We start from the raw sequence: 288,358 nt of genomic DNA on the forward strand, positions 1-288,358 counted from the left end.
ATGTAGAGTATCATATTGCTGTACTTTTGGTAATCCATACCAGTCTATTAGAAAGATAGGAGACCAAATTAATGGGAGTTGTGGTGATGATGAGAGAGTTGTAGACAATTAGATGGTCAGTGTTTGCCATCTCAACTATGGATCTATGCACCTGGTCATAGGTCAAAATAGGTTATATCTATGACCCACATACAATATGCCTGCATGTTTGTTGCTTATATGCATGCATTTAAGCTGTGGGGAGAAGCCTAAGGTATGTTGGAGGGAAGTCTGTATATTTGAGATAATCTGATAAAAGTCAAATTAAATACATATCATATTCACATGTTTGTATGTAACCTATCTCAATTCCTTTCAGTTAGGGAAAAGGGTGCATTGGTTAAATTGGAACCACGTGTGCAATGTTACCTCTGAAAATGGCCCAGGGGCTCCATGTGTCTTTACTAAAATGAGAAAGACTCTATGAATAAAATAGATTTTTTGAGCTGAGTATTGAAGAAAATTTAGAAATGCACATAGATGAAAATGTGACTAAAGAAGAAACAGGGAGAAACAGCAGTAGCTAGGTATGACAATGGGAATGTTGCTAGATGACCTCAAAACCCAAATCAGGCACTTGAGGGATTCTCAGAGAATTACAGGATTCCAGCAATGGAAATCAGTTAGTAGCATTTAGATGAACATATATCTACAGAGAAGAAGATCTTGAATATGAGTGGTGAACCAAGAAACAACCCCAAATCAGTATAAAATAAGAAAACATAATACATACAATAACTCTGACATTATTAGGGAATGAAATTTACTGGGTTCTTTGAATATTCCAGGACCAGGAAAGACTGCTGCTAGGGGTCAAAGGCTGGCTCTGTCTAGAGATAACTAAATGAAGCATTCTTCACCTCTTTTTCCTCTTCTCCGCTACATATTTGGAAATGGATTTTCTTCTGATGTTAAATCAGTAAATTACGACATGCAAAACAATGATGGAATAAATCCTGTTGTTTTTCTGATTCAAGAGGAACTTCAATTTCTTGCAGTGTCTCACAGAGATGATCAGGGAGAATATAGAATAATGATTAACAATTATTAAGCATCTTCGGTGTTGGGTACCATGCAAGGGGCTTTACATATGCCTTCCTATATATTTAGTTGTTACTGTTCCTATATAGATATTCCAGGTCATCTCTTTCTGTTTTAAATAAATACCACATGTTTTGTATAATATTCACCCACTTACTGAAGAAATGATTTAAAACAAAACCCAGTGTGAAATGGCAGGCACATGCGAATGGAGGTCTTAAGAAAAACTGAGAAATTCAGGGATTTTTTGGACAAATTTAACATTAAGATATAGGTGGGCACCTGGTTAGTGATTTTATTAAACAACAAAAAGGATCTAGCAAAGGAAGAGCCTCATGCTGTTGTAACTAGAAAGTTCTATAAGCATACGTGGTTGGGTTTAAGAAACAACTTTAGGACAGAAAAGCTAGTATTTTACATCATTTGCTACAGTTCTGAGACATTACTGCAATTATTTCCATGGGGGTAATGAGCAAATTTTGTGGACGATTAGGAATCTTGAGCAATATTAGCATAGATGCAAGATAATCTTAAGTAAGACTCTTATTTCTGACATAACTGGAAAAACTAGGTCTTTATCTTAAGATACCTTGATTGGAAGATTCACTAGTTATAAAGGAATTTCAGGTCCACAAACACATATTAAGTGCATAGGTGTATGGACCACTATGCCGATTCCCAAGGTGCATTAAACTGAAAACCCCAAAATCATTTTCTCTAAGATGCTTCGCATTAAGACTGAAGATTCTTACCCCAGAAGAGAAATGCCAGTATATTAATTAACTCTTTTCTAGGCCCTTTACATGGGGTCTGTTTATGTAGCACCTAGGATTAGGTAAGACAGCAATTCCACATTGTGTTAAGTGAGTAAGAAATGTTTCCCATTTATTCAGATTAAATTTGAGCTACGGTTGCTCAAACACTCTCAGGTATTGTACCTGGGGGGTGTATATATATAAATTTCTGCCCAATATTACATTCTATTTTATCTTCAGTAGAGCAAGCTGAATTAGAATTTCTAAGATTGCTAAGTGATATTATTTAAAAAAAAGAAAAAGAAAAGCGAAAAAATTAATCTGCTCTAGGTATGTGGTGTTCTGGCAATGTTTTACTATTTGTAGAGCAGGTTTTATACACTGCCCATCTTTTAAATAGGAGAATAAAAAATGTGGTCATAAGTGTGTAAGCAGGAAGTTCCCTAAAGGAAGGCTTCAAAGGAACAGGTGTTTACCAAAGTATTCTACATTATGTGTTAGAATCAGGGGAGAGAAGTCTCCAGAAACCTTGTAGTTCTTTCTGGTCACATCAAATGTGTTCAGAATTTCAGGGGTTATCTCTGCAACCAGTATAACGCAGTCAAAAATAAAACCCGAAACTGAGAATAGTCAAGACTACAAATGGCATCTGAAACAGGAGAATGGCTCTCTAGAAAATGTCTGAAAAATATATTCAAGCATTATTAATGCTTAGCAGTTGGATGAAAAGTCCTTTAAGTTTTTCTTTACTATAATGCATCCTATTACCTTTTCAGTGCTATTTCTCATCGTGTCTTCAAGTTTAATTGAGCTTAAATATATAATATGTAAGCATATAATTCATGATTTGGAAATGCAGAGAAGCCGAAGATCACAAATTGTGGAGAGAATAGAATATCACTTGGCATTTAGATGAAATGTTTTCCCTCAGTGTACTTTCAAATCCATTACCTTGTTTTATTTTAACAACATTCCTAGGATATGGGTAATTTGGCCTTTAGAATTATTCACATTTTACTGTAGAAAATGAGCTTGCTACCTGCCCAAGGAGAGTAATACAGAATTTATATTCAGACTACAACTCTATCACCTTGACATTCTTTCCAGTAAGGGTTGCTGACTTTGAGAAGTGGAAGCAGGATGGACTTCAACCAAAATGTGGCAATGACTCCGAAAAGAAGAAATGATTTTAAAAAGAGAGACAGGTGGCTTGACAAGTGAAGATCATACAGTCTCATAATCCTCTGGGTTGCTTAGGTCAGCATTTGCAAACTAACCCTCACTGATGCTTTAGAGAAACCACATTTTCTCTTATGGTATTTTTTACACATATTGTTATAGGCTTTCAAAAATATTTTTTCCCACATATATCAAAAAGAAGCTTTGAAATATTGGGTTGAGGTGAATTATGATACAAATTCCTCTGGATCCCTACCCCTGCTTTTTTTCCCCTAAAATCACCATTTTTATTACTTCCAACCTGAAGATATAAAACATTTGACAAAACAAGGTGGCTATCTTTGTAATATCTCCTATGTCCGTCTTAGAAATATTGCCAGTATGTGCCATGACTTCTGTGTGGCTGTGTCATGTGAATTAATACTACCTTCTCTTAAAAAGCAGTGGTTATTATGGGGCACCTGGGTGGCTCAGTTGTTTGAGCATCTGCCTTTGGCTCAGGTCATGATCTCCAGGTCCTGGGTTGGAGCCCTACATTGGGCTACCTGCTCAGTGGGGAGTCTGCTTCTCCCTCCCCCCCCGCCCCCGCTTGTGTTCTCTCTGCCTCCCTCTCTCTAAAAAAAAGAAAAACAATGGTTGTTATGACAGTTAAGACAGATACTACTGTGGAAGAGTTCTTTTCCACAGAAGAGGAATTTTCTTAGTTTTTAATTCTACAGAGGAAAAAAAATGGCTTGTTAAAAAAAATAATAATAACCCAAAAAAACCGGTGGGGCAGGGGCACCTGGCTGGCTTAATGGAAGAACATATGACACTTGATCTCAGGGCCATGTTGAGTGTAGAGATTACTAAAACAAACAAATAAATAAACTTACACTGGTGTCTCACCAATTTTTTTTTTATCTTACCAATTTTTAAGAGATGTGCTATATTTTGGGTATGAGTATATAAGCTCGTTTAGTGAGAGTTATACTAAAATTTCAATTGACAATACTTGTGATTTTTGTTTCTCAAATGTGAAATCATTGTTTTACATTTGAAAAATTATTGCTACTTAAGTTGTTAAAATGAACCAAAAAACCTCCTTCAACTGGTTACTGAATTACTAAATTTTTCTTAATTTTTCAAGTAACCCAGGTGAGTTAAAATTAAGTTAAACATAAGGACAGTGAACTTTATAGTCGAGGTTCTAAATCTCCTTTCAAAATTATTTCCCATAGCAAGATTTTAAATACTTGAAGTGTTAGGAGTGGTGACATCTTACATTTTTGTCGCCCCTCCAACAATCATCTGTTACAAATCCAGACCAATAATAAATGGTCTACAAAGGTCTGATGTTTAAAAAACAACTGCTTGTATCGTTGACCTCTTCCTTGCTCTCCCTAATGATTTATTTTTGCCAAGAGCGCACTGATGGGAAGTTATTGCAGTGTTCATCAATTAAAACTTTTAAAAATTAAACATTGAGCTTAATGGGAAGGAAGATGCTAGAACTGGCCAATAAGAATAATTCTAAAATAATGAAAGGGTGCAGCAGGAGTAGTCGTCAGTGTTAGGCTTGCGAGGAAATGATGAGTGGGAATTTTGTGACACCTGACTAAAAATCAATGCTCCTGGTAGGTGATATAATAGCTTGAAGCTGGAAAAAAAATAAGTACAGGGGAAATCAAAGCTGACATGGTGAAACTGCCCAGAAAGAAGTGGGTAGAATAATGACAATGTCAAGCAACTAATGGATCTAATGAGGCATAAGGCGATGGCCGAAAGATCTCATGTCTTCTAAAACAACTAGTTAATTTAGCTGACTAATTTGCTTACTCACCTTTTCTACTCAGACTCTTAGGAAGACTGGTGGTCCTCTTCTATCACACTTTGTATCATTTCTCAGGAGAAACCTCAAAATAACAGTTAATGTTAGAAAGTTCCCTTGGAAAAAAGAAGTATGTGTTAAAAATAAGGCCTTTAACTTATTTATTAAAGTGGTAGCCATCTAACTCCAAAACAAAATCCCAAAGTTGTTTTTCTGTACGAGAAAATACAAAGGAATGAGAAATGAAAGTAAAATGCGCACCTGTATTTATTCTGGCTCCAAAAGATCAAATTAAAAAAGGTGGTGGTTTGCACTTTGTTAAGAGAAAGGAATGTGAAAGGTCGGCATTTGTGCTATATTTTCTTTACGTTAAGTTATTCCCAAACTCCTGTTTCAGTTGGAAAAGTTGTTAGTAGCTTCCTTCACGTCCTTCTGACTTAGAAATTTTGAAATGTATGTAGAAATGACTAAGAGAGCACTACTTGAAAGGGATTCCAAAGACGTTTGGAATCTGCCAAGCAAACTCCTTAAAACTGCAGTAGAGTCCCTTGTTTTCAAGGTGGCAGTCAGTGTCTTTCTCCGAAGCTGGTTTAATTTGGCTAGAGGATAAGCATCTCTTAGTGAATTAAAGGGTCTCAAAATACAAGAGATGTTTTCTCTTGGATAAGCTGATAATTTGTCCTACTTAAGCAAGTCATGCAAATTTCCTAACAAAACTCCGTGCTCATTAGCTCATAATTAGGGTAATAAATCAGGAATCACCAAACAGATCAGTGAAAACATCATAGTGTTAGTGCGAGCATGAGCTTATCCTGTAGGACCCAGTGGAGAGTTTGCAGAAATCTATTCAAATTCTGAAGGCAAGGCTCTGTGTAATTATCATAAATTTAACCCCCTGGAAGAAGAGGAAGAAACAAAGGCCAGAGGAGGGGCAGGAAAACACTTTTTAAGTCCATGTGAAAACTGAAACTTCTAAATACATTTCTTAATATGGAGAATTCTGATAATTCATAAATATATTTTACAACTATCTTCCAGTGGGTCTCCCATGTAAGTTGTCATATATGAACATTTTTGCACGTAAGCCTTGACCACACTGCTGGGGGATACCAGTGGCCTGGAGCTACTAGCCGTTAGTCAGAATTCACATAGTGAGTCAAAATATCATGTCAAGCAGAAAGCCCTCGTACAGGACTCTGCAAAGCAGAAAGCCCACATTCCACCCTCAGTATACCGAGTTCTGGGCTGGACAGATAACTATTCTAGAGATGAGAAAGAACTGAAAAGTCTCAGGAAATTAAGCAATTCTGCTTTCTCTTTCTCTTAACACAAAAATGTTCACTCTAGGCAGCTTATCTGTACACATTTAATACACCTTTTGTTCTGCTTTGTTTTCAAACTGTTTGCAACAGCCAGTTTGCAAATCGTTTACAAATACGTCCCCTCCTCCCTTAAAGCTCACATTAACTGATGCCAGTCTAGATCATGCTTGCACCTGCTGTGTGTTTTCTGTTCACTTTAGAGCTCCACCCAACTCGTCCATTTTCCTCCTCATTCAAGATTCAGAAAAAGTTGATTCATGTCAGTACCACACCGTGTAGATTGACTAAAACTACATTCAACATTTGGGTAAACATGTCTTCTCGGTAGAAGAATCTGGAATTGCCCTTAGACTCCTTACACATGTATTTGTCCTAATCTGGGTGATGCTTAAATTAACTGAATTTCTTTGTGTTTTGCGCTACTACTGAGAAAAGTGGTATGCTAGACTCTGAATTTTTCCAGTCTTAGCTGAGGAAAGAGGATGGACTCTTCAGTGATTGGTTTGCTCCTTAAACAACGTGTTACCACTGAAATGGAAATTCTTCAGTTATTGATTTGGTTCTGGGGACTAGAATGCAGAATTTTAGCCAAGATGGAGCTATTAACAATTTAGAAAATTAGAAATACATGTCCTCTCTTTGAAGAGACAACAACAAAAAACCTACACAAATATGACATCTTTTTATATATTATCCCGAGAAAGAAAGCTTCTGGAGAGAAGACCACAGTGGAATTTTAGTATATGCTAATGGATGAACAGAAAGATACTCATCATGTAATATTAGCTGAAAAACCAAATCTGCATGGTGGGCACAGAAGTATTTTTTGTTTCGGATTTAACTCCTTAAAAGTTGTTGGTAGTCTGGCTGCAATTTAAAATACTTAGAACAATATATATGGGTATGAGAACTAAAGCAGTCCTCGTTAATGAATTGTGTTGGAACTTGAATTCTCTTCTGGCAACTACCTTTAATAAAATCAATTTAAATATTGCGTTGTTCATTTCCCCTTTCTTTATCAAGGCTGTGACTACTATCCTATCCTCCAAGAGCTTTTAGCACTGATTTACATTTTACCAATCTATTCATATCTTGCCTCTTGGCCTTTCGGCAAAGTCAAAAATCGCTGCCAAATGTTCATGCATTGCCTAGAAGTCTCCAGACATACTACATGACAACTGTCAGTTTTTCAAACTGGATGAGATACCCTACTATTTTCCAAAATACAGCTGCAAGCAGCATTTCTCCCAGCAGAGCCACAGGCACCATCCAGTGGTGAAGAGTTTACATCCAGATTGATATTGAACTAAACTGGTGGTGGGGGAGGGCAGAGATATTTTTCTTCAGAGTTAATATAATGGAAAAAGAACCGCCTTTAAATACTACAGGCTAAATCATACACACGAAAGTATAAAGGTGATAGGAATAGTGTAGAATTTTTGTAGGTTGCAAGGTTGTTTGTCAGCCCTATGGCTGGAACAAAATGAGGAGCTAAACCCTGAAAAGAGACCCTCCCATCCCCCAAATGCCCCCACCTGAAGTTTTCTTTCCAGTAGATCCTTTTCCTATGATTTACTGTGTATCCTAAAAAGGAGAACATACCGGGACCTTTTTCGAATTTAGATACTTTGTATTTATTGTGGGGAACTTGGACGATGCACTGAAGGATAATCTAGGCTTCTTAGGGATTCAATCAATGACTCCTTTTGTTATTTAGGACCCAAAATACTAAATGCATGGAATCTTTTTAGTTCATTAAACAAGAATCAATAAGAATCCCAAAATGTGTCTTTAAATCTCCTCCCCAATTCTATCCTTTTCTCCTTCTGGGATCGCAACTATAAAACTCTCTGCCCCTTCTCTCCTTTACACTTTCCTGTGAGCCTTGCTAATATCAGCGTGGTGCTTTCTTCAGGGGTTTTGCATTTCAACACTTGCATGGAACTCTGGAATGTAAAGCTTTGTCCCTGTGACATGTCAGTTTATACTAGGTCTTACTGAAGGGACAGGCTCTGAACGTAAACTTCTTTCGTTAAGTTTATGATGGAGGAGGTGGTAGGTTTCTGTGCTCATCACCATACTCTTTTTGCAAGAGATTGCTCTACCCATTTCCAGGAGGTAAAGATAATAATGGGACTGAAAGGTATTCTTCTAGTCAAAACTGAGACATAGAACTCCTGGTGAACAAGAAGAGTTTTATTCTGCATTAAAGCAGGGCTCACTTCTTTTCTCTCCCCGTCATGGTGCCTATTGTCCTTCAGATACAGAAGCAGCTGGGAACATGTGGAATATACATTGGTCCTACAAGGCTAGCCATGCATAGGTCATGAGCTAGCGCAAGCGAGAGCCATTTTCTTTTTCATTTAGAGCAATTCAGGAAAAATTTATAGGCCACGTAAAAAAGTCAACACTGAGTATAGCTTCATTTGGTCTTTTGTGAGAATAATACTCACTCAACTTAGATTACCCATTTAATGTCAGTGGAAAAACCTGGAGCCACTTCTTAATTACTAACATGTTGAGACTTGTCATGATGCACAGCAATTTTCTAATTGCATCCTGAAAACAGGTCCTCTATCACATGGAAAAAGTCAGGAAGATTACAAAACTGAGTTAGGAGTTGTTCATCATTGACCTGGAATCTGATCCTCTTTAAGTCATTCAGAACAATTAATGTCAGAATTTCTGTGAAGGGAGAATTAATTCCTTTGGAAGTGAGGACAGAGAGTTTCAAACTTGAGTCATGTGAGAAGAGTAGGCATTGAGGATGTGAACCCAATACTTAATTTTTAACATGAGGGCAAATGTCAAGATTATCTCATTCAACCTCCCAGATCTCACAGACAAAGAAGCACCAGCTCACTTGCATAACTTTTCAAGGCAGTTAGTAGCAAAAGCTTGGGAGTCCGACGACTTCAGTTTGATAACTAAATGGCTCCAGCATCTATCTACCTCTCTTTCCCATAATTTTTGTGTCTACAGAATTGGGATGGTCTTCTAACACCACCTCATAAAATTATTGCAAGGGATAAATGAATCTACTCATACATGTAAACCTCTCAAACCCTTACTTGTAACTGATCTGCCCTCAACAAATGACAACTTCTTCAACTCTTCTTCAGTGTGAGGCATTTTAATTTTTCCTCAGAACTTTCCTCATGACTAATTTAAAGAATATAGAGATATCTTCCATTACTACAACATTTGTGAAATAGCATCCTTATGAGTTGCAGAATTAAAATATATTTTCATTCTTGTTAAAGTTTGGGTCTTTAACATGAACTTAGGCCAGACTTGAAAAGCTGTAGTAACTCAGCGTGTTGGACAAGCATTTCAGGCTTGGCTAAGCCTTGAGGAATGGGAAAAAAAAGGAAGTGGAAAAGCCTTCCCCATTCAGAGATAATACTTCTCCACCCTGCTCATAACTCAGACAGATCTGTATTTGACTAGGGGAGGGATAAAAGAAAAGATAAGAAAAATTAAGACTTTTCTTGCAACTCAGCCTTTCTTAGAATTTTGCTTTCCACGAATGCCTTCCTTTCTAGTTTTCTGCCTATCCCTGAAGGCCCCAAAATCTTCATGAAAATTTCCCAAGTTACTCAGCCCACAGTCACCTCTTAGTCTCATAAAATTCTGGCATTTATTGTCATTCCATTTATTTGGATATTAATTCTAAGCCACACTCTGAGAACTCCTCTGCTGTTTTAATACTGTGTTATTACTTTTCCTGTGTTAATATTTTGCTTCCCAACTAAATTGTAAGGAACTTCAAGTTTCTGGAAGGTATCTTTTTCTTTTTTAATCAGTTGACCAAAGAAAGAAAAGGAAAGGTAATACAGAAAAAGAAAAGTAAACATTGTAACTCAGAGGAATTTGCCAGAACAACTCAAATACCAGCTTTGCTCCATAAGCCCCACCCCAAAACTAAGCAGGACTGAAATGTCCAAAGCAAAGCCATAACAAAGCTCAGTAAATATTTAGCTTGTCTTGGACTCTTGCAGTAGATTCCTAACTAATCTGCTTGTCTCCAATCTCTCCTGTCCAATCCATTCTCCACACAACCGCTCCAATGATCTTATGTGAGGCTCTCAATAATTAGTTAACTGAATTCATTAAGCATATATATTGTGTAAGGAAAAAAAGTTACCTTGGTGATGCAAGCAATTCTATCAATGTTATGCTGTAAGTAAAAAGGTAAAACTTTGGCAATTTAAAGCATAAGAAACTCAACTTAGAAAACAAGGTTTTAGGGCATCTGGGTGGCTCCGTCAGTTAAGCGTGTGACTCCTGATCTCACGGTCATGAGTTTAAGTCCTGCATTGGGCTCCACGCTGGGCATGGACTCTATTGAAAGAAAGAAAGAAAGATAGAAAATGAAGTTTTAGTACAATGTATGCACTTTTTCTAAATTCATAAGGATGACTGCAAACTAGAGCTTGTTTGTTTATTGGTTTCTCAGGAAACGTAGCAAAATAATTTTTGATCTACACTAAATACAACATACAGTTTGATCATTAATTGTCTTACTGGAATAATACTGAGGTTAGAAACTATAATTCAGGAAATATTCTACATTACATAGATTCATTTAATCAATCAGCAAGTAGATAGATATTCAGTACCTTCTACATTCCACATGCCAAGACTGACAAAATACAACAGAAGGAAATCAAGTAATGGGCTGTTATGAGAACCTTCATTTTTCCTACCTATGACAAAATGTATGCTTACCTACCTTTTGAATCAGTCAGAGTCCAAGCAGAAAACAGATGGCACATTCAAATTAAGAAAGTTGGAGAACAGTACAATGTCCCTTTTATGATCTGGGTGGAAGGAAACAATAGGACCAGCGCAGGGCATTAGTGTCTGAGAGGGTCTGCACAAGCCTCACGCCTGCATAGGCAGTGGAGAAAGAAGGGTTACTGGGAAATCTGGAGACGGAAAAGACGCTTGTGAAGAAGCAGCTGGAGAGAGCTGAAACCTTTGAGACCCATGGGGCTAGGACCTAAGGAAGGACCCCCCGCTCCCAGCACTCCCTCCAATGCCTGCTCAAAAGTCAGAGTGAGAAGGCTCACTGATGGCGTCCACATACTTCAGCTGCCCAGGGGACACAGAGCAGCAGCAGGGGATGGAGCCTAGATCCAGAGGTGAAGCTATTCACGCCTCTTTGAAACTATATCATAAGCATACCTTCAGTCTGACAGTGTTGGTTGAACAATGCAAAACCCTTGATGAATGAATGATTTACATTGCATTTTGAAAAGAGCACAGTAATATTCTAAGATTCCTCAGGCAAGTTGTCAGAGAAGCTGTCAATGATGTTTATAGAAAATAGGAAATTAACAAAGCAAGAAGAAAAAGACTGATTTGAACTTGACTTGGCTGTGAAAACATCTACTAATTTTGGCTATATATATTAATTGTTTACCATTTATGCCTAATTACCATGTAGCACAATAATGTGTATCATTTAACATGTGTCAAATTAACTTCATGAAACTAACTTTGCAATGTTAACTTCACACAATGGCTCAGTTCAAGTTTGGACAGTTTTTGTAGGTTTTGACTCATGTAGGATTTTTTTCTTTCAACTCCAATAAAATATTTGCTTCAGTGATAGTTTGCCCAATCATGTGATCTCCAAAGATGCAGCAAATTAAAAAAGAAAATTGTGGCAAATCTTCTAGCAGTAATAGGACTTAATTTAATAGTGTTTAGAGCCAAACCAAAGCCCAGGATTGAGTTATCAACTAATTCCAGCCACGATATAGAGCAGGGAAAAGCTCATGCCAGACCCTTTATAGCTCTTAAGTCATAGGACTCAGTATGCAGAGAACTGCCACCAGCAGGATCAGATGGGCAAGGAGTGTGCTAATTTTAGCAAATGTATCCTGATCACTAGGACCACATTCCTTTTTTGTACTTGAACTAATTCTTGATTGTACCTTAAAACTGGAGACAAGCTGACCTTCCCTCAAACACTACTGATGAAGGTTACCATGATATGTCACTACGATATACTTGTAGTTCCAGTAAAGATTTATGACTGAATGCATACATTCATTCTAAGCATTTATCATTAAAAAAAAAAAAAGTTTCTTTCGCCTTGGTAAATGGAGATTACATTTAGTCCACAAATTCTAGATCCTTTAAATTGCCAGAGAATGCCTGAAATCACACTACAAATTGTTCGAAAAAGGCACAGTTTAATTCTATCAAGAAGCCATAATTCAGCAGTGGGCCTGATGCTATAATTAGAATAGGTCCAAGGTGCTATGTGGTATGCATTTAAAGAATTAATTTGCTTTAAAGAGATGTTCCTTTCACCCCAGTGAATAGTTGAGTTACTGTTGCTTCATTTCTGGATAAAGATCTGTACAAAAGTTTGAGCATCCCCTGGAACATGGGCCATATTTCATGGACTTAGAAAATATCAAGATTTTCAGGGATTCTATTCCTCTGTGGGGATTAGCTATCAAGGGTCATGAGACCTCTAAAAGTCACTGTCTCCCCATTTCAGGCCTTCATAAGAGGGAGAGAATGGTGTATTAAGTCCTAGTACGTACCAAGACAGAAAGCAACACGGTAGTGTGGAGAGAGGGCAGTCGTTTGCATTTTCACTTTATCCATGCATCCTGACATGTTATTTGACCTTCAGACAGATCAAATAGAGAGGATTGCTACATAATTAGTTAAGTGCCAACAGGCATCAATGAACCATCCATGGTAAACAAATGATGAAAATAAGATAGCTTGGAGTATTTTTTATGGGTTAAGGACACTTACTATATAATAATATAGGAAACATACTACCATGTATTACCTGCCTATTATTTACTACATACTGAAAATATCGGGTTATTTAATTCTCAGAACAAGCATGTGAGGTAAGCAATATGCCCATTCCATACATGAAGCAACAGACACTAATGGAAGCAGCAACCTCAGGTCTCACAGCATAGGCAGGAGGAAAAACCCAGGGCTGAGACCAAGCCTGTCTAGTCCTAAAATTCTTATCTTTTCGACTGTTGTGTAAACCTTGGCAATGCCTTTCAGCCTTCCAGTTATGGTTGTGTATTTCTCCACAGAGATTTCCCCATTATCTTGTATCCACAAACCCATAGCTTACCCCTGACTCTTCTCCTGCCCTTTGTTCCATCTTAAACATCTGACTCAAGAGTAATCTTCCTGAAGCAGCAAGACACCGACTGACTAACGAAGCAGAAGGTGCTATTATGTCATTTGGGACAACGACCTATAGGCTGTGGTCCGCATATTACAGCCTGGAAAGGTCACAATTTGGGGGTCAGAGGTGATGGTTAATACGATGTCATCTTTTATCAAGATCAGCTTTAAGAAATGTCAGAATGTCTAGTCATCCAAGTTTTCTAAAAAAAAAAAAAAATCTTCTGACAAAATTCTTTTTGCAAAGTTTGAAGTAATCCACTTCAGTGCTCCGTAACCCATGGTTTTGGGAGATGGTCAGGAATTAACAATGACAGATTTCTCCTTCCCAGTGCTCATTCTGGCACCCGGGCCTTAGATCCCACCCCTTCCCAATGTCTTAAGAAACTTGTTTCTACATGTTTTACCTTCATCTCGAGAGTCTTCAGTTTCTTCCTCCTCTTTTATTGTTTTCTGCTTTTAAACGTCACCCAAAATCCTTCAGTTCTGCTGTCCCCTCTAGCTGCCATCTTACTTCTCATTCTCATTGCCAAGCTTTTGAAACAAGTGGATTCCATGCGCCGCCTCACCTTTGTTTCCGTCTGTCTCCCAGCAGCCTCTGACATTCTGGCTGGCACCCCACTGCCCTTTCATGGAGGTTCAGTGGTTTTCTGTTTGCCAAATACATCGGACGGGCTTCCTTCTGGGTATCTCTGTGCCATGTTATTTTAACTGCTCCACTCCTTGAAACACTGGCTTCCTTCTTAGTCTCCTCCTGTAACTTTCGGCAGCTTTCTTTCCCATTTTTCCTTTTGTATTTTTATGTATTTTCTTCTGTTTTAGGGCTTCTATGTCATGGTAACTTAATGAGTTTATTCCTCTTTCTTAGAAGCTTTCTTGAGGTGTAATTGACATGTAATAAATGAAACATTTAAAGTGCACAGACTGATGTTTCGATATTCTTACATACCCATGAAACCATCACCACAATCAAAATAGTAAACCATCATCCCAACGCTTCCTCATGACCTTTGTAATCACTCTCTTCTCCCTCTCCAACTGCCTCCCATTTCAGCCCCAAGCAACCACTAATCTGGTTTCTGCCACTATAGTTTAGTTTTCATTTTCTAGAATTTTTACAAATGGAATGATATGCTATTCATTCTTTTTTTGGATTCGTTTTTTCACTTCACATAATGACTTTAAATTGTTGTTGCACATACCAGTAGTTCATTCCTTTTTATTGTCAAGTTTGAGTTCATTGTATAAATACACTAGACTTTGTCTACTCATTTCAATTCTGCCTAGTCTTTGATAGACATTTGAATTATTTCCAGTTTTTGGTTATTACATATAAAGTATCTGTGAACATCTGTATGCAGCTTTTCTTCTAAACATAGGCTTTCATTTCTACGTGATAAATATCTAAGAGTAGAGTGCATAAATCACATGGAAGTATATTTAGCTTTTTAAAAAACTTGTAAATTGATCTCCAAGGTGCTATACACTTAACATTCCCACCAGCAGTGTATGAGAATTTCAGTTCCTCCAAATCCTTTCTAACTCTTGGTATGCTCAATATTTTAATTTTAGGTATTCTGGTAGATGTGTAATAGTATCTTTACTTTGTATTTAATACCTAATGATACTGAACATTTTTTCATGTGTTTGCCATCCGTATATTTTCTTTGGTGAATTGTCCTCCATCTTTGCCAATTTTTTTTTAATTGGTTTGTTTTTTATGTTGACTTTGAGAATTCTTCTTTTTTTTTTAATGTGAAAGACCAGGGTTCTTTCTTTTTTTTTTTAAGATTTTATTTATTCATTTGACAGAGAGACGCACAGAGAGGCAACAGAAACAGGGGGAGTAGGAGAGGGGGAAGCAGGCTCCCCGCTGAGCAGGGAGTCTGATGTGGGTCTCGATCCCAGGACCCTGGGATCATGACCTGAACTGAAGGCAGCCGCTTAATGACTGAGCCACCCAGGTGCCTGACTTTGAGAATTCTTTATTTATTCTGGATACAGTTACTTTAACAGATAGGATTTTCAATTTTTTTTTCACAGAAAGTCTGACTTTCTTTTTAACAGTATCTTTCAAAAAGCTTTAAATTTTGACAAAATCCAATTGATCAATTTCTCCTTTCTTTTTGTGTTCGTATCCAAGAAATCTTTGCCTCACCAAAGATCACAAAAATTTTACATCTCACTTTAGAAATTTTAGTCTTAAGTCTTACATCTAGGCTTGGGATCCATTTTAATTTAATTTTTATATATAATATGAAATGTTCGTTTTATAATTTTTATAATTTTCATTTTATGGCATTTGGATACCTAGTAGTTCTAGCATCATTTGTCAAAAAGACTAGACTTCCACCACTGAATTGCCCTTGAAGTTGTATCAAAAGTCAGTTGTTCATATGTGTTCGGGTTTCTTTTATTTCATTCCATTGGGTTGTCTATTATTATACCAACATCCCTATGTCTTCATTATGGTAGCTTTATAATAAATCTTGAAATCAGGTGGTGTTAGCCCTCCAACTTTGTTGTTCTTCCCGTTGATTTTTAAATTCCCCAACTGTGCCTATTTCTATAGGTACTGCTATTTATATGAGCTTTTCTCTCTAAACATGATGGGCCTTAGTCCTAGAAACATTCTCATGATTTCCATAAACACTTTTTTGCTAAATGCTCTTAATAAAAAGCAGAACCACTACCCCCAGCTTCTCCTGTGAGTGGCAGGCCTCTAGCTCTGCCAATAGACAGGCAACTGTAGTTGGAAATCCCATTTCTTCAAGCTTTGAACTTTCTGTACTTCTCTGACATTCCCTGTTACCTTTCCATTCCCAGCTTCATTATGTCACTCCCACCATTCTTCTCACTGTTGCTCAGACTTAAACTTCATCTTTGACTTAGCTATGTTTTACTTCCCCTTATCCAATAAATCACTGTGCCCTGGCCATTTTTTTTTTTTCACTCAAAATACCTTACATATGTTTCTCTTCCCTATTCTGTTAATTCATATGCTCATTTTTCTCATGCCCAAATGACTGATTGAATGCCCAACTGACCATCCCATTTCCAGAATCCTCTTGCCCAAACTATTTTCTCGGGTTTATATTTTTAAAGCAAATTTATCCCCAATCAGACCCCATCCAGAAGTTTTCCTTTCTAGCTTTGTTTCTTTTGAACTCTTTTTTTCTAACTTGCTCCAGTATAGCTGGGGTTTTGGGTTTTTTTGTTTTTGTTTTTTTTTTCTTCTCCCTTAACTCTCATTTTACTCATGAAACTGGCTAGCTTTCCAAAAAGTATTTTCTAAATAGAGGGGGATTTTAAGTAACATTATTTAAATACTTTGTAGAAGGCTGTGATATCCAGAAACTATCAAAATGTTGTTCCTAATCCTACTACTCTACTACTCTATTTTCTATCTAAGGGGTGGGGAGCACATACACATGTGAATCTTAAGCCCAAGTCAGGGCTGGATCCCATTACCCTGTGATGAGGACCTGAGTTGAAACCAAGAGTCAGATGCTTAAGTGACTGCACTACTCAGGCATTCCCCTACTACTCTATTTAACTGTGCTTTTAGAGTTTTCAGTGAACTGGAAGACACCCAATCATCTGATAGTGAATAATTTCATTTAAGCTTCTCCCTTGTCCTGTAGACATACAAGAACCTACTAAAAGTTAACAATAACAAAACAAAAATGAGGTCCAGTGAAAATTCTCTCAAGTCTCTAAGACAAGAAGTAGACCAGCTGGACTAGCATTCTATAGTGAAGTAGACAAATTCTGGTGACTACAGGTAATGAAAAGAGAATTTTCAGAAACGACAGATTACTAAAGATCCCCTTTCTTCAATGAAAAGTTCAGTACATGCAGTTAAATTTAATTTAGGTAAATGCCCAATTACTCTTTAGATTTCCCAGTCCTCATCAAAAGTCAAGGGAAAGTAACACTTACCATAACTGAAACAAACTTTAAAAGTTTGCTTCCTTATACATTGCAGAAGAGATAAGAAAGAAAACATTTTCTAACAAATTTGATTCTCCTTTAAAATAATATATGGAGACCAATTGTTTTGAAAATAAAAGAAGCATTAGAGCCATGTTTATGGATAAAGAGGGACATGAACTAGGAAATATATCTTCTGCTGGTTTTAAGAATGTGGTATCTTGAATGGAATTATTAATATTATGAAAGCTCCATAGTTAGGGGAAAATATCACAGTTGATTATTCTGGCATAAAATTGTTCTTTAAAGGCAAGTATTTATCTTTTTCCAATTAGCCCCCAACAAAATACCTTATATATAGTAAGCATTTACAATATTTATTTAAAAATTGAATTCAGTGATACTATTTCCCCTATAGTAATAATACAAACCTAGTTAAACAACTGACTTCAGAGGATCAATTGATTCCTAATTTGCGGGAAGAAAATGAAAAATGAAAAGCAGCAGTGTAATTCCAGATTCAATCTTGTATAGGCTAGAAAAATAAAGTGGAAGACCTGAATCAGAGCAGGGCACTTAATGATATAATTTTCTGATATGTTGTGTAGATTTATTTACAAATGCTAAAAGGTAAAAACCAAGGGAGAAAAAAAAAGACCAGCACATTGTATTCGTAGAATGATTTTCTTCCGAGTGTAAGTTCTTCTTGGAAAGACTCCATATCTTCAAGGACATGCAGGTTCAAGTATGTGAGTCTGCAGGGGGTAAAGGTGTCATAACCAGAACCTGGTGTTTCCAACACTGGGGCCCTTTATAATCTCACATACTGCAACTTTGTAGTTGCTTCAAAGTAGAGGAGAATATTGAGTTTCTTAGAACTCTTATGAATAGAAGGAAACTAGCTTATGTTTCATCTTCTTCATGTATAAGGAATAAGCGTCCAAGAAGGAGTAGTGCCCCAGTTAACTTCACGTAACAAGCTTGCCCAAACATTGCCCGACTACTCGAGGTCTGTATTACATTAACTTTTTACCTGTTCAGGAAAGAGCAGGAGAGTGCAATGCTTTGTTTGGATGAAAACACAAGAATTCAGGTAAGCCAAATCAAACAGCTTAGCCAAGAAGATGATTCAGCTTATTAGGACTTGGGCAGGCAAATGGGGAGAAAAAAGGAAAGGAAGGTGGGTGGGGGGTCGAGTGGGGGATGGGAACTCTACTATTCCTCAGGAAACCAAATCCCCTTCCCCTCAAAAATCCACAGTAAAGTTTAATTTTAAAAATAGATGTATATTGTTTTATAGAGTAGGAAGAGTCAAAGTGGAAAAAGATTTAGAAATAAGTGTTGTGCATGCAACGTGATTTCTGATGATTTTAAAAGAGAATTTGAACATGAAGAGGTTTGAAGAGACTTGAAAAGGGAAGGAGAGGGATATGAGAGCATGAACTTGTCCATTTAAGCATGTTTTTCCCCCAGTCCTTACTGCTCATCTGAAAACAAGAAGTAGAGCAGGTCAGGAAAGGGGTTATGGTTAACACTGCAAGATGAAAGATAAGCAGCCAGGCAGTTAGAAGCCAAAGCATTTTATCTAGAAGAGCAGGTCTGGCCTTGTTTCCATCTTGATAAGAAGTAGATGGGAGAGCTTGTTTGTCCATAGACTAGGATGGGGCGGTGGGGTTGAAGAAGGGGGACAGGGAAGTCGGGGGCTTAGCTATGGAGTTGCGGCAAACCACTAATGTAGTGATAAGTCCCTCTTTTGTGTTCCCTGTCTACCTGAACTTTGAAATTGTTAGACTTGTCTGTTTAGATAACATGGCTGTGTTTCTTTCAAATGTGAAGGCTTAAAATATCCAGAAAGTTTAGGTGAACTGAACAGGTTTATTATCGTAGTCTGAAATTTTAAAACAATGGCCTCCTGGTTAGGCCACTGACTCAAAATTGGAAGGAAATGACATCTGAATTTAATCTCTCTTTAAATGGTAGATTTCTCTTTATTCTGAAGCATATGCACAATATACTCTGAATTTCTTTTTTTTTCTTTAAATGGTGTTTTCATTTTCCTTCAAATCCTTTTAAAAGACAGATTATAATTAGAGGGGCTTCTACTTTCATAGTGTTGTAATCTGACGACACACTGGTTCAGAGGCAGTTTTTACAATGATTAAAACTGACAAAGTTCTAAGGTTGCCACGTTTTGTTCTTGATGTTCTTGGGTAAGAGCCAGGGCGGCAGGTACTCCTGGGCTTTTATTTGCTATTACTTTTAGTATCTCAGTCTGTCTCAGAACTAGGAAATCAGAAATTCAAAATGGAATGAGTTGTTCGTATCTTTTTAAAAATAGGCTTTCACAATTATTTTCGTGGCTAAGTGAAAGGATTTTAATGTTGCTGGGTTTATGCTGCTCATGCCATTAACTGTTCAGGTAGAATTTATTGAATATGTAAGATGAATAGCACGGGAGATAGCATTACAGAATAGATCTAACCCATAAATGTGTTGGGGTTTGTAATCTACACTGGGCGAGAGATAAAGCAGGACATTTGTAGTCCCAATGCTTAGATACTAAAACAAGTTTGTATAAATGACAGGTCAGAGGAATGGTCCTTAAACTATGTGCTCTTAGTTATCTTGGCTACTTTTCAGATTGTCTAGTAACCTGAGTCTTATCTTCTCTCATCCTGAGGCAATTCCTATAGATACAGTGTCCAGAAGGCTCTACCAAGAGAGTTCCCTTCCTAAAATGCTCCCTAATGGGTGCCTGGGTGACTTAGTCGGTTAAGCATCGGACTCTTGATTTTGGCTCAGGTCATGATCTCAGGAGGGTGAGATGGAGCCCTGTGTTGAGCTCCACACTGGGCAGGGAGCCTGCTTAAGACACTTTCTCTCCCTCCTTCGGCTCCTCCCCCTGCTTGTGCTCCTACTCTCTCTCTCTCTCTCTCTCTCTCTTCAATAAAATAAAATGTTCCCTATTTAAAATTTTTCTTCATTACCTTTTGCCCGTGGCTACTCAGAGTTGTATGGGTACTGAAAGTTGGAGGCCTGAAGAAATGTTGATGATGATGATGATGATAGCAGCCTTTATTTATAGGAAGCCCTCCAGGTGGCAGGACTCTGTAAAGCCTTTTACATATGCTGGTTCTTCATTGGTTACAAATATGCCCTTGCATATGCCCTTAATTTACTTTCTTTCACAGGCCAGTTTTGCCAAGGAAAAATTACCACTTGCTATTCTATATCCTGACCTCCAGGATGCTTTTATTCTTTTTTTTTCCTATAAAAATAATGTTTAGGAACACCTGGGTGGCTCGGTTGGTTAAGCGTCCGAGTCTGGGTTTTGGCTCGTCTGATCTTGCAGCTGTGGGACCGAGCCCTGCCTCTGGCTCTGAGCTCGGTGTAGAGTCTGCTTTAGAGTCTGTCTCCTTCTCCCTCCTGCTTACTCTCTGTGTCTCTCAAATAAATAAATAAAAATCTTTTTAAAATACCGTTTATATATATAAAATGTATAAATGTTTAAATATTAAAAAGTAAAATTTTCATAATCTAACTACCTACACATAAGCAGTTTGGTACTTGGTTTTCTAAAATTTATCGTTCCTATCAGTACATATATATATATACTATCACAAATGAAATCATTTTAATCATTTGGGTTATAACTTTTTTCTGATAATCCATTGATATCTTTGCATAATATTAAATAGTTAACTAGCAACTGTGAAAAATTATGTAATTATCAGAAGACATGGATATATAAGTTTTTTTTAATCAATCTTACCATTGAATATTTTGGTTATTTTTATCTGTATCGGTTTAACAAACAATATAAATACTTTATAGTATTTACTCACTTAATTGTAATATCTGATTAGGCTGCAACAACATTATTGATAACTGTAATCCTTTAACTATTTAATAGATAAAGAAACTGTGGCACAGAATGGTTAAATAACTTCCCCATGGTCACAGAGCTAGGTAGTGGCAGATTTCAACTCAGGTTGTCTGGCTCAAGAGTGAATGTTCTTTTTTTTTTTTTTTTTTTTAAGATTTTTTATTTATTTATTTGACAGAGAGAGAGATCACAAGTAGGCAGAGAGGCAGACAGAGAGAGGAGGAAGCAGGCTCCCTGCCCAGCAGAGAGCCTGACACAGGGCTTGATCCCAGGACCCCGAAATCACGACCTGAGCCAAAGGCAGAAGCTTAACCCACTGAGCTACCCAGGTGCCCCTCAAGAGCGAGTGTTCTTAACTACTATGGTACGGTTACACTCATGAACAATGCTGCATTGAATGTCCTCATTTCTTATTTTTCCATCGGAAAAAAATCCCTAAAATGAGAATGCTGGCTTTTCCAAATGCACTGGCAGTTAACCTTCAAAAGGTTGATACTTTTCTTTCCCCAGCTGTATATATGCAGGCTATAGACCATTCTGGGTGTTAAAATCTAAAGTTAAATTGCATGCTGTTTTGACTTGTATTTCTCACTCACAATCCTCCTAATCTTTTAGTGGACTTCTTTCAGTCCTCTTCCTCCACTGCATTTAACAACATGTGATCACTCCTTTCTGATATAATTCTCTTGCTTCGGTGTGATTTCACCCCCACTACTGCCTTCTAACTTGAATTCACATTCCTTCTCTTTCCCTCCACTGATGCTTCTCTCTGACCTCCTTTTTAATTTTAGTGTTTCTTAGCTCTCCACTTGATTTCTTCTCATGTTGCACTCTCCCTGGGAAATCTCTTCCATTCCCATGACTTTAACAATTTAAATGCTAATGCCTCACAAATCTTTATCTCTTCTTAGACATCTCCCATAAATTCTAGACTTACATATGTAACTATCCCTTAAGACATCTTCACCAGGGATATTCTCCAGGCTTTTAAAACGGAATATGTTTAAAATTAAACTTACCATTTTCCCCTTAAACCTGCCTCTCATCTCATATTTACCATCATACAACCAAACACCTAATGTGAGACTCATTCTAGAATTTGGATGCTGTACAGGGTAATGACAAATAGCAATGACTTTGAATTAGGTGAAGCTGGGTTTGAACCTTACCTATGAGACTTTAATCTGGATGACCTTGGGAAAGTTGCCTAAACTCTCTAAACTCCAGTTTTATTATCTATGAAAGGAGTATGAAACTACATACTTCGCAAGGCTGTTGAGAAGATGAAATGGGAAAATGTATGTTCCTTGTGCTCTTTGTGGAGTTCCTGATATACTAAAAACATTTAATAAAGAAAATTGCTTCTTTGGGGATAATGTCTCACCTCTCACATCCAATCCATTTCTGAATGCTGTGGTTTCTTTTTTTTTTATTTTTTTTTTTTAAAGATTTATTTATTTGACAGATAGAGACCACAAGTAGGCAGAGAGGCAGGCAGAGAGAGAGGAGGAAGCAGGCTCCCAGCCAAGCAGAGAGCCCGACGCAGGGCTCGATCCCAGGACCCTGGGATCATGACCTGAGCTGAAGGCAGAGGCTTTAACCCGCTGAGCCACCCAGGCGCCCCTGAACGCTGTGGTTTCTAACTCTGTAACTTCACTCCAGCAATCCTTTCTGGTTGCCATCCCCACTAATAATGCCTAATTAGGATCTAGTCGTCTCTGCTTCCTTGTTGCAGTTTTCTCTAACGTAGTGGTCCTCAATCTTTCTTCCTGGCATCAACAAACAGGATGAGTGATGTTCACCTGTGGGATTCATTCCCTTAGGCAGAGTCGATGTTAAGTACAATTCTAGAATTGGAAGCTGTAACTCCGTCCTTTCTTTCCCATACCATGACAAAACGCTTTGGAATAAAAGAAAGAGCAACATCATTAAAGAGGTTAACTTGAATCTGTTCCCATTTTTTTTTTTTTTTAAGTCTTGTGCCAACCTGAGTACTAGATCTTTGATAGCAGACTTCTTGTGGCACTTCTATGTGCTGTTACATCATGGGCGCAAGCTTTGTGTTAACCGGCTTCCTTTACCAAGTCTCTTGCCTCACACTAATCCCATCCTAAAGTGCACTAGTTTCTATCAGGTACACTTTGCAATGTGCCCTGCGTTCCCTAGGGGATGAACCTCAGCCCCCTTTAGTCTGGCTCTCAGAGACCTCTAGACCCGGCCCTTCTTAGCTTCTTCAGACTTTTTTCCTTTCTGTACTTCACCCTGCATGTGGACTTTTAAAACAGCAGAATAACAGCATTTGTCACGTCTTTCCTTACCACTCCTCCTTACTCCTCATCCCACTGTAGTCTGCCGTAGGGTCCAGTTGCTCCCTCCGATGTGCCTTTCATCCTGGGCACTTAGATACTGCTAAAGGTACTGGCCATTCGGCAGCAATGGGCACTTTGAACACTCCTCTTCCTCCTAATTCTTTGACTATTTTTTATTAATCACACTTTTGCCCCCCCCCCTTTTTTCCTCCCCATACTTCAATATTCTGCTTCAGGAACTTTTTCCTATGCAGTTTTCTCTTCTCTGTCCCTCTGTTCTTTATCTTCTATTAACCATCTTTGGGAGATCATCTCTATGTTCCTGTTCCAAAAATCCCTTTGTATGCAGATGTACACCTGATGGTCTTATAAGTGACATAATAAGAACAGTGTTTCCAGAATGGACTTCATCAACCCCCCCACCTCCCTAACCAGTACATTTTTCTCATTAAAGTTGCAAACCTTTGTAAATAGCACTACTCATCCACCCAACATCTTAAGCCAGAAATCTATGAGAATATATATTTCACCTCTCCCAATCTTTTTGACCTCTACATCTCAACCAGTTATCATATTATATTGATTATGCTTACAAATACCTTCAAATCCATTTCTACCTCCTTAATGGAGGTTGCCATTGTCTCTTATTTAATTTGTCTCCTTCCTCACTAACCCATTCTCCACACTCAACCAGTTATTTTACCTCAGTCCAAGTCAGATGACATTACCCCTTAATTTAATTCAAGATACAGTTCAAAGATTTAATATGATTGATAAGGCGTTCCATGATCCGGGTCTAGCCCTGCCTACCAGCCCAGACTACTTGCCAACTCCATTCTCATGCTGTAGGGTCCACGACATTGAACTTTTTCAGTCCCTCCTGTCTCTTTTTGTCTCTGTTTTGCCTGCATGAGATGTTCTCCTCTCCTTACTCCCTTCCTTTGTCTGGCTTGTTCCTACTTTCGAGCTCCTATTCTCTAGGGTTGATTATGTCTCCCCACCATAGATTTCCAAGGTCCCAGTATTTTCCATATCACTGTATCACATGTCTTTACTAGAGGCTCTCATTCTGTATGACTGCCAGTAATTAGATTCCAACTGAAGAGCTACAAAAATGTTATCTACATATATTAAACATTTATTTTAGCCTAATACACTTAAATGCACCATTACTCACCAGTTTTTTGTTTTGTTTTGTTTTTGATATAGGGCTATGGCTTTTAATTTGGAGATGAGTCCATTGACTGGAAATTTGTTGTCTTTATCATAGTACACCAGGTGTAAGTTCTAGTTTTACTTTATTTGAAGTAGAGCGATAACTTCAAGTGGAATGGAAACTTAGACATTTGTCAACCAACCTGAATGTAGAATTCTCAGGATTATAAAGACTTTTTTGCCGAGACTTTTCTGGTTGTCTCTCCTACATTTAGTTTTGATAGGAAAGTTTTTACTGATTCTTCTTTGCTGAGTCTTTCCAAAATATGCGACTTAATTTTCAAAGAAACAGCTCTTTCATTTTACACTCTATTTCACTGAATTATGTAAGCAATGTTTAATTATATTACATGGTTACAATAATAAGTCAACTGTCATAAATAGTTTGGGCACAAATACAACTAATTCTTGGCAGGCAAGCAACTCAACCAATGAGAGAAGTGTGTAGGGTTACTGGAGCGTAGCCTACTGCCTGTGAGCTTTCACTAAGCCCTGAATATTAATCAGTTTGCTTTGCAAAGGCAATTGATATTATTAGTTAATTTGCCAAGTCAGTTAAGTGGAGGTCTATTAAGAGTGCTTTGTTATCCTAGTGTGTCTCTTTCACATTGACTGTAGGCACTGTGAGGACAGGAGAAACATATATGTCTTAAAAAGGGACCATCTCTCTTTTTATTCATTATCAAACTCACGACCATGTGCTGGATACACATATTTGCTGAAGGAATGAATTTATTAATAAATATGTAGAATACATACCCCTTATAGTCTGTCCTTATAGTGTCCTCTCCATTATAGCTCAAGTGTCAATTGTCTAATACAGGCTGATTTTCCTGCCCTTTCCATTCTCCAAAGTAAAATGTGTAACTTCCCTTTTCCTGCCCCACCATATTCTATACTTACTCCCAATATACCACCTAAAAATACTCTTACTAACATTTGGTTTTGTTTCTATTTCTCTTTAATCCATTACATATCTCCTGAAGGCAGAAGGTTGTTTTTATTTTTATTCTTGTGTTTAATATATGAATGGCACATGCTATTTGTTCAAGAAAATTAATTAAAGGAATAAATAAAATAGTTCTGCCATGTGGACGTTTTTGTCATCACTTCAGATGAGAATTGAGGCCAGAGAAACTAAACAGTTTAGGTAATATTACAAAGCAAATGAATCTTGAGGTCTCCTTGATCTGCAGATCCCAAAGCTCATGTTCTCTTTCAACACTCTTATGTCTCCTTCAATCACCTAGTACAATAAATCCTCTACTAGGAATGGAAGTAAAGCATTTCCTGGCCCCAATCAATTCTTCTTACCTTCCAGCTATTTGTGAATATTAATATTCTCTTTGCTCAATTGTTTTAATGGGCTCATAGGTAAATGTCAAGGAGGGAGGGCAGATGAAGAATGCTCGGGGAAAAGGGTACAAATCTGAGCAATAAGGGAGAGTGTGTGGTTTGACTTAGAGGAATGTGGAGGTTGACGCGGGAAAGAGATTGTATAAAGCAAACCAGACCCAAGGATATAGATTTGCCCTATGGCATGAATGAGAACATGGAATGAGAACATTGGTATAAATTATCCATGCCATTGTTTCCCTCTGTGGAGGATACTGTATTTCCCATTTGTGGTTTGGAAAGTCTTCCTGGAGTACATTAATTTGAACTAGTATCCTTAATGGTAGACAGAAATATAGCTTAGTGTTTGGGAAAAAAAAGATTCAATCTGTAGGTTAGAAGGTCAGTGATAATAAAGGAATGGACAAAAATTAAAAATAGGCAAATTCCGATGGTGGGTAGTGAGAAGAGCTATTGTAACGTTATAGTGAGAGGTGGAGAATCTGTAGAATCATTTTATTGATGATTCTCCTGGACCTCCAACTCTGTAACACTGACCCTTGAGTTCATCTTCAATTTTGTCCAAATCAGACTTGCCTGGTGCTCATTTTAGTTCTTCAGAAAACATATCTTATGCCAAATCTCTTTGCTCTTAAACTCGTTAACTTCCTACTTTAGAAAATTCAGATATAAAATCAACTCTCCAATTTTTTAACACTTCTATAACTTATTTTTTTTCAGCATACTTAATAAGGTAGAATTTCAATCTTGTGTGTTTTACCACATATTTTCTTCCATATCATCTGATTAAAACATGTCAAAGATATACTGTTATCCTTCTTACCTCTGCTCGTTTTCAGTGTTTTTAGGAAAGATATACATCTCTGTGGTCACCTTCTTCAATATTATTCAATGTGGTCTCTCTCTTCAGTATCATTCTTCAATATCATTTCTTCAATATCATTCTTCAAAATCATCTCTTATTTTTCTTTACTACTTACAAATTCTCTTAACCCACAGCAAGCTGGAAAAATGAGAGACCAATGACCCAACTACCAATTTACTTCAAACACTTTACCTTGAATTTGCTTCCCCTAAAATCCAATTGGTGATCTTCACTGAAAAATAAAAATACAAGATGATCTAAAAACAAAACATAAATATAACTTCAACATGCTTTATCTTCATCTTTGAATCCCTGGCCCACCATTTGTTGACTCTGCAGATTTAGGCAAGCTGCTAAGTCCTTATAAGTCTCCTGTTACTCCAACTACAAAATGGGAGTTGACAATGACATCTGTATCCTATGACTATTTTGGAGATGAAATAAGAAGAACACGGAAATCACCACACTGACTACCATGTAAGAACCTACTAAAAGGTAGCTGTGGACATTATAATAACACAGGAATATTTATATAATTGAGTTTAATTGTTAGGATAGATCATAGATCTGCTGCTGTTGAGCCCTTGAATATGCAGCTAGCCCACACTGAAATGTGCCGTATGTGTAAAGTGTAAACTGGATTTCAAAGACTTTATGAAAAACCAGGTAAAATATTTCATTAAGCTTTCATATGTCTACATGATGAAATGATCATATTGCAGATGTACTGGACTAAATAAAATATATTAAAATTAATCTCACTTTAATTTTTTAAATATGGGTACTAGAAAAACTTTACATATGTTGTTTGGATTTGTAGCACACATTACATATCTATTGTGTGGCCGTGCTACAGATAATCATAATCAGAAACTCATGCGTGGGTTTAATTTTACGTTGAAGGCCTATCACAATCTGTTTCAGGCAAAATGTCACTCATAATAAATTTTTACTAATTCTTTTTTTTAAAAGATTTTATTTATTTATTTGACAGAGAAAGATCACAAATAGGCAGAGAGGCAGGCAGAGAGAGAGGGGGAAGCAGGCCCCCCACTGAGCAGAGAGCCTGATGTGGGACTCGATCCCAGGACTCTGAGATCATTACCTGAGCCGAAGGTAGAGGTTAGCCCACTGAGCCACCCAGGTGCCCCTTTACTAATTCTTATATACATATTTAAAATATTTTAAACTTTTCATTATAAAGATCTATAGAAGATGCTCTCTCTTAGGATTATAGATTTTAAATGATCAGCTTATTATAATTTGAAATTCTTTTTATGTCCTATATTTGTTAAATGTTCTCTTTATATAGCCTAAAACCTGAAAATAATAATGAAAATTTACTTAGGCATCATATATTTATGTACCTAGTTATTTTATATCTATGTGGACAAGTGAAGATCTGTGTGATAATAAATGAGAAAACTTAGTTCATTTTACTATAAGGCAAGCAAGTTACTAGATCCATAAGATTGTTGTTAAAAAGTAGTCCCAGAGAGGCCTATGCAAGTAAGGGAATTGTCAAAAACTGTTGTTCTATGTTGCCTCTTCATTGTGAGCTTGAACATCACTTGACTACGATGAAACCGCAGTACCCACTCATTGTGAAGAAAAGAGGCTTATGTAAATACAGTCACCTTGGCATGAGGACCTCAATTTCTGTCTTTTCAAATTGGGATGATCTCCAATAACTTCTACATCAAAATAAGGTAATAGTATGTGGCACATTGAAATAAACATAAACATACACCTACTTTTTTATATTTATACATGCTACAAATCTTAAAGAATAATCTTAGATATCAGTCCACTGTACAGATCACAAAGAACAAGCTGCTCAAATATTCATGAGAGAAAAGACCCATGACCAGACTTCCCTCAGATCCACGCCCCCATAGCTGGCATTAATGGGGATTCCTTTTCTGGTCAAGCAGTGCCCTAAGTTTGTGCAGGTTTAGCTGTTCTGGTTCTGCTCTTTGTTTCTTTCTTAGATACATTCAAATACAGAGGAAGTGAAAAATTGAAATACATGTCCCTTAAAATTCCTCTGTAACATCATTTTGGACCTAACATTCTATTGTCTTCCTGAAAACTTTTCAAAAAAATTTTCAAAATCTCTATTAAACATCACTTTTTATATGAGTCTATTTGGCCCCCAAACCGTCTTCTACTATGAGCCCAAGTTATTTGTCTTGACCCTTGGTGAGATCTTTCCTCTGTGGTCATTTTTATATGTCTCATTCCTTCTACTGTTGTGTACATTCTTTGATAGAAATCTTTAATACTTTACATGTTAACCTCTTGAGTTTGACTTTAATGTTTGCTTTCTTACTACATACTGTTCCCAGATGATCTCAATAACTCTGGCTTCAAAGACCATATGATATATAAAAATACACACTATATTATATCCAAGTGGTGTTTATAAAAACTTAGCCTCAGGGGTGCCTGGGTGGCTCAGTTGTTTGGGCACCAACTCTTGGTTTCAGGTCAGGTCATGATCTGAGTGGTCCTGGGATTGAGCCCCATGTTGGGGCTCCGAGCTCAGCAGGTAGTCTCTTTGGGGATTCTCTCTCTTTCTGTCCCTTCCTCCGCCCTCTCTTTCTAAAATAAGTATATCTTAAAAAAAAAAAAAAAAAAGAACTTAAGCTCAGATCTCTCTCCTGGTATTAACCCTGTACCTTTAATTTTCCTTTAATTTGGATGTCATACTATCATGTCACACTTAACCTGTTCAATATGTTACTCCTTTTCTACCTCTCAGATCTGTTTCTCCCTCAGTGATTTTGATATCAGTAAATGGTATCACCAAATACCTGCTTTTCTGACTCAGAAACTAGGGTATCATCCTTAATTTGTCCCTTTTCCTCACTATGTGCATATAGTCAATCACCATTCTAGCAAGTTCTGCCTGTTAAGCATCTTTGGAATCTAACCACATCTCTTCATTTCCAGACCACTCCCATAGCACAAGCCACTGTTACCTTTTTCTGGGATTTACTGAAACAGCTTCTACTTCCAGTCTACTTGGCATCCGTCCAAACTAATCTTTTGAAACACAAGCGATTTTGTAGATCTAATCATGTCACTCCCCAGTAGAACCTTTATTGGTCCTTGTTTCCCTTGGTATAAATTCAAATTCCTTGAGTTAGAAAAACAAAGCCCGAATATCTGACTCTTCTTATCTCATTTTATTATCTGCTATATTCCTGTTCTTATCCTATGCTCTATTCATACCGAATACTCAATCCCCTAAAGGTATCTAGTCAATGGATTTATTCTCCTTCTTTCATTGTTTCTGACTCTCCTTTAACCTCTTTTCCTATGTGTCTGTCCTGTCTGTCTGTCTCTCTTTTCACCTTTCTTTCTAGGACTTTGCAGACATCTTCCTAATCCTTAGTGCACATGCTCCCTCGTCCCCTCTCTACTTTTGTCTTCTTCAAACTTCGTCCCATTTATCCTTTCGGACTCAGCGTGGTGGTCACTTCTATCAGGATGCATTTCCTCATTCTAAGGGTAAATTATGTTCTCCTCCCATTTGTTTCCATAAACTTTTACTTCCACATTTGTAGTAATAACTACATCATGTTTTATTCCTAATTGTTTTCTTTCTCATTGTAAGATAATTTCCTTGAGTACAGGGACTGTGTTTTATTTAATATTATATCCTAAACACCCAGTTTGGCACATCTGAAGTACTGAATAAATGAATTCCCTATAGTACTTAGCAAAATGGCAGCATGCAGTGGGCATTCTAATCCCTTGAATTGTAGATGACGTTACCAGTGAATACTGTAACAGGGAGCAATCATGCAGAAAGAGATTGCACAGAAAGGAAAGGAAGAGAGCTTATGACCTCAGACTTTCCAAGTAGACGCTAATGTTGAAAACTAAGTCTCCTGCACATTCTATCCTCTTAAAGTCTCATCCTATAGGCTAATTCTGTAGACACTTCCTTGAATTCCAAGGACATAAAATAACCTTGCCAAAAATCCCAGAATAAATAATGTTCACAAGGCCAGAACCCTAAAATGAAAATGTGACTATGTCGCTTCAAACATGTTCTTTTAGTACCACTTACTAATTAATTTCTTCAGGGTCCTCAAAAAACAAACAAACAAACAAAAAACAACAGTATTCCATCTTTTCAAATGATAACAACTTTTCCCCTTCACCTTGACAAAATCACTTTAAATTATGTTTAAAATGTGTACATTCTTCAAATGCATCTTCTAAATACTCTTAAAAATACTGGATAAAATAATCAAGGATATTTTTCACACTTAGACCCAAATATAAGCTTCCTTTATTTGAAGACAAACATTAAAAGGCCTTGCTCTGTCATGAATTAGGTGTTACTCCATATGTATCAGGCCTGCTTTTGTACACAGTGATAAATGGGGTGGGATAAGCCATTCAGTCTTACTGTCATTCAGACGGCCAATGCTGTAGCTGTCCTTGTTTCTCCAAATTAGTTTTATTATGGAGTTCTGCCATAATAGCTGGACAAATGGTATGAATTCAGGTCTCATTGACCAAAACAAATTAAGAAGCTAAAGCTTTTTTCTTTTCCCAGACTATTGCATTTGTAATTTACTCAGTCTCAAAAGAGCGAAAATAAGTCTTACTTAAAAATAAGAAAAGTGGGAAAAAGTCTTTGCTTCTGAGAAATACAAGGGTTATTTATAATTCAGCCTCCAGAGAACTAAGGAACAAATAGCCAATAAAGAGAAACCAGAGTATCTACACATTTAAAATATAACAAGTAAGGGGTGCCTGGGTAGCAAAGTCAGTTAAAGGACTGACTCTTCATTTATGCCCAGCTTGTGATCTTGGGGTTGTGAACTCAGGGTTGTGAGATCAAACCCCTATACTGGGCTCCACACTCAGCACAAAGTCTGGTTGAGTTTCTTTCTCACTCTCCCTCTGCCCCTCCCTACCACACTTGTGTGCGCATGCTCTCTCTCTCTCTCTCAAATAAAATCTTTACACTGTAACAAGTGCATAAATTATACAGGTTGTCCATTCACCCTGTGCTGGTATATTATTATAGGTGACACTTGTCCAAAAGCAGGCTGATAGATCTCCATTACTGATATGATGCTTGGATGGGCTGGGTTACCATGGGACACTAGCAATTGCCCAAAGCTACTTATAAATGTCTATGTGGTGACTAATAATCGTAGTTGAGCTATACACACATTAGAAATGTAGTTGGCAAGACTTACTGATATTAATATGAGCCACATGATCATGAAAGAAGTATTCTTCATTATCTTGGTCATTTCTGGAGGTTTTTTTTTTTTTTTTTTTTTCCTTTTTTCCCCTTCGTTGTTTTCTTTTTTCTGAACTGGGATAATTGTGATATGTTTTCTGAGTCAGATACAGGAGTATAACATAACTAACTCAAATATACTGTAGCAACTAACCCAAACTCTTCAGTGTTAAGTTTTTTTTATAGGTTAGAAACTATGAACCAAGATAAATTGCTTGAAGAAGAATTCAAAATACATTAGTACAAATGAACATTTTATTAAAGTTGAGAAACACCATATTGAATATGGTCTCTCAAGATGATATTTAATAAAAATTTTTAAAAATCAAACATTTTTATAATTAAGGCAGAGAATGTTTTTCAAAATATTATAGTTAAATGGGTGTTATGTGTCCCTTTTAAAAGTTTCTATTGAAAACAAAGAAGAGATGTAACACAATAGAGCTCACCTTTATCTCACAAGAATTAGGTAATAGCCGACTTCGGATCTCCAAGACCCAAGAAAGGTACTTGAGATCTCACAAATAAAATGCCATTTTTCCCTTTACCCATGCATGAAACAGTTTTTCCTCATAGTCATTATGTGATCAAGTGATCACATTTAGCTATAATCAGTTTTGTCAAAACATTAAATAAGAAACCAGAAGACTCTGAGCTTAAATGCTTAGGTTGGAAAATATATCAGTGTTATGGTATAGCCAAAGCACCATTTGTTAGGATGACTACAAAGTAGTTTGGCTAAGAGTTTGGAAAAACATGAGTCATTTGCTGCCCCAGTTTTTTTTCCCTTTAGTGTTATCAAATTATAATAATATATATACATGTTACAATCTGATGAAAATAAACAAGACCATGGAGGAAGGGGGAGTAGCATTAGGAGAAAAGGAATAGATTGTTTGCAGGCCAAAATATCAGGTTACTTACTTAAATTGTAGAAGTCAAACAAGGAGAACATGATGGTAGGTGTAACTACAGCAATCATCCTTGAAGACTGGAGAAACTTCTCAGATTAAAGCCAAGAAATTCCAAGTGGTTGTACATGTCTTATTCCTGTGGGTAGACAACGTGAGGTTGGATTTTATTATAAATGTATCACTCACTTCACTATGGATAGAGTTGAGACTGGGAGGGAATCTTGGAAATGCTGTATGCTACAGAATTAACAGTAAAGGTGGATTTTAGCACCTAAGCAGAATAAGTATAATGTCTAGGTAGCTCACTGAATTCGGAAGATACAATAAAATGATAACTCATCATTGCAAACACTTAGATATCATGGCCAGAGCTTCCAGTATCGGTAACTTCATATTGTTCTTGATGACTTAAGGTTTTTACATAGGAAGACATCTGAAAACAAAGTGTACTAGAAATTGCATTCTGCAAAAAGGAAAGAAAATGAATATGGGGATAGAGATGGTGTTTTAGAAATGGGCAAAGAATTCTATCAATATTGAAGGAAATTTGGTAAATAATCACAAGTCCATATTTAACTATAAAAGTAGTCTTTAGGAGACCAAGATAGGGATAATTTATCCAGTTTTGAAATTTCTGCAGAAAAAAATTTAATTCCATGTTGATGTTGCCCTTCTACTTAATGCTGTATTTCTCAGCCATTCTGACTCTGAGTTCATTTGGGATCATTCTGTTTAAAAATTAGAATTAAAAAATGTTCCTTATAAGGTATGTCTGCTGAAACAGTATTTTTTGTTGTCCACTACTTTGTAATAGTTGCTGCCTTCGTCCTATTGGGCTGCTATACCAAAATGCCAGAGTGGGTAGCTTAAACATAAGAAATTTATTTCTCACAGTTCTGGAGGCTGGAAGTCCAAGATCATGGTGCCAGCATGGACACATTCTGCTGAAAGCCTTCTTCCCAGTTCATAACTGGTGACTTCTCACTGCATCTCCATATGGTAGAAGGAACTAGCTTTGTTCCTTCCTCCAAAGGGAGCTTTGCCGGGTCTCTTTTAAAAGAGCACTAATCCCATTCATGGGGGCTCCACCCTCGTAACCTAATCACCTGTCAAAGACCCCACCTCCTAATACCATCAAATTGGCATTAAGATTTCAACATATATATTTTGAGGAGGACACAAATATTCATGCTATAGACTTGCTATTCCTCTTTGTTAATGGGGCTTGCCAATCAAATGCCAAATAAATTTGTTTAGAAAATAAAACACTGGGTTAAGTATATTTGGAATTAGAATCTAGTTTTAGCTTTTTTGCTTGCTTGGGGTTTTTATGAACAAAATCACAACCAACCTGAACTTGTTTCTTATCAATAACATGAAGTATCAGATACCTTACACTTTCCACGAGAATTTTGAGAGTGAATTAGATAAAGTCAGTAACAATTGTGTTAATCTGTAAAGTGCTTGTGGAGAAGGTCGTAGTTTAAACTATATATTCTGGTTGCATTAGATTACTTGTATTGAAAGAGACTGTATTTCAGATGGTTAATCAGAATTATAACAGGATGAACAGCAGATAGCAAATGGTACCATGGGCTACACAGAGAAGAAGGGAACAACAGAAAAGACTGACATGGACACAGATAAGGAGCATGAGAAAGAAGCTAGAAGGAAATGTAGATGCATTACATACAAAAAAAAAAAAAAAAAGGAAAATAAGCAAAAAAAAAAAAAAAAAAGAAAAAGGAAGAAAAGGACACTTACTCCTCCCTGGCCTAGGATATTCCACTTCTAATATGTACACCCAATTTTACTGCTCTAAAACCCAAATGCCCTAGGTCCCCCATCCCTACGTTGAATGGGGGATGTTAGAGTTGAAAATTCTATCATTCATAAAAATTTGTGTTGGCCAAAGTCTTTCAAGCTTTTGTATCCACCAAACCTGAACCAACATGTGGTTTGACTATATTCCCATTCGCTCTTAGTTATATTCTCCTACTTCCTCATCAGTGGAGTTCATGAAGTGTTCCCAACCGAGACAGTTAACTCTGATTACACTCTCCCATCATTTAAGGTAAAATGACAAGTGATTCCTTCCTCTTCAGTACATAGGCTTACCCAAGTCCAGTACCCTCACCGTATTTCCTTTATACCTTTGGTTCTTCCTGAAGCACTCAAAAACCTTGCTTCTTTGCATATGTTCCAATTGGTCAGATGATCAGGTTCATATACGTTTCTAGAAAAAATAACTCAACAACAACATGGGCAGTATCTGCTTTTACTGTTTTGAAGGACTTTTCCTGTGCCTGACAAAATTCCAAGTTAGAAGTTGGCCTGATCTAAGACATTGAAGAATTAAAGAGCAGCAGGAGGGACCAAAAAAAAAAAAAAAAAAAAAAAAAGTTAACCTTTCTTTCTCTCAGATTACGTTTTTATTCTCCAGGATCTCCCCCTCTCTTATTTTTACCCATTTTTTCCCCTATGGGATTATGGATACTTAATCATCTTTGTCAGTTTCTCCCATCTGCCTGTTAGGCTAATTTAGGGAAGCACTTCTCTCAAGTTTTGTGCCAGATGGAAGAAAAGCAGCAAAATTCAATTTCACCAGTTATTATCTTCATTGGTACTTCTAGTGAGAAGTTCAAATCATAATGGGAACTTTTAGTGGGGCTATTAATAAAATATGAGGTGTTGCTGGAAGTTTAATGGGGTGGATCTTAGAGAGCCCCTAAGAGCAAGATGTAGAGTTGCCAAAATGCTAAATGAACTTCCTTTACCAGGTGGCTCTTACCCTAAAGACAGTCCTTTGTCTTGAACATAGTGATAAAATCTTAAAATCATATCAAGATTTCAAATATTTATCATTTCTCTGACCCTACTGGAATAGAAAAATCAAAAACGTGACATCTTTTCCAAAAGTCGTTTTCATTTCGCACTTGCCAACATTATAAGTGGATGAATTTGATAAATATTTCTTGTTGATCTCCAAGGAATTCTTCATAAATGTAATCCTAGACAGTGATTTGTAAGGCTCTTTTTTCTTTTTTTCATTTTGTTTTTTCCTTGCTACTTTTGTCTTTTCCCCCATGACTTAGGTACTTGGAATTAAAAGACAGTCAAGGAAATAAAATGACACCGAAGGTACAGTACTTTCAATTCTGTGAGAAAACTATTGGGAAACGTGATAAATGTCCACGAAAGTCTACAAACGCTCACTGACGAAAAGTTCTAATAACACTCAAATGCGATGGTGGGCTTGAAATTGGCGTGGGGGATAAGCAAATCACTAAAGGTAAATGAGCAGCCACACACGCCCTTTTACATTTCTGGTTATGAAGACGTTGGTAACAGAACAAACTTCTCATGGAAAGACACACGCTGTATTTATTTATGAAACCTGAGAAGTGTATGATTCCTATAGTGACAGTGTAATATAAAGCAGAACAGACATTGACATTTTTGCCATTTTGTCTATGCCTTAATCCTTATTTAATCTTGGTCTGACTCCTAAGAAATGCTGGTTTCCAATATGGTTATTGAACCATTGGTTGAACTGCTTGCATAATTTACTGTGTACTTTGGAGCAACCACCTTCTGCCCTTAGCTTTCTTCTATAAATAAAGGATAGGCTCAGACATACATACCTCTTAAATTTAAGGGTAAAATAAGATATATATGAAAACTGTTGGAAGAGTAAAGAGATGCCACCCTTAACAAATCAGGGAATACTTTCTACTCTGCTCCGGGGGACTACATAGTAACGATGGGGTTTCCTGATCTCAATGTATCCATATCTCTGGGTCAGGCAGTGTGACGTGTATACACAAGGACAACAGCTTAAGCCTGATATTATTAAAATTTAATCTTCTGTATTTGGAAGATGTGTTTGTGTACAGAATGTTCACCAGAAAGTTTTTATAGCAAACTTTTTATGTCAGAAGTTTATTTTATTGGTAAAATATTAAATAATATACAGAATTAAAAACTGCACTTACACTTCTGAGAAGAAATAAATCTTGGACAAATTATATGCTTGTTCCTGAGATTCCCTAAATTTATTCCAGTAGCTGTGCACTCAGACAGTACAAACCTTTATAATATAATCCTTTTCACAAAGTATTACAAAGTTTCTGCAGCTTCTTTAGTTGTACACACATACAGACACACACTCACACATGCATATACAACACTCATACACGTATACACAGTACCCACATACATGCACAGACCATGTATGTGTGTGCATTAAAAACAAGAAAATACAAGTCCACATTTTAGTCTGCAGTGATAAAACTGTTTAGCAGAGGTCTCCAAATTGGTAATATAGCAGAGTGACTTCTCACACAGCTGCAAAGACTGTTTCAATATTTCCATAGTAAACCTCATTTTCTGAGGTATTGTATTTGAGCCTTAAAAAAACTACATTACACTGAGCAAACCTGACATACAAGGTCTGGAATTTTAATTTTACATATATATTTATATATATTTCTTTTTTAAACAATTTTTATTTTCCCAAATTATTAGTTTGAAAAAAAATGAGGTTTACTGGTTTGACCTATTTTTTTTTCTTTTGTTCTAAAACTCAAAATATCCTAGAAACTGTCAAGCAATTAGTTTTTAAAGTAGTCTAATTACCTTTGGTATTATTAAAGAAAAAAATCTAAAATGGCCAAGACACATACTATACAAATGCAGTAACTGCCTTTAAAAGAAATGCCAAAGAAATGTTATCTTTTAACAAAACATGTATTTACAATACAGCAGTTTTACTACAGGGACACAGGTATAAAAAAAGAAAACCAGCATTCTACATATAAATATGTATGATACGAAAAATACTTCTTACTTAAATTTGTATGAAAACAGTGCTCCAAATATTTTTTAAAAATTGTCTTCAGTAGGTGATAGGTGTTTAAAATTGAGCTAAGTGCTTTGCTTTTATTTTAAGGTTCATTTCCAAAAGAAGGAGAATGAAATAAAAAGTATTAGGTTCTTAATTTAAAACACTGGGCAAGGGTAAGAAGGAAATTAAGTCTTTAAAAATTGCAACTTTTTCAACTTTAGGACACATTTCTCAGGCAAAAGATTACCAATTCCAATGAAAATTTAGCCTAAATATAGATACCATAAGATTAGACTAGTGGTTTCGACATTCTCTCATCTTTTGACTATGGAGTGTTTTGTTCTTTCTTTTTGTTCTTTTTTTTTTTCCTTTGCCTGTTGTGTCCTTTAACTAACATAACATGATTTTCAAGGGTTTCTTTTGTCATTAACTAAAGAAAGAATAGGTTAGTTAAAAAAAAATAACCATAGTTTTTAAGACTTCAAGGAAAGTATTGCACTTGTACAGAAAGAAAAATATCTTTTGAACTAAATAGCAGAAGCAATCACTGTGGGATTGCAAATAACACATGGTCTAAAAGATCCAACTATTAAGAGCAAATATGAAGCCTGGAGAGCCCCCTCCAAACCTGGAATATTATTATAGTAATGTTAAAGCATTTTCTCCCAACTGGGAGATAGTTAAGACTTTTTGCTTTAGACTTTTAACATCTTTTTAAATTCTTGCAAAAAACTGTTTAATCTCTCATACATTTTAGAAGGAAAACTCAACAAAAAAGGAAGGCAAACATACCATATTATGATGACATAATCTCTGAAGTTCTATTTTAGGTACCCAATATTTGAAAGTGAAAGTAGCACAAGGGTTATATACCTTACTATTTTTAATCCAACTACTTCTCTTTTTAATATAAAACTACACTTGAGTATAAAAATATGTCAGCAAATTATACAGCCAACAAAAATCACACAAAAAATGTTAAGACTTAAGAGACCGATGAATCAGAAGAGTCGACCTAAACTTCACACAAGTGGGGGAAAGAGAGGCAGAGATGTCCAGAGGCAGTGATGGAGGCGATGCAGACAGGGGGGACAAAAGAGGGAGGGTACAGGGAGGAGGCAAAAATTTAAGAGCTAACAAAGAATTTCGTTACACAGAAGGGGAAGTGATTTATGTTCAAAATCTGAGAGTGCTTCACACTCGAAATGTTTTATCACAGTTTCAGAAATTGAACTACTTAAAAAAATGCACACAAAATAATAAAACAACAAAAACCAAAACCCAGAGTCCTTCCCTTGTTACAGTGTATTCATTTTGTAAAAATCCATTTCCAGTAAGTTAAGTAGAATCCTGATAAGTGCATAGTAGGGGATCTAGTGACCTCCACCCGTTTGAGAAGCTTTTCTTACTGTGTGTCACTTGAGGTAATTTGAAGGGCCCGGTTAACTGCAAACTGGCTTATCTGTACCTTTATGAAATTACATGCTATATTTTATGTGGCTTAGCAGAGGGCCTCTAAATTTTATATTTTATTCACAATAAAAAGGACATCTTAGAAAACTAGTCATTCACGTATCACTCTCTGTATGGGGTAAAGGTTAATTCACAACAAATTTATACAGAAAATATACAAATGCAATGTTATGGGAGAAAAACCCCACAAACAGAATTAGGAACTTATTTCTAAGAGTGCATGTGAAAAATATCCACAAACTTACAGTACAGCAAGAAAAAACTAAGAAGCTAGAAATATAATGTTACATAAAAACTTTATGGATATCCCAAAATTTTAGGTTTCTGCAATAAATGTAAAAATATTTAAGGTGTCATTATTTGGCCTAGCAATACACTATGATAAAAAGAAACACTAGCATATCACAGCTTCTTGGTCATATGACATTTGCTTTGTATAACAAGCAGCTTGTTTTTGTTTTGTTTTTTTTTAAAAGCTGTCATATCCTAACACATCCATTGCAAGTAATACACAATCATGGTAGGAAACCATTTGAGATTATGCTTTGGAGAATAGCAATGTGATATGACTGTTCAGTTTTGTTTTGTTCAAGGAGAATTAATTACCTGCTTCTTTACATTTTCCATAAAACATTAACAGATTAGGAGACAGAGGTTCTCAGACTAGTACAACACTAGTCTGTAAATGAAATTCTAGAACAATACTGTATTTTATTGACCAAAAATTCCACTAATAAAGCCTTGTGTGATACTAGAAATTATCCTTCCTTAAAAACAAACAAACAAAAACCACATACCATAATGCAATTCACAGATGAAATTTCCCTCTATGCCGTATTTTACCTACGTGATCTTGTAACGGTATTCAGAAATACTATCAAACTAGTAAGATTAAAATCTTGTTTCAAAGTTTCCTTTTACTTTAAACAGATGAGCTGAAATTCTCTGTATTGGAAATTCCTCTAATAGTTTTGCTCTAAGAACACGAAGATGTATTCTATAGTACTCAAATTTAAGTGGTTTTTAAAAATACATAATAAAAGTGTTTGTAGCGCTACAAGAGCTAACCAACACTCTCTCAATGCATTTTAAAAAGGCACCAATATAAAGAAATTTTATAAGTATTTAATACATTAAAGTCAGGATCTTAAGATACCAGTTACTGTATATTTTAATTATTTTGCAGAAACTGGAGTTTTAAAAACATTTCGAAGATAACTCTCATATGTACAAACTTCAATTTCACCCCTACTCTTTTTTTCTTTTGCGTTTGGGGAATTTTTTTTTTTACAACCCCATACAGATAGTACTTACTAAAATAATATATGAAATATAACTAAAGATGACCACATATGTAACATATCCCTTTTTGTAAAATGAACTTTTCAAAGTAAAAAAAAAAATAAAAAAAAAATAATAATAATAATAATGTAGCCAGTACCTCTTATAATCCAAGTTCTGTCTTGACACTAGGGGCACGGAGATTTTTGTTTGTATTTTTGTAGTCTTTTCTGTTCTTTTTCTACTTTACGGAATCATTTTGGAGACAGCATGAAATAACATTTGGAGAATAAGTAAAACATAATTTTCATCTAAATGCTTTCACTAACGTGTATTTTGTAAAACCTTTGTAACATATAAAGACTTCATAGTTTTGTGAGGTGTAGAACTGATACACAATAACTGTAAGTAAAAACATCAAGCTCACTAAAATATTCTGTTCTTTCTCCATTTGCTAACAAGTAAAATTAATCATTTTTCTTTTCTGTATCTTCCCATTCCAAAGTTATTTGTGTTTCTTTCACTTTGGAAGTTATACCAAATCAGCTTAAAGATATTTTTGTGTGTTTTGATTTCTTCGGGAAATAGATTGTAAAGACCCAAGGTTTCAGTTTAATAGTTGAACTAGTCCTAAAGCCACACTAATAACTTCTTTAATATTTGTTAATACAATCTGGTAAATTTCATAAATTGCTCAGGTATTATAATTTTAACTCTTTATGTGCTTTTGCAACACACGTGCTCACTAATTGCTCCTTTTCATGACTTTTCGTTTTAAAAGAGTGTGTATGTATGTACAAGCATACACTGTTGCACATATACAATTGGTTTTATGTATGTGGGAAAGACACATACCCTCCTTTGTAGCCAAATCCAAATCCCAGTCTCTCATTCTCCCATTTTGTCTCACTAGAAAGTTCTCAACGGAATGTTTTAACGACTTGAAATCTCTTCCAATCTGCTTATTGGTCATTTTCACGGTTCTAGAGAGCCAGATTAGGATGGCTTTTTAAAAGTGATTGACCACTATTAGAGAGAGGCAGCACACATCTCCAACAGGAGCTGGAGATAAATTTCTGGGCAAAATTAGGGCAAAGCAATGTGATGAATTTCTGAATTTTTGCCAAACTAGAAAAGAGAGGCTAACCCATTTTCATGCCCCTCAAATACTCTGTAATGTGAAATCTCACCTAAATAAACTGGGCATATAACTGTTATGTAAAACTTGATTTATTTGGTGTCTGACTCTCATATTTATTTTTAGGCCCTAACAACTTGCATATTTCCTTTTGTGAAGAAGGAGGCATGCAAATATAGCCATTCAGAGTTTCCCAGAAAGCACTGTGCCCACAAAAATTCTTTCTAACCTGCACATTTGAATTGACCTCGTCCTCATTTGTCCCTGCCACACCCTGAGCCATCTTTACCTCTTTCTGTTCCTCATATTGTGAAGTTAAGAAAGTATAAGTATCCACTTGTAGCAAATACACTCTCACAAATATTAAGTCCCTTCAATAAAAGAGATTTCCAAAGAGGTGAAATGAGAAAAGGAGAGTACATTAGTACGGTCTTCATGGGGTATTAGACAACTCTTTAGATCCACCTAAAATTCAGCTTCATCCCAGGGCAATTAGATACATGATAGTTCATACACTGAAAAGAACAAACAGTGAACAGGAAGAAAATTCCTAGAGGATGCCAGCAGAAATCCATACATAGCCAAAGTGATGAACACATTATCTGCCATCCAAATGCTTCCTTAAATTGCAGTAAAACACAGAATCAGTAAACTTAAGTTATTTACCTTCCTCCAAAAAGGAAAAAAAAAATATATGAAATTCCAATATTTTTGAGCGGTTAGGGTAGGGGCAGTAAGGGAGTCTCAAAAACATGCTTTACCTTTGGATATACTGTATGTTCACAATGTACCAAAGCATGCAGGGAAAAGAAGAAAGGTGACATTCTATTTAAAACATTTCATGTCTCTGTTTTGGTACATTCGCTTTGATTTAAAGAAACAGTTTGGATATTTCTCCAAAAATAATTACAAGAGGGGCCAGTAAAGGAGAGCTGAGTTATAATCATTTTTGCGTAGGTCTATGTGTTAGTGCTTAGAAGTCGCTTAAATGAGTAGATGATAAATGAGAAAATGAGAAAAGAACAATCAGTATTGGGGTCAGATTTGCTTCTCTGTCCACAGGTCTCTAATCTTGCTAGTTCTCACATCATCTGTACTACACAGTTTCAGCATCCTATTTAATGATTTTTTGTTGTTGTTGTTGTTGTTAGGGCAGTTATCAGTTACTGCTTAACAGAATCAATATTCATAAATGGCTAACCGATAATCCAGTCATGGACAGGCCTGTCCTCCCTCAACACAAGCAGCAAGTTCTGCATCCAAGTGTGACTTGATCCAAATGACTCAATCGCATTTGGTTTCTCCCCTATCTAATGCTGTTGGACTGCAGAGAAAAAACAGCACCCTTATAAGTGAAATAAAAAATCTGCACATGAAAAATGGCAACATATGTATGGATTAAAAGAAGAGAAAATTTTTACTAAGGGATTGAGATTCCTTTCTGAAAAGGACTTATACATAGTTGAATGTTTTCAAGACAGAAAAATGTGCAGGACATGGTGACTTTTCGCTTGGAGGTGAGATTACCTTCTAGACTCCAAGAAGGGTAAAAATAAGTTTTGGTTTTTTTTTATCTGTAGTCTAATGTACAGGTTACAAAGAAGTTCCCTTTTCCTTGCACCAAAAGTGGTAAATATTATTATTGAAGAAATACTAGAATAAATAGCCCTAGTTCCACAACCTTATGGGGTTCAAGTTACCACATTCAGGTAGAATTAGTAATTGCTCCGAGATTTGGAAAGCAAAAACCTATAGCAAGATTTTTATGATCTTCTACTCAAATGGTAAAAGGTGATGGACTATGGATAGAACACTGGGTGGTCACAGCTTGAAAAAACCAGTGAAGAGACATACCAGAAAAGGGATTTCTGAGTGGGTTTTTTCCCCCCTACTGTTAGCCTAATTATATTTTTCTGCTGACTGGTTAACACTGATTAAATGCTGATAAAGTGACAATCGTAAGCATACTTTTAGAAACAAACACGCATACTATGCGGCCCTCACATTACAACTTTAAAAGAAAACTTCCCAAACACATTTATGAAAAGTAGAGGTCCTTTTGGGAAACTACTGACTGCCTCTTAGCCACTCTTAGACCATATGTTATTCTTAAAACTAGATAAAAATTCTATTCATTAAAGGTGTTAAAAGTAAGGCTGCCAGGGTGTCTATAAAATGCCAGTCATCAAAACTATGGAAAACAGTGCTTAAGTTTAGAAAAATAAGATCACAGGACCTCAGATGTATTGTAGGTGTCCTTAACTACCTGTAGTTCAAAAGTTTTCCTATATGGTACAGTGTATAACATATCGTATTATAAATTCCATTGGGGAAGTAAACATAGAACCCACAACAACTTATCCAAGGAGTTATCACTGAAAGTAACAATGTGTTTGTGTTCCATGATCTATAGAAGGGGGAAAAAAGAGTTTACATTTTGAAACAAAATTCTTCCTTGAAGAGTAAAATTACTTATACCACTTTAAACTGCAAAAGTTCTACCCAGAAACTCTAAACTTTCCTGCCTTCAATCATAATCCTCAACATCAGTGGCAACTTAGAATCTCTCAGGTGAATCTATACGAATCAAGTGATTTTTTTTCTCAAAGCATGATATACCTTATATTTATGCATGGCAGAAATGGAACTGCTCTTAAATTCCCACAAAATAAACAAGCCAAGTTACCAAGAAACAATAACCCTTGTCCCTTCTCTCCTCTGTTTCTTCCTTATTGTAATTAGGCAGAGCAAACGACACTGCGTCCACAAAGTAAGAATTAATGACAGTAATAATATTTTTAAAAAAAAAAGGTATGTCAACATCTGAGGGAAGGTGGGATTGTAAGTGCAGTATTTCTTCATGTGCAGTTCGTTACTTCATAGGGGTCCCCTTTGGAATGAAAAGGCCTAGTGGAATGTGTGCTCCCCTCGAACGATGTGTGATGAAAACTCGTAACGGTCCTGGCTTCTGTAGCCACAGATGTTGCATTCCAGTGGGTCCCGGTAGCCATGGCAACCCATGTGAATGGTGTACATGACATGGTCTAGGAAAAGGACTCGGCAGTGCTCACATTTGAAGGCCCTAATCTGTTCTCCTTCCCCATTGAAGACCTTGTAGATGTCCTTCAGAGAGCCCTTAGGAGCCTTGGTATCCAAAGCCTTGACATCCTCCTTCATGTAAGCTGGGCTTTGTTTCCTCTTGGGATTTAAGGCAGGGTTTCCTTGGTAGGACTGGTGGTCATCATGGCTGCTTTCTGAGTCAGTAGAATCCAGGCAGCTATTGCTGGGAGAGGCCTCTCTTTCCTGGGGTCGACTCTTTGGTCTGATGAGGGAGAGAGGACCATCCATGTTGTTTTCATGACTATCGGAGGTTTCCCTGCTAATGGGTCTTTCTATCCTATTTGGATGATAGACCTGAGAATAAGCTGAGCTTATAACTGGGGCCACCTCAGCGATTGTGCTCGGCGGGTGCTGCATCAGTGGGTGAAGGGCCTCAGCTCCAAGGTAGGTGATTGCATTGTTGATGGCTTGGTCCATCATATGAGACTGCATTAGCTCAGCCTCCTTCTCGTATGTTAAGTTCATATCAAAGTGAATGTCTGGGTAGCTGAATCGCATGAGCTTTTCCCCTGAAAGGAGGAGGGCGAGAAAAGTAAAAAACAAACAAAATACAACAAAATTAGTGATTGGATTAAAATATAAGTGTATAAAGTTAATCGTCTCCGTTTTCTGTAATATGATAATCTTATTCTTTAGATCAAGCATTTGGGCTCTTTAATTCTGCTGAGACTCACAAATACTCTCAACCTGCAAAGAGGATTAGTAATAAGAATTTCACAAGCCATTTGCACTTGTTTTAATGCCATCGTGAAAATGCATCTAGCCTGAAAGGTCTGATTGACTGTGTTATCTTATTTTCATTCTCAATTAAAATTTCCACTTGTCTACAGCTCAGTGACTATAGGTGGAAAAATAAATACCAGGTGAAAATAAGTCAGAGACTATGCTTGTTTTGCATATTTTAGACATCGGTGACCAAGCCACAAAGATCACAAAAGCGAGAGTGATCTGCTTGTGACATCTGTCACCTCACTGTTATATCGGGGTCATTTGGTTGATTTGGTGGCTATGTTAGAAAAAAAATTATAAAGCCAGTATATGTCACCCTGGAGAATTAAAAAAACCATCACCATTAAAATACTGTTAAAAGATGTATTGTTTGGGGGTGCCTGGGTGGCTCAGTTGGTTAGTGTCTGACTTTTTGGCTCAAGTCATGACTCAGGATCATGAGATGGAGCTCCAGGTGGGGCTCTGTGCTGGGCATGGAGCCTGCTTAAGATTCCCTGTCTCTTTCCCAGTCCCTCTACCCCCTCCCATCTGCTTGTGTTTGCACTTGCTCTCTCTCTCTCTCTCTCTCAAAAAAAGTTGTATTGTTTGATAAATTAAATGAAATTTAGGACTATATACATATAGGAGTTATTTCCAAAAATAGATTATTTATAAACTTGGAAAATACTATGTTTTGTTGTTTTGCTTCTTGAAATGGAGAATTCATCTTTTTTTTTTTTTTTTAAGAATTCATCATTTTTATACCATCCCTTCCTTATTCAGATATATGGGCAATGGTCCTGGTATGTACACCCATGGCTAATTTTCAATACTTTATCTTGACTGAAGGATTTTTGTAGTTTCCCCTTTAATATTTACTTCAACTAATTTTACTTTACTTCAAGATTAACCATGAAGAGTTCTGTGCATAAGGCAGAGGTAATTTCAATTTTTCTCTTTTAAATACTGCCAGCTTTGGACAGCATATTTTATCTTTTTAAAATTCTGTCATTAAATGTGGTCTCCTACTAATTGCTTGTTGTGTTGATAGGTAAAGCTCACAGATAAAGACTTCTTAAAAATATATGTGGGCTTCTTATAAATGTTTAGTATGTTATAGATGGAGGCCTAATTTGTAATATTGATAAAAAAAAAATGTTGATCCACAGACGTGTATTCTGGAAAAACACTTTCAGATAGCTAGCATTAATTTCAGATTTGAAGAGAGGTCCCCAAAGTAAGATAAGGGAAATGATCAGAGTAATGAAAATGGAAGCAAAAAAAAAATGATGAGACCTTATCTCATGGCATTCAATTTAAGATACCACAATGTTAAGAGTTTAAAAGGTGAGCTAGACAAATCTAACCTAAATTCTCTGAGCTCGGTTTAGAGAGAGTGACAGCAATTTAGGGTTCATTATTAATACAGTGTGATATATGTTATGAGGTCAAATAAAAGGAATACACAACTAGGGGAGTAAAAGAAGACTTCTTGAAGAAAGTGGCATTAGAGATAAGAACGTGATGACAAATACTAGCCAACTAAAGGAATGTAGGGGTGGGGCTGCTGGTAGGAAGGCTCAGAAGCAAGAGGGCATGACTTGTCAAGGGATTACTTAGATCTCACCATATAGCTGAGAGTGGAAATAGATGAGAAAGATGGAAAAGATAATAAAGGGGCTTATACAACAGCTAAGGAATTTGAATTTTACCCAAGGGCAATAAGGATTAAAAGGGTTAAACAGGGAAGTGACCTGATTAGGCATTTATTTTTGAGATGGTTTAGGAAGTCATTGCCATAAAGATCATGGTGGCCTGAATTAGTACACCGGCAGTGGAAATGGAGAAAATTGGATGGAATGGAGAGACATTTAGAAAATATAGTTTCTAGGGCTTGGTGATTATCTAGACCTAGAATATGCAAAAGAGAAAGAAGTTAAACATGGAGCCCAAGTTTCTGGTCTAGGAAACTTAATGGATGGCAACGAGATAGATGATGAGTTCACACTGGGAAAGACTGAGTAACAGTCATGGTGCAGTAACTACTAAAATACAGTCTCAAATTTCGGAGAGAGACCTCTGCTTGAGATGTAGATATGTACGTCATCAGCTGATAGAGAGTGACTTCTGAAGCCATAAGAGAAGAAGATATAACCCAGGCATAGGTAACGTGTGAAGAAGAGAAGGTCAAAAATAGAACCTGGAAGAACACCAAGACTTCTAACGCCTGCCCAGACCAAGGCAAGTTGGATTCTTGCACTGGGCCGCAGGTTTACAGAGTTTTTTTGCTCTTCATGGAATGAGGAATGTATACAGCCAAGGGAATGTGCCTACCTGGAGAGGACTCCCTAGACCATATGCCCTAGACACCCATGACCCCAGAATTCCTTGCTCAAATGGCACTGAGCTTGCACGAAGGGTAAGCACAGTCCTTGTCCCAGGGTCTCTCCTCCAGAGCACAAATTTGTGCTGCTGGTATTCGCACACTTAGCTCTGAGGAGTTGCCAACACACTACTCTTCATGTGCTGGGTGTGGGGTGCACCGTGAGAGGAACTAGAATGCGCAGCCTGAGAAGTCTACATGCATGTGCATGAGGCCCCCCTTTCGGTACTGGACGTAACTAGAAGTAGGTCTAAGAGAGAGGCCTGGCTGCAGGTTAGGCAGTGGTTCTGCTCATGCTGCCAAGGTCTGGTGTGGAACTCTAAGGAATCTAAGGATTCTATAGTTATTTGAACTCAATCTTCCAAGTTAGGAAGGGTAGGACACAATAGTTTTTCAGCTTGATTTAAAGTATTAAAATACGGAGGCACAAGAATGGAGGCCTCCATTAGTACCCTTGCTCCATTTGCAAAGCTGTTAAGGGCAAATTCATAATGAAGACTGAGAAGGAGCAAAGAAGCTGGAAGAAATGCAAGGAGATCAATGTCACAGATACCAAGGAAAAAAGTGTTTCAAAAGGAATTAATTATTCAAGAGAGCAAATGCTCTCTAGGAGTTGTGTAAGAGAGTCTAAAAAGGGTCCACTGCACTTGGCACTATAGAGGCTACTGGTGACCTTAAGGACGAAGAAAGCCAGGTTGCATATACTGGGGAATGAGTAGAAAGAAAGAAATTATGGAAAGCAAGCATAGAGAGAGAACTCTTTCAACGACTCCCATTTTTTAAGAGAAGGAAAAGTTAGGTAGTAGTTAGAAAGAGATTTGGGGGGGTTGGGGCGCCTGGGTGGCTCAGTGGGTTAAAGCCTCTGCCTTCAGCTCAGGTCATGACCCCAGGGTGCTGGGATCGAGCCCCACATCGGGCTCTCTGCTCAGCAGGGAGCCTGCTCCCCCTTCTCTCTCTGCCTGCCTCTCTGCCTACTTGTGATCTCTGTCTGTCAGATAAATAAATAAAATATTTAAAAAAAAAAAGAAAGAAAGAGACTTGGGTTTTAGGGAAGATTTTTTTTTTTTTTTAATGATGAGAAGTTATTGTATTAAATACAAAAAGGAAAATGTCAAGAGAGGGAAGAGGTTGAAAATACAAGTGAGAAAAAGGAATAATAATGTAAGATATTTGGGGGGCTGGGATAGAATTCCAGAACACAAGAAGAGGAATGAACCTTAATTAGAAAGGGGGATACTTCTTTTATTGAAACAAAGAAGAAAAAAAGTATTCATATAAATACACATAATCTTCATAAGATCAGTGATATTATACTGAAACTATTTTGACTGATTTACTCCCTGTAAGCTGAGATATAATACCATCAAGGGGTAAGATACAGTGTTTGTGGAGAATGAAGAAACGTTGAATGGCCCCAGGGTTGAGTAGGAGAGAGGACTGTTGTAGGATGGATTAAAGGAGGACTGCTACACATATGGATGGAACAACTGATACTGGAGATTACTTATTCATTGATTTATAGCGATACCAATTTGTAAGGCTGTGGAATTTTCTCCACAAGTACTAGCAGCCTTACAGATGTGGGAAAGATGCTCCTCTGTTCACTGGAGAGTGGAGTTTCACCAAGAGAAAGTGATAGAAAGGCAACAAAATAAGAGAGTCAAGAATATTGTCAAGAGAGTGGTAAAAGTGATTAGCCATGGAATCTAAGCTGGATATGAAAAAGAAAGGAGGATGCAAAAAGATATGCAGAAAGTATAGGGATTGTTGGTCTGGAAGGCTTGGTAAGGTCAAAGAACAGTATTTAATTGAGGAACATGGTAAAAAGGAATTTATTTAAAAAATCACAGAGACAGTGTGTGATTGTTTTTATATTTTGTTAGAAAGGATAATCTAAATAAAAATATCATTAAATTCCTAATTTAAAAATCTAATGTTATTTTATTACTTTTTTTTTTAGAAATTTTAAAATAAAAATGTAATTAAAAAAAATCTGTCCCTCTTTTCTAAGGGATGTGATCAAATCAAATTGGGACTAGTATCTCTAAGTCATAGGAGACAGAAATATTTCAAAGACCAGAACTAAATAGATTCAGAAGACGTAAAGGCATATTCTTCCAATGATACTAGTATCTAGTTGGGATAGAGGCATTTCAATGGACATCTATCAAATTGATCAGTTTATAAAACCGATGAAATGGCAATTAAAAAATAGTTCTTTATAAAAAGGAAGGGAGAAAGACAGAAAGAAAAGTTACTTGGGGCCCAAGGCAGGTGTTTGAGTATTCCTGCAGGAGCTTTAAACTGACCTAGGATCAACTGTGATTCCTTAGGGCTGGTCTCTAGCCTTTTTTTTTTTTTTTTTTTTTTTCCCAATGAGCTCTGTCAGTAAACCTCTCCAGCTTGTCTTAAAATGATATTTTGGTGATTTGTCAGTTCTTCAGTTTTAGATTGGAAGGAAATCTCTAAGTGATTATTAGAGTAAAAGAATTTTATTAGCCTTCCTCTCCTGAAATAACCAAAGAGAATACTGTCTCCCATTCACCACTCAACCCACAACAGGATGTTCCGCAGTACTCTTTGACACTAGAACATGAGAATCTATTTGAAAATCTTTCTCTTCTAATTTTTACCCTATACAAAGTCTGTAAGAATAGATATATTACATATATTATTAATGGCAATTCTTTATATAGAATCGCTATTTTTAGACATTCTTAAAAAGCTTGGATGCTTTTTGCATCCTTAGAGACACTTTATGACTTAGGGCATACAGAACGATGCCAACTCTGAGCATTATTAAAAATAAGGACTTGGAAGCGAAAAAGAAAAGTCTAAGTATATCATATTTAATCTTTTTGTTTCAAAACCATAGGCTGGATGAAAACAAAGATGAAATTTGAAAGCTCTTGAATGTAGGCTGCAGCACTGTTTTTCTACTGCAGAATTTGGGGGGGGGAGATTTCTCTTCATTCCAGATCAAACAGAGAAAGCATTAATATCATGTAAAGAAAAGAGTTTAAAGACCTGGCACTAATGCAAACTGGAGAAGAGATTACAAAACTGCCTTCTAGGCAACATCATTTTCCTTAAGTATTTTTATTTTGTAAATAAATGAACATTTCATTTTCTATACTACTATACTTTCTATATAATTTCATTTTGAGATATCAACTTCTATCAGTCTTTCTTCTATTTCCTAGGCCCTTATACCTCAGGGTGTGTGTGTGTGCGTGTGTGTGTGTGTGTGTGTGTAAGTGTGGTACCCACAGAACAGTGTAAAGTAGAAATGAATAATGGGCAAAAGAAATGGCTATTTATCTCTTGAGCTGAAATATACCATCTATGTTTCTAATACATGGGAACCTACTTCTGCCCATTAAAACCACCTTTTAAGAAGTAAAATCATTTGTAATGCTTACCCACAAACTTTTGTGGAGTGGAGCTTTTACGTTTTCCCATATTCCCTGTGAGCTTCTCTATGACAGCAGGTCTCTCAAAAGGCACCAGAGAAATATTGTTGTCCATGATAGGCTCTTGTTCCTTACAATCTTCCATAGGAGGTACTACGTAAAACCATACAAAAGATGCAATCTGATAATTTCTTCAACATTTTAAGGTCTACAAAGCTGGATATGCCACTTGATATGTGTTAAACATAAGCTAGTGTGCTTGAATGAAAGTAGAAAGAATGATCTTTAGTGTTAAAGTACATGCTCTAATTTTACACACACACACACACACACACTCACACACACAAACAGGATTTGTTTTTATCTGAGTCACTCTCAGATCAATGACAAACTGTTGGCCAGTATTGGTGGCAAACATGTTCATCTTGTTTCTCATCTTACTCCTCTGAAAGTGTTTTCAACATTGATTAAAATCAATACCACTTTAAGACTGTACTATTTTCAAGGCTTCTGGAGTTTATTTTTCTAAAACAATTTAAGTATTTGCAGGAAAGCTTAAACAGACACACGGAGTAACAGCACGATATTTAACCAGTTTAGTTTTTTTTTTCCTCCCATGTATTTTCCTGTAGCAGATTTCCTATTGATGAGCTGAGCGAGCTTTTAGTCCTATTGGCAGCAGATAAATACCTGCACAAAGCAGCCTCCATGAAGGAGTTCCAATTCTGAGCATGTCTCCACAAGTGGCTGCTTTATGACTGTAATTTATTTTAAACAGAGCTCTTCAGCAGGATAAGAAAATTCCATTTCCAAACTGGCATATTTGCTCACTAAACAACTGCTCTAATTTACTCAGCGTAAACTCTCCAGAGCTGCTCCCTCTTCATCCCATTTGTATAAGCTGCTGTGGGCTAACAGATGAGCTCAGTGATACTGACATTAGAGATGGACATTTATAGTACAGACAAAGAACTTATGTTTAAGGGTACAGATACAGAGGAGATCAATGACAGAAGCCAATGTTCACAGGAAAGACCATAACTTATTCTTGATTATGGTTGCTTTCTCTAAATTGTACCTGTGCCAGTACTGTTTGGAGCCTAAAGGTTGCATGTCTTAGACGACCTTCACTTGCTCCGCATATACTGTAAAATGATTTATTCTGCTCCTTTCCTTTGTAAAGGATAGTTCTACTACATGAAAAACAATACATTCTCATTTATAAGGACGGACACTCAAATAAAATGAGAAAGCAGGAGATGAAAGTTAAGAAAATCCAGTGCACAATTCAGGTGACCTACTTAATAACCAATACAGGTTGCTGATTTTGAAGAAATGAAAAATGGCAACAGAAAAATGTTTTCCTAATTTGGACATGTTTAAAGAAATTGATACTCAATCTAAGTTTTGGGTTAACCTAGTATAGTCCAGTGGACAGGAAAGAAAAATTTACTCTTCAACGTCTGTCAGATATGGCTACGATTGACAAGGGATGCCGTAATTACTGGATTTAAACTGGAAGTAAGGAAACACTCAGGTCATTTTCTGTACTGACATAATCCATGATATTATCAAGTGGAAAAATATATATTCCAAGATATTACATAAAACATTATGTCCTCTTTCAGCAACAAATAAAATAAAAACAAGAACTTAAAAAGAAAAGTAAAGAAAAGCTGACCAAAAAATTCAAACAAGGGTGGCCAGGAGGATGGAATGGAAGTGGAGAATGGATATGGTTAGGAACCATTAACTAGATACGGATTATCAGAATCTTAACTTTTGTTTCGGGTGGTGAATTTATAGGCACTTACTACATTATTAAACATAACTATAAAGCTAAAAAACAGGCTATATATGGACTGAAGATGAAAATATGTCACAAACTAGGATCCAAAATGAAAGAAGGAAAGAAAAAAAGGTTTGTTGTTGTAAATTTTGCTAGAAAAACAGCAAAACTGGTTAACGGGGTTTGCCCCCAAATTGAATATATTAATTAGTTTTGAAATGAGTAGTCTAAAACTTGGCAGTTTTGCTCTAAGTCTAACCTTGAATTTTCATATTTGCACACATTTAACACTCAAAACGAAACCTGGGTGTGCGAACTGTCCCACACCACATCCACCTCAATTCAGATGATTTGTCCCAAGTTCAATGAAGCTCATGTGAACTGAAAACAATGACTTTGTCAGAGCTCTGGTCTTACTTCTATTTTATATCAGCCTTTCACATATCAAATATTGATCCTGTTTCTACCATATCAGCAACAACAATAATAATAACTGATATATACGATGTGCTAAGTACTGTTCTAAGACTGGATTTAATAATTCATTTAATCTTTTCAATAACCCCCTCGAGATAAGTACCATCTCCATTTTACTGATGGGGCAACAAAACCTCAGAGACTCCTTGGGGTTTACATCTTGTTAGTAAGGACTATAGAGTTTAACTTAGGTGGCTGGGCTCCAGGGTCTGGGCCCTTAGTGATTATGCTACACTATTCTTTTGTAGGCATAATTTGAGTGTTGACTTTTCATAAACAAGTTCGATATATTTTTAAGGTCTGCCATTGGGAAAAGATCTGGTACATTTTCTCAATTTTGTAACTAATCTGAATTTTTTTTTTCTTTCAAGGATCTGGGTACAGTGTTTGGGCTTGAAACCCAAAACAAGTTCTTAAGTTAACTCAATAAGGCAACAATCACATATAGAGATTTATCTAGGCTAAGAAAACACTAATAACCTAATCTTACTTGTAAGAGCAAACTTGATAACCAGATACCCTCCTTGACCTTACTTTTGATGTTATAACAAAGATACAAATAATTTTGTATTTGTACTATTTCATTATCTCATACATGGAAAAATCTTAAAGACAGAAGCATCTAAGAGTGTTCCCAACATAGCTATTTGTACCAAACAGTCCCCTGAAGATTCAAAATCCAAGAAGACAGAGGCTGAGGGACCTGGATTATAGGTCACATGTCCACCCTCTGGACAAGAGAGGGCAGGGAACCTAGGCTGACAGTTCTGACATGGCTTCATGCAATGGGAGACAGTTCTCTAAAGGAAAATGGAAACTTTGTTATCAAAAGAGGAAGGAAGGTATGTAGGGCAGGCAAAAATAATGGAAGTCTTCTACACTGTCATACATTTTCTCCATGTGGCCAAATTTATATATATATAAAACAAATTCAGTTCTCTTTTTGTCTTGACAACATCCGATGGTGCAAATACTTGCTTGCTTTGGCTTCTGAAATCACTTCCCATTCTCTCATTCTCTGCTCTTACTCATTTTTATGGCTCTTTTTCCTTTTTTTTTTTTTTTTTTTTGGTCTTTTTTTTCTTCCTGGTATGTTGGTATGTTGGTATGTTGTTGATCTTCTAGATGTCTCACTCTATAGTTACCCATATGACTTTAGAAAACGTATTAATTACTTCAGGCTATATGATGGCTCCCAAATATATATATATATTTCCGACCCAGACCTCTCTTGAAAACTTGAGATCTATATATTCAACTTCCTCTCAGACAGTTTCACTTGGCAGTTCAGTCTTTCACAGGTCCCTAAAAGATAATGTGTTCAAAACCTGAAATCTCTGTTTCCCATCCCAAAAGTTCTCCTATTTTCCTAATCACCGCCTTCTTGAATGGCACCATTATCTACCTAGTCATCCATGCTAAACATCTGCGGCAAATGCTAGGTTTCTTCCTTTCACCCAGTCTCCTTTCTCTTCTCTCTACCACCTTCTCTTCATGGACACACATGGAGGTATTATGTATTTTAGGTTCTACATCTTCAGTTCTCAATTTTTAACTCTATATTCCAGACTATTGACCAATCAGGAGATTGTTGCAATGATCTACTTGCTTTTGTCTTGACTCTTCGGATCGATGTCCTATATTTCTAGCAATTAAATGTTAATCCACAATTATTTTTTAGGGTAAAGTACAAAATTCTTTGCTTGGCACAGCTTGATATTCTGTTCTCAGACTATTTCTCTGATCTTATCACCTTCTAATTTCTTTTGCCCTTACAACCTGTGCTCTAATTCTACCGGTTACTTGTAGGTTAGGTCCTTAACTCACCATGCTCTTTAGGATTCTATTTCTTCACACATGCTGTTCTCTCTGCATAAAGGACTCTCCCATTTATTTAGCTGCCGTCTTCCCTGTCAAAACTCCACTCAAACATAACTTTCCCCAGGAATTCCTCTTGGACACCCAGAGTCTGATTTGGACATCTATCCTATATGCCCCTAATAAAGCTTGTTAGACAGTGTTCTGTTGGTTTACTCGTTTATTTCTTCCAGTGGTTGGTAAGTACCTTAGGGTAGGGATTGTATTTTATTTGTGTCTCTAGTACTTTTTATGATGTGAAACAAATATAATATTCAATATATTTTTACTGAATGACTTCATGACTTCATTTCATTACCCAATGAAAACAAGTTGAAGAAGTTTACAGGTTCTTACCAATGTTCCCTAAACTGCAATAAAGAGCTTCCCTTTCTCAAATAATTAAAAGAATAAACTTAAGAATATATGTTCTTGCTTTAAAGTTAGCTATCTTTTGGTTCATGTTTTCATTTTTCTCTTCTGGCAAGGGGGAAAAACTAATTATATGCTTTGGTGTTTAAAGTTTTTTTCTTCAAGCTAAACAGACTTGAAAAATGAGCATAAAGATAATTTTCAAATAAGATAATCTGTCATAAAATTCATCATTATTATCTTTATTTCTAAAACTATAAGACATGAATTTTCTCCTTTTCCCTCAAACTCAAAACTTCTAAATCTACCTCCTAAAATATGTCGTAAGCATTTCACCCTGTTCTCCTCTCCAGCTACTGCCTTCTTATCTTTTCCTTAGCATTCCCACTTCCAGTCTCTCTCCTCACACGTCAGTCAGGCACCTCTCCTATATTCTACATTGGTGACATTTTTCCTTGTAAGACACAAATCGGATTACCTCAGTGGAATTCAAACATTGGATTAACATAAAAGAGTCCATTTTTGCATTACAACCAATTATGTCACTGTCATTTCCTACCACTTCTTTAACTCCAACTGTGTTCAATGTTCAGGAACCTGCTAATGTTCTTTTATACCTCCAAGTGTTAGCCTGTGGCAACTGCTCTGCCTGGAACATACATTCTCTGTGAATCTAATTTGTACGATTTTTTTCTCAACCTCATGTGTGAATCAAGCACTGCATGTAAGAAGCTTTCCTTGATTTCTCTGGACAGAGTGAGGTCAGCTCTGCATTGTGCTCCTCTAGAAGTGTGTACATGTCTTTATTTTATTCATCTTCCTTTAAAGTACATATTTCCTACCATACTATAAATGTAAGAAAGAAATTATGTCAATTTATCTTTATACTCCCAGAATGTTTTGTAGAAATGGGCACACAGGAAGCCTTCAATAAATGTTTCCTGAATGCAGTGAAAGAACATCTCTTTGAACTCAGACATCCCCCTCCCTAGAAGAGTCAACAAGGGGAAGAACATGTTTTAGGAAAGAGAGGCTAGGAGACATAACTATGTCAGATATAAATGAAACAATAAAGAATAATAATTAATTTCAAGGAGCTAATGGCAACCACAATGATGGCAACTTCCACCTCTACCACTAAAAGAAAAGATAAAAAAAATAGACAAGATACAGCAGGATAGTAAGAGAGGGAAGGGGATAAATACGAATTTCACTGTAACAGTCTTTAAAATGAGACACATGCCAAGCTATGTATCTGAGACAAGGTTAATGATAAACTCTAGGAGCGTTTTGCCCATTTTTTTTTCCTTTTATGACATTTATCAATTCCTACCCCATACATCCAATCCTGCATTAAGAATGTTAACAGAAGGGTGCCTGGGTGGCTCAGTGGGTTAAGCCTCTGCCTTTGGCTCAGGTCGTGATCTCAGGGTCCTGGGATCGAGTCCCGCATCGGGCTCTCTGCTCAGCGGGGAGCCTGCTTCCTCCTCTCTCTCTCTGCCTGCCTCTCTGCCTACTTGTAATTTCTCTCTCTGTCAAATAAATAAATAAATAAAATCTTTAAAAAAAAAAAAAAAGAATGTTAACAGAAGAAAAAGATTAAGGATAATCTCAAATTATTATTATCACATGCCCAAAGAAGTACAGCATGAAGTGATTATTAATATAAACTTATGTGGTTAAAACTATATCCAATATTGAATAATAAATATTTGAGTCTATAAATGATACCAAAACCTATCTTCTCCCCCCTCCCTTCCCATACACTTATCTTTGGTTTTGTCCCCTGCTCTACCCAGTACCTGAAGTGTCTTTCCCACTTTCCCCATTTTGCTCCAGTTTTAGAGCAACCTATAAAGGACTTTTAATTATTATGAGCTGAGCAATCTGGGAGATGAGTGTTGATGCTACGGCTAGTTACAAGTCCCCCCCACCCCAAATGGATCTGCTTAATTTTTCATCAGCACTTATTCTATAACTGGTTAATTTGTCGACACACAATTAAATGTTGACTATTTATGTACACTTTACCTGCCTATAACAACATAAAGTCTTTTAGAAGAGACTCTATTTTCTATTCAGATATGTGTACAACACAGTTTTCACTGAGTTTCATAAAAACTCAATGGAAAAGGAATTAACAGAATTAATAATCCAATCAAATGTCAAAACGGCAAGGAGAGAAGCTTATATGGAAAAAATAGTAGTAGGACCACAAGGTGTCCTTAGAAAATTTTGGCATGCCCTCAAGCCTCTATCAGTTCCCCTGTCTCAAGCCACCTCTAAAAACGACAATTTAAACAGAAACGGCAAACGAAACCTCAAATGCCTAAGTTAATGCTGCTGGTAAGCAACACTATTATATAGGGCATGGAACATTTAACATTTCTTCATAGCTAATGCCCTGAAATGTAAGAGTGAAAAGAACCATTTATTGGGTATTTATTGCATATCCAATCACATTTAGTTCTTACACCAAGTCTGTGACACAGAGGCCACACAGCCAGGCCGGGAATCCTGGAATTCGTTGGAATCCTAGACCCACCATTTTAAATTCCCTGCTCTGGATCCAATGCTAACCTCATTAGCCGAAGTAATGCAAGTTGCAATGTCAAATTTACTAAGACATAAAACACAGGTTTTCAAAAATATTAGTTAATAATGATAATACAAAAACAAAGAACTCCTTCACAACAAGAAGTAGAATTAAAATAGTTCTTTAGATTATATAAACTATCCTTAAGAAGAAATGCTTCAATTATTCAGGGTAACAAAATAAATATTTTAAACTCCCAACTCAAAAACAAATAATTACTTGCTGCCCAATAAACACAGTTTCACAGTATGTACTACATAAAACAAAACCCATGAATAATCCTTGAGCTGTCTATAAGTTGCTAAATAGACATTTATATTTTGAAAATGACTATAGCATTCTTCAATTACATTATTTGATACTGGTTAAATCTTTTAAAAATAAGAGATATAAATGCAACAGTAAGTTAAGATTTTTGTATGTACTTATATGAATGATAAAATTAATCAGTATACAAATATAATTAACAGGACAGGACAGATGCTTCAAATCTAAAGAACTGAAATTCATAAATTTTCTTTGTAAATCTGATTTACCAACATTAATTTTTCAGTAACATAGAGTTATTAATTGGTAAACCTTAGAAACTACCTTTCCACCTGCTACTGTATATTGTGGCGATGAGGATGTTTTGCTTGGGTTTTGATTTTTGTGGAGGGAAGTGGTGCCCGATTTTAGTCTAGATTGTTCCCTACACTTAGTAGAAAGCAAAATGAGTAATTTCCAAGATAAATCACAAAACAGATTAGAGATATTTTCAATTACATCAATTATATCACTGATCACTTACCTAAGAGAAATGAAAATACACAACCAACTCTTTTAGGAACCGTACAGACTTTCCTAGAATGCTTTCTAACTATTCAGTGCCTCCAATGAGCAAATACTATCTTCCTTTGGTGTATTCAAAGTCCGCTGTCATTATTATGTTAATTCAAATGCAGGTTATCGAAATAATTTGGGATTTTCACAAAAACTCAGGACACCTTGTTTGCCAAGGGTCCCAAAACTCAACTCATTTCACATGCTTAAGAAGATAATCCCACTGAGGCACCTGGGTGGCTCAGTGGGTTAAGCCTCTGCCTTCGGCTCAGGTCATGATCCCAGGGTCCTGGGATGGAGCCCTGCAATGGGCTCTCTGCTCAGCAGGGAGCCTGCCCCCCCCACCCCCGCCTGCCTCTCTGCCTGCTTGTGATTTCTCTGTCAAATAAATAAATAAATAATCTTAAAAAAAAAAGATAATCCCAGGCAAAAGTTAATGTGATCTGATCTGAAATTGTTTTAAAGAGAGTAGAATTCGATCTTCATGCTCAAGGGTAGAGAGAACCGTCTAGCCCCTAAGGAACTACAAAAGCAGTGAGAGGGGAGTGAAAATGGTGAATGCCGTTTCTACCCACCATGGTGACTCATGACCTGCCCAGCGGCCTCCATGCCGACATTCTGGAGATAGTTGTGGCAGCGCTCCTTGTGCTCCTCCAGTGAGCTGCGCTGCTTGTAGCTTCGTCCGCAGTAGTTGCACTTGTGAGGTTTACCCACTGCGAAGAGAACTTGAGATTAGTGATGCTGTCGGTCTCATCCAAAGCAAAATGAACATCTGACTTTTGATAGTGTGGAGGAAGCATTTATATGCTTTTCAGACTCAAATCTCTTCCTCCTCCACACTCTGATTTAGGCAAGAAAAGCTAATAAATTTCTACCAAGACTAAAAGACAGAAGATAAGGCAGATCGTACCTTTGGTGATAGGGGAAATACTGAATCAAATTCATGCTCTGACTGTATCCTAGATCATAAGGGGCTGATGATCAGTCTTCAAATTATCTGACTCGTAACACTAACATTTGCTCTTACACAATTCTCTCAGCTTTGACTCATTCAAAAGACAAATCAGGAGTGCCCTAGATACATGGTGAGAATTTTTTTTTAATTTATTTTTTAGGGGAATGAGGACAGAATTTTTACTGAAGAAAACGAAAATGCAACAAATGGAATGTCATTGTTTAATGAAAAGATTATTCACCGTACGGTACCAAGGGCCCAAAAAGAATTTAAGTGATGAGAAAAAGTACAGATAAAAGCAGAGTTTCTCTTTTCTTTCCATCTTGGTAATAGCTCTTCACACATGCAAAACTTGGCAGCAGATAAGTGTATTCTCCCACATCGGCACTGTTCTTATATTACCAAGAATTAGCCTACTAGGTGCTTTGAGTCAGGACTATATTAACAATAACCACCGAAGTCCTAACCTATTTCGCAATATGATGAGAGTAACATTTTCTTCTCCATCTTTTTTTTTTTCTCTAATGTATTTCACATTCAGGAAATGAATTATTTCCTAGTAGCCAGAGAGCCATATCTCAGTATACCAGGTAAAATACTTTAATGCTCACGTTAAAAAAAAAAAAAAAAAAAAAAAGCAAAACAAAACAAAAAAACTTCAAAGAACTGATGAAGAAAAACACACTTATGGAAAGAGACATGTTTTACTGTATGCCAATTCACAAGGATATCACAGAGCACTTTGATTCTTGGTTTTGAATAAATACAGAAACAACAGGTCTGTGCCGAAGCCCTTGGTAGTAAAACATAGCGTGAATCAGGTCAGTGGCCCTCATATGATACAGGAATCACTTTGTTTTGCCCAGAGGACAAAGATCATTCTTTTTCATAGTTAAAGATAGTATCCCTCACTCCAGTCACCTTACAAACCCACACGATGACTCTGGTCACAAATGGAATTGAAATACTGTAACAAGGCATTCAGAGCTGCATAGATACTTCACCATACTGATTAAGAACAAAAAATAAAAACCCACCCAATTTTTAAAATGTATTTGAGGTGCACATAAACTGTTATTTCATGATCATAATTTTTGCAAATAGTTTTAAATAAAAGCTATCTAAAGCAGGATTAATCATTTCTAAAAATACTAAGCAAGCGAAGATCTATTTTTCAGAACGAAGAATTTTTATATATTGAACCAAGTTTGTCTCTGATATTGTGAAGAATCTTTACCACTGTGTGAGAACATTAAAAACGACAAGAACCTGCTTTTAGTCAAAAACATTTCATGTAAATAGTGTAAATATATTTGCATGTAGTTGCATTTTAAGATATGGAGATACGTATTACAAAAAGCTTTTGTTTGGTATCACTGTTACTTAATTTTGGGTTTCTTAGTACTGTTTCTCTAGAAATAAGTGAATTTTCCCTAAACAAGTCTACTAACTAATACTTATTAAGCACATACACTGTGCTCGATAGCCCATGTCAACTAGTTTCATCGCCTGTCTTCCTCTTTATCCGTTCTGTTGCACTGTGTCCTAGGATACCTGTTTTACTATGAATATAATCCTATACTTTCTTCCCCTTGTTTAGATAAACCTGAAACCTTCTGAACTTCATTTAAACATAGTTCCCTTCCACTCCCCTTGGCTCATAGCCCTCAGTGAATTTCTAACTCACCCACCAAGGAAGAAAAGGGTACACGTATTACTGTTTTCAAAACTCATTTTTTACTAACCTCATTTCTTGAACTCTATCCTTTCTGCTTTACTTCAGCTTCTCCCATTTGACATTTGTTTCAAATATCACTCTTTCCTCTTCATCCCAATTTGACTGAACTGTTCTAGAAGCATTACTTCAATTTCTCCAAAATCTTGATCTGGGTTCCACTATAGCAATCCACATCCTGGGTAACAACATATGTTGTAACTGTTTTATCTCTAGGACATTTACTCTGGAAATGCTCCACTTTATCCTTCTGCCTCTCTCATCTAATATATATTTGTTAAACACCTATTATGTACCAACAACACTGTGTAAGGCTGGAATGTAACGTAGAGAACAAATTCTCATGGTGCCTATCCTCATGCAAATGACTGGTTAGGAAGATAGACATTTAACAAATATACAAGCAATATATTACAAATTGTGGTAGATTCTATAGAGCAAAAGAATGGTGTGTTAGCATGAAACAGGGAACCTAATTTAGTTTGAGAAGGTTGGACAGGAAGGTAGGAACACTTTTGAGGTAGGAACACTTCTGCTGATAACTGAAGGAAAAGTAAGTTAATCAGACAATGGGGGATGGGGGCGCAGGGTGGAGGAGAGGCAGCGTTTCAGGATTTCCGGGAACTGCCATCTCCTTGTATTTGTTTTCATGTACTTAGCTCCTTCAAAGTGTAAATCATGCTCTTACTACTCTTTTGAAAATGATTTTCAAACATCAACCACAACCCTCGCCAGATCCAATGGCTCTACTAGCCCCACAAGACCACTTCCTGTCAGTTCTTTGATATTTCTTACAAGTCAAGTTCATGAAAATATTATTTACATTTTCTCCCTATAAGAAGTTTGTTTGTGTAATACTTATAAACCATGAGTTAATATGTGTAACACATTATCTTGCATTTATTTTTATAAATATTATATTCTCACTATCTGAAACACCTTAATTCTGATATTACAGACATTTTTATAAAGTCATCAATAGCTTCTGAATCACTAAATCCAGTGAACTTTGATTCTAAGTCTTCCTAATTTCTTGGCCACTTTCATTGCATTTGCCTTGAATCTCTTGTTTTAGCTTCTGGGATCAGGTTCTGTGTTCCCCTTCACTGGCTTCTCAACCTCTTCCCACCAGGCAAATAGATACATAACTTCCGATTTTCTTCTCACTATAATAGTCTCCCTCTGTTCCCTCTAGATTAAGCCCTCATTTCCATGAAATGTCCAGATCCTGCCTGGAGTAGTTTCCTATGTTTGTAAGCTGCTACTGGTCATTTACACCTTTATAGGATGATCTTGGTTAACCCAAAGATGGAGTTTTCTCCTCTGTGCTCTCACAGTACTCTGTCCATAGTCTGATGATGCATTACTTATAATTTCACCGTGATTATCCATATGATATCTATTCATCTTCCTAGTTCCAAAAAAATGAGCTCTGCCCTAAGGACAAAGGTCATGTTTTACTCAATTTTGAACTGATTGTGCTATGGTGGTTATTAAACACAGGAGATACTCAATACGTATTTGCTGAGTGACTGCACTTCAAACTCATACTTTCAAATGCCTTTTGGGTATTGCCTTGTGCTTATTCCTCTGAAATCTAAAATTCAACATATCCAAAATTATCTCCCTCCACAAAACTACATCTTTATTCGGACTATTCTTTTGTCGCTGTTATCACTGTTATAATAACCCGGAATTCGCAAGAGCAAGTCCTTTTGTTGCCTCCTTATCCCCGTCCCACATCCAGCTGCTGAATCACACAGACTCAACTCCTTCAATGTTTCTCAAGTTTATCCTTCCTTTTTAATCCCACAACCGAGAAACAAGTTCAATTCTTCGTTACTAGCCTACGCTGGCGTAATAGATTTTAAACCAGGTGTTCTCTTGTGTAATTATTTAGTCCTCTCCTTAAAAACCCTGACTGACTCTTAACTTCTTTCAAAGTCCAAATCCCTCTACCTGGCATCCAGTACACCGTACTAACTGGTTCCAAAGCATACATCCCATCTTCTACCCCAGAATTCAGCCAAAATCACCTTGAGCTTTCACACTTGTGTCTTAGTTCTTTCTAGAATGGCTTCATACAATTTGGGTTTCTTGAAATTCCATATATCCTTCCTTCCCCAAACTCCCTCATCTTCCATCTAAAATTGATCTTTCCCATGAAAGAATCATAACCATATCAGCTCCACACCTAGGAAACATAATATTCTACTTGTGGCTGTTTATATATTCATTTTGATCTCCCATGTTAGACTGTGATCTTCTTGAGAAGCTGGAGCAATGTCTTCCGTATTTTTGTAGCCTGCAACAAGTTGAGTATGGTGATTTGTTCACAGAAAGAATAGGTTGGTGTTTCATTAATGACATCATTTCCTAACTCTTTAAATATTTTCCTCTCACTGGTTTTCCTTAAATTTCACTAAATTTCCAATTTTCAAAGCAATATGTCTGTATAGAAAATACCAAATTCACCAAAAAATTACTCATAATTTCAGTTTAGAAATAACTATCTTTAACATTTTTATCCTCTTGTATTTTTTCTGTACATACAAAGACACATTTTGTTATGAAATTTTGTATCTTTATACACTGTATTTATACTCTACTTATTTTACTGAATATGTTTGAACATTTCCCTATGTTATAGTATTTTTGTTGCGGAAGTTAGAGGACAATTTTTTTCCTAAATAGAATTATGATAATGTTGAATTACTTAGCTTGCTTAGTGTTCCTAGTCCTTTTCTTATTTAATAATTATTTCTCTTTTTACTATAGTTATTTATGCCCACACCTGAAAAAAATCAAGTAGTCCTAAAGGGCATTTAATGAAATACACAGTCTCCCCTTCTCTCTCCCGCCCCATCTAATCGTAATCTATTCCTCTGTCCTCTTTTTGGAATTTCTATTACTTTGATGTTAGAACTTCTGGACTCATTCTTTAAATTTCTTATTTTTGCCCCCCTCGTACTGATTGTCCTTTTACTCTTTTGACTTTAAAAAAATGTCCTCATCTTTTTATTTGAATCTTTCTGCTAAGTGTTTTCTGGTTATCATGTATTTGAATTTCTAAGAGCTCTTTCCTGCTTTTTACTTTTTTTTTTAATAGAATTCTTCTGTTTTTTTCTTGGGCACAAAACTTACCTTTCTGAGCCTTTTTTCTTTTTAAATTTTCTTCCCTCTTTATATCATCTCTTTTCTCTGAGCTTTTTTCTTTTTATATTGTTCCCTGTATTGAAGGACTTTCTTAAATGTCTGGTGCCTGAATATCTATTGTTCATTCATATTGAACAATGAGGTACTAAAAAGTTAACTGGAAGTTCAGGAAACATAAGTGAAGTATGTGAACTATTGCAGAGTAATCTCTTTATTATTAGACTCCCAAGTCTTCTCTTTCAATTCCCTTAGAGAAGATGCCTCCAATTTCTAATCCCAAGGGTGATATAAACTGGATGTCTTGTGGCAAGGAATGGGGCCACAAATCTAAATGTTCAATTGTGGTTTTTTACCTAATCTCCTTGCTTGAAATCCTTTGTTTCCCTCTACTCTCTCCTTTCCCTGGAGTTCTTACCTGAACATTTCCAATTCAATTTCTCCAAGAAATAAACATTTATTTTCCTATGAGGGGAGGAGGATTTCGTAGGCTGGCTGTACTGTGTGAGAGGAGGTGATCTAACAGTTTTGTATGCAGATTTTGAAATATCTTTATATTTAGTCCAAAGCTCCAAAGCCTGATTTCAACAATCCGGTTTCTTCTACTTTTCAGGATTCTCTGGTGCCAGTTAGCTTGCTCCTCATCCCTTATTCCCCTTTATAATCACTAAAGGTTTCAGTCTCGTCTTACTGTTACTATCCCTCCCTCTGTTTTCCATCCTCCTCTTGGCTGCTATTCTATACTTTCTCATTGTCTTTGATCTGATGAATTTAAACTTCTGGAAATAACTACTGTGATTTTAGTGGAGTTTTAAGGAGGAGTAGAGACAGATGTAGCTTTTAATTTCATCATGTTTAAACAACAATATATAATATCACTTTTGTTGTTGAAGGATGTATCATACCTTCCCATTAAAAAAAAAGTGATTTATAAGGTGATTAAAAAAAAAGTGATATGATATATTAGGAAAGCTTAGCCACCAAAAGAGTAATCACACATTAGTAAGACACAGAATTTGTAGAAATGTAAAATTGCATATCTCCTCTTTTCTATTCTGTTATTTATTTAACTACTCTAACACAAAATTCCCTATCTTCAAAAACATTGTGGCTTAACCATTTGCAATGGATCTCAAAATGTGAACTCAGGCTAGCTATGTTAGAATTCCCTGGAGTGCTTGTTAAAATGGAGATTCTCGGGTACCATGCTTGACCTGCAACTTCTGGGAGTGCTACCTGGAAGTCTGCAGGTTTACCAAACTTCCCAAGTGGCCGCTTTACATACTGAAGTTGGAAACAGTGGTTTTATAGAAAATCAGAAATCATCATGTCCTCTAAATCTGCTTAAAATTTATTTTTAAAGTGAAGAATATTTTTTCTTCACCTTACTATAATGATCTTATTATAATATATATAATAATTATATAATTATCAAGGGAGTTGAAATTAACCTTATAAGAAATTTTGGGATTAAGATCTGAAAAGCCCTTGGATGAAGCTTCATTTTATTACTGGTAATAACACAAAAAAGAAATATTTGATATGGAAGTTTACTCCTGTATGATGATTATGTATTTTGAGGATAATGATACAGTTTAGTTTAAACTTTGCATCAATTCTCCTTCCAGCTGACCTGTGCGTCTGAATTCTAAAATTCAAGGGGAAAGTTATACTGACCCATTTCTCTTAAATTGCAAATTGCGCTGTTATCTTTTTAGAGGGCTATATGATGTTATTTCACACTAGAGAAAACAGCATAGAAATTAATCATATCCACTAATAAAATAAATGGTTTGCCAGGGCACTGATCATGGGATTCTATCTTTCCCAATTTCCACAGCACCACAGTGAGTGCCAAAAGGAATATGTTGTCAGAACACAGCTAAAAGCCATTAAGTCATCTTCCCCCACTCTCTCCAACTAGAACTTACATGGAGAGAAAACTGTTGAATTAGAGTTCCCACTTTCCTTACTTGATAAAGCCGGGCTTAATCACATGGTAATAGCTTTACGCTGGCTCTTCTAAGCAACCATCTTCCTCACAAATATTTGTTACTCCTGAATTCTGAGTCATGATATATGTAGATATTTATTTTTAAAAAATCAGCATTATTGAGGTAAAATTAACATAAAATCCATCCACTTTATACTATTCAAGGAGTTTAGAAGTATATTTAGTTGTTTAACCACGGACACAATAAAAATACAGAACATGTCTGTTGCCCTAAACATTTCTTCTTTGTTCTTTGCACCAAATCTCCCTTTGTAACCACTACTGTTTTGCCTTTTTTTTTTTTTTAAAGGATTTCATATAAACTGAATCATGCAGTATATAGTCCTTTGTGTCTGGCTTCTTTCATTCAGTGTGACAATTCATTCATGCTGTTACATGCATTGGTAGTTTATTAATTTTATGGCTGAGCAGTATTTCATTGTATGAATGTACCACAGTTTTTTAATCTACTCATTAGGTTGTTTCTAGTTTATGGCTCTTAGGAATAAGGCTTCTACCAACACTTGCAGGCAAGTCTTTTTTTTTTAAACGGATATCCAATTGTTCTAGCTCCATTTATAGAAAATATTATCTTTCCTCCTTAAATTGTCTTAGGACCTTTATTGAAAATCAGTTGATCGTATATTGTGAGTATATTTTTAGTTTCTCTGTTCTATTCCATTGATCTCTGTATCTATCCATAAACTAAAAGAATAGATACTACTAACAGAGTTAGACTTTAAATTAGGTAGTTTAAGTCATATAACTCTGCATTTCCTTTTCTCTCTAGTTTAGAGAAGGAGAGGGGCAGGACAAGCAGAGGGAGAGGGAGAGAGAGAATCTTATGTAGGCTCCAAACCAGCATGGAGCTTGACATAGAACTCAAACTCATAAGCCTGAGATCATGACCTGATCCAAAATCAAGAGTTGGACGCTTAACCAACTGAACCACCCGGATGCCACATACTTTTTCAGAATATTTTGGCTATTTTAGATATGCTGTATTTTCAAATTCTGTAATCAGTTTGTTAATTTCTACAAAAAAATCCCGCTAGGATATTGACTGGGATTGTATTAAACTGATAGCTTTAATTTCCAGAGAATTAACATTTTAACAGTATTGAATCATTTAAACCACAATCATAACACATCTTACCACTTATTTAGATCTTTAATTTCTCTCAGCATTTTTAAAAACTTTTCTTGCACAAAGTTATATAAATTTATCTCTATGTAATTCATGTATTTTGGATCCTATAGTTAATTATATTGCTTTCTAAATTTCAGTTTGCAATTGTCCATTGTAAGCATATAGAAATAAGTCTGATTTCTTTATATTGATGTTGCTTCTTGCAATCTTAATTAAATCACTCACTTTTAATTTTGGGGGGGGGGTGATTCCTTGCTTTTTCTATATAGGTGATTATATTACCTAAAACTAAATACAGTCTTACTTATTGCAATGCAATCTTATGTCTTTTATTTTTTTCTGTTGCTGTACTGCATTGACAAGGCTCCTAGTACAATGCTGAATAGAAGTGGAGAGGTCAGATCTTCTTGCCTTGTTCCTATTCAAATGGTAAACTCATTTACTAATAGTATAATGTAAGCTCAAAATTTTCCAAAAATGGAAACTCACCACGTCTGTTTTTCTACTCTCTGCAATCCTAGTCCTGCAGTGCCTGTTGTTGAATGTCTAAAAGTCATTTAATATATTGTGTCTGGTATTCTAATTGTTCAGGGCAGGGGGTAAATCTGGTTCCTAATACTTCATCATTATGTTTGAAAGCAAAAGTTATATATGTAATTGGGTTAAATATTTAAAAAGTCACACTAACCTTGTAAGTTTTGTTACCAATACAATTCAGGTAACTGAAATGAAGTTTATTATATATAAAGTTCTATAATATGTATTATAATAAATAATAACATATAGTATATAATAAAGATTCTGAGACAGAAGATAGCAGGATTAGTGTTCCCAACTCTCTCAGAAGTTAATATGTAGTCTCCTTTGATTTACTGTCCCTCACAAAAATCCTACACTAACAAAAAGAGAAGCATCAATATAACCTGTCAGAGATACAGAGATTACTGAACTGACCTGAGAAATAAATTATAAATTAAAGATGCAGTAAAGCAAATTTGACAATCCTGACAATTCAATTCAATTAGAAAAAAAAATTTGCTACCATTTGCTAGTATTTTTCTTCATCTGTCATTATTAGGAATAGAGATAAATACCTGTCCCTGTACTAAAACCCCCATATACCTACCAAAAGGAAGAGCAAAGGAAATAGCCATAAATAATTTTGAAGTAGGAATGTTTACCATAAGTTCATAGGGTGTTATGAAGGTATATAGCACAATCAAGTCTTGTTCACTTATGTTTTCTTGAAATATGTCACTTCAAGAGTTATCCTAGTGAAACCTATAAAACAAATTACAATAGCACTAATATATGTGGTAAATGTTTTATTCTTTATATAGATGTATGTATGTTTACACATACAGAAACATGCAAAAAACACATCTATATACAGAAATTATATTTACCATTTGTTATGATATATATAAAATCAGCAACAGTATTATGCATATAGCACATTCATTTTCCTTTAATAAAACTAAAAGCACCCACCATCCTATAAATATTTATAATGCAAAAAATGGGAACTTGATATCTGATCTTACTTGACAATTGCTTACAGAATTAGAAATTAATCTGAAGAAAGATGAGCACTGAAATATGGTGCAATCAATTTTTTTTCAGTTTTTAGTACGTATAAGTTATACTATGAATTAGTTGTCTATTGTATGAACCCTCTATATAAACAATTTTAATGTTTTTGATTCCTGTTGTTCTACTGCTGCCTCAAAAAGGATTTTGCCAATTCATATTCATGCTACTAGTGTATGGGAAAGCCTTTTGACCATACTCTCAACCAGAACTCTGATTAAAATAATAATTCTCTAATGTGCTAGGCCTGCGATCCTTAAATTTTAATGGGACACTAAAGCACACTCTTGGGAAGGATAGTGTGAAGCAAGATAAGCACAGGATATTTTAAAATTTTAAGGGAAATAATAATATTCTACATCCCTCAGATACCAAACAAACTACTTGCTCACAGTTTCAACATATCACATTACAGTCTTTTCAATGATGGTCACATCTTTATGAAGCTAGGTTTCAGGAGTTGCTGCAACACAAAGTCAGTACTGTGTGAAAATATAATTTTTCTATAAAAATATTTGGATACTAGTGAAAGCATCCAATCCGATTCCAAGATATGGGAAGTTGTGTAGTGTCCAACAAGGTGCACACTCCCGTTAGTAGAAAATTGTGGCTATTCAAGAATGAAATAGAAACATTACTTTGTCTTTCAATTTATGTATATTTTATTTTTTCCATTAATTGGCAAAACTTTTTCATTATCTATTATGTACCAAGTACCATTCAAAGAGCTGGGGAAACATTAATAAATAAGACAGAGGATGTCCGTGACCTCAAAGAGCTTACATTCAGATAACAGTGGGGAGAGACAGGCAACATGTGTATGAACAAAAAAATCCAAGATAATAAATGCAGATTCTGATTTAAGCTTTACAAGACTTTAAGATAGAGCAAGATCAAGAATGAGCAGGGGGATGTTCTAGGTAGAGTGCTTATGGAAGTTCACTCTAAGAAGAAGCTATTTAAAGCAAATATCTGAAGGATAATGAGGCATCCATGCCAAGAACTGGGAAAGAGCTAAAGGAAGAGACTTCTAGGGTCATCAGTGCAAAATCCCAAGAGTAGAAAGGAATAAAGGAACCAAGGGTAGCAAAAAATACAGAGTGAGGGACAGAGTGGTATATGATCAGACAGGAGAGGTGGGAAGCATTTCCCCTGACCATGATAGGCAGTTTGAGTTTATTAGAAGAACAATGGAAGGCCATTAAAAGATTTTAAACAAAAAAAAAAAAAAAAAAAAAAGATTTTAAACAGAGAAATCACATGATTTAAGTGGGGTTTCTACAGAGAATGCTGGCTACTATATTGAGAATAGACTGGAAAGCAGGAGTATGGTAGCTGAGATCATAGACTCTGGGGTCAGGTAAAGCCGAGTTTATTTCCCAGCTTTTCCTGAGTAAAAGCTGAATAAAATATGCATATGTGGTCTTAATGATAAGATGTTTATTACATCAGAGCACAATTTTTTAAAAAGTACTCTCACAAAGATAATTTATATGCGCTTGGATTTATTTTATTCTTAAATTTCTGTATGTACTCAAGTTTTATGGAAATCTTCATTTATTTCAGTATGATACTTTAGTTTTATTATACTGAGCATTTTGGTGTATGGATGTGTGTATGTCTGTGGTATGTTTAAAATCTAATTCAAATAGTATACATTGTGAGCAAAATATGAATAAAGACATTAGGTTAAAAATATAATAATCTCAATAAGGTAAAGCTTTATAAGAAGAACCATACATATAATATTTAAAATTACAGAATGTAGGGATGTTAGGTAGCATCTCTTATTTATTTGTTTTAAAAATTTTTTTGAGTATAGTTGACACACAATGTTAAAATTAGTTTCAAGTGTACAACATGATTCAATTTCTCTATACATTATGCTATGCTCACCCTCTTTAAATTTGACTTTCCTTAGCTGTAAAATAAGGCTCTTATAATAGTGCTTGTCACAAGATAATAGCCCATTAAATATTAGCCATTTACTTTAATTTTTGTAACGGACTGACATTTATCATTTATTAGGAAATAGATATAGCCACCACTGACCTCTACAAATCTTAAACTAACTTTCTAGTTAATGCAAGAATGTGCAACTGAAAGCACACAAAGTTTCATTTATTCACTTGATACAGTATAAGGGATACAGATGCAAAACAGAATAAGATTTCTTCTTTGAGATACTGAACGTAGGATCTTTCATTCTTATCTATATACTTATTATCATCATGTTTCTGTATAAACTAACGGGATTACTACTCTAATAAATGATTTATAATATCCTAAATAAACATTTAATTATATTCTAAATATATGTTATATGATTATAATGACTGATACTGGTTTTTATATACCTCATTTGTAAGGTTTTTTTTTTAACCATTTGGGAGTTTTCTTACAAGATTTGGCAAGATAGTACAGGTTGTGGAGGAACAGGTTTTTTTGACTCACATACACAGATCAAGTAGGAAAAATAAAAGGAGAGGGTGGAGGTTAGCTTACAAAAAAAACCAAACCAAAACAAAACAAAAACACAGTGTGATGTGCCCTTTTGGACACTGAGTAATGATGCTAGCATGCTGCCCTTCCACTTCTGCCATGAATTCCAGAGTGCCAGTCCCACAGACTCAGGGACATGGAAGAGGAAATGTGAAATGGCCACGAATTCAGACTATCCACACCAATATCGATGCACGGTACAGAACTGAGCTAGTCAACTTGTAATGAGGATGATGTGTGTAGAAAACTGAGAAGAATGAGAAATAGGTCCAAAATTCTTGCTTCTTTCTTTTTTTTTTAATTTTATTTTTTTCAGTGTTCCAAAATTCATTGTTTATGTTTAGCTTATTTCTTAAGAATTCCTTAAAATAGAAAAAGATAAGAAGGAAAGGTTCCAGCAGTAAACCAACCTAAGAAGGCACCAAAGTACTATATCATATGAGTATGTATTATAAGAGGAAAGACTTCTCTTTAATAATTCCTTCTAGAAATGTATTTGAAATTTAAAGAAGCATGACGACTGATATTTGAAAAAAGATGAGATCGTGTATGCTATTTAAAAAAATTAATTTCTGAGGGATAGATAACGTAAAGTGTATAATGACTATTGGTCTGGAAAAGAAAAAGTGTTCTACTTACTGGATAGAAATCACATGGATCGTCTTACCAGCCAGCTTGACTGAAAGTGGTTTTTTCCTCCTGATCATATTTCAATGGGCAGGGCCATTAGTGTGTGTTTGAAGCGTCAGGAATGAAAATACTAATCCCATCCCCTCTCTCCAGTGTTTACTGCAAAGCATATAGAGAGGCACCATGGGCATCATTATCAGGACTTGGGTGAAATCAGCACAGCACAGTTATGCAAATCATGTGCGCGCAACTGACACTGCTTGTCTGTTATCAGTGTAATCCACCTCCATGGAGCACCTCCAGGAAGGAAAGGAGGGGTGGGGGGTGGGGAAAGTTCACACTTGGGAGATCACCCAGAAAGTGGGCCAGATGCCAGGTCAACAATCAGGTGAAAACAGTTCCTTCTCATGGGAAGTCTGCAGGACAAATTATACTACACTTAATGCATCATCACTATTATGCACGAGCTACAATAGATTCAATTTCTGAACCAGCATAATTTAATCCAATATGTCCATCATTATCCTGGGCCATGGATTAGTATTTTTAAAATGGGTCTCTGACAAATCTGAGAGAAAAGTCATGATGATCCGGTTTAAAAATAATGTCAATATGAAAATAACTAATAATGATAATCTTTTAGGCAAGTACCTAATTTTAAGACATTTTTTACTCTTCACTCATTTCACAAGTTGTTAATATCCAAAAGTCTATAACCTGCAACTTTTCAATGTTACTAAAATAATTTTGTATGTAATACAAGCTAAAGGTACTTATTTACACAGTTTTTTCTGGTAGTCACCTCAAAAAAATGAAGCAATACTGAAGCAAACATTTAAGGATTGGGGGAAAAAAAACCTATGAAAAAGATGAAGAGTAGAAGGCAAAAGGAAACACAAGAGGAAAAGATTATTTAATGAAACAAGATGGAGAGTAATTACAAAGGCTATATACACTTTAGAATCCCTTCTAGTTTATGGAATTCCTGACCAGTCAGCAATAAAAGGAAATGATGTGGCTGTGGTAGTGAATCCCGCAGCAAGACATGACAATATATTTGAACGCATTTCATTCTTATGATGAATTAACAGACTGTCCCATGTGAGAAGACTGAAAACTAGAGCATTTGACATTAAGTTGTTTCTTTAATAATACGGTCAAAGGTTAGCTCTGTCTCACTCTAAGCCAGATACTACTTTTGAGCTTTAAGAGTCTGAAGATGAGGAGTGATCTCTTCTTGTCAGTTTCCCTGAGAGAATGTAGTTTAAACTTTAAAAATGCCTGTTAGTTGACTGAATATTCTACTAAGGCGAATGTTCAAATATATTCAAAAACAGGCAAAGTCATAGTATTTTATAGTTTCTGATAACAGTTAAAAGCATAACTGAATAAAACATAAACTAGTGTTAAAAATAATAGAAACGTGTGAATGAGTTTGTGGCAGTACAGTATTTAACTGATAATGTTTTTTAAAAAATCAATACTGGGAACTAATACAAGTACTCAATATTTCTGAGCTATTTTTATGGAAAAAAAACTGGGATTATAGGATCTTTAAAAATAAAAAGGCAGTCCTTGTATTGTAGAATGAAAAAAAAATGTATAGTGAGGGAGAAGTTATTGTTTTAACAGTAGATATTTCTATGGTACATCTGGTCCAGTTGTTTTTTATAGGACAAAATAGTTTTAAACTGACAATTAGACATAAAGCACAAACTTCTTAGGCTAAAAATTATCAAGCGCTGAATAGCTTACAAAGTAATATTGTAAAAATCAACATTCCTAAGGTGTTTGGAAATAAGCTAGATATTTGTTCAGAATAACACAGGTTTATTGACCCTACATAAAAAGATGAAGACTTCATGACACTAGAAGTTTCCTCAAACAGCTCTAACTCCAGGGTTATGTGATACACCTGCATATATACAGATGTATGTACGGATATGTATGATACAAATATATCACATAACCTAATTTTACAAAGCATTTATTTTTAGATGATATATCCCAATAAAGAATTATATAATAAGTACTGGTTCAATTGAAAGCTAAGGCTTTCCTTAGACTATTATAGGTAAGTCTTATTGAAAACCCAAAGGAATTATTTTTTAAAAATGAGAAGAACAACAAAAAAAGCAATTTTGGGGCCCTCAGGTGGTTTAGTAGGTTAAGTGGCTGCCTCAGGATTTTGGCGGGTCATGATCCCAGGCTCCTGGGATCAAGTCTTGCATTGGGCTTTGTGCTCAGTGGGGAGTCTGCTTGAGGATTCTCTCTCTACTTCTCGCTTTGCCCCCCCCCGCCCATAAATAAATCTTTAAAAAAAATAAGTTCCTACACTTACTTGCTTACTCAAAAGACATTTTATTTAAATACTTAAACAATATTTCAGTGTTACAACAAGCAAGCATCTTTGAAAATAAGAGTGTTAAGAAATATTTGTTTTTTAGAATACAAGAGATAATTAATTTAAGACATTAGCATTTTTCATTTTCATATTTTTTAAAAGATTCCAGTTTTAAACAATAAGTAATTTTTATAATAATCTGGATCCAGGACAATTCCATGGATATCTGAATTTTAGATATGGCATAAAAATATTTGAGACTATGAGAGAGATATTCTTACCTTTTCCTCCTTGCAATTTACACATAACCATTTATAACGCATATACACTATAAAATTTCCATATATTAAAAATAATCTTCTATTCTGTTTTAAATATTTAATTTGGTCATAGCATCATAGTATGTGAGACATATACTTGAAATGTTAATTAGGAAAAATATGCAATTCTAGTTCCTCTTAGATTAGAAAAAATAACAAGTATGCTAAGTATTATTTTGATTAATAGGGGTCCAAGACTTAATTGAAACACTATTTCCCCAGTGTGTTGGGTATAATAAAGACAATTAAAAGGAGCAATATATAACGTATGAAGCACACTAATCAAATTTCTAAGAATGAAAGGACTATAATTACTTGTTAAACTAAAAATCTAAAAGACAAAACTAATAAAACTCATTTTTGTAGGAGTACTGATTCACTGATACATCATTAAAAACTCACGTTTTAAATGTCATATGTTATAAATTTATATATAGCAAATCAGATCATTTGTGTGGTAAATCTTAAGATTAATTTGTGGACTTTTTTTTTTTAAGATTTTATTTATTTATTTGACAGACAGAGATCATAGGCAGGCAGAGCGGCAGACAGAGAGGAAGGGAAGCAGGCTCCCTGCTGAGCAGAGAGCCCGATGCGGGGCTCCATCCCAGGACCCTGGGATCATGACCTGAGCCAAAGGCAGAGGCTTTAACCCACTGAGCCACCCAGGCACCCCTAATTGCTGGAGTTTTAAATATAAACCAGTACCTTTTATTTTCTTATATCCTTAGATAATGTATACAGGAATATTGATTATTTTCTCACTGGACCAAAAAATTTGACTGTGATCTTCAGCTGATACATTTTTGATGATACATTCCAATTCTTTATTTCTCTCCCCTTCACATTCCTTCCCACTCCCTTTTAGAATGTCATTGAAATTTCACATGTAAAAAGATGGTTTTTTTTCCCCCTTTCTCAGCCAGTCATTTTGTTTTGAGTGTTACAAAAAGCAAAAGTAGAAGGAGGGTTGCAATTGCTAGATATGTTTAAATTTAGCCAACATATTGCAATAAAATAAACACTGAAGATTGCCATACAAACAAAACTTAGATTCTATCATTTCACCTTTTTCTTTCTTTGTGAATGGGCACTACTTCAGAAATAGGATACATCACTACCATAACCAAAGTAAGAAAAGTTATGATTTCTTCTGTTATTATTTCAAGAAGTAAGGGATAAAATATGGGAGTTACTGACAAAAAATTATCTGCTACTGAAAAAAAGACTATCATATTGATCTGATATGTTTCCACAAATAATAAAATGAAACTATTCAAAAATTATTGTAAGAAAACAAATGTTTCCATGGCAAATATTGCTATTACTACTGAAGTATAATTATTCTTTAAGGCGTTCTGATTTGTTATTGTAAAACTGGACATCCTTCCAATTAAAAAAAAATATTATCAGTGTCTGAATAAAAATTTAAAGCACGCAATCAAATCAAGTAACCAGGGTTTTATAAACTTAAACCCATTTTCTATGCCAGTGTAAAAAGTATTGTTCAGGTACTAATTAGCAAAGGTGAGAGAGGGAAAATTCAGCATTGTTTTATATTTTTTTGGTGTTCAGCACAACAGATGGGGCTTTGTAAAAAGTACTTTTAAATGGGAATGTGTTTTAAGTAAACTTCTGCATCTATGAAGCTAACAGTACAAAATCAGAAACTGTCCTTATCAAGGCTGTCTCTTAAATATAGGTTAGCAGACGGTTGTAGGGAAGTAATAGTGGTACTGTGAAGATCATCTGAAAAGCTTAAGACCTATTCCATTTTTTGAAAATCTATTTTAAAGTTAAAACAAACCACAGCAAACTATAAGACAAAAAAAGTGGGGTATGGGAACTACTCTTTTACTCTTTAAGATTTGGTTGTAATGAACAATCAGTAGCCAAGTCCAGGGAAAAAGGATAATACATTGTATTTAGCATCATATAATACTGGGGGTATGGGAAGACTTAAAGATCAAATTAAGTGACTTGACAAAGTAATATAACTAATTTGCACTGAGCCCATTCCAAACTCAAATGTTTTGACTTCTTCTAAATAGTACTTTTTTCTTTATCATTTTGAGTTAATTTAATCAAGTTTTATAGAACAAATATATGGGGCTGTATCATTTATCCCATAACATACAGGTTTTGGAGTTTGACTGTCTTGGTGTGAATCTAGGCTCTGCAAGTGCGACCTCTCTGAGCCTCTGTCTTTTCACCTATAAAATAAATATAGTAACAGCAAAAACCTTTCTCGATTGATGGCCTCTTCCCGAAACACTGAATTCCTGGAGCTTGTAGGCCCCTCTTTCCATGTCGCACATAAACACTTCCGAGTGGTTGAATTACAGAGTCACTAAGAGTCAATTATAATTCTAGCCAAACCTATTCATGCCAGCTGCACCACCTATTATAATTAGGTAAGTTATTTAAATGTCCATATTTCAAGGAAATAAGTACAAAAAGAAAATTGCTTCTAAAAACTGATTTTGTCACTTTGCAAAGATTCAATAAAGGTGAGTTGATTTTAAAAAATGCTAAAGAATTAGAGGTGGGCAAAGAGAGTCATAAAAATTAGTGCAAAATCTTAAAAATTTAATGGAAGTCTGATTGCATCACAAGGGTCTAAGTTCTTAAAGACACTGAAAATGGAATTAGAGATGATGCACTCTATGTTTTTACATTTGAAAAATATAAACATAAGAACTTTTGTCAAAAGAATTTCTCCTGTTGCTAGACTTATTGCTGTTAATTAATAAAATACCTAGCTTTGCTCATGTCAGATAAAAGGGCTTTTATTAAAGAAATAATCCTTGGGAAGTGCTTGCTGCAGTGCCTTGTGTCTAAGGAGGGTTCAAGAAATGCCAGTTATTATCTGTAAATAACCTAACTATTGGGACTATACAATTAAAACCAAGACACTACCTGGTGTCCCCTAAAATATGCAAGTAGAGTTCCAAATAGGAAATTTCAGCTTGTATGGGATCGTACACGGGGTGGGGGGTGGGAGAGGGAAGGGTTAGCATGTATTGAATGTGGTTTTCTAAATTTTTTTTTCATTTAACACATAAGTGTACATCAATGCCAAGCTTTTTGCTACCAACCTAGTAGAGGAAAAATTTCAAATCTAAAATATAGGAAGCAAAGATGTAATATTAATACTATACCAAACAATAACAAACTAAAACAATGGATAGTCGTTACCCAAAGTGGGGGAGAGGAAGGAGGAAGCAAAATACTTTGTACTGGTAATATCCATAAAAACAGAAATTAATATTAAAATCATTACATTAGCCTTAATACCCTATACTAGTAATTTTAAGCACTAGCTCCTAAATTTTAGTCTATCTGTGGCATATTCTGTGTTACCTTTATAGACATTTGCACCCTTCTTTGCTCCTGCAGAAAGCTAACTTCTATTGGCTTTATCAGTAGGCTTTTCTGTCCTCTGGCTTCTTGTTAGCCTTAGTGCATGGGAGGAATCAGCAAGAGACTAGAGGGTGGGAAGCTGACTCTCTTAGAGTCCTTATTTACCTAAACCTCAGGGCAAATAAGGCTGAAAACCAACTCCAGAATCTGATTTGAAGGGGTACAGAGTTACCACACTAAATAAAATGGGCAGTACCAATAAACCTGGTCATGGCAATGGATTAGTGAAACATGGAATGGTACTATCTGATCAAATACCAAGGCGCAGAATGTTGAACCTGCAAACATTTCCAAACCACCCTTGCTGGAAGCGCAGTCCTCACTCCCCACCTTTCCATCTAAGGAAACTAATGTTCCATAAATCAGCATTCCCATAATGTTGGGTATGTAGTAGGAATCCCCGTGCCAACAGTCCAAAGTCTGTTTCGACCGAGGCAAGAACCCAATGGCAATTCTTTTCAGGACTCATTCCTATTAATTCTCATTGCCCCTAGGCTCATAATAAGTTAGATCCTAATATAACCAATATCAAGGCCTGATCCAGGAGGTAACAGCCCTATACACTGAAAGAATGGCAAAACGGTCAATTGTACTAGCAGGAGTCCAGTTAGCATGTAAGGGAATGAATCGATTTTAAGTGTTTTACAACAAGAAGATGAAAAAAATACTAGATTGGGTCAAATTTTTATCAACATATATGCATTCACCTGGATTTGGGATTTAATATATTGCCTTGAGCAAGTGGGAGTGACTGACTAACTGAATCCTTGATTCAATGATGGCTTATTAGTAAAAAGTTGAAATGCCAGGGTTTCCTGGCATAGCAAAGAGGAAGAAGAACAAAAGCTCAAATAAGTAAGAATAATGGAAAGGATCTACTATGAATCACCCTGTTCAGCCTGCCACTTACATACTTCTAGAAGGGCCTGTGGGAAACTCCCTTCACCAAAGAAATACACTGGTCATGAAAGAAGCCACATGCTTGAAAAGCTTTATGGTAATTGTCTTCTCTAGCCTGGAGAGAACAATGCAGATGTTGCAAACAGATCTGGCCTCCTTGATTTAAATGTATATGTGATCTCAGAGTGGCAGAGGCTCTATGGTAGGAAATGGAAATACCAAATCCTACCACAGATTATTTGTCTATTAGATTAGCTCTGAGTTGACATTAATCTCTGGAACCCAAAATGCCATTGTAGTTGACCAGTTCAAAGTGGGGGTATATGGAGGTCAAGGTATATATGTAGGCTTTACCCGAGTCCATTGTACAGTATTGTGGGAATAAATAAACTTAGTAATGGATAGAATCCTTATGTTGGTTCCCTGACCTACAGCTATCATGGAAAGCCAAGAACTGTGCTTGTCCAATGCAAGTATGAATCAGACACCTAATTCTACATTTTCTAGTGGCCACATTTTAAAAAGGTGGAATTAATTTTAATAGATTTCATTTAATCAGAAAATATCATTTCAACACGTAGCACTAGCCACAGGAGACTAGTTGCTACCAGATTGGAGATCACAGCCCTAGACTTAAAGATAGTAAACTAAAACTGAAAGATGTTGGCATGGGGATTCCTACTACATACCCATTTATACTGCTGATGAGGTTAATGCAAGCTAGATGGTTCTGTGGATGCATGCAGTCTTAATCACATCAAAACGCCAGATATAATACCGTTACTGGCACATATTAACATATAACATAGCCCCTGATACCAGGTATGGAGATACTGACTTAAGAATTTCTTTGGAAAATAATTCCTTATCAACAGATAATCTGAAGCACTTTGCCTTCACATTGCAGGGAGAGCATACTGTTATTATCTTAGCTTAAGGCTAGGTCAACTCTTCTGTTATAATACAGTCCAAAGAAATCTAGTTCATCTTGACAGCCCACAGAACATCAAGTTGGAACATTACATTCACGGTACTGACTGGACATGGTGAGCAGGAAGTAGTAAATACCTGAGATGCCTCCATAAGATATATGCCAGAGGACAGGAGATAACTGCCACAGAAAGTTCAGAGAAGCACAGTATTAGTGTAATGTTATGGATTTGATGGTCTAGACATTTTGAATTAGGGCCTCTATGATAAATGAAAATCGGTGCACTTTGCAAGTTTCACCATGAAGGAAGCATGGTTTGTATGCTGCTCTGATGTATGTGCTAGGTACCCAAGGGAAGAGTCTTTCCACCAGGGATCAGAGGTCTGGAACTGTCATATTGGACTACTCCCTGGCTATTTGGGGCATCTCAAGCTGCTAAACTAAGAGGGAGAGAAGTGGGCTATTGGTTGGTAACTTTTCTAGACTACCAAGATGATTCTGGGTTGTTGTGTTTGGAACTCAGGTACCTCTTTTAAAAAATGTGCCCAATAATCCTGGTTACTGAAAAATTGCAGTAATGCAAGGAACACAGGATAGTCAAGTCCTCAGAATTTGTAGAAATTAATGTTTGGGTCACTCATCAGATAAAGAATCCTGTTCAGCCCAGGTGCTAAAAACAAGGGTAAGAGTAAGGGAAAGATGGAATTGGTAGCAGAAGAAAGCTGTAATAACCAATTTGGGTTTTCTGAACAATTAGAGCACACGGAATTTAGCAGCTATATTTTATGTTGTATCTATTACAAAAAGCATTGGCAACAGCAAATATTTTAGATTACAGTTAGAAATGTAACTGAATTCATATCACCTGTTGATGCAGTAGGTGGATGACACCTTCCTCTCTCTCATTGCTCCATTAAACTCTCTTTAATTAGCCAGTTTGAGTATACTATCTATTTATATATCTACATAATCATGACTTTGTATACCAAATTGGAAAATAATAGCATGATTGCAGTTATAGGGTCCATGTCTTTATTTTTTTTTTGAACCTCAAAGTAGCAGTGATTTATTTACAAAATATGCAATTTCACAGAAACAGATTCACTTTATACACACAATCTTCATAATTACACAGAACCATGTAAGTGTTGTCAAGTGTCTGGCCTGGTGAAACCCAATGGGAGGGGCTCGCTTTTGGAGTAACATCTTTCTCACTCCTCACTTCATTAGCCGCCAAGCCAACCAGAAACCTCTAGGTGACTCATGACTAATTTGCAAAAAAGATGCTGATTGCAACTGCCCAGAGTTCAGTAGAAACAAAACCCAAGGTGTCTTCTTAGACACCACCCACAGGGATGGATGTGTTAAAAGAACAAAAAGGAAATCAAGACAACACAAATTGAGGTATTGAAAGCCTTCCAGAGGTTGAGATTTGAACCTTCTAAGGGCAATATAGCAATCCCAGGTAAAGTAGCGTGTGTACATTATACCATGATATTAAAAGCAACACAATTTTGCAAAAAATGAAATAGATGTTTAAAGTTATATTTTTTCCTCAACTTCATGTAATAGATAATGTTCATGAAAATTGATGTTTTACACCATCTGTGGTCAATTCAATAACGCTTTAATAAGCTGGAGTACATGGCTAGGTGAAGGAATTAACTGTCATGTCTTAAAAATATCCTTCAAGAGAGAATAATTTTTATAATAAAGATGTAATTTTCATAGCATAAGTTAAAATAAAATATAAAATGTCATAGTTGGAAATAAGGGAATTACTTTGAATCAAGGAGGAAAGTAACTATATATACTTAAAATATTTTGTTTTTATGTTTGCATTCATTTTATTTTCCTATAACTGCTCCAAATTTACAAGTTAATGCCTAAAATAGTTTTACACATTTCACCTTCACATTAAAAACCAAGTAAAGCCTTAAGGACTAATACGGAAAATGTAAAAAAAGATAATACAAGCATTACCTCACAATCCATAGTACTCTCTAATACAATTTGTCAATGTAGATGAAAATATCACTTCCATCAAATCTTCATATTAAAATTAAAATTTAATATGTCATTATGGACAGAAGGAGGATATAAAACTGGCTTGAGAGTATTCTATATTAATTTTCCACCCTTAACTTCTTGGGTATGGCAATTCATGCTAAAAGTCAAATGAGAGTCATTCAGATTTCTAATCATTCTTTGTCTTTTATGTACTACATCCTAGCATTTTAAAAATATCACACTTACTCTAGATTTTTTAATGATGATTTATGAAGCAAAGAAAAGTTTCAGAGAAAATCCAATGACTACATTTTGAAAGTTAAAGAAACAAGGCATGTTTAAAGGAAATATAAAATACTCTAACAGCCAATTTTCTAATAAGCATAATATTTTCAAGCTTAACAATGGCAATGTTTGTTTTCCCACTGAGGTCCCAGCCTGGACACTCTATCAGTTGAAAAGTACCACAGCTTTCATCTCCTCTATGGTAATATCAGCATGTAACTATGGTATTTTACTCGATTTTCCACTATCCAGGATTAACCATAATTACTGAGTTAATAATTATAAAATTAAAAAGCATACAGAATCTATAGAATAGTTGTTTCCTTACTTCAATAGCTTGAAATAAAAGATTCTTCAGTTGATGGTGCTACTTTCTGCCAAGTGTGTAAGGCTAAAAAAAGGAAGGGCCATATGCATCTTGCAAGATTTATCACTTATTCAATGTACACAAATAAAAATATTGTTGAGCTCATTCCTAGCTATGTACCAAAGCTGTAAGTTATTCTGTATTACTCTATAACACTTTCCTGAATTCTTACATTTTAGCTTTCTTCTCAAAGAGTCAGAGTCACTTACCAGAGTGGGTCCTGAGGTGTCCTGTGAGGGCGTCCCTTCTTCTACAGGCATAGCTACAAAAAGGACATTTGAACGGCTTCTCTCCAGAGTGTAACTTTATGTGTCTCAAAAGGTTGCCCTTCTGAGTAAAAGAGGCTCCACACTGGTTACAGTGGAAGGGACGTTCACCTGCCGAAAGGAACAGAGGTGGGAATGATCGAGTGGGTTATGTGTAAGGGACCAATCGGCTGTACGCTACTAACTGGCGGCGGTTCTCTGTGCTGAGAATCTTCTCCCTCCTCAGACTTCTGAACCTTTTTCTTCCTAAAATTTGTTAATACTGAAGCCTTAAACTTTAGGTCAAGCGCAATTTCCTCTCCTCATACAATTTTACCGGATTCCTGTTACTGGCTCAAAAGAATCAGTAATCGCGTGGACCACGGTTTGAACAACCAAGTGCCATCACTTCACTGACTTTACTGGTTGCTTTACATAGAATATTTAAAACCTTACAATGATATTACTAATTAGGCATCTATAATTTCAATGTGCAAATGAAGAACTTGAAGTTCAAGTATCAAAGTATCTGATTATAGTTATGGAGCTAAGAAGTACTCAAACTGATAGGAATCTTGCTCCGTTGGACTACAAAATCTTGCTCTATTGAACCATGCTCTACCTCTTTTAATATTACAGAAATTTTGAATTGGAGTTGAATTTTGAATCTTTAGTCTAACTCTCTGATTTAGCCTACGATTTTGTCCCTGGGGTCCAGGTTACAATGTTCAGTATCACAGAATCTTCCAAAAGTAGTCCAGGCCCAGGTCTCTCCATTCTCTTAGCCACCAACGGTGAAAGCTTTGGCAAAACTTCCTGACATAAACAGGAAAAGTCCAAAGAAAATTATTCATCCAGATATTTCCTGTATATTCTTTTTGTTGTGAAAATAATTTGGGAGAAACATTTTCCCTCTTTCCTCCCATTATTGCACACTGCTATAAAACTGTTAAGTCAGAATTATCAGTTTAGTCTATTGTCATCAACTGGCTGTCACTAAGGTCACTGAACATAAAAACGTATAGTATAGTTTATAGAATATAAAAACGTATAGCATTTAGGGTCAAACGACGAAGAAAATACTATTATTTTAAGTTTGCTGATCTCTAAAGATATTCGTGAACTAAGTTATAAATTAATATGTACATAGTACAAAATAGTAACGTTCAAAGTTTAGAACGGATATAAAATTTTAAAAAATGCTCTTTTGGTTTAACTGGACTATTTTCTGTACTGGAGGTCAGATGAAGATTGCAATTTTAATACTTAAAAATTTATACTGAATTCTCATGTTTTATATCTTTAACTGAAACATTTGAAAATAGTGAAAAATGAAACCTCATTATTTTGGGGGAGGCCTTTAATTAATGCAAACTCAATGATTCCTTCTGTTAAAGGAAGCTAGGAGTCATAAAGAAGATAAATTGGCCATTTTCTTGCAGATGCCACTGCACATTCCATCACATAGATTTGTTATAAAACCTAAAGAAATTAAAAAATGGATACATCAGGTGTATCTCAAATTCTGTACTATTTTCTCATTTTGGAACTTTATGAGATACATATCCAAAAAAGAGTAATCTATGTGTTCATGTAGGAAGGGTAAAACTTTTTCTTACAAAATCTGGAGATCTGAATTACGTTTATAAAAAGGCCTTGTACTAGTGTATCATGAAAAAAATTATTTTAAAGTCACCTTAAATTTTATCTTATTTCATTTGTTTGATTCATTTGATGAAATTGACAAATTAAATCAACACTAAATACAGCTTAAAAGAGAAATACTTTACAAAAAAACCTCTTATATTAAGTCTTACAAAGTAATCAAAGTTTGAAAATAAATCTAAATTTGGTAAACCTTATACACATATGCACACACACACACACACACACATAACAATTTGTTGGCTTTTTCTTTCAATGAAATCGCAGTCTACAGCTCTTAAAACCAAGAATTTCTACTTCCCACTCCTGCCATGGAATTACTAATAAAAAAGAATGCACTTTCTTCATGAGAATTTTTATACCATAGGAAAATAGCAAATGCAAATTATACTTTCCCTTCCAAATAATTGATTTTACTTTTGAAATCTGTCTGGGTCTTCCAGGAAAGTAATAAATTAGTATGCAATAACTTTAAAATGAATTAAATCAGTTTGGTGAACAAAAAACATTTGAAATCATGTTTGCCTTTAGAAAATACTCCTGTAACATGCTTAGATTTTCATTAAGCCTCCTACAATTGAAATATTTAAAAATTCCTAATTTAGTGTACCGAATTTGTCATTCCAAGTAATGCTAATCAAAAAAGAAAAAATAACAAGGATAACTCTCTTTAAAAAGAATTTTGAAATTCACCTAATTGAGTTTATGAGACCAATGGCAGGGTAATTTTATTTTTACATTAAAAAATATTCCAGATATCTTCAAATATGTTTTAACAGAATTGCATCTGAATTTATATGATCATCCTTAAAGGGGCAGGGGAAATGAAAAGGGTTCTGGGTATATTAGGAAATACTATCTGTTGCTGAGTGTGTCTTAGTGTGGAGTCTTTTGCTAACTATATTCCCATGGCCCTGAGAAATAAAGGCATGATGAAGATTTAGAAACCCTATTCCCATTTTTGATAAGAGGAAAGAAGCAATCATAGTAATGCACTTTGATTTCAGCTGGATGAAGCTTTGAGAAATACTGATCTACATGGATTAAGTCTTGAATTGGGATTATGAGAGACATGTAAAATGATCTGATATTTAAGTAAAAGGTTCATATATTGTGTCTGTGCCTTGAAACAACATATCTCAATTACTTTTAAAATAATTTGCTTTTTCTTTAATAAATAGGCTTACTCAACTAGTTCTTTTCAAATCAGTTGAGACTTTGCCTGAAAAATATATTAATCATGTTCTTCCGATACAAAGAAAAGCAAACTTCGGGAAAACACCACAAAGGTAGGGTAGGCTATTGTATCTGTGATCACCAATTCCCCCATGGGTGGGTACAAAAGTCTGGATTAACAACTTTGAATCCAGGAGAACAATTAATATGTAGACATGCTATCATTCATTTCCGTTCTTAATCTGCTTTTTTTTTGTTTTTGTTTTTTGTTTTTTAAATCTGCTAATCTGCTCAAGGACCTTTTTTAGTTATTCCCAGAATGAAGTTATTTATTTTTATTTTAAAATAAATTGTATTTCACTATTTTATGTACTTTCATGAACACATTATTTCTAGGTGTGTGTTTAAACATTCAACTGAAATACAAGTATACATGCATCAGTTTGCTTTGGTGAATCAACGACAGGGTGTCTCTGTGTTGAATGGAACAACCATCTAAAAATATGAAAAATCCCATGTACCTGTTGAGAGGGCCTTGGAGCAAAAGAATGATTCCACAAAGCTACAATGTACACAAAGTTACAAAGATGGGAGTACTCTACCCCAAAGAAGGGCAAAGTTAAGGACAGTCTATATTCCTAATGGTCCACATCAGTTCATGTTTAAGCATGAAGTGATTTACTACCCCTACTTCTTTTACTCTGCCCCTATCGCAGTGAAGAGTGCCTGGAGTATCCGATGACAATATTACCTGATTACCTACTAAAGTAGCAACACCAAGAAATAACACCAAGCCATTTACAAGACACTGGAATTGGCACTTTAGTAGAGTTTGAAAGAGAAAGAAGAAGAAGTGAATTAGATATGATACTCCACATCATTTTAGTAAACTGGGTGGTTGTTGTGTATCTTTTTCTACTATCCATTTTATAATGGATATTGTATGACACACAAATATGTTTCCCAAAGGCTTTATAAGGATTTAAGACAGTGCCTTGTACACTAGCTATAAATAATTGGTGAAAGGGAGAAATTCTGAAATGAAGACTGTAGTTCATGGCATTAATGAGAAAACATTTCGTTAATGACTAGATCTCAACCACATTTTTTCAATCTAGTTAAAGTTAAACACACACACACACACACACATAAGACTTTGTATTCTCAAAGAGTACTAAAAGGGAGTTGAAAAGGTCATGATCTATTCAGATGTATAAACTGGGTCATCAGAAGTACATATTAAAAACAGCTATTTTTTAAATTTTAATTTTTTAAAGATTTTATTTATTTACTTGACAGACAGAGACAGTCAGAGAGGGAACATAAGCAGAGGGCGTGGGAGAGGGAGAAGCAGGCTTCCCTCTGAGCAGGGAGCCCGACGAAGGGCTCAATCCCAGGACCTCGGGATCATAACTGAGCTGAAGGCAGACATTTAACGTCTGAGCCACCCAGGTGCCCTAAAAAATAGCTACTTTCAAGGTCAACATGTGTGGCAGGTATCCCGAGCTTCTCCATGAATGGTTATTAACTTTAACAAAAACTTTCCAGATCTGAGGAAAGTAAAATTTTTACAATACTCCAATAAACACTTATTAACAATAAAGTTCATCGATTTGCAACAGGACTTTAGTTATTTTGTCCATTCTCCTTTCCTTTACTAGTTGAGTGAATCCCATATTCATAGAACTTGTGGAAATCTGTATAACTATTTTAGGAACATTTTCTGTGTCAATTTGATGATTTTTCAGAATCAAAATAATTTAACTCTACTACAGTTGTAAATATTAAATAAGCAGTAGAGTCAGTATATAATTACTCTTGTGTTTACAAACCAACAACCCTCATAAAAAGCACTACAAATATAGTGGAACATTGATTCACCTAAATATTCAAGAGAGTACACTCAGGTTCTTTGAATTTTCTTGGCTCAGACCATTAAAAGGTTTATTAGAAATCTTACAAAAAATTGTTGCTAGTATATTTTCAGCCTTAAAATGCACACTCTGTGCAATTCTACTGAAATTGACTAGTTTATATGTTGCTAGAAGGGGAAAGTTACACATTTGAATGGGTGTTATATTACTCAGTACAATCACTGTGAGATAATGAATACATTATAACTTTGTAGAACTTCTTTTAGAACTGCGGTTAACATTACTTCATGAGCATAGAAGAAAAGTAGACTCATTATTTTACAGTCTTTTCGTATTTTTCTCATTGAATACCAAACTTAATCTTTTAACTTTTCTAGAATTTTTTTTAACTAAGGGAAAAAACACCTGCACTAGTTATATAAATATTTTAAAAATATGTTTTTAAAAAGGAAATTAAAAACAAAACCGAAAGTAAACATGTAGTTGTAGAATTAGAATGAGGGTACAGGATCCAAACCTGATGATTTTGATTAAGATAACACTGATTTTAATGTGTAACTCCTTACTATAATTTTTAAGCCTTATAATCATATCTCATCATTAAATGTTGGTGCATTAAGATACCAAGAATAGTACATTTCAATGAAACCAGCCTGGGCATCAGGAAACCTTGATTTTAGCCTCATAATGTCCTAACTACATAAGGGATAATGGACAAATCACTTGACTGTAAATGTGTAAATGAGAGATTTGGGTTAAAAAGACTTCAGTGTACCTCATATCTCTCTTGTTTTAAGCACTCACAAATTAAATTGATTTATCTCTCTTCCAAAGAGAATCATATTTTAAAACTCTGGGAGTATTAGTGATTAATATTTTGCTATCTAACACTACTTTGCATTATAGGTAAAGGTACCATCTTTAAATCAATTTTCATATGAACTTAAACCTTTTCTAACAGTCAACCATCTGCCTTTCTTACACATAATCTCATTTGTTTTTTTTTTTTTTTAATTTAAAAGACATTTTTGTTTCATTTTGCCAAAGGATTTGGAGGGATTTAAATAAGGCCTTCCTCTCATTTAGTTGTTTTTTTATGTTACTCAAATGTCTAAAAGTATATCTTAAATTAATCGGAGGCCTCTTTCTTCACCCTATTACCTGATCACACATTCCTACCAGCATACCCACCACCCTTGGCTATACTGCACCCTCCGTATCTCTTGCAGGAGTTATAATAAAAAAAATTACAGGAAGATGGTAACATCCTCAAACTAGGGGAAGTATCTGCCCAATACAGAGACCCATGATGGTCAGAGATTGATTGGAAATTGTATTCTAAGAAGTTAACCAGATAAGGTGAAAATGATCCACCTCTATATAAATGCATGAGTACCATTTTATAGTATAAACTCGTAGCTAGCAAACTATATTACCTGCCCATGGGTATGGTAAAATATGTATAGAAATACAAAAAGATTAAGTTACACAATGAGATTCTCCTATACCTTTTGAACCCTTATCCTATTATTGCTATATTAAGAAGTGTGGAAACTGAATCCCAAACTTCTTTTCTGATATGCTATTCAGATTTGAAGGCTGGAAGTCAAGACCCAGGCTACTCTCTGCTTTTCAGCAATCCAATACTAGCAGAATTCTGAAAAGGTGGTTTCACCACTGCCACCCCTGAATGAAAAGGAAAGAGAATAGGTGTCAGGTAATATCAACATCAGATGTCACAGGCAGTCATCAGGTTATTCTTTCAGCTGCTTACCAGTGTGACTCCTTTTATGTACCATAAGCACATTGGGCCCAATGCAAACCATGCCACAGACGTCACATTTCAGTTTACCATTCGGAAGCCGGATTCCTCCCTCGCCTTGAAGCTCCTGGACTTTCCTGTTGTCGGCCACCTCGCTGCTCTCAATTAGGGGTTCTTCTAGGCCGCTACCTTCATCATGGCCCCTGATCTCATCTTCACGGCTCAGGGGTTTCCTGTCACACTCTTCATCACTCTGCATTTCTAGCTTTACTGAATTTGCTGTAATTTAAAAAAGAAGAAATGAAGGAATTTTAAATGCAGGCCGTGGTGTCACCTACATCTCTTCTCCACCCAGTCCCATTGTACGAACATGGATGGAAATCACCAATGCGACATTATTTGAGCGACTTCGGCATCAAAGTGAAGATGGCTCAGAAAAGCTCTAGTAAACAGAATGACACTTTATTTGTACACTCATTTCTTTCTTTAACTTAGTTATACGCGTTTAAAACTAGTCCTTAATTCTGGTATGGGCTTTTGATTTTGTCGCTACCGAGGCTCGGCATTGTGTATGAGACAAGATTAGATATTGCTTAACCCACTGAGCCAGGCTTCTCCTTAACAGTCATATATATATATATATATATATATATATATATATATATAATAAAAATATTATATATTATATTATAAAATATATATATTATATATTATAAAAATACACAAACAATATATACATAATATACATACCTATATATATATATACAACATACGCATACAACATATACATATATAACACTTCCGTCTCACATCAGAATACTTGTGTAAACCTGCTTCAGAGCTGAGCAGGAGAAACAACTTGGGATCTCAATCTAGCAAATGTCTTAGATGTATGAAGGCATACCGTCAAGGCAAATATCCTAAAATCAGCTTAAAAATGTATATTCAGTGAAGAGCTATATAAACGTAGGGCAGAGTGCACAGACTTCACATGCTCTTAAGCTACTCTTTTTTTATATATGAAGAAAATTCTCTACGGAACATATTAGTCTGCAAATCAAAGTATTCCAACTTTAATCTATGCACACCAAAAAGCAATGAATGACAGGAATGGCATAGCATGCATGCACGCACTTCTGACTGTTAAGAAATTTAATGCCTTCTGTTTGCTGTTTTTGGATCATCCCACAGAAATGTTGGAATTTTGTTAGCACAGCCCTCATTCTGGATTGCTGACAAAGTCTTTTCATAAAGCAGAAACAGGCTTTAAATGAATACCAGTTTTTTATCCCCTGATTTTGAAAATTCTTCAGAAATCATATCAAAGTTCCTGTGCAAAACAAATTATTTGGTACTACTTGAATGGAGGAAATACATTCGTAAAAAGGAAGTAAGTTTTTTTGCTGCAATTTTCTTAGAGAAACCACGCATTCTGTTGATTTGTCATTAGGACTTTAAACAGGTAGTGCTATCAAAATGGCTCTTCCCCTGCTCCCTTCCCTTGGAACTCCCCTAAGAATAGAGACAGCATGGGTACAAAATGAGATCACTGCATTTACTCCAAAGACCATGGCTGTGACATTTATTATCAGTATAAACTTGAACTAATTATTTAATGCCTGAACCTTTTTTGTCTTTTGTTTGCAAAGCAGACATAAATTCAAATCACAAAATGAAGTTTAAGTAGAATAGTTCAGCTTATTAGGAGTGAGGATCCTATAACCAGACTGCCTGGATTTGAATACCAGCTCTGGCACTCCTTGGAAGCAGTGTATCATTTTATAAGATGAATAAGTCCTCTATGTACTTTATAAAATGAGGATGATAATAGTACCCACTTCTCAGGCTGATGTAAGCATTAACTGAGCAAATACAGAAAATGGGCTAACTATTATTTTTTTGGTGGCAGTGCTTTATTTTTTCCATAAAGTTTTGTAAAGATCAATTATGGTATGTATGGACACTACTCTGAGATGTACAAAAGAATATATAGATTTTTTTGCCCCATTTCTAATAGAAAATCTCCTACACTGAGTTTTATTCTACTTACAAATTAGTACCACTTTACCAGTTTTTGAGAAGAGGAGACACGATACTTTATCCCTCTTCATTTCCCCAACATGTTCAAATAATCTGTGGCCTCTAGGAGGTGTTCAGGCAGTATTTGCCGTGGTGTTTCAGTAAATTAAGAATTTTCTTTCTTTAGAATTTTTTTTTAAGATTTTATTTATTTATTTATTTATTTGACAGAGAGAGAGAGAGAGATCAGTGACAGGGAGGACACAAGCACAGGGAGAGGGAGAGGAAGAAGCAGGCTTCCCGCCGAGTGGGAGCCCAATGAAAGGCTGGATGAGGGGCTCGATCTCAGGACACTGGGGTAATGACCTGAGTGGAAGACAGATGCTTAATGACTGAGCCACCCAGACACCCTAAATTAACTCCTTTTCTTTTTGTTTTTTTAATTTGTTTATTTTCAGCATAACAGTGTTCATTGTTTTTGCACCACATCCAGTGCTCCATGCAGTACGTGCCCTCCCTATTACCCACCACCTGGTTCCTCAACCTCCCACCCCCCCGCCCCTTCAAAACCCTCTGGTTGTTTTTCAGAGTCCACAGTCTCTCATGGTTCATCTCTCCCTCCAGTTTCCCTCAACTCCCTCTCCCCATGTCCTCCGTGTTCTTTGTTATGCTCCACAAATAAGTGAGACCATATGATACTTGACTCTCTCTGCTTGACTTATTTCGCTCAGCATAATCTCTTCCAGTCCCATCCATGTTGCTATAAAAGTTGGGTATTCATCCTTTCTGATGGAGGCATAATACTCCACAGTGTATATGGACCACATCTTCCTTATCCATTCATCCGTTGACGGGCATCTTGGTTCTTTCCACAGTTTGGTGACCGTGGCCATTGCTGCAATAAACATTGGGGTACAGATGGCCCTTCTTTTCACTACATCTGTATCTTAGGGGTAAATACCCAGCAGTGCAATTGCAGGGTCATAGGGAAGCTCTATTCTTAATTTCTTCAGGAATGTCCACACTGTACTCCAAAGTTAGAATGCACTAACTTGCATTCCCACCAACAGTGTAAGAGGGTTCCCCTTTCTCCACATCCTCTCCAACACACGTTGTTGCCTGTCTTGCTAATTTTGGCCATTCTAACTGGTGTCAGGTGGTATTCAATGTGGTTTTAATTTGAATCTCCCTGATGGCTAGTGATGATGAAGATTTTTTCATGTGTCTGATAGCCATTTGTATGTCTTCGTTGGAGAAGTGTCTGTTCGTATCTTCTGCCCATTTTTTGATATGATTATCTGTTTTGTGTGTGTTGAGTTTGAGAAGTTCTTTATAGATCCTGGATATCAACCTTTGTCTGTACTGTCATTTGCAAATATCTTCTCCCATTCCGTGGGTTGCCTTTTTGTTTTGTTGACTGTTTCCTTTGCTGTGCAGAAACTTTTGATCTCGATGAAGTCCTAAAAGTTTATTTTCGCTTTTGTTTCCTTGGCCTTTGGAGACATATCTTGAAAGAAGTTGCTGTGGCTGATATCGAAGAGGTTACTGCCTATGTTCTCCTCTAGGATTCTGATGGGTTCCTGTCTCACGCTGAGGTCTTTTATCCATTTCGAGTTTATCTTTGTGTACGGTGTAAGAGAATGGTCGAGTTTCATTCTTCTACATATAGCTGTCCAGTTTTCCCAGCACCATTTATTGAAGAGACTGTCTTTTTTCCATTGAATATTTTTTCCTGTTTTGTCGAAGATTATTTGACCATAGAGTTGAGGGTCCATATCTGGGCTCTCCACTCTGTTCCACTGGTCTATGTGTCTGTTTTTATGCCAGTACCACGCTGTCTTGGTGATCACAGCTTTGTAGTAAAACTTGAAATTGGGTAACGTGATGCTGCCAGTTTTGTTTTTGTTTTTCAACATTTCCTTAGCAATTCGGGGTCTCTTCTGATTCCATACAAATTTTAGGATTATTTGCTCCAGCTCTTTGAAAAATACCGGTGGAATTTTGATCGGAATGGCATTAAAAGTATAGATTGCTCTAGGCAGTATAGACATTTTAACAATGTTTATTCTTCCAATCCAAGAGCATGGAACGGTCTTCCATCTTTTTGTGTCTTCTTCAATTTCTTTCATGAGTGTTCTGTAGTTCCTCGAGTACAGGTCCTTTACCTCTTTAGTTAGGTTTATTCCAGGTATCTTATGGTTCTTGGTGCTATAGTAAATGGAATCGATTCTCTAATTTCCCTTTCTGTATTTTCATTGTTAGTGTATAAGAAAGCCACTGATTTCTGTACATTGACTTTGTATCCTGCCACGTTACTGAATTGCTGTATGAGTTCTAGTAGTTTGGGGGTGGAGTCTTTGGGGTTTTCCATATAAAGAATCATGTCATCTGCGAAGAGAGAGAGTTTGACTTCTTCCTTGCCAATTTGGATACCTTTTATTTCTCTTTGTTGTCTGATTGCCATTGCTAGGACTTCTAATACTATGTTGAACAAGAGTGGTGAGAGTGGGCATCCTTGTCGTGTTCCTCATCTCAACGGGAACTCCTTTTCTATTCGAAGTTCACCATCCCTAAATTCTGATCTCAAAAGCAACTTTTATCCTCATTTTCTAATTCAGAACAGTAAGTGTATGTGTGTGTGTGTGTGTGTGTGTGTGTATGTAGATGGTCTCTCTTTACACAAATTGGAGTATATACAATTTATCTGACCTTACTTTACTTTCTTCATTTAAAAATATGTTTACTTTTTCCATATTATTACACAGGAATACACACTATTCTAACAGCTGCATAGAATCTATTTTATCAATATAATTTATTCCTAGGCTTTATCAATAAAATCTAAGATTGCTTCTATCATAGATGTTATTATATAATATCACATTGAACTGACAAATCTGTTAGATAAAAACTGGTATTTTACTATAGATTTTAATCTGGATTTTTTATGGGTGAAATTGAGCATCTATATGTTTAAATGTTTGGGGTTTTGGGGGGCTTTTGGGGAGCTGGCTATGAAAGTTATTTGCCCATTATTCTACTAGGTTGTTGGTTTTTTTCTCACTGAATTTAAATGCTTTATATGAGGGCGCTTGGGTGGCTCGGGGATTAAGCCTCTGCCTTTGGCTCAGGTCATGATCTCGGGGTCCTGGGATTGAGTCTCTGCTCTGCAGGGAGCCTGCTTCCTCCTCTCTCTCTCTCTCTCTCTCTGCCTGCCTCTCTGCATACTTGTGATCTCTGTCAAATAAATAAACATAATCTTTAAAAAAAAAAAAAAAAGCTTTATATGCTAAGGAACTTAACCCCATGTTTGTTACGTTTTGCAAATGTTGCATTATCTTATTACTCAAGGGTATTTGGGAGCATGTATTCTAATTTTACATTTTGAACTTTAATGGTTCCAACTGTGGTTTCTAGAGTCTGTATTTTGCTTTAATAAGTTTTTCCATACTCCTAAAAGTTTTCCATATTTTTTTTTCTGGGAATGAAAATGATTCTAATCAGAGTAAAACACTAATTTTTACCCTATGTAGTCCCATATTTCGTTCATAATTCTCATTTAAAGAAAAAGTTAAGAAAACAAATGAAAAGTATGACTATATATAGCATGACTTCATATACCAATCTGTGAGCAAATTGTCCTACATATTTAACTGATGTACCAGAGGTTGTAAACTACACAGCAACGTCATCATTTATATTCCTGAACTGGTCGACATCTGATAAGCTGCATTTAATGAGTGTAAAGTCTACCAGCATTCCATTTCAGGAATTGAAGAAATGTATCTTAAAAGAGTATGTCTGAGTTTGAAACTTCTGGGCCTCTTAAATTTCAAAACAGCACAAAATTATGAAGAATATGACTTGATGTTATATTAAATGATCACCTTTCCCCTAGTGAGAATATTATAATATGGACATCAAATATAATATCAAATGGGTAAAATGTCATTTAAAAATTACTGTGTATTAAAATTATAGTTAGAGCTTTGTATCCACAGAGGAATATAACTGAATATCCAAAAAACTATACATTTGTTAGAACTAAAATACAGAAGAAATGGTAAACTTTAGCAATCTTTTCTCCAACAACATTATACTCTAAAGTATTATATGTTTATCACATATGAATATATATACTACTGCTATAGTAAATATAGTAATTTATATTCATTGGTACAGTAAATCAATAAATGCAACATTTTTAGCATATACATATCATAGATGAAATTTTCCATTAATATGGTGGTCTATGTACAAACAAAATCCCATCATAATTAACTTTTATTCTGCTTCACTAAAATTAGGTTGAAATTTAGGATTAAAAGTAATTAGTCTTGGGGCGCCTGGGTGGCTCAGTGGGTTAAGCCGCTGCCTTAGGCTCAGGTCATGATCTCAGGGTCCTGGGATTGAGTCCCGCATCGGGCTCTCCGCTCGGCGGCGAGCCTGCTTCCCTCTCTCTCTCTCTGCCTGCCTCTCTGTCTACTTGTGGTCTCTCTCTGTCAAATAAATAAATAAATAAAATCTTTAAAAAAAAAAAGCAATTAGTCTTTGAATTTCAATTGTTAAATGAAAAAAACTTCCTTACTCAAAGAATATAAAGAAATTCCCTCACAATTTATTTTCACTATTTAAGATGTTTCTAAATAATGCAGAATACTATATTTTAACTCATTAATGATTAAACTTAAGTCTTCAGTAAATTTTTGTATACTCTAAATTACAATTTATATATCAATGAGTTGTATTAGATTATTTGTAGCTATACTATATAAAGCTACTATAAATATTAATCATTGTATAATATTCATACTATATTTGTTATCAAAATTTTACTCTTTAATATTTGGTATTTCTTTTACTGTTTGGTAACAGGAAAACATTCTCATAAATGGGCTAATTTCTATGAAGATGAGAATTTGTTAGTGTGAGAGGGATGAATTCTTGTTATTACAATCTCAACACCAAGAATTATTTTTTAGCCTGTTTCCTCGATACACCAGAATTTTACATTCTTCTTTTCATATCTATAGGAATTTATACACATTACTATCTAATGACAAACTAGTAAAGACAATATTTTGTAACAACAAATTATTAGCAATGAAAAGGGCTGTGAAATAAGATTTTTTATAAAGAATTTATTTATTTATCTGACAGAGAAAGAGAGATCACAAGTTGGCAGAGCAGCAGACAGAAGGGGGATGGGGAAGCACACTCCCCACTGAGCAGACAGCTCAATGTGAGGCTTGATCCCAGGACCCTGAGATCATGACCTCAGCTGAAGGCAGAGGCCTAACCCACTGAGCCACCCAGGCACACCTGAAAGAAGATTTTAATTAATTGATCGGTTTGTTCTGTTATTCAATACTATAGTCACAAATAACTATAATATATAGATATTTGAATATTTTAATGAACAAAATAAAGATGTTTAAATTAAGTATTTTTAAGTTAAAGGAGATAATATGATTTTAGAGTTTATTTTTATTTTTTTAAGAGATATTATTTATTTATTTAACAGAGAGAGACAGCGAGGGAACACAAACAAGGGGAGTGGGAGAAGAAGCAGCAGGCTTCCCACTGAGCAAGGAGCCCATATTGAGCCCAATATGGGGCTCAATCCCAGGACCCTGGGATTGAAGGCTGACCTGAGCCGAAGGCAGACACTTAATGACTGAGCCACCCAGGTGCCCTGATTCTACAGTTTAAAAAAAGGACAAGTCAAATTTTAAAGCATTCACTATTTTGAAGAAAAAGTTAACTATACATATTTTTAGTTGACTCGGAAATTCATGAACATGGGTGAAATAATAGTTAATAAAAAAGAATTTTACTATCAATTTAACATAGAAGCTTTGAATATATTTCAGGACAAAAAGTACAAAATTTATCTTTAAGCAAAAAGTTGCTTCAAAATGCAAACAGGTTTATAAATTTAAAATTTCCCCCCTCTTCTTCATGCTTTAAAGTACTACTCAACTTTAGGATATAGCTTTTAGATGCTACAAAAACACAAAATTAATTGCTTCCATTTACAGATGATCACACCAAGGCAGAGAAGTAAAGAGACTTACCTAAGGGCTTATATTATAAGTGACTCCCAGGCTAAACAATTTTCAATTATAAAAGTTTCTTCAGTAACCATACTAGGCTCTCTACACTCAAAGGCTTCATAATTATCCTTGTTTTGAGATACATAATAGTGAATGGATATGGTTACATTAGATTTGTCTTTAATTCACTAAGATGGTATTAAATAAGGGGATAAAAGAGTAAGAATATTTACAGAGATAACACATGTAGATCATTATTTTAAAAAGGTAGCAAACCAAATGGGGAAAAATTATATTTTGTGAAGCTGTTAAAAACTATTTTAAGGAGTCCCTGGGTGGCTCAGTCGGTTAAGCATCTGTCTTTGGCTCAGGTCATGATCCCAGGTTCCTGGGATGGCACAAGGCGTGGGGCTCCCTGCTCAGCGGGAAGCCTGCTTCCCCCCTCCCACTTCCCCTGCTTGTGTTTCCTCTCTCGCTGTGTCTCTCTCTGTCAAATAGATAAATAAAATCTTTTAAAAAAATAACTAATTTAGCATATGTCATAACAAAAATTTCTTTGACACTATTATTGCACTTTGAAAATTTAAAAAGACAATTCAAAACTTGAATATATACCATGTAAAAATGAGATGGAAAAGAAAACATACACATTGTTACATATACATGATGCTCCTAGAACTCATCCATGTCAGCCAGTATGAAACAAAGACCAAAACTGAATTCTCTTTAGAAATAAACAAACTAGCAAATATTTATTACGTACTTGCCTAATAATTTGCTAAAAGTGATTATGATGGTTTAAGACTAAGAGCTGGAGAATATTAAATAAGAAATCCATATCAACAGGATAATATACACTAGGAACAGGTCATGAAAGAGTTCATGACTAAGAGGAGGGAACTATTTTACTAACACATATACTTTGGTTACATAATTGCTACATTATTAACCCGAATGGTACATAAACGGAAAGAGACTTTTCCTTAGAAATTGGACATTTACTACTTTTTACTCCATGCTTCCCTCAAGTCACCCCCCCTATGCAAGGTAGCATACAATTCTGCAATATCTGGCAACTGATGTCATCAAATAATAAAATTCTCGATTTTTAAAATTTGGGGAGGAAAGATCATTTTTAATATGTATGGTAAAATACATTGAAGTTAATTCTGAATTATCAAATTAAAGGAACAAATTCTATCCTAATCCTTACAATGTCACTGTCATAGATAATTCTGTCATTTTAAAATGTCAGCTTTGGGAAATACCACGGTAACCAGAACCTTAGATATAATTATTAAAATATTTTTAATATCTCAATTAAACTTCCTATAACTTAAAATGTTATTAGTATGACTTGATTCTACTAATCTACCAACAGATTATTAAAATTTCATAGCTAGGAAAATAATGCAAAGGGATTATGATTTATTTGCTGTATTTAAAAGGATATATTTATTTTATGGGGTATAAATAGGATTTCTAGATTAATTACTTATCAAATTAGTGATTTATACCTGTTCAGTTTCCAATTATATTTTTTCATTTTTAATTTTTAAAGGACATAAATACTATGAGAGTTAAAAGAAACATTTTTTTCACAGTAATGAATAAAAGACAGTTAAAACCATTCTTTAATTACTAAATTTGGGGAGAAAAGTCTTCCAGGTGTGATATATAAGTGGACTTTTTATATGCTTGGTTTCTGTTGCGTGAGAATTCAAGAGGACACTTAAGTGGTGTTATTACTTACAAGCATCAATTTCTCCCAGTCTATGCCAGCTACTTGAAATGGTGTTAAACACATTAATTGAATCAATATGTCGATCTAATAATCTGTTGAAGTTGCTTCTGAGCTAATATAACTCTCTCTCATTTAAACTATCGAAACAGAAACACCAAACATGATTAAATCCACGTTAACAGCCCAGCAGCTGTTTAAATAATGTGTTAGAAAAACAAACTGCCTTCAAAAGTCTGATGTAAAGCACAATTATTTACTAAGAACTTCACAGTCTAAACAACTAAAGTAAAATCACAACAAAAATTATTTTAAGGTACATGCAATCATTTTGTAAAAATCCCCTCAACAAAATTTCACACAATATGAATGCTTTGTTTCTTGCAACTGTGAATAAATAAATGTGTAAGCCCTGCAAAACAGCTCCTCACAACATCCTTCAAGTGTTCGTTTTATAAATGGTTTTAGATAAGTCCAGACACTGGTGTCGCTCAACTGCAGCTGGGCCATTTGTGGGCAGCCTTTTCAGTGTGTACATCACAGCACCGCATTTCCTTTTCTTCCCCACCTTCTCTTCTTTAATAAAGTGACATTATGTATTTCATAAACCTACTAGAGTAACTACATCAAGACAGTACTGATTTCTGATATACTCTCATTCTAAGAACGGTGTAGTAGAAAGTTTCCCGGTACCTGAGGCAGGAAACCAGGGCCTTCACCTCCCCCTCTGCTCCCTAACTAATTGTGGGACCTTGGGGGGGGAGGTGATATTTGTTTTCTTGGATTCAGCCACCTGCACCATCTGAAATATGGGGAAAATAACACTTGATGTTCATGAAAACTGCACACTAGTCTCTTTACACTAATAGTAGTAATAATGGGAAAACAGTAACTTCCTATAATTCTTCATGATTTATAAAATATATACTGTCTCAATTTATACTCAACAATGAATGATAGGGAAGTTACAGATAAACAAATGGAGGCATCAAGTGATTTTGCCAAGAACACAAACTTAGCAATTGTTAACCTGATATCAATTCAAGATCTTCTGCCTCTTTCTATGACACGATACTGGTTCTCCAATTAAACAAGTACTAATTATATTCAGGGAAAATATTGTATTTAGGACAAACAGGTCTTTCATATACTATAAAACTATGTCCATTGGCTGAAAAAATACTAGGAGTTCAAGTCTATGATGGTCAAATAAAATAATAATATTATTTCCCTAAAATTAACTCTCAAATTAATATTTTCCATCAAGTCTGGAATATATATGTCCACTCAAAACAGCTACCTCTTAAATTTTACATTTGCTTTGGTCTTAAGGCAGAGATAGGGTTTGTATTCCTGAAGAATTTGTCAATACATAATCCTCTACCCATCCCCAAATTTTTTTCTATATTCCTTGATATGCTATAAGTTATCAGTGGTAGGTAAAGACAGCCATTTGAGGAATAAGTCAATATTATCAGTTTTAATCTCTAAACCAACAGTTTATGCTGGATGTCATTTTTAGGACTTCCTTTGTGGTCAAATTTTGACAGTTTTGTGTCAGTTGTTAAAAGATAAATCATACTCCAAAGTAGCCCATGTAGTATTTACCCTAAAGATTCATTTCAATTTAAAGAGGTGTTCATGACACAATAAATACAAAATATATGTCCTCTCTAAGAAAGAAAGAAAGAAAAGAAAAGAAAGGAAAGAAAGAAAGAGAAAAGAGATGACCCTGACGGTCTCCCACAATGCACGAAATCTTACATAGGATGTCCATCATCCAACCACACACCCTTATAGCCCAGCACAGTGGCATCATTGTAGCCCAAGGATGAAGTTTCAATATTTTGGCAGACAACTTGTTCGTGAGAAATGTACAGTGTGGAGGAAATAAGCCTACTTTAAATAGAGATACCACAAACAAACAATAGTCTACCCTTTATCCGTCCTTTAAATGATTAGCCAAGTCCTAAAGATTCAGTATATGCCACTTCTTGCATATCCGTTTTTTGCATTTTCATGCAACCCAGAACAACTTTAAGATCATCTGTGCCATTTCGCCCAGAACAGCTAACTGATCTCTCTTGTCTTTCGCTACTTTCCTTTCCTCGGCTTCATCCCCCATTATACTCACTTGTGCAATTAATCTTCCTAAAGCAGAACTCATATTACTCTCCTAAATGTCTTCAATGACCGCCCACTGTATATAAATTAAATACAAAGGTGTTGGTGTGGAATTTAAGGACACCCTCAGCATAGTTCCATCATAACTCTCAGCCATATGTTCTATGAGTCCCTTAGTCATTTTCCAGCCATTCTTCCTGGAACACATCCTATACATCTCTACTTACTAGCTTTTCTTCCTGGCTCCTATTAGTATTTTCTGGAATCCTTTCCCTATTTCTATCAATATTAGCATACCATTCAAGGCCATTTATCTCCTACTTTTTAAAAAAAGATTTTATTTATTTATTTGACAGAGAGATCACAAGTAGGCAGGCGGAGAGAAAGGGGGAAGCAGGCTCCCTCTGAGCAGAAAGCCCAATGTGGGGCTCAATCCCAGGACCACGGGATCATGACCTGAGCCAAAGGCAGAGGCTTAACCCACTGAACTACCGAGGTGGCTTTTTTCATGGAGCACAAAGACACATTCTCGTGATTTCTTTAGTATTTTTGCCTTACTTCTACATTCCCTATAGTATAAGATCCTTGAAAAAAAAAGTGCTATCTTTATTCACAGTTGCAAAACCATTATACCCTTGTATACACCAGGCACTCAGTAATTGCTGAATTGTTGCTAATTTACATATTACACTCCTCTTTCTAAGTTATAGAGACCATGCATAAATTAACCCCAGGTGACAAACAAATATATCAATACAGAGTTGGGTTTTAAACACAAAACATCATCATCATAATATGATTAAAGGACCACTGTATGACAGGAAAGACTATAGGTGCATAATACATGTCTCCTGTTTGATCATGATTGCCACTCTGTGAAGTACCTAATATTACCCTCATTTTACAGATGAAGATGCTCAGATGGGGTGAAGTAACATGTCCCAGTCACAGGTCTACTCAGAGCCAAATCTGAGACTAGAACCCAGAATTGCTGTTACGTTATGTCACCAAAACCAAACTGCTTACTAGTTACCAGTAAAGAAATAAAGAAAAAAGGGATGTTAAAATGTTAATGAAGAACAACTCTGAATCAGCGTGTGTCATCTGACATGCTTTTTGGTAAAAGTCTAATACAGGTGTAAGTAGTGTGCCAGCTTTGAGTAAAGCGAAATTTGTCTGAGAGCCTGTTTTGGAAGAAGACCAGCTTATAGTGCCAGATTTTCTGAGCATGGATTTTATTTCCTATAAGAGCAATCTACTTTGAACTGGTGTTTGGCAACCATCTGCTTAACATAGCTGTGGGAGGTCTGTGAAGCAAATTACATTGTGAAATTATCTCTTTAATAAGGGGAGTACAAATTTCTAACCAAACTTCTCTAAGAAGAAAAATCATTACTATAAAATCCAGCTGAGTGGGCATATTCCCAAAGGGACCCAACACGCTGGACGGCCAGAGGTCACTAAGGACGCTTAAACCAGGTCAGAAGGCAGTGCTGCCGGCACGCTGCAGAGAAACAGATAAGAAATGGAGCAGGGTTTCTGTTACAGGGCAACATTAACAGAGGAGAGAACCAACGCCACGCAACACACTTCAGCGGCTTTACTGAGTCTCTGAACTGAAGTGACAGAGGAACTCAATAGCTCTTCACGCTCTGGGTTCACATATCCTCGGTTTCCAAAATCTGGAGCCTACATACTCCTATCAAGGCCACAGAAATTCTTTCCCTGGTGTTCTTCCACAAATACTTCCCTGTTTGTGTGAAACAATCAGGGTTAACATTTGGCCCCGAGACACAGGGCTGGTCCATTGGAAATGTATAACGAATGAAATATGTCAAGTAGTAACAAAGAGGAGAAAACTCATAGTGGTGATTAGGAAAATGAATCTGGAAAACCACCTAGTAAATTTTAAAAGATCAGTGCCAGTTAGATACTTATTTTCCATAATGTAGCAGCAGCAGTTTTTTTTTTAACAATGTCCTAACTAATAGACATTTTAGATAGTTATATAGATTACATATATTAAAAGGTTAAAAAAATAATTATATTGCAACTAGGAGGTCCAAGGTGAATAATGGAAATGTTGGATTCAAATACCTGTGTTGAAGTTCTTCACACGTGTGAATGTTAAGTCACTTAATGTCTCCCTGTTTCCTACTGTGTAAAGTGAGGATAGTATCTTCTATGTAAAAATCCTGAGACTGGGAAGGCACACGATCATTTAGAGCAGGCAGTATAGCCTGTGGTTAAGATTATGGGATCTAGATTCAGTGCCCTTGGGTTTAAGGCCAGATTCTTTCATTTATTAGCCACATGACCTTAAGAAACCTCTCTGTCCCATTTTTCTCTTCTATAAAATCAAGATAATGATAATACCTGCCTTCTAGGGCTGTTCTGAGTCTTAAATACAATTGTATATAAATATCCTTAGAGCTATTTTACTTAATAGATTTATCAAAATATGAAAGCATATCATGAAGTGTAGGATATCAAACAAATATAAATGTAGAGGTATGTGTACTATGGGGAAGCACAAGGATGATACAGAAGGCTTCATGAGGAAAGCTGCATTTAAGATAGTAGTTACAGGTTGGATATGCTTTACATAAGAGGAAATAGATAGCACTCAACATTGGAGGCAATCATAAAGAGAAGAAAAGGCATGATACATGTTGGTCTGAGTGACACCATTTTCTTTTCTGAAATGCATACATTCAATGAGTAATATAAATAGAAATATCCTAAAATCTAAGAGAGTTTAAAATGGAGTAAGCCATAAAAAAATTAATGTTTGTAAGGCAGTAATTTCAAAGACAAGTACTGTCAACTTATTAACAGACGGTGTTTCAACAACCATAGTATGAAAGAGGAAACTCCTTCGAATTCATTCATTCAGCCATTCAAAATTACTGAGCATCTGGTTTCTACCAGGTACTGCAATGCAGCAGTGAACAAGATGGCCCTTGTGATTTACACATATGTGTGTGTATGTGTGTGCATGTATATATATGTACAAATATCTTTTTTATATATGAGCTCAACTATGCACAGTAAAATATTGTGGTGAGAATTACAATGACTGGTAATCCCTCCCCCCAGAATATACTACTACTATAAAATTTCACTGCAAAACGGAGAGCATAAATAATCAGACACTCTCATAAGATCACTATTTCAAAAGGATAGCTTCTTCTGAATTATAAGTAGTTACTTTAAGCATGCCATCTATCTGTGAACTGAAGTTTTGATTATTCAGTGATTGTCTCCATATCCGGAACATCCGCTAGCCAGCTTTCTAAAGCTCGTAACTAAAGTATACAAAACATTCTTAAAGCGATGACATAGTTCTATGTATCATAGAGAGCAAATGAGACATACCAAATAAATGGTACACCAACAGCTTTTTTTTAAAAACTAGTAAAGGTAAGTTATTACATTTGTCAAGTGTAAGAGAATTCCTTATTCATTTAAATATACTTCTTTTAAAATACTTGATGTTATTTGGTCACATCAAAAGTAAACTGTATAATAACTGGGTTTTATTGCTTCTTCTATTAACTTATGATTTAGTGCTGACATCGTATCTCTGTCACCCATAATTGGGCGTGTTACCTTCTAGAGACTTAGCTTCCTTAAGTATGAAATGGAGATAATGTTACTTATTTGTGCAAGTAATGTAACTAAACACATACGAGCCTTAGGCCAAGGCTCTTGAGGTCCCTTCAGTGTGTGGTACCCATGATTTTAGGATGCAGCCAAGGTATGCTTGAAATTTTATGTAAAAAAATTGTGTAATTGGTAATAATTGTTAGCTACTGAATATCTCAATATAAATTTCTTTATGCAAAAAAATCTGACAGATATCGTGGCTCAGCAGCCAAAATTGATGGCAAGCATCCTACCACCTACATTTTCTTCAAGGAGTTTTACAGTTTCGGGTTTATATTTAAGTCTTTAATCCATTTTGAGTTGATTTTTATGAATGGCTTAAGATATGGGTTTCATTTCAGTTTCATTCTCTTGTATGTGGCTGTCCACTTTTCTCAGTACCATTTACTGAAGAGTTTATACTTTCTCTATGTGTCTTCTTGGGTCCTTTGACATAAATTAATAGACTACAGATGCAAGGGCTGATTTCTGGGTTCTCTAATCTATTATAGTCATCTGTGTGTCTATTTTTTAATACCAACCATACTGTTTTGATTACTATAACTTTGTAACATAGTTTGAAATCAAGAAGTGTGATGCTTCCAGCTTTGTTTTTGTTTTTATTTTTTTTTTCCTCAAAGACTGTTTCAGCTATTTAGGGTCCTTTGTGGCTCCATACAAATTTTAGGATTGTTTTTTCTATTTCTGTGAAAATGTCATTGGAATTCTGAGAGAAATTGCATTGCATCTATATATTGCTTTGTAAGGTATGGACATTTTAACAATGCTAATTATTCCAACCTATCAGCATGGAATATCTTTTCATTTATTTAGGTCTTCTTCAATCTCTCAGTTTTCAGCATACGGATCTTTTATCTCTTGGTTAAATTTATCCCTAGGTATTTTTTTCTTTTTGATGCAGCTGCAAATGACATTTTTTCTTAATGTCTGTGATAGTCTGTTGTTCAGTATATAGAAACACAACTGATTTTATATATTGATTCTGTACCCTACAACTTTAATTTGTTGGTTATTTCTAACAGTTTTTTAATGGGTATCTTTAGAGTTTTCTATATATAATATGTCATCTGCAGATAAAGTCAGTTTAACTTCCTTTCCGAATTAGATGCCTTTTATTCTCCTTTTTTCGCACAACAGCCAAGATATGGAAACAACCTAAGGGGTCTAGCAATGAATGAATGGATAGGGCTGTATTACTTACACACACACACACACACACACACACACACACACACACACACAGGAATATTATTCAGCCATGACATAGAAGGAAATCCTGTTGTTTACAACAACATAGACTGACACTGAGGGCATTATGCTAAATGAACTAAGCCAGCAAGGGAAAGACAAAGACTGATGTTACCACTTATATGTGTATATGTGGAATCTAAAAACAAGTCGAACTCATAGAAACAGTAGTAGAAAAGTATGCTTCTAGGGGCTGGAGGATGAGAGAATGAAGGAGAGGTTGGTAAAAGGGTACAAACTTTCAGCTATGAGATTTACAAGTTTTGAGGAGCTAATGCATAACATGGTGACTATTGTTAACTCTGTACTGTATAACTGAAATTTGTAAGAGTGTAGAACTTAAATATTCTCTCTCACACACAAAAGATAAATATGTGAGGTGATAGATGTGTTAATTAACTAGGTGGGAGGATTCCTTTCACGATGCATACATGTATCAGATCATCACAATGTACACTTTAAATATCTTACAATTTCATTTGTCAATTAAACTTCAGTAAAGCTGAAAAAATTTCAGGATGCATTTAAAAATGAAGATGCTTCTTTATACCAAATCTCTTCCTAGTGTGGGGTTCAGATAAAGATCTATTTTAGATCATATATTTTAAAACTCTGGTTTAAAAGCAGCATTCCTAAATCTATGTACTAATGTATTTCTAAAGGTCATAAGTAAAAGCATATTTAAATGTTAATGTACATTTATACATATACACAGTATATAATACTGGAAACCTAGTTGGTATGTGTTGAGGATGGTCTTTATTAAGCAATAAATGTTAGCTACTTAAGCAAAAGACAGTGCAACATGATTAATGGGCCATCCCCATGAGTTTCCTTCAGTTGAATATTGGCGGGCATCCAGGAGGGGGTGGGGAAGCAAACAAACACAACATACACAAAACATGAAAAAACAAAAAAAAGGGTGCTACAACCTTCATAAAAAGCATAAAGTCCTTGACTCAAATAATGTTATGAAGACTCTTCTGAATTTTTCCTTTTTCCTACTTTGTCCCTGTCAGGATGTGAACCCTGCCATTATGTATGGCTTGAGGCTGTTTGCAGGTTTCCTCCCCATCTGGGACTAAGAGGCAAATTGCAGGTTTCCAGGGAGGGGGAATGCACTTACAGTAGGGATTGCTTCAGCACTTCACACGGACGGTGCCAAGCCCAGTGATACTAGCTACCTTGCTCCCTGGGACAACCAGCCACCAGATTTTGTACTTAAGTTACTGAAAATATACAAGTTGTAAGTTTCAGACACCTGAAGTCTTTCTTTGCTTGAAGACCATAATAATAAGTACAAGGGCCATTAAAAGTCATTTTACTCTTTTCCACCTGCAAAATGAATGAAATTATTTCAGGAGCACCAGAATACCCAAATCTACATTTTTGTCACATTCATCTCAATGCTCACTGTCCTCTTCCACATCCCTAGTATGCTGCCTTTTTTCAAAGCAGCACATGCTTACTAAAAGCACTTCATTCTGTGGGAGCTGTCATCAATTACTGCAATGAACTTTAAATCTTCTTCCTCTAACCACTGTAGTATTCTAGAAATAATGACACAACTTCTCTCGGCTTTAAAATGTCAAGCTGACCACTCAAAAATGTAAGCTAGGTTTTTCCAGGAAGGCCCACCTGATGAAACATTTTATAAGTCTTCCATTTTATCTCCTTTTCCATTACTATAGTGCCTAACACTATAGAAGGTGTAGCAACACCTTCTGGGACAAGCTGAAACTAAAACAAACCACGAAAGCTGCCACCTTAACAAAGTTAACAATATGTGCTTGGCAAGAATAAGCTATATATATATATTTTTTTTAATCTGACACTATCTTTTGAATTAATTCTACTTTCTTCCTCACAGTGCTATTTCTAAACAATTTAAACCCATTGCATAACTAATTTACCTAATGGCAAGATAGCTTTCCCTTAGGTGTGTAATAGTATTTTAAAATATATATATACACAGTACACTACACTATTTTCATACATTTTAGGATTAAATTTATTTTCAAATATCTGGTTCAAGTTTTACACTCAGAAAAAAATTTGAATTAACTTCATTACTCCAATGAAGCTTTACATTCCCAGCTGACATCAGAATTACAGATTTATAAGGTTAATGGGAATATAATAAAATCTTGATATAGTTTTTCAGATAATATAGAAAGCATACGACTTATATCTTTAAATATGCTCAATTTTAGCAAAGGAAGGTATATTATTTAATAAAGAGCCATAGAGAGATCAAGTAAGGTTTAAATGGCATATCTTTGAGCATACAAAGGAAAAACAAATTAAGACACAGGATCCTGATAAATCACTTTACCAACAGAGAAGTTAGCTTCTCTCTTCAGATACCAAAATTCTTGTTACTGCTTCCATCAAATATTTACTGCACACTTGGGAAGGCACTGGGTCATACTCCAAGATCAGAGAATTTGCTGGCTTTCATAATACTGCTTTCATATCATCACTTCCCCATAAAAGTAGATAAATAAGCAAGTCCATTCATTCAGTACACATGTATAGGGTACAGTCTATACACCAGCTACACTGCTAAGTGTTGGAGATACAGGGGTGAACAAGACAAGCATGGGTTACAGTCTGGCTGGAGATGGACAGGATCCCAATAATGCAGGAAGTTCCCTGCAGGGAGTGCCAGGGTAACACCTATCTCGGTGACAAAATATAGAAAGTTTGAGAGGAGGAAAAAGAAAAAAGGCAGGAAAACCAATGATAGTGTTCAGGTCTCTCAAAGTAATACCACTAACAAAGAATCGAGGATCTTAAAGGTAAAATCCAGTGCCAATGAAGCCAGGGGAATGTATTCATGATGTGGGGCAATTTCCGATGGCTAGCAATGGAAAGAGTAGACGAAAGATGGGGAGAAGTACTGACATTTTAGTGAAGTTCCATTTTGCTGAGTGTCCTTCAACATTAGCCATTTGATTCCCAAAACTTTCTGGTAGGTATTAGTTTTGTTTTATACAAAAGGAAGCTGAAGATCTGGACCACATGATAATGCTGAATAATACCATGACTCTGAACCAGCCAAATACTCTCATAATATATTGACTACAAAGGGAACCAAATGGGGAAAAAAATCTAACTTCTACAGATATGGGAACTTAAAGTTCATTTTCTATTGATGGTGTCATCTTAAGGCATTCATATTTTACTAGGCACTATACAAACAAATATTTATTGGTAACTGACCTCAGAGTAATACAGAATAAAGATATAGAGTATTAAACAAAATATACACCCATTCACTAAGTAGCATGCAAATGAATGCGAAGCAACCTAATAAAAAGTGCAAAGAGAAAAGGAACTAGCAGAGAAAAGGAACTGAACACAATAAATGGGTCTAAGCACTAGACTTTAATGCCTGATTTTAAGGTGGCAAAAGTGTGAGTGTTCGTTCACTCCACAAAAATGTCTGGGGCACCACTGTTGCACCAGGTACTCTAGTAAGCAATAAAGACAGTGACAATCAAATCAGATATAGTCTTTACTTTCATATTCTGCTCGTATCTGGTGGAGACAAAGGGAGATGCCAGCCTTGCAAGAGTCTATTTGTGTGAAAGGAGGGGTCGTGCAAAGGCAAAGAATCTGGAACAAGAAAGGCCCAGAGAATTCACTAAAATTCCTACAATTAAGGACCTGTAGCCCTACCATATAACCCTTTATCAGAAATAACTTCATTAATGTTTTACTAATTTGAATTTTTGTTCTTAATATGTAAATAACTAACAAAGCAAAATATTTATTGTGGAAAATATACATGTAAATATCAGCTGGCATTTTCACTAATAATTCCTAGATTGTTTCCATCACAAATATAAATAAAAGTAGCTAATTGTTATTTTTTTTTACCATGAATGTAGCTTCACAATGTGAGTGAACCCTGAAAAAAAAATAAAACATATACACACACAAAATTTGAATGAAAATCTAAAATGCAACCTCTTCAACCCATTATATTCACCATCATTAGATACAAGATTGCTCTGACAAGTAATAGAACATTTGGTCAAAAAATAATAGCTTGGTTAAAATTTCTATGTGCTGATAATAGTTGCAAGCTTTCACTATGCTGCCATATTATCAGTCTTAATGAAATTCACTTGTCAGTTCCATTTTGGAACAGTGAATGCTTGCACTGCATGACAAGGGTAAAATTAAAATCTCTTTTCTTTTCCTAATCAAATCAGCTAACGATGTATAAGAAAAAAAAAAAAAAAACCAGAAATTTCTGTCACTAATTGGTCAAAAAAGATTAGTTTTCAGATTCCTTTCCTTTTTTTTTTTTTTTGTTTCCACTGGTGATCTCTTTAAATATCACTAGTCAGCTACTTCTTTTAAGCTCACTGTTGCCAGCAAGTATATTGAGTAAAATGAGCCAAAAATATGTAAGATAAAATACAATGATGGAATGATGGAAGGAATGATGCAGTAGATAGTCAACAATTTACTTCTACCCCAGCTGCAGGTTTTATTATCATTATCATTCATTGGGCATTGAACACATACTGTTGTGGAATATGCCAGGGAACAGTTAATTATAAAATAAAGAAGGCAAAGATACCTGTCTACATATCTTAACCTTAATTATGAACTCCTATAAGCTTTAGTGAATTTCAACACTCTTGAAAGTAAGTCTTCTAAGAGAAGAGGTCATATTTATTTATTTTTTTATTTTCATTTGTAGGCTGAAATATCAAGCCTACTGTATTAGGCACATTAGACTTTGTCTAGTGCTCTTATTTTAAGCTTTTGCTGAAAAGTGTTAAACATGGCAATCCAATAAAAATTAAGTATGGCCTAGAAGATGAAATGAGAATTCACCTCAAATGACACATGAACCTGATGAAGTATAGGCAATGAAACCCATCCACCTGGACCTCGAATTTATGCTCATTCTTTAAATTCATGCTACTTAATGTTGTTCTATACTCTCAATGTCCAATTTTTAACTTATTAATTCATTTAATAATATAGGTATTTAACAAATATTAGAACACTACCACCCAGTGCAAGTACAGAACTGTCCTGGCTACAAGGCAGCAGAAGGTTTAAAGGAATAGATATAAATATTTTCCTCAAAAACTTTAAAGTCTACTTAAGCAATATAGCATAAGCCCATATACTTCATGATTTAGGGAGAAGACTGAAATAAAGGCTATTTTTCCATTCCTTGAGAAACATCACAAATAAAGATTAATAAAGAAAATTAATGTAGTCAATGTAGTTCTAGGAAATGATACACAATAAACCAACCACAACTAGAAGATACCTAGATCCTACTGCTGGTTAATAATGGACTTCAGTGAGTAACAATAATCATTATGTATCAGTTTCCCAATGAGTAAATGGCAAACTAACTCCATATTTACCACAGAATAACCCTATAAAAGTCAAATGGAAAATATTTCCAGGGAAACATTATACAAGTATTGTCCCATAATCATAAAAACATTTAGAGTTGTGACAGAGAATTATTCAACACTTATTGGGCAATTGATAGATAGCATGTTCTGTCCTTGAAGGGTGTACCTCTTACACCACAAGAAAATCAATGCAGAAAATCAACATATGCTTATATCTTTCCAAAATGCAAATTTCATATTAAATATATAAAGCTCAAATCAGGAAAATGAAAACTACATTAACTTCTTAAAGAGAGATCTGTACAAACTGATAAATAATGTAAATTAGAGAAATTCAAAAACATTTGAAGAACCATCTCTAACACAAAATCTGGAGGCTGAGAAAAAGTAAATTTCAATTTCACTTATTAATCCCTGGGGTTCAGAAATATGTACCATTTGACCTAATTTCTGCAATCATATTTCCCTAGTCCCTTGAATGTATGTATTTTTATATCCTCTCAAACTTAAAAATGTAAAAATATTTTCCATTATTTTGTTGCAAATGTCCAGAGCACTGATCTAAATACCAGACCAATTAACAGCAAAGCAAAATAGCAAAAAGTAAGAAAAAAAGAACTTTGATGAGACAGGACCATCTCAAACTAAAAATATGAACACAGTAATAGTATTTGTTTGTCATACTTTCCCTTTCCTGGTAACCCAATATAAAGGTAAATCCAAAGGAATAAAATTATTGTGGTATAAATATTATATGCAAATATTTATGTCAAAGATTAAAATCCAGACTGAACATTAGTTAGAATTCACAAAAGCAAAACAAAACTCTTAAATCCAGTAGACCAATTATGCTTTCATGCTTTGTGTGTGTGTGTGTGTGTGTGTGTGTGCGTGCGTGCACAAACATATACAAGATTGGCACAGCATTAATGAATGCAGAAAAGCTATGGTTTAAATTTCACTTGGAATTCAGATTTTTGTGCTGTACTTCAATATTTACTAAGTTTTGCTGTAGTAATAGGATACTAAATTTTTGAGGTTGTTACAATTACCAAAAAACCCCAAAGCCATCCCCTTATATAGTCTGCAAAAATCCCACTATTAATATGGTGATACAGAAAATTATTACTATAATTATTAATCATTACAAGTATTACAAATTATTATCCTAAGTATAAGCCTAATTTACTTGTTTTTTGTTTTTTTGGGTTTTGTTTTGTTTTGTTTTATTTTAAGAAGAGAGATTGGTGGGGAGGGTTAGATGGGGAAAGAGACTTTTAGAGGCAGGCTTCCTGCCCAACATGGAGCCAAATAGAGAGGGCTGATCTCAGGATCCTGAGATCATGACCCGAGCCAAAATCAAGAATCAGACACTTACCAACTAAGCCACCCAGGCCTACCCCCCCAACTTTTTTTGAACTCCAAGTACAAACTTTATTTTTATTATAAAGATAAAGTGAAACAGCTGTTGTTTTCTTCAAAATAACTTGTAGTGATCTGAATTATAAGTGTGGTTTTCTAGGAAACAATTCAAAAAGGCATACAAATTAACTGTTTCTCAGCCATCTACCATGTTGATACCCTATTATTAATATGACTTAGTCTCACCTCTAAAGTGGAATGCTTAAGTCCATCCTGACTTAATTTTGTTCAGTTACAGTCTTACTGTGTCTGCTGGCTTCATACAGCCTTCTCAATATTTCAACATATGTTTCATTCCCATTCGTTAGCATTAAATATAAAATAGTAAATCCCACTGGGAAAAGTTTCCTAAAAGTCATGCCATGTATTACTGAAACAATCTATTGAAACATGCTGTTTATATTCATGAATATAAACATGCTGTTTATATTCATTAGCAAAATGGTCATTTAAACATTTAAGCAAATCAGTAGAAATATTTACAGTTAATCATGAAATAGGTAAAAAGGCCAACTGTGTTTGGGTTGTAGTCAGTAGAATATACATTTAAATTTTGTCATATGTAAATTCAAATGTAGATGTTATTACAATATCATTAGTATAAATTTATTTTTTAAGTGACATACAATTCGCTGCGGATTTTGTCTAAATACATATTTATCAACACTCATTTGAGAATTCCAGTATAACTATTGCTTGTCAGAGGTAGTATAAAAATCTTCTTTAAAAATACAACTAGTTAGGGGGCGCCTGGGTGGCTCAGTGGGTTAAGCCGCTGCCTTCGGCTCAGGTCATGATCTCAGGGTCCTGGGATCGAGCCCCGCTCGGGTTCTCTGCTCCACAGGGAGCCTGCTTCCTCCTCTCTCTCTGCCTGCTTCTCTGCCTACTTGTGATCTCTGCCTGTCAAATAAATAAATAAAATCTTAAAAAAAAAAAAATACAACCAGTTAGGGGGTACCTGGGTGGCTCAGTTAAGCTTCCAACTCTTGATTTTGGTTTGGGTTGTAGGATTGAGCCCCACAATTCTCTCTCATTCCCTCTGCCCCACCACCCAGCCCCACACTTTCTTTCTCTCAAAAACAAACAACTTTTGTAAAGATTTGGGGCGACTGGGTGGCTCAGTGGGTTAAAGCCTCTGCCTTTCGCTCAGGTCGTGATCCCAGGGTTCTGGGATCCAGCCCCGCATCGGGCTCTCTGCTTGGCAGGGAGCCTGTTTCCTCCTCTCTCTCTCTCTGTCTGCCTCTCTCCTACTTGTGATCTCTATCTGTCAGATAAATAAATAAAATCTTTAAAAAAAAAAGAAAACAAACAAACAAATAAAAAATAAATAACAACTAGTTATCCTCAAGGGAAACATTCATTAATTTTTCATTAACTGATATTATATGTTGACATAATGACCATTAACTAATTTATATTAAACACACTAAGTATATGTATTACTCATCCTTGTTTGAAAAAAATGCACATAAAACATTTTCATGTGACTTCTATCTTTGTATAATTCAGGTACTGATATGTAACCTATAGTATATGAAAAGAAGACTTATGATCTTTCTTCACCTGGGAAGAAAATTATCAAAGGACCCATGGGCATAAAACAATCACAAGCAAGCACCAAGAATACGCCACCACCCAGACACTGGACGTGATCAAATTTAGATGAATGGCACACAGCAAAGAGCATCATAGTAACTCATATACAGATATTAAAACACATGGGCATACTAATAACTATGGTTTTTAAACAGATAAGTTTGTAAGAAATAACAGGTTTTTTTCCCAACCCTTTTCTACACATCAAATCACTTAAACTAAAATTAGACTTTTGTAAAAGGCAGGAAAAAAATAAATTAAGCCTCAAATAACCCCATTACAAACTTAAAATTTTTGCAAGGATAAAGTTGTCACATGAATTACCACAGTTTTTCACTTACATAGGAAAACATAGGTATAGCTGTTCCATTTGTTCCAAAACACTAAAACAGGAAAGGGTTCCTGATATATAATGTCATTTCAAAAAAATAAATTAATAACCATAATAAAATTCCTAAATACAAGATATAAACAAGATATGAATAAGAGGAGTATTTGTATAAGTATTGGGCACTAACCAGTTATGCTACTGGACTCCAAGACAGAATTATTTGGAGACAAATAATGTATATCAGGCATATAATATTTATATGAAAATTACATAAGATGGCTTGTAATGTAGTTATATTGACATACCATTTGTATTTAGTCCTGTATTTAATGTAAATGAGATATTGTATGTGAAGTTTTTTTTAACTCCAAAAGCCAAATGCATGTATTAATGATGGTTATGATATATTGGAATTAAATATTTGATATATCAATTGGATACTTCCTTATATTTAACACTACAGAATGTTTATTCATTTTCAGTTATTCAGGAAAATTTCTATATGTTACTTTAAATTAGAAGAAGCTTGAAAGATATCTCACTTCTATATCTAAACTGTACAATTCACTAAAAAAAAAGTATATGAACTTAGAAAATCAGGAGGCATATAACTAACGTACGTATCATTTCAAGAAAAATTCTGGTTATCATAGAATAAAAGATTGTTACACATTGGCACAAATTTACCAAAAGGAGTGTGAAAAATCTTTATGCAGGCTGCTTAAAAATGACAGAAATTTCCATCTTACATATGTGAGAATCGCCAAATCTGGTATAAATAAGGCTTATTTTAATGACTTCCCAGTGACTTAATTTTCCATTGCAAGAATTCCAACATCAAATGAATATCAGAATGGAGGACAAATATGTATACTAATTGTCATTTGTTTACATTAGTGCCTCTTAAAACGTACTTCCAAAAAGCACAAATGTTCCGTATGCTAAGTTGAAGTATTCTATAGCTAAAGTAAAATAATACTGTTTTTTTCCCTCACCACAGAAAATCAATTACTAAAACTTTCCAAAGTTAAAATCTTTTAAAAATTTTTTATTAAACTGCCATTAATTATGTCTTATCTATAATGAATGCTCGCAAACAACAAAATGAATGAAAATAAATGAATATGTTCTGTGTGGGACAACATCTTTCACAGTGAATACTAACTTGTGAAATATCAGTTTGATATAAAAGAACAAGCCCATCATAGTTGAGGTTAACTCTATTAAAAAAATATATACGGCATTTATTATTTTTGTTTTCTTTAGTTTTTCTTATTTTGAAGGGTGAGGTGAAGGAGTATTTATCAGCAACAGGTTCCTTACTTATACCACCATCAGAAATTTCTTGCATATTACTAAGAGAGGAAGCTCATACTGTCCCACCACAATTGGGCAGAATATGTTTGTCAGTCCAAGTAAAACTGTGTAAAATAACAAACAAAAATAAAACAAAAACCAAAAAACTATATTTTTTAATACAATGGACAAAATTTCTCATCTCCTTATTTTTTTCAGCTACTTCCATTTTCTCCAAAGTACTCACTTAATTGGTGCCCACGTTCTTCTGTCCTCCATTTTAACATCCAATTTGTCCTTTCCACAGCATATCCTAAATGAGCAACATTCTGTATATGCTTTCCTATCACCTCCCCCAATCAAAATTCACCTATCATTTCACCCATCCCTTGGAACTATGACAAAAGCTTTTAAGAAACCAATTACCTAATCTGATAAACTGATGAGCGATTTCTAGCAAAAAAACAGATTAGCATTTAAAAACCCTATGTACCCCAATTCTACTTCTGATAACTTAGAACTAGAAAGGTCAAAGGAACAAAAGGAATGAAAATACTTTTAAGAGGAAAAGTAAGAAGCACGAAGGCTGAACTCCTATATATTCTGGCCAAATATATATACACATATATAAGTGTGTGTGTATGTGTGTGTGTGTGTGTGTGTGTGTGTACACACACACATACACACAGAGTTCTGATGTGATAAGCCGGAAAGAAAGAGTCTTTTGCTCATCCAGTAATTCATAAACATTAACTTTTAAAGAAGTTGGAAACCTGCTTTAAAATAATCTCTGAGGGAAAGTAACTTGGGTATAACTAAGAAAACACTAACTATGAACTGATAACTACTAAAGCTGGATGATGGATTCATGAAGATTCATTAAAAATCTGCTTCTCTATATATTCACATTTTCCATACTAAAAATAAAGAGAAAAAAGGAAGAGAAGAATCAATCAGTCAATCAATTCAATGGCAACAGTAATGAAAATGCATCAAGCATATTTAAGAAATTTGAAACGGCTGAAACAGAAAATAAGTGCTCAAAGAGAAAAAACCACTTAACAATACATGACAATAAGAAATAAGGGTAATTGCATATGTGCTGCCGAAGCGAGCACAGAAATAAGGGTAATTGCAAATGACATCTCAGATAAAGGCTAGTATTCAGTATCTATAGAGAACTTATCAAACTCAACACCCAAAGAACAAATAATCTAATCAAGAAATGGACAGAAGACATGAACAGACATTTCTGCAAAGAAGACATCCAAATGGCCAAGAGACACCTAAAAAAGGGCTCAACATTGCTTGGCATCAGGGAAATTCAAATCAAAACTGGAGTAGGATACCACCTCACACCAGTCAGAATGGCTAAAATTAACCAGTCAGGAAACGACAGATGTTGGAGAGGATGCAGAGAAAGAGGAACCCTCCTACACTGCTGGTGGGAATGCAAGCTGGTGCAGCCACTCTGGAGAACAGTATGGAGGTTCCTCAAAAAGTTGAAAATAGAGCTACCCTATGACCCAGCAATTCCACTACTGGATATTTGCTGCAAAGATACAAATGTAATGATCCAAAGGGGCACCGGTACCCCAATGTTTATAGCAGCAATGTCCACAATAGCCAGACTATGGAAAGAGCCTAGATGTCCATCAACAGATTAATGGATAAAGAAGACGTGATACACACACACACACACACACACACACACACACACACGAATACTATGCAGCCATCAACACCCTCCCCCCCGCAAAATCTTGCCATTTGCAACAACGTGGATGGAACTAGAGGGTTATGCTAAGCAAAATACGTAAATCAGAGAAAGACAATTATCATATGATCTCATTGGTATGAGGAAATAGAGCAACAAGACAGAGGACCATAGGGGAAGGGAGGGAAAAATGAAACAAGACGAAACCAGAGAGGGAGACAAACCATAAGAGACTCTCAATCTCAGGAAACAAACTGAGGGTTGCTGGAAGGGAAGGGGTTTGGGAGGTGATGGGCATTGGGGAGGGTGTGTGCTATGGTGAGTGCTGTGAATTGTGTAAGACTGATGAATCGCAGACCTATAGCCCTGAAACAAATAATACATTATATGTTAATTAAAATAAACAAATAAACAAACCAAAAAGAAATAAGGTTAAAAGCCAAATGATTAAGACTGTGTAAAATAATTGAAAACTGAATATTTGGAAAATACTTCAAAGAATTTTTTAAATCTAGTAAAATTGCAGAGATCTGATTAAAGATTTTTAAAGGAACAGTATTAGTTTTCAAAACAATGACATATTTAAGACGAAGAACAAGTTAGCCCTAGCAAGAAATATTTCGATGGCAATGAAACAAAGTATATGATACCAAACACATCATTGACTCAATATCCTAACCAACTCTAATAGATTTGATAATTGTAACACACATGGTGGGGGGAAAGGCCACTTACCAAGTTCTCTCCAGAACCTATTTAACAGGAGATGGAATGTTTGGCAAAGTCCTGATCTATTCTTAAATTAGTCCAAATCATTAAACATCTCTTTTATAAAGTTTTTTTTAGGTGTTAATCTGGAATTTTTTAGCATAAATCTATTAAAACTGATAAAAGCCAATTCTAATTTGTCCAATTTCTGCTAAGTTACATAGAATCATAAGCCTAGAAGCTAGAAAGATGAATATAGTAGAACCATTGCCCCTAAAACTCAAGTGGAGACATAACAAGCTATGGGAGAGCACAGGAGGTAGTTCAGGAAGACTCAGATCCTACAGAGCTGGCCAGTGGTTATCCTCACCATCAACCAACTGAAACGTGGCCCAACGGTACAGAATGCAATCAAGATATTAGCTGGAACCAAAGGAAAAATGACCAGATATATGAGTATGACATTATTACATTCAACTTAACTCCAATACCCACAATATCCTCAAGGCAGATGAAAGACAGGTGACTGGCAATGATACAAAATGAAGCAGCAGAAAGCATTCATTCCTTTAAATATTTATTGAACTACAAAGAGCTCAGTCTAGTAGAGATAGAAAGTCAACAATTAATGAGAATATTGTGGGATGAGTACACTTTTAGATATGTGTACTTAGGGGGATGTCAAAAGTAGTTTGAATGGGTTAAGGAAGGCTTCTCAAAACCTTCGTGACTAAACTCCGTCTTGAAACATGGGTTTGTCAGGCAAACCGGGTGGAAGGACATCCAGGCAGAGGGAATAACATGTACGAATGCAGTGGAATATGCAATCATGGAGTATACATGCTTAGTGGCCAGAAACTAGTCACAAAGAAAGTAGGACTTAAGGGCAAGAAATTCGAAACCCTGGAAGCAAACGACAAACTAATGTAACTCTGTACTCAACTAGTGAGACACCACACAGCTCCTAATTTTCTCCTTCTTTAGGGCCTAGAATCTGAGTTCATTAAAGATAACTGCTAAGGTCAGTGGTCAGGCTGCAAAGTCAGGCAGATCATTAAATATATTTTAATAAGAACTAAACTAGAACTAAAATATAGACCCAATAAAGGTCTGTAAGGAACTAGTGAAACACAAGATCAAGTTAAAGGTAGTGAGGTTGACTACAAGTTACCAATAATTTGACAGAAATCTAAGATTTCTGGTAACACGTCAAATGGGAATTCACTTCTCTAGTTCTGTTCTACTCTGTAATGTTGTCTACTATACATTAAAACAATTTATTGGGTCGCCTGGGTGGCTCAGTCGGTTAAGCCGCTGCCTTCGGCTCAGGGTCCTGGGATCGAGTCCCGCATGGGCTCCTTGCTTGGCGGGGAGCCTGCTTCTCTCTCTGTCTCTGCCTGCCACTCTGCCTACTTGTGCTCTCTCTCTCTTTGACAAATAAATAAATAAAATCTTAAAAAAAAATTTATCATGAACTCCAGCAGCAACAAATATATAAGGAAGACTTGTTATATAAAAATTATTGTGCTAATTTTAGTATATAAGGAAACAACAGGAATGATGTTTAAACTCAAGAAGTTTACAGCCATAGTAAGTAGAATACACAACTCTTGATGTTGGGTTTTTAAGTTTGACCCCTACAGTGGGTATAGAGATTGCTTAAAAATAAAATCTCAAAAAATGTTTTTAAAAAAGAATCTTAGAGCCAAATTAAGGGAGTAAAACAGTCACCTAAATATATGAACATATATACAAAGTAGGACATGTGTCAGATAAGGGCTTTCCTTTATTTACCAATGTACTTTTTTATTAGCTTATCCTGTGATGTTACATTCATGTGGTAAGTGATGAGATTGATAATAAAAAATACTGATAAAAGGAAAAAAGGGCCATTATGGAATCAGTGTTAATAGTGGCAGTGAGCAAATTCTTTGAACAAGTCAATTCTAAAACTCAAGTTTTATAGGGTTTGGATCTTATATATGCAGTCAGTATCCCACATCATTCAAATTACTCAAAGTCCTTAGTATATAAGATGTGAAAGAGTGTTTAGACTGCCTGAACTGAATTATTATGAAGCAAGAGTTAAATAACATTCTTTTTCAGGGGTGCCTGAGTTGGTTCAGTCAGTTGAGCATCTGCCTTTGGCTTAGGGCATGATCCCAGTGTCCTGGGATTGAGTCCCATATCAGGCTCTCTGCTGGGAGGGGAGCCTGCTTCTCCCTGTCCCTCTGTCTGCTGTTCCCTCTGCTTGTGCTCTTTCTCTGTGTCAAATAAATTAATAAAGTCTTAAAAAAAAAAATCCCTCTTCAGGGGCACCTGGCTGGCTCAGTGCGTTAAGCTTCTGCCTTCAGCTCAGGTCATGATCTCAGGGTCCTGGGACTGAGTCCCGCATCAGGCTCTCTGCGGGGAGCCTGCTTTCTCCTCTCTCTCTCTCTGCCTGCCTCTCTGCCTACTTGTGATCTCTCTCTGTCAAATAAATAAAATCTTAAAAAAAAATCCCTCTTCAAAGTTTGGTGAGTATGTGAATAAGAAACACCTGCTATCAACTCTACACAAATACCAAAAGGCTTGTAAATTTTATTGACAATTATTTTGGAGGGGTTTTCCAGAAAATGAAGTTATTATATCCACAGGGACATTTTTCACTAGCTTTGACTATTCAAGTTTTCCTTTTTCATGCTGAAATACATTTGAAAAACAATTTCAAAGAAGAGATTTTTGCTTTGCTTTACAGGATTATTAGCAATTCATTTAAGTCCCCAAAAAGCATTTTATATTTACTTTCTTTAATATGTCTGCTTATAGGATGGTAATTTTATACCTTTAATACAAGATAATAAACTTCCTAACCTTCAGTTAAAATGAACCATATGGGTGAAAACTATCAAAAACCACAGCATAGAACTCTATGACCTAGCAATTGCACTACTGGGTATTTACCCCCAAAATACAAATGTAGTGATCTGAAGGGGCACCTGCACCCCAATGTTTATAGAAGTAATGTCCACAATAGCCAAACTATGGAAAGAACCTAAATGTCCATCAACAAATGAATGGTTAAAGAAGATGTGGGGTACACACACAGGAATATTACCCAATCATCAAAAAAATGAAATCTTGCCATTTGCAACGACGTGGATGGAGCTAGAGGGTATTATGCTAAGTGAAACAAGTCAATCAGAGAAAGACAATTATCATATGATCTCACTCATCTGTGGAATATAAGAAACAAAACAGAGGATCAGAGGGGAAGAGAGGAAAAAATAAAACAAGATGAAATCAGAGAGGGAGACAAACCATAAGAGACTCTTAACTATAGGAAACAAACTGAGGGTCAATTGAAGGGAGAAGGATGGGGGCATGGGATAACTGGCTGAAGGGCACTGAGGAGGGCACATGACATAATGAGCACTGGGAGCTCTATAAGACGGATGAATCACTGACTCTTACCTCTGAAGACAACAGTACATTTTGTTAATTAACTGATTTAAAAACCAAAACTAAAGCATAGACAGCAAGAAGTATTAAAGTTAAATAAAGAAAACACTCCATTTTTATAATGTTTGAAGTTCAAGTAACCTGCATAAGCTCGCATGTAAAGAAGAGATTCTGAAGTAAATCGGGCCTTGGTTCAAATACCCAGAACAACACTTGTCATTTACCAATTACTCAAGTACCCCTGTCTAAGCCATAGTAAAGTGAGCACATGCTCATCCTGATTTCAAATTCCAAAGCTGTCATTTACCAGTTGCATATCACAGGGAAGTTAGTTGGCCTCAGTTTCCCTTTCCCAGACTGCTTCCCTGATTAAAAAAATAATAATAATAACAACAGCTACTTCTCAGAGATACTTTAAGGATTAAATGGTATAAACACATGAAATCATCTCATATAAGGCCTAGCACACAGAGGCATTCAATAAATATTAGTTCCATTCCTTGCTCCTCTCCAAAGAATTCTCCTAAACAACAGTTTGCGCACACAATATTAGTTTAATTCCTATAGTCATTATTAGAAAAGTGCTTGGTAACACTTTTTATTATAGCTTGGGACAAAGAAATGAGTATCTGGAATCTTTTGGATTACTTGTAGATAATGTAAATAAAGTATACAGAAAGCAGTTTTGAAACAATCATAAAATGATAAAATACATGAATAAAAAATAACCTATGTCACTTTGAAACAAGAATATACTCCAGAAAAGAAAAATCATGGCTTTCTCTTAATCTTAATGTTCTGTGGTGGCAGGTATCACATCTACCTTCGTCATCTGAGGTCTTCCCAACACCAACGACAGTATTAGATATGCAGTAGGTAGTCCATTATCATTTTGTCGTACATATAAATGAATGAATGAATGAATGAATGTGCAAAGGACATAATTCATTTTCCTGTCAAATATTAAGGGATTTCAATCTCAGGAAATTCTCTTTGTTATTCATTTGAAAACCTTTGCAGCCTATATCATTTATTTTTAATTGTTTAAAATGTATTAATTTGAGGGGCACCTGGGTGGCTCAGAGGGTTAAACCCCTGCCTTTGGCTCAGGTCATGACCTCAGGGTCCTGGGATCAAGCCCAGCATCAGGCTTTCTGCTTGGTGGGGGGCCTGCTTTCCCCCCTTCTCTGCCTGCCTGCTTGTGATCTCTCTCTCTCTCTCTGTCAAATAAATAAATAAAATCTTTAAGAAATAAAAAAATAAAATGTATTAATTTGAGATGACACACAATGTTAAACATTGGTTTCAGGTATACAACTAATGATTTGACAAGTTTATACATTATGCTATGTTTACCATCAGTACAGCTACCATCTGTCCCATTACATCCCTATTACAATATCATTGATTATATTTCTTATGCTTTGCTTTTTTTTTTAAAGACTTTATTTATTTATTTGACAGAGAGAGATCACAAGTAGGCAGAGAGGCAGGCAGAGAGAGAGAAGGGGGAAGCAGACTCCCTGCCGAGCAGAAGCCCGATGTGGGGTCAATGTGGGGCTCAATCCCAGGACCCTGGGATCATGACCTGAGCCAAAGGCAGAGGCTTAACCCACTGAGCCACCCAGGTGTCCAATATGCTTTGCTTTTTATTTCTATGACTTAGTCATTCCATAACTGCAGTCTATATAATTTAAGAAACAACAAAACACAGATTCCCTCAACTCTTTTTTTTTTTTAAGATTTTATTTATTTATTTGACAGAGACCACAAGTAGGCAGAGCAGCAGGCAGAGAGAGAGGGGGAAGCAGGATCCCCGCTGAGCAGAGAGCCTGATGCAGGGCTCGATCCCAGGACCCTGAGATCATGACCTGAGCCACAGGCAGAGGCTTTAACCCACTGAACCACTCAGGCACCCCTCAACTGTCTCTTCTTTAAGTATTTTCTAAGTTGCTACAAAGTGTCAAGCTCTTGTTGGGATGTGCATAACTTAAAAGCCTTTCATACATGAAAAATATTAGCATGACTTCTCTAATTTGAAAAACAGCAATAACAGTAACCTTTGTTGGAGTCATATTTTGCAAACTTTGCAGCACTTTCCTGTTTCTCCATCACACTGATAAAATGCTCTTTGTTCATGCAATATTCCTTTTCACTGGATGTCCTTTTTTGCCCTCATTTTCCTGCTTTCATCACCCCAGCTGGACCCCCAATGTTATTTCCTCAAAGGATATCCATTTCTGACCAATTTCAGCAAAATTAATGTTTTCTATCAGAGCAGTGAACCCCAGTCCTAAGGAGAGTGACATGATTTCACTGTCTCTTCTATTAAACTGTGCACTGTGACCTGAGAACAATCTTATTCATCTCCTCATTCCAAGAATTTAACACAGAGGCTGGCACATAGTAATATTCAGAAAATCTTTACTGAAACAAATTGAATCCTTTCCCAAGTTACTTTTCTAATTTGTTATAAAAACACTTAGAAACAGGTATAAAAGAAATTTTCAGTAAGCATTTTTTAAAATAAGATGAGATCTTTCTTTTATTAAAAGGTGCTAAAGAGCAACAAAATATTTCCCAGATTATGTATGTTATCAAAGAGAAAGGCTTTTGGACACATGCTCATTTTATCAGCAAAATTCACCACGAAGGTAAGTGATATCAATGACATATCACAAATTGAATGGCATATATAACAACATATTAACATCATATTAACATATTTAAATGTAAAATCATTTAAAGGAGGCTTTGTTTTTAAAAAAATTCTGGTTTAGGCCCTTATACACTGTATTCTGATTCTGGAAACTATTTCTAAAGCTTATTTACAAAAGCCAGTAAAACTGGAGTTTATTCAGCAGGCCATAAGAGTCAGAGTGCTGGTTTCACTGTGGTGTAATAAAAGAATGAGAGAGTAGCTATCTACTCAGCAAAGGTGTTGCAGCATTAATGATAGGGAAACTGACCTGAGAAAAACATCTGAAACCCACAACATAATCTGTAGAATGAAGGAGACACTGCCAGTCAATACAATGCACTCTATTTACGAATTACCTTATTCTGATGTATAACCTCTTTATGTTTTGCCATGTATACAGAAGCGCAGGTCTCTATTCTCAGTGATCCTTAAGGAGGTTGCACCCTTGTTAATGATAGGTGTCAAGATCTCCCAAAGAGATGGACTTTACCCACTGGAAAATGTTGAGACTTTCCGGGATCACTCTGGCCAAGTTCTTAAACTTGAGAAGATGGTGATTAAAAGTTAGCAAGTGGCTCTGTTGTGGTGAGATGTGGGGTAAAGAATAATTGCTAACCCCAACTGCAGGCAGCACCAAATACTAACTTCACTGAACTACAGAACTCAAGACTGCTTAGTATAGGAATCAGCACCCCAGTAAAGAAGAGGAATTACTTGGGTTTAGGAAAACTTTTGAATTTTCACCTAACCACTATACTAATTAACCTTATGTTCTCCCATATTCAGCAAGACTTCTTACTATTTAAATATGACTCTGAATGTAGACATTGTAGAATCCAAGGAAAGAATCTCTGGAATGTTGTAACTGTTTGAATAGTTCGTACCCTGTAAATACCTGCATCCAAAAGAAAAAGGAAAGAAAAGAAAAGGATAAGAAAGGAAAGGAAAGGCAAGGAAAAGACAGGCAGGTTGGAAGAGAAGAAAGCTGAAAATGTCACTACTTTATCAGTACTAAACTTCCTGAAAATATAGTTTTAACAATGTAAAATTGCATATGGCATGAGGTATAATTCACAAAAATCAGACTAAAATAGCACTAAATTTCTGTGGACAAGAATGTCCCCTGTGGCTGAGGGGAAGCAGAAGTGATTCTGATGTGGTATTAAGTTAATTCAGGTGAGTAACAAGGGTCCACTTATTTTCACACATAAACACTAGCCATAGTGGGGGCAGGCAGCTCACCTTTTTCCTATATTCCTACAATTGTCTGGAGATTTCTGGATTCCCTCAGCAGGAACCACAGAGACTAACAACCCTTTCAAGGAGATACCCTCACCCCCTTTTCAATCAGACACCAGCCCAGCAGCCCCTGGCTGTGCTCAAGCAAGGAATTTTAGGAATGGAGAAAGGAATGGCATATTCCCTAGAGAGGCTAGCTTGGAACAGGAGTAGAAGGGGGGAGGAAAAAAGGGCACCCTTCACATCCCTGTCAGTCAACTATTATTAACTATTATGCTGATGGAATGGAATCTAACCTTATACTGGCCATGTCTGGCTTTCTTCCAGGTTCAACATGATTGCCAAAGAAGACTGTGGTTTTATTAAGCGATCTAGCCTAGATCTCTGTGTTAATGCAATAGGGAGCATCTCAACATTAAATTCTCTGTTATACATTTACTCTGTTCCAAACCAAACCAAACCAAACATTTTTCATACCAGTACACCTAAAAGTAGTAATCACAGGTTTTAAAACAAAGGGTAGGGGAAGTCAAATCAACAGACAACCTGAGCAAATCAAAGGTCTTTGATACATTAATCTTGGTAGAACAGAGAAAAAAATGTGATTTGAACAGTGCCTGTTGCTTCAACAGTGCCTGTTGCTTCAACTTGACTCATTATTTCTGTGGGAGTTTTGATTTGCATAAAGGTATGGGAGACTTTATGAAGTACCAAAGACTAACTCAGATCACTAATCATATTTACAATTCAAAAAAATCCCACATGTGCTTATAAAATTCAAAATACTGATTTTAATATTTTGTAATTCTAAAAGGTATAAAAATGCAACTCATTTAAATGAGAAAAAATCACTTTATATAGGTCTATAGAAAAATGACAATCCATTATTATTTGCACATTTACACCCTCATTCCAAAATATTTAAAATCAGCTTTAAAAATAATATTCCTTTTCCAAAAATAATAACCAAAATCGAAGATATTTATGAGGTATTACCTGCATGCTGGGCACTATGCTATGAGTTTCACAAACATTATCTATTGTAATCAGCAAACAATTCAATGAAATAAGTGATATTATCCCCAGTTATATTGAGAACACCAATTAAAAAAAAATAAGTAGCTTAGCCAAATCTTAAAATTAGTAAGTAGCAAGATCTTGGAGAGTTAGATTTGCAGAGAAGAAAAACATATAAAGAGAGGAGAAAAGATAAGAGTGTATCACACATAAAGGATCTGCCATACATATCAGGAGTAAAGAAAGTCATGCATGATGTTCACATGTCTGGCAGCTTTGAACCGTGATTACACTGTAAGTAATTTCAAAATTGCTCTGCGCTGCAAGAGCATTCTGGCTCTCCTACCCTTTGGTTAAGACCTTTTGGTTAAGAGTCAAGATCTCTATCTGTATGTCTTAGAGAAACAAGTCTCAAACTCGACCTGTTCAAAATAAAAATTTTCACTCCAATCTCAAAATCCACTCCTCCCTCCAGGTCTCCCCATATCAGTGAATGACATCACTATTCACAGGGTTGCTTGGGCCAAAAACTAGCAGTAATTCCTAACACCTCTTTGCGCTCACATGCTACTTCCAATCCATCAACAAGTCGGATAGGTTCTACTTACACAATACATCTGACCTCTTCTCACCAACTCCACTGTTCTCGCTTCCAGTTGGATCCACTACCATCTATCATACAGATCAGTTTCACACAGGCTCCCTTCACAAGCTGGCTTGCACTACAGCTCCCTGTGTCTACACTCCACAGAGTATGCCACAGAGTGGCCCTACTAGTCTCCTTATTCACACCAATATCACCACACTGGTCTTTTTGTTCCTCAAATATACCAAATAAGCAATGTTTTACAATTCTCAAGAATGATCCTGATACATCTTCATTTAGTCAATCTAATGCTTTATGTAACAGAACATTTTTGGCTGCCAGATCTGGGGCCCAAAATGTAATCTCCACTCTCTAGCCCCAGTTCTAGTCGTAATCAGTCATCTGCATGACAACCTTTATTTGTAAAGGGAAGAAGAGGGAGGAAATCGAATTAAGGGTAACAGATAAGTATAGAGGTGAAAGTACAGCCTAGTATCTGTCCCCTGTGGAACTCCTTGTCTGGGATTAAATGTTTATAGTAGAGGAATGAAGGCCACAAAAATGATGGAGCTTTGTTTCATGAGAAATGAAAATCTGGAAAAGAGATTACAGCTAAAAACAGATCAAAAGGGACTTCCTGATATTCTGGGCACTAGAGTTTTTGCTTTTTTTTTTTAAAGATTTTATTTATTTGAGAGAGAGAGAGTGAGCAGGGGGAGGGGCAGAGTGAGAGGGAGAAGCAGACTCTCCACTGAACAGGGAGCCCCATGTGGGGCTTTATCCCAGGACCCTGAGATCATGTCCTGGGCTGGAGGCAGAGGCATAATGGAATGAGCCACCCAGGCACCCCTAGCAGAGTCTGTTTAAAGCCCAGAGGATATGGTATGGCAGAGTTGGGGAAAGGACTCCCTATTAAAAAAAAAATCTCAGAAGACACATATGGCATCCTCGAGATAAGAACTGGTTTCCTCCTCACAGGCAGTGACAACAAAGGATCTTTGCCAAGCACTTCTTGAGCTATAGATGTGAACATTCAGGAGCCAGGGGAGGAATGGCAAGGCAGTGAGTAGGAGTGACAACTAAGGGAATGTTTTTCAGACACGTACGAAGTGATAGTGGTCCTAGCAGTAGCTTGGAAGACTGTGAAGAAGGCTAATTTCCATGAATCAGGCCAGTGGGGTTGCTACTAGGGAGCCTGAACTACATTAATCTGCTCAATGACATATACGTGTCTTTATATGAAAGTCACAGGCTGGTGAGATCTGTAACATCCAGGTGCACCTACAGGCATCTATGTTCTGCCTATAGGTGGAGCCCAGTTTTTTTCCTTTTATTCTATTTCTTGTATTTTTTTTCTTTCTTTCTTTTGTGTCATCAGCTCTAGACTCATTTACTTTGACACTGATACTTTTTATTTGATGCTCTGCCCACACGTAGACAGAATTATATAATACAATGAAATGATTTTATATCATTCTTCATTTTCACCAAGAAATAAACCAATTTAAAAACTAAAGTTTTTTTTTTTTTTTTAACTGGATATGTAATTAGTTAAAATGAGGTATGACTGGTAATTTTATTTAAAAAAAAAAAGGCAATTTGGACATAGACATGCACACAGGACAAAACCCATGTGAACATGAAGGCCAAGATTAGGGTAATGCAAACTACCAACACCTACAGCAGAGGCCAGGAACAGATTCTCCCTCCTATCTCCCAGAAGGAATCAACACTGCTGACACCTCGATCTTGGATGTCTAGCCTCCAGAACTGTGAAACAATAAATTTATATGGATTAAGCCACCCAGTTTGTTGTACTTTAATACGGCAGCCCCATAAAATTAATACAAGTTCAGATGAGATACATTCCATGAACTTCAAAGGAAATGCACAAGTGATCAAGAAACTACTGTAAGAACCTTTTGAAATACTTAAGAGACTAGGAAAGGTGCCAAAACACCAGAGATGGGCTATTCTTATAATGTTTAAAAGCAAAAGATGTGAATTCTGCAACTCTCAGATAAATAAACTTGCAATGAACCCATTAAAATTAGTAGGGAAATGTTTATGTAACAACTTTAAAAAGGGTTTCAATGCGGTTTCACTAAAATTAGTATTTTTATTGTTGATTCAATTATTAGGCTGGTAGATAAAGAAAATGTGAACTTCGTCTATCCTGAACTTAAGTACACTTTTGAAGAAGCCTTTCATGATATTCTTGAGGTCAAAACAGAGAAACATGCAGGAAATAATAAGAGTTAGGTACATTCATAACAGGTTGAACAACCACACCCAAAAAGAGTAGATTAAGGAAAGATGTTAACTAGAAGAGAAGTCTCAAGTCCTATGCCACGGGGCTACTTGAACAGGAATGAAAAAAAACCATGCAAGACCTATTTATCAAACCTGTGGATGACACAAGTTGATAAGGATACCTGATCCTCTGAATGGTTAGTCTGGATTCCAGAAATTATCTAACTGAGGAAACACTGAAGGAATTAGAGATGTTTAAATAGGAGAGAAAGAAGAGAAAGATAAATATGAAAGTTGAAGGCTAGATACATGGAAGATTTAGGATCAACAAAGTTCTTGCAGGAAAGACCTGGATCTTCATAAAAGAAATAATACTTCACTTCTCTCTGCTACCATCACTCTAGTTCTAACTAATAATATATTTACTTAACTATTACTGGTTTCCTCATGTCCACTAATTTCCCCATTTCTTTTCCTGCAATTTTCTAACCCATGCTCTAAAAAACAAGTTAAGCCACCTTTTGTAAACTGTGACCATGGTAGCCTGCTCTATCATTTCAAGGTACAATTATGGCTATATTAAACGTTAACTTTAAGTATGACTGATCAGCATCTCACTTGCCCTAGAAGTCTGTAGCAGTCTGTATACCATATGTTAAAGAAGAGTATAAAGTACTGATTATTTTGCTACCTCCAAGGCTACTGGTCAAAAATCACTCATCAGTGCTGGTCCAATACTGGCTCCCTATTCAAGCCACAGTGTTTTACACTTACCATTATAAACGGTTCTTCTTCAGTGTACAAACTACCCTCAGGACATCTACACTACTTTCCAGCATCAGTCCCAGGAGCACAAAAGCTCTTCTGAGAGTTAATCCCCAGCCTGGTTTCCACTTTTGTGTCCTCAAGTAAATTTTTCAAGTAATTTTTATTTCAGAAGTCCTATTGCCCTTTCTTGAGCCCAGGTTTTCTGAGGGCAGGGCCACAGAGCTCCATCCCATCAGAGAGCAGGTATTAGTTCTTTCTCTCCCAGAAGGCCTGAGCATCTTATGTAAATTGACTTCCTCCTCCCCAGAAACCAGCTTTACAGAGCAGAACATACCTGCATTCCCTGGAGGTAGCCGTCTTGTATTTTTTTTTTTTTTTTAAAGATTTTATTTATTTATTTGACAGATAGAGATCACAAGTAGGGAGAGAGGCAGGCAGAGAGAGAGAGAGGAGGAAGCAGGCTCCCTGCCAAGCAGAGAGCCCGATGCGGGGCTCGATCCCAGGACCCTGGGATCATGACCTGAGCTGAAGGCAGAGGCTTAAACCACTGAGCCACCCAGGCGCCCCATCCGTCTTGTATTAATGAAGCCAGAAAACTTTCTACTCCAAGATGATGGCTGTGTACTTGCTCTATATTTCCATAACTAGGAAAGTCATTTAAGTAATACAGAAAATCAGCCTTTCTAAAATTTAAAAATCTCCTCCCCTTCCCCCACAAAAAACCCATAAATCAAATCCTGCCAAGTCAGTGTTCAAAATCTTTCAGGAGCTGCTCATTTGCATTAGGATAAAAATACAAACTTCTTCTATGATCTACAGAAAGTATAATGTCAAAAGGCTCCCTTCCTACCTCCCCAGCAACCAGTCCCATCCTTCATCTTGCTTGGAAATACAGGCCCGCTTGTCTTCTTTCACTTCATTGAGGAACACAACAACTTTTGCCTACCTTAGGGTTGTTGTACACTATATATCCACTAATCTCTCATACCCCACAGCTCTGTGTATATCCCCTTCTTACTGACTCTTCAGCTTAAATTTCACCTAAATATTAAATATTAATATTTACTATTTCTAAATATTAAATATAAACTAAGGTCCTAGTGCTCCTTTTCATTGTCCCCCTGTTTTTATACTTTGCAGCACCTATCATAAATCATTATTATACATTTCTGTATATGCTTAATTTTTAATGTTTTCTCCCAAATTGGACTATAAGCTCTATAAGGACAGAGCCATGTCTGTTTTGTTAATCACTAGACGGCAAGTTCAATGCCCAGCACATAAAACATCAGGAAATATTTCAAAACTGAATAATAACTAGAAGTGGCCAACAACAGAACCACCAATGTTCAAGGCTTGGAAAAAATCTTCAGTGTACATCAAAGGTTTCGCAGAAGGAATTCCTGAGTTAGAAAGTAACATCGACTACACAACTCTAACTTTCTAACTTTGAAACTAATACTTGATAAAACATAGTCTGCTATATGGATTCTAAGAAGAGGAGGTCATTATAATCTGCGAAGTCAGTTCAAGGAGAAATTACCTAAGAAGTGACATAGAACTTAAGAGAAATCTTTCACTTGGAATGGCACAAGACAGAGAATTTCAGAGATATGAAAGTGAGCAAAGGCAAACATAGAAATGAAAATTAGAACATCATATCTAAGAAGATCAATCTGACTCATTGAGAGAGGCATGGAATAACAACAGGATAGGCAGAAATGGTAAGGTCAGTTGATAAAGGGTCTGAACTGAGTTCCATTTCTTGATCAGAAAAGCAAAGATATTAGGGACAGTCATCTGTATATGATGAATTTGTTAGAAGGAAAAGTAGTCAGAGATAAAAGGCCAGTAAGAGGTTCCTAATCCACCATAATAATTATGAAGCTCAAAGTAAAGACGGGGGTAACACTCTTCTACATATCACTTATATAATCCGGTTCACTGCAAAGAGACCACAGTTTCCATAAGCAACAGCAGGACAGAGGGACTACCACAGATAGCTGTAGGAGCCCAGGGGGATACTCAGCATTTGCTGAGGCCAAGGTGGGGGAAGGCGGGTTGACTCACGGGAACTGGCGAAAAGGCTATTATTTCTCAAACCATTATAGAAGCATTTTAATATTTTAGCAACCAGTATAATGTACTTGTGAGTGCTGGGCGAATTATCAGCCCCAAGTAAAGAAAGCCTAGATGAGACAAGGAACAGTAGGATAAGAGAGGATAGGATCAAACCAAGAAAAATCTTAAAGAAAAAAGAAAATAAGGAACTAGAAGATTAAGTATCAGAAACAAAGAACATTAAGTAATCAATAAGTTCAAGATTTCAAGCCTGAAGAACCCTAAAGAGTAAAGGATTATAGTAATGACAGGGATAAGATATTTTGGAAAGAGAATAAATGTGAGTGAAATGGCATAAAAGAATTCTGAGTTTTTAATCTGTTGAGCTCAAATGTTGTTTACAGTTATTTCTAAACATCCTAAAGGCAACTAGAAACATAAATCTTAAATTCAAAACTTAATTCAAAGTTGCAGACTTTGAGAAAAACTAAGGAAAAATCAGTATAAATGTGATCACTACAGATAAGCTCTTTAAGTGAACATTATAATGAATAATTGGTAGAGATTTTACAATAAAGTAAATTAAAACTGACTAAAATATACCATTAAATTAAAAATTAGGGTGTTATGTAATATTGCAAACTGAACAAATCATTCAATAAACCCAAGATTCATTTAAAACAGTGGCCCTCAGGATACCTAGGTGGCTCAGTCATTAAGCATCGGACTGTTGATTTTAGCTGAGGCCATGATCTCAGCATCTTGGGATTGAGCCCTGCATCAGGCTCAGCATGGAGTCTACTTGTCCCTCTCCCTCTGCTCCTCCTCCTGCTTGCACTCTCTCTCTCAAATAAATAAAAACTCAAACAACAACAACAACAACAACAAAACAGTGACCCTCAATTCAGGATGCATCCTATAATCATTTGGGTTATTTTTTAAAAAATACACTGACTGTGGGGGCATCTGGATGGGTCCGTCAAGTTAAGTGTCTAACACCTGCTTTTTGCTCGGGTCATGATCTCATGGTGGGTTGTGAGATCAAGCCCTGAGTCAGACTCCATGTTGGGTCGGGGGAGGTGGAATCTGCTTCAGATTCTCTCTCCCTCTCTCTTCCCCTCCCCTCTGCCCTCACTCTCAATCTCTAAATGAAATTTTTAAAAAATCTTAAAAAAAAAAAAAAGTACTGATTGCTATGGACTGAACTATGAACTAGATCCTTGCAAAATGTGCCTGTTGAAGCCCTGACCCACAGTGTGATGGTATTTGGAGATGGGGCCTTTTTGGAGACCATTAGGTTTAGATGAGGTCAGGAGAGTAGGGTCTTCATAATGAGGTTAGTAATCTTTTAAAAGATACCACAGAGCTTCCCCTCTCCTTCTCTCCCGTGCCACCTCCTTATCCTTTCTCTGCCTTGTGAGAATACGGTGAGAAGGTGTGTAAAAGCTGGAAAGAGTCCTCACCAGACCCAAACATGCTAACATACAATGCTTAAATAATTAAATGAGAATCACTGAAATAAAAAATATTCTAAGACTGCAAAAATATCTATATCCAAGTTAGTCACCTGGCTAATTTAATTGCAATATTCTTTTTTTTTTTTTTTAAAGATTTTATTTATTTATTTATTTGACAGAGAGAGAGATCACAAGTGGGCAGAGAGGCAGGCAGAGAGAGAGGAGGAAGCAGGCTCCCTGCAGAGCAGAGAGCCCGATGCGGGGCTCGATCCCAGGACCCCGAGACCATGACCTGAGCCAAAGGCAGCGACTTAATCCACTGAGCCACCCAGGCGCCCCTAATTGCAATATTCTGAAGGAAGATCTATGACCTAGGAGAAACGTGTTCCACACATAGTAAATACTCTGTAAATGTTTGTTACATGAACAAAATATACAAATGAACGAGAAATGCATGTGTGACTAACGGAATAAAATGATCTTGTGAGAGAAAAGTCAAATATCACAAGCTGAGAAAATATAAAAATTTAATCTTCACTGAAGAGGTACAAAACAATAAAGGCTTATTACCTAGATCATAAAAATAGTTTAAACACCGAAGAGCCAAAAATCTAAAACCATGTTTATATTACTTATTTTAATTATACAATGACCCCTTTAATTGTTCAATGGTGTATAATAAACATTTCAAAGATCAACTCCAAAAATATTTTTAAGAAAATTAATACAGCTTTGAGGTTGCCTTTTTATTTAGTTTTACTTAAGTTTCACATGTTTGTTATGACAGATGTCTATTAATGAAAGGCTGAAGAAGAAGTGGACATTTCAATTTATGCTAGGTTGTACACTTTGCTTTTCCACTAAATCTAAAGAAAAATAAGTTTTTGCATGTATTTCAACAGAAGCAAAACTCAGGAAAAATTCCTGATTTAGTATTTTTAGCTCATCTAAGGATATTGTTTCCATTTACTAAAAACAGAATTACAGATACTTAAAATAACATATAAATATTATGACTTGGAGTAGAAGAATTCCATATGCAGTTTCTTTAATATCAGTTGACACTTGTACCAAACCCATGTCTAGGTTACAATGACTATGTAACATCATGCCTTTGAGAAGAAAATGTGGAAAATACACCCAGGAAAACTTAAGAGAGGAACTGAAGAAGAAGGTATAGCTGAAATCACTAAAAACAACACCCCATCTCTGAGGATAACTTGTTTGATCAAGAGAACACCACACTCTAAACTTGATACAAATTTCACAAACTTAATAGTAAGCTAAAAGATCAACTCTAAAAATGTCTAAGAATATCTAAAAATATCCAAGAATAGCAACTCAAGCCAGGCCCTCAAAATAAAGCTGTCGATAATTACATGTAAAATTTGTTTGATACTTTTTCTTTCTGATTAACAAAACAATAAGCCCTCATTACATAAGACTGGTAAACACAGAGATACATAAACACCAGCAAAGCTACCCCTACTTTTAACATTTTAGTATGTCTCACCCTGTCATATCTTTTCAAGGAGAGTTGACACCCTATGCATATAAATAAACAAATTATAGACATATATAATATATATTATATACTATTTACTCCTCTAAATTGGTATAAGCATTTCCCATTTCATTAAGAAACTCTTCATCAACATAATTTTCTAATTTTACATAATATTTCATCTAAAGAATAACCTTTACTCAAGCATTGTTTCCAAACATAATTTCCAATTATGAACCTCAGTAACCATATTTATACAAAGTTCTGTCTGCATTTATGATCAGTTTCTTAAGATTAGAGTGTTAAAAGAGGAACTAGCATTAAGAGGTCAAAAACCTGTGTGGATATGATAAGGGTCCTGATAAATACTACAAAATTTCCTTCCAAATTGGGGCACCAATTTCTATTTCTATGAGTATGAGCACTAGGTGAGAATACCAATATTACCAATAGCGTTATCAACCAAATCAATACAATGTTAGCAATGTAAAATAACCTCAGTAGTTTTAATCTTCTTTAAGATCATGGGTGAAACATGGTTTTTGTTATAATGTGTATTTCATGTTTGCAAATAGGGATGGACACTTCCTTCTTTTTCTTATTTTTAAAACATTTTTGGATGAGTTTGTTGTGTAAGCTGTTAACTTGTGATAAAAATTTCAGAAAGCACCAATTTAAACATCAGTCACTGAAAAACTAAGCTATTGCTGTCTTTATACTTTAAGAGATAATGCACTGGAGGTAGTAAAGTCAAGGCCAATGATATAATTTATGTAATAACATGGTTTACTGTGCTCATTAATACAACTATGGAATGATTCAGATGCTAAAGTGAACTACTGTGGTTCTAAAACTATGTAATAATTAGAAATAATCAGACTTATAATGTAAAATGACCTAATATTTTAAAATATTTTATTGGTAAATAATCACATCTAAATAATCAAAGTAAAATTCCATCTCTGCTATAATTCCCAAATAGAGAAAATAAAATTCTGCACAGTTAAGCAAATACTTATACTATATAACCTGTAAAATAAAATGTAATACCAATTATCTTTCTCTGTGCTTTTTTTAAACTATATTTACTTTTGCTGACAATAATTTAAATCCCAAGGTTCATTCCTGACTTGGTATTTCTCAACTGTCCAGAAGTCTCCACAGTTAGCCTTTATGTCCAGTAGATAAGTTACTTGGATGACTTTTAAAATCAATCATATCCATGAGATTATAAAACAGAACAAAATATAATAATTTTAATTTAAAAAGTATTTAAGTCCCAATTTCTTTATGGGTGGGGGAAGAGTGATTCCTGTATTAGAGGTTACTGTGTTATAGAACCTGGTAATAGCCTGTAGAGGTGTTCAACAAACATTACTCCCTAACTTTTCACTCCTCCCTCTCCCACCCTTCTATCCATATACTGTTGACAAATAAATTTATTTGTAATTAGATGTGTGATAAAACAGGATATAATTACATACTTAAATATCTATCACCAAACATTTTTATGCTCTATTAACAGTTGAACATGCTACAGAATCATGTGAAAGGATCCTTTTCCAACTCAGTATTAAAAAAGAAAAGACACTTTGCAAAAGAATACTTTTTACAAGGGTGATTAAATTAGTTAATATGTATTAATTAACCTCAAAATATCCCAGAAGTTAGGTCAGCTGTTATCATTCCATACCAGTGGTTCTAGACTTTCACTGTGCATCAATTTATTTAGGGAAATGCAATCTATTCTATACAAAAATGAACAGATAGAAGGAAAAGATGTGAATAGAATCATGGCCTTGGGTGATGGGCAAAGAGTCTCCAAAGCAGAGCTCTCTCTTACACTGTCCTGGTTAAAACCTGTTTGTCTAGGGATTGGCTCAGATGCTCCAGTTCCAGCTTCCCAGCCTTCCAAGGTGCTGACGTGACCTCAGTTGTCTCTTTGCTGGAGCTGGATCCAACTAACAAAATCCAACACATGCAGGCACTTGTTTCTCCATTATCCAGAGCCTTCAAGGGCAGCAGAGAATCAGGAGTCAGTCACCTCTGCTAGTTCCGCCCTTGATAGATTTTACCCTTAATCTTAAAACACTGCTCAAAGGCTATCAGGCAGATGGACACATCAATGATCAGTGGTGGAATTAACCAAATAAAGACAAAATATAAATCCAACTATATATTAACTAGATGAATAACAGAATTTTAGAGAAGGAAAGCATCTAGCAAACGAACCAAGTTTACCCATCTGCTGATGAAGGTCCAAAGGCTTATTTCATTGAGGACTCTACATGAGGAAAGTCACCCTCCATCCTTTTCTTCCCACCTGACTCCCTCTCTCCCTTCCTTCCTGTTTTTCAATTGCAAAGATAAAGAGAAAATAGGTTATTGAAGAGCCAGGGAAAGGGAAAATTATCTTAAGTATTACTTTACTTGATGCAAATATGATATACATGCTTCTTAAGAGTTGAGTATCTATGTCCACATGAAGAGTAGAGATGTTATTGAAAAATAACTTCTCGAGGCACCTGGGTGGCTCAGTTGGTTAAGTGTCTGACTCTCGATTTCAGCTCAGGTTGTGATCTCAGGGTTCTGAGATCAAGCCCCGCCTCAGGCTCTGAACTTAGGGCAGAGTCTGCTTGAGATTCTCTCTCTCCCTCTGCCCCTCCCCCTGCTCTCGCTCTCTAAAATAAATAAAATCTTTAAAAAAGAAGAATCACTTTTCATCTCCCTTTTGGGAAGGATTCCACTTAACAAACAGTATCACCTATAACTTGAATGCATTATCCTTAGAACTCTGCATTATCAATAATTGGTATGTCAAAATCAACATGTGTGATGAAGCCTCATCTTAATCTCCTGTGCCCATTTACCACTGAAGATCTGCAAATACTTGAGCTTTCCTCTTCTACCTCTAACTAGCTCCTCATTTTAGAGGACTATGCACATAAAGATAATGAAATCTCATAAAACATAACATATTCTCTTTTTTCCTTCTATTACTAAAAAAATAAAATAAAATAAAGTCCTAAAAATCTGGAATATAAATTAGAAAACACCATCTCCTATCCTAACATACAAAATTTACACATTCAACAACCTTTCCCCTCATTCTAAAGATGAGAATGAGGATAATATGGAACACACTCCAATGTGCTTTTATAGCACAGAGAGAAAGCAAACTTGTACCTGGCACTTTGGAATCACTTAATGATACATAGATATATGAATAAAAGTTCTGTACTTCAGATGTAATAAAAAGTTAGCTTTCATTTTTACTTTAGTATCCTTTATAAAAATTATACAGTTATTTACACAAGTAGGTTAGTTATATAAGTTGGTTTGGGATATGTTTTACATTTTAATGTACAGTGCATAAGGTCATTGATGCGTGGCACATAGATAACTCTCCTCATGTCTTCTAAAACAGTGCTTGTCAAACAATCTGTGAAGGACACTTCTGTTTTAATTTCCAATTTGTCAAATAAATACCTTCATTAATACAAAGAAGTGAAATTTGAAAATGTAAAATACAAATTCACAATTTTTATTACTGTGTCAAATCTTTACAAAAGTTGCTTTTTTTTTTAAGATTTTATTTATTTATTTGACAGACAGATCACAAGTAGGCAGAGAGGCAGGCAGAGAGAGATTAGAGGAAGCAGGCTCCCTGCTGAGCAGAGGCTAGATCCCAGGACACTGGGACCATGACCTGAGCTGAAGGCAGAGGCTTTAACCCACTGAGCCACCCAGTCGCCCCAAATCTTTACAAAAGTTTTACACAACACTTACTTAATTCCTATATTTATTTCCAGACAGACAGGTAACAAACATTTCCCAGACCACATATCAAGTAGGCTGCATATCTTTGTTACAGAGAATACACTCTTGATTTTAGAAATGATGGACAGTGACTGCTTTGTAGCAAATTAAAATTAGAAATTAAAAATCCCTGGGGCGCTTGGGTGGCTCAGTGGGTTAAGCCGCTGCCTTCAGCTCAGGTCATGATCCCAGGGTCCTGGGATCGAGTCCCACATCAGGCTCTCTGCTCAGCGGAGAGCCTGCTTCCCTTCCTCTCTCTCTGCCTGCCTCTCTTGTGATTTCTCTCTGTCAAATAAATAAATAAAATCTTTAAAAAATAAATAAATAAATAAAATCCTTCTCATTAATGATGTTTCACCTATATGGATCTCAATTCAAATTAGGCACAAATTTTAAAAAAGTAAAGTAGCCAGTATACTTTATTCACCCCTTTGTAAAAACCACATACTTAATTTATGATTTTAAAATGTTATTGAGTGAAGAAACTGGATTTTAAGTGAATATGGATTTAGAATAGAGCAGTATAGTACAGAATAACTTCCACACTGTAGAACAGTCCCTAAATAAACTATGAAAAACAAAAAATAAGAGTAACATCACAGGTTTACATTTAAATAATTAAAATAAGCCCCTCACACTAATTTAACTACAATGTATTTTGGACGTTTGGCAACTTGAACAGAACCTGTTGCTACTTCAGGTAGTACTCAAAGAAAAAAAAAGTGCTATGTATCTGTATAGAGTTAAAGAGAAGTCCCAATAATGTAAAACCAACAAAGTCAAAAATATGGTAAAACGTTTAGTTTCTCTTACTGAGGAATATATAATACTTATTAAGTATTTTCTCATCTTTTATGGTTTCAACACAATCTCTTATCAGTTTTGGCATTATTGCAAATAACAATACAGACCCTACCTACACAGCTGAACTTTACTAGGGTTGACCTTTGATTCACTTCTATCCCTTTACTGATGAAAGAGAATCTCCTATATTCCTACCCCTAAACAAGTTCATAATACAATAAAACAAAGCGAGGTGGACAGAAAACTTTCTTGTGTCTGTAATGACAAAGTTTGGTTTACCAGCAATATCACTTCATACGTTTCAAACCCATCTTCAAAAAAAAGCTCAGAATCATGAAATGTTTTCATTGGTTATTTAATACACTATTATACAGTGATTAGGATTAGAGATGAAAGTGAGGGGCAGTCTCTAAATCAACATTACAAGTGATTTCTCCAATCTGAAAGACTTTTTCTCTTTCCTATGTCAAACTAAAAGTTTCCTTACATAAGGAAGTCAGCAGAGGTATCAGAGATGAAATGGACTGGACAGCTTCACCCCAGTCTGCTGAGAAAGCACTAGCTTTCTCCACATTAACGTTTTCCTGGTGACTGACACTACCTACTAGGAAGATGATTCTGAGATTACAAAAGCAAATTAGTTTCAAAAAGAGAAAAGCATTTCCTAAGCCCAAATTAAATTCATATTTCATTTCACAAAGCAATGTTTAAAAAATGTTTACCATCCAAAAGTGAAAATAACTTTAAGACCCAAACATAGAAGGCCACAATCAGTTTTGAATGAATAATCCAGTGCCTTTCCGAGTACTTTTAATCACTGTCTGTATTCCATCACAAATGAAATACAGTACAGCTTGTTCCACGTTTGATCCAAGATGCTAATGATAGTAGCTGTGGCAATCAAATCAGGAACACAAATGATAGTACATTCACACCTAAAGTGCAAAGGAACATTCTTACCACTTTATTCTCACTTCAGCTCAGTCTAAAGGACAGGAAATAATGTCATTCCTCCCTTAACAAATAAACCTGCCACTTCAGATAACTGATCCATGACGGGTTGCTAGTATTCAAAACTGACACTTGGAACAGTGTCACCATGCAAGCCAATAGGAAGTGATTTCCAGGCTGGACACCTGAATCTGCTATACAGATTCTTCAGTCTCTAGATAAAACTAGGAACAAAGCCCATAGGTTACATATTTTTTAAAGTTATAGCAATTTTCTTTTCTTTTCTTTTTTTTTTTTTTTTTCAGTTATCATCTATTCTCACTGGAATTTGTGAGTGGCATCTTTCAGCTGGGACACATGTATACTCCCAGAAATAACTGACTACTTTCTGTACTCAGGAAAGCCAAGGTGTGGTACTGTTAGCAGTTGCCAAGGTATCTGTTTGCCCAACTTTTATGCTGGAGCAAAGGTAATAAGAAAGCTCTTGAAGCATGAAGTGAAAGTGGAAAAAGAAAATTTGCAGATTAGATTTCCAATACTAAATTAAAATGCACAGGGCTGTACAGTACTTGATCATTAAGTGCAGTACAAATAAAAACAAACCAGAGCAGTTCATAATTCACCAAGGCAAGTTTGGAGGTTGTCTTTGCCCCTCTCCTTTGTTTCTAACATACAAGCAATATGAAATTTTTTTTTTTTTGTCCTTTTGTATCTGGTTTATTTCACTTGGAATGATGTCCTCAAAGTGCATTCCTGATACAGCATGTGTCAGAAATTCATTCCTTTTTAAGGCTGAATAATATTCCATTGTTTGGATAGACCATATCTAGTCTTTTTTTTTTTTTTTTTTTAATTTTTTCAGTGTAACAGTATTCATTCTTTTTGCACAACACCCAGTGCTCCATGCAAAACGTGCCCTCCCCATTACCCACCACCTATTCCCCCAACCTCCCACCCCTGACCCTTCAAAACCCTCAGGTTGCCCCAACCTCCCACCCCTGACCCTTCAAAACCCTCAGGTTGTTTTTCAGAGTACATAGTCTCTTATGGTTCGCAATATGAAATTTTAAGAAGATGTCAGTCTCTTAAATTTCAATAACTCACTACCAGAAATAGCAAAAAGAGTACATAAAAATCCACAGCATACAGCAAAATGAGTCTCAATAAGACTATATAAAATATTTAAGGGAAAGGGCCTCAGTTATTTTGAATCTACAGAAAAATGTACTCTTTATTTAATTAATAATGAAATATTTCGCTCTTTCTGCCATATTCCCACTACAGCAGAGGAAAGGGGCACAGAGAGGAAAGCAGAGCTGCCTCAGCATATCCCTGCTGATGTACAAGGCATGTATGAGGGCAACAAGAAGGGAGAGTGTGACAAGTGAGGTAGATGACGAGATCTTTTTCACTCTAGAATATCGGGGGTTGGCAGTAATGGAAAAATGAGAGAGGCAACATGGCTAGGAGGCACAGAAATAATCTGAGGCTCAAATCCATAAAGTGGTCACAGTAATGATAACATAAACAATAACAATCAAAAGTTACTAAGTGCCCATCATGTTCCAAATACCACATGGGAGGCTTAAATATACATTTAATCTAATTCTAATTGTCTTAACAAGTAAGTGTTATCATTTCTCTTTATATAGGCAAGTCAAGTGAGGCTCAGAGATAATTTATTCACACAAGGTCACTCGGTCAGTAGCAGACTATTCTTTGGGTAAATAATGATAGACTGTGATAACTACTGACACACAGACAGACATGTACACATGTTTATCACAGCTAATGGAAACTCTTAGATTTTAACCTGTGACTGTCTCCAAAGCCTGGATTGATGACTTAATTAAAAAATCATAAAAGGTTAATCAAAAAATATTTTATTAATCCGTATAGAAGATAGTCCTCTGATCTGTCAAATCAACAACTAAAAAGGAAAGGCTTAATATAAGCTTAGTGGGCACTTAATAAATGTACATTGAATGAACACAAGATGACACAGGTCAGGCTTTTTTTTTTCTTTTGAGGAAAGAATAGGAAATCTCTTTAACCTTTCTCATTGCTACTTCTGTTCCCTGAAAGGGAAGTGTCTTCTTAAAATTAAATTACATCTTAATCTTCATTAAGTGTTTGTTTTGTAAACTTTGGATAATTAGGGAAAATAAGAGAATAATACAATATTTGAAGGGAGCTTAAGAATGAGCTATTTTAAAGTATATATAGATTTGCTAAGGATGGTAATTGTTAAAACTTAGAACAACTATTACAGAAATACACATTGTAAAATTATTAATCAAAAACACAGTGATCAGATTTATAAAGAAAAAGTTAAAACTACTTTGAATTTTCTAAAGAGCATATTTTGAAATGTATTGAATAAAAGGAATGCTAATTATGTCATATAAATGATGTATGTTATTTTCTGCATAAAAATCATTTCCTTTATTTTAAAGCTCACGCACTTCGGATTCTATTTGTAATAGAGATAAAATAGGAGGAGACAAAAAGAGTTAACTATTCTGCAAACTTTCAGAAATGCCCAACTAATAACAGTTAACAGTAACAGTTTTGTTCAAACAAAACTTGTTAGTCTCTTAAACTACCACACAAGTGTTTTAAAAGTTTTGTTTTGCTGTGGTTTTAAAGCTTAGTGTAATATCTCTACCATTGCTTCCAACGGGCAAAAAACAAAGAGTGAAAACTCAAATACAACGGTAAACCACAGGACAGAGACAGGGCTCTCTCAGCCCATTCCTTCACAAACTTGTTGATGGTCCTGTCTGCACCATCCTAACGCCTATGTTTCTCTGGCCTTGGGCCAAGAGTATCATTTTACTCTGAGTGAAGAGAAAGAGTTTCATTCTCCCAATCTTGTACTACTTTCACCCCGACCTTGTAATCTTGTTTTTCCACATTTTCTAACTACTCACACAAAATCTTTACCCCTAAAATATTCATACAGGATAGGAAAAGAAAAGAATGGGAAGGAGGCGTTCTCCTTATAGATAGCACTCTTAGTACTGCACACGATTTTAAACACTGATAAGGGCAAGCATGGAAGCAGGGACTCTGCTTGCGCCCAGTGAATTCAGGTAATGTATCCATTGTTCCACATTGCTATGGTCTGGTGACAGGAACCCCAACTAGAACAAGCTTGCCCTGCATTTTCCTTTGCATTTAGATGCCAACTTTGATAAGGTCACGCCTTAAAAGATCCACATAGCATGCAACACACTGATAGCAATAAAGCCTTCAGCTATTCCCATACTCAGATAAGACAGTAAAAAGAAGAGGAAATCAGAACATTCACATACACAAATAGATTTACACAGCCAACCCATTTGTAACTACAGCTATCTCAATCCTTCCTCACACCAGGGACTAAGTGGAGCCAACAAGAGTAGTGAAGAGATTCCACCCCTCCTCCCTGCCCCGCTTCTAATTCCAGAACTTTCTCAGAGGAGCTCATTGTTTTTCCTCACTAGGCTCTTTGAGGAGTATCCAAAAAAATTCCTTCATCCTTTCGTTTCTTTCGATTTCAATGATGCCCTAAAATATCCAATTCCTGACCCTTAGTTCCCCTGAAGTTCCCAAAAGATTTGAATCTTCTCCTACCCTGGAGTTCTCTCCCATGAGCTACCCATAGAAACCAATTCCCCTGATTGCCTTCCCTCCCAATCATTCCCCAAAGATCCAATCCACTTCTCCCCTACTGTTTTCCTTTCCAACTGCTCCCAAAAGAACCTGACATCACTATTAGTTAAAACACACAAGAGGTTTGGGAAGGAGGAGAAAGAATACCACTGTAGCAAAGAAACACACACACACACGCACACACACACATGCACACACACAAACAATATGAAGAAATGACATTCTAATTCTTGAACTGGTTTTTTCTCTTATCGGAAAGTTTTGTTTATATCTAATACAGTCAACCTTTCCCAAACTGTTTGATGAAACGATTTTATCTAAAACATTTAAAGAAGTGTAATATATGTGTGTGTGTATTTTCCCAATAAAAATAACACAACTTACAGAAAGCTTACTAATATAAAATTGTGACAAAAATCAACACTGGAGTGCAAAGACTAAAGTGTAGAAGACCTAGGTTACCTCTTTTTTTTTTTTTTAAAGATCTTATTTATTTATTTGACAGAGAGAGATCACAAGTAGGCAGAGAGGCAGGCAGAGAGAGAGGAGGAAGCAGGCTCCCTGCTGAGCAGAGAGCCCGATGCGGGATTTGATCCCAGGACCCTGGGATCACAACCTGAGCTGAAGACAGAGGCCACCTGAGCCACCCAGGCGCCCCGACCCAGGTTACCTCTTATCAAACACTGGAAATCAGAATTTTGGAAAACAAACTTCTTCAGCCAAAACTATTGATAGATTGGGATCATGCTCAAAACTCCTGTTGGAGAATGCTATGCTCTAGCTCACAGTTTAACCGTCAGAAATTCTTTATTTCATAATAATATTTACACTAAAATTTAAGAGTTTTGAAACAACTTCATTAACAGTATTTAATTTTTGCCTACTTCAGATAATAAAACACCTCTGGACAAAAGATAAATGTATAATTTGTTTCAGACCTTTTTTTTTTTCAGTCTATATATTTTTATAACCAGAAACACAGTGATAATAATTAAATGATTCCATTTTTCCTTTTAAGATATGTTCACTTAAATAAACATTCTTTATTTAATTCTTAAACTTTTTTTTTTTTTAAAGATTTTATTTATTTATTTGACAGAGAGAGATCACAAGTAGACAGAGAGGCAGGCAGAGAGAGAGAGAGGGAAGCAGGCTCGCTGCTGAGCAGAGAGCCCGATGCGGGACTCGATCCCAGGACCCTGAGATCATGACCTGAGCCGAAGGCAGTGGCTTAACACACTGAGCCACCCACTACTTTAAAAACAAAACATGAAAAAGCATTACTATGACTGAAAATAACTAACCAAATAATTAGTATTCAAATATTTTAACACAGATCTTGTATTTTCTTTTCCTGTGGTTTCTAAAAAGATAATTTATAGAAAAAGGAGATCAAACTCTTCCTGTTTAATTCAGGACATCTTTCCTTTTTCTAAAGGATGGTCTAACTCCCTTTAAGAAAAAAATGATTGTTTTTAGGTTTTCCATTCTGATACCAAATTTCTAAAAGCCTTTTGCCTCATGGAAAATATAAAAGTAAAGGGTACCCAAATCTCAAACTCCTATATCTAGCTCATAATACTCTGATGAATATACTAAATGATGCCCATGTTTAAGATATAGTTCATATGTAAAACGTGGACAAGGTTACTAAAAAATATCTAATTTATAGATAATTTAGCACTGAAAGATTTTTAAAAATTTAATGTAATTTTTTGTTTCAAAATATCTCTATCATTTCACCAATCAAGTCATCATATGGTAAAGAATAGACACATTATGCTTTATTGAGAAACAATCATCTATGTCGAAATTAACTCTGTCACATGGAGGGGGAGCAAATTAGCCTGCCCAGATACAGAAACAACAGTTAAGGTTCCCTCAGATACATAATAAAAGAGCACCATCACAAAGCACTTGGACTGTTAATAAAGGACTATCAAAATAATGGTCCTCTGAAGACTATAGTCCCTTGCCCTTGGAGAACTTTAAGGTTTAACAAGGCAGAAAAGCAAAAAGTTATTTCTTATTTGAATGAGGTTTATTATATTTATTTCAAGAAAGAGATGATAATTTATAAGGTCTCATGGTTTCAAAGTTGTAGCTTTTGAAGAAGGGGAATGTGAACTACAGACAAACTGTATGCCTCATTTTAGGTGTGGGAGTAGACATTCATTTTTCCAGTTTCCATTAAAATTTCAAATTCTAGAACTGTAGAACGTCTCTACATGTTTCTTTCCCTACATAAAGAAAGATTTGGTCATCTTGTAGCGAAAATCTGAACTTAATAGGTAAGGTGAATTGTAGTTCAAGTCCAGTTATTGCCAGACCTTTCATGTACCAGAGTTCTCTGTGATTATTTGGATAATTTATCCTGATATAAATACACATATCTTTTTTATGAATACACAATAGAGGAAAAAATAATTAAACATATATTACATATATATATTTCTATAGTCTTTGGAGAGATATGACAAAAATCCTAGACCTTTCTTGACAAATTCTAGAATTTTCCAGAATAACTGGAACATGGAAAAATACATGCTGAAATGGAAGTTAAGTGAAGTCGGTCTATTTACTAACTGTATAGCCCTGAACAGTTCACTAACTTTTCTATGTCTCTGTTCTTACACCTCTAAAATGAAGGGTATTGAAATATTTCTGAAAAGCTATGATTAACTGAAATGAAAAGAATAAGGGACAGGATCCTAAGTTAGGCAAAAGGTAACATAAAGGGAACAGGGACACCAAAATGAATTGCTAGGAGGATGGAGTGAAGATAAATTGAGGAAAGATGATTGAAATGACTCAGTAGAAACCCACAAGACATCCTTTTCAGTATTTAGCTCCCTAAATATTCTCCAAAGTATTCACAATGGGTGTTAATGTATTATGTCAACTAGATTAACACCAGCTATTAAAAAAATGAAATAATGAAGACTATATAAGATACAGATTTCATTGGAAAGTTAGGGTTTGTTTGTTTGTTTTTTTTCAAATTGAGCAGAAGTATGACAGAACTTTATACACTTCTTTTCAATTTCTCCTACATTTACATAGCACAAAACAACCTTACTTAAATTAGCTTAATATGCAACTTTTACTCTCCCCAATGTCCTATGATCTGTATTTGTTCTCAACAAGCAGATTTACTTGTGTGAAAAGACACAAGGATCACCCTCTCAAAATCCCTGAGTTGTGGCCCACAATTTCAGAGAGCTGAGCCACATGCTGAGCTACTGAACTGATGTGACCTGAGATCTGATCCCACTGCAGTAGCCACCAGGCTACAGTGGTAGTGTTACTTTACCAAAATAAACCCCTCCCCAATACGAAAAAGTGCCAAGAGCCCTTCCAGGTGCCAACTACTATTCTTCTGGAATAAGATTCCACCAACAAAGTTAGTAGAGTTTGAAATATTTTCTTTTTTAGAAGTACATATATTTAGATTCTACTACCCACTCTTAATCTATTCTTAAAGTATCTGCAAAAACAGGGGCGCCTGGGTAGTTCAGTGGGTTAAAGCCTCTGCCTTCGGCTCAGGTCATGATCTCAGAGTCATGGGATCGAGCCCCGCATCGGGCTCTCCACTCAGCGGGGTGCCTGCTTCCCTTCCTCTCTCTCTCTGCCTGCCTCTCTGCCTACTTGTGATCTCTGTCAAATAAATAAAGTCTTTAAAAAAAAAAAAGTATCTGCAAAAACACATACATACATACATACATATATATGTGTGTATATATATATATATATATATATATATATATAAAAGCAATATAGATTCATTGTAGAAAATTTGGAAAACTAGAAAATATAGAATGAACAAATATCATAATTCCAACACTCAAAAGACGTCCACTATTAACATTGATATATATTCTTCCTGCCATCTCTCTATGAAATAGATACACACACACACACACACACACACACACACATTTATTTATATATAGTGGACTTTTGTTGACAAATTTGAGGTCCTACTATATAAACTTGGGCAGCCTTTTATATTTCCATATTTTGCAAAATTTCTATGCTGAGGCACCTGGGTAGCTCAGATGGCTAGGCATCTGCCTTCAGCTCAGGTCATGATCCGAGGGTTCCGGGATCCAGCCCCATGTCAAGCTCTTTGCTCAGTGGGGAGCCTGCTTCTCCCTCTCCCTCTGCCCTCCCCTCGTGCTTTCTCTCTCTCTCTAGTGCTCTCTCTCAAATAAATAAATAAGATCTTTAAAAAGATCTTTATACCGCATGATTTTTAATAGCCTCATCTTACTCTATCCAGTGAAAATGCCATTTAAAAATAATCTACCATTATTTAAAAGTTTCCAAAGAATTTAAATCTAATAGATTTCCATATTAAATATTTAATCTGAGAAGATTATTTTAAAAGTGATTTTAACAATTGATTCTATCAAACTCTGAGTAAAGGAAAAAGGCAAGTAGACAAAAGCTTATAGCAGTGAAAATATTGTAATCAACCCCTCCATTTTATTCAAATAAATCAACTATTAGGCAGTGGCAACTGTGCATATGATCTTGTTAACATTCACCTTGAAATTTTAGGTCTGCATATCATGATTAACATAACCACAGGAATAACAAATGCTTGTATCCAGCATCTATTATGCTAAGTGTTTCCTAAAGATATTCACTCTGATCTTGACCACAAACTTCAGGGGTAAGTACTAGTATCCTTTCTTAAAAACTGAGAAACCAGCTTTCTGAAAGACTAAATAATACACACAGCTAATGAATCCTACCAAAAATTAAGATGTAGCTCTTGAATCCCATATTGAATACATGTTCGAAGTTCTAAAAAAATTGTTAACTGTATTTTAATGCCAATGAAAATAAAGTACAAGACTATTACTATTACTATGCTGTTATAGCATGGCAATTTGACAATGTTATACCTCAGAGCGATAAGCATATAAGCAAGGTAAAATATATACAAGAATTTTAAATTATATTATAGTTTTGGGGGTGCCTGGGTGGCTCGGTGGGTTAAAACCTCTGCCTTTGGCTCAGGTCATGATCTCGGGGTCCTGGAATCGAGCCCCACATCAGGCTCTCTATTCAGCGGGGAGCCTGTTTCCCCCTCCCCCTGCCTGCCTCTCTGCCTACTTGTGATCTCTGTCAAATAAATAAATAAATAAAATCTTTAAAAATAATAATAATATTATAATTTTCAGTGTTGCATGTTATATATAACAATGTCTGGTAATTTTTCAGATAAATTGCAGTCCTAATTTTTATTCAATCTTATTTTTTTCACTGCCACTTACATACATACACACATTGATGGTATTAAAGTGTTAAGATATCAAGACATAAAATGCAATTAAATTATTTAATGTCTACAAGAAATAAAACTACCACCAAATGATACAAGTGTAAGGGATCTGCATTGAAATTGTACCTGGGGAAAGCAAACTGGTGGGTTATGCTAGTCTTTTACAGTTCCACTTGCAAGAAACTGTGGGGTTGACATCTTTAGTCCCATTTCATAAGAAAATTAAGTTCTCTATGAACATACATAAAGTAGTATAGTTTGTTATTTTGTGTTTATCATTTTTTTTGGTTGAATAGATCCGTAGTTTCATGGTTCGAACTTTTGAAAACATATAAATAGAGAAATGTCTTGGTTTTTAAAAAAAAAGTGTATAGTAGGGGCGCCTGGGTGGCTCAGTGGGTTAAAGCCTCTACCTTTGGCTCAGGTCATGATCCCAGGGTCCTGGATCGAGCCCCGCATCGGGCTCTCTGCTCCACAGGGAGCCTGCTTCCTCCTCTCTCTCTGCCTGCCTCTCTGCCTACTTGTGATCTCTGCCAAATGAATAAAAAAAAATCTTAAAAAAAAAAAAAGTGTGTAGCAAAGAATCTTGATTCTATCCCAGTTCTCTACCTACTCAGCTCCTGCTGCTCTACCAACATACCCCCTAAACAATTAACCAGCTTATTGCTTTCTTGTATATATTTTCAGATCTTAGCAACACATTTTGGAAATCTTTCAATATTCATAATTTTCCCTCATTTTTTGTATACCTGCATAGCATTCCATTATGGATGTACCTAACTTATTTAACCACTCCTCTACTGATAGATGCTATCTGCAAAGTAATTCCCATCTTTTGCTCTTAAAGACAAAGTTGCAACAAATCAATTTGTACACTTAACATTGTATAAATATGTAAGATAAATATATAGAAATAAGGATATTAAATCAAAGCTTATATGCATTTGTTCCATTTTACCTTCATAACAACTTACATTCCCATTAAGAGTGGAAAGCCCTCATTCCCTTGAATCCTTGCCAACAAGCAGGCTATTACACATTTGGATTCTTGCTAATGTACTAGATTAAAAATATTGTTGGTATAGTTTAAGATTTCTCCTATTTTGAATCAAGTTAAAAAAGACTTCACATGTGTAAAACCCAGTGGTATTTCTGGTGAAATATAGTTCACCTACAGTGAACCATAGGCAAGGATACTTTGACACTTTGACCAGATTGCCAGTAGGTCTTCTTTGTCAATTATTATGAGCTGTTGCTATCAGGGAGATTAGATCTTTATTCATAATAAGTTGCAATTTCCACCTCAATTTGTCATTTATCTTTTGGTTTTGCTTATGGCATTTTGCTGCTCTAAATACAGAAGTTTTAAATTTGTAAAATTTCAAATGTATTCATCTTTACATTGACTTTTGGATTTTGAATTTTATTTTATTAGAAAGGTTTTCCTTATACTAAGACCACAAGGAATCCATATTTTCTTCTATTACTTTTATGTTTTCATATCTTACATTTAAACATTTGATCTAATTCAGTGCTGACCCTGATGTTCAGCATAAGATAGGAAAGATGTCCAGGATACTTGTCAAAGAAGACAGTATTACTTTCCATTTTAAAAACCTCTCTTGCAGATTATTTAATATAAATAACATTGAGTTCAATGAAATTTGCATGTCAATTTTGAATTTCCTATCATTCCATTATTTTGTTGCCATCATTTTTCAACTGATTCTCTGAAATTTATGGGTATTAAATCTTCTCATCTTTGTAAACAGCAATTATTCTGTACGTCTTTCTAATTTTTATGCCTTGTTTTCTTTTATCTAACTGTACTGGCAATTTTCTTCAACATTATACTAAATAATAGTGAATAAAGTGAACCAAATTTGTTCTTGTCTTTCTGATGCTAGTAATATGCCTCATGTGTTTTCTCACCAACTGTATTAGCTTTGGGGATAAAATAAGTAGTTTTTATCACGTTGAAGATGTCTCTAATTCTATTTTACTGAGCGTAGAGAATGGTTGTTAACTTTTTATCATATGTCTTTTCAGTGTCTATAAAAATAATATGATTTTTCTCCTAATATGATAAATTGTAACAATTTTCCTACTATTGAGTTATCCTGACATTGCTGAAATAAACCTCGCTTGTTGGTAATGTATTTTTACTTTAATGGAAACTAGACTCTTAAATTGTTTTTAGGAATTGTCACTTATTTGGGACTATGACTATAATTTGACCACATCAAAATACAAAAGGTCAAATCTTAAAGCAATAAAAAATAACCAAAAAGATCTGGAGAGGAGAACTTGAGTTTAGGTTGGAGGTTGGATATAAATTAATTGATTATATTGGGCTGCTACAATTCCATTGGTTAGAAACTGTGGGACTAACATTTTCAGTCCTGCTCCACAGGAAGTTATATGTTCAGCAAAGAAGGCTTTTATTCCAGCACTGTGTGGATTTTATAATTTAGTAATACATTAATTTGACCTAATAAAGAATTACTGAATACCAATTATTTTCTAAGCACTGAGTGGCCCGATAGTGTAGTTCAGTGACTTGCAGATGGTTTTTGACCGAGATATAAAATAAGAAATACATTTTTTATTACAACTCAATATAATGTATATCTATGTTTGTCTAAACATATATTCTTATGTTTATGAAAAATGGTTTCATAAGACAATATTTACACTTACTACACATAAGGTACAATTAATACACACAATGTTAGCTTCTATCCCATTTTTTTTATTCTATATCATTTTTATTAAAGTGCTACTTGCAACACACTATATTGGTTTTCTAACCCATAATAAATTGCAATCTGTAGTTTGGGGGAAAGCGTCATACTAGCTACTAGAACTAGTAACTGGCCACCAGAACAAGGATTCTAAAGCCAGTCTGACTAAGCATGAATCACAGTTTTACCTCTTAATGACTTTTCATTGTATTTCTATGTCTCATCTACAAGACCAGGGCAACAGTACATACCTCACAGAGGTCATATTAAATTAGTGAATACTTATAAATACATATTTCAATAATAAAGTTGAATGGTTGGATGAAATATTTCCTTGAGCTTATACCTGCCAGAAGAAAAACAGCATCTGAGGAAAATACATTCCTAAAATATAGAAACTAAAGAAAAATCAGTAAAAACATGGACTTCCTATCATCTACTATAAATGATTATGAGCATTCCAATATGATCTCAAAGTCTGATCTGACCACGTCTTCTCTTCCAAGGCCTTGGAAATAGTTAACAAATATTTGCTGAATTAAATAAGCATTATGTTCTCCATGTTATTCTCTCTTTACATACAGATGCATATAAGTCATTTTAGGGGCTGCATGGAACCAATATGCATGCTAAAAAATTATAATTTACCAGGACATTATAAAGAAGTCAGCAGATATTATGACTCTTAATTACATACTTTTTAACTATTCCACAGAAACATATAAATATCTCTGATAGATATAGTCTAATGCTCTCAATTTTCAAATCTGTAAACTAGATAAACTAGATAAAGAAACACTTTGAAGCTATGTTTCTTAAGATACTTACAAAAACCTTCTGGCTTATTGCCTATCCCCTACTCCTTACTGCTTCTGACTGAGTAGTGAAAAGGTAATGGTACCTGCAACATAACTATAAGTATGTCCAGAGGACCTCAGTAACTAAGTTTCTGGAATACAGGGGTTCAATGTCTCTTACCTGTAACTCCTACAGAAGTTGGTAGCACTAAGAGAGGTGATGTGAACAAATATTTTCCTAGGGAGTAGAGAGAGCCCGCCCTCCCCAGATCTATATGCTAATTCTTAGGGAATTCAAAATGAAATGGACACAGGAATGTGGCAAATTCTATATAAAAGGGCAGAGGTATCCTACGATCATTTCCATGATAACAAAAATTAGCCTATTTTATCCACCAAGACTAATGCACACTCACGCTGGTACTCGACACAGCTATAGCAAAGGACAGTCCAGGTGATTGCTATATCATGGTACAACTCCTTTTTTTTTTTCCTTAAATATTTTATTTATTTATTTGACAAGGAGAGAGCTCACAAGTAGACAAAGAGGCAGGCAGAGAGAGAGGGGGAGGCAGGATCCTTGCCAAGCAGAGAGCCCGATGTGGGGCTCGATCCCAGGACCCTGAGATCATGACCTGAGCCGAAGGCAGAGGCTTAACCACTGAGACACCCAGGCTCCCCTCAGTTTGAAATGGTAAACAGAGAGTACTGTAATCGCTAGAGTACTAGGTATAGAAACATCTTAAATCTAGCCTGCAGGAAAGAATCCCTTTACTCCCTCCTTAACTTTCAGTATTCCAGGGCCTCTCCAAAATGAACTTTGGAACCAATGAAGAATGGATATTTATCAGCCCTAATTTCACTCTTCTGTCACCTTGCTAGACTCTATACTTTATACATATCGAATATTAGTATTTAGGCTGCCTCTGGTAAAAATGCCACATTAGTTTAAATTCAATCTCGAGAAATCCCCTAATTATGCAAGTGTCTGTCTCTCCAAAAAGAAAGAGAGTCATGTTTGAAAGTTAATTTGCTTTTTTTTTTTAGATTTTTTTTTTTTTAAATACCCTCTGTACCCAATGTGGGGCTCGAACTTACAACCCCAAAATCAAGAGTTGCATGCTTTACTGACTGAGTCAGCGAGGCACTCTGAAAGCTAATCTACTTTTGAAGTAAGAAATTTTGTTTTCTCTATTCCCTCCTTCCTTCCCTTTCCTTCTGTGCCTCCCTCATCCTCTCTTTTTCTAATTGTACCTATGACATTTGGCACATTTTTTTTTTTTTCTAATTGCGGTGGAGGGATAAAGAGAGGTATTTGTTTAGTTTTAACATGTTCCTAAATCTGACCAGGATTGTATTCCTACATTTGGCATCTATTCACCAAGGAGGGGCAAGGTACATGAGTTTGACAGAAATAAAGGTAAATGAATATTTTTATGCTTATCACAGGGACGGCAAGTGCTAGCAGGCTGGTAGGACACCCATCTCCCACTGAAATGGTGACATCACCCTCCTCCCGAGATACATATAGCAATGAGTCCTGCCTAATATATCTGCCAGAGCCTTGTTCTCTGCCCTTAAATGACTTCCTGAATTCCTTCAATATTGATACCAACTCCAAAGTTTAAGTTCAAGTAAAGCTGGCTGAAAGGGGCGCTTGGGTGGCTCAGTGGTTTAAGCCTCTGCCTTCGGCTCAGGTCATGATCTCAGGGTCCTGGGATCGAGCCCCGCATCGGGCTCTCTGCTCAGTGGGGAGCCTGTTTCTCCCTCTCTCTCTGCCTGCCTCTCTGCCTGCTTGTGACCTCTCTCTCTGTCAAATAAATAAATAAAATATTAAAAAAAAAAAAGCTGGCTGAAAATTTTCGATTTATTTTCAGTGTTTGTATTTGTGAACCTGTGTGTATTGTAAAGACGAAGGTGTTTTTATTTTTTTTACTCTGATAAGTACTCTGATAGTTTTATTTTGATAGATCCTAAATGTAAATCATTACAGACAAATCTAAGAGTATTTTGGTTACATAAAATATTAAGTAAGAAAAACTAGCTTTTGTTATTTTTTGTTATTATTTTTTTTGCCTTTCATGCTTCACCCACTGATTTACTCTTGGACAGAGTTTAGAAACATACGTTATTAGTGAGCATAGTAACCCAATGTGTGATGTATACACTGTATGATCTAATCAAATTCACACACACACACACACACAAAACTTTATGAAAAAGAATGTGAAAACCAGGTAAGAGATCCCTCAAAAAGAGACAACCCCTCCCAAAAATGCATGAAGATCTGATGTTCCACAGTATCTAATCTAACATGGCATAAACCTGTTTAAAGCATAAACCTCTCAAGAAAGAAAAGCATAAACCTACACAGGGAAAGCCTTCTAGAATTAAAGCAAATGCACATCAACTCTTAAAAGCCGCCAAAGAGGAATTTCAACCAGATTCTAAGAAGATAAAATCACAAGTAAATTAGGTAATGCTGGGGCAAAGTAGCTGTGGAAAAGCTGGGTAATAATGTGTACAATCTCATATAGTATCTCATATCTCATGTTGCTATTTAGGTCTTAATCTAATTTCACTTACTTGATACTCAATAAATGTACTGAACTTTTAGTTTATGCAAAGCACAGGCCTACAAAAAGAAAATTATACACTTTTATGCCTCAGATATGAACAGTCCTGATGTAATGGAGTTGGGGGGGGGGATACTGATTGGAGAGAAAATAAGACTTCTCATCCCCTCCTGAATAAACATGCTATCCTATTAGTTAGATGAAATTCTATAGGCTTGAAACAATGGAAGAATTAAATCTCAAATGGAATATTTCCTCTTATTTCTCTGCCACCCTGGGAAAACGTATGTTTTCATAGTGAGGTCTCTCAATATGAGAGCAGAGTAATCGGTACAGGTTCTTGAGATAATGGAAGCTCTCCTGGCTAAGCAGGCAGTCTGCCCATCAACTTCAGATCCACATATCTCCCGAATTACAATCAGAGACTGGTGTTCACACCCTGAAACCAATCCATCACTCTCATTTAAGATATTTAAAATATCTTAAAGGGAGAGGTGAAGGCAGTGCATGACTCAAACCACGTGAATCTCAACAAATATGTTCCATTAACTCTCATGGAATAGTCATAATCGGCCTTAGACTAAGTTTTCCCCACCAAAACCAAAAGATAATAGAAATGCCATGTGCCAAATGTCCGTAAACCAAGAAAATCTAATTACTTACACAGCAAACTTAATACCTAGACCTTATTTTACTTTAAGGCATTTTAGAAAAGAAACAGCTATCTCAGAATCATCATTTGAGTGTATGATGGGAAAAAAGTAACGCGTAACATTGACCATTTTGTAGAGCAGGTACAAAAAAACAGGGTAAAATTCTTATACATACCAAAGCACTGCCTGAATCTCTTTTAATATGAAAGAATAATAGATGATACATTATTGATTTTCTGGTTAATAACACTATTTGTAGGAAAAACAAGGTCATTTATTAAGATCTTAAGTGGTAAACTCTCCCTCGGTTACAGGAACACAAAGAGATGCACCGGTAGGTTCAATTACTACAGAATAAAATATTTTGTGGTTGTTAAAAATCACAATGAATATATGTGCTCAGTAACATGAGAAAGTGTTCAGAGTGTGTATACTGTTAAGGGGAAAATAATCATATCATAAATTATTTTTATTATATGATCCCAGCCATTCCTATGTTTATAGGGGCATAGAAAATGACCTGGATAGATAGACTTTGTGCTGTTAAATAAATTAGATGCAAATCACTTAGAACAATGTCTGATATATAGTAAATGCTATATAAGCATTTCTGCTATTGTTATTATTGTTATTTTGCATAGTAATTGGTTCTGATTGTGAGATTGAGTGCTTTTCCCCTTTTACTTAAGCATATTTCCTTTTTCCCCTTAATTAACCTGCATTCATTCTATTTAAAAAATTTACAGTGAAGTATATATATCATTAAAATATACTTTACTAAAATCATCATTTTCACATCCAATAATCACAATGCAGGAAAATTAACCCATATCACAAATCCTTCACATAACGGGTATCCAGTAATTTCTACTCAACGGCATTGAAGGTAAAATTCAGTAGGAAATAAGCTCAGAAATAAAGGTATCTAGAAAGGAAAAGAAACAAACATTCGAAGTTTAGACATCAGAGTGTTCTGTGCTGTTCTATTAATGAAATTAATTTCAGAGAAGCTCCTGACCCCAATAAACAAACCAACATTCAACGAGTCATCATTATTCAACACTGCCTCCCTAACTCAGGCAGTGACAGGAGCTACCGCCATTCATCCTACAGTTCTTCAACAGCATTTCACATTCACAGGAGCACTTACTAGGTGTGCCAAATGTGCCAAACTCTGCTGCAGCTTCGTGCTTCATCTCACTTAATTCTCCCAACAGCCCTATGAGAGAGGTGTGCTTCACAAGGGAGAAAAAGCACGAAGGAGATAAAGCACGAGGTTAAGTAACTTATCCAAGATCACATAGCTGACAAGTGGAGGCAGGATTTGAACTGAGGCAGAGCTTAGGCCCCAGCTTCCAATCAGCAGTTACTGAGTATCTACTATGTGCAAAATGTTAGGTACTTCAAATAACTGATCGCTGCCCAACTGCCAACTTGCCAGGGTCTCTAATGATTATTCTCAGTCAGCCCTCTTCCAGCTCTCAATCTGAGCCCCTGCCTTTATTTCCAGAGCCACTGTAACCGCATTTATCACCGCCATCACCAGAACTGGGACTGCCGTCACTCTGTTGTCCATTCCTGACTACACAAGGAAAAATGCATTCCTCAAGTTCTGATCTGTGATTTGAAATGTATTTCCTCATAAATGATGAGTCTGAATAATACTATTATAACTACCAGTCAGATAAATGTCACAATAACCAAGCTTTTTCATTGGTTGTTCTGGAAATGTAACCATGATTTTACCATGGTTCCACATAAAAAAATTCTTTTATTTCATAATTTTATTTTTTAAATTATCTTACCAAAAAAAATTAGCTTTTTCCCCGTCTAGCATCCAGTTTTACAATATCAGCGATTCATGTAACCACGACCATAATCAAGATACAGAACAAAACTACATTCTTAATAAAAAAGAAAAGTGGCTTATAAATGGATTTAAATGCAATTCCTGTTATATCATTACAACTGATCAGGTATTCCCTCCTTCTAGGACAAATGCATTGGATACCAAAATCAAAAGGTTTGGCATATTTTTGCAAAATATATTTTTATACCTGTGCATTTTCACTTTACAGATATTTAAAGTTGTGGCTTTATGGGGGCTTTATCAAACAGCTGCAATGCTCTTCCATGGCAGAGTTTGGACAGCTGTAGAAAGTATTAAATGAGCACAGCTTTTCTACACTGTACATGACTGAGCACTGCTTATGCACAGACAAGGGATGGGTGGAGGTCTGTGGTCTGAGAATATCAGTGCATATTTATAGAGTATTCAAAGACATTTGTAAATGTGTTCTGTATTTATGAAACTGTTAACCAGAAGTTTCTTATATCAAAACAAAACAAAAGTAAACAACATCAACTCCAACAAACTAAAAAAGGGAGTTTCAAATCTGATCATTAACTCAAGCTAGTATGGCTTTACAGATACATTCACCTGAGAATTTCCCCCACCTCCAAAATTAATTGAAAAAGGGTCAAAGAATGGCCAAGGAGTCACTTCCAGATCCTAATATGCTAACACTTTTCAACCACAAAATTAGTCTTTACTGCTGATATTTAGTACTCATGGAATATTAAGTCTCCACTCAGGTCTGGTACTGTGTTTGAGCTGGGAAAACAGTTACACTGATGACATCAATTAGGTAGAAAACAAAAGAATATTTTTCACGGCCCCAAACGTCTTCTCCATACACTCCAGTGTGACCTGGTGCTTGAAATGTCCTCTACTAGATTTTTATCACAACTTGAGAGTGAGTTTCTAGAAAAAGCTCTCTTAAAGCATATATGATACTGTAAAACAATAATAACCCACTAAACAAAGTCACTTCCTAAAATCTCAGCTTGAATGAGTTTACTTGAATTGTTCTACAACGGGACAGAAAGCTGAGAAAATGTTTCCTAGTGCCATAGACAGGTTTTGATGCCGATGAAGAGGAGTTGTGGAGACACATAAGAGAATCGTGCAACCCTGAAAGGAAGACAGGACAGAGTGGGAAAGTAAAGCAGCAAGAAAGCACCACACGGGAAGTGGGTTTCTAAAGAGGAGTGCTAAGGAAGAAGAAAGAATAGCAAAAGGGGCCCAAAGACAATTCAGGTACTTCACGACAGCTAGTCTTATCTACATAACCTTTGCTGGGGCACCAGCGGCATGCCCCTTCCTGCCTTCTCAGTACTCATCCCACCACAACCTCATTTTTTTTTTTAATGAAATAGGTCAGCTCGACAAAGGGCAAATAAGTGAGCTGAAACAAATTTCCCGAGGTTTAGCCAGAGGAGATTTCAACAGAAGTCTAAAATCATGAGCCAGCATAAACAGGATAGATGCAAGTGTGGGAAAGAAGAAATATGAGAAGGACAAAGAAGAGTGTACATGTTACAAATGACACATACAAGGAAGTCCATTCGAATTTTGCTCATTAATACTCCAGCCTACCGTGCGGCCCAGCTACAGAGGGACCCATCCCGGCTAGCTCCAAATGACAGGAAGCATGACCTGAATAGCCTTGAGTGCTGATGGCATGACTATCTCCAGAGCTCTGGGTCCAGAGGTGACCACCCTAAATGAGTCCTTACTGCAACCTGTTCACATATGGGCAGATGGAAACTGGCCTTTGCCGTTTTCTCCCCTCAGCTAAGGGATCTTTCTTCCACCTCCACCTGCCTTTCCTCAAAGGCAGTCCCCGTTTCACTTCATGAAAACCCATTCCCCAGTGTTCACAAAACACTGGGGAAGGGTGCACCTACTGGGTGCCACGTGCAGAGGCAATATTACAGGTACACCAGTAAAGAAGGCACGGTCTCTACCCTAGAAGAGCCCAGGCAGAAGACAAGCAATCACAGGTGGTGGTAAATGTTACGGTGGAGATAGATACATACTCAGTACTACAGGAAGATGTAGACGTAGCTCAAGTTTTAAAGAAGCAGTAATATTTGCTCTTTAAGGAATGGGAGTTTGCCTGGTGGAGAAAAGGAGACAGAAATTCAAGGAAAAGGGAAGGGTTTATGCAAAGAAAAGGCGGTATGAAAGAACTTGCTGTTCAAGACCTGAAAGGCTTTGCATGGGGCAGGTGAAAGATAAAAAGATTGTGTTGTTTAATGAAGGAAGTAGTATAAAATACTAAAGATAGCTTATTAGCTCTTTGTAGCTCCCCAAAGGGGTGGGGAGTCGTGAAATTTTTAGGAAGAGAAATGATTTGTATCATACGAATAGGTGACAAGACTACAGAAAGATGATTGATTCTATGAGTATAACTAGAACAGAGACGACCTCCAATTCTTCCTGAGAAATCGGTGTATCCTCTGCCTTAATTATATGGATATAATTGGGAAACTCTGTTATGTTTGCCTGAATATCTCAAACTCATGCCTGAAATATTCAACTGATATTTAACTTTTTATTTATTTATGATTTTTACTAAATTTCATTCTCTTTAAAGGAGGAGTGCATTTTGCTTCTCTGTCCTACACATAATATTTTCATAAACCAAGTATCCAATAAATACTAATTGATTAATATGCATAATAACCCTCTGGGATCTCCCTGTAAATCAGTTTTATTCTTTCTGATTTTATTTCACCCATTGTATTATTTTTATCAATTTTATTATGTCCTCCAATTCTATTTCTAGTCTATTTTTCTAGACTACTGAAGAAAAATATAAGGTCAACCAGGTAAGTGTTTGCACAAATGCATTTAAAACATGCATCTCTTCTTTCCTTTTGGCTCCAGCTCGTGGGGATACGGCTTCCTATCTTAGACAAATCAGTACTTGGGTGCCACTCTGATACCATTAGCTATATTTCTTACATGCAGTAGTAATTCAGTGGAAGTTGGAACCCCCATGAAACTGCTTAACAGATCATATAGAATGTTTCTGGAATTTCACCAATACTTTTTCTAACAACCACAGCAGATAAGCAAAAGGACACTAATGAAATTTTTGTGATCACTTTTGTAATAATTGCTCTTAGCCGACTGGTTACTAAATTTTTCGACAGCTTCACAGAGGTACAGTAAAGAAAAAGTTAACCATAGCACAGGCCTTTTATAACTTTAAAATGATCATTATGATTTTTTATACATTATACATATACATTTATACAATATACATATATTATAACATTTTTGTAGAGACAGCTAAGAGTAATGTTTGTTACCATTCTTCATAGTTCCTTCTCAATTTGCTTAGAACTGAGCACTAATCAGCTGTTGAAATCTACACTGATTATTTCTGAAGTGTCAACAGATACATAAGCTCCCTGGCTGAAACAGGAATGTGTATCCATTTTTCCTAAACAGGCTGAAGGAATACAACTGAGAAAGAAATGAAGAGGAAAAACGAATCTCATCAAACCCAGTGTGAAAATGTTGCATATAGTTTTATAAAATGTCCCAAACAAAATTAACAGGAAGGCCAAGAAAAAGGAAAATGACCAAAGGCAGGTAGAGAAAAAGAATATAGACTTTTGCCTATTCCAATAAAACAACATAAAATATCTTTACATTATTCTTTTTTCTTGAAAAGAGCAACCACGGGGCGCCTGGGTGGCTCAATGGGTTAAAGCCTCTGCCTTCAGCTCAGGTCATGATCTCAGGGTCCTGGGATCAAGCCCCACGTCAGGCTCTCTGCTCAGTGGGGAGCCTGCTTCCTCCTCTCTCTCTGCCTGCCTCTCTGTCTACTTGTGGTCTCTGTCTGTCAAATAAATAAATAAAAATCTTAAAAAAAAAAAAAAAAAAGAAAGAAAGAAAGAAAAGAGCAACCTCACTCTCCCACCTCCTGCAAACCCTAAAGATACAGTTCAGTCATATCCCTATACTAGCGTTGCAAAGTAAAGAACGTTTTAGAGTCTGGTGGTATAACAAGCTTTAATTCTTTGGCTCTTTGGAGCAATCACATCTTCTTTCCCAGTGCAGTCCTTTCTAATTCCCTACATTTATACTATTTGAAAGTTTCCTAAACTTGCCTCATCATTAGTATCACAGAATTACAGATTCCTTCCTGGAAGATCTGGACTCAGTACCCACGGTGAGGTGTGGGACTCTTTATTTTTACAGGCAAACCAGATGATTGTTAGGATCAAGCAAGTTTGACAAATAGAGCCTTATAACTGTTTTTATTATTTTTATTTTTTATTATTTTTTTTTTATTTGACAGAGAGAAATCACAAGTAGGCAGAGAGGCAGGCAGAGAGAGAGGAGGAAGCAGGCTCCCTGTGGAGCAGAGAGCCCGATGTGGGGCTCGATCTGAGGACCCTGGGATCATGACCTGAGCCGAAGGCAGAGGCTTTAACCCACTGAGCCACCCAGGTGCCCTGTGCCCCTTATTTTTATTTTTAAAATAATTTGAGGGCACCTGGGTGGCTCAGTGGGTTAAAGCCTCTGCCTTCGGCTCAGGTCATGATCCCAGGGTCCTCAGATCGAGCCCCACATCGGGCTCTCTGCTCCACAGGGAGCCTGCTTCCTCCTCTCTCTCTGCCTGCCTCTCTGCCTACTTGTGATTTCTCTCTGTCAAATAAATATTTAAAAAAATAATAAAATAAAATAAAATAATTTGATTATAAGGATTATTCTTCCCCAAGAATTTCCTAATGTCCCTTGCCATGACACTGGTAGCATGTAAACTTGCTGAAGCACCTTATCAAATCTGCAGTGACATGATTAAATGGGCCAACACATTTCCTAAATGTACAGCCAATCATTTCTCAGCCAATGAGTGCCCTAATTAGATAATTCTCTAAAATAAAGCAAAGACAGGTCTGACAAAACATAGCCTGACTCATCAAGAGAAATTTCCACCCTCCATGGCAACATTTTGCCACCAGTGATCTGGAACACTAGTACATCTCTGGAGTTAGGGTCAACTCCTCCCCAAATGTTCACAAAAAGACAAAGCAAGCTAATTTCCCTGTTAAATCAGAGTGAGTCACCATCCTAACAATTTAGATTGTTAAGGTGTATATATCGAAATATATGCTTCTGGCACGGAATTCCATATTCCATATTATAATTCCATATCCTATTGTAGTATCTTATAACTCCATGTCCAATTACAATAGTAAATCCAATAAAGGCCCAGCAGCACTGTCACTCAGCAAGGGAGAAATAAGAAGTCATAAGCCAATTCAAATATCGCTAATGTCCTGGGAGGAACAAATGGGGATGCCTAAAATCCCTGTCAGGGAATTTCACATTATCTTTTTCACCTAGGAATCTTTCCTAAGAAATTTCAGCTGGAAAATTTTGCTTAAATTTCCACATCCTAAGCTAAATTAATCCCTGAAAGATAATCCAATCTCCTTTATATGAATTTTGCAACACTTCCCTATATGCTTTACTTTTACGTCCCATTTTTAAATCTCAAAGCATTAAGATTTAGAATAACATAGTAACTACTAAAACATCTATGCACAAAGTTAAAATTTTGCATTCCATTTGAAATGGAAACATAATCGGTGGATGTCTGTCTTGAAAACATGTGTAGTTTTCTGGCAAAATATCATCTTAACTATGATTTAATTTGAACTGTCCAAGAAAAGACTTAAAAAGTCATTTAAGGGTAAATAACTAAAAGTAGCATTAAGATGGAAATTATTGAAAATAGCACCAGGGATTTTGGGGTTTTTTGTTTGTTATTTAGCCATTCTTAAAGACGGTTTACTCATAGCTGTTTGGGTGAAAATGGAAAGGCAGGGCATTTATGTTAAGTATTACCCCTGTGACATTATTCCTCAGAAGAAATCATGACAGTCTTTAAATATAAGGGTCAATGCAAAACTTACATGAAAATCCAGCTTACAAGCACTAATATAGAACAAAGCATCTAAAATTTCCTTTAGATCCTTAGTTTGTATCTTAGTAAAAAGCAGTGACATTCCAGAGAGGCAGATGAGAACTCAATGTAAGAAAGAACTTTCTAAGAATTAGAGCCGATCAACAATGCAACAGTAAGCTCCCTTCCTCTAGCACTGGAAGGAGTCAAACAAAATCCCAGAGACCACCTGTCAGGCATGCTGTCAAGGATATTCTTGCTTTGTTTAGGAAGTTGTTCTAAACGACCTCTGGGGTCACTTCCAAGTAAGTGTTTGATTCATCAGGGTTATTTTCAGTGGTGAGATGAATGGCATGGGTACACACACACACACACAGTAGCCCCAGCAGAAAACTTGGAAGCCTGCTATTTTTAAATGTGATTTTGTAGGCAAAAAGCAGAGGTTGAATCAGCTATGTCCTCACACCACCATTCTAGGGAAGAGAGAAAGGGAAAGAGGTACAAGTTTGCTCTACTTTAATATTCTCTTTGAGCTAAAGAACAATCCCAGGGGCTGGTGACCTCTAGCATATTCTGTTACAGGCCACAACAATCTAGTTCTTAGGACAGAGTAGGAGCTACAAAACCAGAAAACAAAGTTGGATACATAATTGCTCATGGAAAACATATTTGTCATGTAATAAATCTTCTCAGCTCTCAGTATATTTCAGTTCCCCAGGTGAGTAAAACACAGGGCAAGTCTAAACCCAGGAGTTTCCAGAAAAGTGTACGAGAAAACAAAGAGGACTAGACTCCAGTATTTTTCAAGATGAGACTTAGCCTCTGAGCTTCCAGGCAATTCAGATTGCTTATTGACTGAAAGGCTCAGAGGTCTCCACCAGTCTTGAAAAAGGAAAGAAGGAGAAACTGGATCCTACACAGGTAGCTTCTTATCCCCTTATATATCACCTAGCACCTTAAATGTCATAGTTAATCAAATAATTTCTAAGTAAACCTTATTTTTATTTCTGTATTCTTTGCTTGCTACTTCTGCTTCCCCCCCCCTCCAAGTTTTTACTTGGAGTTTCAGGTGTAGAATTTAGTGATTAATCACTTACATACAACATCCAGTGTTCATCACAAGTGCACTCCTTCATCCCCATCACCTATTTAAACCACACTCCCACCCATCTCCCCTGTGGTAACCATCAGTTCGTTCTCTGTAGTTAGAGCCTGTTTCTTGGTTTGCCTCTCTCCACTTTCATTTGTTTCCTAAATTCCACATATGAGTAAAATTCCACAGTATTTGTGTTTCTCTAACTTATTTTGCTTAGCATCATACTAACTCCATCCACGCCACTGCAAATGATGAGATTTCATTCTTTTTGATAGCAGAGTAATATTCCACTGTATGTGTGTGTGTGCCACTTCTTCTTCTTCTTATTATTATTATTTATTTATTTGACACAGAGAGAGAGATCACAAGTAGGCAGCGGGCAAGCAGACAGAGAGGAGGAAGCAGGCTCCCAGCTGAGCAGAGAGCCCGATGCGGGGCTTGATCCCAGGACCCTGAGATCATGACCTGAGCCGAAGGCAAAGGCTTAACCCACCGAGCCACCCAGGTGCCCCTGTGTGCCACTTCTTTATCCATTCTTCAATTGATGGACATTTCAGTTCTTTCCCTAATTTGGCTATTGTTAACAATGCTGCTATAAATATTAAGGTGCATGTGTCCTGTTGAAGTATTTTTGTATCCTCTGGGTAAATACCTAGTAGTGCAACTGCTAGATCATAGAGTAATTCTACTATAAGCTTTTTGAGGAAACACCATACAGTTTTCTAGAGTGGCTGCACCCATTTGCCTTCCCACCAACAGGGTTAAGAGGGTTCCCCTTTCTCCACATCTTCAGCAACACCTGCTGTTTCCTGTGTTGTTAAGTTGAACCATCACCAAGTTGAGCCTTTCTGACGAGTGTGAGGTGATATCTCATGATAGTTTTGATTTGGATTTCCCTGATGATGAGTGATGTTGAGCATCTTTTCTTATGTCTGTTAGCCATCTGTGTGTCTTCTTTGGAAAAATGTCTATTCGTGTCTTCTGCCTATTTTTTAACTGGATTATTTGTTTCCTGGGTGTTCAATTTTATAATCTCTTACATATTTCAGATACTAATCCTTAATCAGATATGTCATTTGCAAGTATCATCTCCCATCCATAGATTGCCTTTTAGATTGTTTCCTCCTTCTACTTTTTAGATACACATTCTTTCCTCTCAAAATAACTACTGCTAAATGGATAGCCATGTTTCATCATATAACAAAGTTTCATTAACCTCTGAACTTTACGAAGTGCTGTGCTAAATACCTTGGATGGATTTCTTACAGGATTGGCCAAGATGAACAGACCAGTGAAACAAAATCTACATCTTCCACTATAGTGTATTCAACATTCTGAAGTTTTTACTTAACATAAAATGATAGACATTCTTTCATCAAATCTGCCTCAAATCATGAACCCCAAATTAAACTTTTTTCTTCCTTTCTCAAAGTTCTTATTAGAGCTTTTAATTATAATTTCCCTGCATGCTAAAACAGAAATGAGCCTCGGGGACAAAAATTAGACACAGATATCCCCACCAATAAATATATGAAATAATGTTTAGGTAACCATGACTAAGAAATCTCAAACATCCCTACCTACTATTTTTCCCCATCACATCAACCAAAATCAATAGTAAAATTCGATGCTGTGAAAGATGACAAAACAGAGACTCACAAGCTACTTGTAGTGTGAACTGTTAATCTTTTCAAAAGGCACTCTGATCACACTTTGTCCACCAAAATGGTCACTCCACAGATTTCCTGACATAGCAAATCTATAGCCAAGTTAGCCTAAGGATGTATGTAAAGGTGAATACATGGACAAGGATCGTTGCAATAACACTGTATGTAAGATCAAAAACCTAGAAACAAAATAAATGATCATCAGTGAAGGACTAGCTAAATAAATCAGTGTATCCTTGGTGTATAACAGAATTACATGCACTCAAGAACAAAGTGTTGATATAAAAAAAGAAACCAACCCCTAAATGAAAAATCAAGTCCTAAGTCAGTAGGCACAGTGTAATCTTACTTGTATTAAATGAAAAAATACATAGAGACGTGGTGATCTATATTCCAGCTGAACTACCACTATACTGAACATGCTAGAATGAATATATGAAAAAATTATGGAAAGACAATTCAGAAACTAGGGACTGGGATTACCGAGGCAGTAGGACCTTTACTTTTCATTTTATGTCTTTCTGCACTGTTTTAATTTTACACTCCATTCCTGTATCACTTTTGTTTAGAATCTTTAGGTAGACTATTCTTCAGCCCGACCATGGCAGAATTTGGTAACACTGGCCACATCCCCTGTGGGATGAAGCTCACTACCCACACCCTATCATCCCCAGCACTATCATACCCTAACACCAAAGTTCCAGTTCGGAACTTACGTAATGGATGGTTTCAGAGCTGACATTTCCTCCACCACCTTCCTTCTTTCTTCACATCCTTATGTTACTTGTGCTGATTTGAGTCTCTTTCTCTAAAATATATGCTCTTCTGATAGCAGGGTCAATGTTGTCCCAATCCTTCCTTCCCCCCAAAGCATCTAGCACAATGCTTAGCAGGTGCAAGTTAAAAACTAAACTTGGTTTTTATGAGAGTATCAGAACTTTTAGGTTAAAATTTATTTTAAAAGGAAGAACCTACCACTTTTCTGATCATGTAGATTATAAGTGACCTTCATATTACAGAAAAAAACACTAAGGTACTTTAAATATATAAACAATTTGCCATTAAACAACTAAGTAAAAGATGAAGACAGAAAGAGTAAAGAGGTCTAAATAATTTTTTTAATGTTAAGAAAATATACAGCCTTTCATTAGGATGCTGTATGGGGCAAGAGAGCACAAGCAAAGGAAAAGGAATCTGATTGAAGAAAAAAAATGTTGTAATAATGCCCTCATTTCCAATAGTGTCAACTATAATTTCAAAAAAAGAGGGGGATTGGTTTCAGCTCTGGCTACACATTTATAACAGTGAGTAGGAACTACACATCAGAATGGAATGATTATTGATTTCTTAATGGATTACAGCTGCACAAATTTACACTCACCAAAAGACCATCAATCTTTAGGTAATAATTATAAACCTATCACAGTACATACAGCATTCTGACTGAATTGAAACTTACTGCTATCTGCCGGGAAATGACCAATTTTCTATTTCTCCAGCTCCAACCACAATACAGAATGGTGAGCAGCTACTTACATCAAATGCTATTATAGGACATAGTTTGTAACACCACAGTATGTACCATCTGTAAATTGCTATTAGCGAGGTAAACAATCAGGTCCTGGTGGACTTTTTTTCTTATTATTCATTAGCTACGAAAACTGTAAATAAAATGGGCATAAGGCAGTTACACTTGTCAAACACCTATCATTACTAGCAAGTTGTGGAGAAGAGGTCAAGGGCAAACAGTACATTAGCTAAAGTCATGCTGTTCTGATTTTATATCCTAATTTTAAACCTCACCCCAACTCTGCATCAGAGGCACTAAACCACTAAGCTACAGAGGTTAGATCTCTTTCTACACCATAAATGTGTTCTCAGTGAATTGCATTTTTACTAAATGCCAAGTGGAAAACCATTATAATTAAGATATTATTTTCCAAAAAGAAAACCCTCACCATGTCAGTCCTACCCAGAAGTCTTTAATCATTGGATAATGATGTGATCTATTATTAATCAATTAAGTTTCTAATTCTCATATTTTCCAGCTGTAGGGTTTAGATAACACCATTTCCTTCCAGATAGTTAATCCCATTCTGAACACCTTATTGATCTATATTATGCACATACAGCCATAGAACGAAGGCAGTTAATCCAACCAAATAAAGGTAATTTGGACTCAATAATATACTTGTTTCCATTTTCTCTTTAGATTCTAATCTATCATCAGAACTTTTGCGTAGATATATCAATTTTATTTTCTAAAAAATTATAACATGATTTTTCCACTCAAATAACAACAACCAAAAAATGTATATCCAAAGCAACCTAGGAACTAAAGAAATGAGATTTGATTGTTATTATAAAGCATTCCCTTTCCTAAGTACTCAGAGACTATTAAATCACCATGATAATCAACCATAATAATTAAAATACTATTAAATATAATGTAAAATCAAATAGAAAAAAAATAAAGTTACCATTATAAAATAAATTTATAAAACACCACAATTGATTTGTGAAACAGTGAAATTTATAGATGTCAAAATTCTTGGTTGTTTAATGGAAAATATTCTAAATGTTATAATAATCAAGGGGTGCCTGGGTGGCTCAGTGGGTTAAGCACCTGACTCCTAATTTCAGTTCAGGTCATGATCTTGGGATTGTAAGATGAAGCCCTGTGTTGGGTTCCAGGCTTAGCGGGGAGTCTGCTTAAGATTCTCTCCTTCTCCCTCTGCCCTCCCCCACTCATGTGTGCTTGTGCGCTCTCATTCTTTCTAAAAAAAATAAATAAATAATAAATATATACACATAAATACCGTAACAATCAGGTCAGAAAAATAAACTTATTCTCTAGAAGGCAAGAAATAACTTGAGGCTGAGTTGACATTCCTTATATTTTGAATAATATCTTATGAACCATGTCTTATAAGTATAAAAACCATACACAAATATTTATAATCTACAAGCAATAACAATTAATTGTGCCAGAAAATAGCTAAATGCTTTATATAAGTTATTGTATTTACTTCTTAAAACCTTATAAAAGGTTTAACTTCTTAAGGTAAAACCTTAAAATCTATTATTTGAAAGTGAGGTAAGTGAATGTAGAAAATCCAAAGAATATTCCCAAGGTCACACAGTTGAAGAACAATCAAATATCAGCAATTCCTAAGGCTTAACTTTAAAGAAGCAGCGCCAGGAGTCAAACCCAAGTCTATGTAACTTGAAAGTCAGTACTCTTAACCACGTCCACTGGCTCTCACCTCAAAGTATAAGAAAAGCTGCAGCCGCAGGGACGGCTATGTTCCAGAGAAGACAGGTACTCAATATTTGCTTTAAATGGAGTAAATAAATGAATAAAAAGAAGGAATGAATGTCTTATGTAAGGAACACCAAGCCAAAAAGCCATAAGACAAGGTTAATTCAATGTTCTGATATTCTCTCCCCAGGTGACCATGGGCCTCAATACACAGATTTCTAAAATATAGGCTTTAGAATGGTTATCTCAATATAAAATACTGTTTTTACTATACAGGTGTGTGTGTGCACACATACACACACACAGAATTCTATTTATGGAAGGCAAAGGACAGGAACTCAATTGGCCTTTGAGCCTACATTTGTCATCTACTATGTTCCTGACTCTGCTGTGGCTATGTGGGTAACCGGTACAAATGCTACACAAGTCTGTGTTGGGAGAAGAGACAAACAAATAAATTAGATAATTTTAGGCACTAAGTAAATATAGCAAAGACAATAAAATAGGGTAATGTCATAGAATGTATGTGAGGGGCTTACTTACCTGGGGTGCTCAGGAAGAGCCTTTCCAAGGAGGAAACAGTTGAATTGAGAAAAGAAAAGAAGGAGGCTTTCATGCAAAGTGATGAAGGACGAGTATTCCAGACAAAAAGAACAGTAAATACAAAGAGCCTCAAAGGAATGAATGTGCCATCCCCAAGAAGAAAGATAGAGGGTATTCTGAAGGTTTTGTGAACAGGAAGAATGAAGGAAGAGGGGTTCAGTGATGGAGGCAGGGACCACAACCTTTAGGATCTTGTAGACTTTGGAAGGAATTTTAATTTTAGTCTACTCTCAGTGGAAAACTTTTGTGTTTAAAGCAATGGATTGCTATAATCTGATTTAGTTTTAGAAAGTCCAGTTCTGCCTATTTGGTAGATTATGGGGAACAGAGGAGAAGGAATGGAAGCAGGAAGGCCAGATAAAACTTTTTGCAGTATCTTAGGCTTAGGAAATTGATAAACGATGGTAGCTCAGACCAAAGTCGTTGAAGTGAACATGGTGAGAATTATGTACATTCGGGATGTATTTTTAGATGTGGAGCCAATGTTTTCTGAGGGACTGGACTTGCAGTTTGAGAAAAGGAACAATACCACATACAGATTTGAAAGTCAAAGCATCATCAGTATCTAAAGAAATAAACTGAGAAAGAGACGAGGACGGGCAGATGGAGACATAAGGGCTGCGAGATGAAGGTGAGCACCAGATGTTTGCTGTTCACTGAGTAATTGGCAGCCACTGATTATGGCACTTCTAATGAAGCCATTCCTTCTCTACATTGTTCTCTTGGAGGCAGTACACACTTCTCACATTTCTACCCAAAGTTTCTAGCTTTTTGATTTCAACTAACTGGATCATTTCCTTTAACTCAATAGCCAGTAACCTAGAAAATCAAAGCACATGATAAAAGTAGAAACTTGATAATAAATACTAATTTCTAAGCCCAAGGTCTCATAGGCAACAGAGAAATAAAAACACAGAATTCAAAGCACGAGGAGCACTGTAAAATAATAAAACACTATTATAAAGTGATAAATACCATGAATAGACATCAATCGCCAGCAATGTATCCATCCAGATACATGATCCTGAAAATATATTAACATCCAAAATATCCATGAACTCCACACTTGAAAAGGAACCATTTGGAGGAGTGAAGTTTGCCACCATCCCGAAGAGCCACCCAAGTAGGTAACAATGCTCATTAACTGATTAAAAACGAACTTGCTAGCAGCCAAAAATATTTCACAGCAATTTAAATCCAACCACTCACAAAACAAAGAGGAAAAAGATGGCGAATAGAAAAATCACAGATTGATTACCACCAAGGGTTCCTTTCCAGCATAAAAATGCAGATAACCTATTATCGTTAAATTCCTACTATATAGATACAAGAACTTTCATTTTAGTTAGGATTAAGTACATTGTTTTCCTATATGTGCCAGTTAAATATAATGGACTTAATTTACAGAATCTTCTGTCAAGAGAATTACATTTCACGAGCTTCCAAATAATATACAATTTTGTTGTAACTTAAAAAATAAGTAAACTCAAAGGTAGAGAAGTAATAAAAAGACAAGAAGAAAATCTTTTACAATGTAAATATGGAGATTTAGTATTCTCCAGGCTATTAAATATACTGTCTTAATTACAAACAAATGTTGCCAAAACTAGATAACCATTGCTCATCTAAAATTTCTTGGACACATTAAAACAGGATTTCATGAAAGGATTCAGACAAAAACTGGAAAAAAAAAAACTTTGTAAAGATTGTGTAACTGATCCTAGGTACTATTATTATACATCATACACATCAACAAATGTGATAATTAACACAGGTATACTAAGAAAATTGAAGTTTGGCCTCACAATCTAGCATAAGCAGAAGTGTGTACAGTTTCAAGGAAGAGTCATTTGATTGGTAAGTTTTTGAATGATCTTTGCGACTGAGCTACTGGATAAGAGTTCACTGAAACAACAGCAATATGATATCCCATTTTTCACATGTGTCTAGTAAATGGGCATGTTTATGATTTGGAAGATCTTAGATCATGAAGATTAGAAATCTTCAAAATAATAATAGTAATAATAACTTTATAACTATAGACTTTCTAAATAATACCAACAAATAACCAAAATGTCTTGGGGTGAATTTCAATTCTATATATATATATACATTCTGTACAGATCTTTTAAAGTCTTTTATAAAACCTATCTCTATATTCTAGAGATCGTGACATTGGCCTGAAAAGATGTATTTTTATGAAGCCATGTGAAACTTCTAAGTACTTGAAACTTTTAGTCCAATGTAGTATTCTGCAGTATTCTGCCTGAATGTGTTGAGAAGAAAGAGTCTAAGCTAGTGCTAACTTTAGACCATTTATTTTAAAACTGCTTTGTGGGTAAAAAGACTAGCTGGGTGATTTCGTCTCTGGTATCCACAGCACACACAGTGCTGAAGTGACCAAACCTGTGGGGGTCAATCTGAGTAATAACTTACAGGAATAACTGAGATATGTCTCTAACGTATCTAGTCAGATAAACCACACCTATTAACTTCATAATGTATTTAAAAATTAACAGACAACTTTCTTATTTGAGAGACTACTATGTGTAAGACACTGTGCTAGCTAACTTCTATAGAAAAGAGTAACTGATATTTCTTGAATTATTTCTCAAAATGTGTTAGGGCAGTATGATAGAAGCTTTAACAAAAGTTATTTTACTAATCTTCACAATAACCCCAAGAGACAAGTATCAATTTTCCCTCATTTACAAATGAGGGAGTGAAGGCTAACACACAACACAGCTAATATAAATTCAAACCCGTTCATCTCAGTCTGCTATCCTTGGGCTGCAGAGAATATGTCATTTCCCTTGCCCTCAAGGAGTTTCCAGTCACACAGAGGAGATAAGATGAACACAGGTAAGGGAGTCTCAGTAAAACAAGATAGGAAGTGATAAAGACTTCTTGTTTTTAAAGAAGAAATTACTTCTGGATAATAAGGGTCATTTGGTTGAAAGAGTGATTGTACTGTCACTGTGTTAGTAGTAACCCTGACCCAAGAAAAGTTAAACTTGGACATGAAAAGCAAATTGTGTATCTTTAAACGATCTCATTGGGATTTACAAAGATTTCTGCGCCTTTTAACCAAATGACCTATGAGTAGCCAGTTTATACATACTCTGCTATAAAATCTTTTAAAAAGAATATCCACTTTTCTCCTTGATTGTCCACACAATTAAAGGGGAAAAAATGGATCAGACTAGGGCCTGATACATAGTTGAGAATTCCAGATATACAACAGAGCGATGCATTCTGATGTAGGACACACAGCACCATGAGTATGGAATTCACGAAATTACAGAACCATATTGGGAATTCACCAACACATTAGTAAACAAGTAAAGAAATCCCTGCTAAAAGATCACTCTGGGCCAGGTCAAGAGGGAAACACACCCTACAGTCAAGTCCTTCTGAACTGCCATCCTCACACAAATGAAAGGCATCACTACTGCGTAATTACCATTTCAATTATAATCCTCACAAACAGAGCAGGTTTATTTGTGATTCGCTTTAATTAGGTAATTTTAGTTTCATTTCTTTAGTAATTGATTTGAATACAACAGAATTAATAATTGCCTAATATCTGCACACACATTTCTTTTGAAACAAGGACTATCTGACAGCACTCAGACAGATGAAGAAAAAAATATCTTGTCAATGATGCAGATATCTTGTATTTTATTGGCAATGCTTTTCACTCTTCTTTTTTTTTTTTTTACTATTATTACAGTTGTTGATTAAAAGGGATCTCACAGCATGTCCTTCCTAGAAGACTGTTTCATATAACATGTTTGTGGGATCTATTTCTCAGTTACTTGATTCAAGTTTTTTTTTCTTACACTCTTTTTCTCTAACAATAAAATAATAGCTACCATTCTAGTTTACTTCGACGTGCTAGTCACCATTATGGAGACTTTATCTATATTCTTTCTAAAGTTCACCACTCCTTTGACAAGGCAGATATTAGCACCCCTGTTTTATAAACTGAGGTGCTGGGAGAAGAAATATCTGACTAGGGGTCACAGATTTGACATATAATACCAGGGCTCATTTTTATACTATGGAGGAAGGGGAAGGAGAAAATTTAGTTAATCCTGTAATTCTAAAAAAAAATATATATATATGCTTATTTTTTTCTAGAGACAAATAAAATGCTTAAATATTGCCAGGAAGAATAAATTCCTCAGGGACTGCTTAAATAAATATTTAAGTTAAAGTTTTAATGAGCACATTGTATGTTAGATGTGAAAGCATTTCAAATAGCATAAAGTGTCTTAAAAATAAAATGTTACTTAGGCTTAAAAAATAGGCTTAAAAACAGTTTGTTTTCTTAAGCAAGTTAAACATATACCCTGATCTTGTTTTTATTATTTATGGGCTTAGCAAACCTTTCATTCAACAATAATACATGTGTAAACTTCATCTCATGTCTGATAAATTTTTACTGCAGTATTATCACAAGGTTAATTTTAGAAGAGTGTTCCAGTGGGTAAAAGCCAACCTGGGAATTCTAAATCTCTGACAGAGAATGCTCTTAAGAAAGTCTTTTAAAACACTCAGTGCTGTGTCTTAGATACTTCAGGAGGAAAATGGAAAAACAACAGATCAGAGAACAAAAACTAGATGCAAAACCCCATCTCATCTGCTCAATATCAAGTTCCTTCTTCATTGCCACCTCCCAAGGGGGAAAAAAAAAAAGAAAGCAGAGAAAGTTCTTACTGTTTCTGACAGGACTACAGCTCTCCCTAACTCCCTAAACCCTTTCCCACTGAAGTGAAGTAAAAACGCAGCTGAGGGACAGGAACAAAGTTTACTGCATTGGTGATAATTCAGAAATACAACCAGTTAAGGTGTCTCTCACACACAGCGTATTACACAATCACTTCTGCAAAAGATAAAAGGAATAGATCAGTCGGAAGTGGGACCATCAGTAATACCACTGTTTAGGACAGTAAGCAACTTATTCTCGTTCTACCAACCTCCATACTGCTCCCATCCGCCCATCTCTCCAGACGGAAACCGGTAGTTCTCCAGTCCTTCTAACAGTCCACCCCTATCATCAACTCTCTGCCTCTCAGATATCTGAAGAAGTAAACTTCTTTCAATGAATCTCAGTATTTATGATTTATCTTCTACCAGAAGCCATTCTCACCTCATTGCCACATCCCTCATCATTCAAACAGGCAGCTTCTTTAATTAGCTTATAAATTCAGATCTTTATTTATACTTTCTGAAAGAAGAAAAAAAGGAGGGAAAGATCCTATTTTTCACTTGCCCTAGTCCTCTCTCTGGTAGATCTAGGAACTCTAGTGGGCTTGCGGCTTGCCCCTCACTCCTGCATTTATCAATTTTATTTTCTTTCTTCTTGAATTAGCTCTTCTGTGTTCCCTTACACGTCACACCTCTGCTCTTCCCATTCATTTGCCTCAAGATATTTTCACAGGTCCTACTCCTATTAGCAATAAACCACAGTTGTCTTGCTAAAAAACAGTGTATCCTTAAAAGATTTAATGTAAACATTAGCAGCACTCAGTGGAGTTTTAAATTGATAAACATGAAAAAGAGACGAAGGCACTTTTTAAAGTAATCTTGATTATCACATACAGGGCACAAGTTTTAACTCACCCTACTCAGATTTATTTTGGTACCATAATGCTGTGTCTCCTTACCACTGCCAGAAGGACACTGATATGTACACTGTTTACAGCATCTCCTGCTATGAATGAATATCACTCATAAAAAAATGCAGAGTATATTACTTTATTTGGAAATTCCACTGTATTATAGCAATTAATACCTTCTATTCAGACTAAATTTAAAATAATATTCAAAGAGTCTATAGACTCTTTGAATATTATTCAGGGTATGAGAATACCCCCGGCTTCAGTAGTATCATGAACACCGGTAATCCATTTTCATGACTCTATAATATCTCTGAAATTTCAAGGATAAACTCATGTGATCAGAGCTATGACTAGTACTTTTACAGAAAAGCTTCTGACAAGCTTCTGACCTTACTTCTTTGAGAAGATGTCTGACTGAATTAGGTGTTTTGTCATTTTTTAAAATTATGCAAGTAAAAGATCCTTTGTGAAAGTTCCAAATAAAACAGAACTATTTGGGATAAATGATAAAATGCCCTGTTTACCCTCCCATACTCCAAAGTGAACTCTATCAACAGTGTGATACTTCTTTCATGTCCTTATTCTTTGCATTCACACGTACGCACATACACAAGAGTGCACACAAGGGCACATATGTCTTTAAAATACATATGGCACTTTCTTGTACATATAGTTATATGAAAGCAATTTTTAGTTACGCTTCTCTGAGTTGCTGAAAAAATAGTATCTCTTCAAATTTGTTACCAGCTATTGTATTCAAACTGTGAAACCAACTAAAACTACTCAAATTCATTAAAAAATTTTTATGCAAATAGCCTTACTATAATAATAATTTTGTAAAAATAATTCGCTTTAAATTGTGGGGGTTTTTCGGAGGGAGGGGAGAGAAGGGTGTTTCTTTTTTGTTTGTTTTTGTTTCCAAAATACTGAATCCGAAAACTGTCATTAGGTCATTAATGTGTCATAGTTCAGACAGACGGTGCTGTGTAATTCATATTTTGAGAATTTAAAAACAGCAGACACACAGAAAATACCTTTTTTCTAGTTTTCAGTTATGTCTAAACAAAATCTATTACTTCTCTCAAATATTTTGTGAACATTCAGCACTATAATAGAATTCATTTCATATTTCAAAACACTGTATTTGAATCACTGTTTTTAAAGTATTTGAATTTTAAAGCAATACCTAAAAACAACTAGGTTTTACTTGTTATAATATTTTTTTAAACAAGGATCTTTATGAAAATGACCATGACAGAAAATATTTCATGTAGTTGTAGAAAAAAATGACAACCTCTTTAGAAGTCAACCAGAAATGCTTCAAGTTAATTCAAGGGAAGCAGAGCAATGTGGCATCTGAGAACTTCAGAATATGACCAACCCCTGCATACAGATATCTCAGTAAGGAGAAAGTAGAGTTGACACAGCCAGGTGTAATAAGAACTATAACTTCCATGATAATAAGAGAGCGATGACAAAAATGTCAAAGGTGTAGACACCCAGAATGTTAATTTATTAGAACGTGACTTTACACTGATTAATTATATGCTCCTCAAAATATCTGGAGTGCATAAGAAAAGTTAATTGAAGCATTTCATTTTGTACATGCTACTAAAATTAGTTTTAAATAAGTGATAGAGAACGGATTTCAAAATTATAAGTATGTAGAATTCAATCTGTAAACTCTAAATGTGCTCTCTAAAGATGATAGTAACAAAGATGATGATGGTGACTGTAAAATATTCATGGAAACATTGACATTCACTTAATTCCACTCAACATGACTGTATAGAGTCAGAAAACTTAAAAGCTATTTAGAATCTCAGAAATCATCTTTTGGGGGCTAATCTGAAAATTACAAAACCTTTTTTTGAGTGAGGCATGATTAAAAACAACACATTCCCAGAGAAAATCACAAGTTAGGATTTCAGAACTATTTCAATACCTAAAAACTAAAGTTTTCAAATTTCCTCAAATAGGTTGGAAATACATTATTTAAATACATATGTGCAATATAATCCTAAGTATTTCCTTAATTCAACAAATAATGAGTAGGGGCTGAAGAGATAGATAGAGCATGGTCATTTTCCTCAAAGATTCATATCTGAAAAAATCCCCTGATTAGCCTCTTTGTAATCAATGTGTGGTCCCAAAGTAAAGCTGTATGGGGTAGAAGGAAGGTAGAGGGAGAGAGAGAATCTCAAGCAGGCTCCAAGCCCAGTGCAGAGTCTAAGCTGGATTTGGGGCTCAATCTCATGACCCTGAGATCATGACCTGAGCTGAAATCAAGAGTTAGATGCTAAAACAAGTCACCCAGGCACCCCAACAAATATTCTTAAATTCACATTCAGTAATTAAGATCACCTTCCTTATTAACGAAACTAAAATACTATAATTTTCTATAAGATCTCATTTGCTATCATCAGACTACTTTAATGATTTCATGAAACTGATGTAGTGTTTGTTTCTCTTGACCTATAATGAGGAGCACTTCTAGATCTCCAGCTAAATTAAGGTATCTTTCTTGGGTGGCAGTGCTATTTCCCATCTTTGTTTAGAACTGATTTTCAGACCTCTTAAATTGCTAACCCTATTACCTATCAACATTTCTTTGAATAGAAGTTTGAATTTATGGTAACAGTAGTTGGGGTATCCTTACAGGCATTATAAGGTTGTTCTTATAGGGTTAGGCTATAAAATCAACAATTAACAAATCTAAAGCAGGAATGTAAATTAACACTAAAGAAAATTGGTTGTAACCTGATTATATGTTTTTTATTTTCAAAGATTTTATTTATTTATTTGACAGACAGAGATCACAAGTAGGCAGAGAGGCAGGCAGAGAGAGAGAGGGAAGCAGGCTTCCTGCGGAGCAGAGAGCCCAATGCGGGGCTCGATCCCAGGACTCTGGGATCATGACCCAAGCAGAAGGCAGAGGCTTTAACCCACTGAGCCACCCAGACGCCCCGTGATTATATGTATTAATGTAAGTTAAAGACGAATCTGGAGGATTTAACCAAGGATGCTGAGGGGGAAAAAATGACTCCCCGTATTTTATCTGCACGTATATTCGTATATTCACGGAATCTAAATCCATCTCCATGCAGGGGAGAAGGAATTAGACAAAGGACTTAACCATAATGATACCAACGGCAATGCTATCTCTATTGGGAGTATATTAGCCTCTCTTAGTGGGATGCCACTAAACATTTGAATTACATAACTCCTTTTGTTCAGATCCTTTGCTCACCAAGTGACCTTTGCTGATCACCCAAAATGATCTCCTCAAGCCAAGTGGAGTGATTCAGATTCTCTATTAGTTGGTTGGGGTTTTTTATTTGTTTTATTTTTATCAAGATATAGACATAAATTGGCCTTCTGATTTTAAACACCAATTTTGTAAACTTGTTTAATGTAGGTCAATCCTGAGATATGGATCCACTCTAAGTGTGCAGCCAATCACGTTTCAGAACTTGCAAGGCTTATGGCCAAATCCTACATTATAAAAAAATATTTTTAAAATTTTTTAAAAGATTTTATTTATCTGACAGAGAGAGATAGAGAGATAGCACAAGCAGGGGGAGTAGCTATAGGGAGAGGGAGAAGAAGACTCCCACCTGCTACTGTCAGTGGGATCCCAGGACATGACCTGAGCAGAAGGCAGACACTTAACGGATTAACCAACTGGCCACCCAGGAACCCCTATAAAAATTTTTCTTGGGGAAATGTTATTCTGTGGGAACCTATCTTAGAAACTTATTGCATTTTTCTCTCTGTTTCATTGTGCATCTTCAAATTTATACACTTTTGAACACCTCTTGGCGGTAAAAGGTGAGAAGCAATCATTCATCTATAATTGATATAATTCATGGTAAGTATACCACACTTATTTGCTTCTAAATATAATAGGATTATTGATATCTCAAATAAAATATGGATTCATTTGGACCCTAAAGACAGATCCTTCTCTACAAAAACCCTCACCTATTTTTTGTGCCCCAGCATTAGCAGTGCATCACACAAAGTAACTCCTTAATAAATGTTTACCGGATCAATGATTGAAAGATGAAAAATATCTCTCTAGAGAGTTCTGAATCTCCATATACAGGAAATCTCAGATGAAGTATTTCTATCATTAACATTCACCTGGAATTCTACGGTGTCTTATGTAATCAGCACCTACATTTTTAAGATGGAGTTCTGTAATAGATATTTTGAGATAATAAATATACTAATTAGGATGTTTTTTATATCATACTATATCACACTCTAGGTAATTTTACCCCAACAGGCACAGTATTATAAGCTTAAAAAAATTAAGTAGGTACTAAATCATTTTCAAATAATATATATTGTATATGTACATTCATCCTAAAATTTTCAAAAAAGCTCTGAAAAAAGTATTAAGTATCTTGGCTATTAATGTGGCAGAACTGGCCAGCATGTAAATAACAAATCATTCCTCATATATCTTAAGTTATGTATTTATAAAGAAATAGGTATAGAATAAAGACATATCATTATAGTAGAATCACTGGAACACATGGTATACATTAGCTTTATGATTTTTTAAAAATAAATAACCATAAAAGTTAAGATATTAAATATGCCACAAAAATTTAAAGAGAAGGGCTGGTATATTTTGTTCAAAATTCGGTGAGTCAATCATATCAACTAACCCAACTTCTGAGGCTAGCAAAAAGGACTCCAATAAGCAGAGAAAAGTCACTAAAACTTATACATTTCAATACAGAATTTTGATTTAATGGCACAACAAGGAAAATAAAGTCACTGATCAAATGCTGGGACTTACTTAGATAAGAATTTTTTAGAAATACTAAACAATTGTTAAAGACAATAGCAAAGTAACCAAATCACCATCTACCTAGTAAGATTTCACTGATTAGGAAAATTCACACTCTAGTCTAATCTGTCCATAAGCCTAATCGCTCTCTTCTCCCAAATCTCTCAGGTGATTCAGACTCTCTGGATCCAAAATCAAACTAAAGTAAATCTTCTTCTGGAAACCTCTCCAATACTTCCTATCCTCCCTGATGGAACCTACTACCATTTTATCCAATAATCTAAGGATCGTCATCCGAACTTCCTTCTCTCCTTAACGCTACTATCCAAGTCCTATCCACTTTGAGCTATGAAATATTTCCCAAATCCTTCTCTTCCTTTTTGTCCCCATTACCACTAGCTCTCACAACTCCTCTCTCAACCACTCCAATAGCTGTTAAAAAATATTCCTGCCTCTAGACAGGTCCCCATCCACAACTTTTTTCCCAGCAGTACAGCCAGTGTGATCCCATGACAATCAAAAGACAGAAGTCATCTGCTCTGTTAAATCCCTTGGCTTCCTTGAAAATGAAATCCAAGTTATCTCCTATACAAGATATTCCATTATCTTGCCCTGATTAATTGTCCAGAGTCATCTCTGGCCTCACATCCTAGACACCAACCTCACACTCTAGAAAAACTAACCTGCTTTTATTTCACAGAATATGTGTTATTTCCCAGCTCCCATTGTGGATGTGTCCTTTATAATGAGAAAGCCCTCCACTTATCTCCTAAATCCTATTCCTTCAATAAGTTTCAGCCCAACCAGCCTCTCTCTCTAGGAGGATTTCCTGAACTAGAACCACTGTATCCCCATAATAATCAGAACACTAAACATACCATAGTATAATGCCCTGCTTAAATGTCTTTCAAACTAGAGCATGAGCTCCTGGAGAACAGTGTACTCAATCACCTTGGGATCCGCCTTGCAGTGCCTGACACATTAAAGGTAGCCTATAAATCTGCTGAATTAATCAATTAAAATGATACAGCAACATGGGAAACAGCTTGAAGTGATAATTATATATTTTAAGCTCACTTCAAATTTAAAACAAATCAATTACCACAAAATGTACAATTAACACAATCAGGCTCGCAGTGTGATTAGATACCATCAAATAAGAATTTATGGTACTACCAGAAGCATCAAGTGAGATGAAATTTTAGATGCAGACCTTCTAAGAAAGGACGGATTATAGATATGAATAGGTTTATCTATTAAGTGAATTTTTTCTTTTACCATTCTTAATGACTGGTATCGTTGGAACACCAAAGGTAAGCAATGATTTTCTTTACATACAACCAAAAACATAAAACTATACTCAGGAACACTGAAACTCTATAAAAAGAATTTCTAACATACAGCCAAATTCCACTTCTTTGTTAACCAAAATCTTCATAGATGTTAAGTAACAGAAAGGCTTTCCTTTAATTTTTACTCTAAATTATTAGAAATCCCTGTCTCTGTTCCACATAGTAAAAAGGAAAAACCAAAAGACCTGACTTTCAAGCAGAAATAGATTTGAAAACAAACTCTTTTTATTATGAGTCACTGATGGATGATAAAGTAACCTGACTGCTCTGAGTGACAGCGGCAGTGATTCTTTCCTGGATCTAAGCGTGCACCAGGAACCGTGTTCAGTATTTGGTGTGTATTACTTCATTTACAGCAGTCCGTTGATGTAGGTATGACTTAGCCCTATTCTACAGATGAGGAAACTGGAGCTCAGAGACATGAAATAACATGCCTAAGGTCACAAAGCAAGCTGATGGCAAAGCAGGAATTCTAAGACAAGCACGTGTAACTCCAAAGCCCATATTTTTAACCACTTAAAATCTGTTGCTTCTGTGCCTCACTTTTCTGTATTATTAAAATGGAGTATGGACTCCCCAATCAACTTGGGAGTCCACTTGGGGTTCTCCCTCTTCTCTCCCCACTCTCTTGTGCCCCCACCCCCCAAAATAAACAAATGAACAAACAAATAAAATCTTTAAAAAAAATGGAGTAACTACTTCCCTCACAGAGCTGTTGGGGAGACTAAGTGAAGTAACATGAATGCATCTAGATAGTGCTAGACTTCCTATACATACTCAGTAAATTATGCTCCCTGTCCTTTTCTCACTCCACTGCTGATTAAACATTTATAGTAAGAAATCTATAGATCCTAAATACTCCTTACCTCTCTCAAAGCATAGATACTCTGAGTCTTAATTCCAAGAGGAAAATATTACTAGATCAATAAATATACTGGACCTAAACAGACATAAAGGGAAAAATCAAAGAAAGACAACACAATCTACCTAATTTTATGACTACGGCCCTGCTATTGATCTTTCAGAACATTATAAGATCAAAATTTATCAATATTTAAAGTTAGGAGAAAAGAGCATAGGACCCAGAGATCTCAATTCATTACAGCTTGAAGGAAGACTCCCAAAAGAACCTAACCAATCATGTTATATTAAAAAAAAAAAAAAATGTACTTCCAGTAGGGAAGACAGATTTGGACAAAGACAGAGACAGTAAGGATAACACTTCTACAGTAAGTTGCCTTGTTTGTTGAAGACAGGACGTCATTCTTATGTTGAAGTAACCTAAAAATGCCAGGAGGGGGAAAAGAGGAGCAAAGAAAAATATAGCAATTCTGCTGTTAATTCCTTGCACACACACATTTCCTTTAGTTTAATTTTGCTTTGTTTTACTTTTGGTTCATAACCACAGTATTTACTGTGATAAGTGTAAAGAAATCAAATCAAACTTTCCTCTTAATTTCCCAACAAGTAAAAACTAAATGTATGTTGGGTATACACATAAACCTAAGTACAATTCAAAGCATAGTGAATTTTTATATCAAGCCCATCTGGTGTTATATTAGGGTGTATCCCACGGAAATGCAACCAAGGGTGACTGCCAAACTCAGCTACAGAAGACAATTCAAAAAGCTGGCGAGTCCCATAATACAAATGATATTTTAAAAAGTACAAGAGAGCATCTACTTAACAAGATTATCTGCTATCACTCCACCCTAATAATAACCCTCCTTTACTTCTGTAAGACAGTTTTGTCACTAAAACATGGGTCAGTATTGCACATGGTGGGCACCCTGAGATAATGACATTATAGCGAGATATCAGTTAAGTGATCTAACTAACCCACAAGGTAATATCACAGTTTCATGTCCCAATCCTGACAATTCCATCCTTCTGTTAGGGGACATCAAAGGCCAACTGATCTCTTCAGACCTCCATTTCCACATAAGAAAAATGGAAATTCTAATATACTTCTGCTTCCCTAGGCTCTAAAAATGGAAACTTGCTGAGAAAAAAAATTAATGTGAAGCACTCGGAAAAGAATAAACTAGATTCCCTGACCTGATTATTGGTCAGAGTCCTGTAAAACTAGAATTACTACTTCTTCCAATTCCATACATGCCACCTGGCTATCAAACTGACTGGTGAATAGTATTGACTGGAAAGTTGATCCATGTAAAAACTTTTAAAGTAATAGCAACAAAATTTATGTCACAATGTATCTTCATCCCATTAACTATCTCCAAGGAAAATGTACTCATTGGCATTATAAAAGTAGAAGATAAAGATTAATTATAAATTTCTGAACCTGAATTTCTTAAAATAGTAAGCAGCATGTATAGATAGAACAGTTTGAAACCGATACTGCAGCAACAATGCAAGAACTGGAACTGAGCTAACCCAGAAACATAAGGAATCACAAAGTAAGTCTCATCCGATGGGCCAAAATACAATATGGATTATTTTTATATTGTTCTGTCTGAGTTCTCTGTCTCAGATTCTTAACTTCCAGAGTCTATTTTTAAAATCACTTAACACTGTGTATTTCCAGTAGCCATCAAGGCATATACTGTCATCCCTGACACCAAAGATTGTCAGCAGACTCAATATGTACACTAACGATCTCAGGCAACACTGCCCATCTTCTTATCAAAGGGATCTTACTCCATAAGAAAAAGTCTAAAGCTCTCCAAGAAAATTCATTCTAAAACATAGGAAGAAGTTACTGTAAAATGTTAAGATCGGTATTACCATTTACTTTTTAAGATTTTACCTTACACACTAAATTTTAAAACCAAAAGCTGTCAGATATTATAACATTTTTTAGTTTTTCCCCAAGTCACCGATGCTCTTTTCTAAAGCACTGTCAAATAATGATAACGGCTGTCATTATTTTTTATACAATAGCTGGCAGCAAGTTGTACAGACACCCTTCTTCTTAGAATAGTCATCAAATAACCCAAACAAATGACTTGGACCTTGTGGTAAAACTGACCCCTTTCCCAAAACCAAAATAAATGGGCTATCACAGGTTAGAGACACTTTACAGCCAGAATGTTACTTGATTAAAAAAAAAAAAAAATCAAAAGTTTTACTTCTTTTATTTTTTTTCTAAGCTGTTTTAAAATAACTTTCCCCCTCTTACACATACAGTCTTGCCCTCTCTTTGCTTTTCCTGGAGGCTATCTTATTCTATCATAAAGGTGTTTCCATTTACTTTTGGCTTGAATACTTTCAATCAAAATCACAATTCTGTTTTTGGACACAATAGCCCTCCAGGAAGTATATTTGAAGATATTAAAATTTTTTTTTCCAGAAAATAAATAAGCTATTTTCATTTGACAAAGTTCAACAATGCATTTAAATGGATTTAGGAAAACCAATCATCACAGACACAAATGATTTGACAGCAACCCCCCCCAACTCACACGAATTATTCCAAGTTACAGAAAAACATTTGAGTGAACCAATTTTAGGTCTCTTGTTCTAAGTAAGAGACAAGAGTCCCTCTTTACAACTATTTGCTTGGGCAATCTAAAATGCTGATATTCTCCTAGATCTAACAGAAAGGAAAAATGGGTATCTTCTCCATCTAACACCGAACTGGGTAACCTAGATACTGTAAAGAGAGGCTACATAAAGGATGCAACAGACAGCTCTGAAGAGAGAGCCAAATATTTCACCTGCAACTCTTCGGAAAAGAACACGAAAACGCATGCAGCTTAGCCAAAAACCGTATCAACATGGAATTGCCACAGGCTAGTAAGTTTGGGGGAAAAACAAAACAAAACAAAACAAAACTCTACCAAACGTAATTTTACTGTTATTGGTTCGGTGAGAAAAGCTCAAATGTGAAAAGCACAGCTCTTGTTTGTTCAAATTGATCATGCCCACACTCTGCGATGTTTACTTAAAATAAATGGGTGAACTGCTTTTTTGAAGAGCACTTGCAAAACCAGAATCAAATTCACAAGGAAAGGAGCCAATTAACAAGCATTTTCCTGCTGATATTCTAGTGGTGGCTAGGGGATGATAGCTAAAAGTCTACGATTATTCAAAGTTTCTCAAGTTTCCAAAGCCGATAGCTAAATATTAAGCTAAGAGAAATTTTCCTACCTATCTTTACTCTTTAGGAAATGAAACAAAAATTATCAGAGAAATAAAAATCTATTCTAACAAGGAACTAATAACATTAAATGTTAAAATATAAAAATTGTACTGCCTACACTGAAGCAGTAGTATAACTTTTCTCAAATTATAGCCAACTAGCCAAAAAATAAATTAATGCTCCAAGATCCATCATAAGAGGTTAACACTATAATTTAATATACATTCAGTCACTCACTATTAATTTTTCTTTCTACATGATAAAGGAGTTTTAACAACTTCCAGAATGAAATCTCCTAGGAAATACTTCCCATTAATAAAAAGAAAACTTTTATATAAGTAAATTCATATAGTTCAATCAAAAGTTCAAATCAATAGCTAGAATCACTTAACGTTAATGAACTACAAAATGTATCCAGTAATACTTTATATACTTTTGCTTATACTTCAGAAGTCTTTACTATTTACAAAGCTAGTAGCTTTAGAATAAGCTCAAGTTTTGAGAACTATTAAGAGGGAAATGGAAAGAAAATGTGTTCTTTCTGGGTAGTCAGAATTAACTTGAGAATATGTTCATAGTTTAGCAGCTGATTCAGTTTCCTTTAGTTTTTAAATCTTTGTTTTAAAAAAAAGGAAAGAAACTGCCTTTCTTTCACAGATCACCCAAAGAGAAAACTTTAAAATTAAGTTATATTTACATAGAAGTCAGATGCCCTTTCTAGACAAGAATCTAACACATACAAAAGTATAAGGGAAACACAAGATTTCAAATTATGTTTGAAGAGGAGTAACAGACCATTTGCACTTAATAACTAAACATTATAATTAAGAGAAAACCAACCAAAATCTTAATGAAGTACTTTGTCTTCTGTCACGGACAGCATATAAGTTGCTCTTTTATTACACAAAAACAATGTTTACTGCATCAATGAATGACTCTTTCTCAAAAATAGTAGCCCAAACTTGTCTATTCCTGCAAGTTAAAAACATCCTTCCTAATTTTCACAGCTCTTCTCTGGACAGTCTAAAACAAAACACTTTCACTTTGTTAAAGAAATGGATTTAAATCAGGTCCATAAATTTTCAATTACACTTCACTTCCAATGCTTTGGAGGAGAAATTTGCACATAGTTTTAAAAAAAAAGAAAAGTAACACTGCAACTCTACCACTGATGGATTAGCTCTGTACCAAGGCAATATAAAATTCTTTCTTTTTTTTTTTCTATGAAGAGTCCTTTGGAAGTGACTTGTTTCCACATTCTTTTATCCAACAACAACAACAACAAATCTAGTCATAAACCTGGCAAGTCAAAACAATAACCAGCAAAGTCTAACATTTCTTACCTGATACAGGTAAGCACCAGCTCCCAAATGCCACCTTGGGATAGGTCAGACTAGTAAGCAGGCTCATGTTTTATGATACTAGAATGAATAGGAATAAATCTGGGTTGTTCTTTCTTTAGCAAAATCTATGGCAGCAGCTACACCACAATAGGAGAGGACCCTAAAGACCTAACAAATTCAAGTGTGTCGCTAGAGAAATAGGAAAAAAAAAAAAATCATAAAATGAAGACTTACTGCTTGTCATGTGACCTGGTGAGGCATGCTGTCCATTGGGTGTGCTTGAGGTGAGGTCAATTGCCATATTGGAGTGCTCCCTTTCAGGTGAAAGCTCATTGTCACCTGCTTTCACAAAATAAAATCTTTTGGTCTCTGTTCATTGTCACATAAAATCTAATTACCAGCTTTGCTTCACACATGCAGAGGCATGCATAGCCTTGAAATTTTAATGTTACATATTTTCCCCTTAAAAGAACTCTAATTTAGAAATATATAGCAAATGAATGAAATAATGAAAAACCATGACCAGCCCACCAAAAAAGAAAAATTACAAAATTTGATTATCACAATAATCTTAACTGTAAAATAAGGGCAATTAGAAGAGTTGATTTCTAAAGTATTTTTCTGTTGAAAAAATAAGTTTTCTTTTAACATCTAATTTAACCATTAAGCACAGAGTATTTATAGTGAGCATTTTCCAAAACGTTATCAGAGAGCTGGATGTTTAAAAGGAAAGTTGGCTAAAAAAAAAAAAAAAAAAAAAAAAAAGGTCAACTTCAGGAGCTTTCACATTATGTGTCAGAAAAATTAGGTTACAGAGTAGTAAATATTCAGTACACGCCATATTAGTAGACATATATGTAACCTGGCTTATTCTAAACTGAGAGTAAAGTAAATGAAAAAACTCCAGTGCAAAAGCATTGATCTGCTAAGCTACTTACTACTGACCAACATACTATCATTAATAGAGAGTTAGGTATATTCCTGTATTTCCTTCGTTTTGGCTCTAAGCTATTATTTCCTCAAATTCATTTAAAGGTGAAATTGTGAACAGACAGAAAATAAGAGTATAGAATTCTTGATGAAAATGTAATTCAGAAATAAAATACAGGTAACAAATGTAATTTTATTACCAATAACAAATTAATGAAAATGAATACTTACACGTTATATAGCCATCAATAGTCTCTGTTTCCATAGTCAAAGTGCAGTGCTGCAATACAAAAGATGATACCCTTAACACAATGATTCCTTTCAGTATCTGCCATTAAATGCTTAACTTATTTGAAGCTCCAAGCGGTTAGCCCATGTTGCTGCTCCTGCAACCTGGGCCCAAGAAACATACTACAGTGTACTGTATGTGCTCATTTGCAAGTCACTGAACTCTTTCTGCAAATGATCTGATTCCTGCTGGAGATAGGATAGGAAAGATAAGTGTGCTGTGAGATGGGCTGTAGCGAGAAAGGAATAACTCTCTTAATCAGAATTTACTTACAGAAAAAATAGTGAGGGTACACCTCAAATGTGCCAGCTTTCACTGGGATTTAAGTATTTTACCATTCACTACTTCCCACAATCACACTGCAGTTTGAGGACTTCCCTGGTATACAGATAGCTCTATTCACAATTGTTGCAAGTTGGTTCATCATGTTCTAATAGGGAGGGGGGAGGACAAACAAACATAAGAAAACAAAACAAAACAAAAATTTAGTGCCCCAGTGTGTCTTGAAAGTCTCTGCAGCAGTCGCCCTACTCCCAGACTTGTATTGACATTTTAGCCTACACTAAGTTCTGTGTAAGCACCTGTTCAATGTAACCTTAATTTCCTGCCAGACCAAGGTTGGATACAAATGCCAAACCAAGTTAATACATTCTGATTTTTAAAATTTCATAAACTTTTTGCTCTTAGGAAGGGGATCACTTTTTTAAAGTTTGGGGAATTATTTTCATGCACCAATGACACAAAACAAGAACTTAATTCTCAGAAACAAAAGTAAATTGTATGAGATGACACCCCCTAGCTTTGATTTCACATAATGAAAAGATCGATAAGCTAACTGTATTCTTTGAAGGAAAAAGTTTAAAGAATTGACATGTCCTGAGGAGATTTTTACTTATTTTTTTTTTCCTTTGGCCCTGGTCCTTTTTGCCTTTAGTTTCAAAACTCTAACTGCACCAGCAGCTAAATTATTCACAATGAGCCATTTCTGTATTGATCGCCAAGTATATTTAGCCCTGGCTCCTGGAATTTCTCCATTACTTACTGGAAAACAGGCAGCTTCACTTCTTGTCTCCAAAACCACTTCCCTTCTCCCTCCCCTCCCCTTCTTCACCACCACCCTCCCCACCCCCCCAAAAAACTTTTGTTTCTTTCTTTATGGAATAATCAGATCAAATTCCCAACTCAGTCACTACATAGCACTTAAATTTCAACCTGCTGTACTGTTATCAAATTCTTTCAAATTATGATTACATAAGGCTTTCAAGAAAGGCATCCGTAAAGTTTAAAAGGGGGGCAGTTTCTTCGGATATTTTACAAATGAGTTTATCTCTCTAAAAATGTACACATTTAACACACACATATTAAAAAGAAAGAAACGTCAGGGAGAAGCGAAAGAAGTCTGCCCCATCAATGAAATGGTTATTAACCCTCAGAGAAGGAAAGAAAGAAAAAAAGGAGAAAGAGAAACGAAATGTACATACAAAAGAAATTGTCCTTTGATTAAAAAAGATTCATCACCATTTCCAGCTCTGTCGGGAGATCTCAGCTTCTTCTAACCCCTCAAAGAGGAGGTGACAATGTCGGGCTGAAGATAAACGGAGAGAGAAAGAAAGAAGTTTTTTGTGTTTCCCCCTTCTCTCTTTCCCTCCCTTACCCCTCCAAGCCAAGCCCCCTGCAGAGTTCAAGGCGAGGAGGAAGGAAAAGCACTTTACAGGTGGGTCATTCCGAGCCCAAATCCTGCAAACAGATCGGCTGATAAACAAAACCAAGAAATGAGAGAGAAGGAACACCCCCCTCTCCTCCTCCTCCTCCTCCTCCTCCTCCTCCTCCTCCTCCTCCTACCCCTCCCCCTCGTCCCTTTGGGATGGTCTAGTAGGAAAAGTCACTCAGGAATGGCACCACGTACTTTCAGGAAAGAGGAAAAAAAGGGGGGGGGGGGGGAGAGGTCAGTCAGTGCTACAGCAATGCGATTAACAAGAAGAGAAAAAACTTGATCCACCGGTTCCTTAAGAATCGACCAAAAGCTAAGACAAGAAAACTGAAAGAAAAGGTGGGGGGGGGTGGTAAGAGGGGAGGGATAGTCAGGCAGAATCCAGCGAGGAACCTAGGCCAACTTCACAGGACTGTTTTTCACCCTTGGTAAAAAAAAAAGGGGGGGGGAAAGGAAAAAGAAAAAGAAAAAGAAAAGAAAGAAAGAAAGAAAAGATTAAAAAAAGAAAAAGAAAAAAGAAAGAAAAGAAAAAAAATAAATCTTCATTCCATCTCTTTCGCCCATACGAGAACCTGTCAAAGTGATTTAACTGCCGCCTTTTTACATGTGTCATACCCGGTTTTTTGCTTTTTAAAAAATTCGAACAAGGATCTGAATATTACCTTCTACCAGGACAGCTACAATTTATTCCAAGCTACCCAATCTTTCTTGGAATTCAAGTTAAAACAAAGCAAAACAAGTCAAAATCCATGACAGCTACAGAGATGAGAACTGATTAATCAATTAACATCCCCGAAACACATTACGAGGAGGGGACGATAAATTAAGGCAGAGGACATCATCTTCAACCCGATTCCCTGAGCGTCCTTTACAGAAATCATTATCCTAATCATAACCACAATCCATCCCGCCCAGAGAAAAATATCTACATTATTATTATTACTGGTTAACAGCAACAAGTCATTTGATCACATCACAGTGCAAAACGAGATGCTATATAATTACACTTAACTTTGAAAACACTCCCCCCCTTTGCAAATCAGATACACATATTTATATATAATCTATGAATCAGAAGACAAATAAAACAAGAGCTGTTCTTCCCCACGCAAAAGCCAAGCGGAGATTTACCTCAGCAGTGCATGCAGTAAAATAATCCCATCACCCTTTTGTTTGTGTTTACTGTTAGTGTATCCTCTCTCTTTCTTTCTTTCCTGTGCCTAACGTGTGTTTGTGCACTGCAGTTGGTGGTGGAAACTAAGGCAGTGGATCTGTAGCTAAGGGTAATCCTGTTTTTACTTCCTCCATCTTCAGCGAGGAGCAGGGTTAGCCCGGGACAGCTGGTCAAACCCCGAGAAACCGATCCGCCGGAGCCCGAGCACATCTCCCCCGCCGGCCGGGCTCGCGCAGACGCCCGCGGGCGGAGGGCGGGCTGGCGACGGCGGCGGGCGGCGGGCGGCGGGGCCCGGGGCGCGGGCAGGCGGGCGTGCGTGCGCGCGCGCGCGTGTGTGTGCGCGTGTGTGCGGGGCCTGGACGCCTGAGCCTGTGCGTGTGTGTGTGTGTGTGTGCGCGCGGGTTGGCGAGGGCGCGTGTGCGCGTGTCTGCGCTCTGGGCCGCTCGGCGCGCTCGGCAATCGATTACAGGACAAGTGCTGCCCGGCGGCTCCGCGACGCGCGCACTCCCTCGCGCCCACCCGCGCGCCCGGCCGCGTCGTCCCCGGCCCTGCGGCCCCCCAGACGGCGGACCCCGCCCCCAAAGGGGGACCAGGTAACCTGCTTCCGAGAGTGCCATGGCGACACCCCACCCGCTCCCCCCCAAGTCTTAATAAATCTCACGTTTTCTGCCGGCTGGGAAGGAAGGATTGGAGCGGTGAGGGGGGGTTCATTTCGGCCGCTTGAAGTTTTCTTTCAAACTGGGATTTGTGACGAGGCCGGGCGGAGGGAGCGGGACGACGATCCGGGCGCCCGACGCGGAGCTCAGGCACGGGCGTCCTGGCCGGAGCCGGGGTGTGCGCGTGGACCCACCCACTCGGGCTTCGCAATAAACTATGCGGTGCAGTTCAGAAAACGGCACCGGGGAGACCAGGACACGAATCAAGATGAATTGAGGGAATGAATTGAGAAGGAAATTCAGGTCTGAGATGAAGCTCAACTATTTTGAAAGTGCTTTGCAGTGCAAGTTTAAAATTAGAGTGTTGACTTGCTTTTACTCCCCAGGGCTTGTGCCGCATTCACCAAAGTCAAAGGAGCGGGTGAGGGTCCAAAAAGTTGCCGTCCCTCCCTATCAGGTACAGCCCAGCTTTTTTATTTGGGGAAAATCGTCTGTGGATCGTCATGAAAAAAAAAAAAAATGCATATTTCGTCTACAAATAGTAGCATTTAGCATTTAACTTGACCACATTTGCAAAAAGAGGGAATAGAGGCTTCTATAATTAAAGGGGAAAGGAAAATGAAAGGAGCTGAAAATACTGAACTGTGTAGTCTGGGTGGCTTAAGTTTGAAAACACATGAAATTATCAGGACTGCCAAAGAGCATTTCTGAGAAACCATATCACAGATTGTGAAGAAAATCAATGCCGAAAGAGTTAGGAGGAGGCTTCGTACTCCTACTCCTTTCAAGAATCCCCAAAATAGTTGCTGAGTTTTGGGTTGGTTTTTTCTTTCTTTCTTTTTTTTTTTTTTTTTCCCACCCCTGCTGTGGAAAGAGAAATGCTACACTGAAAATAAAATCATCAACTATATCTTAAACACTAGTCTGTAGGTCTATAAAATTTTGGACCGTGTCTTTTCTTTGGATTTTGTGGTGGGGAAGGAATTCCTTCACATTAATAAACACCGAATAATGGATACCATGGGACTTGTATAATAACTATATTTAAGTTGTATAATGAATTACTTAAGAGTTTATTTCATGCATTGTATTTTTTTCAAAACTGTACAAATAGGCTCGTTTTTAAATTATGGAAAATGAAAGTTGGTGCCATAGTGCAAACAAGATGAATGAATTTTCATTAGAGAACAACTCATTTGGACTTAGATCAGCAACAACAACTTTATGACAATTTTAAGAAAAATTCAAGTCCTATGAGTTATATATGTTTTTCCTCCCCTGTGAATTATATATTCGTAAGGCAGATTTTTGTGGTTTTTTTTAAGCCTATTATCTAAATAGAATTAATTTTCCTGAAGTCATATTTGGAAACGACTGGAATTAGGATTCCACAAGTCATTCTGATCATCCCAGTAGATAGCAAGAGTTTTAATCTTAAATTATCTTAGAAAATTGGAATGTTCGTTATATATAAATTACCAGTACATAAGGGGAAACTTAACTTTCCTGAATTGCCACAACCCCTTCCTAAAAATTAAGCCTGTGTTTAGGTATCTGCAAAGTAATGGAGGTCCTTGGAAAAGATGAATTAAAACATATTCAAAATTAGGATGAAATATCTGGATATTTTAAGCAGCCTAACCGCTAGCAGAGGAGGGGCCATTGTGAAGTCTTAAGGAACCATCCTCCAATTTCCCAAAGCTACCAGAGCTGGAATAGCCCTTACCCTTAGCTGATTGGAGCTTAATTTAGCTCCCTTGAAAGCCTATCCTTTTCATGAGTTACTTTCATTGGCTCCAGAATCACCAGAGGCACACTCTCTCCCTCTAGTGGCCAAGCATTCAGACACTTTACATTTGGTGGCCAAGAATGGGGGGATTTAGGCAGGAGTAAATGGCTCCCAAATTTTAGAATGGCAAAGATCATATAACCACTTGTGAGAATTAGACCATTTGGGGCAATTTTTCCTGTTTTTAACGTCTTATGTTTCTTTCTCATTTACAGATCATGGTGTGTCCAACTCACCCCAAAGAAGTCAAGTTTATGTTTACATACTAAACCAGGGGTTCTATTTCATCCTCTGCAGTCGAATAATCCTGGCTCTGAGACTCACAATTGTACATGTAGAAAGGAACCTTTGTATAAACTATAGTAATTCACTGCGTTCACAGTTTTTCTCTACAGTATTTTTATAGTGGTTAGAGGATGTATTTATTTCCATCCTTTGCTGTAACTACTCTACACACATTTTAAAAGTACGTATATGGTTATACTATGAATAAAAATGTATCACTAGGGAAGTGCAGTATCATATAAATATTCACTTTGGGGGATTAGCAAGGCGGTGGGAGAAAACATACCCACACCCACCGTTTTTCAAATAGCTGCTTCTCATTTCCCTCTATCCCATCCTACCGGAAACTGTGCCTTACCCAGAGCCAACCCTTATCTTAGCTCTTTGCACATTTCTTTCATTATACAATTTGTAAATTTTTTTATTTGTTGAGATTTAAAAGAAAATATGTCTCCCCGACTAGAATGTCATCTTTTTTTTAGAGCAGGGATTATGTCTGTCCTGCTAACAATTGTTTTCTCAGAACTAGCACAGTGTTTGGCACATCTGTCCTCAATAAACTTTTACTAAATGGATGACTGTAGAGCTAATCACATATTCACCTAGCTTTGTGTGTTAAACTGTTTTTAAGGGACAAAAACTGTAGGATAACAAAGATATATTCTAATTTCATAAAGATTTTGGTCAAGTCTTGACTCATAAGTAATGTTACAAACATCATTAACAGGTCAACTCTCTGGCTTATGTTCATGTGAAGAATGTGAATACCTTCATAGATAATACAACTTTTATAAATATAAAGAGGAAGAGTGGTTAAAATTGCATATCAAATATAATTTTGAGTAAAATGCCTTTATGTTACTGCTCTGTTTCATAAACAAATTATTTCATGTTAATCCTTGATAATTTGTAAACTAGGTTCACAAAGAATGCAACAATTTATTCTGTAATGGCTAAATGCAATTAGCAAAAGAAACGTTAAAAGGCAGTGTAGCTAAAAGGTATATTATGAAGTATTTTGTTTTCTTTTGATGGCATATTTCATCTGCATTAAATTTAAAAGCCCTAGTACCCTTTAAAGAAATTTTTTTTTCGAAGTCTTTTTTTTTTTCATTTTATTTATTTTTTCAGTGTAACAGTATTCATTCTTTTTGCACAACACCCAGTGCTCCATGCAAAACGTGCCCTCCCCATTACCCACCACCTGTTCCCCCAACCTCCCACCTCTGACCCTTCAAAACCCTCAGGTTGCCCCAACCTCCCACCCCTGACCCTTCAAAACCCTCAGGTTGTTTTTCAGAGTCCATAGTCTCTTATGGTTCACCTCCCCTCCCCAATGTCCATAGCCCGCTCCCCCTCTCCCAATCCCACCTCCCCCCAGCAACCCCCAGTTTGTTTTGTGAGATTAAGAGTCATTTATGGTTTGTCTCCCTCCCAATCCCATCTTGTTTCATTTACTCTTCTCCTATCCCCCTACCCCCCCATGTTGCTTTAAAGAAATTTTAATAAAAGTGAATTTAACAAAAATTTATTCAAGGAATTCATTCCACATTTTTAACTTTTGATTTTGTTTTTAGCAGAGGGCAAGAGGGGACATTCTAAACCTTGTAATTCTTTCCTAATATTAAAGGAGAAATTTTTGGAAATGAATTATATATTATTTTTATTTAGATGACTTTGTTGTGCAGATATAGAACATAATCACCCAAAGTAGGTTCCCTAAAGTAACTTGAATCTCTGAAAAAGTTAAAATTAACAAACACATAGGCACAGTGTTTTAAAACTGATTGCTTGTTTTATTTTTGTCAGGTGTTGTTCTCTTTGAAGTGGTGTTCTCTTTTAAGCGGGATATGGAACAATGGTCTCATATTCTCCTGTCGACCTAGACTGGCACTATGAAGAAGCAAGCAAGCCAGAAATAGAACCATAATTTCAAAGAAAACATTTGAAGATACCAAATCCAGTTCATATGTAAGGAATACTAATACCTCCCTGAGTACACTGGTAATCTGGGGTCTGTCTGTGTGGCATGTAAGTCCCACATGGTTAGGGTCTTCTCATTGCATCCACACTGAACATTAGTTTCCTTTAACAATTCTTAAGAGTGTCACTTTGCAATTAGAGATAAGGCTCTTGTGCAAATACCCATGTCCCTAGAAAAGGTAACTTTATGACTTAAATTCACACTTTGATAGAATAATATCAGATTTCTTCTAGAGAGTATGTTTTGATGTAGAGCAGAAGATAAGCTATCTCTATCCCAAGTGAGAATTATAAATTGTGGGAGTTAAACTTACTTAGACCAAAGGGGGTGAGGACTGAAGAAGTTCCTGAAAAAAAATTGAAAGAACACACTTTTAAAGATGCCATCAGAATATATCAGAGTTGCTTTAGAATGCAGATGTGTGGGGCACCTGGGAGGCTCAGTGGGATAAGCCTCTGCCTTGGGCTCAGGTCATGATCTCAGGGTCCTGGGATCGAGCCCCACATCAGGCTCTCTGCTCAGCAGGGAGCCTACTCCCCCACCACCACCGCCCCCGTCTCTCTCTGCCTGCCTCTCTGCCTACTTGTGATCTCTGTCTGTAAAATAAATAAATAAAATCTTTTTAAAAAATATCCAGATGTGTTCAGCATGTGAGGAAGTGAATTCTATTAATGCAAAAATCAAGGAACTTTGAGGTGGGTCAAGGGTAGATGGCTGATGCTCAAGAAACAACTCTAAAAGGCATTGAGGAGAAATTCTTCTCAAACACCCTAAAATTTATGAACACAAAAAAGCATAATGAGGTTATTGAACTCTCCAATAAAGTGTTAGCACAAGAAAAGAGAAAGACTATTCAACTTTCTGAAGACACAGCTTTCAAATAGGATAATAATAAGGAGAACACATTGTCTACTGAGCATTAATTTAGATACAAAATATTAAACACCCTCTGGGGATAGGAATTTAACTTTGGAATTGGTAAGTGAAATTAGGGCATGTTAGTCTTCTAAAGACTATAATACCAACGGATTGTGCTAGTGATATCCATAGTCTAAAGCAGATGACAGGTTACATCTCAAGGGAAAGACTTGGTAGCTTAACCAGTGCCAATAGGAGTGTGATCCTGTTTTACTTTGTTTCTTTTTTTAATCCTGTGAAAAGCTCACGGAATACATGTCCAGTTACAACTCATTGTAAACCGAAATTGTTTCATAGTACAGCCGAGTCTAATCACATGTTTAAACAATCCTATGTAGACTGAAGAAAATAGAAGAACACATTACGAACAGAAAGTGAAGGAAGGAATCCTGGGATTCAATCTCCCCCCTTTTTATGGCCAGATGGTGACAACCTAGGGAATTAAAAGCCACACAGGGATAGAAATGGGGAGCCGTTTCCTGCCTGATAACTCTGAAAGACGGCTGTGGTTTGGAAGAGGGAAATTAATCAAAGAAAGGTCATTTACAGGTAGTAAAGTCAAATGTCACCTCCCCCAATTCTCATGACTTGTGGTTTAGAGAAAGGTTAGCTTAATATAGAGGTTAGTGTGGCATTCTGAACTGTCTCAAGATGTGATATATGAAGATGAGAATATCACCATCAGTTCCCCTCCCCCAACAGCTATGTTCATTCTTCAAAAAGATATTTAAAACTTGACGTCATAGTGAGGTATTAGACACCTGGGAAAGTCCCACTTAATAGACTAAGGAGATCATCAAAAGTTCTATAAACCGCATTCCAGAAACAGCCTTATTGAAAGACTATGTTTTTGAAATATATCATTTTTTAGAAATCCTTACGCAGAATCTATAGCACTTTAGATTGATGGTATAACTGGCTTTAATGTAGTATCATCAGTGGGACAAGCTATATACCATCATTACCATTATAGGCATTTACTTCATGCCAAGCATCATGATAAGCATGTTACATGCATTCTCATTTAACCCCCATATTCATCTTTAAGAGAGAATATTAACCCCAATCTTCACATGAAAAAATTCAAGTGTGGACACATCATTATCTTTTCAGGATAGCATTATGTCAGAGCTGGACTCAGAAACATGTCTTAAATTCTAAAAAGCCCATAATAACCACCATGATGTATTTATCAATCATACAGAACTGTTGCTACAGTTAACTCGAGCCCTTTGGGTAACTGCTGTCCAATATTGAACCACTTGGTAGAAAACCCAAATGTCCATGATGTTCTTAGAAGTTTATTCAGATGTGGTATCCACATAGAACACTACCAGATCCAACATGACCTATTTGACATCTAACACTTTAACATCAGATATCCATCAGATATCCCTTGGCACCTTCCTCCTTGAGCTCTCCTGAACAAGTGAATGACATGAGAGAACCACTGAGAGTGAATTAAAAGGTAACCACCCCATAAAGAATTAAGTATCAATTAATGGTGACAAAGAGATACAGACAAGATCTTAACTTTAAATTCTGGATCACCAAGCATATTTGTACTTTTCTTTCAAAGGGATTGTTTCTGGTTCATTGCTCCCCAAAACATAAGCATCACGCTCCTTCCTTTTGTAGACTTACTTCACCTATGTGTGCAAAGAAGAATGAGTCAATTTGTGTAGTGAACATTGTGATTTTAAATGGTTATGGTATTCTTAAATGACATTTTGAATTCAAGAAACAGATTTTTTTTCTAGTGGAGAGCAACTCTCAGTTTATAGTAAAGGTCAATTTGAACATTTTGCTAGGATCCATTAAACAAAGCCTATGAGATTAGGATTTTTCTCTGTTTTAATGTACAAATTGAGTACTGGAATAGAGATATAAAACTATACTATTTTAATTTGGTTTTTCTATCCCACTTCGCATAGGTAATAGGAGTTACATATCTGTTCTCTCATAGCAGGGTGTTTTTTTTCCAAGAACAAAAAGAAAGAATACCTTTATTTGATAATAGATATACTATTTATGAAGGAAGCTGATTAGTGGCTTTGGGGGAAATTTGTTTCAGGACATTTTGAATGACCTGTCCTAAAGCAGGTTCCCAAAACATCTTAAAATAGCCAAAATATGAAATGAGCAAGGGGTCTGATATCTTCATAATACATTCTTTTTTAAAAAAAGATTTTATTTGAGAGACAGCTGAGCAGGTGGAGGGATTGGGGGGGCTGGGGAGGGACAGAGAGACAAGCAGACTCCCTGCTGAGTGCAGAGCCAGATGAGGGCTCCATTCCAGGTCCTGAGATCATGATCTGAGTTGAAGGCTGATGCTTAACCGACTGAGCTACCCAGACACACCATTCATAATATATTTCTTTTTTTTTTAAACTTAATTTTTTTCAGTGTTCCAGTGTTCAGTGATCCAAAATTCATTGTTTGTGCAACATACCCAGTGCTCCATGCAATGCATGCCCTCCACAATACCTGTCACCAGGCTCACCCCACCCCCCCTGACCCCACCCCTCCAAAACCCTCAATAATTGGCCATCTCCTGATACTTATGTTTGAGAATAAATACCTACAGAAGATTCATTAAATAGTCAAATAGGAATCCTTTCTCTTCACAATCTGAATATCTGAGAGAGGGGTACCCTTCTCTCAAGTCTTTGGGAATATTGCTTTCAGAGTTCATTCTTGATGTGGAGGTGGACACTGCAGGCTATAGGCCTGATACCATTAGATAGTCTTTTACACACAGAATGTTTTGGTCAATTCCAAATCCACCATTAGCCACTTGGTGATATTTTCACTTTCCGTGTCATTTTCCTATGTGGAGAGAGTATACTTAACAACTGTTTTCCCTTATATAAATGATGCTTCTAGGTTTCATACAGCTGTGTTTTATAAGTTTAAATATTTTTAGTTGTCCTAGGTGCACCCATAAACTTGAATTTCTGTAACCCCACATGGTTAAAGGCCAGACCCTGCAGAGTGAAGCTCACAAAGATTATTCCATTTTGCATGTGCACATGACCCTTGTCATCTGGCCAGACTTCTCTCCTGGTCCTCAAAAATATCATGGTCTCACGATATGGTTTCCTTTAACTGCTTTAGAACTTCAGTGACTCCTTCGGCTTCAGTCAAACCATGAATCTTAAGGAGATTCATGGGAGACAACAGAATTTTTGAAATAAGCTACCTAAATGGACCATTTAGAGCTCTGAGAGGAAACCCGATAGATCTAAGAAGAAAGAAAGAGACAAACAGCAACAAATACTGCCTGTGAGAATGACAGCAGAAAACAGATCAGAGTCACCGAGGAGAGTATGAGGAAACAGAGACGCCATGAGTATAGAACAATAATCTCGATGAATTTGGCTTTAAAAGGAAAGACAGTGGCTAGAAGCTGGAGGAGGAGGTGGGGTCGAGTGAGGTTTTGTTTTTTAAGAATTCAGCAAGCTGATCAGAAAGTGTCAATAACAATTTAGAGATTGGAGATAGAAGAAAATTGGTGAAGGGAGTTCCTGAAGGGACAGAGGAAAAAAAAAATATCTAGAGCACAAGTGAAATAATGATACCTCTTGTGCGGAAGAGAAGCAAGAAAGGATGAGCACTTGTAAAGTCTGTTGGTTGATGTGATAGGAGGTTGGGGAGGGTTTGAAGAAGGTGTCAGTGTTATTTACTGAGATTGAAGGGAAAAATGGCTTCACTGAACATTTAACAAAAGTGTATAAGTTGACATACTTACTATGAAGAATGTGAAAGACGGTAACTTAAAAAAAGTATATGGAAAGATTGACAGGCAGAACAGAGGAAACATTTGAGGCTGGTGACCACAAATAAACCATCCCTATGCTTGATGCAATAACTTACAGGTGAGCTCACAGACCAGGTATCATAATCTTGGAAAATATGAATCACAGGATTGACCCAGTGTAGAAATTTCAACAGGTAGAGAGCTGTAAGACCCCAGATCAAAAAAGTTGAGTTTCATTAAAAGAAATAGAGCAACAGTCTTTAGAGTAAGCTTTATAGAGAAAGGTACCAACTGAGAGGGTGTTGACCAATATGAAAAGGAGAGGAACATAGAGACCTTGAGTTCCAGAGAGGTTGAAGAACTTGTCTAAGAGGGAAGGCTGAGTGAGAGATATGAAAGTATATGGGACTTTAAACAGAAATTTGATAGTTCTGTTGAATTAAAAATGCCAGGATTGAGAAGTCATGACTTCTATGGGTTGGATTATCAGAAAAGTGATAGGATAATCAGAAGATTACCTTGGATCTTGGAGGCAGAGGAAGATAAACGAGGTGCTGAAGTCTTTGAAGAGCTATCTAGTCGCGGAAAGTTTGATAAATAACAGCAAAGAGGAAGAATAGTGAGGAGGTAGCAGTGAAGAAGGGACATTAGAGTAACTGCAATTTTACACAGAAGTGTAAATATTCTGAAAAAAAAATAGTTTGGGTTGTATAGGGGATGTTGATCCTATTTTCTAACCTGGGGTATAGGTGAGCTATGGGAGAGAACTATAGGTAGTGTGACCTTAACATCTGTTTTGTCAATAACAGTCCCAATTTACACCTGTGGTCCTGGAATAACTATTAATAATGCCCTCTTTTACTCTTAAATATGTTCTGGTTTCTATGTTAAACCACATGTTCACCCTCTCTTAAAGGAGAGTCATGGCTCCAATGAAGAGTTCTTTCATTTAGGAAACAGATTATTTAAATCAGTGAGAGGATGTAGGATGGAATTTCTTGCTCCTTTTTCTTGAGGAAGGAGTTCCAGGGACCATGGTAAAAAATGCTTGGGAGGGGAAAGAGCAGTGTTCCACTGAATCAGAGGAGACTGCAAATAGTGGTTGGCTTGAAAGTGTGCAACAGAGGAATTGGCCTCATCTGGAGTTCCCATCTTCCATATCAATTTCCTTATCAACCTTCTGATTCCTTTGATCTGGAACCAGATTGACAGCCATGCCTTCAGAGGTCAAATATGCCTATCATTATTTATATCCTTACATTGGGGCCAGAAATCACAGCACTCTATTCCAAGCACTGTATTCCAAGGTGAAAGATTTATAAGGATAAATTACTACAGATCATGGCCATACGATGGCTCCTAATTGGGATGATAGTCTCCTAACACTTGCCTCCCCTTTGCGCTTACATTTTCAGTTCTTTTTCTTTGGAGTTTTGGAAGATTTGGCCTTTCTCTATCAACTTAACTTCATTACTGACTTAAAAATCAGGATAAGAAAACAAGACGATTTCTGACCTCTGGATCTTACAAAGACTGGTGTACTCACGGAAGTCATTAGATTTTGCCAAGCGTCGTATACTGAACACTGATGATGACAGGAGTAGAGTACTTAAGTCAGATAACAATCCCAAAAACCAAATAGTAATGGCCAGTCTTGCTGAAAACAAAATATTTTTATGTCTCTAGTGATGGCTATAGGCTAAAATACACCTTCAAAGACCAATATAATATGTAACCATATTGGAATTCAAGAATTTTTTGAAAAAGAAATGGTCCTACTTCCACTTGACGTAGAAATCCACATTACGGTATCTTCATGGGAGACCTGCAAGTCAATGAAGTCATTTGTGTTTAAGTCTGCAAATAATATACTGCAATGCAACTGAGGCATAAAACTTATTGATACAGCTTATGGAAATATAGATAAAGCCATTTCCCTGAGTTATGGACATTCTTCATTCACCATGACAAATAAATATGTAAGTTAAAATGAGTGGTTTTTATTCACTTTCTAAAAATATTCATTCCAGTTTACAAATAGACTGTTCATAGGAATCCTTAAAGTAGAATGCTTATAGCATCAATTTAAAATATGAATCATTTATTTAAAAATCTACGTAGTTTTTCAGAATTGCCTCATGATAAGAACTCAGCCTAACTTCTTAAAACTGTGGTTCACAAACTTGTTTTCTGTACCTAAGCCATCTGCAGGTTTAATATATTCCTATTTAGCTGCATCATTCCTTGCTTGAAAAAATTCTAAGCAGCACTTACTCCCCTACCCCTAACTTCCCACCCCATCCTAGAGAAATATCAGAGTACTGGAAGCATTGTAGCAGTTTGTATAATATTCCTCTCGAACAGTGCTTTTCAAATGTCAGGTTGTAACCCAATAGAGGGCTATATATTTACTATATAACCAGCATTTTAAAAAAATGAAATAGAATGGAATAGAGTACATCACATATAACAGGGATAAATAAAAAGGTAAACTTTGATTTCACAGATCCACAGCTCTATCTACTGGGTCACCACATAAAATATATTTTTACCCCCTATAGATTGCATGGTCAAAAAAAGGTCGAAAGCCACTGTTCAAAGAAGCAGATGAACAAATTGAGGTCTGTCACTTTACCAAAATACTATATAGCAGTTAAATGCCATTACATATATCAACATGGATAAAATCCAAAATTTTATATTGGATAAAATAAATCAATAGTAAAAGAATTTTCTTACATTAAACATAAAAATTGTACTATGTAATGTTTATATATATGTGTATATATACATTTTTTGTATATATTTATATTATATATTTTTATAATATAAATATATATTTATGCAGTATATACATTTGTATTGTAATCAATGTATACATTTATACATTTGGAATGGAAATAAAAATGGAAAAGAAAGATACCACTTTCAGAATAGCAATAACCTCTGGGTTGAGAGGGAGAAAGATGGTATGTACCTACAATATTTGAGTTCTTAATAAAATTCCAGAAGTCCAAAGACCTCTGCACTGTTTTCCTCTGGCTGATTCACTCATTTCTCTGATACTTGTTTCTTCACGTATGAAATGAAAGAATACAAGAGAGTGATCAAAGTGTCCAGCTGCAAAGAGAGGCAGAATTGTATAATGAAGATGTGTTCTAATCATGTAATATCCAACCCATAGAATTTAAATGACTTCTCAATGTTACCAGCTAGTTAGTGAAAGAACTCAGGCTAAATAGACGCAGCCATCTAAAATCATACTCTTTCATTTTCTACCATGTAACTGCCCTTGATGAAAGATGAAAGGACGTGGCATCATTTTGTGTAGGATGACAAAGTCAGGAGATTCCCATTATCCTCATCTTCCCCAGATAAAATGGGCCTAGTGACCAAGGTTCTTCTAGTGCCAGTAAAGGAAAGAGTGAATGCTTTGAAAGGGCCAAATTTAATTAAAATGTGTCTGCTTATTGTTAAATATTAAAAGAAGTTATGATCACTGGTTTTAGGGGACCTTTCAGGTTAGTTTAGCCAAACCTTATTTTAAATGATTGATGATAGCTGTGTCTGATCTCCTGTAGTTATTTGATTTATAAATTGGAGAATATGAAGGCGTTCTGTTCAAGACTGATTTGTAGTTATTGTTAGAAGTTGGTTAGTGCTTGACTTATTTCACTCAGCATAATCTACTCTAGCCCCACCCATGTTGATACAAAAGTTGGGTATTCATCCTTTCTGATGTAGGCATAATACTCCTTTGTATATATGGACCATATCTTCTTTATCCATTCATCTGTTGAAGGGCATCTCAGCTCTTTCCACAGTTTGGTGATCGTGGACATTGCTGCTATGAACATTGGGGTATATATGACCCTTCTTTTCACTACATCTTATCTTTGGGGTAAATACTCAGTAGTGCATTTGCAGGGTCATAGGGTAGCTCTATTTGGGGGAAATCAGAGGGGGAGACAAAGCATGAGAAATTGTGGACTCAGAAACAAACTGAGGGTTTCAGAGGGGAGTAGGGTGGGAGCATGAGTGGGCCTGGTGGTGGATATTAAGGAGGGCATGTATCGCATGGAGCACTGGGTGTTATACATGAGCAATGAATCTTGGAGCACTACATCAAAAACTAATGATGTTTTTTATGGTGAATAATATAACACAATAAAAAAAACTGCTTCATTAAAAAATAATAAAAAATAAATCTAATAAAATTTAAAATCTAATAAAATTTTAAAAAACAAAAACAAAAAAACCAATGATGTATGGTGACTAACATAACACAATAATAAAAAAAAGAAAGATTTAAAAAAAAGAAGTTGATTAGTGATTGATTCCCTCATACTTCCTAAAAGAATTTGAACTCATTGTAAATTCAAAGAACAATAAGATGAAAGACTGCATATAACATGAAAGAAACTATGAAGCAAAGGGAAATGAAAAATATCAAGAAATTCTGGTTATGAAAAGCCACAATTGAACACAGAGCTTACTTCTGAGCTCATGCAACCAGGCAAAAGAGGAAACACACTAATTGCTCTAATTATCTAGGAAGGCTGTAAACTCATCATCCCAACAGACAAAATTTCCCAGCTCAGTGCTCCAAGTGGAATTTGACCCAGCTGATATTGAAAAAAGTGTCTTTGGTGATACAGGAATCAAAAATCTTCAATCTAGAAATCCTAGGGTCAAATCCCAGCTTTACCACTCACTTTGTTACTTAATAGTTGGACAAATTTCTTGATCTCTGTTTCCTCATCTATTAGAAGTGGACAGTAATAACAATTTACCTCATAAGGTTTTTTAATAGGATTAAGTGAGTTAATATTTGTGACTGATCAAATCAAGTTGAAAACAGCCCTGCACCCTTACCAGGATTGTATTTCTTTAATAAATTAAGTGAACCAAAAGTCTGAACAGCAGTTTTTCAAAGGATATTCTTAAATTAGTGTGATTGCAGTTAGTAGTTAATTATTGTAATGACATAAAACTGATCATTGTTCTGTCCCTTATTTTTATTGATTTCCTTCCCAAGTTTTAAAATCATTTTTCCATTAAAAAAAACAGAAAAATCAGAAAAATAAACAATCTCTGCCACATGGATCAGAATACACATTTCTCATGCTTGCTTTTCAAAATATAATCCTCCTAATAAAATATGTCAGATTCAGGGTTTTTTCTTTTTTCTTTTTTTTAAATACAGATCTCAGCCAGCTATAAATTAGAGCATGTGTGTCATTGCCTAGAAAAACCTCACATAGCAACAAACTGCTAAATTAACCCACGCTCATGTAGGGGGTGCAACTTTTATGACAATTTGCAAACTAAGATATCTCCCCCAGAGACAAGAAACTATCCAGTTTTTTATTTCACCTTCAGTGGGAGTTTTTAAAATGGAAAATTTTGACATAAGCCTTGTTTAATGAAATCAAAGATTTAAAAAACCTAATTATAGACAAAAAGTTTTGTATATGAAAAAACAACATATTCTGTCATATCTTATTTATAAGCAGCTTAAGTTCAATTGAATTATTAAATCACATTTTGTATTTGTGACCCTGAACTACTTTGCTACCATATGTTATAAATATGTGCTTTATATTGACATTTAAGTTAACTTAGCATCTACTATCTGCATTAATAATGTTTTCATTTAGCTCACAATAAGATATATTTTTTCATGCACGTGTATCTTGCCTCCCTTACTATTTTAGAGCAATTTCAGAGAAAGACTGGGTGATCATTTTTTGTAATGGTCTTATTTTTTTTAAAGATTTTATTTATTTATTTGACAGACAGAGATCACAAGTAGGCAGAGAGGCAGGCAGAGAGAAAGTGGGGGAAGCAGGCTCCCCACCGAGCAGAGAGCCCGATGCGGGGCTTGATCCCAGGACCCTGAGATCATGACCTGAGATCATAACCTGAGCCGAAGGCAGAGGCTTTAACTCACGGAGCCACCCAGAGGCCCCAATGGTCTTATTTCTTAATACAACAATTTACACAGACTTGGTACCATCTTCATTAAAGTTATCATTGAGATTGAATCCTTTGTCAATAAACTAGTATAAAATATTCCAGGGGCAAGCAGAGAGAGTCAAGTGTCATATGGTTTCACTTATTTGTGGAGCATAACAAATGACATGGAGGACATTGGGAGATGGAGAGAAGGAAGTTGAGGGAAATTGGAAGGGGAGGCGAACCATAAGAGACTATGGACTCTGAAAACCAACCTGAGGGTTTTGAAGGGGCGGGGGTGGGAGGTTGGGGGAACCAGGTGGTAGGTAATAGGGAGGGCACGTATTGCATGGAGCACTGGGTGTTGTGCAAAAACAATGAATACTGTTACGCTGAAAAAAATAAATAAATTTAATTTTAAAAAAATAAAATAAATTTAAAAAAATTTAAAAAAAAGGTCAAAAAAAAAAAAAAATACTCCAGGGGCGCCTGGCTGGCTCCGTAGGTTAAAGCCTCTGCCTTCTGCTCAGGTCATGATCCTGCGGTCCTGGAACCGAGCCCACATCGGGTCTCTGCTCAGCGGGGAGCCTGCTTCCTCCCCTCTCTCTCTCTGCCTGCCTCTCCACCTACTTGAGATCTCTGTCAGTCAAATAAATAAATAAAATCTTTAAAAAAATATTCTAGTGCTGTCTTGTCATCATCCACTAAAAAGCCCTTTTAGTACAATTTCCTTTCTCTTTTTGTATTTTCAAATATCTATGGTATTTTTTTTATTGAGGTCTTTGCACTTTGACTAAATCAACCAAATTATTGTTTCCTTTTGCAGTTATTAAAAGTCACTTTCTTTTCTTCTCTTTGCAGTGTTTATAAAAAGCCTGTCTCTGGAGTGCCTTTATTCCTCTTCTTTAGAAGTTATATTATCATAGTGTGTCAGTTCTCACCATATACCTCAAACATTGGTGTCCATTTAGAGTACTGTTTTCATATTATGTACTTTTAAGAAGTGAGCTTATGTCTTAAAATAGTATATGACTTCAATATGATCACAGAACTAAAACTAGGATTAAAGGCTAGCTTTCAGAAACACCTGTTACCTATTCTCAGTTTCTTTTAACTCAGGCTAGAGAACATAGTAAACCTTTAATTTTTACTCTATGATTTGTATGTGTTTCTTTTATGTTAATCTAGTATTGTGCATTTCTCAATGAAATTAACAAATTCAACTTTCATTTGAATGAAATGAAAAGTTAATTGGACATTAGATATTAGTAAAATAAAATGTGTATACCACTACTGAATAGTAATGCAGAATTCAGGCCTAATGCATCTTATTTTTCACGTTTTCATTTAAAAGATTGCTCTATAATAGATTTCTTTAGGAACAGTATATTTTAGGAACTGACAGAATTTTTAGTTTATCTCCTTTCTACTCAGTTCCTATTCCTTACTTAGCTATAGAAGAATTAAAAAAAAATTTTTTTTAAAGATTTTATTTATTTATTTGACAGAGAGAGATCACAAGTAGGCAGAGAGGCAGGCAGAGAGAGTGAGAGGGAAGCAGGCTCCCTGCTGAGCAGAGAGCCCGATGCGGGACTTGATCCCAGGACCCTGAGATCATGACCTGAGCCGAAGGCAGCGGCTTAAACCACTGAGACACCCAGGCGCCCCAGAAGAATTTAAAATTTTTTATTGGCAAATTCATATTGTAAGTTGTATGGAGAGGTTTTTTTTATTGCAAAGAGTGAAAACTTTATCATAATTAATTCATTTTTATTATTTAAACTTTGATTAATTCTAAGAAATATTTGAAGTTACTGTAGGAGATATTTGAGAATCTGAAGAATGAATTTAAGATGTTATCAATGACCATCAAGGTAGAGAATTAAATTTCAAGTGACGTAGTGAAAGCACTGTAATATATTTTGACACAACCCATTCATGTGATATATTGTTTATCCTATCTACGTATTTCAGGGGGTCATAGTCATAAACTTTGAATATCCTTTTTTAAAATCTCTGATAATTGAAGTGAAATTAATTATGATGTGAAATAATAAAATTGCAAAGAATTACCATAGCTTGCAGATTATTAATTGTTACTGAGCTTTGATTCTTTACTAAAAGTTGATTATGTTGCTACCCATCTCCATGGACAGAATAATGTGTGTTTTAGAAAAATTATCCAATGTATCTTATAATAAAAGGCAAAAAAATCTTTTCAATAGAATTAATAAATTATTGCTTAGATTTATTTTTAACAAAGCAATTTTTATCAAGACTTATCTAGCTAAGTACAATAGCAACAATAGGGGGAAAATCAGAATCTCTCTCATTACCTGCTTCTATAATTGTGCATGCATAAAGTATGCTTGAAGCCTTTGAAAGGAGAGATTGTGCACCCTGAATACTAATTTCATGAGTACTGTAATTTCACGTCTGTTATCCATGTTCAAGCTGGTGGTGCTTTGAGGAGCAGCTGAGGCTTTATGGAAAACTGTAAAACATTCTATTTAGAACCAATTCTTTTTCTTTGCATTATGTGCTCTGGGTATTTTTCTTCCTTTGTGTTTTATTTTGAGAACATTTGTATGAAAACAAGATCTTTGTTTCTTACAAGCACATCTGCTCTAGCTGCTTGTAGATTACGAGAAGTCATCATCCTCTGTGACATCATGATCATTTCCAAGGCAACCAGTGTGGTTTACTTTTTTCTTTTTATTTTTCTTTTCTTTTTTTTTTTAATATGATAAAAAGTTACAGAATGTCAGCAGTAGCAAAGTGTTTATTTCAAAACAGATACATAATACCTTCCCAGTTTTCTGTACCCCACTGCATGTGGCCTGATCATTTCAAAGCACCAAAGCTTTAGTCTATTGAATGTAATTACCTTAAGGTCCATGAGACTGTCAATTCCATTACCCACAATTGAGAGAAAGAATAGAATGCTTAAGGAAACAAATTCTGAGGTGACTGACTTTATTGTACCTCAATGCCCTGTCACATGGCTTGCCTGGTGCTGGTTCAATGAGGGAGGAAATATATGAGACCTTGGTGTTTTATGTTCTACAGTAAATAATGATATAGATTTGAATAACAGCTGGAAGGATCTTGAGGCCTTTTACTTGAAATGATTTTATGAGCAGGTGCTACATTCACTCAGCCACTTCAACGCTGTCACTACTGTGATGAAATGTGGTTATGAGAGGCCTTAGAACATAATCATTTGGATAGAGAGCCAAGGCTGCCAAAGAGGACTGGAACCAGGATCAGACTTTTGTGGCATGTTCGACTGCATCAATATCTGTCAAAATTATGAAGTTTTAGTCACAATAACCAAGCAATCCCTAAAGACGTATTCATTATTTGCTGTATGTATAGCACTGTACTGGAGATTGTGTGTGATTTAAGGTAGGAGAGATGCAATCTCTGACCTCCCAGCCCTTCTTTGAGATGAATGTCTACTTATTATATATATATTTTTTAGCCCTGCTAAAACATTTTTATATTATATCCATTTCCCCTTTTCTTAAACAGTCCCATTTTATTTTTAAAGGTATACATTTCATATGAACGATATTCGTTCAGGATAATTGGTGGTTTGAGCCTGAATAAGCTGTTGTATGTTGAATGTTAAGGAAATTTGGAAAGAGCGGGCTCAGAGGCAGCTGTCGTCTGAGCACACTTGGATTTGGAATGGCAGGAATGAGATGCAAAATCCTGGACCTTGGTATGAAGCAAGCATCAGCTAAGCTGGTAGCAAACACACAGAATTGTGAATCCGAAGACAGATCAGGAATGGGAAAATGAGCAAGTCCTAAGGGCAAAGCATCCAAATCAAGGGAAGAAAGTCTTGGGAGTATATCTAAACAGAGGCAGGGAAGGTGGGGGGCAAAAGTCAAAATGGCAGGCAAACGCAAGAGGTCTGAGCAATGGGATGGGCAATATCCCAGAGGCCCACCTGCATGAATCAGGGACATAGTCTAAGACTGAGCTCAGAAATAGGAATACCAGGGGCCAAGGCAGGAACACCAATTAAAGATGGTCTAAAGTGTTAAATGTCCCATGATTGAGCATAATTTATGCATTTTTTATATACGCATTCATTTGTTCAATGCCAAGGACTGAGTAATATATTAGGCACAAGGTTCATAAAACTGACAAAGTTGATCTTATGAAACATTATACTGGGTAAAACAATAAATAATTAATTTGGCAAATAAATGTATTATTAAAACGTGTATTATGTGTCAAAGTGTCATGGTAAGGCATAAAGGGGTCAGGGTAGAGGGGTGCTACTTAGGTATCACAAAAGGCCTCTCAGAATACAACGTTGATTTTTAGAAAATCTTCTTGACCCCAGCTCTCACCCACAGCTACCATGGTCTACCAACTTTACAGCTATTTAAGATTCATATCCATGGTTAGCCTTATTCCCAGTTTTTGTCATCAACCGCTGGTCTCCCCACACCCAATCGTTTCCACCACTAAAATCTCCTTTGCATTCCTGATTTATCCCATATGTCTGTCCAGTCTCCAAGGTCAGCTGACATCCTTAGCCTGATTTGTCTTGTTGCCACTTAAACATTCATGACGATATTATGCGGGTGGAAGTTTGTTTTACTCAGAAGAGCCTAACATTCGTAATAAACAAGTCCAACTATCTCAGTGACTTAACACAATAGAAGTTTGTTGTTTGAAGTGTTTGGTGAGATTCAGATTTCCAAACTTGCTCAATCATCCCTAGGGGGGATTGGAGTCCTCTGCGGGCGCCTCTGCATCTGCCTGGCAGACAAGAAAAGGGGGAAAACAGAGGATCATGGGGGAAGTTTCTGTGGGACAGCCACGGAACCATCCTGCATCCCTTCCGCCCACATTCCATTAGACAAACTCAGTCATACGGCCTACCTAACAACAAAGAAGGCTGAGGATATAGCCTAACTGTGTGCCCTGAAGGAAAAAGGAAATAGGTTTGATGAATACAACAGTATATCTTTTTATTCACCAAAAAAAAAAAAAAAAAATGGAAAGAAGCGAAGGAGGGAAAAAGAGAGGGAGGGAGAAAAAGAAAATCATTCCACTCTTTTTTCCCGCAAGAAGAACTTACACCTCATCTCCCAAATAATATCATCCAAGGCCCCATCCAGTCACTGAATCTGCTCAAAGCCCCAAGTCTCCAGGCTCATGTGTTTTTTGGCTCTCTCAAGTCCAGAAAGGAATGCTTTCGTGAGTATGTGGCCTGTGTGGTTACGTGGGTCCCCATACTCAGATGTCCCCAGCAGTTGGTTTAATGCTCTGCTCTTACCTCATGAAGTTACTAATATTATTACTGTCGAACTTGTGTTTTATAAATGAAGTCCAGCGGGATCATGGAGCAGGCACACGAGCAGAGCAGTTATGTGTAATATGTGTGTCCTTTATTCCACGTTGCCCCATTCATATGCAGTGTGTGTTGCTCATGAGTGCAGAATCCTGGTGAACCTATGATGCTTGGGAGTTTAGCAAGACTCAATGCCGAGTACAAGGTAAGCATGTTATATCTATGGCTGAGTAAGCAAAGCATTGATAACCCTGAGAGACCGTGCTTTCCATTTGAACTAAAAACTTGCTTTGAGGGACACCTGGGTGGCTCAGTGGGTTAAAGCCTCTGCCTTCGACTCAGGTCATGATCCCAGGGTCCTGGGATTGAGCCCCACATTGGGCTCTCTGCTCCGCAGGGAGACTGCATCCTCCTCTCTCTCTGCCTACCTCTCTGCCTACTTGTGATTTCTCTCTGTCAAATAAATTTAAAATAATAATAATAATAATAATAATAAAACTTGCTTTGAACACAGAAAGAAGGCAATGGCATTCTAAGAAACACAGAAGATTCAGGAACTCTATTATGCTATCTTTCCCTGTATCAGCCTAGCACCTATACTAATACGATGTCTTAGAAGGAAAGAGAAATATGGAACAACCATAGCTCCTTATTTCATTCCTTTCTTACTCCTCCTTACTCCTCCCTTAAGCCAAAGGCAGAGAGTATTAAAAAAATGTGAGCACATGGAGAAACAAAATAAAAACAGTTGCATTATTGTATGTAGCATTTCCACTTCTCTCTGAGGAACAAAATGCATATGCATGTTTGGGTCACAAAATAAGAATTGTATAATTTATTAATTCCACATTTGAATTAAATGCTCTTATATTTGCCTTTAAAACTGGCATTGCACAATGAAAACATGAATAATAAAATTAAACATTTCTTTATTTAGAATGACATTAAGGGGACGCCTGGGTGGCTCAGTGGGTTAAGCCGCTGCCTTCGGCTCGGGTCATGATCCCAGGGTCCTGGGATCGAGTCCCGCATGGTCTCCTTGCTCGGCAGGGAGCCTGCTCCTCTCTCCACCTCTGCCTGCCTGTGTGCTCTCTCTCTCTCTCCTTCTCTCTGACAAATAAAATAAAATAAAAAAAAAAAAAATTTAGAATGACATTAAGTAGCAAATATAAAACACGATGATAAGTCAAAACATAGTGTAAAAGAAAGGATGAGGTACTTTCAATGGCAACTTTTCCCTGCTTATTGAACAAGGATCCCAAATTTTCATTTTGCACTGGGGCATGCAAATCATTTAGCCTTCCCTGGGTCCGGTGCTCTGCATCCTTTTCCCACTATAACTGCAATAAAAGCTTCCAGTTAAAAAAGGGAAAAAGAGGATACACATAGCAGTCAATGAACTGTAGAAATTATTAAATCCTTCTGGAAAGGCCCTGTAAAGGGTGATTAACCAAGATGTGAATAGTTTCTTGTTCTGTCCCTGATTCCTCTTTCTGTGGCTCTTGGCTCCTTTCTGAGAGTTTCTTCCTTAACCATTATCTTCCACAGAAATATCTGAAATGGTTGTGGAAGAATGTCTTCTCCTTGTGGACTGTGCAGCTTTCATATCTCTCTTCCTCTCCAAGGGTGGTTTTAAGGTCCTTTTTTAGCCCTGGCTTATGGTTTCTTTGGCACTACAATTTCTTTAAAAACTGTTTTGGTAAGTTTCTGATCTATTTGCTTTCAGTTAGTTCTATGTGCCAAGGTTTTTTAATAGTTATTAATCTTGGTTTATTTCTTCTTTTCTGTCCCCATATTTTTTTTTCTTCCGTTTAATGGCAATCTGAAACCATATGCTATGAAAGGATATGCTAACCTCTCTGATGTTTACTGAAGGGTTAAATCGTTGGAGAAATCTCACTGGCTCTGTGTCATGTAGGGCCATTTTTTACGTCAGGTCCCAAAGCTATCAACTTTTCTAAGGAAGGCCCTTGATCCCTGAACGTACTTACTTACTTTCTTTCCTTCTTTCTTTTGTTCTTTCTTTAGATTTTTAAAAAAAAAAAATTTATTTGTCTGATAGAGATAGAGAGAGGGGGAGTGGCCAGCAGAGGGAGAAGCAGGTTCCCCACCGAGAGGGGAGCTGATGTAGCACTGGACCCCAGGACCCTGGGGTCATGACCCGAGCTGAAGGCAGATGCTTAACCGACTGAGCCACTCAGCATTCCATCCCTGAACTCTCATAATTCTTAGCTTGCAAATTGACCCAAATTCACCTGAGCTACATGCTTTTCTTGTGTAAGTGGTGGCCAACACACCGTCGAGTTGACAAGTCCTAGTACTTCCCCCAAGCTAAGGGCTCAGGAGATTTGTGGTCTGTCTTCTGTGTTTTCCCATGGCAACTTTTCTGAAAGTTTCCTGAGGCACAGCAGAACTCTCCAGACATTTAACCTGCTATACTGTGTTCTTACCTTCTCCTGGCTGGTCTCTAAGCCAATGGCACTTATCTTGGATTTATTACAACAGAAGAACATGTTGAAGTACCAATGTCTATACTTTCCAAGGGAGGATACCTCCTGTAACTAGACAGTAAAATCTCTGTGCCTTAACACATGAAAGCTTATTTTTGTTCACGTTACACATGATTGTGGGTTCATGATCAGTGGCATACCACTAAATGATTAACAGAACTGAGTTCCTTCCGTATTAAATGATTTTATTTTGTATTATCAAAACTTATATTTTTAAAAAATCTTTGTTTAAAACTTTTGCTGTAACGATCAAAAGGTCTATTTAGAAGTTCAGTTTATTTTAATGCTTTCCTTTAGTAAGTACATATTATGAGCAACTATATGCCAACAAATTAGGCAATCTTGGAGAAATAGATGCATTCTGGGCTGTCTGGATGGCTCACATGGTTAAGCATCTGCATTCAGGTCAGGTCATGATCTCCAGGTTCTGGGATCAAGCCCCATGTCAGGCTCCCAGCTCAGTTGGAATCTGCTTCTCTTTCTCCCTCTGGGTCTCCCTCTGATTATACTCTCTCTCTCCCTCTCTCTCAAATGAATACATAAAAGATATTAAAGAAAAAAGAAAAGAAAAGAAGTGGATGCATTCCTAGAAATGTATAAACTCTCAGAACTAAAAGAAAAAGAAACAGAAAACCTGAACAGAACCATAACCAGCAAGGAAATTGAAGCAGTAATCAAAGTCTCCTAATGCTTTCCCTTAACTACTGAAAAAGACCTCTTACAATTAGAGGTAGAACCAAATGGAAGAAATGTTGGCTTGTACTAAAAAAATTATGATCCTCTCCAAAAGTTTACACAAAGATTTTGTTGAAATTTCGCTTATAAATTTGTTTCCATCTTCCCTGATGTCAATTAGTAATTCTTACGAAGCAATCAAAAAATTGACTATTTTGTTTTTGACAAATACACTTCAAAGTCATTGCAATATTTTTAAGCAAGTCAGAAAATTCTGTTTTTAAATTTTCTAGGTATCAGGATAGGAGAGATATTTTTAAACATGGCAGATTTACTCACACTGTTTCAGTTACAAAAAAAAAAAAATTATAGTAGAAATCATTCCAAAAGTTCCTTTTCCCAATGTGCCCTCCACAGCATGAGATTTTTTTTAAGTAATTACTATTTCAGTCATTGTTTAAACATTACCTCGACCATGAAAAATTGATTATATTTTTGTAAGTAAGTGTCTATAAGGCACTTTTGCCACTGGTTGTCCCAGATAATGTCACCAACCAGAAGCTGGCACTGTACCCACTAAGGTCAGTCTTTCAGGGCAGCAAATAAAAAGGATGAAGAGTAGAGCTGGAGGAGTGGAAGACAGACACCTGGCATAGCCATAAAACCATTCTCACACCCTTGTGAACTACAAGAGCCTAAAAGTGAATGAACGAATGAATGGAAGTACCATGGTCAAAGCTTCTAATTGTGGAACCCAACACCTCCCTCAGAAAAACTTGATATTATCGTGTGATAATGGGGTCCCTAATGAGGCCTCTTCTTTAAACAAATGATGAAATTAAATGACATGGGCATATGAAGACAAATTATCATTTAATTACTAAAATCTATATTACAGAATGTTTGTATAGTGTGAGAGCCAAGTGGATCAACAGGGCCCCAGAATTAGCAGACTTACCCATTCGGTCTAGGCATTGCTAGGTGAGGGCTGGCCTCCCCAAGAGAGAAGATTGCTGAGGTCATACTGCTTAAACTGGGTCAGAGGGGTGGAAAGACTAAACAGTTGCCTAGGAAAGTCCCTTCTAATGGAAGCAAGGTGTGAGAAAATAGTGTCCTTCTCCATCACGTTGCACTCGAATAGATCTAGGGAGGGGGTCAGTGTCGACCCATATATTCCATATCAATCCATTTTTATGTACTTCTTTTATATAAAAATACATACAAGTACAAGTTCTAATGTTTTCTTCCTTTAACCCCAAGAGACTTTTCTGCAGACCCCTTAGGGTGCACCTACATCACTTGGAAACCGTTAGGCCAAAGAATATGCTGTTGGACCACTGTTGGCAATTTCAGTCCTAGCTCAATTCTTGGGAAGCATCCTTCCCCAAAGTGGTAAGAATTTCATACCTTGTGCCCAATTTGTCTTTAACACTATTTTGATTCTCATCTAGGTGTACTGGAATCAGATTTAGCCCAGTCCTGCTCCCAGCCATGCCTCATGCCCATAATTCAGGGAATGTGTTCTCTGGCCCCTTGTGGATAGCCCAGAATCTGCCTGTCACTGGGGCTCAGCTCTAAGCTGAGTGCTATTGACAGTATGTCAGCCTTACGATTATATATGAGGGACAACACATTATGTCAATGCACTTAAGTCTTTTTTTTATCTGCTATGAAGGTTAGAATGACTTTTATTTTTTTTCTCTGCTTGACTCTTGGCAAATCAATTAAGAAGTCTTAAAAAGAAAAAGAAGAAACATCTTATAAGGCAGTTTATGCGGTGAATAGGATATTAGGTTCCTACCCAATGGCTTCATAGTAGAAATGGGTCTGAAGCAACAGAAAGACTAAAATGGGAGAGAAATGACACCTACTCTCTTCTACCATTTTTGACCAGAAACCTTTGATTTTTTAAGTTTTATTTTAGAATAGTTTTCGATTTACCAAAATAAAGTTGCAACGATAGTACAAAGAGTGGACTGTTTAATTCTCAATAGGTCTCAAACCGAATTAAAAGTTCTTTTTTTTTTTTTTTCGGTTGGAGTTGGTTTGCCTTTAATTTTTTTTTTAAAGATTTTATTTACTATTTGACAGAGAGAGACACAGCGGGAGAGAGAACACAAGCAGGGGGAGTGGAAGAGGGAGAAGCAGGCTTCCTATAGAGCAAAGAGCCCAATGTGGGGCTCTATCCCAGGTCTCTGGGATCATGACCTGAGCTGAAGGCAGACGCTCAACAACTGAGCCACACAGGTACCCCTGTTTTTAATTTTTTGAAATTATGTGCATTTAATGTAACTTCAACAGCCCAGGAAAATAATTCTAGGATTTGTGTAAGAAGATACCACTGCCATATTCCAGGGATTTAGTTAAAATAAGAATTCAGAGCTCTGACCTCTGGTCTCCTTAAGTAGATTTGGGAGAGTTGAAAACTGCCCCTCTGGGCAAATATTTTAGGAACTGATGAACACTCAGCTTTGTTTAAGATATCACTTGTCATCAATATACCCAAGGGGCTGACAATTTCTATTTATTGCTTCTTGAGAGAGAACCTGGAGTCTACTGGAATGTCTTGTCAGTACGGAACAGGAAAGAAGACACATCCTGAGGAGTAGACCACTCTTTGAAAGTTTAGGAAGGTCACCAGTCTTTGGATGTAGTAGCTTAGAAGCTTGCTGCCCAATCGTCCAAAGAGAAGAATAAATAAACACAAAATAAGGGAGTGTGGCTGCCCCTTTGCCACGCAAACCTCAAGCTCTTTGGGGGCAGAGGTCCCTAATTCTCCATGTAGAAATCATGCCTGCCACATCGTGGGCAGTCAATGGAAAAACTTGGTCACTTCTGTTGTGTATAAAAGATTAAGAAGAGGCCACTGGATTGTCAGCAGAAGAAAGAAATTTCAGGAGGTAGAAATTCATGATGAGCTCTCTATTTTTAAAACTGTGGATTATGTAGGGACAATACACTCAAGGTCCAAAAAGTGAACAAAAGCCAATTGCTCCTGCATGGAACATGGTAAACCATTTCTTACTGAAATCTAGAGCATCCACGTGATGGGGTTTACTGTGCAGTTGAGAATGGCTGCTGGCTAAGGAAGATACAATGTAGAAAGTCTTGTAAATAGAGAGCAGTGGTTCTGATGATATGTGGGAAAGGCCGTGAGCATTCATCTTCACAGAGGATTCTCATTTCCTAGGATGGCTCTGGAAGCTCTTTGTAGTGGAGGTGGAACTTAATGTTAAAAAAAAAAAAATGCTTCTTAAAGAATCCTGGAGAATTCTCATTTTTTTTAACATCATAAGATTTTAGGTCTTTGCAAACTAACCTGCTATAAAATATACATATTAATATGTCATGGGTCTTCTTTATATTATGGATATCTGATGATGATAATAATAATAATAATAATATTTTTTGAGCACTTAACACTTGGCTCTAATCTTTAAAACAATCCCTTATGGTTGGTAGTATTACAGTCTCCATTTTAAAGAGGAGAAACTGAGTCTTAGAGAAAAGTTAAGACATTTGCCCATCCTCAAACATTTAATAAGCTTGGATTCAAACCCAGGTTTTGTTGATTCTAGAGTCTGCAAGCTTGATTGTGACATCACATTCGTGAAAAGCTTAATTTAATTAACTTGAGTGTTTTCCTTTTACATTGTTCTATTATTCTTTCACTAAAGCATATTAGTACATACATACATACATGTTAGTACATACAAAATGTAGTATAGCCATATGATAGAAAACCAGAATTGGGGTTTACTACCTTAGAACTAAGTTTTTCTTCATTTACTTCATTCGACAGTACTGCATTATGCTCTTCGTTTGCACTTAGCTCTGGGTAGAGGATACAAAGAAATATGAGACATCACCCCTACCCTCATGGATCTTATACTGTTGAGAATAATAGCCCATATGTACATATGAAAGATTCAATAATCATAAAACCTATATGATAAAGTTCCAAGTGAGTAGTATAGGCAAGTGCCATAGGAGTTCAAAAGAGAGGGGCCACTCTGCTTGAATGGGCTGGGAAACTCTTGTGGAGGTAGATATTGAGTGATTCCTTAGAGAGTAAGCAAATCTGCATAAACATAAAAGTAGCAATAACCTATTCCTGCAACTACTTCTTCCTCCAGAAAAGAGGGTAGACAGAGATTACAAGGTAAAAATATTCACTGATATGTCCATGGGGTAGTAATTAAACCAGTTTAGACAGAATGCGTAGTTTGTGTTGGGGAACAGGGAAAGAGTAAGTGAAAATTAGAAACATGTAAGGAAAGCCTTGAAGGACCAGCCAAAGCTTCACTCCGGGGTGAGGTCTGGGGAGGGATCTGGCACTTAGAAGATTGTAGCAAGAAGGGTCAACTGGACCAGGAGAAATGAAAGGGATCAAGTGATGAAGCTCTGGATGGAGGGGAAGAGTCAGAACTTGGGAGAGGGATAGATGGCAGGTAAATTTATGAGTCAACAAGAGATGATCTAGTCTGAAATTCTAGTGAGTCTGAACCCTGTGAGAATGCCATCTGTAGAGAGCTGGTCATGTTGGTGGAAAGCCATTATGGGGTACATATAGAACTTAGTGGATTTGAAGAAAGCAAAGAATTTGAAATTAATTATATAAGGTGAGTTTTCAACAAGGAGTTGGAAATGATTAAGAATGGCATCCCTATTTAAATACCAGGAGAAAAATATGAACCCAATTCTGAAATTCTGAAAATAACAAGAAAAGATCAACATCTTTTGGGATCTCAAGGCAGAGAAAAAGAAGGAAATGCAAAAAATGTTAAAAAGTGGTTTATTTGGATATTTTAAACATCAAAGGAAGGAAAATGGAATAAAAATAGTGAGTTAAAGAGCTGGATACCCCCAAACCAGTCAATTTCTCTTTTCCCCATTGAGTGATATGAGAATGGCAAACAAAGGTGTAATCATCACTAGAGGCTAAATGCAGTATTTTCTGAAGAAATACAGTCTTGTTGAAGGAGAGTGGGAAATGAAGTAAGGTAAAAAAAAAATGATGGCTCCTCTTTGACATATTTTGTTGACAACTATAAATAAGGAACTGAGAAAGGGGAGTTTAAATAAGTGAAATAGAAATTTATAAGATATAGTAGAAAAAATAGACTCATTGTGGGAAATGGAAACCGAAGGATAAAATCAAATTTGAAAGTTGGGAAGTGGTGGCGGAGGGAGTTTTGGGCCTCAGACAGCTAACGTAAATGACAGGAATTAGGGGAAGAAGTTGATTCAGAGGCCTTTTGAGAGCATCAGAAACATTTGCAGGCGCCGGATATCAGAAGAGCAAGCCTCCCCACAAACATGGGTTCACAAGTGCAAGTTTTAATATCTGGAATAGAATGTCTTATAGTACATTAAGCACCCACCCTCACCCATGCAACTGGTCAGGTTTCAGTTTTGGAAACCTCGAGTTTGAGTTGTTACATGGAGAAGTGGAAAGCGGGAGGGAAATTCTTGGTAAGATGGAAGCCAAAACAGCTTTCCCTCTAAGAAAAGATTTCCCTCTCTGAAACTGAATGATTACCTGGGAGACTTGAATAACTGACCTTTCATCATTTCTTCATGGCAGCAAGTTAAATATAATGATGTCCTTAACTTATAAAAGATTCTGAAATGGGGGCGCCTGGGTGGCTCAGTGGGTTAAAGCCTCTGCCTTCGGCTCACGTCATGATCTCAGGGTCCTGGGATCGAGCCCCACATCGGGCTCTCTGCTCCGCGGGGAGCCTGCTTCCTCCTCTCTCTCTGCCTGCCTCTCTGCCTAGTTGTGATTTCTCTCTGTCAAATAAGATCATCAAGAAAAGAATGTTGTGTATTTATTTTTTTATTCTTCAATGGTTTCATGTCAAATGCCACCTCTTCCAAGAGGGCTTTTATATGGAAGGAGGGTGTGTATGGATGCATGGAACAGATTGCAGTGAACACAACTGGCTCCCCCTAGTATTCTTTCTACACAATCCTTTTTGTCTAGAAGCCGCATGGTTTGCGTGAAATTAAACCATTTCAGCTCCTCTAAGATTGAATTCTGATTAGCTGATGCCCATTTGAGTGACAACCATAGGACCTGGTGTAGTAGAGATTGGCTCATGGATGATGGGTCATGTGAATCAACGCCTTCGGCTATTTCATATATGGGATTCCCCTGGTCAGAAAGATTGGCCAAGGGTCAGTAAAGGACTTCAGTAGTTCAGTTAGAAGGAAGTCCAAGACTTTAATTGGTATTTGAGGTAAGAAATTCAGTCATTTTCTCACTCTCTATTTCCCTCCCACCTGCTTATTGTCATTGTTGGTAACCATTTTGTAATGACAAGGTTAACTAGACTTTGAATGAGTTTGCCACACTAGAAAAAAAAACTGGAGAGAGAAATAAAAACTCCTTAGTGAATGCCATAGAGCTGCTGGGTCAAGCCTTACCTGCACCTTCCCCTACTAGTGATATTTTGAGTTTGTAAATCAACAAATTACCTTTAGTGTCAAGCCCAGTTAAGCATCATAATTGAAACACCTTTCTGAATTACATTTATACTCACCTACTAAAATATTTTATTTTATTTTTCCCATTTATTTGAATCTCAGCACATACTGACTTGCACTGAATTTGTTTGCCTACACTTCTTATCTTTCTGCACAGATTTTGAGCTCCTTGAGGGCAAGGACTGCAATATACATATTTCCATGTTTTTCTTAGCTCTCAGAATAATGCTTTGCACATAATAATGTTAATAAATACTTGTAAAATAAATAAATCAAATTTATGAACTTGTGCATTTAATCTCATTATCATCATGCTGTAATTAACACATATTAATAATTCTAAAACTGTTGACTATACTAAGTATGAATCCATCATTGTTTTGTCATCTGATTTTTTTGTTTGCTTGTTTCTCTTCTTTGTTATTGGAAATGCTGTGACAGTAATTTCTGTTTTTTATTTTCTTCCCCACAGACCCCATTTCTAAAATGTCATGGCAGTTCATACAAAGTTCTAAAGATTAGCAAAAAATAATCAGTATTATCATCAGTTCTGTTGACGTAATTCTACCCAAAAGCTAAGTATCTTGAAATTTTAGTTAGCCAGTGCAGACTCATCTTGGGTAAAGGAGAGATTTACGTGAGGATTTGCATACACTGAAGATAGCTGAAAACTGAAAGAATTCTGCCTTGCTTTTAATTTAAACCTTGGTCATTATTGGATGTTTTGCCTTGACAGAATTAATTTCTGTTGATCTCAGTTTTCTCATCTATAACATGGAGACAATTAATCTTATAAGATTGTTACAGAAAACAAATAAATTAATAAAGCAAAGCACCTAGATTCATGCCAGATGTAAAAAATACTTCACAAGTGATAATAGATTTTTCATCTTCTTCCTTTTTGTCTCCTCCTCCTTCTTATTGTCTTACAATATTGTTTTAAATTACTGTTGTTACCATCCACATTGGGAAGCAATTGCAGTTGTTTCCATGTAAAAAAATCACTTATTCTATTTTCAGGTGCAATAAAACATTGTATTTGCTGCTTCAAAATTTTCCCATGTACCCTGCTATAGATAAAACCTGGCTGGACTCTTTTTCAGTCATGTGCCCATGCAACAATTAAGTTTATTTACGAGAAAGCTAACAAATAGATGAGCCCTTAAAGAGAGTAACAAAGTTATAGAAAAAAAGATAATTACATAAGTTATTTTTTCAATAAAGTAAACAGTGTGGCCTTTACAGCGAATTTAATACACGAAAAATTTTTAAATTCATAAAATGTAGATTGTAAAAAATAATTTGATTTTTATTTTATTTCACTGTTTAGTAAAGCCAATTTAAAATTAATTACCTCTTATTGAAATTTTCATCGAGATAATTATATACTGATGTGCACTCCTAAGATATAATACAGAGAGATCCCCTATACGCTTTGTTAGGTTTCTCCCGATGGTAACATTTTGCCACACCATAATATAGTATCACAACCAGGATATTGACATTTTAACATTTCAGAAAACTTATTCAGACTCCCAGTGTTACTTTTTCTCATTTGTAAGTGTGTGGGCATGCCCATGTCCATTTGAAGTTCTCTACAGTTTTCTCACCTCTGTTCATTCCTGTTTCCACAACAGTCAAGATGCTGAAAAGTTCAACACCATATACGTCTTTCTCCATTCCTTTCTGTACTTATTTTTGGGACTAAAAATGAGTTAGTGGAAAAAGAAGAAAAGAACAAACCAATCTTGTGTATAAAGCAAACCAATACCTGCTAGTCCTGCTACTGCAAATTCATTCACAATTAGTCATGGATTTCTGAGGTAAGTTTCCCTGAGAAACATTCATTAACGGGCATATCTGACTATGTATTTCTACAAATGTATGTACATTTCTTCAGCATCTCTACATGTTTATTTCTCTCTCTAGAACAGAATTGGAATGAGAAGGACTCGTTCACTTATTTACTCCATACTCAATTGTCATTTACTTAAATTTCAGAGATCTACTCAGTATTACTAAATTCAAACCAGTGACTTTGCTATCTGACTTAATCACTCCAAGCTCTTCTTTCACCTTTTATGTTCAGTATTTTACCCATGTTTATCAGATAAACATGAAATTTTAGTCCCTTCATGGAAAATATTAAAATATAAATACATAATGTCTTTTATTTTGAATAGACAAGGTATTATGTGTATTTTAAGTATAGAATATAAAATGCAATGTATACCTAGATTATCAATATCCTCTAAAAGTAACATTGTAGCCAAAAATACTTATTAGTAATTACATGGATCAAGGCTGTGAGAAATTACAGAAAAATTGAAATTTATGGCAGCAAAAGGGAAAAATAAGATGAAGCCAGAAGCTGCGTACCCTTTAAATAATTTCAGTGCAAAGAAACTAGGCATTCAAGACCTACTTTGGGGAGTACTGATCTAGCTGTGTTCCCTCCTAGTCATAGGTTCTGTCAGCTGAGATCTCTGGGGGTTCTCTCACCAGGAAATGGAAATAAGCCCCTTTGGTTGGAAATGGAATTCCATTTACAAATGGAAATATTTGTGAGATTAAATATTCATCGCATTTTTATATTTATTTCACATTAAAATCTATATGTATAAGTGCATCATTACTGAGTTCAGTTTCTGTGTGATCCGTTCAAAAAACAACACAATATAATTTGTTTCTGCTGTTATAACAACTTAATACTTCTCATATAAAATGATGGAGATAATTTTTTTGTCATTTTGTGAGGTGTAACGTATCTGGTGAGAGATTTAGCTCTCACCAAAAATAAATAAATAAATAAATAAATAAATACATAAATAAATAAATATTGATAAATGAATAGCCAACATGATAAAACAATATAGGCAAAATAACTGAAAAGAACTGAAAATGCTCGAACACTCAAACACCCTGTGCCTCAGCTTCTTCGTTTGTAAAACAGCATCATAATAAAATCCCTGTACAGAGTCATCGTGCAAACTAAATCAGTTGACATGTGTACAGCACTTAAAAGATTCCCGAGTTACAAAAATCGCTCAATAAGTGTGAGCTGTTGCTAAACAAGGCATATTTTTAAAATGTAATCTCAACTTTTATTCTGAGTATCTTCATTATGTACAATTATGCTGAGAAAATGCATTCACAATTGTTAAAGAAGGAATGTCAGAGATCTTGCAATAATACTCTGAAAGAATCATCAAAAATTAGCTGATTTTGCTATCAGAATGACTATTTCTTTCTCGTGAGAATTAACAATAAACAACATGATTCACTGTGTACAATAGAGTTACAGTGAGACACATATATAAGTTTGGTAACTACCCCCCTCCTGTCGATGTTGGTAAGAAGCAACGATCAGGGATTTCAAAGCGTTGCAAAACTTTGCAGATAATAAGTGAGTGTAGTGGGAAGATTGAGGTAGAACGTTTATATGGGCTGTTAGCCTTGGTATGATATTTCATTCCCCTTTCTTTTATTTCCTCTGTCATCATTTCTCTACTCGACATTTCCCAGCACCTTGCTATCCGTTATTGCTTATTTATCATATACCATATTTAATACCAAGCATGACATTGTATTGATCAACCCATTATGTCTTTCCAGCTTGTCCATCTACTCCGTTCTGATGGTTTTACACATTAGGTTTTTGAATGATGGTGTAATTTGATTCACAGTCTCCTGGTACATACTACTTCTTGAGAATATATTAGGCACCTCAGTCAACTGCTTTAGTTCTTTCTGGCAAACAACAATACGTTTTGCTTTTACTGCTGACCACTTATTCTCCGTTGCAAGCTTTTCTTCCTCTGCCTGTTTCATAGATATTTTCTTCATTTTTTTTTATCCTAGATTCTTTCAACTTTCAGTCTTTATGGTTTTCTTGGATGATCTCTTCTTGGATAACTCCAACTATAATTTGTATAGTAAATGACTCCAAAATCTACAGCCCTAGGTTAGACCTCTGTATTACTGCCTTATGATAACTTCATGTAGATGTCCGACAAACATAAACTCAGCATGACCACATGGAACTAATTCTTTCCCAAGCCAATCTATTACAGAGAATGAAACATTTAACATGTAAATTATCCTTAACACCTCACTCTTCTTGCCCCCCGCAGTCAATCAATGATCAATCCCTAGGAATCCATTTTAAAACAACTTTTTAATTAGTCCTTTTCTCTCCTTTTCTATGGTTACAACCCTATATTAGGCCCCCGACCTCTCTTGCTTAGATTATTGTAAATTTTTCTAAATGGTTTCTCTCCAACCAAAATATTCTCAAGAATGCCGTCAAAGTAGTCTTTCTTAAGTTTGCATCCAATTGTGTCTCTCTTCTATGTAAAACCCTTCAGTAACCTCTTGATCTCAGAATAGAATTGAAGCTCTTTGTTTTGACTCCTAAGGCCCTTCAAGATCTGATGCCATCTATGAGTGAAATTGTTTAATGGTGAAAGTATAAACTTGGAGATTACATGCCTGGATTTAGATTTTTTTTTTTTAAGATTTTATTTATTTATGACAGAGAGAGATATCAAGAGAAGGAACACAAGCAAGGGGTGGGGGGGAGCTGGAGAGGGAGAAGCAGGGTCTCTGCTAAGCAGGGATCCTAATATGGGGCTGATCCCAGGACCTTGTGATCATGACCTGAGCCAAAGGCAGACGCTTTACCAACTGAGCCACCCTGCCTGGGGATTTAGATTTTAACTGTTCATTTATCTATCTTTCCTTTCTTCCATCTAGCCATTGATCCATCAGTCAATGGACTGATCCATTATTGAGCAATCACTGTGTGCCTGAAACAGTTCTTACCTCTCTGGACTGAGTAGTGAAGAACACAGACAAAGCCCACCCTTCTGGAGCTTTCATGCTAGAGGCACAAGATGAACTATTAACAAGAGAGCAAATATAGTATGTCAGATAACGATAGCCTGGTGCATAGCTATGATTCTGATGAGACTGATGTGTATACATAGTAACATCGAGACAGATGGAAAAAAGAGGGCAACTCTCCAAAGTGGAGGAGCCCTGAATCGTCTTTTTCTCCCCAGTTAAGATCATCTTGGGGCTAAAGTATCTGGGTGCACTTTATATTTTATTTATTTCAATACCTGAAAGAATCTCTGGTTGTTGTGTGGAGAAGAGAATATGAAGAAACAAGAGTGAAAGCAGGGAGACAGTTAAGGCTATTTTCAATCATTCAGGACACAGATAAAATAAGAGTAGGATGATGGACATGGGGAGAAGTGGTCTGATCCTAAACATACTTCAAAAGTAAAACTCACAGGACTTACTCATGGATTGGATATAAGGATAGGAAAAAAAGAGAAGTTTCAAGGAGTGCTTGAAGGTTTTGACTTGAGCAACCAGACATGGTGGAGCCATTCACTGAGATGGGAACAAATGAGGGGAGACCCTATTTGGATTTCAGAAGGCAGAACCAGAGATCAGGAACTTGTAATGCTCAAGATTCCTCCTACCTGCCCAAGTAAAGATGTGAAATAGGCAGTTGGATATGACAATATGGAGTTCAGAGGGATAGTTTGGACTGGGATATAACATTAGCTGTCGTTCGATATAAGGGGTCTAAAGTCAAAGGAATGAACGGGGATATTAGGGAATGACTGTTGATCAGTAGGAATGTGCTAATAAATATTTAATAAATGGCTCTGCATGAAAAAATGTGTGTGTGTGTGTGTGTGTGTGTGTGTGTGTGTGTGTGTACACCAGCACATTCGTCTTCTCCTTTGGACAGGACAAGCTCTTTTGAATTTGCCACTGTCCCCACTACCCACTTGACCAGGCATATATACTTACACAGGCCTTATCCATTCATCTATTCATTCATCTGTCTGTTTTGACCCTGGAGTTTGTTAAACAGCAGTAGTCCTTTTTTCGGGTCCTTTTCATTTTTTTTTTTTTAAGATTTTATTTATTTATTTATTTGACAGACAGAGATCACAAGTAGGCAGAGAGGTAGGCAGAGAGAGAGGGAGAAGCAGGCTTCCCGCTGAGCAGAGAGCCTGATGTGGGGCTCGATCCCAGGACCCTGAGATCATGATCTGAGCCAAAGGCAGAGGCTTTAACCTACTGAGCCACCCAGGCGCCCCGGATCCTTTTTATTTATTTTTTTTAAATATGTCCTATGCCATTTTACATGCTATCTGTCTCAAAGTCCACATTGCTGGGAAAATCATGTGTCATTAGTCCCAACTTTTTTAGATCCAGACCAGTGTCCATTGTGGCAAGCTAGAAATATTCCACTTTCTAAATATGTTCCCCAACACTTGTAAAGATTAACTTTATTACCTTGAAATTCTTTAATTTCTTCTTGTTGGACTGAGAAGTTGGCACATCGTACATAGCTACTGGGGTGTGGTGGCTCAGGAGTTGTGTTTTCAAGAGAGATTACCAGGTTGCCTTGAATAATTATATACGCTCTTTTGGGTACCTTCTCGGGGAGAACAATATTGGTATATAAGAAATATCAATATGTTAGTTTTGATCAGTCCTCAAAGTTGAGACTGAGAGGTGAAAGGAGATTTCTAAAAATCCTTTTCAAAATATGGTAAGGAAGACTCCTTTTACCTTAGTTTTTTTTTCTTTAAAGTAAAGCAATAATTTCAGATGTAATAAAAAGAGCCACTAAAGTAATTTATTATGGAAATGATTCAGTGTAAAAAAATTATATTCCAAATAGTCATGAACCAGATTTGTCCGTAGGTAAATGTAAGGTTCACAGGGTTACAACTGGATGCTAAACACTGTCCGAATTAATTACCCTCTTACTGAGGGCATAAGGTTAGCTTTCAGCCATAATGCCATCATTTTTTAAGTGATTTTTTTTTCCTGGAAGATGTATGAAGTAAAACTAAATAACAGTGAAAAATATTTCACATTAAAACCAGAACAATTACTTTATGGTGAAATAGAAGTCATAATTTTCTCTCTTTTTAAACTTTTATTCCTCTTTCTGTTCTTTTTGTACTCTGTTTCTGCTCAACCTGCCTTTCTTTTCATGGGTTTACGTGTCTTGTGATATTTTTCTTTTTCCTGAAGAGCATAGATATAATTTCCTGTGTGGCACTCAGTATCTTCAAGACCTAGGATGCTCTTTGAGAGGCATAGTACTATTTTGAGGTAAGTTATAGCATAAAACTGCATTAGCTACCTCATTTGTGAAAATTATACCAAATTCCCAGATATGTGGTAAGCAGTTGCTGGTAAAAACACAATCCTAATGGTTTTCATAATTGATGTTTTCAAAACCAGAAGTAATTCTGACCATGTTGCATCCTCCTTTTAGGACTTCAGTGGTGAGAAAGGATTCTGTGTTTTATGAGGCTTAGTAGTATTATATTTAGACTTTCTTTACTGCTATATTTCTGTAGCAGAAAGGCTTAAGTTATTTTTTATACTAGTTCATGAAATACTAATGGAACATAAATATATATATATATATATATATATATATATAAAATATATACATATTAGTAGTAGTAGAACCCCCGGAATTCATTTTTGTAGCAGACAATTCCACATGGACTAGGAGCATTTTTCAGCTAGGATAATCCCTTTAAAAGAAGATATCATTACCTCATTCTGTTTACCTTTTTTCAATAAAATACACAATTCAGTGAAAGCTCTTCCAGTTAATTTTTACAGTATTTTGTCCTACTTTACAATAGCTTTCGGAATTAAACGTTCTGCAGCTCTGATTGGTCTACACATTAATTATAAACTGCTTGACCTTAATCAATTCCTCTTCTATCTATTAGTCCAAATTCATACTTAGTGTTTAAATAACTTAAGGAAGATGATCTGACTCAGGCAAAACTTCCATTGACTTTTACTGGAGTCGGTGAAATTTTGTCAGACATCCAGAGTCTAATTCATTGCTGTATCCCAGAATATGAAACTACAAACGAGAAACTGGTGAACTTTGTGCCATATAGCAGGTTAATGTTCTTTTAATGTTTTTCCTGGTCTCGATGGGATTTTTTGATAAATATGTAGCATTTATAATGACATTTAGATTCCTGGTAGATAAGTATTAATTTATAATATATGCACATACTTAATGGTTTTATTATATGAAATATTAACATTAGCATTTATTATTACCATTATTGTTATTTTTCTTTAACACTAGTTTCTAGGCACCTTAGTGAAATGTGGTCTGTGTACAGAAACAATACATTTTTGCTGATAGCTCATTTCTAAAATATTTAGAAACGTTTTAATGGTGATATTCGGCAGCTGAAAAATGTTTCTCATGTAGATACCAATAAATTAAAGATTACCTAGACTCGGATGAAGCAAAAAGAAACTCATAATTTTAGAATAATGGTGGCCTAAGGGCACACATCCCACCCCCAACCAAAAAAGTACCTTTTGATCAGAACAAAGCAATCACAGGGTTAAGGTGGTGTCGGATGAGTGGGGAGAATGCTTGCTCTGGAAAGGATATCAAACACCATCACAAATGCCAAAGACTTTCTTCCAGAGTAGAGTTTAGAAGCAAATTAAAAGAAGATGCCATTTCTTGGGAGAGTCCTATGGAAAATAGAGGAAATTCTGGCAAGCCCTGAGAATATCAAAGATCCCACTGGCTACAGGCCAGCTCTGAAAAAGGATGGGGCCTTGGAGCCTCATACCAGAGTTCAACAGCATTCCAAGGCCTCGCTGGCATCCCTGGAATGTAAAGTGAGCACCGGGGCCCTCCTCACTGTTTCTCCAATGGGGCCTTTGATAGTTGCCTGAGTTCCCTCAGAGGAAGGAGTGCTTCCCTTCCCTATGAAGGGGTAAGTCTGAAAGGGATAAGGAGACCAACAGAGCTGGAGAAGAAAATATGGACCACAAGGCAAAACATTCAAAATAGAGGACACTGCATGGAAAATTGGAACTGAGATGACAGTAAAATCTTGCTCTGGGTTACAATCCTGGGTCACTGACTACTACTAGATGTGGCTGCTTCACAGGTTTCTTAACCTGTTTGTGCCTCAGTGTTCTCATCTATCAGATGAGCTGATAAACATCCCACGTGCAGGGATTAAATGATAATATATCACTTCTATAAAAAGGGAATATGATAGTCCCTAGCACATACAGAGTGTCCCATAAATGTTGATTCCTTTTACTACATGATTTAATGCATTTCCTTTAAATTATGGAATGTAAATGAAAATGGGCTTAAACAACTCATTTCTTTAAAAGAAGCACCTTCAACGTAGGTTGAAAATAGTCTCTATAGTGAATAAAAGAGAAACTGAAACAAAGTGATTCAAGAGTTGATAAAGGAGAGTAGGATATAAAAGCTAATTGCTATTACCTGGTTACATTCACTGTGTACAATACGATCCTGAACACAACATAAAGACCATATTCCCCATCCCTTGCCTCCGGCTACAGCAGCTTGGATCAGAGATGGACACCTAACCAAGGACAGCTAAGCCATGGTCTGGCTAGGGGTCTGCACTGTGCCATGGCTGAGAAAGTTTTGGGAGGCAACAAGTTCATTTCTTAAATTGGGGGATTAAATGAGCTACGTGAAAGAGTGTTGTTGGAGTGAACTAGTAACTCTTCGTAGCCTGAAATGAATACAGCAAAGGAAAGAATACATAGAAGGAAGCCTGCCTTCGGTTTGGGGGACCCTGTGGGGAACAGACAAGAAAATGCATGGATGTAGTACATCTCTGTTGCAGGAAGTGGTTTTTACCCCTGCTTCCTGCTCTGAGACCACTCTGTGACAGCAGCAGAGTCCTCTCTGAAAGCTGTGGGGGTTTTTTGTGTTGTTTTTGTTGTTCTTGTTGTTGTTTTTTGTTGTTCTTGTTGTTGTTTTGAATTGGGATTTGACAGGGAAGAATGTGATCCTGGAGAAGAGGGAGAGCTGGGAATTCTTGGCACCCTAACCTCTAGGAGGTACTTTCCATGCACAGGTCCCCTCCCACGTGTGATGAGACTTCCCTTTATAAATCCATCCTGTGACCAAATCTTGGAATGCAGCAAGGGCTTTTGGAAGTAAGCAAAGGCCGATTAAGGAAGAAAGGCCGAGTACTACTGATGTTTCCCTTCAGGGCCCTGAGGCTTAAGCCTTTATTTCTAGAAGAATGGGGAAAGGAGGAGCTAGGCCCATTTGTTGCTAAGCAACCACAGCTTTGCAGGCCTGTTCTCAGGTCACGTTTGCAGCTCCTGAGAGTCAGTGACAAGGTGGATGTAGCAATGCAGGGAGAAGCCTCCCATTTCAACATGTCTGGTTCTGTATTTTACACGATGGTGCTCTCAAGAACAAAACTGATCAGAAGCTTATCAAAGTTCTTCAAGAATGATGTTTTTAGAAATAAGCCAGACCTAAGAAGGAGGAGTAGATTTCAGACTCCAACCAACTTCACAGGGCCTCTCATCTTCAAGTCCAGGTCCCATACAAAGGAAACCAAGAATAAATTTAGCAAGAAATACATACAACCTGTATGAAGAGAAAACAAAAACTGACCCACTAAGTGAAGGACCTCAAAGGGCATTGGAATGAATGCCCTTTTTGAGAGCACAGATATTGTAAAGGCATGTATTTTCTAGGAATTTATTTGTAAATATACCGAAGAGATGCCATCTGGTTTTTGCTTGTTTTATGCTTTGTTTTTATGTGACAATATAATCCTCATTCCTTTGGAAGATGAACTATGTAGTATTATTTAGAAATATTCTGAGAAAGAAGAGTAATGCTTAGGAATTTGCCAAAGACATATTAAACCATATTGCTAAGATGTGACAATTGAAAGAGTGTGATAGCAGCATAAGAAGAAACAAGGATATCAGTGGAAGAGATTAAGGAGTCCAGAAGCAGACACAAGTGGGAATTTAGCAAGTACTACAGGTGACATTTCAAATCAGTGCCTTGAATGCATTTTCCAAAAATCTTTTAGAACAAATGGCTTACTTAGCATTTGTAAAAATATAAAGTTGAAGCCCTACTCCCATTTACACCAAAATATATCCCAATTTTATTTGACATTTAAAATTAGAGATTGAAACTGAAAAAATAAGACCATAAAGCACAAGATGAAAATTTCGATTAATAATATTCTAATCTTGAGGTGGGGAAATGTATTAGTCAGCTCTGGTTGCGGTAACAAAATACCACAGACTGGGTAGCTTAAAATAACAGAAATTTGTTTCTCAAAGTTCTGGAGGGGAAGTCCAAGATCAAGGCGCAGGCAGGGCTGGTTTCTATCAAGGCTTCTCTCCTTGGCTTGCAGATGGCTGCCTTTTCACTGTGTCCCCAAAAGTCATATGTGGAAGTCTAACACCCAGTGTGACTTATTTGGAAATAGGGCTTTTAAAAGTGTCTTTAAGATTGGGATCATAAGCGTGGGGCCCTAATCCAAAATGCTTGGTGTCCGTATAAGAAGAGGAAGACACACCAGGGATGCATGTGTGCAGAGAAAAGGCCATATGCGGAAATAATAGGAAATGTTTTCTAAGTATTACCTCAAAGGCAGAAAACAATCATTGATTTCACAAGAAAAAAAAGGAATTCAAAGAAAATAATAAAAGCTTTATTTTTCATTAATTTGATTTTAAAAAAATGCTACCACCCAGCATTGGTGAGACTATGGAGATAAAATTATATACAAGTACATTCCCACAGTGTTGGTGTGGGACCTTATCCTCTGCAGGGTCAGTTGGCAATTCATAACATAGTTAAAGAATGTGTATGCCTTTCCCCATCTTAGACTTCATACTGTAGATATAGTCTTGTGGGTGAGCACAAATGTATGTACAAGAATTGGAGATTGTTTCAGGGAATGAGAATAGAAAACAAATTTGATATTAGGAATTATGGGACTGAATGGACTAATTAAGATACCAGTTACACAGTGGAATACTCTTCATTAAGAAATAACCAGTTCTCTCTGTTATGGACAAGAATCTCTAAGAGGTAATGTTAGTGAAATAAATGTTCTCATTTTTGTAAAAAATATAAATAGAAGTATATATTATTGAAAAGTGGTTATTTATAGCCTGAACTGTTTACACTGAACATATAATATTTTGCTAATCAGAAAAGAAAGCTATCTTTATTTTTTTTGAATCAACTATTTGTAGAAGTTACAACTGTGTTAAAATATGTACTTAAAAATACACAGAAAACAGACTTTAAATGACAAAAGATAAAAGTAGATAAAAGACTCTTGCTTGAGGGAGCAGAGCAAATAGAGAAAAGGCCTTTTAAAGACTAGAGGTTTAGGGACACCTGGGTGGATCAGTCCGTTAAATGTCTGTCTCTTGATTTCAGCTCAGATCATGACTCAGATTTGGCTCAGGGTCGTGAGATCGAGTCCAGTGTGCTGGGCATGGACCCTGTTTAAGATTCTCTCTTTCCCTCTGCCCCTACCCACTCCCTCTTTAAGGAAAAAAAAAAAATAGATTTAAACATTTAGGGAACAAAGACTTAAAGCTTTCCTGTGAAAGCTTTATGCTGTCTGTAAACCGAAATGTGGTAACAGAGAAGGGCCCTTTGACATTGATGAGAAATATTTTGAGAAATACAGTTGGATGGCGGAAGAAAGGCACCTTGTCACCACCAAGAGTTTGCCCCACTGTTTCTCTTGGAGTTGATGTCTATCCCTAATGTGGAGAAGTATGCATCAGATTTTCAAAAGTGATAACACCAGCTATTTAGATTGAAGGAAGTTTTGAGCAATTTCTCTCTTTCCTATTACATAAAGTATTACTTGCTTGCTGCATGAGTATTGCTCACTAAGCAAGATTCTGAGTTCCTTTTTTAAAGGATATTTGATTTTAAAAGATCAAACATGTCCTTATCATATACAGTATAGAAAATTCTTCATTGGTAATCTTTATTACACCCTATATCATGTGACTTTTGTCAATTTTTTTAAAATCTTTTTTTTTCTTGCTTCCTAACAAGTATATTTAAAAATATGCAAAGTTCACTTTTTACGGACTTAATACTCAGTCTGTTGTGTTGATCCCACAACATACCCATGATGCTAAAAATTCCATGCTGGCATTTCAGATGGGAGTGAAACAGCGTACTGAACTACTTTCAGCAAGCCTAGTGCCAAATAATGAAAAAAAAATTTTTTTTTAATTTATCATGAGTCCATTTAAGTACCAACATGTTTTTGCACTTAGTAGTGAAGAGGAAACCGACAAGAATAAAATGATATTAGCTTTTGATTACACATCATGTGCTCCCGCACACTGTTTCAGTTTTCCCTCAACAATGCTATGTGCAGATGTGCCGTCTCATCTTCATGTTTTTGCTTTCATGGCTGTTGGATGAAGTGTTTGGGGAATAAAGATTCAACGAGAAAAGGAAGGGAAATTCTTAAGATAGGGATTGAAGTGTGTAAGGTGATCTAGACCCAGTGAAAGGTAAAATACGCATCCTGGAAGCCAGAAAGAAAAACAAAACAAACAAGAAAGGTTGGCGGATGGGAACTGGTAAGTGCGAGGGAAGTTTAATATTTGGAAACTTCTTAGCTACAATTACTGCCTAACATTTCCTCTAACACACATCCAACAGAAGTGCTTTGCTTTCTCCTAAAGAATGTATCATTTTAATTTATGACATTTTGAGTCCAGCACTGTACTGAAAACTTCCATTATATATGTCTTATTTTTTAGAAAGATAAAAAATTGTTCCTTCGGATTTATTATACATAGATCTAACATTAGCAAAGAGAGTCAAAAGAGAGATCAAAGAAATGTCAGTTGCTTAAGATATTAAGACATTTAAAAAGAAGCAAAAAATATAAGAGTAATTAAAGCAATCCAAAAGTAAAATTTAATATGGGGAGAAGTATTCATTTTTAGGAGATCCTAATAGAAGGAAATCAGATGTGAGCTCTAATGAAAATTTTCTGAATATTTCAGATAGATATTTACTCAATAAATATGCAATAAATGGTCACAGGATTCATATCACTCTCTTGTTTCTTACGTTATATATCAGTTCTTAAATAAATTTTGCCTGCACTAAATGTATCATAACCATCTTGCATTAAAATAACTCTTAAGGAATTATAAAATAAAATTTATATGAAGAAAAGCCTCTGTACATATATTACTAAAGAAAAATATGTAAAACCTTCAGCAAAATTGAATAGCGTCTATAAATCAGCTTAGGACATTTGTTAGTGTAAAAATTTGTTTTTTAATTTTTTTAAAGGTTTTAGGAGATCACAGTTTCTCAATCCGCTTATACACTTCATTTTAACAGGTAGCTTAAAAAATGTTCCACTCCATACTCCTTTTCTCATGTGGTGAGAATGTCAGCAACTTTAGATATTTATGATCAGTCTTTCCAAATTTGCTATATCCATTTAATATATGTAACTTGTTATTCAGAATGTGTACTTGCCCTTTAAAAGAACTCCCAAATGAATATAAATATCCACAGTTTTCAGATTATAATACATGTTTATATATATGGTTTCTTCTTTTGAGGTAATTGATACAACTGATTTTAAAAAAGGTAAAGGATAACCTTTTAACAAAGGGAAGTTTCTAAACTTGAGAATGTTAGAAAATACAAAGGTTAGGTGGAAACAATGATACTTATGTACCCTAAGAACATTTTTAAGTAGTATTGAAAAAAATCCCGAGGGTATCTGGGTGGCTCAGTTGTTAAGCGTCTGCCTTCAGCTCAGGTTATGATCCCAGGGTCCTGGGATGGAGCCTCACATCAGGCTCCCTGCTTGGTGGGAAGCCTGCTTCTCCCTCTCCCACTCCCCCTGCTTGTGTTCCCTCTCTTGCTGTCTCTCTCTCTCTGTCAAATAAATAAATAAAATCTTTTTTAAAAAAATCCCAAATAAAATATTCATAAACTCAAAATTATTCTCGAGAATCAATGGATTTTAAACAAAAATGTGTAAATGATTACATTATCTATTTTATTCTAGGAAATAACAATTCTCTCACTCTGACCATTTGGGTGTATGACTTTATATCTTTGATTCTCATCTTGTAATTCTATACCAATTAACAGTGTTCAAATCCCTCTCATATGTTTATATAATTTTACTATTATATCATGTTCTTTGGTTGAAATATCATCCTCATCTTTAACATATGAAAACTGAGAGTTATTCATCCTCTCAACCGGCATATATTAACTGAGTTTTATATGCCAGATGCTGGGCTAGACTCTGAACATCATCCTTGACTCCAAAGGATCATGGAGTATGAACATATAAGGAAAACAGTATATATGAGATGTACTGGGAATACACAGGAAAGAAAATAAATTCAAAGTTGGATCAAGAAATGCATCTTAGGAAAGATGCATGAGTCAAGTTTCATGAATAGACATTAGACACGCAGACAACCAGAAGGAAGAGACAATTTCGTGGAGGCAGCAACTTGGGCAGAAGCACCAATGACAGAGTGTGTTGTCCCTTCTGGAAACAACTGAAGAACTACAAAGGCCCACTTTAGGTTGGGATGGGACAGGAGAAAGAAAACGGTGAGGGATGGGGTAGGAGACAAATCCAAAGGCTAGTCTGCGAAGGGTCTTGCCCATATTGTTAAATGAAGTTCATACTGAAGAGTGTGGAGAACCAGGCAACTCACCAGATTTGATTATTTGAGAAAAACTATGGCTTTGGACAGGAGCAAGACTGTAGGGATTTGAGTCTTTTGGGTAGGCCATTGTAACAAAACGGATAACAAAAATCCAAACTAACATAGCAATGATGGGAGTAGAAAGAGACCATGTAGAGTATACTCAAGACATTAAATACATGCTTAATTTGGGAGTATAATTCACAGTGGAAATAAGTCAAAATAAAAGATAGATGAATACCTAGTTCAGATATTTGGAATCATTTGTTAAATTTGACATATAACTAGGATTTTAGAAAGCATGATTGTATAGTAATAGTCAAGGAAGTTTTTAAAAATGAATAAAGAAAATAGGAACCCAGCATTAGAAGATATTAATCAGAGCACTATAATCATTTATCATAATAAAATAACATAATTTTGATGCAGGGAGAGCCAGATCAATGGGACAGACCTCCAAACCAACAACAATAAGTGTCTGTAAGTCCAAAAACATCATAAGGAAAATCAAAAGACAACAAACAGGAAAAACACATTCACCAAATAAGAAAGGGAATGGATGTATTCATAACTTTAATGAATGAGATCTCTTGAAATTACATGAAAAAATGATATAACACAGTCAAAGCATATAAACTTCTCTAAGTATGAACAAGTGGACTATAAGCATCTGCTTATTGAATAAAGTCCAAATTTATTCTTCTATAGAGAAATAAACACTAAAACAGAGAGCTATCATTTTTTACATATCAAATTACAGAATAATAAAAAATAAGGCCCATTGTTAATGAGTACGTGGGGAAATGGCCACTTCGTATGTACCTCATTACAATGAGAATGCATGAGAGTGAACCACAAAGTCTTTCTGAAAGGCGGTTTTGGCAACATACATTTAAGGCTTAAAAATGTCCTTTGACTCAGCAATTCCAGATAGAGGGATTTATCTCAAGGAAACATAAATATATGAAAAATTTAGTGTCTCTGCCTGTGTCCCCCAAAAGCAGACCCTGAAAAAAAGTTTTATGGGTGAATCCTTTACTGCAGTGTTATCCCAGGGAGCAGGAGTGAGGGCAGGAGAGCCAAAGAAGGAAGGAAGGAAAGCCAGCTTAAGGATGCAATATTGATTCAGTCTCCATTATGGGCAAAAGGTTGCTTGATATTGCAAGGTCATCTGGGAAGCCATATGATATGTGTCTCAGTCTTTCTGCCTGAGGGGAAAAGGGGCAGCATGTATGTACCTGCTCCCATCTCTCATTGGGCAAATGTTCAATCACAGGGAGTTAGCTTTACCACATTTGCAGGTTGCACATGTCCATCTACCCCCATCCTAGTGTCTCGAGGCCAGCTTGAGGGTTACTCCTTGCCCCAGGTGAGGCGTTATCAGGCTGTACTTGTCTGAGGCTTATCAATGTCCTTGAATTGCCTGGAACGTGAGGCTGAGAGGATCTGATGTGATGCATAGGAGATATTCAACAAGACCCATTCCTTGCAACACAGATCTGCTCACGTCCTCTGTTACATCCGTCTCCCCTACTGTGACATGGGTCTTCTTTTTTTGTGAGAATAGGTTGTCTTCACTTCTTCCCTGAAAGGGGAAATGCACAAGTCAAATTTGCCACAGGGTTTTTCAAGGGGGAGAAAAGCTACAGTTTCTCCAAAGACTTAATAGCAGAAGATGAATGCAAAACAAACTAACAAACCACAAAAATCCAAAGCAAAACATCTCATGATTGTCACTAACACTGCTAGTCTAGGGATCATATCTCTTGCTATTCATCATTTCCCTTCTTCATCACCAGCTCAAGATTTTCCTCACCCATTTCCTCAGAGTGGAAATAGATCCAATGTAGTCAACCTGCAATAAGCCTCCCGGCTTATCTCCTCAAAGAATGATGCTGTATCATGTGTTGATCTCTGCTGCTGACAGGTTGGTCAGTCAGCAGGACAGTATTGATTAAAGAGAGGCCATGTACAGTTCTGCCTCTCCACGACAGACACTGCATTCCTAGGGCTAGCATAGTGAAGGACAGAGTGAAGTTCATATTCACAAGATAAGTCATACATTCTTTGCGGTGGACATGCTTCAGTGGACACTGATGTCAGATACGAATCTTCATTCTTTGTGCCCAGTGCATAGGACTTTTTCACAGATTTACTTGTCATCAATTTTCTAAACTTATTTTTAGATCAGTGAAAACCATTTGACATTAGATCACTGAAAACCATTTAGATCACTAAAAAATCATTTGCCACTGCCTCGAGCTCTCTCTATCCTTACCCTGGGTCACCTTTTTTTCCTATTTGAATTGAACAACTAAGTATGCCGCTCACTATCTTCCCGTTGGGAGAGTTTTCCTTCACAAGTGTCATTTAGGTCATCCTGAATGGTGCTATAATATGGCATCATTCCATTTTTAGTTGACATCAAAGTATTGTGCTGACCCATCTGTGAACCAGGCCTAGTTATTTTCCTCCTGTGTCAATTGCTCTATAGACAAGACCCTCTACCACCTTGAAGTCACAGGTTGGAGATTATACGGAGGTATTGTTAAAACAGTGGTTCGCATAGGGTGTCTGGCTCATATGCTCATGTCTTTACATAAAGAGGATACCCTAACCAACCTAACATGTCCCCAAATCAATGGGCCCTACAAACTTTATAGATGTGACAAGCTCCTGAATTTTTGTGGGTTTTATTGTTCAACCTTTGAAAGTTATGGGTCTCTCTCAGGGACTCATCTCCTCATGGGGCAAATTAGTGTGATGTCATTTTGAGTACAGCAACAAGTGACGAAACCTCAGAAATCTTATAACACCAAATTTACTGCATTCTATTCATGGAAGGAGTCATAAACCGGACCAGATTCAAACCACCATCTCTTGATGGGAGAGAGGCAAGTTCCTAGGATAAAATGCGGGATAGGAGATAATGGTGTGGCCATTTGGGAGAAATATGATCTTTTACATGCATTCTCTGGATTCACATAATAAATCCATTTTGCCTTCCCAACTCCATGAACTTTTTAATCACTTTCTTATTACCATTCCAAGAAAATTCTAACATCTACAATCGTATCATTTGCTTTAGTACACATTCCAAGAATCCATCCCAGAGAAGTATTAGAACCAGTTCCAGATATTCCTGATAAGTCTCTGAATTCTGAATTATAGGTTGTGAATATTACCCCTATGTCAAAAAATTTTCTGCAAACTGTATTTTTATTCCAACACCTTCATTATTTAGGCCGAAGGGCCATTCTTAAATGTTCTCCTGAATTCTGCTTATACATATTATCCAGCTTCTGCAAGTTCTTGGTGTTGAAGCTATTTCTCCTAAGAGCAGGAGCTATATATACATGGTGGTCACTCAGTAATTTGACTCTGGTTACCGACTGGGAGGCTAAGAAACATTTCAGTGGCAGGTCTTGCATCATCTTGCAAGGCACCAGACTCAGATGAGGTCATTGCAGATTCTCATGCAAGGGAAGAGTCCTCTGTTCTGGCAAAGGTGCAGTTGAGAATGTGAGAGTGTGTGATTCTTGGGCTTTTCCATCCAAATGTTCTCACTTCAGTTCCAAGCTCCAAGGCTTTCCCTATTAGGATACCAACTCTGATATAGAAGTTCTCTCCAGATGTTGCCTCATAATCTCATTTAAACTCTGCCACCCTTAAAATTTTATCTTAAGGCTGATTTTCAGCCAAGTGGGTGCTGTAATTGGAGGAGATGAGATTCCCCTTCAGAACTGCCATAGAGGATCTCTGAGTTTCACAGTTTGCTGGAGTTGACAACTGGCTATTATTAGACCTCGTTTTCTTTTTTAAAGATTTCTAATACAGTGAACAAAAGCTAGCCTATACCACAATCCATACAGTTGTAACTGTAATTATAATTGCCTTCATACCATTTAGATGTCTCACCTTCTAACTATACCTCATCTCAATCAACCAAAGGAGAAAGCCTTAGTAATTAGGATGTCATCAATGTGTGTGTGTGTGTGGTTGTCTGTGTGTTCTGGGAGCAGGTGGGGGGGGGGTCCTCATTAGTGTCTGACCACTGAGTAATCCAGCTCCAAAATCCTATTGCAATGATCTGATTCTAAGCTCATTCCTAATATCATCTTTCTTGATTTGTTTCCCCCCGAGAGCATAACATAAAACAAAGGCTTATGTGCACATGCTTTATTTGGAGAGGTTTATGCAGGGAAGAAAAGAAGAGAAAGAGAAAAATCACTGTGGACAGCCAGTTGCTAAACCCTGTAGGACCATTTGAGAAATTTATAAAATTCTTACCGGTCTGTCCATCTTGGGATAGAAAGGTGATAAGCCTATATCCACCAGGTTCATTCCTATTGATCAAAATATTATCTCATGAGACATGGACACCAGGAGGTTTCTTGGAATCCCTTAACTTTGAGTCAATGGAGAATTCTTGGGATGGGAGCCAGGAGGCTCATCACGGGTACCTGAGGAAAGATGCTATCTGGTAGCCTCCATGTCAAGCTAATCAAACCTTGTACAGAAATGGTTGTCACAAAGTGTCTGTGATAGAAACAGGCAAGAATGAAAGGTGCTGAAGATGTGCTTAAGATGTGTCCAATACTATGGTCATGAGAATAGTTATCATACTATTAAACAGGGGGAAACAATTGATAAATTACTATAAATCCAGGATATATTCAATAAATTGTGGTATGTCAGTTTAGTGAAACACTGTGGATCCCTAGCAAAAGTTACAATAATAGAAGGATATATGATGATATTCAAATATTCACAATAAAGATTTTACTTAATCATTTGAGAAAGGGAGAGAGAGAGTGGGAGCGCCAGAGAGAGCACGAGCAGGAGGGAGGGGCCAAGGGAGAGGGAGAAGCAGCCACCCCACTGAGCAGGGAGCCTGAGGTGGTGCTCCATCCCAGGACCTTGGGATCATGATCTGAGCTGAAGGCAGATGCTTAACCTACTGAGCCATCCAGGTGCCCCAAATATTCACAATAAATACGAAATTGAAATTTCTGGTATATCAGCAGTGTATGACGTGATTTTATAAAGTCAATTCTGTTTTGTGTAAATCAATAATTTTCTAATTCTTCAGAATGACTAATGTACTTCTTTATTGTTTCTTTTTTCCTGTGTATTTTGCTATATCCTCCTGGGGTTCTACTCAGGTAACAGAAGACCTTACTTTCTCTCCAGAAATTATTTCTTACTTCCTACTAAGAAAGATTTTCCACAATAACAATAATTCTTCTTCTCTTTCTTTTGCTTCTTTTCATTCTTGTTCTTATTCTTCATGGCACCTTCTGCATCAGCAAGATAGAGAATTATGAATTAATGTTCCTTCTGGATAAAAGCCTCTTTTTCTGAAATGTATCAGTTACCTTACTGATTGTATTAGTCAACTTAAACCACAGGAATTTATTTGCCACAGAAATCTAAGATCAAGGTGCCATTCAATTAGTCCCTTAGTGAGGGGGCTCTCTTCCTGACTTACAGGTGGATTCTTTCTTGTGTCCTCAAATAGTGAAAAGAGAGGGGAAGAAAGCTCTCGAGTGTCTTCTACTGATCTCCTCCCCACCCTCATGACCTCATCCAAACCTAATAACCTCTCAAAAGCCTCATCTCTAATTACTATCACATAGGGGGTTAGAGCTTCAACATATGACTTCTGGTGGAACACAATTCAGTCCATAACACTTGTTATAACTGATTTTACAGACTCATGGATTCTTAGGCCAGGATGAAGTTGAGAAATTCCAGTTCAACCTTTTACTCAAAAGTAAGAGTCCTGGCTATTTCCCTGGGCAGTGGCCGTGCTACTTTGTATTTATCTTACGACTTTTTAGGTGCAGGAAGTTTACTAGCCAGAAGAATCTCTTCAGACGGTGTATTTGTCTCTTAGGATGAGCACAACCCTGAGGACAAAGTAATTTTAAAGTCTTAATAACAACAATAACAGTAAGCACTTACATAGCTCTTACAACATGCCAGGAATAGTTCCAAGCACTTTTCAAATATCATTACATTTCATCCTTCGTCTAACCCTGTAATGCAAGTGCTATTAGTATCCTCATTTTACAGACAAAGAAACTGAGGCACAAAGAGTTTAAATAACTTGCCCAAGGTCACATGCTGAGTAAGTGGTGGAATTGGGGTTTGAACTCCAGCCATCTGGCTCGGAGTCTGCACTTTTAAACATGACATAAAGAAAATAATTTCCAGAGCTCCCACTTTTATTTCCTCTATTCTCATTTGCCATTGCTCCTTTATTTTTCATAAGGTTTCTAGGATCTCTAGGCCAAATGAGATTCCAAAAATAACAATTTTAATCTTCAAATCGAGGGCACGATTTCTAAATGGACCAAGTTATTTTTGTGAACCCTACATAAAATTCAGGAACAGAACTTTGGGAAAGAACTTCCAGATGGCAGTAAATCTTCACAGTTCAGTAATTAAGCCTTTTGAGAATGTTACTCTGTTATGGAGCCTCTGCCTGATTAACTGTACAATATCAATTATATCAAACGGCACTACTTTAATTCTGTCAAAATTTAGAGAAATCTGACATGCTGACACGAGACTCTGTGAAGTGTGATAATGAGCTGCCAAGTGTCATAAAGTGCCATGGGGGGGAAACACCCTTGCTTTCAGAAGAAAGGTGGCTTTTCTTTTTCTTTATTCATATTAGACTATGCTTTATTAAAGACCATGAACATCCAGACACCTCACACCTCTACTGTTCCAAATGAGCAGTCTAATTTTTAGTTTTTATGAATGAAGTTCATGTGATAACAGGCAAATTTATCAAAAAAATAAATATAGCTTATATTTTTGGTTGAGAAAGATTATATATTTAGGAAATTAGGCCCTTCTACTTTTGTTCTCCCGTTCCTGTGAAGAAAGGCTCTCAGAAAGTTAACTGTAACTTTCCAAAAGTTAACAGTTTGACTTGCCTAATTTTATAGTGACAGACAGTTGTCTGGTCATTAAGGACAAATCCAGGCTGTTTAAATAGCAAAGCTGGAGTTATTAAGTGACAGGATCTTTCAACAAAGTTTGGCTTTCTTGAAAAGAAATGTCCTTTTCATAAAAAATAGAAGGGACTTTATTATAAATATAATGGCTACTATCAAATGTAAGAACTTAAGGTTTCATCACTGAAGGAATATTTAAAAGACACAGGCCATTCTTTTTTGATTTTTCCATCATTACTTTAATGCAATATTTAAATATTTAAATTTTCTGTTTGTGACCTGAGGCAGACAAAAGGAAGCCTGCATTATGATTTAGAGAGATGTACATGTATCATTAACGAACATCTACCATGGAAACTTTATTCCATTTCATATGTTTGGTGATCATCTCTTTCTGAACCCTTGCCATACCTGTACTCCTTGACCTCCTTTTTACCTTCTTTCATGTGCTTCCTATTACCTTCTGGATAGTTCCATTTGGGAATCCCAGCACTCCATGGAACTCCAATGTCCAACCCATCAGTTTTTCCAGGCCCCACAGATCCTCTCTTCCCCTTTCCCATGGTTAAATGAATCATCATCTTTCAAGTTGCCTGGTGTTGAAACCTCAGAGTCTTCGTTATTTCTTCTTTGGCTCATCCTTTTTCAACATTCTGTGGATTTATAACCTATACATTGAGACTTCTGAACTCAATAGTACACAAACACAGAAAAGGTTTTATTTATTTATTTTTTTTAAATTACTGCTTTCTATCAACAGTAAAAACTTTGCCATCCTTAATGACCTTTGGGGAAAATTCCATTTCCTGGAGCTCGTGCACCAATACTGGTCAGGTTTTTCCTTTTCCCGCTGCTGTGATTACACTCCATGGCTACTCTCTGCTGATCTTCCCTTTTCTTCTCAGGATTTTCCTTCTTAGGTACCAGCAAGATGAGCAAAACTTTCATCTGTGTTTCTTGGATCATAGAAAACATAGGGAGCCCTGCAATGATAAATGATAGAAGACTTGGCTGCCACATTACCTTCTTGTCTTTGTCCAATTGTCATTTCCAATTATCTTTTCCTTGGCTGTGGTAGGCTCAACAAAACAACAAATGCATCAGCGGAACTGGATCGGATGCCATTCTCCAATTCTGGCAGTTTCAATTATTTATGAGTGATTTTCTTGGAGTTCCTCTCTTATTAGTCTTTGGGAAGGGAAGCACCCTTCCCGTACATTGTCTTCTTCCACCTAAGGGATGGAAGTGGGGAGTGGGAAGGGTAAATAAAAACCTTAGCATACGGGGCACCTGGGTGGCTCAGTGGGTTAAGCCTCTGCCTTCTGCTCAGGTCATGATCTCAGGGTCCTGGGATTGAGCCCCGCATCGGGCTCTCTGTTCAGGAGGGAGCCTGCTTCCTCCTCTCTCTCTGCCTGCCTCTCTGCTTACTTGTGATCTCTCTCTGTCAAATTAAAAAAAACAAAACAAAACAAAAAAATCTTAGCATTCACTCTGCCTGTATGTTCTCTCCACAGAGACAATAGAGCAGACTGCAGCTGAGATTATAGTGGGGGAGAAGGAGGTTGCTGAGTCAGATGCCTTTTATGACCAAAAGAGATATCTAACTCCTACTATTTACTCCTTTATTTAGAGTGAGCATACCTGAGCCTTTTTTTTCCTGAACTTTGGGTCTTAGTAACCAGTTCTGGGGCAACAGAGAGGGTCCTTTGAAGATCTTATTACAAGACACCAAATTTTCCTGATATTTCCCCCAAAGTATTTTCCACATTCATAATAGTGACAAGAATGTTATCTTAAGGACTAGCATCAAACTTTTTTGTGCATGTGTGTGTGTGTGTGTGTGTGTGTGTGTGTGTGTGAATGTGTATGGTTGGGTAGGGGGTCATGGAGAACACTTTCCTGTTTAAGAAAACTTTTTTTTTTAAGTATTTTATTTATTTATTTGACAGAGAGATCACAAGTAGGCAGAGGCAGACAGAGAGAGTGGGGGGGTGGTGGGTGGGAAGCAGGCTCCCTGCAAGCAGAGAGCCGGATGCGGGCCTTGATTCCGGGACCCTGAGATCATGACCTGAGACGAAGGCAGAGGCTTTAACCCACTGAGCCACCCCGGCGCCTAGAAAACTTTCTTGTTTAAGAAATGTCTCCAAATAGAATACACATTGTGAATAAGAGGTACAGACAACTATATTGCTGCTATGTACTAGGTAATTGTATCTACCTAGCTTTGGCACTTCAAGCTCCCATCATACCTCTTGAAATCAGAAAGTGCATTTCAGGGCTGGTACTTCTCACTATCGTCCCTGGCCTACCCAGGTCAGATTTCACAGTGCCATTCAAGGATGTTAGTGGCCTCCTCTCGTGCATTGCTCAATGTCTTGAAGGAGGGGATACGCTCTAGGCCCTTCTGAGGGACATCATGGGAAGACAGATGTGCGAGACACAGATGATGTATGCACTGTGACATTCCCATGTGTCTGGATTATTTTCTCTACATTATGCAAGGGAAATTCTGGAATGTCACCCTCAGCCATAATCCATCACCAAGTCCAGGTTTAAGTTAAGCAAACAAGCTAACTTTTAGATTTGGCTGTTGGAGCTTACACATTAAACTTGGAATTTCTTTTCTTTTCTTTTTTGAATTTAATAAATTCATTTACCTGACAGAGAGAACAGCACAAGTGGAGGAGTGAAAGGCAGAGGAAGAGGGAGAGGTGGGCCCTTGCAGAGCAGGGAGCCCTGTGTGGGCACCAAGACCCTGGGATCATGACCCAAGCCGAAGGTAGATGTTTAACCAACTGAGCCACCCAGGTGCCCCTAAACTCAGAATTTCTGACAAGTACATCATATTGATAACTTTGGTCTGAGCCAAAGTTTATTCTATCCCACTTGACCTAGCATTGTTAGAATCATATTCCTCAGAAATGTGTCAATAGAAATAGCAAAATCTCATGATTTGATAGATACGGTCAGATTTTGTACCTTCCTCTAAGGCATGCTTGGATTTGATTGTGGTTATGGGTCTGGAGGCCATGAAGCCCATTGGAACATATTGAAAACAGACCACTAATGAGGTTATTACAAGATCCTCACACAAGGAAATGCTTGTCTTCTCAGACAATAGGGGCATAACCGGCTTTGAGGACAAGGGTGGTTCAGGGAGATTTGACAGCCCCAAGTCCTCATATTAGTCTGACCACACCTAGACATGCTCACTCTATGTTTTAAGGTCCCTTTCATTCCCAAATAGATTCTAAGTTTCATACAAAATATTTGACAGGGCTGTGAATCCAAGGTATATTTTAATGCTGTAAAACACTCAATACTTAATTGTTGAGCCTAGTTCCAGGCATTTCTGCTCTAGAGTTAGCTAAGATCCCATTCAAAATACATTTCTTTTTTTTTTTTTTAAGATTTTCTTTATTTATCAGACAGAGATCACAAGTAGGCAGAGAGGCAGGCAGAGAGAGAGGGGGAAGCTGGCTCCCCGCTGAGCAGAGAGCCCAATGCGGGGCTCGATCCCAGTACCGTGAGATGGTGACCTGAACAGAAGGCAGAGGCTTATCCCACTGAGCCACCCAGGCGCCCCAAAATACATTTCTAAAGAAAGACTAATTTTACTACTCAAGAACTTTGCTGAAAGAACTATGTACTAAAAGAGAAATTGAACTGAGTAAAAAGGAATGGAATTCAAATAGACATTTTGGGCAAAGACATAGGTAAAGACTTAAGCAAATCAAATCATACACTAAGTATTATAAAAAGACTAATACTTTTCGGGGTACAGTTCAAAGCAAAGAAGAACTAAAATAACTGATGTGTTAGATTTGATTTCAGCCAATATTGTCTCACTCTATTCTTCACATGCATGGGAGGAATCTACTTCTCCACCTCATTGTTGATGTTGGACTTGGACTTGTAACTTGCTTTGGTTAATGGAATGCTAACATATGTAATAAGAGGAAAGGCCTGAAATATGCATTCCTGTTGCCTTGCTCTCGCTTTCCTGCTTTTAGCAAAGTGAAGAGTGTGCTCCAGGGAGCCACTGGTTTGAGGAAGATGAGAGACATCTGAAGAAGATCTGGACTAATACATAGTTTGGACCCAAAGTTTAGTCCAGCCAAATCCAGCCTAGTTCAGTCATACCCATATGAGCCAGACTCCCCAGTGAGGAATGACTACTTATTGTTGAATGCTCCTTGGATTTTGTGGTTATTGGTCAAGCAGGAATGGTTAACTGATATAGAAGCTACTAATAAGGATGTATAAGCGGGGAAGATTGGGTTTAAAACATTCTAAGTCTCTTGAATTGTTTGGGAGAGGAGGTACAGGTTAATCTATTTTAAATTATTATTGCTCTTTTTGAAAGAAATATGTATGCTGTACAAAATTCAAATATATAAAGGTATGCAGTGAAAATGGTTTTTCTTCCCATATTTACTCCACACATGGTGCCTATTTCCTTTCCCCCGAGGCAACCACTGTTACCAGCTTCTTAGGGATAGTCCCAGAGATGTTTTGTATGTTCGTTCATTTGCATATGTGTCTGTGTATGTGAAAATAGTAATACATTACTACATAACTTTTCCTTTCTTTTTCTTATAAACTGCGTAATTGGAGGTTGTTCTGTATCGGTACATATTGGGATGCTTTTTTAAAATAAAAAAAAACAGTTATTATCACCTACCATTTGAAGTAAAATAAATTAATTTAATTGGTCCCCTCTGTATAATGATTACTTTTAAATTTTGTTAATCAAGTAAGTATTTTATGTAATAAGGATAATCATTATACACATAGAAATAAAATATATGAACTTCTAAACAAGTTACAGAAAAACAGGGAGAAAGAAAAATCATTCTCTCATTAAAAGGCAGTAAGAATGAAAAAAGAAAGAAAGAAAATGTGGAGTAAATGGAAACATAGTACATACAGTAATATAATGTAGTATAATAATATAGTAGAAACAAATCAAAAAACACTGGATACAACCATCATAACCTACACTAGCAAGTTGAAAAACAAAGCATTTAAAGCTAGATTTTTTTGAAAACCAAAATGTTGTTTATAAGGGCTTCATTTAAAACGTGATTGCATGAGGGGCGCCTGGGTGGCTCAGTCAGCTGAGCATCTGCCTTTAACTCAGGTCATGATCCCAGGGTCTGGAGTTATACCCCACATTGGTCTCTCTGTTCAGTGGGGAGCCTGCTTCTCCCTCTCCCTCTGTTTGCTACTCCCCCTGCTTGTGCTCTTTCTCTCTCTGTAAATAAATAAATAAAATATTTAGAAAAATAAAATGTGATTGCACAAAACATTCACTTAAAACATGACTGATATATAGAGATAGAAAAAAAAATCACAAGATAATTACCAAAATTAATCTGGCATAGGGGTATTAATATGAGAGAAAATAGACCCTAAGGAAAAATAATTATTATTGATAGGATATGTATTAATTACAAAGTTACAATTCACCAGAAAGACAAAACATTTCTGAGTCTCTAGGTGTAGGCATATAGTATAACAACATTACCTCGAATATATAAAGTAGAAAAGGACAGAATTATAATAAGAAGTTTGCAGAGCTATTGCATAGTTAAATAATCTTTTTTCTTCTTTAGGGAGAGAAAGCATGCACATAAGTGGGTTGTTGGGGCGGGGGGTGCTGAGGATGGATAGGGGCAAAAGGAGAGGGAGAGAGAATCTTAAGCAGGCTCCATGCCCAACATGGAGCCACACAGTGTTTCATCTCACAATCCTGAGATCATGACCTGAGTGGAAATCAAGAGTCCCATGCTTAACTGATTGACCCACACAGGTGCCCCCATAGTTAGATACTTTTAACACTTTGCCCAAAAGTCAATAAATTCAAGCTAAGCAAGCGATGGTAATGATACAGAAAATTTGAATAATAAATTTAGAAACCTGAACTATTGGTCAATTATAGACTCGCAAAACAAATAGAGAATACTGTCTTTTCAACCACATATTGATTATAAAAATAATCCACAATTAGGTTCAGAATAAATCTCTATAAATAACAAGAAATTAATATCATGTAGATTTCACTTTCAGATCGAAATGCAATTAATTTATAAAATAAATAAGGAAAGAAAGCTTATAGTCCTATCTTGGCAAACAAAAACCTTAAAATTCTAAGAAATTGCAGATCCAAAAAGAATTAAAAATGTAAATTATGACATTTAGAAGTAGATTTCAGTGAATGCATTGTATTAGACATTTGCTGGACCCAGTTACAGAAGTTCTTAGACATACTTAGCTCTTTGCATAAATACCTAAGGGAAGACACAAAAGATGGAAAAAATAGTGAGGTAATCACTGAACTTACAGAGTTAGAGTAAGAACAACAGAATAAAAGCTAGACAGTAGAGAATAATAAGTCAATGTACAGATTGATGAAATAAAATATAAACAATAAAGAAGATCTATAACATGAAAACTAATTGAGAGTGGCAAAATTTATTAAGAACTAAAACAATCAGTATTAGCAATGAAAATGGGGATATAACTAGAATAAATTCATGATGTATATTTGTCTTCTATATGAAGGTACAGTGGAAAAATAACACAACATCTTATCTTAGATTCTTTTATGTTGTTCATTTGATTTATGCTTTTTTCAAGCTATGAAGAACTGTCAAATTCTCTTTCCATGGCACTGCCTCATTGCCCCTGACAAACTATCGGAAAGGCTTTTTGGACACACACATTAGTGCTGTCTTTTGGTATATCTTCAAATACAACTTTAATGTAGTGTTGTTGGGATTCTATATTGGCCTAGGGACAACTGGGAAGTGATTGAATTTTGTGTATGTACAGGAGATTCTACTTTTTCCTCTTTGAGTCTATATAATCTTTCATGATGGCATTTTTTCAGTGTTGAAAGACTAGTCCATTGACAGCCATTCTCAGATAATTGATTTTGCTTTCAGCCTCTTCTTCCATTTACCAAAGACTTATCTCAAAGAATTCCACAGTTGAAAATAAAACAATAAAGTGGTTCAAAACTTGTCATAGGTTAATATAGTAACTCCTCTAAGATTATTTGCATATAAAAATGAGATAAATTTTGCTTTAATGGAATTATAGGCATCAAACATAGTTAAATGGACATATATTTTTTGATGTATGGAAGTTTTAAGTGCTCAGAAACATTAGGAAATTTGTTTTTATTTAAGATAGGCTTTGTAAAACTGATGTAATGAGGTTCTAATATAGTGTTTCTACACTACACTCCAGGTTTTATGACTTACAAATACATAGAATTTATTCTTGGAAGAAACTATAGATGAATGAGCAAAAATCCACCTATATAACTAAAAAAGTAGCACGTTTAGTCCCTATTAGAAATCAAGATCTGCTCCCTTTAGGTAATCTTCTGGCTGGCTAATGTAGAAAAAGGAACAGCCAGAACCAGTTTGGGCAAGTCCAGGTGCTATGTGACTCACCAGAAGCTACAATGCTAATCTTTTTTTTTCTTTTTTTTTTTAAATAACTGATTGTTTTCCATTCAGGTTTGTTCCAGGGTCAAACAGAGTTTCAGCATTCCCAGAAGTTCTTATTTCTCCCAGAAATAAGAGAAATGGAACTACCTCCTTGTTGTTGAACACTTTGTCTTCATGTCACAAATATTCATGCATATATTCAACCAACTGCTATTTCCTGACAGGACGGTGTTTCAAGACTATCTTTTCTATTTACATTTCACATGAAGAAAAGAGTACTGTTCCTTGAGAAAACTCTTTCTTCATTAGGGCAGGTTCCATATCCAATCATTTTGTAAACTGTGAAAATAAAGAACAAGACTAAATAATGAAGCAATGTTTGTGTAGTAGAATAGACTATCAGAAATTTCGCTGGAGGTCCATGACAGAACTGAAATTAACACTTGAGGATCTACACGCATGGAATATTCCATAGCTTGAGAGAATCATATCCCCTAATTTTTTTTCTGCTTTATAATGCATTGCTGCTACTTTTGTGTTAACTAAGGGATGGTAGTAAAATATAATTGTTTAAAATGGAAGAATATAACTGCATATATTTCTAGTTATAGGTAACCTTATTTTTGGTATTTAGTATCTCCCAGCTACTAAAAACGCATCAATGTGTAATCCTCACACACCCATCATCATCATCTTCATGTTACAGATGGGGGACATGAGGCTTAAAGAAGTTAGGGAGCAGGGCTTCCAGAATGACAAGAACTGTCTTCCAAGCAAATAAAAAAATAACTTGTGTATGTTATGAAAAACATTAATTTAAACTTCTGGAAATTGTCCCAAGAGCATACAGCAAATGGGAAAGCATTTAATCTAGAAAGACCACTAAATCTCATTAAGAACAATGAGCTTGGGCACCTGGGTGGCTCAGTGAGTTAAAGCCTCTGCCTTTGGCTCAGGTCATGATCCCAGAGTCCTAGGATCCAGCCCTGGTAACAGGCTCTCTGCTCGGCAGGGAACCTGCTTCCCTCTCACTCTCTGCCTGCCTCTCTGCCTACTTGTGATCTCTGTCAAATAAATAAATAAAAATCTTAAAAAAAAAAAAAAGAACAATGAGCTTCTGTAACATTTGAACCATGGCCCACCCCATTACTTGACTTTGTGTTGTAGAAGCTCTATGCCAGCGTGTGCATCTAAGATGGGAGCTGCCTATTTCTCCAGCTCCTTGTCCAGAGCTATAAATCTTACCATGAGGAGCTGGCTCAGAAGTTCTTATTTCTCCCAGAGCCATATTGTAGAAGTAGACATGGCAGAGAGGACTTCCCTCTCTACCCAGCCCCCATTTTTAAAGCAGAAGCCTTACTCCAGGGATGAGAGATTGAGAACATTGAGGCCCCAAATATAAACCTTTCCCTTCCTTCCTCCCCTTCTCCCAGCTCACTCGTGGAGCTGAAGTTCCATGTTGATAGAGTCAAGCCAAGAAGAGCTGGAGCTACTACCAGAAGTATCCCTCCTGGAAAAGCAGACCCCCAACCCCAGCTCTGGTGTAGTCACTCTGTCCAAGGGGTAAGGCAGGGCACAAAGAGGAAGAGCTCTGCAGTTTTACCTGAGGGCACAGTTCCTATTTGAAACAGAAAGAGAAGAATTCCATACCTAAGGGTGTTGTCTTGCAGAATGGTGATCCTGGTGGAGAGCAATTAAAAGACTGGTAGTTCTGATACAAATAAAATTGCAGAGTAGTTAGAAGTTCACTAGACAGAACCAGTTGAAGAGAAAGCCAAAAAAAGCCTTCCTGGGATCACAGTCAACTGCAGAAGTCAAAAAGGTTGTGCACATAATGTAGGCGACACACACTCAGGAAAAATCAATCTCAACTGCTTGGAACAGGTGACTCCTTTCTTTCTTCTATTTGGTTACTCCATTCATTCTTCAACTTTTGTCTTCTTTTGAATGGAAATAACAATAACTATTATCCTATGCCTGTCTCACCATTGTATTTGGGGAGCAGATAACTCTTCCTGTTTTCTAGATTCACAGGTCCAGACATAGAGAAAAATTTTGCCCCAGAATGGATCATACTGAACATCTTAATCACACTTGATTCAGGTGATTTAGATGATTAGTTTTGGGACTTTCAAGCTAGTAATATTTAGATGATATTTTGGACTTTGAGTTGATGCTGTAATGGGTTGAGACATGGGGGGATTTTGGAATGAGGTGAGTGTGCTTTGCATGTGAAATGTACTCAGATCTTTGGGGACCAGATGGCAGATTGTGGTAAGTTGAGTACTGGTTCCCACAAAGATGTCCATGCCCTAATCCCTGGAACCTAATAATGTTACGTTATATGGCAAAAGGACATTGCAGGTGTGATTAAATTAAAGGTCTTGCGATGATGAGGTTCTCCTGGAATGTCCAGACAGAACCAAATGTAGTCACGAGGGTCTTCATAAGAAGGATGCAAGAAGATCTGAGGTGCCTGGGTGGCTCCGTCAGTTAAGCGACTGCCTTCAACTCAGGTCATGATCCCAGGGTCCTGGGATCGAGTCCTCCATCAGGCTCCCTGCTTGGTGGGAAGCCTGCTTCTCCCTCTCCCACTCCCCTTGTTTGTTGTCTCTTTCTGTCAAATGAATAAATAAAGTCTTTAAAAAATAAAAAAAAAAAGATCAGACAGGTTGATAGGCAAGATGATGTATAGTAGAAGTAGAGACGAGTGATGGAGCCACAGCTCAAGGAATAAGAGCAGCCTCTAGAAGCTGGGAGAAACAAGAAACTGATTCTCTCCTGGAGCCTCCAAAAGTAACCAGCCCTGCTGTCATCTTGACGTTAATCCATTAAAACTGATTGGAGAATAAATTTGCGTTGCTTTCAGCCATGAAGTTCCTCATAATTTGTTACAGCATCTGTAGGAATCTCATAGGGTAAGTATGTAGGAAATTATGAACAAGAATATAATTGCAGGGGTGCCTGAGTGGCTCAGGGGGTTAAGCCTCTGCCTTCAGCTCAGGTCATGATCTCAGGGTCCTGGGATTGAGCCCCGTGTCGGGCTCTCTGCTCAGTGAGAAGCCTGCTTCCCCCCCCCCTCTGCCTGCCTCTCTGCCTACCTGTGATCTCTCTCTGTGTTAAATATCTAAATAAAATCTTAAAAAAAAAAGAATATAATTGCATATTTCTTCTCCTTTCACCTCTCGTATGCTTTTAAAAGGAATTGCATAATACAATAGAAATATAACTATATTGGGGGGTCTAAACAGAGAAATGTATTTGATAATAATGGCATAAAGGAGAAGGGTGTGAACAAAGCTATATCGGAATGAGGAAATAACATACATCTGGTAGAGAAAATGAAGAGAACCTCAAAAAATAAGTAGAAAAGTTAAAATTATAAACTCTTTAATTATATACTAGGTTTCTTTCTTCTGTAAGTTTCTTTAAAATGTATAAGGGTATATAAAATAATAATTAGAACAATGTATCATTGCATTTATAACAAGTATAGACTTAATAGGTGTAACAGTAATAGCACAAAAAAAGTGGAGAGAGAACTAAGCTACATGAGAGTCAGATTTTTAGATTTCATTGAAATTAAGTCAATATAAATCTGAAGTAGTTTCTGAAAGATACATTTTGTAGGCCCTAATGCAATTGCTAAGAAAATAACCTACACATATAATTAAACACATCATTGAAGGAATTAAAATGTTCCAGTGGAAAATGCCCACTTGCTGTAAAAAAGGTAATAAAGGAAGAATATAGGCACAAAAAAACACCCATGAGATATACAGAAAATAGAAAAGCAAAATGACAGATGTAAATCTAAATATACCAAATAACAACATTAAATGTGAAGGTATTAAAGAATCCAGTAAAAAAAAAAAAAAAAAAAAAGAAATAGTAATAAAATTATATTTAACAGAAAAACAAAAACAAAATCAAACTATATGCTGTAGGAAATTCACTACTGGACTAGGAGATACTATTTGGATTTAAAAATAGAAAAATATGTTGAAGGTAAAAGACTGGAAAAGATATATGCAGTGCAAACAGCAACCGTATGAAAGAGCTGGAATGGCTAGAGTAATATCAGACAGAATAGACTTTAAACCAAAGTATATGGCTAGATATAAAAATGGGTTCCTAAATAATGACAAAAGGGTCAGTCTTCTAAGGAGATACAACACTTGTAAACATTTATGTATCTAATTGTTCTAAATACATGCATCAAAAACTGACAGAATTGAAGGAAGAAATAGAAAATTCAACAATAACAGTTAAAAGCTTCACTATTCCACTTTCAATAATGGGTAGAACAACTAGACAGAAAATCATTTAGCAATAAAAATAAATGAAGTACTGATCATGCTATTAATTGGGCAAAACATGAAAATATTATGTAATTGAAAGAAATCAGGCACAGAAGTTTACATGTTATAGGACTCCATGTATATAAAAAAATAGGTACAGTTGTTGAGACAGAAAGTCGATACTTGTTGCTTGGGGCTATAGGATTTGAGATGTTTCAGGGGAGTAATGGAAGTGATTGCTACTGGATTCCTTTTGAGAGTGAGAAAGATGTCCTATGAGACCTGCATGACTCTGTGAATGTTTTTAAAAACCTTGGATTGTATACTTTAAATGGGTGAATTGTATAGTAGGTGATTTATATCTCAATAATGCTGTTGTTTTAAAGGAGGCACAATTGGAACAGGGGTTGGCAAACTTCAGCCCACCTGTCAGTTCTGTTCCTTTGCCTTTATTTGTATGGAATGTCAAGTTACAAACATTTTAGTTCCTTTTAGGAGTCAAAAAAAGTCAAAAGAAGAATAGTACTTCATAACACATGTGCAAATTATGTGAAATTGAAATGTCAATGTTCATTAATAAAGTTTTATTGGAATACACACATACACACACAAAGATAAAATAAGATCTCTAAGGTTATTTAAATAGCAAATGGCAGAGTTGAGTTCAAACTCAGTTGGACTGAATTGAGAGCCCTGTAACATAACCACAACAAAAATCTGTTAGGCAGAGAATAGAAATGAGACTCGATTCAGATATATTCTGAGATTGAGAACCATCATCAGCCACCATCACTGTGATGTGTGTTGGGTAAAGGGACGACAAAATGTACCTAAGCGTGGACTAGCAGAAATTTTGTGTGAAAGAGGAGGCAGGATAGTTTTAATGGTTTTATTTTCTACAAGGAAATTCTTGAATTAAAGAGGGAGCCAGCAAGGCTTTTTAACATACTGACCCCATGAATACACAGAACAGGAATACCCTTTACTGTGGAAGGTTGCTATGCAACTGTATCGAGCTTTCCTTTTTAACGTTGCTCCTTCATGTAAGGGATTTTTGCATATACGTGAACAATTATGCACCAAATATCACGTTCTTTGTTTTACTTAATTATGCATGTCTCTTTTCATCTCTGTTCAATGATGTCAAGTTGGTAGCTTGAAATCAGATATAGCAGGAGTATTTACACAATGAAAATTGGAGGGCTGTTAGCAAGTGTTTACCAGCACAATACTGGTTCAGGACAATGACCTATAAAATGCATTACTCGCCTTTACAAACACCTTGCATAAGCCTTTTCATCCTTCCTTGCATCTTCCTCCATCTTGGTATGGGGATGTGATGGTGCTGCTAAAACATTCTTTATTTTTTCTTTATTTTTTTTTCATCCCCCGAAGGTGGGAGGAGACTGTGTTCTTGCTGACTTCATAGAACCATACGATTTGTTGGCTGATGCAGTTGGTCTGGAAACCATACTTTGAGAACCACTATTGCTTTGGATTTTTTTTGTTGTTGTTGTTATATGCAGCTGGATCAAATTATAATTGGTACTTGATAAACTGCCTCAGTAAATTGTGGAATAGAGAGAGAACTTCAGCTCTCGCTTATCTGCAGCACTCTACTGTCAAGAATGGGTATTCCCCACTGCAGGATGCACAGAGACCACGTGTGTGTGAACAGCATTTAAAGAAGCATAAAGATAGCTATTAGGAAAGTAAGTTGAAACAGTCACCAGCCTGGAGATTGGAGCAGACTCAGTCAGTGTATCCCCCAGAGCTTGCTTGGATCTTTGTTCATTCCTGTGCAGCTCCAGGTGTGTTCCATGCTTAAATGATCAGCACCATGTCTCTTTGTTGGGGCACTGGCCTTGGGTGGCTAGAACTCATTTTGCTTCACTTTGTTAGAAATACGGGGGAGTTTATATCTCCCCAGGGGCAATTCTTAACCAATGATTGACAGGTGGAGGAGAATAAATATTCCAGCTACTTTGTCAAGATAACTCTGAGGTGTGGCCTACACTGTCTTTAGACACCCTTTGTGGGACAGAGTCAAACTTACTCTTTATGAAATTTTGCTTGATAACATATCCCTCCTTATTCACCTAGCGAGTTCCATTTCCCTACAACCCTCATGGTTTTTCATGGGAAAGCTGTCTATTAATCACCTTCTCATGAATCCTCATTTCAGAGTGTTTCTGGGGAACCCAACTTAAGACAGAGAAGAATTTCAATCTTCTCAGAAAGCAGTAGAAGAATAAAAGGAAGGTCAATCATCCTGTTCCAGCTTCTCGAATTTGAGCTTTCTCCACTGACATGTCTCAGATATCCAGATGTGCTTGGCAAGAAAATCGACTCATTTTTGGATACCCAGGTTCATTTAAGTAGTTGGAAATATATATCTGGACTCCAGGACAGAGGTCAGACCCAGAGATATATTAAATTAAAACAAGCTGGGTTGTCAAATCATAATGTATGAGTTATGCTGATTTACTTTTCTATGAACGACTTTGTCCATCCTCACCTAATTTTAAAATTCAGTACAGCTGTGGGTTTCATTAAATGTTTATGATCCTATTATAGGATATATTTTTAGCCTTAATAAAAGGAAGTTGATAAAGCTTCATTATCTGTCGTTTCAGAGGAAGAGTAAAAAATCTAACATCTACCAAGTGAGTCTATAATATGTCATCATAAATCTTCTATCTCCCAAGCCTTTGTCTCTCTTTGACATCAAAGATAAATGACTATTACTAGAATTAATATCTCTTAAATATATTATGATTCTTCAACATTAGTAGCCAAAAGGCTGTTATGAAAACTTCACTAAAATAGAATTTGATTTTCTTTGTATGAACTATAAGGGTTACTGTGAATTTTTAGTACCCGTAGTGGAAATGTCTTTCATATTAACTCAGCAGGATTTCTTAAAGGAATAAAATTATTTTATACACGAGAAAGTACAAAATATCTTGGCAAAATTATTCTGGTTGTTTTTTTTTTTTAATCTTTTGAAAACCGTGATCATTTAAATCACTTAGCTAGAGGAGGTCAGTATTACTTTCAGACTCTGAATCTTGCTTTAAAGTGGCACAAGCTTGGAAGCAAAATAATACAACTTCATTGACCTAGGGAGAGCTCTTAAGAAACATCCTTGAGATATTTGAACCATGCCTATCTCTTCTATCAGATGCAAAAGATAACTTTAGTGTAAGTTTTCCTGTACTATTGTGAGTTTCAAACGTAATTTCTCTCGAAACGTGTGTCCATGTAAAAGCTTCTTTTGCAGTTGCTATGGAGTGGTTTCTGACACTTACATTATTAAGACTCATTTTGGATCGGAAGGGAATGCATCTGTAAGACATTGAAAACTGCTTCCATAATTTGGGGCTGAGGAAGGAAAAAAAATGGAGAGTGGCAGAAAATGAAAGAAAGTATTTGTAAGTATTAGTTACACGAAGATTCTCTGTTTTAATGGTAGTCATGTCAGGAAAGCAAGTATTATATAGGATTATTTCCCATATTGATATTCATATTGATATTCCCATATCAATGAAAGATATTTTCAGTTCTGGAATTATGAGATTTTTATTGTAGAAATTATATTATAATTTAGATATATAGTCAGAGCCTAACAATACTGGCCTATGTTAAGTTTTAGAAATTTGCTCCTTTTTTTTTTTTTAAAAGATATGTACCAGTGACAACGTAACTGGAAAACAATTAAAGAATGTTTACCTTCCTTATTTATTTAGGGATTTTTTTTTTATGTTTTCTCTACTCTTTCCTACTATGAAAAGCTTGTCTCTCACAGAGAGATGAATGCATCAATTCACACTAAGATGAGAGTTATTGACTGTGGAAGAGCTCATGCCCACATATAACACCATGTAAACTGTCCACCAATCCTTCCCCTGACTTCTTTTTATTTTCACTCTCCATAATTTGCCTCTTCTTCTGACTCTCCTACTTATTTTTTCTATTTGTTTTGGAAGCTGTCTCAAACTTTTTTTGACATGAAATTGAGTTATGAATACATAAATAAAACTAACTTGAATGAAAAAGGAAGGCTGTACAAGTAGCATCATCTTAGTTTTATAAAGGTAAGTGACTTGCCTCCACGTACTGGCGGTTTTTATAGCGGCAGATTAGGACCCAGAACTCAAGCACTTCTGATTCTGGACCCAATATTCCCTTCAGTGGAACCCCTGGCTTTTCTGAGGACACCCATGAAACCAGTTTAATTATAATGATCATAATATCAAGTGTCTTCATTTCTCGTTTTAAAAAGTAAACTGTTCACTTTCTGAAACATCCTTTTCCAAGTTTGAAATCATAGGTCTTAAAAGTAGGTACTTTTAGTCTGTTTTAGTAAGTGATTTTGCCCTGCCTTGAGGATAAGTCCCTTGTGGGATATAACAAAGGTGAATCCCATCACATTGGGTGGCTGACAAGGAGGAGACACTTGTTAAAGTAGTTGGCCACAATTATAAAAACCCAGGGGAGAAATGCTGAAAAGAAATGGTTTTCTTTATGCTGAGATCATTAATTTTTTTTTTTTTTTTTTTGAGAGAGAGAGAGAGAGTACATGTGTGCACCAGGAGGGGGAGGGGGAAAGAACCTTAAGGGGGCTTCAAGCCCAGCATGGAGCCCAAATGGGACTAGATATCATGACCCTGAGCTGAAATTAACAGTCTGAGGCTTAACTGACTGAGCCACCCAGGTGCCCCTATTTTTCTATTACGTTATTGTCAAGACATCCCACAAGCTCCTGTTTGCAAATTTTTATTCTCAGAAATGATGTATATAATATGCAATGAAACTTGATTTCCTTTATTTTTTACCTTTCTTTTTTTTTTTTTTTTTTTTTTCTTTAAAGATTTTATTTATTTATTTGACAGAGCGAGATCACAAATAGACAGAGAGGCAGGCAGAGAGAGAGAGAAGGAAGCAGGCTCCCGCTGAGCAAAGAGCCCGACGTGGGACTCGATCTCAGGACCCTGAGATCATGACCTGAGCCGAAGGCAGCGGCTTAACCCACTGAGCCACCCAGGCGCCCCTATTTTTTACCTTTGAGTTTTATTTTTAATATGACATCAGATGCCGGAAAGGATATGCATTGGGTTATAATTAAAACTATATCAACTTTAGGAAACTTTAGGTTTTCCACAATCTTTAATTTTTTCAGACTTCCCAGTTGACCATTTTGACCTGCTAATGCAAATTTTTGTCATTAAATTACAGATTTTGAAAATGTTTCTTCATAATTCTCTGGGTTTTGTTTTTTTTTAAGTCAATGCTTACATGTAAAACCAACTTTTTTTAATGAAATGTATCAGTAAATCACACTTATGGCAAAATACAGGCATATCTTGGAGATATTGTGGTTCAGTTCCAGAACACTACTGTAAAGCAAATATTGTAATAAAAGAAGTCAAATGACTATTTTTGTTTCCCAGTGTATTTAAAGTTATGTTTATACTAGACTGTAGTTTATTAAGTGTGCAATGGCACTATGCCTAAAAAGATGTACAAATCTTCATTTAAAAAGATTAAAAAATAAAAATATTGCTAAAAAAAGGCTAACCATTATCTGAGCTTTCAGCAAGTCATGATCACTGATCACAGATCAACTAGATCACTAGATCACAGATAACTAGAACAAATGTAAAAATAATGAGGCAGTTTGGAATATTGCAAGAATTATCAAAATGTGACACAGAGACACGATGTGAGCAAATGCTATTGGAAAAAAATGGGTCCAATACACTTCATTTGCTCCACTCAGTGTTACCACCAAACTTTAATCTGTAACAAACAAAAAACCAAGGGGAAAAAAAAAAACCCAAACCCACAGTATCTCTAAGCCCAATAAAATGAGGTATGCCTGTAATGAATTAAACAACCACAGGGAACTCTGTTACCTTATCAAATACAGTGTTACTAGAATGAGAGAAGAAATCTGTTGTATTTCCAATTCAGGAAAAGAAAAACTACTAGAGAAAAAGGGCTGTATGCTTTCCCACTGAATGCATGTTTTTCTGTTGTTAAGATTGCTTTGAGAACCAGTATTCTATTTTTATTATTCTCCTTTTGCCTACATTTGAAATTTTTAGAAAGGATTCTTCATTAGAAATGCTACAGAATTTTTATGTACACTGTTTTCACATGTATTTTCCAGAATATGTGCTGTCTAATTACAGTAGAAATTTTTATGTTACAAGATCTAGTCTCACCCATTCTGAATCTATCACTATGGATATAATTGAGACAACTATAGCCTTAGAAACTCAAAATGCAAAATGATAAAGAGGGGGTATTTTAAATGTACTACCTATTAAATTGGGAGAAAGATGTGGGAGAAAGATAATTAATATAATTAAATTTAAAACCAAGTGCCATTTTAACTATTGATCACTTGCTGAAAGCATTACTTTAGTAAAACAATTTAAGGAACCAAGATTGTTTAACTATAGGCAGATCATTTAACATACGCAAGCATCATCTCTTCAAAGGTAATATAAAGGGTTGAATTAGATGAATTCCAAAATATCTTCCAACTTTAACCTTACAAACGACCCTACTTCAGTATTTTCACTTTAAAAATATCTATTATAAGTAATAGGAATAGGAATATAGGGTATACTCCTGCCTATATTTGTCAAAACCTAGTATACTTTTGAGGGAGGTCTGTTAGATTAACTTGCTCAGGGCATCTTTTTAAAATTTTTTCCCCCTGTACATTATCTAAAGGCCAGAATAGGTGAAAAACATGGTTAATCAACAAAATGCAACTGAGATCGTGATATGAAAGTAAATATGATCTGAGAGGTGAGAAAGGATGGAATTCACTACTGGAAATGCACCATGAAAGGATGTCATCATTCTTGGTTCAAAAGAAACAGAACTGTTATTATGAGAACAGAGTATAGCTGTGTGCCAAAAAGATATATTCCTTCATAAAAATCTGGAGAATTGAGGAGAGTATTTGTGTGAAGATAAAAGAAGATTAGAAATAAAATTAGGTAGTGCCACAGCCTAGTGGTTACAAGGCTGAACTTGGGGGCTGGATTGCCTGAGCTCCTACCCTGAACATGGCACTTACAGTTGGGGACCCCAGAAAACTTATTTAATCTCTCAGTGCTTCAGATTCCTTGTCTATACAATGTGGATTATCATTGCCCTAAGAATTATATGAGATTAAACATAGGGGGTGCTCAATAAATATTAGCTATCATCACTGTAAGATTATACTACAAGGACCTGACTAAAGAAAGGGAATAAATTAAATTCACCTGGTAGGAATGACAAACTAGACTTCAAGTACACGTTCAATTGAAAATCTCACTCTTCAAAAGCAGAGCATTTGATAAGTTCTTGTCTCATCTCACTTGATAGTTTTATCCAGTAAAAGGAAAAGAAAGTTATTAGGAAAATTGGTGCTAGGGAACTATGCAATTTGCATACTGGCTGCATTAAAAAAAAAAAAAAAGAAAAGAAAAGAAAGAAAGAAAGAACAAAGTGTTGAGAGAAACCAGTGTAACTTCCTGGGAAATTACTGACAGGATCAGATTTTAAATTGGTGAAACATGAGAAGAAAGGCCACATCTTTAAATATTACGGTGATACTGACTGTCACGATAATGTCAGAGGTGCTAAAGTCTAAAATGAACTGTGATGTCTGAAAATGTTAAGGTTAACAAAAATTTTAAACTATGTAAAAGGATTTCTAGGGAAGTAGAATTAATATATGTGATGTATATCCTTTGGCAAAGACTACTAATGAGCCAAACTCGAATCCTGCTGGTGAAGAAGGAGATCAAGCCCAACTGTTATTTGGTAGAAAAAGGACCAGGACCCACATCCCTCCCTGTTGAAATTCAAAGTTATTGAAATTTGTTAGGATGAGTTGAGGTAGGCTTGACTTCAGGCTTATAGCGTATAAGGGCAACTGTTCCCTAAAAAATGGAGCTCCTAGGCTAACCCTGACAGCAGGTCAGGTGAGTGAATTTGAATGATGATCCTGAATGTATGAGGCAACGGAATCCACCAGGAACGGTGAACACATACTGTCCCTATTAACCTGGGGGCAGGTTATATAAAGCAATCCGACAAGCTTGCACACTGATGACCCAGGCTGAGGGTAACCATGGGAAGAGAGTGTTGACAGTCAAGGTTTCAGAAAACTTTATAAAGGGCAGAAATTACATTGACCTGGTGAGGTTTCAACAGGCAGGGAGAAGATGCTCTAGCATTAACCAAAGGAAAGCCAAATGAAGTAGAACTTCTGCTAGCCAGATTTCATGTACTGCACCTGGGCTTCGTGTCTGGTGACCCTACCAGTATCATGGTCTGGTGTCCTCCTGGGTTACCCATCAAGAAGTGACCTATGACTCTTCCAACCTCCAGGGGGCAGGTATGAGCTCTGGCTCAAGTGCTGAGAGTAAAATCAAGTCTGACCCTTTAGATACATGAATAAGCATGCGGAGAGGAGAAAAGAGGCTCCACTTCCTACTAATCAAGGTTTCGTAGCCTGGAGCAGTGCCTCTACAACTTCTCAAACAGCAACCTTTGTAAAATAATAGGAATGATTTACTTGAAAAATGCAATTTAAAAAGATACATAAAGCCCTATTTTTTGAGTTGGAATTCAATAAACGTAATCAGAACAAACGTAACATAGGGAAAAATAATTACAGATCGTATAGGTTGCTCACTGAAAAGATATGTTTGTGTGTAGAGGTGATTAATACACTTAACACATTGAACCAGAGCAGTGAACGACATCTTAGCATGAGCCTCCCTCCGTCAGGACACACGGTAGGTTGAAAATAACAATATATGTACAGGGCTGTGGAATAAACGGATGACACAATTTAGGCCATCTTAGGCTCCTCTTGGCCGTCCCAGGACTGAGAAACACCTCTAAGCCTGGGGGACAAAATGAGAGGAAGCTCTTGTGGTCTCATAAAAATATACCGAAAGAAAGCTTCTCTGGCTCTGTGTGTGTGTGTGTGTGTGTGTGTGTGTGTGTGTGTGCGCGCGCACGAACGTTATGAGAAAGAGCACTTAATTATAATCCGTATTCACAGTCCCACTCTCTGTGATCAACTAATTGCAGATGAGATTGGAAGCCTTGAACAAATCTTGTTTTACATAATATAAGTGGCGAGAATCTTGGATTAATTTGAAGATCTGGAAAATTCTCTCATGAAAAATCTGTACTATGGTAAGCATAGGGTGCTGCCACATAACACAACCAGGAACCGGTTTTTAATGTTGAAATTCTTTCACTGTGTTAAAATAGACTCTTCTTAATATAATACCCTTCATGTTAAAAAAAGTTAACACTAAATTTTATTTATGCAAGATTTTTATTTTACATTTAGTTTAATGAGCAGTATCAAATTTTACAGTCCCTGTTTTTCAATTTTTAAGACTCAGAGGACATTGGTAATGTGCTGACTTGACATAAGGCGCTCCTCGCGGCAAACGGTGTGATCAGGTGTGGAACTCTGGACCACTATAATCCCGAAGCAAAGGTCTTGTCAGGTGATGAGAAACGAAATCTTCCTTTATCCTCTTCCATGACTCCGTCTGGGTGATGCCTATCCATATGATAAAAGAAGTCAAGGCTTTAAAATGCTGGGAATGGAGAGTAATAAAGCAAGTTTATGGATGCCTTCTGTGAAGCAGCGTCAATCAGTGAAATGACCAAATGTACAGCCGAGTGAGAAGCCCGGGGGTAGGACACTTCAGGGTGTGTTCTCTGTGGCCAGAGTGTCTGGATCTGAGTCCTGCCTTCACCTCTCCTTGTGTTATTTATTAAATGGTGACACCATCCGTAGTGACAACAGCTTTCCTCATAGCCTCATTCTGAGAACTAAATACATTAAGACACGTAGAGCTTGGAGAACAGTAAATGTTCAATAAGTATTAGGTATTTTAACAACTCCAAACCAATGCAGGCCAAAATAAAAGGTACAGAAAATATTTCTTATGCCATGCTAAGTCCTCGTAGACTATTTGAGGAAAGGTGATCAGCCAGAGGCTGTTCTGTGATTGGCTGCCTGCTGTTATTGGTAACAGAGAAGACAAGCAGCCCCAGGAGTGTGGGGTCCTCACCTGGGTCTCTAACCGCATTAGGCTTTCTCAAATGGCAATGGCTGATATTTACCAAGCACTGGCTTTGTGCCCTGCAAAGAACTAAACATTAACCTGTAACATTGTCTCTTTGAATCCTCAGAACGACCAGGAGGAAAGGATAACTGAGATTTAAGTAATTTGCCCAAGGTCAAAAAGGTCAAAAATTGCAGAGCTAGCAGTTAAACCTGATGGTCGAATCCTCGGCTTCCTACTTTTATTCTACACAGCGTTGCTTCAATGAATCCTTTAATGTTTTCTTCTCTAAGATGCATTTTAGGAGTGAGAGCCCGAGTTACCACTGGTCTCCACTGGGCTATCTTTCCTCTCTTGATCCGATCGATCCCCTGGAAGAGTTTGAAGTCAATCCATATTTAAACAGACACAGCTGAAGTATTAACTTTTCATTACCTTCAGGAATATGTCCAAAAAACCTCAGGTTTTCATCCGGTAGGTCATGAAACCTTAGGTTTTGGTTTTGGTTTTGTTTTGTTTTTACCTAACCGCTGGGAATAACACCCCTCTTGCGGGATCATCGTGACTATTTAAAAAACTAATTCGTGTTAAGTGCCTAATCGTGTACTTGGACCATGGTAAGTAGCTGAGGTTAGTGTCGTCCTTGAACATTCCATGTTTCTTCGGAGGGAAGGCAGCTTGGGGAGGGAGAAAGGAGACATGAGGAAGGCATGGTGGTTTGAAGGGAACACTTCGGACACACACATGCTTGTGCCATGAAGATTTCTACTCCATTCTGGGGTCATACAAAGTCTCTCTTTTCTGCTACTCTTCTTGCTGAAAGCTGTGTCCTTTTAAAGCATATGGGCAAGTATCATATTGTGTGTGAAAATCAAAGAGGCAGGAGTCTAAAAATATGTAACCTGGATTCTATTCCTGGCCTAGCTGCAGACTCCCGTTAACTTATTAATATGTGTATGCCTCAATTTCTTAAGCATATATATAGAATTAACTCCTTCTCCCCCCTTTCCCAGGAATTCTGGTGTGATGATTGAGCTTCCTCACACCCCTGAATTCTGTTGAAAGGAGAAATATGCATATATAAGGTTTATACTATTAGGTCATATAGGCGTCAGTTAGAAAAGTGCTTTGGTGACAGAAAAGAGGTTCTCTCTATATGTTAAAAGGAAACTGTTTTTGTCACTGGAATTTACTTTTTTGAAGAATTTTTAAGTTCTCATGTGAAAAGTTTCTGATAGTTTCCTTTTTCAAAATTGAAAATGGTTGCACACTGGCAAAGGAAACTTAGAAAATACCCACTCTATCATGGTGACCTTATGTTAGCTCAAAGAAGGTCTGGATTATCTAAGGGCACAAATCACTCTTCGTTCAGTTTGCTAATTTCAGGTAAATAATCTTAAATTTTGGAGTTGGGAAAATGGAGTATATACTTTTAAAATCATTTTTTTCAACCAGGTAATTTTCTTTTTATTATCGTAGATTTCTCTACAGATATTTTATAATCAGGGCATGGTAATCCCCTGTGAAGGTGTAAATATGGGCAATGCTTAATATGTCTATGCCCACTAGGACTTCAGTCCATGAAATTCTGATTCAGTTTGGCCTGCCTTGGGATCTATAAATTCAAAATGATCCAAAGGTGATTCTAAAGCATGTTCTTAATTAAGCTATAATGTGGCTTTCACAGACTTTTTAAATATAAGAGTAAGGTTAGCTTTTCCCTAGCATTGGCAGCCACATCCGTAGAGAGAACATGCTACCGATTTCCCAGAAATGTTGTTTTCCGATCTTAAGTGTGTTTGGATAGAGTGAAAAATAAGAACGTGTGAGAGAAAGACTAGGCCATCTTGCTTCACGTGGGCCCTGGCGCCAAGTTCACCTGTGTGGAACAAGAGCTTCTTTTGTGTTCTTTTTGTCTTACCTTTATTCCTCATGAAATTTGCTGAAAGGGGGGAATCACCCACATCCTTGAATCACTAGCATTTAGGAATCCCTGTTAGAGTTCCACAGCATTCAGTGGTAGCTCAGCGTGAAGTAACAAAAGTATTTTTATTGTATGTAGTGTTTTCTCGGACTTTGACATTTTTCAGTTTTCTTGGTTTATATTACTCTTTAAAATTAGTTTAACATCCAATTCAGAGGGCTGTTGTTGCAGAAAATGTGGTTATGAAAAAGCAAAGCTTTTTGTAATCTGGAAAATGATACACAAAAGTTGCATCTAATTAAAAATCACCATCGTGAATTTAATGATTCAAAGGACGCTGATCTTTGAAGCACATTTTACTACGTGTAGTTACTTAAACCCCACCTTTTGTAAAACATTAAGACAGTTGTTTTTTTTTTAACTTTCTAATCTTTTTATTCACAGATACCACATGAAACTTTGCTTTTGTTTCTGGCATCAATGAACCGCACTGAAGAAAATTAATTGAACCTTGAAATTTTCAAAACGCTTGTAGAGCAAAGGTAAATAAAATTGTTTCAAACTGCAAATTGTTTTACATAAAATCTAGGACAGTTTTCTTAGAGAACAGAGTTTACCTTTATTAGAAGAGATTGTTCAAAGTAACTGTGAAAAAAGGTTTTAAAAATAATCACCATGCTATTGTATGGTGATTGTAACAAATGCAAGCAATGCAGAAATTGAGAAGTAAAAGGAGTGGTTCCTACTCTACCCTGTATGCTCCAGAGACAATAAGTATTAATAACTATTAATATATTGGTGTGTATTATTCCAATATTTTATTTACACATATGGATGCATGCTGCATACACACACACACACACACACACACACACACAGAGTCTCTACCGGAGTTGATTCTAGTTTAGTTTTCTTTTAACAAAGATTATCCCTTTTTACATATTGAAGATGTTCTCAATGAATGTTTTAAGGCACCCTTGAGTTAAAAGCTCAGATAATGCTGTTCTTGTGCTCATTTTTTGACTCAGAGGATATCAAGAGTGAAAAGCTGTTCATACCCAATTTTTCTTAGTGTCAGGGAAATGTACACCTGTTTTTATGTTTTTGCATCTCTGTGTCTCCCCAGGGGATTAAGCTTTTACTCGGGGGATTTCTGGTTGGAGGGAAAGGGTCTGCACCACAGTCTCACTCTAAGTGATTATTATCACACCGGTAAGTTTCCACTGTGGCTGCTGGGTGCAGGCTGTGAGCACATTTGAAGTCAGCAGGGGACCGTTAGAAACCTCCCCTTTGCTGAGAGGAGCGGTAGAAACCTCTGCTTCATTGAAGCACACTAGCAACCTGCGGTCAGTTGCTTCTTTTTTTCATGCAGTGCTGTTTTAAACTGTCTTCTCTCCCACAGAGCAAAAACATACTCGACCAGAGGAAAAAAAAAAAAAGTACAAACAATCCCCATGAGTGTTTTTGAATTTTCCTCTGCTAATCTCATTGTGAATGGTAGGAGGTCTTGGCAGGAGACATTTGTGGTTTAGGCACCCTAAATAACGTAACATCCCCACACTTCAGAACAATTAATACCAAGTATCAAATCAAACACTATTGGATACAAAACCTAGACTATGAAGTTGACCTTTCTGTCTTATGAAAAAAATCTTTACAGATTGCTGAATTCTATATGAGGAGGCATATTTAGTAATCTGTAGAAGATAGTGGACACTCTACTTAATAATAACATAATTACATAAATTGCATACTGTGAAGCTTGCATATTAGATCATCAGCAAATGATTATCCCATTTAAAATTTTAAAATAAAAATGCTCTCCAGTAGTTAGTGAAAAGTGATTCAAATCTACATCCCTTACCTATGCTTGTCCTTTGCCGGCAGTGAACTTAGCAGCACTTAAATTCCTATTCAGTACAAACTGAAATGATGTTGTCCTTGGTTGAGAGCATTGACTTTTCTACCAAATGTAGTTTAGGTAGAATTACCATTTATAGTAGGAATTTCAGAACGAATTCAAAAGTCGTATTAATTAAAAAGCATCCCACAACTTTTACCTCTAAGCCACCTAGGACTAATGAATCTCCTATCAAAACTATTTTGAAATTTGTATTGTATGTACAACATGGTATTGAGAACTCTATTTAGCTACAGATATCATTCCTCCTCTCAGGTACTTAAGAAACTAATGATAGAGGAAAATGTCATCAGCAGATGGCTAATAAACGAGTGTAGGTTGTGGTGATGAGGTACTTCCCAGGCTATTGGCTTTATTTATTTGTGTATATACTTCTTGTCTTGTTAACTGAATCGTAATAATAAATCATAAACCTTAAAAAACTATTGAGAATAGAAAAATTTATAGTAGTGATCATTTTATCACTTTCAGTGCCTCAAGGGACACTAGTTAGGTAAAGAAACGATTAGTTTGAAAAAAAAAACTATCAAAAGCCATGTATTTGGGGGCACCTGGGTGCCTCAGTATGTTAAGCATCTGTCTTCTGCTCAGGTCATGATCTCAGGGTCCTGGGATAGAGCCCTGAGTTGGGCTCCTTGCTTCTCCCTCTCCATCTGCCTGCTGCCTCCCCCATCACCAGCTCATGTTCTTTCTCTGTCTCAAATAAATAAATAAAATCTTAAAAAAAAAAACAAACATGTTTTTTTTCAGTGTATTGGTTATTGATGCTGACATTTGATTAATTTGATCTTTGGCATTTGCAATTAAAAGTACTAACATCATCATTTGGAGGGCTAGGGTTGATTATGAGGATTTGGAATTTCATTATCTCTTTTTTTGTGATTTTAGGCCAAGTATTTATCTCTCTGGGCTTTGATGTCTCCCTTGAAACAGATACAATTATATCTGTCCCGTGGCTTTGCTTTAAGAATAAGGAAGCCTGGGGCGCCTGGGTGGCTCAGTGGGTTAAAGCCTCTGCCTTCGGCTCAGGTCATGGTCTCAGGGTCCTGGGATCGAGCCCCGCATCAGGCTCTCTGCTCAGCAGGAAGCCTGCTTCCTCCTCTCTCCCTGCCTGCCTCTCTTACTACTTGTGATCTCTGTCTATCAAATAAATAAATAAAATCTTTAAAAAAAAAAAAAAAAGAATAAGGAAGCCTTCCGAGCAGGAGAGGAAACCTCTGGATTCCTTTCCCCCCCCAAGGGGAAATAGCTTCTGTCTCCCCTCTTGCCTCTATCCCCACAGAGGAAGGACAGGGCTCTGATTCTCTGACCTTCTTTCAATCATTCTTGATGTTCCTGATTCTTAGGCTCCAAGTACTCTTTCTGTTTCTTCCCCTTTTTCCACTGCTGTTCCTCTCATGTCTGGCCCCATTGGATTTCTGGAACCTCTGCCTTCAAATAGTAGTAAAAGATGCAAGATCTGATGTAAGAAGAGGAGAAAACTCTGATGACCTTAGCAGGCAATTCATGAATAAGACAGAATTTAGTTTTTTCTGGTAGGAGGCCCCATGTCTCTGTGGTTGGGGGTCCATGGAGGCAGGGAGTAGCGTGGGGGAGGTCTCTGAATGGCCTGGCTGCTCCTTGTCATCTCTCAGTCTATTGAACTCACCCTGTACTAGGAGGAATTCCTTTAAGAGATGTTCAGTTAGCTGACAGAGTGTCTTAATTTTCTGTGCTGTTGAGAAATTATATTGTTTGTTGTGTTTCCATGGATATTTCATTGGGAAATACTTCACTGGAAAAGCAGGGGAGTTTGAATCACATATGGTTCAACAACTGCCAGAATGAACCCAAAGTATCTTGAATTGAATTTAAAAATATATATTTTTAAGGATTTCTTTTGTTTTTAAGTAATCTCTGTACCCAAAGTAGGGCTCGAACATAACCCTGAGATTCAGAATCACAAGCTCTACTGCCAGGTGCCCTGAATTAAAAATATTTTTGACACAAGTAATACACATTTTCTGTAGAAAAATTACAAGACACAGAGATGGTTAAAAATCATAAATATATTTTCACCATTTTATACAACTATTGTTCAAATTTTATTGTATTATACTTCTAGAATATGTGTCTTATAAGCCAGTAGGTAATTTATTTACATTAATATCATCAACTACTATTACGTGTAATATATTACTTATTCTATATTACATGACATAAATAGAATAAGAAACTCTGAGAGCTTTTTAAAAAATGTAGCATAATACGTAGTTCTTTCTATGTCAATAAGTGCATTTTTATAGAAATATTTTTGTTACACGTTTGTTTCCTATTGTTTTTGTTTCTCTCATCCAAACATATATTTTTCAATTTATTGTTGATGCTGCCATTTGATCTGGTAATTATAACCAAAGGTTTAAAACCTAGAGATTTTTTTTAATACTTGGATTTTGTGTGATAAATGTGTATTGTTTTCAGTATCACTACTTAATACATTGTTCAATTTCTTTTTTTTTTTTTTTTAGTGGTATTAATATTTGCTTGTCCAGTTTCAGCAAAGTGTGGGGTTCAGCCATTTTGTCATCAGGGATCTGCCTGTGTTTGTCTCTCTGCATTTGCAGTCGAGCTAGTCCAACCCACAGGTTCCTCAAGTCTTAGAGTCCAAGGTCATGTCTGTTTTGTGCTTAACTTGAAGACCAATCAAAATGGATAGAAATCATATAAATTCTTACTTGTACAACAGAACGATCAAAAAATATAAGTGTTTATTGAAATCAAATTTTTCTTTTGCACAGCTAATTGCTAAAGTAATTATAAGTAATTAGATAGGAAGGCTTTTTGCTGGTTCAAGTTATTATGTATGTGGATATGTATTTATATTTATATATAAATCACTGAATTTTATAGTTTTTCACTTAGTCTTTAAGATGAAAATATGTCGATTTTTATCACACATAAATGCTATGAAAAACAGGGCTTCTTGTAGCATTTTGAGATCCCGAAAGAGTGGGCTCTATATCCATGAAATGTCCGATCTTGATTTATTCTCATTCTGTTCAGCTCATCTCCCTCATGGCTCACTGAACCAAAAAAGAATGGATTTCCTGAAATGGTAACTTTGGCTTTCAAGGAATCACTTTGTGTCAAATCATTCATTATTCTGAGACAACTTTCTCCAGTCCTCTTGAGTGACCCAAACTCCTTACTAGGGGTAATTTTGAGAAACTAACCAAGAAATTGGTTAGAGTAAGTGAGTCTTTTCTTTTTTGGAATAAGCAGGTGCTTTTAGAAACTATATTCCTATTTGAGGTAGGAATATTAACTTAAGAAAAATATAGTGTCTTTTTTTGTCATGAATTAGATTTCTTTCTCATATAGGTATGGTTGCACCGTTCTCATTTTTAAAGGGGTTAGAGAGGTTATAGGGGATCATTTGAACACATTTGATAGTAAATTTAAGGGTCCATCTGGTCCTCTCCGTGTTTATGCATCTACAAATGAAAACAGATCAATAAACACACAAATGTGTTTTGTTACTTTAATTAATCTAATGTTACTAGTGAGGAGACCTTTGAATGCACTGAAATTCCTTTCACATGCTGATTAGTATACTTTTATATCCTAATATTCTCTTTTTTTAATGGGGGGGGGTAGTGTCTCACTTAAACCCGTGATATAAGAGACTCTGATACAATTAAAATGAGCCAAACAGCTGTGGAGATATTTCTGCACCTCCTTGATGAAGAAGTAATCTAGTTTGATGGATGTCTTTATTTCTATCTTAATCACAGCATGCAAGATTAGCAATACATGTGTTTCACTTCAATTAATTACTCAGAATGCATGCACAAATACAGGGCTTTATTCAATTAATTACTTTGAATTTCAATGAACTTAAAAGAGATCACACCAAAAGTATCCATCAGAGTCCTTAGAAAAATCTAATGAACATTGGAGAAATTTGCAACCTCCTCCAAGTCTAGATTTTTTGCCATCATGGTGAAAAATCTGAAAGTACAAACATGTAGAATTTATAACAATAAATCAGATAATTGTGTGACCTAATATCCCGTCTTCAGCTACAGTCATTACCTGAGGGTTCAAAGAACAGAAAAATTATTAGATTAACAATGCCGTGGTTATAGGAAAAAATGGAAAGGCATATGTTCTTACTCATACATTGATCCACCATTTATGACCCCAATCATAAATTTTGTTAGTGACTATCCTATCATGTTGCTCTTAGAAAAGTTTATAGATTTAAGACAAGATTATTTTCTCACTTTCATTGCATAGGCTAAAATTCCAAGTTCTAAGCACCTCCTTGTGCAGGGGTAATATGTAAATAAACTACAAGAATTCTCTTTATAATTAGAAACTAGAAATGATCCTTTGATCTTGGCATTTTATAAAGGGTTCAAAATTGAGAAAAAATAGTAATAATAATAACAATAACAGAATATGGACTGAAAAGAAACAGGAGGAAAGGGTTCAAATAAAATAAAAAGCCATGTAAACCTCTGGTTTATTCATCAGAGACCAAGACCTGTAGCTGCCTAAGTATCCCCTGGAGAGAAGACAGCATGCTACCCAGGATGCTGGAGTTCACAAGAAAGGTACCCTGTAAAGACATAACACCAGAAGTAACAGAATCATGTGAAACCAAAATTTATTAGAAAGAACATTTGCTGGAGAAAGAGAAAAAGTGATGAGAACAGCAGTAGAAAAGTTACTTAAAATTAGGTAAAGAAAGCCATTAAAATTTTCAAAAAAAAAATGACTGAGAAAAAATAATTTTGTGGCAGCAACACTGTTAATTCACTATAACAAAAAGAATTGAGAACTGTGCAAAAATATTTACTAAAAATGTGTCTGTAACCAGGTCAATACTTTTCCATGAGGGCCATCGTAGATGCCTCCACAACAAAAGGAAAGACACATTTTTTCCAACTTTATTTTAAAACTTATTCTTATTTTAAGGAGAAGTGCCAAATCTACTGAACTGGGAGGAATATTCATCAAGAGTGCTACACAGAAGTTAGTATCAATTTCCCCTTTCTAACTCTAAGCATTTTTGTGATAAGTAAATATGTAAAGGATGCAATGTTACACACACACACACACACACACACACGTATTATATACATACACATTGTATATACATACATATATAAATGTGTCAATATATACCAAGATAATGGTATATAACTACATAATATACATAAAAAGTTATTATTTTTTTTAATTAAGCTGGTCACCTGGGTGGCTCAGTGGTTAAGCCTCTGCCTTCAGCTCAGGTCATGGTCTCAGGGTCCTGGGATCAAGCCCTGCATGGGGCTCTTTGTTCATCACGGGGCCTGTTTTCCCCTCCCCCTCTGCCTGCCTCTCTGCCTACTTGTGATTTCTTTCTCTCTGTCAAATAAATAAATAAAATCTTGAAAAAAAGTATATTTATTTAGTGCCCTAGCAGCAAAACTCAATGGAGTTAGCTTAATTTCTGTACTTTGTTAGAGGATGTACCCTAACACCATTTGCATCCTGTCATAAGGCAAAAGTATTCACACAACAGAGTAACAGCCATAGGAAGTTTAAGTTAGGGAAACAGTCTTAAGGAATTGCCTTCCTAGTTCCAATTTGACTCTCTTGCTACACGAGCATTTAAAATTTCTTCTAAAAGAAAGCAAAGCAAAATAAAACAAAAACAATAATCAAGAACCCCGCCCCCCCACCGGGGGAAAAAAAAGACAATAAACAGGGAAAACAGTAATTTGTCAAAATTTCCACTTAACAGGTTAAGCTTACAATATAACACATGTTCAAGAGCCCCTTCTGAAAAAACCTGAAGAGATGAAAATACTTCACGCATCGCTGGTATCTTCTTGAGAAGGAGTAGTCCCGTTGAAGGTACAGTTGCTTTCTGGCTTCCCTTAGAAAATCTAAATTCCAACATAGTTGTTAGATGAAACTATACAATCCAAACCTCCTCTTATTGACAGTGGAATTTGGCTTTGGGTAAGTGACTTCATTACTCATCCGTTAGTTATTCTTTAAACAAAAGCAGTTTTGTTGCTCAACCTAGGGTCTGAACAGATAAACGTCCAACACCCTTTGCACTGAGACTTGGAGTGGTGCCAAAGCCATCTTGAGAGTTCAAGAGTAAGGGCTACAGTATTACAGGATCTGAATATCAGATCCATTCACATTTAATCAATGTCCCTGAGCTGCAAAATACACAAATAGTTGCTTTTCCGGAGATTACTCAATTTTAAACTTTTTTATGGTTACCAAACTGGAAAGTTCAGTTTTTCTAAAGTCAATATACTCTATTGTCACAAGAACAATTAGAAATAACTCACATTATGAAAGTGGAAATTGTTCCAGAATAGTGTGGAATGAGACAGAATGTAATGGATCATTTCTATCTCTGAATTATAATGAGTTATCCAGATAACAAATAAGTTTCTTTTTAGTGTACATTGATTAATAAATGAAAGAAACAGTTGTAAACCAAGTCCTTGTTAAGATGCAAAAACAAGTTGGATTTCCCAAACGAGGTGTTTAGAAATCAGGGACATGTATGAAAACTTATTGTTATGTCAGAACAATGTTAGTGGCTGTGGAATTTTGTTTTGGTTTAAAAATAAGCATATATTAAAACAGGGAATAAAATAGACAAAAATTATAATTTAGTTGTTGGCTTCATTTCCTTATTACTTAATACCTAACTTTTAAAAATACTGATCCTGCAAAATAAGTGAATGTTTGTAGCTAAAACTCTCTTTCCTGTTGAAAAAGCATTGTTTAGTACTGCCTAATTTTCTTTGACATTTCTACTTTAACACATGGTTATTTTTGTAAATGTCCTGCTCATAATACTACATAGGTTGTGGAGATCTGCTTTAAGACACTGAAAAATAGTTAAAACTAGAGAAACTTCTGTTAGATGAAAATCAATGGGCATATCAGCCCATATATGCACACATACATACACACACATATACATAATCTATATTTACATATTAGTTCACATTAACCCAAGGGAGATGAGAAATAGTATGCATTCTTCAATGGAATCTGTTGCCATTCTATTTGTATCTGAAGGACATTTTATTGAATAATAGTAGATATTCAATAAATAGTTATTCAGTTTCCAAAATAATTTAAGCTTATATACTTAAAATAATGCCCAGTATTCAAGAGGTATTTCATTTACTTTCAGATATCACAGGTTGATTTCTAAAAATGTGTTGCCTTTATTTTAAAACCATTGTGCCAAGGTAGCTCAGTCTCTTCATAATTGAAAGGAAAGCATTTTAACTGAAAGGTGATCCTTATTCTTAGATTTAAACAGCCATGGCCACTGACTGTCCAGCTTTGGGTTATCTCCAGATCAAAAAAGAAAAGAAAGCTTAGTTGAACTAAGTAACGTGAATTGGCACAGTTGCTTGTCTACGTTATTTGTTTTAATACTTCTCTGCAAATGGTAATGATCATTTTCCTGGGAGACCTTAAGTCAAGGGTAGCAGGTTCAAATGCCTCAGGGGCCAGGCCTGTAAGTACCTTCTGGAGTTGCTGGGTGGGGAGAAGACTTGGCAGGAGACGTTGGTGTACTCTACTTAAAGGTATTTCCGTTCTGTCTTCGCTTTTTAAAATGGTGGGTTCCTCAAACAAAACCATTTGCCTCCCTAACATTTGAGGCAGAGGGTCTAAATTAAACTGAATATACAACAGTGGTTCTCCAGTGGCCTCTGCAAAAAGAAGGCACAGGAATGGGAATGACTGGATTAGTTTGCTAATGCAAATTCTAGTTCACAGTTGGAAATTTAACTCCATAGACCCAGGAACCCATACTTTTATGTGCAGACCAGTGTATATTTCTAAGAATGTTTGCTAAAAATATATGAAAGATCATCAAAGTCAGATGCACGTTTCAAAAATGATCAGAAATGATAATGAGTGAGTGAAGAAGCAGTGTTTGCTGAAATGGGAGGTCAGGAGAGGCAATCCTGGTGTTTAATATTGGTTTGTTTTACACATTCCTATCTATTATATTTGTTCTCTTTGAGCTTTGCTTTTGTAAAATTCAGACAGAATGTGCAGTGGGTTCAAGGAAAGGAAACAATGTGAGTATATAGATTAACACAAGTAAGTCCTCAATGGTGTGTGGCAATTTGTTTCTGTTCTTCCTGTCGGTATATTCCCACCTGTTGAAACGAGTGCTTCCTAGAAGATAAAATGCTTATGATTATCCTCTTCTAACCGAGAGGCAGAAGTGGTATGAACTATGGGAAGATAAACTTCCCTTTACCATGATCTCAGGAGTCATATCAGCCGGCAATTGTTTAAACTGTACTTGTTTTCCTAATCTACTACTTTTCAGAGTGATTATGTTCAGTAGAGAAAGCATTTCAACTCGACTTTTTTCCACCTGACCTGTTTGTCTTGCTGTGGTTGTCTCTTTTCAGCTCTTCAGTTTGTCACCCTCAGACCGACCTCGACCACCATCTAGCGCCCCCTCTCCCTGCTCCAGGTGAGTGTTAGCTCACACCCTGTGCTGTTTCCTGTGCTGATTCCTGGATGGGGCCTGGAGATCCTGCATGCTCAGACAGGCCATGTGGTGAGCAGTGGCTCTCGGCAGCACGTGGAGCCCAGGCAGGTGGAGCAATTTCTGTGTCAAGAAGATTTGGGCGAGAAGAGTCAGCCAGCAGCCTAGGCAGAAGTCAATGTGGAAGGGACTGTAGTTACGGGCATGGGGATTCAGAACAAAGTCTAAGTATCAGCAGAGTGCTGGGGGTGGTAAGTCTGTCTTCCAGTCCTGGAGCAACTCCAGTCCTGAATGGGAACCAAGGCAGAAGCATCGGAGAGACAAGAATCCTCTCCCAGTGGCAGGAATAAGATGTTTAGTCTTAAGAGTTCTTAGATTCTTAATCTAAGAAACTAGTTTTCAAAAGCTGGGTTTAAGGTCAGAATGAGATTTGATTCTAAGATGGCTCTTGGGATTCGTAAAATCTTCCTCCTTAGCCTCAAAGATTTGTCCCAGAATCAGATACCAGAAGTCAGAGAATTTAGTTGACCTGTTCAAGATCACAAGCTAATTAGCACTGGTGCCAAAATTAGATCCCAGGTTTTCAGTTCTAGACCAGGGCCCTTTATGCCATACCAGAAGTACATAAAGAAATATATAATTGTTTTTGACATGTTCACTTGTCAATGTTGTTTCATAACTATAAAGAGAACTAATAATTAGGGACAGATTACTGGAGAGAAGATGAAGTAATTCACAGACGTATCTAGTAAAGATATACACAAATTTGTCTTGGATTTTCAGAAAGCCTCCAAATTGACTGATTTTTCTGATTATTATTTATATATCTCTATAAGTTGGTCATAGATGGGTTCATTATAGGTTATCAACAATCATATGATTTTTCAGATTGGAAAATTCCATTATTAGCTAATTACTGAAAAATACATAATTCTTTGTATCTATCTTACTGATAAAATTTTCTTTCATTCTCCAGACTTAGCATTTAAGACTTTTCTTGAGGGACACCTGGGTGGCTCAGTCAGTTAAGTGTCTGCCTTAGCCTCAGGTCATGATCCCTGGGTCCTGGTATGGAGCCCTGTGTCGAGCTCCCTGCTCAGTGAGGGAGTCTGCTCCTTCTCTCCCTCTGCCCCTCCCCACCCTTGTGGTTTCTCTCTGTGAATAAATAAGTAAAATCTTAAAAAAAAAAAAAAAGACAGTTCTTGAGATTTTATATTATCATGTTTGAATGTTCCTTTTCTAATGTTTGAATTGACCTAATAACCTAATTTGAAGGGAAAGTTTATAAAGGAATAGATTCCTGTATTATTTGAAAATTCAGCCATTAAGTTGAAGCTATTAGCACACTATCCAGTCAAAATTTCATTGGTAGTTTTGCTTTCTGTTCTTGTTTTATAACCTTACAAGTTAGCACAGACCCCTCTTCATATTGGAAATCATTGTTTCACCTTCATCTTGCAGAATTAGTATAAAAGGAAAAAAGAAACTCCTATTAACCAAAACACAAAAAACAAGTATATTTCAAAAATGTATCAGCTGGGGCACCTGGGTGGCTCAGTGGGTTAAAGTCTCTGCCTTTGGCTCAGGTCATGATCCCAGGGTTCTGGGATGGAGCCCTGCATAGGGCTCTTTGCTCAGCAGGGCGCCTGCTTCCTCCTCTCTCTCTGCCTGCCTCTCTGCCTACTTGTGATCTCTGTCTGTCAAATAAATAAAATCTTTAAATAAATAAATAAATATATATATATATATATATATATATATATATATATATAATCTTTTAAAAAAGTATCAGCTGATGTTGCTTAAAGATGAACAACAGCAGGGGCGCCTGAGTGGCTCAGTGGGTTAAAGCCTCTGCCTTCGGCTCAGGTCATGATCCCAGGGTCCTGGGATTGAACCCCCCGTCCGGCACTCTGCTCAGCAGGAGCCTGCTTCCCCCCTCTCTCTGCCTGCCTCTCTGCCTATTTGTGATCTCTGTCTGTCAAATAAATAAATAAAATCTTAAAAAAAATAAAGATGAACAACAGTATTACAGCACAGTTGTTTTATTTATTTTTTATATATCTATTTTTTTATTTAAATATTTTATTTAATTTATTTGACAAAGAGATATCACAAGTAGGCAGAGAGGCAGGCAGGGGGCGGGGGAAGCAGGCTCCAGGATGCGGGGCTTGATCCCAGCACCTGGGATCATGACCTGAGCCGAAGGCAGAGGCTTTAACCCACTGAGCCACCCAGGCACCCCAGCACAGTTGTTTTAGATATCCCAGGGTTTTGTTTGGTTTAAGCAGAATTGATTTTTTTTTTTTTTTTTTTAAACATCAGCGTCATTGAGCTTTCTGACCACCATGGGTCGAGGACATTGACATTACAGTTTCATTTACTCCACAGAATCACGCTGAAAACTTAAGCCCGGCAGCAAGGCGAGCAGAGCACTGGTCTTCTGACATCAGGGGGCCTGGGGAAGATGAGGGTGTGGGGAATGGGAGGAGAATGGGCCAAGGCAGGAGAGATTTTTGAGCAAATTCCTGGCACTGACAGGATAGATTCAGGCAATAGAGAGTAACATGAGATTTTTATTTATTATTTTTTTACCAACCAAGAAAGCAAGAAAGAGTGAAAAAAATGAATGGCATGTCCAGGGATTGGGGAAAATATTTGGAAGAACTGGAAAGAGGAGAAAGTATCATGTGGTATCTATGACAAGAGGCTACACTCTTGCTCCTGAAAGCGTGATTCAAGAACTAGGTATGTCCGCACGGACCAGGAACCAGTTAGAGCCGCCCACCCTGGAGCCAGGTTCGACTTTTAACAACGTCCCCTGGTAGACGGGACGCACGCTGATGTTTACGATGAGATTTGGGGGAGCCTGTTTTTTGACATTAAAATCAACAAAATATACGCTCAGATAGTATCAAAATTACTTAGGAAATTATTCTTTGAAATTTGCATTTCACATTTTAAACTATGGGAAAATGCTAGAATCTTACCAAATCTTAGCAATGCTTGTTCTGTCTCAATTTTCTTCTTAAGGCATGTTTAAATACCAAGGTATTTATTAAGTATGCAAGCAGTCAAAGATTACCATTAAGTGTTTTATTTTAATGCATTGAAATGAATGATGGGCTTTTTTTTAAATTGAAAATGGTACTCCTTTCCTGTTTTTGTTGTAATTGGATGCAGCATTTTTCTTTTACAACATTATTTTAAATAAACGTGTGAATATAAAGCATTGAGATTGCTTTAAAAACTCTACTAACAGGTGCCTGGGTGTCTCAGTCATTAAGCGTCTGTCTGCCTCGGCACAGGTCAGGATTCCAGGGTCCTGGAATCAAGTCCCACATTAGGCTCCCTGCTCAGCGGGGAGCCTGCTTCTCCCACTCCTACTCCCCCTGCTTGTGTTTCCCCCACCCCACATCCATTAAAAAAACAATAAAATCTTAAATAAAAAAAAATACTCTACTAACATAGTAAGGTTCTCTTAGTTGATCTTGGTATAGGTTACATGGATGTGTTCAGTTTGGTGAAAATTAATTGGGCTGCGTGGTCATGCTATATATATAATTCTGAATGTGTGTGCATGTGTGTGTGTAATTCAGATTCAATTATAAAAGAAATCTATACCAGCAGAGCACACCTACTACCTTTAAAGAAGCAGTAGACTTGTGGGACTTTATACATAGTCCCAAGATGCTGAAATTACTCAAATTATTTGGGAAATGTCTCTGGTGGTGTAAGGAGAGTTTCAAAACAGCCTTTTAGTGTTAATTTGCAACTCCCATAATGCCTCTATCATGCTTGCTGGGTTACAGTCCTTATTTCATGTTGTTTGGTTTCGTTTAAATTTGTTCATTACCCAGCTTAACCCAATTATGTGTTAGTCTTGGCTGCACATACCTTTTAATGTTGTTTAAAAAATTCAAATCTATCACCAAAACAAAGTTTCGCCGTAGAAACAGATATTCGAAAATAACAAGTTCCAAAAAATAGTTTCAGCAAGGTCCGTATCAATGGGAAAAATGTCAGTTTCCCTGATGTCTGGTTTCAAAGAATTTACATTGAGACCTTTATATAATTCTAATATATTTGATAAAGTATTCATTTCATTGTCTTGAAAATATATCAAATAGCCGAAGAAAGGGGAACTGCTAAATTCAAATTGTACCACTTTTCTTTAATTATACATGAAAACTCGAGTCAAAGGTAGAAACAGGGTAAAGCAGTTCACTATAAAAATTATAGAAGGTTCTAGGTCAAGTTGGCTATTGGAAATAAAGCCACTATCATGTTTCATCAAATATTAGGATTCAGTGCCAAGGGTTTTCATTATATACACGGTGCAAAGTACTTTATAAATCACCATATTTGCTGACATTCAATTACATTCAGTCTTATTAATATGAACTGCAGAGTGTTTTTAGATGTCTACTGGCAGTAAAACCAGACTTTTCATTACAAAAGCTTGGCATTCACACATGTCCCCAAAATTCACGTAACACCTTGAAACATCCAAGGTACAAATGCTAATTATTTTTAAATGTTTCACACTACAGACTAATTACCTATAAACCTTAAAAATAAACACCTGTCCATATGCAGTTAAATAAGGTAACAGACTTTGTACAAATCAGGTAGTGATTTTCCCAAGAAAACGTGGTCCTTCCCCATCTCTTTCTCTAGGATATTTATTTTGCACAATAACTCTTTCTTTCTTTCTTTCTTTCTTTCTTTCTTTCTTTCTTTCTTTCTTTCTTCCTTTCTTTTTTTTTTAACTGAGTGAACCTGTTGTGTTTGTAAAACAATCCCAAAGTCTCTAGGAGAGGAAGCACCTGTCTCTGTTTTTGTAGTGATAGTGCCTGAGCAAAACACGTCATGTTGAATGATCAGACTCAATGTTTTACCATTCTCACACTTCCAGATAATGGAAACACATCTCTTGTCTCTATTTTATATATTATTTCCCAACTGAAGAATCCTTATGATGCCTTTTAAATCAGAGGTTTGAAACACTGGGTGTATTGGAATCACTTAAAAAACTATGGATTCCTGCACCATATCCTGCTATTTTTTTAAAAGATTTTATTTATTTATTTGATATATATAGAGAGAGATCACAAGAAGGCACAGAGGCAGGCAGAGAGAGAGGAGGAAGCAGGCTCCCCACTGAGCAGAGAGCCCGATGCGGGGCTCAATCCCAGGATCCTGAGATCATGACCTGAGCTGAAGGCAGAGGCTTAACCCACTGAGCCACCCAGGCGCCCCTTATCCTGCTATTTTGATGTAATGTTCTGTGGGATGCTTGGGAATGGTATTATTATTATTATTAATTATTATTTATTACTATTATTTATTACTATTTATCAATGATTATTTATTACTATTATTATTACTATTATTTATTACTATAAATTATTATTTATTACTATTACTTATTACTATTATTGAATAGTATTATTATTACTATTATTTATTATTTATTACCATCATTATTATTGTTGTCATTATCCCCTGACATTTCTAATAGACAATCAAAAGTGAGAACCACTCTGAGATCATGGCTGTTAGGAGATGAAAAGCCTCTATGTAATTTTCTAAGTAGTAGAAGAGAGAGGAGATATTCTTGGAAGATGTTTTTGAGGCTATCCCAAATTTTAAGGACATTTATATGACCCAAATGATTTTTTGAGATTTATTTGCATGTATATATTATACTGTATATATATGTCTATAGATATATACTTGGATATATGCATAGATCTGTACATATATCCATATATACTGGAATACATGTGTTATACCCCATAGTTACATAGAAATAAATATTTTATTTGAATTCAATTTAATATCAATTTGTTCAAAGCAAGGCATTTAAACCTTAAAAGTATTCTCTCAGGTATAAAAGCACCTTGATGAGAAATATTTATTTATGACCACAAGGGGGTGCTTAGGATCTGCAAATGGTATAATTCAGAATTAAAGTAAAATTGGTAATTACATATGCAACTTGAAATAATTTGCTACCCATGAATTTTTCTTTTCCTGGAAATAAATGTTATGATTTATAGTGACAGTAACAGAAACTGCTTTCTATGCTGTCTGTATAATTTCTGCATGCCCTCAGTGCAGTAAAAGATTCTTTCTGTGGAAAATATTTTCCTGTAGAGATGTTACTTAAGGTTAAGTTTTCAAATTTTAATCCTTGGCTATTGTTATAGTACAGATTTGTTAAATACATTTTAGAGGGACATATAGAAATGTTTTCAACATCTAATTTTCAAAATATTTCTAATATCTAATTTATTTTCCATGAAAATATTATAGTTTTACCAGAATAAAAAAGTAACATTTATTTTCCTTATGGCTATCAATGAAGCTGAGTAGATTTAATTTCTTCATTTGTTTTCTAATTTATAAAACAGATTTGAAATGTGCTCAAATTTGACAAATAGTCAATTTTTTTTTTGTAATTTTAAGAATTTGAGGAGATAGGGGCACCTGGGTGGCGCAGTCATTAAGCGTCTGCCTTCGGCTCAGGTCATGATCCCAGGGTCCTGGGATCAAGCCCTGCATCGGGCCCCCTGCTCAGCGGGAAGCCTGCTTCTCCCTCACCCCCTGCCTGTGTTCCCTCTCTCTCTCTATCTGTCAAAAAATAAATAAAATCTTTAAGAAAAAAGAATTTGAGAAGATAAACATTTCACTTGGTTTGGACTTTAATTATTTTTCAAAAGTTAACATTTTAATGAAAGAACATTCTAAAGTATAAACAGAAATCATCTATAGAATTTATACCAGTAAATGTTATGCACGCCTTTTATTCCGAGGCAAAAAGTGTCCAGATTTCATGAATAAAGAAGGTAAGTTTCTTGTTCTCAAGAAATGTACAGTTTAGTGAATGTTAAAGTCTTACTACAGTGGGGATTCAGAAATTTGTGATTCCCTCTCCATTTCATCCTTTCCCCCAGGACCATCTTGTTATGCCTTAGGATTAAACAGCTTCCCATTTGGGAAGACTCAAAGCACCCTCCTTTGGTATAGAATTTCCATGCAGCATGATGAGCTTGTAAGACAAGCGTGAGTTATGACTTCCAAAAAGAGATATTTGACTCTTTTACAAAACACAGCTGTAAGTAAAGCAGAGAAGTGCCTTTGAGCTAAACCATGAAAACATATTTTTAGTATTCCCAAAGCAGCTTGCTTATTTTGGAACAACTTCCTAGCTGCCCTGTCCTCCAGTGGTCCAGCAAGCTGTATCAGACTGAGTTCTTCATGAATGTGTTCAACTGCTTCCCTACTGTAGCCTCCAAAGACCCTCCTGTTGGAGATTTCAGCCCTCCATAGCCTCTCCCTCTAATGGAAATATTTATCTCCACTCCATACTTTTCCATTTTTCATCACATGCCCATTTATGTGCAATTTTATTTAGGAGGCTGTAGACTGTTTT

General features: G+C 36.3%; 1 protein-coding gene and 1 long non-coding RNA gene across 9 annotated transcripts; one reads left to right on the top strand and one right to left on the bottom strand.

The window, feature by feature from the left end:
• Positions 1-36,974: 36,974 nt before the first annotated feature.
• Positions 36,975-194,788, bottom strand: IKZF2 (IKAROS family zinc finger 2). Of its 7 annotated transcripts, none has more exons than XM_046019252.1 (8): positions 194,416-194,788; positions 190,812-190,860; positions 189,885-189,989; positions 90,382-90,648; positions 83,857-84,024; positions 59,935-60,072; positions 51,456-51,599; positions 36,975-45,451 (listed from the first exon to the last, which is right to left on the bottom strand). In XM_046019252.1, the coding sequence occupies exons 2-8, from the start codon at positions 190,843-190,845 to the stop codon at positions 44,730-44,732; spliced, it is 1,578 nt and encodes a 525-aa protein (XP_045875208.1). In that variant the 5' UTR covers positions 190,846-190,860; positions 194,416-194,788; the 3' UTR covers positions 36,975-44,729. The 7 variants fall into 7 exon arrangements, with proteins under 7 accessions (XP_045875208.1, XP_045875207.1, XP_045875209.1 ...); XM_046019251.1 differs by lacking the exon at positions 194,416-194,788 and adding an exon at positions 193,712-193,885; XM_046019253.1 differs by lacking the exon at positions 194,416-194,788 and adding an exon at positions 192,388-192,498 and having other exon boundaries at positions 90,460-90,648.
• LOC123950807 lies at positions 194,086-204,653 on the top strand. Of its 2 annotated transcripts, XR_006820302.1 has the most exons (5): positions 194,086-194,347; positions 194,797-194,867; positions 196,415-196,665; positions 198,294-198,455; positions 204,562-204,653. It is a non-coding gene; the product is annotated as an uncharacterized LOC123950807 (long non-coding RNA). The 2 variants fall into 2 exon arrangements; XR_006820301.1 differs by lacking the exon at positions 204,562-204,653 and having other exon boundaries at positions 198,294-199,001.
• Positions 204,654-288,358: the final 83,705 nt, after the last annotated feature.

This window comes from Meles meles, chromosome 9 (assembly GCF_922984935.1).
Source record: "Meles meles chromosome 9, mMelMel3.1 paternal haplotype, whole genome shotgun sequence".
Classification (NCBI taxonomy): Eukaryota; Metazoa; Chordata; class Mammalia; order Carnivora; family Mustelidae; genus Meles; species Meles meles.

Bases quoted from the DNA above. Each gene is read 5' to 3' on its own strand.
- IKZF2 (XM_046019249.1), bottom strand. The intron at 90,649-189,884 runs GTAAGTCTTCAT...TTTAAATTACAG, and splicing joins ACCAGGTCACATGACAAGCA to CAAATTCAGTAAAGCTAGAA. The intron at 51,600-59,934 runs GTGGGTAGAAAC...GGTTTTACGTAG, and splicing joins GCAGGTCATGAGTCACCATG to TACCTCCTATGGAAGATTGT.